The 246,391-nt window shown below is 41.6% G+C and overlaps 17 protein-coding genes, 2 long non-coding RNA genes and 1 pseudogene across 33 annotated transcripts; 11 read left to right on the forward strand and 9 right to left on the reverse strand.

Annotated features, from left to right (window-relative positions):
* Positions 1 to 7,207: 7,207 nt before the first annotated feature.
* Positions 7,208 to 22,157, forward strand: LOC120717753 (annotated as a pseudogene).
* Positions 15,609 to 18,543, forward strand: LOC120717800. Its single transcript, XR_005692277.1, has 5 exons — positions 15,609 to 15,893; positions 16,143 to 16,252; positions 16,681 to 17,253; positions 17,551 to 17,631; positions 17,948 to 18,543. It is a non-coding gene; the product is annotated as an uncharacterized LOC120717800 (long non-coding RNA).
* A 1,158-nt stretch (positions 22,158 to 23,315) lies between the features above and the next one.
* On the reverse strand, positions 23,316 to 32,983 carry wipi2 (WD repeat domain, phosphoinositide interacting 2). 4 transcript variants are annotated; one of them, XM_040006042.1, is made up of 13 exons: positions 32,735 to 32,983; positions 31,842 to 31,924; positions 31,406 to 31,564; positions 28,765 to 28,934; positions 28,555 to 28,651; positions 27,822 to 27,919; positions 26,673 to 26,765; positions 26,454 to 26,524; positions 26,237 to 26,344; positions 25,961 to 26,125; positions 25,161 to 25,268; positions 24,974 to 25,071; positions 23,316 to 24,741 (listed from the first exon to the last, which is right to left on the reverse strand). In XM_040006042.1, the coding sequence occupies exons 1-13, from the start codon at positions 32,806 to 32,808 to the stop codon at positions 24,629 to 24,631; spliced, it is 1,437 nt and encodes a 478-aa protein (XP_039861976.1). In that variant the 5' UTR covers positions 32,809 to 32,983; the 3' UTR covers positions 23,316 to 24,628. The 4 variants fall into 4 exon arrangements, with proteins under 4 accessions (XP_039861976.1, XP_039861975.1, XP_039861978.1 ...); XM_040006041.1 differs by having other exon boundaries at positions 26,231 to 26,344; XM_040006044.1 differs by lacking the exon at positions 31,406 to 31,564 and having other exon boundaries at positions 32,735 to 32,980.
* Positions 32,984 to 37,332: 4,349 nt separating this feature from the next.
* On the forward strand, positions 37,333 to 56,416 carry LOC120717806 (monocyte to macrophage differentiation factor 2-like). The gene is made up of 8 exons (XM_040006055.1): positions 37,333 to 37,948; positions 41,509 to 41,590; positions 44,076 to 44,236; positions 50,500 to 50,574; positions 50,667 to 50,768; positions 50,951 to 51,020; positions 52,527 to 52,723; positions 54,709 to 56,416. Exons 1-8 carry the CDS (start codon positions 37,920 to 37,922, stop codon positions 54,812 to 54,814), a joined length of 822 nt encoding a protein of 273 aa, XP_039861989.1. The 5' UTR covers positions 37,333 to 37,919; the 3' UTR covers positions 54,815 to 56,416.
* Positions 56,406 to 65,870, reverse strand: ap5z1 (adaptor related protein complex 5 subunit zeta 1). Of its 2 annotated transcripts, XM_040006053.1 has the most exons (18): positions 65,732 to 65,870; positions 65,276 to 65,413; positions 64,283 to 64,463; positions 63,878 to 64,028; positions 63,414 to 63,526; positions 63,065 to 63,230; positions 62,751 to 62,804; positions 60,339 to 60,479; positions 60,203 to 60,240; positions 58,792 to 58,954; positions 58,452 to 58,630; positions 58,225 to 58,367; positions 58,012 to 58,130; positions 57,647 to 57,774; positions 57,444 to 57,541; positions 57,219 to 57,351; positions 56,882 to 57,096; positions 56,406 to 56,782 (listed from the first exon to the last, which is right to left on the reverse strand). In XM_040006053.1, the coding sequence occupies exons 1-18, from the start codon at positions 65,770 to 65,772 to the stop codon at positions 56,530 to 56,532; spliced, it is 2,454 nt and encodes an 817-aa protein (XP_039861987.1). In that variant the 5' UTR covers positions 65,773 to 65,870; the 3' UTR covers positions 56,406 to 56,529. The 2 variants fall into 2 exon arrangements, with proteins under 2 accessions (XP_039861987.1, XP_039861988.1); XM_040006054.1 differs by lacking the exon at positions 62,751 to 62,804.
* Positions 65,871 to 68,199: 2,329 nt separating this feature from the next.
* card11 (caspase recruitment domain family, member 11) lies at positions 68,200 to 89,074 on the forward strand. Its single transcript, XM_040006107.1, has 25 exons — positions 68,200 to 68,456; positions 73,046 to 73,245; positions 73,351 to 73,488; positions 73,927 to 74,103; positions 75,096 to 75,244; positions 75,385 to 75,564; positions 77,627 to 77,773; positions 78,151 to 78,276; positions 78,353 to 78,547; positions 78,662 to 78,817; positions 78,960 to 79,029; positions 79,117 to 79,313; positions 79,489 to 79,595; positions 79,706 to 79,746; positions 79,879 to 79,996; positions 80,100 to 80,301; positions 80,574 to 80,700; positions 80,781 to 81,024; positions 81,311 to 81,395; positions 82,167 to 82,262; positions 82,448 to 82,565; positions 83,529 to 83,711; positions 84,315 to 84,436; positions 88,024 to 88,139; positions 88,672 to 89,074. The coding sequence occupies exons 2-25, from the start codon at positions 73,056 to 73,058 to the stop codon at positions 88,874 to 88,876; spliced, it is 3,489 nt and encodes a 1,162-aa protein (XP_039862041.1). The 5' UTR covers positions 68,200 to 68,456; positions 73,046 to 73,055; the 3' UTR covers positions 88,877 to 89,074.
* A 2,012-nt stretch (positions 89,075 to 91,086) lies between these two features.
* On the forward strand, positions 91,087 to 98,751 carry LOC120717841 (carbohydrate sulfotransferase 12-like). Of its 2 annotated transcripts, none has more exons than XM_040006108.1 (5): positions 91,087 to 91,220; positions 93,933 to 94,456; positions 95,073 to 95,225; positions 95,379 to 95,558; positions 95,922 to 98,751. In XM_040006108.1, exons 2-5 carry the CDS (start codon positions 94,091 to 94,093, stop codon positions 96,468 to 96,470), a joined length of 1,248 nt encoding a protein of 415 aa, XP_039862042.1. In that variant the 5' UTR covers positions 91,087 to 91,220; positions 93,933 to 94,090; the 3' UTR covers positions 96,471 to 98,751. The 2 variants fall into 2 exon arrangements, with proteins under 2 accessions (XP_039862042.1, XP_039862043.1); XM_040006109.1 differs by having other exon boundaries at positions 91,118 to 91,220; positions 93,880 to 94,456.
* Positions 98,752 to 101,754: 3,003 nt separating this feature from the next.
* c1qtnf6a (C1q and TNF related 6a) lies at positions 101,755 to 110,039 on the reverse strand. 2 transcript variants are annotated; one of them, XM_040006156.1, is made up of 3 exons: positions 109,551 to 110,039; positions 105,888 to 106,064; positions 101,755 to 105,044 (listed from the first exon to the last, which is right to left on the reverse strand). In XM_040006156.1, exons 2-3 carry the CDS (start codon positions 106,060 to 106,062, stop codon positions 104,491 to 104,493), a joined length of 729 nt encoding a protein of 242 aa, XP_039862090.1. In that variant the 5' UTR covers positions 106,063 to 106,064; positions 109,551 to 110,039; the 3' UTR covers positions 101,755 to 104,490. The 2 variants fall into 2 exon arrangements, with proteins under 2 accessions (XP_039862090.1, XP_039862089.1); XM_040006155.1 differs by having other exon boundaries at positions 105,888 to 106,070; positions 109,551 to 110,038.
* An 8,745-nt stretch (positions 110,040 to 118,784) lies between these two features.
* On the reverse strand, positions 118,785 to 125,968 carry il2rb (interleukin 2 receptor, beta). 4 transcript variants are annotated; one of them, XM_040006162.1, is made up of 10 exons: positions 125,722 to 125,966; positions 125,053 to 125,150; positions 124,799 to 124,931; positions 124,579 to 124,645; positions 124,399 to 124,489; positions 124,119 to 124,264; positions 122,663 to 122,858; positions 122,371 to 122,494; positions 122,178 to 122,256; positions 118,785 to 120,918 (listed from the first exon to the last, which is right to left on the reverse strand). In XM_040006162.1, the coding sequence occupies exons 1-10, from the start codon at positions 125,724 to 125,726 to the stop codon at positions 120,193 to 120,195; spliced, it is 1,665 nt and encodes a 554-aa protein (XP_039862096.1). In that variant the 5' UTR covers positions 125,727 to 125,966; the 3' UTR covers positions 118,785 to 120,192. The 4 variants fall into 4 exon arrangements, with proteins under 4 accessions (XP_039862096.1, XP_039862097.1, XP_039862095.1 ...); XM_040006163.1 differs by having other exon boundaries at positions 122,371 to 122,473; positions 125,722 to 125,965; XM_040006161.1 differs by having other exon boundaries at positions 122,371 to 122,858; positions 125,053 to 125,177; positions 125,722 to 125,968.
* Positions 125,969 to 134,151: 8,183 nt separating this feature from the next.
* On the reverse strand, positions 134,152 to 139,215 carry LOC120717791 (SUMO-conjugating enzyme UBC9-like). The gene is made up of 7 exons (XM_040006028.1): positions 138,881 to 139,215; positions 138,544 to 138,629; positions 138,335 to 138,418; positions 137,458 to 137,530; positions 136,507 to 136,616; positions 136,195 to 136,274; positions 134,152 to 135,640 (listed from the first exon to the last, which is right to left on the reverse strand). Exons 2-7 carry the CDS (start codon positions 138,607 to 138,609, stop codon positions 135,577 to 135,579), a joined length of 477 nt encoding a protein of 158 aa, XP_039861962.1. The 5' UTR covers positions 138,610 to 138,629; positions 138,881 to 139,215; the 3' UTR covers positions 134,152 to 135,576.
* Positions 139,216 to 140,470: 1,255 nt separating this feature from the next.
* On the reverse strand, positions 140,471 to 144,173 carry mpst (mercaptopyruvate sulfurtransferase). Its single transcript, XM_040006027.1, has 2 exons — positions 143,372 to 144,173; positions 140,471 to 142,471 (listed from the first exon to the last, which is right to left on the reverse strand). The coding sequence occupies exons 1-2, from the start codon at positions 143,973 to 143,975 to the stop codon at positions 142,173 to 142,175; spliced, it is 903 nt and encodes a 300-aa protein (XP_039861961.1). The 5' UTR covers positions 143,976 to 144,173; the 3' UTR covers positions 140,471 to 142,172.
* A 3,172-nt stretch (positions 144,174 to 147,345) lies between these two features.
* Positions 147,346 to 156,903, forward strand: LOC120717885. Its single transcript, XM_040006177.1, has 4 exons — positions 147,346 to 147,747; positions 150,836 to 151,298; positions 151,423 to 151,824; positions 152,082 to 156,903. The coding sequence occupies exons 2-4, from the start codon at positions 150,855 to 150,857 to the stop codon at positions 155,979 to 155,981; spliced, it is 4,746 nt and encodes a 1,581-aa protein (XP_039862111.1). The 5' UTR covers positions 147,346 to 147,747; positions 150,836 to 150,854; the 3' UTR covers positions 155,982 to 156,903.
* Positions 156,904 to 157,974: 1,071 nt separating this feature from the next.
* mief1 (mitochondrial elongation factor 1) lies at positions 157,975 to 163,035 on the forward strand. 2 transcript variants are annotated; one of them, XM_040005964.1, is made up of 6 exons: positions 157,975 to 158,095; positions 158,560 to 158,874; positions 159,004 to 159,201; positions 159,297 to 159,477; positions 159,883 to 160,154; positions 160,242 to 163,035. In XM_040005964.1, the coding sequence occupies exons 3-6, from the start codon at positions 159,055 to 159,057 to the stop codon at positions 161,061 to 161,063; spliced, it is 1,422 nt and encodes a 473-aa protein (XP_039861898.1). In that variant the 5' UTR covers positions 157,975 to 158,095; positions 158,560 to 158,874; positions 159,004 to 159,054; the 3' UTR covers positions 161,064 to 163,035. The 2 variants fall into 2 exon arrangements, with proteins under 2 accessions (XP_039861898.1, XP_039861897.1); XM_040005963.1 differs by having other exon boundaries at positions 159,048 to 159,201.
* Positions 163,036 to 163,433: 398 nt separating this feature from the next.
* Positions 163,434 to 167,649, reverse strand: napsa (napsin A aspartic peptidase). Its single transcript, XM_040005966.1, has 9 exons — positions 167,454 to 167,649; positions 167,010 to 167,163; positions 166,507 to 166,630; positions 166,028 to 166,146; positions 165,685 to 165,884; positions 165,431 to 165,553; positions 164,825 to 164,969; positions 164,634 to 164,732; positions 163,434 to 164,448 (listed from the first exon to the last, which is right to left on the reverse strand). Exons 1-9 carry the CDS (start codon positions 167,519 to 167,521, stop codon positions 164,287 to 164,289), a joined length of 1,194 nt encoding a protein of 397 aa, XP_039861900.1. The 5' UTR covers positions 167,522 to 167,649; the 3' UTR covers positions 163,434 to 164,286.
* A 2,078-nt stretch (positions 167,650 to 169,727) lies between these two features.
* Positions 169,728 to 181,137, forward strand: LOC120717739 (ras and Rab interactor 3-like). Of its 2 annotated transcripts, none has more exons than XM_040005957.1 (13): positions 169,728 to 169,961; positions 172,632 to 172,724; positions 173,647 to 173,787; positions 173,889 to 174,026; positions 175,481 to 175,594; positions 175,809 to 175,898; positions 176,621 to 176,671; positions 177,112 to 177,222; positions 177,434 to 177,550; positions 179,024 to 179,140; positions 179,425 to 179,464; positions 179,652 to 179,706; positions 179,825 to 181,136. In XM_040005957.1, the coding sequence occupies exons 2-13, from the start codon at positions 172,662 to 172,664 to the stop codon at positions 180,561 to 180,563; spliced, it is 1,776 nt and encodes a 591-aa protein (XP_039861891.1). In that variant the 5' UTR covers positions 169,728 to 169,961; positions 172,632 to 172,661; the 3' UTR covers positions 180,564 to 181,136. The 2 variants fall into 2 exon arrangements, with proteins under 2 accessions (XP_039861891.1, XP_039861892.1); XM_040005958.1 differs by lacking the exon at positions 169,728 to 169,961 and adding an exon at positions 170,701 to 170,748 and having other exon boundaries at positions 179,825 to 181,137.
* Positions 181,138 to 182,621: 1,484 nt separating this feature from the next.
* atf4b (activating transcription factor 4b) lies at positions 182,622 to 185,448 on the forward strand. The gene is made up of 3 exons (XM_040005965.1): positions 182,622 to 182,810; positions 183,492 to 183,947; positions 184,057 to 185,448. The coding sequence occupies exons 2-3, from the start codon at positions 183,596 to 183,598 to the stop codon at positions 185,052 to 185,054; spliced, it is 1,350 nt and encodes a 449-aa protein (XP_039861899.1). The 5' UTR covers positions 182,622 to 182,810; positions 183,492 to 183,595; the 3' UTR covers positions 185,055 to 185,448.
* Positions 185,449 to 186,583: 1,135 nt separating this feature from the next.
* si:dkey-110g7.8 (GTPase IMAP family member 8) lies at positions 186,584 to 194,673 on the reverse strand. Of its 3 annotated transcripts, none has more exons than XM_040005961.1 (7): positions 194,569 to 194,673; positions 192,707 to 193,731; positions 190,988 to 191,543; positions 190,260 to 190,357; positions 189,570 to 189,701; positions 188,700 to 189,290; positions 186,584 to 188,553 (listed from the first exon to the last, which is right to left on the reverse strand). In XM_040005961.1, the coding sequence occupies exons 2-7, from the start codon at positions 192,735 to 192,737 to the stop codon at positions 188,480 to 188,482; spliced, it is 1,482 nt and encodes a 493-aa protein (XP_039861895.1). In that variant the 5' UTR covers positions 192,738 to 193,731; positions 194,569 to 194,673; the 3' UTR covers positions 186,584 to 188,479. The 3 variants fall into 3 exon arrangements, with proteins under 3 accessions (XP_039861895.1, XP_039861896.1, XP_039861893.1); XM_040005962.1 differs by lacking the exon at positions 194,569 to 194,673 and having other exon boundaries at positions 192,707 to 193,303; positions 193,526 to 193,855; XM_040005959.1 differs by lacking the exon at positions 194,569 to 194,673 and having other exon boundaries at positions 192,707 to 193,855.
* A 3,890-nt stretch (positions 194,674 to 198,563) lies between these two features.
* Positions 198,564 to 205,106, forward strand: LOC120717754 (adenylosuccinate lyase-like). The gene is made up of 9 exons (XM_040005974.1): positions 198,564 to 198,789; positions 198,877 to 198,921; positions 199,256 to 199,335; positions 199,390 to 199,420; positions 199,532 to 199,601; positions 199,680 to 199,827; positions 203,127 to 203,307; positions 204,189 to 204,365; positions 204,541 to 205,106. Exons 1-9 carry the CDS (start codon positions 198,625 to 198,627, stop codon positions 204,595 to 204,597), a joined length of 954 nt encoding a protein of 317 aa, XP_039861908.1. The 5' UTR covers positions 198,564 to 198,624; the 3' UTR covers positions 204,598 to 205,106.
* Positions 205,107 to 217,906: 12,800 nt separating this feature from the next.
* On the reverse strand, positions 217,907 to 218,219 carry LOC120717789. Its single transcript, XR_005692276.1, has 2 exons — positions 218,145 to 218,219; positions 217,907 to 218,065 (listed from the first exon to the last, which is right to left on the reverse strand). It is a non-coding gene; the product is annotated as an uncharacterized LOC120717789 (long non-coding RNA).
* Positions 218,220 to 221,706: 3,487 nt separating this feature from the next.
* On the forward strand, positions 221,707 to 241,277 carry LOC120717787 (adenylosuccinate lyase-like). 2 transcript variants are annotated; one of them, XM_040006024.1, is made up of 14 exons: positions 221,707 to 221,787; positions 235,473 to 235,601; positions 237,088 to 237,291; positions 237,379 to 237,423; positions 237,737 to 237,816; positions 237,928 to 238,099; positions 238,198 to 238,244; positions 238,360 to 238,450; positions 238,562 to 238,631; positions 238,710 to 238,857; positions 240,122 to 240,302; positions 240,617 to 240,793; positions 240,935 to 241,008; positions 241,240 to 241,277. In XM_040006024.1, exons 1-14 carry the CDS (start codon positions 221,770 to 221,772, stop codon positions 241,253 to 241,255), a joined length of 1,452 nt encoding a protein of 483 aa, XP_039861958.1. In that variant the 5' UTR covers positions 221,707 to 221,769; the 3' UTR covers positions 241,256 to 241,277. The 2 variants fall into 2 exon arrangements, with proteins under 2 accessions (XP_039861958.1, XP_039861959.1); XM_040006025.1 differs by having other exon boundaries at positions 221,708 to 221,787; positions 240,935 to 241,277.
* Positions 241,278 to 246,391: the final 5,114 nt, after the last annotated feature.

Below are 246,391 nucleotides of genomic sequence, written 5' to 3' on the forward strand. Positions count from 1 at the left end.
GACGTGTAACATACCAAGACGAACAAAAAAGTAATTGGGCCCATCAACGCAAACCCAACAGGAAGTCCACCATTTTGAATTGAATGTGAGATTTTGGCACCGATTTTGCCATTTCCAGGCGTTGTACTTTTGCGAACTCCTAGGAATTTAATCTGATCAGCTTCATATTTGGTCTGTGTCAACTACACACCTGGGCCATTTAATTTACAACAGCATTCATTTTGTTAAAAAAATACAAAAATAGAACAACACACAGAACGGGCCAACATTTAACTAAAAATTGTTCAACTCAACAAAACTCAATCATTTTGCTGAAGTGATACTGCTAGGTGTTTTGTTAGCTAGGCTATCTCACCTTGTTCAGGGATATTAGCTTCAAGGGGCGGTGCAAAAAGCATTTTTTTGCGTTTTTAAAAGTGACAGTTATGGATTGAATTTGATTGCTAAACATAATTTTCACATAGTTTTCTTTTTCGTGTTCAACACTTCAAGCAAGCTAACATCAAGTGTGTGACAAACTCATAGTCGATCGATGTGGTCTGTGTGTGCCAGGCCAGCAGTCAAATCAGTTAAGGTATGAAGATGCCTCTGTTTAGAAATATATGACCAAAAGAGGGTATCTTAAGGTGTGAGACGCCCCCTGCTACAGGGGAACGTCACTTACATTGTTGTTAAAAAAGCATTTGCTCCCTTCCAGATTTTATGGACTCCAGTGAACCACAGTGAGATCCATTAACCACAATTGGAAAAGAACTTGTAACAGTGGTGAACCTTACCAGGAGTGGCTGGCCTACCAACATTCAGTGCATTGATGACTCATCCAGGAGGTCACAAAGAACCCAGAACAACATTAGCGAACTGCAGTCCTCACTCGCCTCAGTCAGAGTTCATGATTAAACAATAAGAAAGAGACTGGACATAAATGGCATCCATGGAAGTGTTCCAATGAGAAAACCACTGGTGACTGCAAAGAACAAAACGCCTCGTCTCACATCCACCACAGCTCATCTTGATGATCCCCAAAACTTTGGGAAAACATTCAAAAGTTTCAGAAGGGTTAAACAGTCCAAAATGTCTCCACAGAAATGTGCCATCACTGTAAAATGTACAATATGGACGATAAATATAGCCACTATTTACAGTTTTCACACAAACATTTTCACACCAGTGTACCGCAGTGAAATGTTGCATTATTTGCAGGTGTACACCATAAATCTAGAGAGTCGTTATCTGATGGTTCAAGGGGTCCCAGAAATTGGGGTTATAACTTGATTCAGCTGTTTGCCCTCTATGGAGCTGTAGAGGAGTATAGGCCCCTGGATGAGTATCCTGCTGAGGAGTTCACAGAGGTCTACTTTGTAAAGTTCCAGAAACTGTTCGTTATGCCTAACTGGCAAAGTCTGAAGAACCTTCGGAATAATTTGGTTTAATTTCGGCTCAGCAAAGCGACACATGGATGAGAAAAGTTTCTATGGTGGTGTGCTGCACATGTGCTAAGTCCGTATAATTTTATATCTATAGGTTAGATTTTGCTTCACAAAATCCACCACTCCAATAAACAACAACTTAGTTCCACCTTAGTCCGAGCAAACCTAAGCTAAGATAATCACACACACACACACACAACTAGTCACTTTACATCTTTTCATTGTTTCTTTGTACATTTCCACAATTTCCCTTTGGCACTTTTCTTTTAATTTGACTAGGATCTTTTTAAATGATGTTGATTTTTACACAGAAAGAGGACACGCAAGAGGAGCCTTCTTCATCAGAAAAAACTACCACGTCAGACGACAACAACCTCACACGCAAACAAACCTCTGGAAATGACAATACAAGGGAAACTTCAAACATCAGCTGCTATTTAGACTTTACTCTTCTGCTATTACCTCCCCAAGAACATCATTACTATGGACCTAAAAGTCAACATAGGGTTTTACTGACAGAGGATAAAATAGGGACTTTACACAATACCTGTGCTGACACAGCGAGAAGGGGGTTCAAGGTGCAAATAGACCTTTTCAAATAGAGACAAGCAGCACATCAGACCACTGCAGTCAGATTTCTCCTTTGGACCACACACTTGGGAGAACCCTAAAGGCAAAATGGAAGAGGCTGAGGAGCCCTCCATTACTGTTTCTGGTCATAATGAGCCTATGATTGGGCCAAAACTACCAGAACTATCCATTTTTTTTATTTAACAAATTTTACATCACAGCACTGCCGCCATTGAGGTTAATATTAAAGATGTTTAGGCTGAGTATGCAGGTATGTGATTTCTTTATTCTTCCATTTGTTCCTGAAATACACTTCCCTCAAACATCTCGACTCTCTGAAAAAATAAAAAAAGCAAACTGTCAGATTGAGAATTTCTGAATTTCTGAAATTTAAAGAGCTTAGCAACTTCTCATTACAGATTACCCTGAAATCAGGAAGGCAGTGTCCAAAAGATTCCAGGAATAGGTTCTCATCTTTCACAACCTTTTCAAAATATTTAAAGGACACATTGGCATCAAGATCATAGTCCTGTGGGAGGAAGCACCATTGGCAGAGCTGGTAAATTATTTACAGACCTGAGAATTTTTTAAATCGTTTTATTTTTTGGAAAACCACGTGAAAACAGTTTTATCTGTGCAGCAAACAGCTCACCATCTTTTTCAGTATGATCTCCACCAGGTCTTTGATTCCTTCGTCAGGGTCCTCATTGGGCCGTCTGATGAGCCTCTCCTTCAGAAAATCGAGCATCTCCTCTCTAGAGATGGCATTGTCACCATTCAAGTCGTACATGCTGAAGCAATCTGAGCCATGCCAAACATAGGAATTTGTTTTAGGCAGATAAGCTACATGTGTTAAGGTGTGAGAGTGAGCCTAAGCAAAAAAAGTAAGATTGAGGAATTACATTTAATTTTTTCATCCAAGGTGCACCGAAGAAAAACAGGCAGTCCCCTCAATCCACTCTTCCATGCCGACAACGCCGTCTTTGTCTTTGTCAAATGTAGTGAAGACTGAATGACAGACAGTTGCACTCACAACATGTCTTGGATTTAATTATAGATTTTAATTGTTTGTATTGAAGATATTGTTCATTCCCAACTCTGTACTCCTGGACAAATGTACTGAAGGATATGATTTAATCATTTTGAAAGAGCTGGTGGAGGTGAGTGATTCCTTTGTGCTCCCATATTGGAAAGTGGACAGGGTTATTGTATAATAAGAATTCCGGGTTGTGCCAAATTGGAGAGTATTTACAGGGTGATAGTGATGATTTGGAGATTTAGTTTACTTGCCACCATTTTATTGGCATTTTACTATGAATAAATATAAATAACTGTAAACTGAATACCTCTACCTGTGATCCTGTCATCAATCAGCCCAAAGATGCTGTGCAGTATACTTAGGAACCTCCCACTGTCCAGACTGTGCAGTGCTCTTCGAGAGTTGTCAGACTCCACCATAAGCAGGTTAAAGTTAACATTTAAAATTGTGTTTTAAACATAAAAAGCTACAAATATTTTAGTACCGGTAAATGTTGTAAAAAAATGACTCGAAAAAACATGTTTTTGTAAGGTTTTGAGCTAAAAGTGGAAAAATGTTTCTGTTAATTCCAGCATGTTTCAGTTTACAAACGGCGCCCCATAATGAAGAGCACTAAACTACCGCTATAACAAAGTTAGCCGAGTTTAGCCCGGAGGTTTTCCGATTCAGATCGATTTTAGCTTGAATAAAGTGATATCGAATCATTAAATCCTCAACTGATTTTTTATAGGTGTAAACCTCCAATGTGAGGAAGGCTTTCTTGTTATATGGTCGTTTTCATGGAATATTGCAAAATAGCTCCACAGCACCCCATACAAAATTTCAAAAGACCACCCCCTACTCTATGTTTCATCTATGTGTCTGAAATTTGGCAGGCTTATGTAAAATGCCAAGATGTTTTCAGGCCTCGTACTTTAACGAACTCCTCCTAGGGATTTAATCACATTCACGTGATCTTCAACGGGTGAAATCTAAAGACCTTGATGATGCTAAATTGCAAAGCTTTTCACGTTTTGTGAAACCATGTGGTCATGGCGACACGTCGACCTTCAATCACAAGATCAGAAGAAGCATTTAACTGTTGTAACTAAAAGATACACTTGGCTTTCCCAAAACTTTCCCAAACTTAACAGGCAGAATGAGAGTCCAGCCCCGAACCGATTCATGTGCCATTTGTAAGTAATGGTTAGAGCAGTGCCTAGTGGGAAGAGGAAATGCAAAGTGGGTTATAATCATCATTGAACGAGATAAAATTTTAACTGGTGGTTCTACTCATGATATGCGTCAGTGGGACATCAGATTGGACGGTAATCTCCATCGCTGCCTGCTGGGCGTAGGTGTTGGGCTTAGCTTGATGCGCTGGGGTGCGAGGGCCCTCTCGTCACTGCTTGCAGCTTTAATTCTACTTATTTATTTTTTTTACATTTACTTCACGAAAGATGAATCAAATATAATAATACATAGATAGACATACATTAAAATCTATTTATAGAAGGTCATAGCAGTTACTTTTTAATATAGCGCTCTTTTACCTAATTTCTACTTTAACAATATCCCTACATAGAATCACTGCCAATAAAAAATGGTACGGTCTCACTTTTTATGGCTAACCTCATCAACCCAAACCTAGTTGTTTAGGTTTTTGTCAATAATTGCTCACTTTAAAAATAACTTTTAAAACTTAGTACCTAAATTAACCCTTCAACAACTCTGCTTTACGTTTCTTATTCAAAAATCAATGAATATCACTAATATAAAAAAAGCAAACAACAAACTTTTGTAACAGCTTTGCAGATGTTTGGCAGAGCTTCCATTTTAATTAAAACTCAGACAAATGCTGTGGAAAAATGGGTAATATATGATAATATATGCTGATAGGAATGGATGACGGTCTTCCTCTAAAGTTAGGCCTTGAATACTGTTCACCCCAGCAATATTTAAATTGCATTATAATCCTTAGTTCCTATGATATTTCACTCAGACCCACAAATGTTAATTTATGGTGTCAAAAGGAAAAGTTGGGGTTTCAACTGAGTCATGGGATTCATCTGCACAGGTAGCAAAAATATAAAATACCTGAACTGTGAGAGACTTACACTTGTGCAGAATTATAACTTTGATGGGAATATGACTGAGACGATAAAGTCATGGCAGATGTGACATAAAATTAAGTTCAATTGGATGCACCATTTGCATCATAGTAGCATAACAGGCTTTAGGAAATGTTTAGCAGGAACATGAAGTGTGCAGGCAGCTAAAACACAAAAAGACTGAAGGAAAGCCGGGTGACCTGAGATTATAGCTGCTTGGATTTGGCTCTTTAGCGGCGGCACAGTTAGCTGCAGTATTAGCAGTGGGAACAATGGTACCTCTCACCGGCCTGTTTACACACCACAGTAAATCCATATGAGCAGACAAATGTCTCGCACACGTCCCAGGGGCCAGACACAAACACACATGTTGCAGTTTCAACTCTTTCATATTCGGCCCATTGGCCACAAACCCTTAAAACAGAGAGAGATACAGGTGGAAGCAATAATTCATACACCTTTCCAACTTCCTCTTCATATGAGCACCTCTCTTTATGTCTTTAATATCTTTCCCCATTTTGTCCTCCACTTTTAAACTACATCTGTCTAATTCCCAGATGATGTTTGTATTTGTCTGTTTAACTATGTCAACACTCCACAGGTGGCTGTAGTCACGCTGGGGACACACACACACAAATCGGTCTATCCTTCTAGCCATCGTGTACAGCTGTTAGTGTGATTATGTGATTATGTGGGTGTATCTTTTATTCAGCTGGTCTCAGGGGCTCCACAGCCCCTGAGACCAGCTGAGTGTGCTCACAACAAAATCATTCCTATCATGGAGACAGACTAAAACCGCAGGGACAAGCAGACACATAGTTAACAAAGATGAAGTCATTCTGTTTAACTGAGCAGTTGGGGAATAATACTGGGTGGCCAAAACATGAAATAAAAATCAGAGGCTGAGACATGAGAAGACGAGGAAGATGAAATTACACCAAGAGAAGAAGGGGATGGTAAAAGAGAGGCTCCACAGAATCTGTTAAATCATTTTAAAAAATAACAAAAGCACAATTTAGAAAGCTGGAAAAAAATAATATGATTGAAATGCTGTGAAATGAATGATGAAGAATATGGAACCAAGTCAAACCATCATCCCCCTGAGGCTCATTCTCTGTGCCGCTGTGTCAGTACGAATGTGAGTGCCCCCTTTGGGAAACTGGAGCAACAGCTACTTCAGCTCAGAGGAACTTGGGAGTGAGGCTACAGGCTGAGAACAAAGCAGTGATGTCAGAACATTTCAGCTTCTGGGAAAGCAGCAACTTTTGGCATTCTCTGGAATTTTTCTTCGCATCCTGGAATTTACACATCCTGGGGAAAAAAACTCAGCTCTTTTATATTTGACCCAGAGCTGTTCCTAGCTGAAAAAAATCCAAATGTAATTACTTACACACCAAAATACACTGAGGGAATCATTGTTTTAATATAAAGGATTTAATCTTGCTGTAGGTATTTCAAAATAATCAAGATGGAGAAAGATCTAATTAAATTTGATGGACAAAAATAACCCAATGGCACATCAGTGGTTTCAGTTTAAGGTGCCATACTAATCCTAATGTACACACACAGATAAAGTAATAACTGCTTAACAGCAGAGACATGGTGGAATGAAACTGGAGGGGTGAAAATCAAGAGGGATCGGGGAAGATAACTAAAATAATGGGCTGAGAAAAGGAGACGGTTTTGATGGCTTTGCAGGGAAACCCAAAATGGACCAAGGCAGACTGAAGAATTCCCAAATCCACATTCCCAGGGCCAAAAGGCACACACCTATAGTGCTCCTGAGCTTACCTGTACATCCTGCACTGGTGAGTACCTGAGTCAAACACTAGCTCTTGTTGGATCAACATCTACTATCATTTCTCTCACTCCAATTAACAACTCTGCTTTCTTTAAACTGCCAGTCTGTCTCTGATGAAGTCAGTGGGTGAGCAGGCTAATCGGTCACTAGGTTGAGTATGTTAGCGGCAGCAAGCAAGCCTGGTGTCTATAAAGGCGATTGCAGGGATGATGTGGACCCCCTGGAGGGCTAGATGTCATGAATAAACCACATGAAATCAAGCGCCCCTGCTGGGTCAAAGATGACGGACGACATTCTTATTGTTATCGTCTTCTCTAACCAGACGGTGAAAGTGAGGCAGGATGATGTCCAGCAGATGAAACGGCCTAAGTTCTACCAAGCCAGTGACATCGCTGATCACACGTTCCTCAACGAAGCCGCGTCTCGGAAAACCTACACCGCCACTATGTCAGCACAAGGATCTACATAAGCAAGCTTCACAGCACTGAGTAATCCACAGCACCATTAAAAAGCAGTCAAACCATAGAAAAAAAGCAGTATAGGAACAGAAAAGCCTTTTGTAACTTAGAGAATTTCATTACTTTTGGTTTTCAATGTGTTATTCAATATGTTTCCCATCAATCATCAATCATAATCAATCATAAAGATTATTCACTGCGCAGAGAATTAATCACGCCATGTGGTTGATGCATACCCCCCCCCTCCCTCTTTTCTGTTCTTTTGCCATAATGGTTATGCAAGCTTAAAATGATTTAAGATTATTCATACAACTGATGATTTATTTGATGACAAACTGTAATTTATCACATTTAACATTAAATCTACATGTGTAGCTTTGTACTACTTCTTCAGTTAGTAAAAGTCTGAAACCTTCCAGAATGCCTAGAAGGGGTAACACCATGTAATCCTCAAGTTAATAAATTGTAACCTTGTAATTAATCAAACTTCATCAACAAACAGTGAAATTGTATCTTATAATCTTTGTTTATCTTTAGTAAAAATGACAGCTTGTGATGACAATGCAAAACAATTTTTACATTATGTGTTAGTTATTAATGGTTATAATTCCGATCAGTCGTTATTCCGATCAGTGTTTATTTGTGGTGCAGTGCTCCATAAATCTGTGTGGATTTGAGGATAAGGGCCAAAAGGCATATTTATGCTTTACAAAGTCCTTAATAAGCTCAACTTCAGATGTAACTTCATTAAAAAAAGATTCAAATAATATTCATGTATGCTTTACAAATAATTTATTATTCATTTGATATTTGTTATAATAGTTTTTTCATGTTTACAACCAAATAATAACCAATTAGTAAACACGATTGTTTGTGATGTATTATTTGTGAACTATAAAATCCTCCTCCTACTAATAAGAATAATAAGGATTTAATTTAAGAATTGTAAGACGTGACAACTTCTTTTCCCCCCATAAACTAGCTGATGCCCATCTGCATCTGCCTCGCAAGTATCAGTATACATTATTTTCATGTTTATTCAATTCAATTTTATTTATACAGCGCCAAATCAGAACAACAGTCGCCTCAAGGCGCTTTATATTGTAAGGTAGACCCTACAATAATACATACTGAGAAAAACCCAACAATCATATGACCCCCTATGAGCAAGCACTTTGGCGACAGTGGGAAGGAAAAACTCCCTTTTAACAGGAAGAAACCTCTGACAAAACCAGACTCAGGGAGGGGCGGGGCCATTTGCTGCGACTGGTTGGGGTGAGAGAAGGAAGACAGGATAAAGACATGCTGTGGAAGAGAGCCAGAGATTAATAATTAAGTATGATTCAATGCAGAGAGGTCTATTAATACATAGTGAGTGAGAAAGGTGACTGGAAAGGAAAAACGTTTATGTTTATCCCAGTAAAACTTAAAAAAATAAAAAAAATTCAAATCTTTTGTAAATGGGTTGTTTATTGAACCCCTTGACGAAACAAACAAACAAACACAAAAAAGCATTAAATACTAGTTTCCATATATGATTATTAATTTGTGTCATATTTGCTAAATCTGGCATTTCATTTGCAATGTACTGCTTAAAAATAAATTGTGCAATTATGATGATACATTGATGATTTAGAATTATCAAAAGTATACAAAAACCTCATGTATCATATCTGATACATGAGGTCTTACATACAGGTTGAATTACACTAAAAATGTAACATTTATTTTTTAACACAGTACAGGAAATAGCATCAACATGTAAAGGTGCCACAAAGTTGAAAAACTTTCCATCATGTTTTAACATCATTGACCGAGCATCCTTAAACCTTTAAACCCACGTCTGGACCTGCACACGCCTCTTCTGTGTGACAGTCAATCCATATAAATGGCTTTCTATCTATGGAGCTAAACTGGCCCAGATATACAAGGGGACGAAACGCAATTAAGTTCCTCCTCATCGTTTCTCCATTCCTGACAGAGCAGAAGCGTGCAAGTGGCCTGTCGTTACGCAGTTGTATGTTTTAAGACGGCAGTTGCTGGAGGTGTGTAATCAGTGTGCCGTGTGATGATTTGTTAGGGGAGTAGAAAAAGGTTTTGCGGCCAATTATGTGGCATCGGGACAGCTGTCTGTGTTGTTCACAGTGCTGACGGAGGGAAATCAGCAGCAATTACTCTCCTCTCTCACACTCACTCTGTTTGTCTGCCCCCTTTCATGTCCTGTCGTCGCAGAGCGCGAGCACCAGTCTATGCTGATCACGTAAGGATAACATGTGTGTTTCTGTTTCCAACTTTGAGCTCCCTGCAAAATCATGTACACCGTGTAATCACACCGTTCTTTTGATCTCTGGTCCCTTCCTATCAGTGGGGAATCTGGTGCAGGCAGGACTGGAAACACTAAGGTTATCCAGTACTTTGCCAGTTTTGGAGCCTCTGGGAGCAAAGCCTCAGACTCCAAGGCTCAAATAATGGGCATTTGAATGTTGCTGCTTCCAGGGCTCAGTGGAGGACCAGATCATACAGGCCAACCCAGTGTTGGAGGCATTTGGTAAACCCATCAGGAACAACAACTCCTTGCACTTTGCAGGGATCAGATTTTAAATAATCAGATAAACTATTAATGTCTCGCATGAAATGAAATAGAAAAATTGTTTCCGAATATGTGCGTCTGTTTTCCTTCTAAGGAAAGTTCATCCTCATCCACAGCTAAGCCGGCTGGCGCTGACACTGAGACCTGTGAGTGGATGTTACTTTTGCATTACTTCTGATCAGGCTTGTCAGTGTCAAGGGGCCTTGTTAAAAATAACACGCCTTGCTTTTTATGTGCCGTCGTCCGTGACATGAAGATGTCACGCCGTGACAAAACATCAAGTGAGAAATGAAAATAATTTGGATAAATGGGCCCTTATGAATTGCGTTTGTCTTGGTGCTAGATCTGCTCGAAAAATCAAGACTGATTTCCCAGCAGGCTGCCGAGAGAGGATCTCACATATTCTACCAGCTCCTCTCTGGAACGAAGCCAGAGCTCAGAGGTAAAGCAGATAAATCTGCAGTGGATGGAATTAAAATGACTGAATGTGAAACGACAGACTGGGGAAAAAAAAACATGTTTTAATAATGTCATATGCTGCACGCTAATATGCAAGAAAATGAATAAATAACAATTTAAAATTCAACGTTTTAAAAACTAAAACACTTGTAGCGGTTTTAAAAGCAAAGGCTTCGTTTGTGTGGATATATGCAGTTTCACTCTTAGGAGATTATTAATCCTATTAGGCCAAGATCCAGCAATTCATTCTTGTCCTCTGTAGTAGACATGAGTCTACATGACTTCTACATGACATCAATCATCATTAATTCCTGCTGTACTGTCAAGAGGAGATCCTGGCTTTCTATTGATGCCACATTTGTGGAGGTTTCAAAATGACGGGCAGTGCAGCTTCCACATTTTACAGCAGCAAGGGAAGTTAAGTGATACAGTGTTTGCAAATATTATGTTTCTATTGCTAAAAATCTAATTGTTTCTTCTACATGTGACTCCAAACATCAATTTCAGAAATATACAGAAATTATAACGCTTTCAAAACAAAGCTTTTAATCTGTGTTCTTTAAGTGTTCTTTCACTGTTTTCTCTGTGTGATTGTAGGGTCTTTACCTTACAAGATAAAGCAAATTAAGGCACCTGTTGCTGTGATTTGGCTCCACATAAATAAAGTTTAATTGAACAGTGGACAGCAGGACTTACTAACTCCCATTGCAATACGTCCGTGCTTCAGAAGGCAGAGGTTTGAATGAGGAACAAAGGGTTTTAGTCAGAGCTGTAGAAGGGGAGTCAGACTTCTTGCTGTCAGGGGATGAGGTGGAGGAGGGCCAGACATTAGAGCGGGAAGGTGAAAGCTCAGAGGACGACATACCAGCTTTCAAGGAGCCTGAGCAGGGACAAACTGACAACGCTCGCCGCTCATTATAGATAAAAAGTATCGTGTAAGATAGGGCTCTGACGTTTTTTCACATTGCAATGTGTAGAAGTGGAACACACACACATACAATAAAATAAAAGTTTGGTTTCTTAAACTACTTGCTTTGCTGATTTATATAATTAATATATTTCCCAAAGGTGCACTAAACTCCAGCTCTTCTTTCCATATCAGTTCTGTTTCAAACCTCCTAAAATTGGGTTTAAAAAAAGTTTACAATATGAAAAATTAAAAGTAGGACATTGTTGCCCACAACCACCAAAACTGGAGGCTCTTTGATTACATCAAACAGTTAATAAGCAACCAGGTTTTTTGGGGAAAAATGAGTCACAGCACATAAAACTACAAGAAGGTGCTGCTATCTGAAGGCATCTTTAAAACTGAAAGCATTTTTTAGCATGTGTATGTTCACAGTATGACTCGGATATCCTCCATCCAGACCCAAGTACCCTAGCTTACACAATATAATGGATTCCTGGTGTCCGTTTTTGTCCCTGCGCAGGCTTCTCAAAAGCTGGTATGTCTTTCTCTGAGCTCACACCTTCCTGCTCTGATGTTTGGCCCTGCTCCACCCCATCCCCTGACAGCAATAAGTCTGACTCACCTTCCACAATTCTGAGTAAAATCTTTCCGCCTCACTCAGCCTTCTGTCACAGCATGCACAATCACGGTGAGGTGACATAACAGCACAGCTTTAGGTGCCTGTTAGCTGCTGAATGCAGTTTAACCAAAAAGCTTGACTAAGAGAAGTTCTTTTTAAACAGGGTTTTTGTGTTGAAATGTGTTTCTTTCATTTTTAATTTCCACAGTTTTAATGCTCATAAAATAAAAAGGAATGTTACCAGAAAAAAAGAAAATATTATTACGTTAAATCATTTTGGGATATCATGAAGGACAGACTATCCCTGGGTCTCAGAGATATGTTCTTGTGGCTACTCTCTGTTTTCCCAAGGGGTCATGGTGGTGAATTTATCCACATGTTTGAGTTGACAAATTTTGCACCAGTTGCCCTTGTGACACAACATACATTTATCCAGGCGTAAGACCAGCAAAAAGAACACACTATCTTGTGATTTGTTCCTCTTCTTGGTCTCAAACCAGGGGTCTTTTGTGTGTTAGTCAAATGTGTTAGTCATTACACTGTGGAACCACCAAATCTATTTTAATAGGATCAGTTTTTTAAGCTTTCTAGAGTCCCAGTTTTGAAAAAGTGCCACCTGAATTACTGATTCCCAACACGAAAACTTGCAGGAGATACCAGTGCAGCTGTAAGGTAGCAAGTGGAGAGTTCGAGGTGTAGCTCAGCTAATTCAATGGAATAAATTTTAAATGAATTTTAAATGAATTTACTTCAATAAGTTGTAACTTTAGTAAATGAAAAGTAGTCAGCAAGTGAGTAGACTGCTGACTCAGTAACGTGGTTGGAGTAATTATGTTAGCTTTAAGACTCAGGGAGCTAAAAGAAAATAGTGAAACCCACCAAAAGCAGTAGATTAAAGGTTGAAACTAAAAGTAAAGCAATACACGATTGAATAATTAAATGTGAAGGGAGACAGCGAAGAATGCGTATCAATATGTGAAACCGCTACAAAGCTCTGGATAAACAGTTCCAAATAGTGGCTTAACACAAATTTAATATGTCTGAAAAATACTAAAATACAAGTATAGTTCAGCAGTTCAGATGGATGTAGCCAATGTGACACCATCTGTTGATTTGTGGACTCTTATTTTACATTTTGAACCAGTAACTTTACTTGGAACCAGAAGTCACCATGTTTGGCCAAGTGGGTCTAGCGCTATCTAGCTAGCAAACCTCATGAAAAGGCAAAACCACTGTTTGTAGCTTTTACTTATTAAAAGACTGAAACATTGCAGTTTCATTCACCAAACCTGGAGGACAAATGTCTTAGGGGCAGTTACAACAGGGTATTTACTTATCAGTTAAGAAAAAGCAGCTAGTCTTGGCTACCTGCACCCAATGCTCATGCTAACAGAACCCCAAAGTGGACTTGTGTGGCTGACTGAAACTGAACCAAGCAAATGTATAAACCTTACTACACTATGGACCCATTTATTTAACTATCATGTAATTGCATTAAAAACTCAAAAAGGCAAATAAAGCACCAGTTAGTGGTCTAATTTATCTGTGACGAAGGACTGCAGACAGCTAGTAGCTAGCCTCCTTGTTTTTATATACCTGCTGATCAAAGTAACCGCACCCCTAATGTTAAACTTTAATCAAAGGATTTTTTTGTAGCAGGCCATAAACAGTTTTATTGCTATCTTTTTGGTACAGTTAAACATATTTGGGTGTGCTGATGAGTTTAAGTTTGTTTTTTGAGTCTAAAGGACATACTTTAAGAAATCAATATTTGATCAAATCTTGTAGTGTAGTAACTGTGGTGTCTCTTTTCATTATAACAAAAAGGTAAAGTATCATTACCTTACCCGAAACAGTGTGGGTGTGTCAGGGAGTCACTCTGGTGGACAACGTGGACGGCGTGAGGAGCTGCTGCTCACTGATGTGCGCTCACTCTTGTGCTCACACTGAAAGCTTTTATCTTTCATTCAGAGTTTGTATATAACATTTGATTATGCAAACGTACTGGACTGTTGATGGTGCTGTTGCCTCTTTTTGTACAACTTTATTGTGATACTCTGTTCCCAGTACGCTCTGTTCTCTCTGCTCGTGTGTCCACAGGAGGCCTTCAGTGTCCCGGGCTTCACTCCTGAGGAGAAGATGACCGTGTACAAACTGACCGGAAGCGTAATGCACTTTGGAAACATGAAGTTCAAACAGAAACCCAGAGAGGAGCAGGCTGATGTGTCTCCACTGAGGGTAGAGAAAGTTTACCTCCCTCTCTCAAGTCTACCCCAGTTCTTCTCTTTTTAGCTCTCTCCTTCTCCTAAAACATGCCCTTCCATTTTGACATACAACCAAATATTTTTTCATCCACTGCATATTGTTTTTTTTTTTGCTTCCATTAATCACAGTCTTGGCAGCAACCTATTTTTCAGCTGTGTAATTAGATCCTTGTCCTCTCTCTCCTCTAAAGTGGCTGACAAAGTTGCCCACCTCATGGCCATCAACTCCGGGGAGCTGCAGAAGGGCATAACACACCCCCGCGTCAAGGTTGGCAATGAGTTTGTGACCAAAGCTATGAGATCACTTCAGTACTAAAGGTCCTTGTGATTACTTATTTAACAAAGGTGCCAATGGACTCATTCACATTTTAAAGATCACCCAATTTGAGCTTGAATTTTCAAGTCAGAACCAAGACCAGTGTGTGTACTCCATCGATGCTCTGGCAAAAGCCACCTATGACCGCATGTTCAAGTGGATGGTGACCCGCACTGGACACCGAGATGCAGCGGCAGTTCTTCACAGGAGTGCTGGACAATGCTGGGTTTGAAATCTTTGAGGTAAGCTTTAAGCAGAGTGGTCTCGATCAGAAGCTACAATGTGCTACTTCCTCTTGTCAGCTCGCAGGGACGAGCTCTGTGCTTTGTCTCCAGTTCAACAGCTTTGAGCAGCTGTGCATCATCTTCACCAACAAGATGCTGCAGCAGTTCTTTAACCACCACATGGAGCAGGAAGAGTACAAGTAGGAGGGTCTTTGTCGACTTTGGCCTGGACCTGTTGCAGAGGGTAACGCAAACATACTCTCAGAAACGCTGTGTGCACTCACGGGGCATTATTTCCACCTTAATGTATTTTATCTCCCCCTCCAGCCTATTGGGATTTTATGCGTCTTGGAGGAGCAGTGTGCGTTTCCAAAAGCAACAGATGCAACTTTCACAGCAGCTCTGTATGAAAACCACCTGGGCAAGTCCTCCAGCTTCCTCAAGCCAGAAGGGGGGAAGAAATTTGCCAAGGCCCACTGATGCACTATGTCGGCACTGCAAGTACTTCTTAAGAGATTACTGGCTGGTAAATACACGAATGGCTCCAAACATGTGTATGTGATGGAATAAAGTTATTTCAAAGTGCTTCTGTCAATGAAATCAATGCTAATGTGTGACTTTAAGCTGTTTTTACCTCTCATAGGTGGGCTACAATATAACAGAAAAAAGGGTCTTCCTTCCAAACCGTCTCCAAATTCTACAGAGCAACTCACACAGCCACAGGAACAAATACACATCTGCAGATACTGCACGATAACCATAAAGTAACAGAGGGTAGAAAAGGACTTAATGACAATACAAAACGTAAAATTCAAGAAATAAGAACAATGCAAATGTCATAGATTGCTCATAGTCTACCTTTAACATAGTCTACCTTTAACTACTTATGAACAACATAAGTTGTTTCTTGTAAAACAAAGGGGGGCCCAGCAAAAAAAGTTTGGGAACCACTGTCATAGACATTGGTGAATAATTTTAGTTTCCAAATCTGATCTTGGTATTCGTGATTTCATTCTTTATTGTTTGTGTTTCAAAGGTGTGACAGACAGTCTTCTCATCCTGCACCAGCATGCCTGTAGTGGGGTGTTAGAGGGAAAGGATTTCCTAACCCAGAGTTCAAACCAAGGTCTAACTACATCTGTATTTATCCCAATCATTCTAGTGTATATACACATACACAATGTAACTAGAGTATAGTTAGTTCGATCCCAACAGAGCACTTCAATCTTGGACTCTTTACCTTAAAATATAAAGCGCCTTGCGGTGAAAGTTGTTGTGATTTGGTGCTATATGAATAAAATAAAGCAATCATTTGAGTGTGATCATATTTTTTGTTACTCTTTTCCCTCTCTGGTCTTCTCTGTACTATGTCCAGGTACTATATCCTCAACACCCACATCATCCTCAAGGGACTTGCTGACAACAAGAAGGCCTCTGAGCTCATCCTAAATTCCATCGGCCTAGATAACATGGAGCCACTCCAAGGTACACCACTATTACAAAGACCCAGAAGTATGAAACAAGCACACCTGCATTATGATTAACAGAGTGGTGAACACATGATGTGTACGTTGTATGAATCAAGTTTATTAAAAGGTAAAGTTTGTCATAATTTGCTACAATATTCCTTCGCTTCAATAAAATCATACATTGTCTAAATTTCCTTATGATTTAAATCTTCAAAAAGCATAAGTGATGATTATGACTGTTAAATACTATCTACTATTGGCATCTGGTGCAGATATAGTATAGTATATAATATTGTAGTACTAGTATAATACTGTCTGTAATATGTTCAAAGCTGTTTATCTAAAGACTGACCATAGGTCTTCTTTTTTTCTATCATTTCCTTTTTTCTTTGTCTTTCTTTTTTCCATCTTTTGCTTGTCCGTGTTTTCCTCCCATCCTGCAAGGATTTTTTTTTCATGCGGGCATCCTGGCAAAGCTGGAGGACATGCGTGATGAGCGGCTGGCAAAGATCATAACCATGCTGCAGGCTCAGCTTAGAGGATTTCTGATGAGGATTGAGTTTAAGAAGATGCTGGATTGACCCTCAGTGTGTGGATCTGTTTGTATATGCGTGCATGCACAGTACTGTAGCTGTTTTGGTTGTTCTTTCTGCATTTATGTGGCGCGTGTTATGTAGAATTGCACTGATGGGTATCCAGCACAATGTGAGGAAGTTCCTCCAGTTACGCTGCTGGGGTTAGTGGAAACTCTACACTAAGGTCAAATTTTGAAATTACTCCTCTTGACAAATGATTAATTATCATCATCATATTTTCATCATCATATTTCCTGCTTTGTGCCGACAGGTGAAGCCCCTGCTGATGGTCAGATGTCAGGAAGAGACCTTCAAAGCTAAGGAGGAGCTGAGGGTGGCAGTGGAGAAGGTGAAGGGACTGGAGAGCTAGATTAAAGATCTGGAAAGAAAGCTTGTCACTCTGTCACAAGAGAAGAATGACCTTGCCCTGTCATTGGCTGCAGTAAGTAGATCATTATGTCTACACACAGCACTGCTTAGCAGATGTTTCTGTGCATTTAAGCTATATTTAGAGTCCTGAAAATTAAATTCCTGTAGTATATTGGAAATCTTTTTTCTGCAAAGTAGCACAGTAAAACAACCAATACAATAAAAGGCTGATGCCTTTGTTGTTTCTTTAGTGTAAAGGATGCTTATGAGCCAATGTTTGTGCTTCCCATGTGTTACCGTTACATCAGGATAATACATATTATACATCTTTAAATCGCTTTGTTTCTCTTGTGCCTTTGTCTCTCTGCAGGAGCAGGACACAGTGGGTGATGCAGAGGAGCGCTGCACACGGCTGATGCACCAGAAGGTCCAGCTGGAGGAGACTGTGCAGGTAATTTGCAATACAGGATCTGTGCTGTGTTACAGACGTCTTTAGCATCTACCAGTAGAGCTCAGTGGAGGCCATTTGGTATAATCTGCAGTAATACAGCAGCAAACAGGATAAAGGGGATGTTTTTGTCAGTAATAATAACTTGGATCGCCAGTATATGTGAATATAAATGGAATAAAATTTAATGTTGGGATAACTAGCAAAATGGCCTTGTGTATGTTTAGCACATACACAAGGTCGAATACTCATTAAAAACTACGAGGTCATTATTATTTAGAGCTTTTCATTTCTTGGAATCCAACAATTGTGAGTTTAGGATCTAAATGAGCACCTGGAGGAAGAAGAAGGCAACACAGCGTCTCTTCACAACCAGAGAAGGCAGCTAGCGGGGAAACTGCATAAGCTGAGGAGAGACCTGGACTCCCTGGAGTCTACACTGGCCAAGACTGAGAAGGAGAAACAGGTTAAGGGCACAGGGAACAGGAGTGTAGCAGCTGATGAGATGTAGCTCATTTGCATTTTCTGTGCCTGCAGACATTTGGACAAATAACCACAAAACCAGGAGATTTGATGCAGAATTTGAAGGTTATGACTAAATGCTGGTGACCTGTCCAGAGTGTACCCTGCCACTTGACGAATGGGAACTGGCATATGAAAAGTGAGAGAGGAGACAAGAGTGCTCTCTCTCTCTCTCTCTCTCTCACACACACACACACACACACACATGCAGATTTACATTTATTTCCTGGACACTTGCACTTGATAAACAAAACTTTCTTCCTTGAAAGCCTAACCTAAAAGTAAACTAAAATTTGTCTTCATCTCAAAATTTAAAGCCCGACATTATAGATACATGCTTTTTGTCTCATCATATTGACCTCATCTGTAAGTATAACATAGAAGAAGAAAAAAGTTTACACCATTTCTACATATATTTGTGTATGTTCCTGTTATCTACAAACTGTCAGTGGAAATGGACCCTCTTTCATGTTCTGCTGTGTCCATTTGTTGTGTGTTTAAAGGAGAGACTTTGAAATTATCAACACGAACTAGAAGGAGGAGGATGAGCAAGCTCTCAGCACCACGCTCACCCAGAAACTCAAAGAACACCAGGTTGGTGAAACTACAATAGCTTTTTATTTTCACTATATTCTTAATAAGGGTTATTTGAAACTGTTCCTTCTTCTGTCAGGGCTAACAGGGTGTCAGAAGCACCATCCAAGATGCACACTTTAGCAGTTGTAGATGCTATTTATGCAAAACCTGAACTACAATTGTAAATTATTTTTAGCAGCACAGATGGCTGTACTAGTTGGTCTACTGTTTATAGAGAAAGTTCCAACACTCTGAGTCTGGTGGTCATCTGACCTCTCTGACGGCATCATCATGAAGCTTAAATTTCTAGTCATCCATTAAATGTCTTACCAACAGTTGGAGGATTGTTCATTTTCTTTTGGCTGCTCCCGTTAGGGTGAGCCACACATCATCTGCCTCCGTCTCACCCCATCCCTAGCATCCTCATCTGTTACGCATATCCACTATCTGTCCTCTGCACATGTCCAAACCTTCTTCTAAACCTCAACCGGAGCCGTCTCTCTGATGTATCCTGCCCATCCTGGTCACTCCCAAAAGAATCATAGCATCTTCACGCTACAGGATGAATTCTAATAAATACACTGATAAAAGTGAACTTTTATTGGAAGTGAAGAGAAAAAAAGATTAAAGCTTGGTGAAAGCAAATGAAAGCTAACCGGACGGCTAAAATTACAATGATGGGAGCAAAGAAGCATTGCAATGTGAAAATTTGGAAATAGGAAAGTGAGAAGCAAAAGAGGATAAAGAGCAGTGATGATTAATAGTCTGGCTTTAAAGACGCAAGGTTTTTGCTGTGAGTGCTTATGCACGCGTTGATTCGTTTTCTATCCTCTTTCAGGGACGCATCGAGGAGCTGGAGGAGGAGCTGGAAGCTGAACGAGCCATGAGAGCCAAGGTACACGGACAGCTTGTATCGCAGTTTTACCTAGCAGTTTCATCTTTGAGAGTCTATTTCAGTCCAAACGTGATACATACCTGACCACTACGCATATGAATCCAAGTAAAAAATACGCAGACATGTGACATTATGCTACAGCTAGAGAGTCAAGTTGTTTTCCTGTTAGGTAGAGAAGCAGAGAGCAGAGCTGTCACAAGATCTGGTGGACCTCAGTGACAGACTGGAAGAAGCGGGAGATCTCAACGTCACCGTGAAAGCTGCTCAGAAAGCAGGCTCTTGTGTGCTTAACTCTTTCAAAATAAAACAGCCACAAACATAGACGCTCAGCCACTCTTATAGATGAACTCTGAGGCCCACAAAGTGGAGGACAGCGTGTCGGAGGCAAACGCTCGCCTGGCTGAGATGGAGCGCACTCAGACAGAGCTCAGTGCTGGCAAAATCCATCTGACTGGTGAGAATGCGGATGCATGCGTTACTGTTCCTTGTTGAGCTGGATGCATCATGCATTTGCCTCTCCACCTCTCCATCCAGACTACCTATCCACAGGCTCATAACTCAGCCTGGTGAATGCCCTGCATGATCTCTTGCAGTTAAAGGAGCAGTTAGAATCCCGTGGGGAGATCCAGCGTCTTGTGTCCAAGCTCACTGCTGACGTCACCACATGGAGGAGCAAGTATGAGATGCCATACGCCGCACCGAGGAGCTGGAGGAGACCAAGTAGGTTCAAAAGAATTAAAAAAAAGAATCTTATGAATCATGACAGTGATAAAATTTTAATTTAAATTCCACTCTGGTTCTTTCCTCCCACTCTCTCCCAGGCGCAAACTTGCAGTGCATCTCCAGGAGGCTGAGGAGGCAGCAGAGGCGGCTCAGGCCAGAGCTGCCAGCCTGGAAAAGGTCAAGCAGAGGTTGCAGGGAGAGATGGAGGACTTCACTATAGACCTAGAGAAGGTACACATGCACAAAAACAAAATCTCAATGTGTACAGGACACAGAAGCACCAGAGGCTATTAAACGGCAGAGGTCATGCACATGAGGTTAGTTGCTAACAAACAAATCCAGCAGAGAGCAGTCAAGAGGCAAAATTCCAATAAACAAGCAAAGCGTTTTCAACAGCACTGGAAACAAGAGCAATGCTGGAACGTCTGATTATTCAAAGCTATTACTTAGAAACTTAGCTACCCAACTAATTTCTGATCCAGTTATCCTCACCTTTTGTGTGGATAATGCACTTCTTTATTATATTAATGCTTTCTGTAATGATATATCAGCAACAATTAATAATAATAATGAATCTAACTAACTGAGTTTGCTATGTCTGCCTTTGTGTAAGCAGTCCAATGCGGCAGCTCTGGATAAGAAGCCGGGAGTTTTTGATAAGATGGCAGTCGAGTGGAGCCAGAAGGATGAGGAGCTGCAACTGGAACTGGAGAACAGCCAGACGGAGAGCCGCTCCTACATGATGGAGATCTACATGCTGGAGACGGAAAGCCAGGATCACTTGATGACTGTCTGCAAGGAGAACAAAACCCTATCAGGTGCTTTCTAACTTGTCCATTACAGCTGATCATAACTTGCAAGCATTTGAAGAAAGGAAAATATGATCCTCAGTGATAACTGTTGTGTTTTTATTTCTGTGCCATTTGCTTTCAGAGGAGATCAAGAGTTGACTGTCAGCTTGGGGAGGGAGGCCGCAGCGTCCACAAGCCAAGAAGAACGTGGAGGTGGAGAAAGAGGAGCTGCAGATGACTCTGGAGGAGGCTGAAGCTTCACTGGAAGTTGAGGATGTGCCTTATTTTCCCAGTGTTTTAAAAAATATTATGATGTTATTTAGAAAGGTTTAAGATTTGACATGTGACATGAGTGAAAGAAAGCAGACACAGTGTGTGTGTGTGTTTCCAGGTGGAAGAAGGTTGGTGCTGGAGCTGGCAGCTAATTTGTGTGTTTCTGTAAGAATAGCAGGCCAACAGCAGCCTGTTTAAATACATGAAGACCGTCCATGACCTGGACGATGCTGAGGAACGGGCTGAAATGGCAGAGATGACCCTGACAGGAAGTGGTGAACAAGGTCTTAAACTATCAAGTCTTTAACATCACTGATAGTCTTAATCAGTGTAGTCTTAGGAAATAGCCTGCATGCTGTTGATGATTTTGCTGATGTGCCGTAAATGTACTGTATGTGTTTTTGTGGAACATCGGGTTTGGGGCTTTGGTTGTTGCTCTTAAAGTTTTGCAAAACTTTTAGATCCTGTATTGTCGATTAACATAGCAGAAAAATGTTTGAAATGTTTTTCTGTACATGTGGAATGTGATTTATATCATCTCAGCGTTGGTGCATAAGCCCTCTAGGAAGGAGTGGCTAAAGCTGTGGTCTCACGTCAAGGATAGAGTCCACCCTCGCGTGTGAGTGTGTGTGACCTGCTGCAAAGTTCAATAAGCTGCAATGAAGCAAGTTCTTGAGCACATTATTACTCTAGTAGCAGAAAATTTGTATCTTATTGTATTTATTTATTTTTTCCTTGTAGGTGATTCAGATTTGGTCGACTTTCCTTTAAAGTGGTAGCGTTTAAAGTGTCTACAAAAGATTCTGACAAATGGCTCCTTCACGTCCTGAAATGTTACATGAAATGTGTAATTCAGTTCAATTTCATTTATATAGCACCAAATCAAAACAACAGTTGCGTCAAGGTGCCTACGATAATGCAGAGAAAAATTAGGTTTTGGAGCATTTGTTCATGCACAGCTCTCTGAAGGTCTCACCATAACATTTCGATCAGGTTGAGGTCTGGACTTTCACTGGACCATTGCAGCACCATCCTGTTGTAGATTTGCTGCTGTTCTTCAGCTCATCGTCCCACTGCATAATATTTAACTCTGGACTACTTTGAAGTTCAAGTTCGTGGCATTGTATTAACACACAGTGCCAAAAAATTCTCCTTTTATAGGTGCTCACACTTGCCGATGATCAGTTAATGAAGTGCATTTGATTTTCAGCACCTGGCTGCTATGTCATGTGGAAAAAGTAAGGGTGTAAGTATTGCTTTTGTACTGTCAGGATAACTTTGACATTATGGCTCTTGGCATTACCCCCCTCCCCAAAAAAAGAAAAGAAAAAAAGCATATTCTGACTGAGGCAGTTGGAAAGGGGAACCCACATCACATATGAGCAACATGGGGTACTATAAAAAAACAAAGCCACATGTGGTTGTGCAATGGAAAGCTAAAAATTATTTTTCACCTACACGGGCAGGGCTCGAGTCCCACATGAAGTCAGCACTGACATGTACAGAGCATGCACACATTCCCATGCTCTTTTAGTAGGAAGGGCAATAAACTGAGATGGGAGGCACGTCTATTTTTTAGATGCAATGTTATGTTACAGCACACTGCTCTCACTCTGGCGTTCTGGTCTGTGGGTCAAAGGTTTCTGCTTAGCAGGAGTCATTCTTTCACATACATATTATAGTAATATTACAGTGTGGCATAGAGGATGTCTGAAATTATGTGGTAACACCTAAAAGTATAAAATTCCAATGCTTAAAAACAAATAAAATAAAAACTGGATTTTACCTGACTTCTATTGCTCCAGTAGCTGTGATGCTGGGTAACACACCCTCCCATTCAGTTGGCCTAAGATGCTCTTTATAATGAATGCAAGATGCCAGTGCAACAAGAACAAAAGGCACTTAACTTCATACATCAACATGAATTTATTTTAGTTTCAGATGAATGTTTCACATTTTATACAAAATCATTAGAAAATGCCCGACACTCCAAACTCCCACATCTAATCCTTACTTGGTGGCTTCACACACTGAAAAGGATTATTTGGGGAATCATGCAGCATCCCGGACCAGATGATGAGGCTCAGCCCGACCTCCAGATCACAATCGAATGACGATGCCCAGCTTGCTCGTTGGCCAAACACTCACTATCCCTGCGTGACACAGTGATATCTCGCCACATCTAATAATGTACAGAGTAAGATACAGTAGGATGAGTTGTTAAGACGAGACCGGAGAGCTTCCTGCCTTTCTCCGTCGATCATCACCAACCACCGCTTAGATGTATGGACACAGTACCACATCAACAACACCATGCATGTTTTCATACGCATGACACATCATTGGTTATGATTAGCTATGTAGTTTAAAAAAAAAACCCCAAGATTGATAGTTTAAAAATTAACCAATGACTGCAGGCCTGAGGACAGGGAGAGGGCAGGAGAAGGTCCACTGAGCCTCTTGTTTGGATGAGGTAAAGTGAGCAGGGGCAGGTGTAAAAGCTCATGACTAGATGGTTTGCTAATGTACATGCCCGAGCACACACACACACGCACGCAAGCAAACAAACACATATTCGTCAACACCTCTGCCTCATGCCAAAAACCTTAGACTGATGCCCCGCCCTCTGCAGGACAGTGTACAAGAGAGTGTGTGTGTGTGTGTGTGAGAGAGAGGGGAAGGGGTCATAAAAGATAGCACACACCCTCGATTAAGATTGAACGAGTGAAAGAAGATTTTATTCAGCCAATGAAAAGAGGTCGCCCCTCTCAAACACAAAAAAGCCATCACAGCAGGGGCAGAGAGGCACTTACACAATCGGTTTCTACTCACACACACAGGCTCGCTGTGTGTGAGAGAGTGTCTTTAACAGAGACACAGCTACATTTTTTATTTTTTTTTTAAATGACACACACTCTCAGATACTCATTTTCACACTTAAGCTTTTGGCACATGTACATGCAAAGCTTCAGTTTGGCCTGCTCAGGCTAAACTGAGGGAAAAGGGAGCGCAGGAGGGAAGGAAAAAAAGACGTGTATGTGAACGGACGGATGCACGAACAAACTGGCGGACAGGCTCTTGAACACTTTAAAAGAAAAAGAAAGACACTCCCCCCCCTCCCCGCCTCTATCTTTGATCCTGTCCACGCCCCTTTCGGGGTCACGTGTCTCTAGCAGCACCAGAGGAGCCCTCTGATTGGTGGGTACAGCCATCAGTCCAGTCACTCGGTCTCGAGGATGAGCGGCGGTTGCTCGTTGTCTTCCTCTAAGCGTAGGTCGCTGAGGTCGTCGTCAAGCCCCACCCCTCCCACAGCGCCCTGCTCTTCACAGTAACCTAGGAAAGAAGAGTTCACAAGTCAAACATTGATGAGATTTCTTCTGATTGGATCACTTCCAAACTTGTCCCGCCTTTCTGCACAACTTAATTACAGATAGTCGCTCCAGAACAGCCATCTTTACAAAATAGAAAAAAGTTTATTTGTTTTTATTAGTTTTTATTTACCTATTGCCTTTTTTTCCCCCAATCAGAAAAAAAGAAAGAAAGATATCAATACTGTGTCACCTACCCTTTGAGACAGCAGCACTGTAGGTCTGGGCCACAAGTGGGCGATCATGTGACCCCTGCTCAAGGATCTCATTGGGGGGCTCGGTACTCCCGTCTAACCTGAAGCCAAAGACTGAAATCCTCAGTTTAACTCCCCAAAATTTACCTTACCAGCTAAAGCGAGCCACAATCTGCCAATGCTGTGTTACCTGTGCTGCTTTGTTAGTGTGCATTCGCCTCCCTCTTGTGGATCCAGGTTGTACATATACAGGTAGCCATCAGCCGCTGCTACAAGCAACCTGGGAATCTTCTGAATCCTAATTTTTAACAATTAAAAATGGAGATTCATGAAAGATCCACAAATCCAATCCAACACGTCAATCACATTTATCCTCTTCAGCATCTTCTCTTCTTCAGCACCAGATGTGACATACCAAGCAGCTAATAAGAATCCTACAAGCTCATTAATATTTTCCAGTTTCCTATTCTTAGATTCCTCCTCTGATTCCTTGGCACACAGATGAGGAGCGGCAGAGATGACGGATGTTACATTACTCAAGTATTTGCATTATTTTAAGTGCCTGTCAGAAGCTCAGGACCTATTATGGAAATGCTACTAACTCCAGCTCTCCATACAAAGTGGTACAAAGGCAGAGTGACAGAAGCCTGCACAACCTCAGGAAAACCACCTTGTATAAACTCATTTTGATTATTATTAATACTAATTATTAATACAACTCGCTACAACTTTAAATTGAAAAAAAAAAAAAAAGTAGGTCAAAGGTGACCAAAGATTAAAATCAGTCAGTATTTTAAAACTTCCTACAATCAAAGTGCAACGTAAATAAAATGTGCTAGAAAATTTGTATGACCTGTGATGGTAAATTCAGTCAACGCTACTTCACTCCCCCCCCTTTCTCTGGCGTGATAAGAAAAGTAACAATTTCATAATGTCTCAAACGCAGTGCTGCATTTGTTCTCACTGCGAGTGTGGAAAGTGTGTACTCACACAGCTAAGGCGCAGATATTCTTATGCCCGCAAAAGGGTAGACGTACGGTGGCGAAGGCTCGCCCCTGGGTAAACATTTCCGTGACTTGGGAAGGCAGGTAGGTGGTGGACGCCATCAAGACCTTCCCCAGGTAACCTCCCCACGTGGTGGGCTCCTCGGCTGGCCTGAGCGAACACGTACAGAATGTGAGATGCATGTTTTCGTTAGAGGAAGCAGCAGCTTGATAAGTGGCTACGAAACAAGCCATCCAAAGACAGACAGCTACGTACACATACTTCTCCTTCTGTGTTTCTAATTTGAAGATGTGGACCGTCTCTGTGTTGCTGGAGGCAGAAAGGTACAGGCTGTCCATACTGAACGCCAGCGAACAGATGCTCACGCACCTGAGAAGACAAGCACGGCAACACATGTGCACAGAGGAGATGGTAAACACGTACAAAAGCGTGCACAGATGTTACGAAGAATCAAAACTGCAGTGCATGAGCCGTCTACCTCTTGACTCCTCGTCGAAACTCAAAGAGCTTCTGTCCCTCTGGGATCGAGAAGACACGGATGACTGTACCCTGAGAGGAAGTGAAAAAAAAGGCACAAGATGTACAGAGTTGCAACACTATTACAGGATGCAAGAATCAAAATCTGCATTTCCTCATGTGGAAAACAAAATTAGCTGCGGAGATGACAGGGTAATGTCCTGCACAGCAGCTGAACTACCTTCTCTGATGCTGTAGCCAGCTTAGTTCCAGTAGCATCGAAAGCCAGAGCCGCTAATGGGCTGTCGTGGGCTGGAATCATATTTGCTGCTCTCTGGAAAACGACACACAGATTAACTACTTTACAAACCTGCTTTCAGGCCCAGAAACACCTTCAGACAAAAACAGCCAAACGCACAATAAACACTGCAGGAGTGCTCAGACCTTTATATAGGAGAAGCCAAACCACCAATTTACAAAACACACGGCACAACACAGGAGAACCTGCTGAAGAGGAAAAGACTCAACTCTAAGCCTGCACTTTAAAGACAAAGGTCGCTCTTTCAAAGATGCAAATGTTCACATTTTAGGCCGAGAAGATGGAAAAGTAAAGAAGGTCATCCACGTCCACTATGAAAGACCATCAATTAACCAAGTTTGTGATTCCGGTCAGACACAGGGGCCATGCAGTCCTCCAAGACTCCTCCATCACTGTGTGTTGCTGGAAGCGCATGAGTTAAGTATTTGCTGAATGGTGATTGGTTGACTAGATCAGGGAGCGACAGCTGAATTAGCCAGCAACGCTTTTAAAAGTAATAACTGTGGTTCTTCACTGCAGCTGGCTGACCGACCAATAACAGCACTGCCTCCATCTGACAACAGAGCTCTCTGCAGGCAGACGGCTCTGTGCCCCGACTAGAGCGACTACATCTGCTGTTACAGGCTGTTCAACCCCCGCTCGCACTCACACTGTGCCTCAGGAGACCTCAGCAGCCACACAATGGTTGGGCGGGGCAGTGGCTCACGGAGGTTTCACACTTCGGTGCTCAGTGATGGTAATGACCCAGTCTTTTTTCACAACTTGGCTGATGATTAACAACAACCCTTAGTGGAAAACCCCCACTAGGTGTTAAACACCTCTCAGCCCAAGTAGTTTTAAAACTGAAGAAGCCTCTTTGATGAACCTAAAGAAATCCAGCTGATTTCTTTTCAAGCACTCAAAGCTACCATGACCTGGACGACTGAGTATCTACGCAGACATTCGTCAGAAACTGAAACACTACTGTGGCACAGCAAGCGTATGCCCCGGAAAATGCTTTGTAATAAATCCTGATGATGGCTTTATTTAAAAACAGGAGCACATAAAGTATCATTGTCTGGGTTCACCTACCAAGTTGACTGTGTCAAACACTTGGACCTCTCCTATCGTAGCACTGCCTGGGTATGCCAGGTAACAGTTATCATTGCTGATGGAAAGGGCACACAATCCTGGAGAGATACGAGCACAAAGACAAACTAATCAGTAAAAAAAAGATGGAGAGAAAAAAACAAAACGTGTCAACACAACCAACTACAACAATGGTATCAGTAACATTAAAAGAGGAGAAGAAATGAAGTCTTAGTGTTGAGAGTGGCAGACAAAACAACACTGTTCAAAATAAACTGAGAAAATGAAAGGAGACACTTCTCAGCTGATACGAGAAAGTCATATTACTGCTTTCAGTGGGCCTCACTCATAAACCGCGTGAGCACACGTTACGCACAAATCTGAGTCGTACTCTGCAAACAAATTTTGAATAGCTACGTATGAATCTTGGGCTAACTGAACAGATGGTCCTTTCACTCCAGCTCTTTATTCTCTTTTGATTAGTTTTATTCATTCGTTTTTAAACCTATGCTACAGTCCAGATCTACATGCAGTCATGGAGGCCCAAGATTTTTTCCCTTTCATTTTAAAATGAAAAACTAGATTTGTACATTTCTAAATATTCATGATGAGGCCCAATACAAGCACATACATGTAAAGTGGAAAAAAAGGTAAACTTTTATAAAAAGCACATATTACATTCACTATATTTTCCTATTTATATGATGATGACGACAGACTGTTTCTTCAGACTCACCTGAAGGGTTAGGCGGAGTCTCTCTAATAGTGTGCAGCACTTTCATGTCTCTGATGTTGTGAATATAGAGCGACTCTTCCAGGCACACAATCAGCCTCTGCGGAGGAACCACGCAACATCAACTTGTGTGTACTTAGCAAACAAAGTCGTCATTAGAGGGTAAATAAGCCTCTTCGTATCCATGAACACTGCAAACGACCCCTGGCCTACCTGTCTGTTGAGCTTCACAGCCAGTATAGTGTTTGAATAGGAGTAGTTGCAGATCTCAGTTCCCTTCTTGAAGTGACAGACTTTGAGCTTCCGGGGGGCCTTCAGACTAACTATAGCCACCAGGCTGCTGGAGAACAGACGCTCCACAATGCACACATCCTCAGTGTCAGCTGCAGGAGACGGACACAAAATTATTATTTCATCAGTGCTCTGACATTTTATAATCACTTATGTGATTAAAGGATTAGATCATCTTAAACAGTTTGACAATTTGGGCTTAGACATTAAAGCATCCCATAATAACTACAATACTGTAATAAATAATCAGCTGATGAGCAAAGGAATAAAGCTCCAAGCATGATAGTGCATTTGTAGCCTGCAGGTGCCATAGAGCACTGTGCAGACCCACATACCCGTTTACTGTCACCAGGGGGCAGTGTCAAAAATACAACAAAGGAAATACGTGCTACGCTGTTGTTAGCGTAGCACGTACCATCCAGAAGAAATAACTCAAAAAACTTAATCAGTGAAGTGAAACCAAATGTTAAAAAACAGTAACCTATATCTGCTCCCAGTGAGTGCATTTCCCCATTCCTCTTTGTGGTGAGCTCTACCTTGTTTCCCCCTTTCCTAGTTAAGCTAATTGAGCTACGCATTGTTGCTTCTTCATAGCTAAAGACTTACACCAATGTGTCTACCCTAAATCTTTATTTTTTGACTCTACTCGAGTTATTTTCTGTGATTCAGACTTCAAAATATACATATCCACCTATAGTGGAACAAAGAACCACAGTAGCATCACTGATAACTGAAAGAACTACTAAATGAAGTAAAGCTGAATTCATGTTTTTCTACTGCTATCATACTTAAAACTCAGCTTGGATCCTTTGTTTTAGTGATGATTAATAACATTGGTGGAATATGGGGCACAGCTGTGGAAGCGGGACATGCCACAAACAGGAGAACCACTACTTAAGGAAGCTGTCTTCTGATTGGCTGACATTTGAAAACAAAAGGTTTCAACAGCAGCCGTATGGGTTGCTGTCTCAAAGCCAGAAGAAATACAAAAGCAAGAGGGAGGGGAAAAAAATTATTACTTGCACAGATTACTCATAGTTTTAAACTCTGACCATGCTGAATGTGCACCATGTAACAGTGTGTATGAAATGTGAGCAAAACATTCTGGGACTGGGAATACCCCCCCAATTATTCTCTCTTTGACAATCTTCAGCGTGGCTGCTATTTTTAGATCACTCCATGGAAGTCGCGTTAGGTCTCATTGCATCTGCGCCTCTGTAATACCTGCTGGATCTCCTCCAGTGTCTCAAATCGTGATTCTTAAAACTTTATTTTCATTTTCATTTTGAAGAGTGGAACAAGCTGTAGGAAGCCAAGCGGTCCACGTGGCGAGTGAAAATTGGTTTGGTGAGGCCAAGAAGAAAACTCCTGGTATGCAATGCGACTCAGGGCTTTTCATCTAAACCGGGGGGGGGGGGCCTCAAGGGCCGGTGTCCTGCTGGCTTCAGGTGTGTCCTTGATCCAACACAGCTGATTTACATGGCTGAATTACTTCCTGAAGTTCTCCAGAGGCCTGGTAATGAACTAATCATTTGATTTGGGTGCGTGAGCCCTAGAGGCCTGGAGTATTCCACCCCTGATCTAAACATCATCTCTCCGAGTCCAGAACTCGGCAGAGGGAGGGCAATTCATGAGGCAGGGTCCTAGGAATATTGAGCAATGATTTCTCACACACACACAAAGGGTCAGTGCTTATCTGCTTGCAAGTCTGAGGTCTGTGGTGAAACTGCAGCATGCACAGTTCCAGTGGTCAGAAAGGGACTTCCAGGGAATGATCCAAAAATACAGAGTGGGCTGGAATCTGTCTGGTCTTGCTCAAGAAGTATAGATGTGGATAGTTTTGCATTTTATAGCTAGACTGTGTGAACTTCTTTCCTTCTTTTATCTAGGGTGCAAAAACAATCAAAAAGCTAGCCTTTAACACTTTGTTTCATGAAAGAGTCGAACGAGCGGTGTTCAGAAATTGTAGAAATGGCTTTCCCATTCTCTTGTGCTGACTATAAAACTTAAATCACCTACTCCAGTCTTCTTCTTTGGTATTTAAATATAAATTAATTAGCAAAAAATTCAGAATACAACATATAGGTTAATAAAAGGGATGCAGCAGAAATCATATGTAACCTTTGTCCATATACAAGGAGGATGGTTGATGCTTAAGCATACTAGTGAGAGGAAAGGGCAGACATACTTCATTAATTATTTAAAGTAAAAGCACTGCACGAGTGGTATAGTGACTCCAAACTAACAGGAACAAATGCAGTAATACCTCATAAAATATAATTAAGCAATGAAGTAACAGTTTTTATAAGACAAGTACCTTTAAAGCCAACTAACTTAAAACAAATTATTCGCTCCGCTGCAAATACCTCAATGGCCAACTACATCTGGACAACTAGATAAAGGTATATCTGGCAGCCTCTCCAGCGAGTCTCTGTCCTGCAGATGGACTGCTTCAGACTGCAGCTGGTAAAGGTAGTCGGCCATTTTATAACAGGCAAACCTTGCAGTGTCCTCCTTCCCCTGTGCAGTTTTTCGCGTTACGCCGCATGGACCGATTATCTACCTGTTGAACGTTGCTTCAGCTCTACAGTGTGCAGTCGATCGCCGTCATCGGCATCAGTCATAGGTAGCACAGATGGAATCTGTGCCTGGGAGTGAAGACTAACTGGAGAGGCAGAGGAAGAGCGACATCGAGGACCACCGCAACAGGGGCCTACTCTGTCTACGCCATTAGCATACACATGTGTGGTTAAATTACTGGAAAGAGTTTCATGTTATGCAGCCTCGTGCACCATTACCACCACCATTACACCCAAGTCGCACTTTCACAAAAACAAACAAACCAAAAAAAATGCATGCCTTTAAAACAAAACACAAGACAGCTAACTGCATGCAACTATTGTGTGTGCATTCTGTTTAGTGATTGGATGAGGAAAACAAACACAAACGGGTGAGTAGATGGAAGTAGAAAGCCAGAACAGAGGTCAGTTTATACTTACTACATTCATATATCTGCTCCAATTTGTCCACAGAGGACAGGGAGAAAAACTTGTATCCCGATTTGGTGCCAACAGCTAAGGACCTGTACATAACACAGAAAGGAAGCGTGGCAGTGACCAAGCACGGTGTCACAGACATACACTGAATAACAATGCACTCTGTGGTCGTTGTTACACCCACATTGTATTAGTCTACACAATGAAAAACAGGGGGTTCGGTCTAATTTCAGTGATCTCGGCTAACTCCGGGTACCCTAGATACATTGGTCACTGTGGTCTCAGTGTGATTGTGATCACACGACTAACGCTGTGTTGCAATAATACCAGGCCTCTGCTGCTGAGAGCAAACACCGGCAAATTTAGTACATGACCGAGTTTATATTCGACATGTCTATCTTAATCATATTAAAACAAATACAGTGACCCAGTTCGAGTCACAATTTCCTACAACAATTTCCAGCAGTCTTCCAGCTGTTCACCAGTAATGAGTCCAAAACACAGAAAAATCGAATTGCCTTTTACTATTTCTATCTACCGCCAGCCTGAATAAGTAATTACAATTACCCGTAGCAAATATGCGCCTACAGCACACTTAATTTACGAGCATGTTGCTAGTTAGCCTCGGACCACAAAACACTATGCTAGCTAGCAAGCGATGCTAGCATCTGATAAAATAAAAGGTAAATGGGTAGTTTAAAAGAGTAGCTAACCCAAAACACGACGCCTACTGATAGTCTTTTCTAGCATGACAAAAACTACATCTAGGAGATTTCAAATCCATTCCTGTGACCCCGCTAGGCGTCCAGACAAGTCCAAGCTGGGTTAATTAGCATTAGCTAGTTTCACAGCACAGGCCATCCGATCCCAAGCCACTTTCCCCGGCCCTGCCTTACGTGTTGTCCTGGTTAAAGTTGGCGAAGAGCAGCTGGCTTCCGCCAGCGTCTCCGCTTTGACTGGCCAGGTTCATGGGTTCGGCACCATCGACGTATAAAGCTTCAGTAGAAATAGCAGCAGCTGGACTGAATACAGTGGTAAAGACCAGAAGTGTTGAGCTTTACGGAACCATCTCTGTTTGCTGCTCTGCTCTAACGATTGTTGTTGTTTTCCACAGGAGCTTGTTGCTCACCCCCAATACGCATGCGTTATGCGCACAGCGTGCAGTTCCTTTAAAGGGCCATGACAGATTTTAATAAATGAGCTCCCCGGACTCTAAACAGGAAACGATACAAAACAAAAATATGAAATGAACAAAAACAAAACATTTAAATAAAGAAAAACCCCACAAACAAAATTATGGTAAAACGGTAAACATACTGGTATCTCGGTTTCTGTCCTTTTTAAGCCAATAGGGAGACAGAAACCAGGACCAATCACGACTCTATCAGAAGACTCCTCTGTACATTGAGGATTTCAGAGAACCAGCGCCCCCAATCGTTACATTGTGTAAAAGTCATCTACAATGGAGCCGCTGCTAGTAAGTATTTATTCTACAGTTCCCATCTCCTCATAACACCAGCATGAAAAATTATATTGTTGTATCTTTATTTTAGCTTTAATTTAGTTTAAAATTTTAACCTCTTGTTATTCTCTTTTTTAAATTATTAAATATATATAAACAATCATCAATCGAGGCAACAGGATCCTCCCTAAAATGACGATAGTTTATAGTGAACTTTTAAAACGATAAATAGTCAGTTTTTTTCTGTTCAATCTACAATTTATGTGCAACATTTGTGTTTATTTGTCACTTCTTTTTAAAACGAATTTTTGCACTTCTTATTTCTTACTGAGTGCAGTTACTGCTCTACACTCTATTGCAAAGCAAACCTCCAAATAACTAAAAGTTATGTGTGTGAGATTTGAAAAACTCAATGTACTGACACTTTCACTTTCACATAGTCAGATCTTTGTGTTAGAGAGAGGCAAGTGGGTGCAAACTAAGTAATGCCTTTTAAAAAAAGAGTTGCAACATTTCATGCATCACCATTTTTTAGCCATTATCTGTTGCCTCTTCAGTTAATGTGCCACAGTTTACAACATTTTAACAGACGCTGAAAGGGTCATGTAGAGCAGCTTTCAACATATGTGAACATCAGATATTAAAATTGTGTTACATATATGTCTGAGTAGCCCACGTTTTTTCCTTTTAGTATGCCATATTACTGATAATTAGAAAATGAAGCTTAATAAAGCCACTAATTTGGAGCTTTCTGTGCTTTTGCAAATGCCTTCAATGACTTCAAATGAAAAACTTTCTCTTTCCTCTGTGAATTCTCATGTGGGAGCACTGGACTAAAAACTTTCACATAGCATGACAAATTCTGGCAGTTGGAACAACAAAGTATAAGGCGTGGGATGAAAAGGAAACAGCGAGTGATCCCATCCACTGACTGATATGTAATTTAGAGCATGAGTCATAGAATTTCTGTCTGTGTATTGGTTTCACTGGAGTTTCAGGTGTAAGTCTGAGCATGTTGGAGTGGAAATTATTCACTCACGCAAATCTGACAGGTAACGTGAAACACCAGGATGAGACAGTCTATCCAGACAGTTTATCAGTGAGGATCTCCCGGGAAAACAAAAAGGAAGTGTATAATGTTGAAATACTGTCACCTAGTTGGCAGAGGGGTAAAAGCATAGAAAACAAGAACACGAGTAAACTAAACATACCTTAACCAGAACTCAGTCCACTGTGACAGACTTTTAGTGTAATGAATTACTCTGTTTACCTACAAAGATTCCACTAGAGTAGCTTTGCATGAGTCACAGTATAAAGAAGGATTATTATTAGTGCAGCCTTTCAGTTCATTCTGTGTAGAACAAGTTGTTTAAACTCTCTCCTCTTTAACACCACTTACCTTTCGTCCCATTGGCTGCTCCTTGCAAACAGAAGGTTTGAACAGCAGGTGGGTGGGGCTTGTGTGCCCACAGCCAGAACAATGACCTTTGATCTCGTTGAAAGTCTGGTGTATCCAGGATAAACACAAAACATATGGAAGCTTGGCTTTAAGAGCAGGAATCTTTAACCAGTTTCTCTCTAAGGCTCCTCTCAACATTATTTGGACTGTTTCAACACTATCTAAACTCTCATTATGAACAATATTTTGCATTTTCATAACCATGGTGACGACTCTAGTTTTTTTTACACAATCAAGATCGATTATAGAGCATCGCACACACATTTATTATAACCAGTGACTCCACCGAGAGCTTTTCATTTCTTCGTCTGCTCCAGTGCCTTCATCGATCTCAGTCAGCCGTGTCCTTTGGACCAGCCTGCCGTTTCCAGGGGCCGGGTGGCCGCCTCTTCTCCAAAGGTCTGTCAGCACAAACATGATGGGCAGAGATGTGCAGACATATCTGGCTTTTCAAACAGAAAGCAAAGCTGCAGTCCTGGCATTTGAGAAATTTAAAGGCGATTACAGTAGGAGACAGAAACCAGCATGTCTGGCCTACACAGATGTTTGTCACCACACCCCAATCTACCAGCTGTGTTACAGGATGTTAGTTTAAAATACATTCATATACGCAGTGTTTAAAACTGACTTTTGAATGTTTGCAGTGAGGCTAACCACAGGCAGCCGGTTGCCTTTAGGGGCGTATATTTATAAGTATTATTCACCTGAACAAATATGGTTGTCAGGTCACTGTCCCTGATATGGAATCTTATCTGCAAACACAGCTGGGGTGGTGGCAGCAGTGGTGGTCGCCTGTGTGTGTGTGTGTGTGTGTGTGTGGGGGGGGGGGGGGTAAATGTATAACACATTTCTCTTGCAGTTTGGGTATCTGTGCATTTGCATAATGGGTCTGTGCTGTCTCTCACATCTGCAGCACGGTGCCGCAAAGGGCTTCTTCTGGCCACTTTTATTGTTGGATAATATTTAATTTTCCATTCAGTGGAGCGTATGTGTTTGAAAGGAAGAATGGGGGTGGTGGGGTTGTGTGTATGTGTGTGTTTATGAGTGTGTGTGTGTGGGGGGGGTGTCTGTAAAATGCCAGGCACATAAATGAACTGTAGAGCCAGCAGTCAGCAGTGTATACTTTCCTGTTATACACAACATTTGTGTATTTTATGGGCACAGAAGAAAACATTGCTACAGGGAAGGACTGCATAAATTTAAACACTGTTAGTCCAAGTCCTAGCAGCCTTCTTCTTTACTTTAAATACACTTGCTGGCCACTTTATTGGGCACATCTGTAATAACCTAGTAATCTAATAATTTTATCAGCCAATCAAATGGTTTGCCACTTACTGCCCGTATTCATGTAAACATGGTCAAGATGATTTACTGAAACGGAGCATCAGCATGGGGAAGAAAGGTGATTTAAATGGTTGTTGGTGCCAGATGGGCTGGTAAAAAAATGCCTTGTTGATGCTAGAAGTCAGAGGACAATGACCAAATGGCTTTTCACTGTTAGGAAGGTAACAGTAACTCAAATAACCACTTATTACAATCAAAGTATGCAGAAGAGCATCTCTGAATGCACAACATGCTAAGCATTGAAGCAGATGGGCTACAGCAGCAGCAGAAAACCACATCGGGTGCCAGTCATGTCAGCTAAGAACAGGAAACTGAGGCTATAATTTACACAAGCTAGCCAAAATAGAATAACAGAAGAATGGTCTGATGAGACTCGATTTCTGCTTCGAGATCATAAAATCGCATAAAAAACATGGAAGTGTGGATCCATTCTGGCTTGTATCAGCAGTTCAGGCAGCTGTTAGAGGTGTAATAGTGTGGGGGATATTTTCTTGTCACACTTTGAGGCCCTTGGTACCAACTGAGCAGCGTTGGCTCATTAGCCTGAATGAGTTTTGTTGCTGACCAAGTTCATCTCTTTATGACCACAGTAGTTAAGACACCTTAATCATCTTAAACTTGAACACGACAACAAATCCTCTTTAGTTTGGAAACTATTGCACAAAGAATTCAAAAGGCTATAACTTTAGCTTATAAAGTGGCCAGTGGTGTAAATATCAAAAATCTAATAAATAAAATAATTCCAGTGGCTCCAAACCTTGAGGTCACTTCTTATTTGGAACATAAGCGAATAGCCAATAGAGAAATTTCTTTCTTTCTTACTATTTTGTTTTTCCAATCTTTTGCGAAATTTCTGCATATCTGTCCTTCCCTGTTCCTGGACTTTATCTAAATGAAATGTCAGAGGAAGGGGATTCCCTGGAACAACACAATAGCACAACAGAGTGATGTAAAACTACTTTCCCGAGAAGAATGTTGAGAGAATCCCATTGAATACTTTAAAACTACAAGCTGTGTTAGCTCAGCTGGTCACAGTTTTATTATATGAATCTCTTGAAGTATATGAAGTTATTAAGAAGTCACTCAAACCCCCAAACAGCTACTTTAAAGCACAGTGGAAAGAAATTAGAGCAATGGAAACAGTAAAGGAGATAAATAACAAACAAACTAGGTAACAGAGGTAAATGTCTGTCCAGGATGTGTTTGGCATCATTTTCGTTACAACAGCGCTCGCTCCAGTCTCTTGAGTTCAGTTGACTCATTTGGTCAGGTTTTGTTATCACCTTTGTGCCTCCCTTCCTGTCTTGTTTCAGTCCGGGTTTGTGTTTCAGAAGCGACCTGTTCACATGTCACACTTGCAAGTCACAGCAGAGGGTGTCGGTGCTTTGTGGTGAGGGGTTTGCCTTTCGCTGGTGAAGTTAGCAGCAGCCAGGAGAGCGAAAGGGGAGGGGAGAAGAGGGCAGGGGAGGGGTTACGAGCCCAGTCCCGCGGAACATCCTGCGACCACATCTGAGAGAGTCGGAACGAAGCTCGGCAAGGTCCCCTCACCGCCAACTCCTCTTGCTGCGCGCCGATCGTCGCTTTCGTGCCCAGTCGTTTAAACCCCGGAGCAAGCGCGGGCCGGTTGTCCTGGTACCCGCTCTGCGAGTCGCAGGCTCTCCTGGACTTATGTTTTTATCTCTGGACGCGCGGTGGTGGGACATCCGGAATGGGGAATCCGTAGGAGAAGACTGCGCTGGCTGGTTTTACTGTTTGCGATAAAAAACAAGAGAACGCAGGCGCGCAGACGCGCTGGCCCGCATAGCCTACGCACGAGATGGACTTCAAGAAAACAAAATTTGGAAAGTAAGTTGAATTCCCAGGAAAATAAGAAAAAAAGTTTGAGCGTTGTTATCTAGCAGCATGTTTTTGTTTTCGTTTGTGACAGATCCTGTGCATCCATGCGTACTGACGCGCCGGCACGTGCGCGATCAGAGGGATATGTTATAGATTAGTTTGTGTGAGAAAGCCAGAGAGAGGGAGGGGGGCAGTGTGCAGAGCAGTTATCTTTATTAAAAATATAAGAAGATTTTTTTTTTATCTTACTGCGGTGATCGATCCCTTTGATGTATAAGTCGCTTTGTGGTATCTGTGCAATCCATCGGGCTTTCCTTGGGAAGTTGAAAATAGTTCAGTGTCAGTTAACTTTAGACAGAACCGGTCTGTCTGTGTGTGTGTGTGTGTGTGTGTGTGTGTGTGTGTGTGTGTGTGTGTGTGTGTGTGTGAGAGAGAGAGAGAGAGAGAGAGAGAGAGAGAAAGTGATCTGGGGACGTCGGTAATCATGAGAACCAGAGTCCCAGAGGAGATTAACTTGATCTTTGCTGTAAAAGGAATAGCCTTGAAGTCACAAATATCGGATACACACACGCACACACAATCTGTGGGGGGTTTATTCGTTTTACTGCATTCCTTAGCTCCTTACCCTAGCCATCACAGTTGAATGCCAGCATTCCCATAATTCTGGCCTTTACCCTAAATCCAAGTCTTGGCCTTGAAAAAAACCCCAGCGTGATCTAACTAAACTAGCTTGTGTTGGTACAGTCAGGTTAAAGTCCCCACTGGGCTTGATAAAACACACACACACACACACACACACACACACACACACACACACACACACACACACACACACACACGCACACACACACACACACAGATTCCTCTGGTGTGCACTCACCACCAGCAGATCCAAAGGTTCTGATCTTCTTATATGCAACTGATCTTATTAATGTATGGAATGTGCTGTAATGCTCAGTGAGATGAAAACAGGGGTGCCACATGCATGCACGTAACTGTGCCGTGACACATCTGCCGGAGGGGAAGAGGTGAGCGCACGGAGAGGGAGACTCTCAATAGAAAAAAGGGATGCTGATACAATAATGCCCTGTCTGATCAGCCTTTGAATTTCCATCCCTCTATTTCACTTCATTACTCACACACACACACAAAGCCCTCCTGTCATAACTGATTAGAACACATCAGAGTACCACACTGAGCCACAGTACAGCAACAGTGCTCAGAAAAATACTGCTCCCTTGTTCTGTTGCTTGGCAGAGCCTAAAGGGACACCGGACAAAGAAACGAGGAAAGGCAGTCACAGAGCGATCTAATGTTATCTTGCTAAATGCTGTTTTTGCTTTTTATTACACGTTTATTACAAGTTTAATGTGTCCAGAATTGTTTTTTTTAATTTTGCAGTAGGAAAACATTTAATAAAAGCACAAGAAGATGGAAGGGATGAGTCCTGGTGTGTGTGGGAGACAAATGGAGGTTGTTTGTAAATGATAGAGCCCTGATGACATTTTCCACCAGCCAGACCAACAACAACCCCCCGAAAAAGCACCAACTTTCCTGTTATGAGGGAATACATTCATATTTATGCATATTTATGTTTTAATTTTAGTCTAATTAGTCTGTTAGTCTAATCTCAAACAGTTATGGAAACCTAGAAATGTATCTGTTCATGCTTTTTCATCCTTCAGGGTCAGCTGGGTCCTCGCTCTCGTATTTTGGTAAAAACTATAAAGGCACAGACGCTGATCTGTTATTAAATTCTGCTATCAGCCGCTGGCTTAGCTTCTGTGTCAGCAGACTCGTGCTCTGCAGATTAGTTTGACAGGGAGGGAAACCCGAAGTCTTCCTGCATGCGAACACAAGTTGGCCCACACGGACCTGATGTCAGGGCGAACTGGCAAAGTGTAGTTTTAGCACGTTGCCTTGGTGTGAACGTAGATGACGGGGAAGCCATTTTTAAGTGCAAAGAGGTGAAAAGGGGTTAAGAAGTCCACGCTCCAAAACCAGAGGGAGCTCGTTCCCTGCATGTGGGCACAAATTGAGGAAATGCTTTCTGTCTGGGAAAAAGCGATCAGGCAGGAATAATGAAATAGAGGGAGAAGCTGGAGAAGTTAGTCCTGGAACAAGCATCAGGTTCTTTCACAGCTTTGAGGGCACGAGGACAGATATCATCTGAAGGAGAATGTGAAGGAAACAGCAAATATTAACTCAAAATCTACAAAGAAACAAAAAATGAGAGGATGAGCAGGTCATAGCGAGGCTGATTGCCAACGTGTTGCCATCAGTTAATGAGCACAACTCAAGCAGACTTGACTCAGCTGGTTTCCAGCCACTGACAAAGTTACATTTGGAGGATGAAATTTGAAGTTAATTAAAGGTGATAAATACCAATGCATGCTGTTACAATACTCAGCATAATGACAATAAAATCCTAACATGAGTTAGAAATATTGTGATAAAAGTATCCTCTGCCCTCTATTCCCCAAACAGTGAAGTTTTACTGCTTTACTTACCTCTCCACAAAGCTGCGGCGTTCACTGACACCAAAAATACAAAACAAAAAAACCCCCCTGCTGTCATCTTGGCATTGGTCAATAAAAATGAGCACACAGTTTGTGCATTTTAAAATCTGATATTTTTTGAATTTGAAAGGAAGTCACAGTGGTTTCCTTTCTCCCACGAGCTACATTTTGCCAAAGATACTTTCTTTTTCATAATTACGTGACTTTCAAAGGGTTCCTTATCTGTGATATCTGTGAAGCGTCAGAGGTTTGGATTCAGAAAGTGTTTTTCTCCCTCTGATGTCTGGTCAGAGTTCACGTAGCCTCGTATTTGGTAGACATTTAGGTGACTAGTGTGTGAAGTCGTAGTGCATAAGCTTAAGCAGCCACGTTACCTTCCCTTATCTGCTCTCCTTCTTCTGCTTTACTTCCTCCCGACTTACTCTTTCCATTCATCTTTTATAACAACGCAAAGACGAGGCACGTGATGGTGAGTGCGCGGCCTAAATGTGTAGTCAAATAACACAGCTGACCAACAGCGACGCACCTGTGGCCCTGCATGAGAGGCTTCTTTTAAACCAGTGTGTGTGTGTCCGTGTGTGCGTGTGTTCATCCTGATGTAAAAAAATGTGATTTCGTAACATCTCCAGATGTGTTTTTTCCCTTTAAGCTGGGATTGAGAGGTTTACTGCTGATTACGTAAATACAACACACACACACACCTACGCATATACACACACCCGCACACACACGTAGCAACTTTCTCATGGCGAATAATGCAATGTGGTTAATAGTTAATGGCCAGTGGTGTCCCTTTGTGGTGGTAACAATGAAGCACTCTAAAATGCAGACAGCGTGATGAGGATTAGAGAGCTGCAAATCCTTTCACAATGACCATCTCACACACACACACACACACACACACACACACACACACACACACACACACACACACACACACACACACACACACACACACACAAGAACAAGAAGTAAGGCCTCCAGATCTCCTTTCATTATCTAAACACATACTTTCGCCTCTCCGTCTTCCCCCTCTCGGCCCTCTCTCAGGTTCATGAACTGCAGGGTGCCAGCCAGCATGAGATACCAGCCCACTGAATATGAACACGTTGCAAACTGTGCCACACATGGGGTAAGTCTAAACAAATACGTACGTAGAGCAAACAAACAACACACAACACATGTACACTAAGAAATACACGTGTCGCTGCTGTGTTAGCTCAGAGGATCCTCTAAAAAAACGATGAGGAGGATTGTGAAGAATGAGGCACGGTGATGTGTGATGGAAGCATTGGGCTGTAATCTCTGAGTCAGCCTGTAGTTTCCTGTAATCTGCCGTAATCCCAGTGTGTCTCTATGGAAGACCACGACTGCCAAAATCAAAAATTAAATAGACATGAAGTGTAAAATAGTGACTTTCACCTCCCATTCTTTACTTTTCTGTTTCATTTACAAAATATTCCTCAATGTATAAATAATAAAATAGCTAATTAAAACTGATAATTATGTAAAACTACAATAGTTTTTAATCAATGCTAATTCATGCTACAATATTTTGTAGCATTAATGATGAATCATAGATACAGAAGATCTAATAGGCCTCTAAATCTCTCATGGCAGTTAAAATACGTTCAAACGTGCACACAGTGAATATAGATGTAATGTCGCCGTTTGGTGCTCAGTTGAAATGTCAAATGTGCAAATATATGTAGTATTTGTACAAAATATTTGTATACACCATATAGATGTTCACACTCAGTCCCAGAGGGAATGTTTATGCAAAGTTTCATCAACATTGGTCCACTTGTCTAGGAGGAGATAGGGAACATACAAATATAGATCCATACGCTACGATCACTATAGTATGATATACATCGTTACTGCTTCCATAGGAATTAAGAAGGTCAGTAGCAGCCAACTGCTTCAAATCAAATGCACTGGATTAACTGCTCAGTGGGGTTCCCACCTCTATAAAAGCAGAACTTTTGGCAGTTTGTTTGTCAGGAGTTCGCAGGCATGTTAACACAATGCCACAGTGTTACCAGGAGTGGACGTGCCAGCAAACTCGTGCCAAGGTCAGACCGTGCACTGCTCAGAGAAACTGTAAAATACCCCAAAACCCACATCTGGGATTCCACAGGCCTCAGTTAGCATGTTATGACAGCACAATTAGAAGAAAAGACTCAGCAAGTATGGCTTGTTTTGAATGGTTACCTGGGAAGCTGCATCTGATTGAACCAGATTGCTTCTGAAACAAAGTGGAGATGTGAGACCATAATGCAGCTGCATACCTGGGCACCGTGCAGTCACTGAGTCGACCATGACAATGGCAATCTGTCTGACGGCTAAAACTTGGCCAAAACTGGGTCATGTGACAGGACAGTGATGCCAAACACAGTCTACACAGTCTGAAAAAGAAAAGACGATTCAGTCAATGTTCAGACCCCAGCCCGACTGAAAAGCTGTGGTGTTACCTTAACAGAGCTGTGCATTAACAAATACCCACAAAACTCAATGAGCTGAATCGTCGTAAAGAAGAGTGGGTGGAAATTAATCTGGGATGATGTGAGAGACTGTTAAAGTCAAAAATGAGTCATAGCCATTTATATATGACATAGCCTGATATATTTATATATGATTTTGGCAGCTTGTGTCCTCCATATGCATCTTCTCAGTGAGAGTGAATGATACAAGCAGCGAGAGGAGACACTACAGCTCTAATGGCCGTAAAGCTTTAAACAGGATGTTCTATAGCCATTTGTGTTCATGATGTATGTTTTGATCATCCCCTCTCCTGCCACAAAGCCCATTAGCATGTGAGTCGGTGTATCTCGTAAACATACAAACAAAATGTCCTACTTCTGTTACCAAAAAAAGTTCAGTTTTCATCAGTCATTAACACTTATAAAGGATCCAAGTGGACTTTTAGTGAAATCGTGGTTAATATTTTCTTTATATCCCACTTTTGTCCCCTGGTTGTTCACAGAATAACATCAAATACAAAATCCGTAAATATAGTTTATGACCTTTTTGGGAAATATACTTACGTGCTTTATTATTATTATTATTATTATTATTATTATTATTTCTTGTTGGGAGTTTGATGAGAAAACACGACGCCACATTGAGTGGAAATAAAGCGGAAATTTTATTGGCTCTGCTCAAAGGTAATAAACTCCTCGTGGATTTATGGGGGAGTTATACGCTGGTATAATAACCACGGAGTTATTAAGTCTGGCAAATAAATAATCCCACACATGAAAGCACAATGTGTTATTTTTCAAAGGTGTTAATCAGCGTTGTTTTGGACAGAGCCAGACTTTCTGCTAAGCAAAACTTTACTAGAGCTCAAGAGTGCTATCAAAAAGTGATTTTTCCTGGGCTCAGAGGAAGAGAAATGTGAAAAGTTTCATTTTTAGGAAGAGTAAAAAATGCCATTTTTCATGACGGCGGTAAAGAAAGTTAATTGTGTAAGGGGATGGAGTTCTGGGTACATTTATTTATTTATTTATTTACCTGTTTGGAACTTGATTAGCATTATGAAGAATGACATGAGTGTGAATGAACTGCACATATTAAAGTCTGACATGATTATTGGACATTTGAATCTTTTGCAGTTGTGGATTCTTCCCAGTATGGTCGGTGGGTCCGTCCTCTACTTTCTCTCCGTGGACCGATGGCATCGTGTCGCTGCCTGGCTCTATGGGAGCGGCCTCACCGGCTTATTCATCACCTCAACTCTTTTCCATACTGCTGCCTGGAAAATCAGCCACCTCAGGTGTGTGTTTGTGTGTGTGTTGGGGGGAGGGAGTGCTGATAGGGATTTGGCAGATGTGCCATTGTGTACTTATGAGCTGCTCCGGTAGGTTTACGACACAGTCAGATGAACACTTTGTTTGTTGCAACCCAAAGGTTTTACAAAAACCAGACGAGGAACAATAATCAAGAAATTTCATGTCACTTTGGCTCACAAAAATGTGTTTTTGGTGAGTTTTTTGTTGTCAAAGTGTCCAAAACAGAAGATATTTGTGATACTGAGGTATGACAAGCAAATTTTATTTTGGCTAACAGCTTTTCCAAAACAACAACAACCAAAAAGTCCCACAAAGGAGAAAAAAAAGATTGTTATGGAATGGAGAGACAGGTTATTGATGGAAAAGATGGCAACTGAAGCGTTGCTTATGCACTTTTTATCTACTTCCAGGGGCAGTAGTCTCGCTTCTTTATATTTTGCTAGGAAAATGGGAACAAGGGGCCATGATTTATTGAAACATGCACAAAGATACTTGGAAATGCAGTTTATGAGCCAAAATTGGGTTTTGTTTAATTCTAACAAGCTTGAAAGTCAATATTTGGCATGACCACCTTTATTCTTTAACAGAGCCTGATCTCTTTTAGGCAGCTTTCTCAACATTTCTTTAAATTGTCTTTAGGAATACAGAGCTCTCAAAATTTCAAAATCCCTGGTAGCCCTTCGGGCAGGGACTCTTCAGTTTTTGGTAGCCCAAAATAAATTTAAGTAGCCCGAATAAAAAAGAGAGCAATTTTTTGATTGATGTTTTGTTTCCTTTACAATATTATACATTAAAGTATAATATTGTAAAGGAAACAAAACATTAATCAAAAAATTGTTGAAAAACAAATTACAACATTGTATAAAAATTACAATCATCAACTCAAATACTTGGTTCTAATTGAACAGAAATTTCTATGAACTTGTAAGAACTGTGTAGGACATGAATCAGTCTGTGTCAGATCCTGAATTTGAAATTTCCACTGAAGTCACGGGTAAGAGACAAGTGGAACCAAGATCGAGGCCATTTGCTTTTTGAAGTTTGCAAAGACTGCTAAATTTTGCCAGTGGTAGTTCAGTCTTTGCAACATAGTACGCTGTTCTAAACAGATTTTTCAGGTTTATTTTTAGTATGTTATTTGCAATTGGTGTTTGTTCTGGGAAAGATATTGCAGACTGAGCAATAATGCATTTCTTGCATTTCTCATGGGTTCTAATGGGGGCCTTTCTTAAAATGACTGGTCCCAGTAACAAAGGCGCTTGTCGACTCAGAAATCGAGAGAAAACCAACAACACACCCGGCAGAACATTATGTTATTTACACGGGTGCACATAAGTGGTCCGCATGCGCGCATTCGCTGTCAAAATAAAAGACGCGCACCAGATAAGAAGTTGCAACGCGCGTTTGCGTCCATATAAAAAGCACTGTTTTTGTCCGCTAGAGTGGGATTTTCACGGCACATTCTGCACCACATCTCTGTGCGTTCATCATTTGTTTGAAGCCAGCTCACCTCCTGCAACCACTTTTCCGAGAATACGTGCTTCTTTTGTGGTTCGGACTCCTTCTGACATTTGTTTGGAGGTGGAGGAACACCAAAGTAATTGCTTAAAGGAGCTTCTTCGACATCTTTAAGAGTTCTAAACAAATGTCTGTCCTCCTCCAGAAAATCTTATGTATGCAAACACGCGTTGCAACTTCATATCTTGTGCGCATTTTTTTTTTATTTTGACAGCGAATGCGCACCTGCGGACCACTTATGTGCAGCCCTGGTTATATAGCTCGTCATATTGCAGCCACAGAAATTCTTTTGTCCATGAAACCATAAAGCTGCACTTTCTTTTTGCCTTATAGTCTGATTTGTCATAACTTTTCCGTTTTGTGGTAAGCTTTTCTTTGGCTGTCACTTCTTCACCCTGACCTGTCTTATTTGGCTCAGCAGAACTAAAATATATATCCTGCTGCTTTTACACACACACACACATAACGGTCAGCGATTCTCTGCGCGATCAACCTCTCACATGTTTAAGCTTGCTGCGGGAGATTTCACTTGTCATGTTTGCATAGTAAGCTAACGATTAATAAGACGATGTCAGAGGAATTGGTGCGCAAATTATCATCACTCACAGATCAGTGCTGTCACTTTCTATACACAGTTCGCGCAATTGCAAAGTGAAAGCAAAAAACAAGCGCAAATTCAAACGTGATTTCAATATGTCACATATTGACAGTGGCTCATCGATGCCAATGACATAATTACCCAGCTACATTTCCGAAAGAATGCAAAAGCATTGACATATTGTAGCGGGTCAGGGCTGTTCGGGGTTCTGTTTGTACAGTTATGTTTTGTGTATGTTGCCATGGTGACGGGTGACGCCCTCTCGCTGCGACAGTGTGGCCTTCCGGGGTCAGAGGGCGCCCTGTGTGTTGTTGTTCCTGCGCTGTTGCCGCGCTGAGCAGTTAGCTAGCGGCAGTGTTCTTCTGCAGATGTCAATAAACGGCTGTGCTCCCTGGCTAGCTCACGGGAAGCAAGACCAAACGACACCTCCGTCTCCTCCTTGTCTGAGCTCGCCACATTGGTGTCAGAAGTGGGATAGCTCACCCTCGCCGTAATGGAGAGAGACATTCAGAGGCTGGAGCAAGCTGTCGAGGAGAACATTCCCCGCTTGGGAAACTGGCGATTGAAGAGAGAGGATGTGAGTGGCCATGTAAGTCCCCCGACGGGTCCCGATGGCGCGAGCGCACCGCGGCAGCGGCCCGTCGCGACAGATGCTAGGGCAATGCTTCATGGGCTACCTCTGTCGACCCACACGCCGAGCCCCCAACCGTAGCAGTCATGCCTACCACGCCAGTTAAGGCACCTGGACATTTGCAGGACTTTGTGTGGGGTGGGGGCTATGTAGCGGGTCAGGGCTGTTCGGGGTTCTGTTTGTAGTTATGGTTTGTGTATGTTGCCATGGTGACGGGTGACGCCCTCTCGCTGCGACAGTGTGCCCTTCCGGGGTCAGAGGGCGCCCTGTGTGTTGTTGTTCCTGCGCTGTTGCCGCGCTGAGCAGTTAGCTAGCGGCAGTGTTCTTCTGCAGATGTCAATAAACGGCTGTGCTCCCTGGCTAGCTCACGGGAAGCAAGACCAAACGATACCTCCGTCTCCTCCTTGTCTGAGCTCGCCACAATATATTTTTTCTTCCTACAATAGCCCGACGGGCAGGGCAGAGATAGATTTTGGTAGCCCGACTGGAAAAATCGCTAGCCCCGGGACGTCGGGCTAGCGATTTTGCAAGCCCTGTATCTGATTGAGGAATCACTCATCTTTGGAAAAGAGAGTTTATTACAGAGAAATGGCTCTTTCCAAAATAAAAGCTATACTATACGCTTCTTCTGGGCTATATTCTCAGCAGCATATTGTAGCGGGTCAGGGCTGTTCGGGGTTCTGTTTGTACAGTTATGTTTTGTTTATGTTGCCATAGTGACGGGTGACGCCCTCTCGCTGCGACGGTGTGTCCTTCCGGGGTCAGAGGGCGCCCTGTGTGTTGTTGTTGCTGTGCGGTTGCCGCGCTGAGCAGTTAGCTAGCGGCAGTGTTCTTCTGCAGATGTCAATAAACGGCTGTGCTCCCTGGCTAGCTCACGGGAAGCAAGACCAAACGATACCTCCGTCTCCTCCTTGTTTGAGCTCGCCACATTGGTGTCAGAAGTGGGATAGCTCACCCTCGCCGTAATGGAGAGAGACATTCAGAGGCTGGAGCAAGCTGTCGAGGAGAACATTCCCCGCTTGGGAAACTGGCGATTGAAGAGAGAGGATGTGAGTGGCCATGTAAGTCCCCCGACGAGTCCCGATGGCGCGAGCGCACCGCGGCGGCGGCCCGTCGCGACAGATGCTAGGGCAATGCTTCATGGGCTACCTCTGTCGACCCACACGCCGAGCCCCCAACCGTAGCAGTCATGCCTACCACGCCAGTTAAGGCACCTGGACATTTGCAGGACTTTGTGTGGGATAATGGGGTCGTCGGGGACGACTGACCCCTCAGGTGGGGGCTATGTAGCGGGTCAGGGCTGTTCGGGGTTCTGTTTGTAGTTATGTTTTGTGTATGTTGCCATGGTGACGGGTGACGCCCTCTCGCTGCGACAGTGTGCCCTTCCGGGGTCAGAGGGCGCCCTGTGTGTTGTTGTTCCTGCACTGTTGCCGCGCTGAGCAGTTAGCTAGCGGCAGTGTTCTTCTGCAGATGTCAATAAACGGCTGTGCTCCCTGGCTAGCTCACGGGAAGCAAGACCAAACGATACCTCCGTCTCCTCCTTGTCTGAGCTCGCCACAATATATTTTTTCTTCCTACAATAGCCCAACGGGCAGGGCAGAGAGATTTTGGTAGCCCGACTGGAAAAATCGCTAGCCCCGGGACGTCGGGCTAGCGATTTTGCAAGCCCTGGAATAGTTCTCCAGGCTTTGTGAAAGACATTTAAAGCTCTTCTTTGGATGTTAGCTGCCTCTTGTTCTGTTCTCTGTCAGAATGATCCCAAACAAATTAAGTTGTTGCCAGTCAGATGCTTTTCAGATGGTATTGCATGATGGTTCTTTCCTGTGTTTGTAATTCAAAGAATTGGACAATAACACAGTCCTAATCCATAACAGAGCCTCTGCTGTGTTTTACAGATGGCTGTAGACACTCTCTGTTGTACCTCTGTCCTGTCCTTTCCATACATATTAAAATGAATCTGAACCAGAAAAACGTACAAATTGGGATTAATCACTTCATCTGACCTGTTGTCACTGATTTTCAGTTCTTTTGCAATTTGCCGTACTTCAACCTTTTCTCCCCATCCCCCTTCCTTAATAATAGCTTCTTGACAGCCACACTTCCACTGAGACCATTTCTGATGAGGCTTCAGTGAACAGTAAATAGGATGCATCTCTCAGGTCCCGTGTCAGGTCTTTGCAGGATTATCTCCGACTTCTTGAGGTCATGACTTTCAGATAGAGTTCGTCTGCTGTAGATAGTTTTTAGGCCTGCCACTTCTTCTTTTGTCCTCCACTTGCCCAGTTTACTTAAGTGTTTTAAGGACACACTGCACACCATGCTGATATGGCAAGTTTTCAAAAGAAATGGGAACATGTGTTGACATGTTTTTACTCACAACAAAGTGCCTAAAGATACAATTTAAAATTGGTTCCTTGCTAAGGTGTCTGTTATTTGTGGACACAACACGGCATCATTTCTTGAGTTAGTCACCTTTTTGATCCTTGAACAGTTCACAGGTCAATTTGTTATGTTTCAACAAGAACAGGTATTTTAATGCTGCTATATAAAAATACATTTCCAGGAGATCTAAAATTATTACATGGATTATGCTTATAAAATGTGCTCATAGTTTTGGTTTAACCCTGTAAGGTCAAGCCTGCACGAGGGTTGATCTTAGCAGGCCACGTCACCGGGTGACTATTCTTGTATGAAGAACAGCAGATGTTTTTTTTTTGTCCCATTGCTGCAGGTGTATAAAATCAAGCATCTAACCATGCATTGTAAATAGCTCACCAACTTTACACTAACTGTAACAGGATGCCACCATTGCAAAAAGTCAGTTTGTGAAATTCCCTCCACAATCTACTGCAAGTTATATTATTGCAAAGTGGAACCACTGCAAGGCAGCCACAAAGTGTCACACCAGGTAAAGTTACAGAGCGTGGTCGGCAAGTCCTGAGGCCCACAGCACGTAAAAATCATCAGTAACTGCAGTGCTCCAAACATGAGCATTAACACAAAAAGCATCAAGAGCTGTTTGGGTTAACATTGTAGTGCTGTAATTGTAATGTGTAGGTGATTCAGTTCATTTTGTTATACAGCCCCAGAAACGTGGATGCGTATTAAGAAAAGGTGCATGATTTGTAAGACTCACTTTGACAATTTAAATGTGTTTCTACCCTTTACACAACATTGTCAGAGTCCTCCTCTGGTCTTTCAGCCATATTGCTGTCCAAAAAACAAACAACACTTTCCACATTTTGGTGGACAATCATATGACCCCCTATGAATAAGCAGTTGGCGACAGTGGAAAGGAAAAACTTCCTTTTATCAGGAAGAACCCTCCAGGAGAATCAGGCTCAGGAAGGGGCAGCCATCTACCCCAGCTGGTTGGGGGTGCGGGGAGGAAGACAATAAAAATCTTCATACAGCCTGGATCCTTTAAATTTTAGACTTATTATGTTACTCTAACTGAATCTTTTACAAATGAGCTCATGCCTCCTCCTCTCTCCGTGTAGGAAGGTGGAGCAGCGCTTCCACATGTGTGACAGAATGGCCATCTACTTCTTCATCGCAGCCTCCTACTCTCCATGGTGGGTCATGTGACTACAGCAAAAAAATAAATAAAATAAAGACCAGAGCGAACACACTGTAACTGTGTAGGTGCGATGTCGTGTTTCCTCAGGTTGATGCTGAGGGAGCTGGGACCCTGGACGTGCCACATGCGCTGGCTCATCTGGGTCATGGCGTGTATAGGATCGGCGTATGTCTGCTTTTTCCATGAGAGGTAACACAGCCTCCGTTTGTACTGTGTGCACTAATTTGACACAGTTAACCTGAAGCCAAACACCTCCATTCAAGTGTTGACAGAAAACACAAGACTGCTGTTTGGAGCACAAATAATTAGGCAGGAAAATGGAGGTATTGTTATTTTTATTATGACTTCACGGTCCAGTTTTCTACCTGCAGGTACAAGCTGATCGAGTTGCTGGGATACGTGGCCATGGGGGCTGTTCCTGCTTTGGTCATTCTCTCTATGGTAAGTCTACATCACATAGATGAGTCTTTCTCAGCGTCTGCCACTCCCCTTCCCCCCTGCAGACTTCCTTCCACTACCGTTACTATTTAAAGAACCAAACCGCGGCTTTTGTTTGAGTGCCCCATAACCCACAGATGCGTCTAATTGCTGGTAATAGAACTGCTGACTATTTTCCAATGCATAAGTCTTACATTGACTTCCCCTGTTGCACTGAATCACTGATTTCCATTTGGTTACGCTCTTGATTTCAACTTATAGAAGCCTGAAATTGTCACTTTCTCTTGGGTAAGACAGTCAACACCTACTGAAGTAGCTGCCACGTTCACTTACAGCCCGAGCCGTTATGGAGTGATTTTTTTTCATGTCTCCCTGAAGATAAAGGTAGTAACGTAGCTCATTCTCTGGCTCCATAAATCACGCTGTGTTTTAGTTTCATGTCTGAGAAATTGTATTTCTTGACATCTCTTTTATTAAAGGGAAAAGCTGGCATAAATCTTATAGTCATATTTTATAAAAAGGCCTTAAACAATGTGCTCAGAACCTGAATTTGATTCCTTTGGGTTTCTTTTTACCCACATGGAGCTCCAGGCCCTTATTTTTCGTAGCACTTCATAGTTATGGTGCAATTTTCTAATGTCTATTTGAAAATTCATGCTCCAGATTTCAGTGCATAAAAACACATGAAGGACAGAAGAAACAGAAATCATTTAGGCCAGGCAGGGCATGACTTGATATACAGTATACTCCCAAAGGTATTCACTCACCCATGCAAATCACTGAATTTAGGTTTTCTAATAACTTTCATGGTCACAGGTGTATAAAACCTGGCATCTAGGCATGCAGACTGCTTCTAAAGATGTCAGGAAATCAGCGAATTCCAGCATGGTACTGTGATAGTCCAGCCCAGTCATGGGCTACTAAATATTCCACAATCAGCTGTTAGTGGTATTATAACAAAACGGAAGCGACAGGAAACGACACCAACTCAGGCACAAAGCGGTAGGTCGCACAAATTCCAACATGCACCTCAAAATCACGTGTTATTACAATGTAAGGATAAGTGGTTAGGATAGTCCGTGATACAGCCTGGGCCCTTAATAAGTCAACGTAAGAAACATTGTTGGTCTGATCTTCTAAAATAACCAAAAACTACTCATTACTCAGTATAATTTGCTGCTTCTTTCTTTTAAAGCTTTGTTATTATGCTGTACCTACAGGTAAGGAATTTTAGGTATATAAAGTTACACTCTAACCTGTGAAAAAATCCTTGGTAAATGTTGGAAAACTACACCAAGTATTGGTCTGTTCGATGAAGTGCTACTCCGTCTTTTATGGAGTGGGCATATAAAACGGCATTTCTCAAAAATTTGGGAAACCTCTTTTAAATAAGAGTATTTCTTATTTCAGATGAATCCAACCAAAAACTGGATACATCTTTAGCAAACAAATATACAGTTAAATAAAGCATCTTTAAATTAATTACCAGCAAACTTTCCTATGTTCCAGGTGGAGCGCACAGGTGTGTGTGAACTGGCCGTGGGAGGTGTCTTCTATGGAGTAGGCGTGGTCTTCTTTAAGAGCGATGGCCTTGTGCCATTCGCCCATGCGATCTGGCATCTATTTGTGGCCGTTGGAGCAGGCATTCACTACTACGCCATCTGGAGGTACCTGTATTTACCGGGGACACAGCTGCAGACGTCGAGGTGACCGGCTGCATACTGACGTTAAGCGTTTCCATGCCGACAGGCTGAATGACAAAAGTGCATTTCATGTAGTCAGGACGTTAGTGTTTTGACTACGGTAAGCTTCACTTACGAAGCTGGGCCACCGGGGACCAATTTTTGTACTGTGTGCTGACTATATAACATCTAGCCTCACTACACCAAATTGACGCTAATTTATAATGTCTAATTCTGCTCTTTTAGACGTAATTAGCGACACTGACACTGGTTTGCGTGCCATGTTGACTGTCTGTAGTGTTTCAGACGAGATCCGAGTGCCAGGCCTGCATTATGAAATCTTCCTTCCTGCTTATCTCCGCCAGTTAGAGGAAAAGTTTCTAATTTTGGGAAATGTGTTTATTTTCTATCAGAGGTAGATGAGAAGATTGATAACAATCTATAATGTTTGTGGTAACCACGATACTGTGCACAGACATGTTCAGATCTACAGATTCTACATCGCGCCATCAGAGAGACATTTGATCACGTCAACGATCTGACCCCTCAAAGAGCCCTGATCCCAGACAGACATCATGGAATCAGTTTGGGATCACATGAACAGAAGCAATATTTCACCATGTTTCAAACATCCTCAGTGACGGGCATCCTGAAAAACACGGTTCAAGTGCAACGAAGGAGAACGGGTGCAAATTCAGACCTGAAAATAATGCTCAGTGTTTTGTTACGGCTTGCGGTTGAGCGTTGAGGTTGGACAGCGGTGTGCACTGGTGCGTCACAGCCTGCTCGGAGGTTTGCTTTTGCCTGGGGGGTGTTGGAGGTGTTGCCCCATCACTTGTAAATTCCGCCGAATTATTTAAAGCATTTCATTCCTATTATAAAAAATAGACATCATCTATTTTGCACGGTGGCACGGCGGTTAGCACTGTTGCCGCACAGCAAGAAGGTCCTGAGTTCAATTCCACCATCAGGCCGGGGTCTTTCTGTGTGGAGTTTGCATGCTCTCCCCGTGTTTGCGTGGGTTCCCTCGAGGTACTCCGGCTTCCTCCCACTGTCCAAAGACATGCAGCTTGTGGGGATAGGTTAATTGGATAATCCAAATTGCCACTAGGTGTGAATGTGCGAGTGAATGTGAGTGCGAATGGTTGTCTGTCCCTGTGTGTTAGCCCTGCGACAGACAGGCGACCTGTCCAGGTTGTACCCCGCCTCTCGCCTTATGACAGCTGGCATAGGCTCCTGAAAAGGAAAAAGCGGAAGCGAATAGATGGATGGATCTTTTGATGGGCTCTTACCGGCAAATATGTAAGCAATCAGGAGATACGACTCCATTGCTACACAAGCACTCACAGTGCACTTAGCTTTAAACCCCTGCACACCACTCAGGTTTCTTGACTCATTGTTGCTGATGCTGTTGCACTGACAGACATTTACTTCCCAAAATACACTGTTATAAAAAAAGAAACACTTTTTAATCAGTTTATAGCATCAAGTCAATTAAACCTCTGGGGCATTGATCTGGTCTCTAGCAGAAGGTGTTTTCAGTCAGTTTCAGCTGCTTTGGTGTTGATGAAAAACAACAGGTGCACTAGAGAGGCAACAATGAGACCCCCACCAAAACAGGAATGGTTTTACAGGTGGAGGCTATTTTTCCCTCCCCATCTTTTTTGATTATTTTTTTCCACTACTTTTGCGTTTGGCTAGGGTCAGTGTCAGACAGTCATGCTGGATATCTGTGCTGATATGAACTGGGTAATGTTTTAACCCATCAGCTGGATCGGCATCTGCTTCTTTGTGTAAGGAGGAACATAATGAGCACTGCCAGAGCCACAAAATGACCCCCTGGAGGCCACCAAACAATTTGAAACAGACTTCATGAGAGTGGCTTGATGGGCCGATGTCCTCTAGTGGACCCTGTGCTCACTGCCTGGAAACATAGAGCCTGATTAATATTTGCTATAGAATACCAGAATTATCCGGTCCACCACTGACACCCTGTGCCTTTCACACAGATTCACCCACGTGACACAGATGAAAAGGCCTGAAGCAGCAGAGGAAAACATTATACTGCCAGTAACATTGTCCAGCATGACTGATTTGGTGGTAGATCAGACATAGTCTGGGGAGCCATATCCTCTACAGGCAACGGCACCATGACTGCCATTTGGTGTTGGGATGAAACCTTTGGACCCCACAGACCCTACAATGGTGCAGTGTGTACTGGGTTCCTCCTGCTGCATGACAATGCCTGGCCTCATGTAGTAAGAGTATGCAGGCAGTTTCTTGGAGGATGAAAGAATTGATACTACTGACTGCCCGCAATGCTCACCAAATCCAACAGAACACCTCTGGGACATCGTGTTTCAGTCCATCCGACGCCACCAGGCTGCACCTCAGATTGTCCAGGAGCTCAGTGATGTCGTGGTCCAGATAAAGATTTCAGGGTATCTTTGAATTCAGCCCTCTGTAGGTTGATCATTTTAATTTCCTTCAAACGATGTGTCATCTTTTGGTTCCTCATTACCCGTTCCATATGGTTTTCTTTCCCACTGAGATATTTTGTGTATTTTAAAGTGTTCCTTTTGTCCACACCAGCTGCTCAACTGTTGGTCACGACTATTCTGGGCATTATTTTACAAGCATGAGGTTACTGGAAAATCAATAAAGAAACCAGAGTATCACTGTTTTCATGCCAGACTAGTAAAACTGTAAGAGTCTTATCGATCTTCTCGTCTTTACAAGAATATATATGCACTTTCCCAAAATAATGAAGCTTTCCTTACTGGCATATCTGTTACTGAGCATTCCTAAGCTGTTAAACTCCCTACTTTCAGTAATCCAACGACAACTAATGTGCCAAAACTCACTACACAGGAATCCCTTTCTGCTGTTGGTGCTACATCCTTGCTCGGTGGTAAAATATGACAGTCAGGAAGTCGCCCAACAAAGCTGCCATTGACAGGCTTTCAATATTGATTTGGCTGTAAAAGCTGTCACAGATTTTTACCACCTTATGTGACCCCTTGAGAGGATCTGCTTTTGACTTCTGTTCATTTTCACAGTACATGCACAACCCCTGGTTTCGTAATTAAACATACTCATCTTTGGCCGACTGAGACCGAATTAAGCAATCTGCAGACAGACTTTAAGGTCACACATGTCTGTGTGACACACTGTAGCCAGACTGTAAATGATCAACCTGATGATAAGAGACGCGAGTAGAACCAGCTACTCGTGTGTGGCTGTGACTCAGTTTTGAGTTTTATTTTTTTTGACTTGTGTTCCAATTTAATTTTCCTAAAACTGTAATTTGATTTAAAAGACAAAGAAGTCCGTCTCATTATGAAAATGTCAAGGTCTAATGCATTTCGTGTCCCGTTCAGGGGACTTTTAATGCCAGCTGTTTTGTCTAAATGGTGCGCTCTTGACTTCTGAGCACTTTTCTATCAACAGTGATGTGTAACGTAGAATTTGCTACAGTCCTCTGACTACGACAGAATCAACGTAGCTCGTAAATGCAAATTTCTATTTCCACATTTCAAGATTTTCTTAACTTCTAGTACTTTCATTACTTCTGTTTTAATTCTTGAAAACAGAGCACCTACTCAGGAAATGAGCAATTTTTTAATCTTTTTTTTTTTTTTAAATCAGATGATCTATTTTGTAAAATGATATTTCTGTCAAATCACTGTAATAAAGAAGAAAGATATTACACTGAAAGGGATCTGTGTGTTTTATGAAAATCACATCAGCGTCAACATCAAACAAATCAATTACAAAAATGCATTGTCAGCGCAGGATGATGTTGCGTTTTGTACATGAGTGTGTTTGTGTCACTGTGAGTGTGTGAGGCTTGTGAGGGCTCGCAGTTGAAGCGGCAATGCCACATTAGTGTCTCTGTGCCACTGCGGTGCGATGACATGGGGAGGTGGTGTCAGGACACTCTGAGCTACGCCGGGGGCCTTCAGCAGCGACCACAACTCCTCCCCTCGTGTTACTATAGCAATGAGGTCCTCCTCATCAGAGCACCAGGCAACCGATCCGCTTCTGGTTACAGTCCTTAGTTTAGAGAGGAACAGAGACACCCTAAAAAGAAAAACGAAACACACACAAATGATATCAGAACATTACAAAGTCCTGGATGAAGAAAAGAAAATATTGCATCTTTAAAAAAAAGTCTGTTACCGAGGTATGAGGTCATGTGACCGTGACGCCAGCTTAGCGAGAGCGCTCATTAAAGTGTTGATGACTTTAGGGGCCGGGCAAACCGTTCCAGTTGGAGGGGCAGACGAAGTGATCTCAAACAGCACCGCCTCCAGTGCTTCAAAACAGGAAGTGATGAGGCTCACGGAACAGCGAGAGTCACATGACACAGAGAGGTACTCTCCCAGCACCCACACCTGAGAGACAAACAAGCTCAGTGCTGTTTCCGCATCAGGTTTTGAGCAAATGCTGAAATGTGAGAAGCACTGGGTTTTTGCACATAACCCAAGATACACAGAAGAGTCAGCACTCTCTTTACCACATGTGTATAGAGTTCCTCTTTGCTGTAGACGTTGGCTGTGCTTCCAGCAAACTCCAGCAGCTCGTGGGACTGGTTCACGACCAGAGAGGGGTGGAGCTTACACAGCCTCAACAGGTGACAGCTGAACACCCTGCAGAAACAGTGAGAAGTGGTTGGAGCGAGTGAGTGAGGAGATGAAGATGAGAGTGAGGCAGCCAGCAGCGCTTTAGTGTTTCGGCGTACCGGTGTATCTCTTTGATGTACGCAGGGATGTTAAGGAGCAGGCTGCTTCTCTCCAGCATCACCAGAATCAAATGAGCCAAAAGCTTCTCGTCAGCGATCTGAAAGAGACGCGCGACATATGTTTTTAATAAGGTGCATATTGTAAACTGCAACACAGCAAGTACAGACGCAACGAATTTGTAAAGAATGTCGAATCTTTTCACCGTAACAATTGTGTTGAAGAAAATGTGCAACAACACGGGGACCGTCCGAGCACACTGAGTGACTCTCGGCCAGTCAGCAGCTTCAACCAGCAGCTCATGGAGCGTGCTCAGTCGGTCAATTGTGTCACCTAAATAGGGAGATACAAAATTACAATGATTTCATTGGCTAGAGCATAATTTAAGAAGCTACCTCCCCCTGCTGCTTAGATTTAAACAGAATTACAGAAGAAACAAAAAGCAAATATACTGTGTGTGCAGTGAAGAGAAGACAGGAAAGCAGGGAGGAGCCTTGGGTCAGAGCAGACCTGGAACAGTTTGGCCTTTTATTCTTATTTGATTTCCTTCTGTTCTGTGACTTGTCCTACCTGAGCCTGCCTCCGTTCGGAGCACGAAGAGGAAAAGCCCTCTGAAAGAAGGGTTTCGAAATGCATCCAGTGACACGAAGCTGCGACCGACTGGCTCAGAGATGGGCAAACATGTGGACCTGTGACACATGAGACCCAGTGAGACAGGGATAAAAACTGTGCATGTAACCAAATCCCTGTGGGAAGCAGTTTTTCTCCTGCGTGTGCCTCAACCTGTGCTGCAGGACCAGCGTGGCAGAGAGACAGGGCAGGTCAAGCAGGGTGTGAAGCAGCTCCACCGCAGTTCCAGCTGTAACCATAGAGGGCAGCAGATCCACAAAGTCGTCCACCATCGCTGGACTGTCCCATGCTAAAAACTACACAGAAAGAGAAAACATGTAAGGAATAAAACGCACATCCACAATCTAACAATTGTTGCACATGTTTTCTCAGCTTTTCACCTTCAACAGATTTGGAAAGTAGCGCGTGTACTGTGGAACCCGAAGCTCTATGCTTTCCACGTTAAGTCGAAGGAAGCGTAGAAGCTCGTGTGCCAGGAATGGGTCATTGAAAAGCTCCGTAGGAAACCGACCAAACACCACCTTCCACACGTTCTCACAGTCCACTGCAGCCATCTCGCCTGATCGGATACAAATAAACATATTCAACCTTGCACGCACAGAAAAAGGGGTCATGTATGATGTCATCGTGTGAGCAACCAATTTACAGTGAACACACGTGACCCTGTTTTCCGTTCTAAACTTGTGGCAGCTGCGAGCACATGTTGCTGTGTATGCGCACCGTGGTTGAGGTAGAACTGTGCTATGGGCAGCAGGACTCTGGCATTCGACAGCTCTGAGCTGAGGCGACCAAAGAGAGCCTTTATGCAGGGGAAGGTCCTGTAGACCAGAGAGGCGTCCTCAACACACACGCAGTCCAGGATGCACACGGCCTCCACCAGACACTGAAACAGGAAACAGGACACAAGGGCAGCAGAATAAATCTTGATAACACTGCAGAACTTTCTTTTGGTTAACACCAGTGGTTTCTCTAATGCAGGGGTGTCAAACATAAGGCCCTAGGGTTAGAATCGGCCTGCCGAGGAATCCAATCCAGCCCACTAGAAAATGTGAAGGAGGGCTTAGTTTTTACACGCTAACTACATTTTCGTAGCTTTTACAGCTTTTCCAACCTGATAAAAACCTCAGTCATGGCCAATCATACTGCACTAAAAAACCAAAGTAATAGATAAACATCTTAATGACAGAAGAGTTCCTCTTTTTTATTATCTACAACAGAAATGTCTTTTTTTTATAGTGGGTCTGAAGTTTAAAAAAAGATTCTCTGTACACGTCTATTCCTTAGAATTTAATCATGCTGACAGGTTTCCTCCACTTACTGCAGCTGCATTTCTCAATTGTGTCAAAAATCAGAGATGCACTGTTGAAACTGCACTTCTTTTCTCTTATATGAAGCTATCTGAGGGACTCGGTGCAGTTAAACTACACAGAGAGGGGAGTTTTCTCTGGTCTGGCCCCTTTCAGGTCAGAGTGGGCTGTGACCTCAAGGGGTGATGTCACCGCCCAGACTTGATGTCTGGTTCAGCAACATTTATCCCCAAATGAAGAATGACTGAGCACTTTATGCACTCAACAACTGTAAACAACCTCCAGAGGGATACATTCCACCTTCCCTTTGAGTCACTAATTCACATAGTTTGGCTCTTTTTTGTTTTGACATGTTTCTGTTTATTTACATTATACTGCAAATCATTCCCAAACTGTGTTACATATCCACAGAACTCAGAAAAACAAGTCAAACTGTGAGCTTGTATCAGCAAACAGCAGTGCATCTTACAACACCATTGTGTGGAAGTGTAACGCAAAGAATGTAAAATGTAATTAGGGGGTTAGGGGCAGAAAAGGACAGTGTAGATCAGCAACTGAGCCAGACTAAGCCAAGCATCCTATCTAGGTCTCCTTCTTTATGCCTGACTTCTTAAACAGAACACCAGGAGGCGCTCTTTACTACAACACAGTGAACAGGAAAAGCTACAGTTATCTACATCAACACTGTGGCTCTTAGTTTAAGTATTAAAGGAAGTCGGGCTGTTTAAGTGCCAAGTGTCTAAAAGTGATTTAAACCCCTCAGTTTTACAAACTGCACCATGAAATGTGTTTCCATAGTGATAATAAGTGATCCGCAGACTCACCGCTTTTTGCAGTTCTGTATCGGTCTTCTTGTGTGCCTCTGATGGAAAGAGAACAAATAAAGATCCGTGCATGAGGAATTCTGCTACGCGTCTCACTTTTCTCTCACCCGGTGCAATTTAATGCGCACACACTCACTGCGGTCGCTCTGTTCGATGAGGCGCTGGCAGTACTGGAAAGCCTTCTCTCTGAGACGCTCCTTTGGAGGCAGCAGTCGGCTGGAGGAGGACGTCGCCGAAACCATAGAAACTACGGACCCGTCTACCTCTGATCGGTCATCTGTGACAACGTGTAACGGCTCGGGAATTAGAGGTCGTGACCTTCTCGGTATAATGATTCGTGATTAAGGTCTATATCCAATTGCTCCGAACACATCAGGAGTCAGAGTTAAATTGTGTTTCTGATGATGTTAAGTAGAATCACTACAGGTTAGTAAAATGCCTCATGCCTCGACTGAAACCTACTGTTGCAGTCTCTAATTTCACCTCTTAGAACACACAGAAATGAAAGAAATCAACACAAATGTGCTCATATTTTTGTGATGTTAATCAAAGCTTAGTTACAGTATTCTTAAAGTGTACCATGCAAGGGATCAAAAGAAGCATTATTAGACCACATTAGCTAGTAATAACTTTGATATACACTTTCATTTTAGGAACCTTGTTTTCTTTGCTCATATTTCAGACACCAGTACTGTGAAGCAGGATTTGAGGCTCTGTAAGCTAACATCAAGTTTAACCCTTGGATTTCAATATCATGAAGGGCGTTCCCATCTTACCGGGATTCACCATCATAGCACCCACAGCACAACCTGTTCCAGGACAGATCCACATGACTACCAAAACACCACCTATTGACCCTGCTGCACAGACAGTGACAGGATCTCCCTTTTAGAGACCGTCTAAATCCCGACAAGCATCAATAAGAGACACAAATTCTCAACAGAGGGAGCATTACTCCAGTCCAGGTTTGAAAGAAAAGGGGACACTGGACTTTCACTGTTTTAGCCATAACAGATCAGCTCCCTGATAGCAACACCCTGAACCGCTGTTACATGCAGGACGGATTCATGCTTCTGTGCTGTTTACACCAAATTCTGACCATCTGAATGTTGCTGCAGAAACTGAGATGTAACCGGGCAATGTTTTCCCGATCATCTTTTGTCCGATTTTGGTGAGCATGTGTGAATTGTAACCACACTTTCCTGTTCTTAGGTGACAAGAGTGGCACTCGATACGTTCTTGTGCTGCTCCATCTCATCTGCATTTCTTCTGCATATTTTGGTTGTAACGAGTTGTTATTTGACTTCTAAGTCTTATAAACTTGAAGCGTCCTGACGATTCCGTCTTCCACAAATGACTCGATTTTCTTTTCATTTTCCTCATATTTGTATTCTTGTGGGACATTTATGGGTTTAGCCGTATCCATGTTTGCGTTTGGTCACGCCTCTTTTACATTAACCAGCTTTTAGCTTGATTTGGAAAATCTTGGCTGACTTGTCAGGCTGACGCTGCTCAGCAGAACTATGGTATAGCCAGGTAGTAAAACAGATCTCAGGGATCTGTTGAACTTTCTTTGGTAATCTGTAACTGTTTCCGTGCCAAATTATACAATTAAATTATTGCGAAAAATGTATGCCAGTTCGGAGTGATCAGAATATTAAGCTCACATAAATCCTTTACAGTTTTGGTAAAAGATTCAAAACGCCATCAGATTACAGTTTTATAATTCATCCTTACAAAAACATGTTTTGACCGTGTGGAGAAAGGCCAACCATCACTGCATGACTAAGACTAGCTTCATATTTTGTTTGTATCTTCGAGCCAGTCTGTGGGCGACACTGATTTACCCAAATCACTCATATCGGCATCTGTTTGTATCAGTGGATTCTGTATGAGGCCAACTGGACTGGATGAGTCACACTGACAATGTAAACAAAACAGTGTCTACGTTAAAACTGAACAAATTCACTTTGTTAAAAGCAAACCGATGGACTGGCCCTCTGTGCACACAGGACTCATTAAGATCTTTAGCTTTAACATGAGCTCACTACCGAGGGCTAGATGTAAGTAACCATACACGTTTGAGAAAGTGACGATTATCACTGATGACACAATGACTAATAATTGTCGGAATGCTATTATAAGAAAGCAACACAGTCAAATTAGGGTCAAAGACCACAAACATCCAAACACAGAAGTTTCAAGATGAAATTGAACTTGCCGCCCACACTTTACACAACACATGCAATGTGTGGCTGTGTGGCATTTGCAGTTCAGCATCTCACCCTTAAAAGTGGCTGCTGTCAGAGCATATCTGATCATGATTAGGACCTCATAAGAAAAATTAGGGGAAGGCAAATGACTGTGGAAAGAGGAGGTTAAAAGTCAGAGATTATGATTTCTGATTAGAGACTTGTTTGTTAGTTAAAGTTTAGAGTTGTGAGTTGATCTGTACCGCCTCCAGTTAAAGAACAGTGGGGGAGTTCAGCTTATTTAATTCTTAGAATCAGGCACATGCAGGGAAGGTTCACAACCTCTCATGTCTTACCATTTGAAAAGGAGTGGGAGTGGGAGACTGACAGGCTGAGTTGTAGCCTGTTTGCTGAAGATGATGAAAACACAGAGCAGGTCATCTGAGACTTAGTCATATGAAGCAATAACAGCCCTAATAACTCCTACCTTGAAGCAAAGGCTCCTCAAAAAATAGAATAGTCATTCTTGGAGAAGTATTATATGGCCATTCAAACACCTGCCATTTAAGCTAGTTTATAACTAATAGAAGCAAAAATGGCTCAGATGGGCAGAACTGTGGAGCTGTTTGTAAATAGAAACACATAAAAGTATTACAGCAAATGGTCATACCTGCATCTACTGTGCTGCAGCTGGAATGGTAGGTGAGAAGCCAATGACGCAGCATGGAAAAGGAGTAGACGTTCATCCACTGGTCTTCAGTGAAGCCCTGACCCACACATAGGACAGTGAAGAAATCTCCGGACACAGACCCATCCAGCTCTGCTATAGGCACCGGCTGACAGTGAGAGAAGGGAAAAAATCCACAAGCAATCCAGTTTAGCTTTACTAACTTATATATTCACTAGTTCATTACCTTCCTGGAAGAGTCACAAGCTTAATGTAATCCTATACTTGCTAATACTAATAATACTTACCTAACTTACCTAATACTTGCTCAATATGAAAATTAACTGCTCACCTGACGGGATCTGGGCCCCGTGAAGAATCCTCCAGAGGAAGTCCCGACTCCCTGCATGACGCTAGCATAACGCAGCCAATCAACAAGCTTTTTGCTTACAAGGGTCATTTGATCTGCAGACAGTCAGAATTGGAGAGAGATCTGAGTGCAACTCTCTCCAGTGCAAACAACTTAAAGCAATAAGATAAGACACATGGAGGTGAATCCAGAGGTTTCCCTTTACCCCTCATTATCACTCTTCTCCAAATTAACTGTACTTTGAAGGACTAAACAGGCTTGAAAACACAAAAATTTTCTTTATATACATTTTAATTTTATGAAATTACCAACAAACATCATAACACGGTGTGTTCTACACTGGATGAACAATTAGTTGGTGCACATAGCAGATGCAGGAAGTGATGTGGAATTATTTTTTACAACATTTGATAAAAGTCCAGATCTGTATCTGTATGTCCCGCTACCTTCGCTGAGGCACTCTGGGCTGTGTGTGAGGACGTTGTTGAGGACTGGCAGGGTGTGCATGAGCGAGTGAGTCGGCCCTTCAGACGGTCGACTCTCCAGATTGCGAAGGAGTTGAGTGCAGAGAGATGAAAGATCACCCTTGGATACAGCCTGTCAGGATTAAAAGTGTGAAAGAGGATTGCATTAGATAATGCCTTTAAAAAAGCCCAACAAGTAAGACACACACACACACAACACAAACTGGGACTGTGTTACTAAATGTCTTCTATGTTTAAAATTACAACAATACTGGCTAATTATTTTTCCAATATCCTGAGCTGCAAAAGGATGTGGTGAGTCTTTTAAATACATGTCTCACAGTAATGAAGAAGTAGGCTCAACCACACAATTTCAGTTCTGCCCACCTGTGAGAGCAGCAGACCAGCAGCGTGACTGTTCAGCTGACCGAGATTGTCCTGGTTGTAATTCAGCTCCTGACCAGTGAGGGGCAGCGTTTCTCTGAGCACAGCGGCGCTCAGCACCTGATGCTGCTCCGCAGGTGATGAGAGAAGCGCTACAAACCTCTTCTGGAGCTCTAAAGGCAGCCTTGGGTTGACGACAGCAGAAGAGAAATAAGACAACGCACTTATTTATCCCACAGTGATGCAGACCCAAGACATTTGGCTTGACTTGCTTTTTAATAATTATATTAAGCTGAGGGATAGATTTAAACATGATTACAACTTTAATTAAAAGTGTGGGAAGAAAGGGAAGCTGCTGTTTACTGTGAAAAAAAGACCACATGGAAAGTGAGAGGCTGAACTGTTGAAAACACTGCCTTTGAGAACACAGAGCAAAGGAACAGCAACTTGCAGACATAACAGCAAAATGTAAGACCTGACATTTATTCGTTTGAACTGCTGATTAGTGGAACTCTTAACTCTTAGGTGGTCACAGTGGATGAAACATAGTTTAGAGGTTGTTGCAAGCAAACAGATGACATAGGTGCTGATAAGATGATAGGCGCTGAGAGCAGAGGAGACCACGGCAGTGTGGAAATGTGGGTGTCTGATCACCGATTTCAACTCCGCCCCCAGTTTCTAGGCGTCCTGACTAAACCACAATCCCAAAGTTTTCAAAAGGAAACAGACATCATGCACAGGAAGTGCTACTGAAATTGACAATAAAAAAATGTAGTGTTTGCGTACCCTGAATCTCTGACACTAATGAGGAAGGAGTGGGAGGAGGGAGTGAAAAAAGTGGGTTTAGAGAAAGAGATAAGTAGCTTAAGTTATAAGAAATGAATACACAAAGGTGGAGATGAATCATTAAGTTTAAAATGTAGAGCAGTGAGAATGAAAACTGGTATCAGCTCATCCACGACATGAAGTATGAGAGGCGTGGGTGGGAGTTCTTACGTTCGGGTGTACTTGGTGGCAGAAAGGATGAGGTGCAGCCTCTGCAGGGAGTCCACTGTGTCGTGACCGAGCTCCTTGCCCTGAAGCATCTTCATTAATCTGCTGTAAAACTTCTGCAGCTCAGACTCCTGAATCTCTCTGCAAACGACAGAGTGCGGCTGGTTTTGATCTCTTTAAAGACCCCTGACAGATCTCACGGAAGCTAAACACTCGTTGAAAAAAATAAAAATAAAACCCTGACAGAGTTATGTGACAGCGAACACATTTCTTTCTACTCAAGTTAAAGTCGCAAACGCTTTAAAGAGCCCTGAGAAGAATGTATCTTTAAAGTGCGTTTGAATAACATGGAGACATGTTCAACATGCTAGCTAGCTTTAGTTTCAGTAGCTAAACAGATTAAAGGAAAGCGAAATGCGGGGCGAAAGAAAGAAAGCTATCCTTTCATTCTGCCCTTACCTTGCTTGTTTAATTAAACTCTCTGAAGCGTGAGAATACATTTTGAAAGAATATTATTCTGCCACATCTGTCTGAAGCGGAAGGTAAACAGTCCGTTTGCTAATCGAGTCCTGACTGGAATCACATGACCTGACTTTAGTTCCGCTAATGAACTAAAACCACTGCCGGACCCTCCCACTCCGTTTGCATTCAAACAGTTTAAAGAAAAAGTGCACGGTGGCAGGCATATAATACGGACGAACCGAATAAAAATGACTGTGCCTACAAACCTTCTTCCGAAGCATTTGAAAAGGTTCCAGGTTTTTGCGACAGTCCTTCGACTACACAATACGTTACAATCAGATGACAACGAATTTCTCAATTATAGAAGGGTAAATTTAATTCTTAATAGGTTACATTGTAACTTTTAATTTTGTTATGTCTTTATATTTAAACATTTACTTAGTTTGATACTTTTATAAATACATTTTTTCTTCTTCTCTCGCCTCTCCAGCTTTGTTCTACTAAACCTGAGCTGTCCCTTTGATGTGATGGTTTCTAATTCTGTCCATCCTGAAGAAACTTAGCGTCTTTAGCTCTGCCTCTATACATGATAGCAGGTCTCACTACCGTCTTGTAGTGCTGATACTTGTAGTGTTTAAACTAATACAGAGCCAGTAATGCCAATATCAATACTGAGACCGATACTTTCAACTTTCATGCTAGTATCGATCTGATACCAATACCAGTGTTGGTATCAATACTATAGATCTGCGGACCCTCACATTCTGTAACCTTCGCTTTCACCCTTCCCTTCTTAGGCTTTTGTCCCACAAAACACCTACACCACTTGTCTCCACTCACTCCACCCTGCCTGCACTCTCTTCCTCACCTCTCTTGTGCACTGTCCATTGGTTTGCATGGTTGACCCGGGGGATTTAAACTCACACACATTCACTGTCTCTACTCCTTGCTGCTTCACTGTTACACCTGTCTCCCTCTCATCCACACACATGTATTCTGTCTTGCTTCTAATGACTTTCATTCTTCTTCTCTTCAGTGTATGCCTCCACCTCTCCAACCTCTTTTCCACCCACTCCCTTCTCTCACTACAATGGCGGCCCTAAACATCACAGTCCACGGAGACTCCTGGCTGAGCTAATCTGTCAGCACTTCCTCTTCCATCACTACTGTCTCGCTGTCCTCATACGTGCCTCATGCAGTACCACAGTTCCTCTCTTGGCACCTTATCATATTCATTTTTCTTTAAATCCACAAAGACACAATACTACTCCTTCTAATCTTCTCTGTGCGTTCCCATCAACACTCTCAAAACAAACATCCCATCTGCAGTGCTCTTTGTCATCATGAAGCCACACTGCTGCCTACTGCTCGTCACCTCTCTTCTTAACCTATAGCTTTAACGACTCTTTCCCACAGCTTCACAGTACGGCTCATCAGCTTCATTCTTCACGCATCCTCACACTCCATCCTCTCCTTATCTCCATGTCATCTGGACCAATCTCCTGACTACTCTTCATAACTTATGTAAAATAAATTGTGTTTATTTTCTTTAGTTTTGATCGCTCATTGTGTTGAATTCTTTCTATGAGTCTGTCTGCAACACACAGTTGTTGTTTTTTTAAACTGTTTCTGAATCGGTCAAAGTAACACTTCTATTTGCTTTAATGCAAATTAGCCCCTGGCCGTGTGCTCTTTCTCCAGTGAAGAGAATACAGCTCCTTCTCTATGTTAATGATAGTCGCATAATCCCACCACAACGTCTTCTTCCCCTATTTAGACGTGAAAGACATTACAAAATTGCGCACTATTAATACGCATTTTGCTCGCGTGTAAAGACAAGTTTGTTTTTTTTTAGCCAGCTGTGGCTGAAACTTCACTTGTATGTGAAATCTAGACGAATGGCACATCGGCTCTTATGGACTAAAGCAACAGATAAATAGTTTATGCAGTGTCAGGGTGCTGAAATGTTGCCATCATCAATGTAACAATATGTAAAGTAAATATAGGCCATATAAAGCCATAAAAATACAAATACCTATCGGGTGCCTATGACTAAAGGGTGTTTTCACGTTATGATCGGTGAAGCTTGATCCTCGGGAATGCATTTAAGTGTTTCTCTTTCTGAAGCACAGCATCAGACGAAGATAATGAAGTGAAATAAAAGGGGGGAAAAGAAGCTGCCGTTAAGTTGATATCACCCAGCTGAGTTTACGTCAGATTGTTAGACAAGAAGCATAACAATCCTCATATAATACACTGTAAACTCACAGGTCCCTGTTAGAGTGGACGGGTTTATGGCAGGGCAGTGATGCCGTATCTGATCACAGCCACAGCGCAAACACTTGCAGGTCACGGCGGCTGCTGCGGGGTTGCGCTCTTCCTCACCTCCGTGCGCAGAGCTTGTTATTTCCATCCGAGCTCACATCGCCCGCCTCCTCTCTCTCTCTCTCTCTCTCTCTCTCTCTCTGTTTCTCTATCTCTATCTGAGGCAGTGAGTCGGGGCCGCAGCTCCCATGCGCTCTCCGCTCTCTTTTTTAAAAAGAAACTTCTCATTCTTTCGGATAAATGGAGACAACCTGAGCTTTTAGGATCCATGGTGGATAAAGCGGTGTTTAGATTTTAACAAGGCAAGAAAAACAACAGAATCAGGCTCCACACCGCAGCTAGAGGCCAACTTTACCGTCTCTGCGACTCTTTGAAATTCACATCCGCCGCATCTCAGGTAAGCAAAAAAATTGGCCGGTATAGAATTGCCCGTCTCCCTCCCTTTCCCTCATAAATATGTCAAAACTTTTCATATTTATTATTGAGGGAAAAGGTTCACCAACAGCCTTGTAAACGTGCCGCACTTTTTTGGAGTGGAAAAAGCGAGGAGTCACACAGGCTTTACACCTCATATCACCGCAGCGATGACAGACTTTCTAAACCGTGCTGTGTGTCATCTAGATTAGAGCTATGATTAAAATAAAGACCGCACCACCCTTCTGAAAACAAGGCAGGTATTCTCTCAGAAGAAACGACACTCGATAAAAGATGATGGCAAATCTGTCATCTGCATTTATGACTCCGTTCACCTGTTTTTCTGGCTCTTACATTAGAAAATTTATAGGCTATTAGATGTGTAATATAATATCTGCAATCCTGTCATGGTCTGCTCTTTATCTGGCAATATCCAAATGTTTGGGATTCCAGCAGCAGGTGGAGAAACAATGACATCCAGTGAGAGTGAGAGTGAGGGAGACGCAAGGACACACACATGTCACGGACAGCGCGCCGAGATGTAAAAAACCAAAAACCTTATCATGTTTGCTGAAAGTGTTGAGTAATATTTGTCAGGAAATGGGACGATCTAATTTTAAAAAGTGAACAAAAAGGGACACCACCCCACCAACAGCATGCACTCCCTTTTCAAATACTGTAAGCAGAAAAGGGAGTAACATTAACTTGTCAAAGCTGGTCTAACAGGCATGGGAAGCCATGCCTATTGCCTGTCATCTCTGGGCTCAACTGTTCATTCTTTTCAGTTAAATTAAAAGTGAGATGCAAAGTATTTTTTTTGCTTATTTATTTGTTCTGCTAAACTACGAAAGCAGTGCATATCAATCTTTTAGAGATTCTCGACGTCCGCCTTTGTCTGCTGTGTTCTTTCACCGATCTCCACAGAGGGAACCCAGATATCAAATTCTTATAGCTTCAGCTATTCGGCCAGACAATGGAGTCTTTATGATGGTTTGTGCACCTGAACCAATCATAATCTGCCTATCAGCTAGCTGACCCGCCTGTATGAGGCCAACACTCTGACAGTAAGCCTTGACCCCCCCCTCCACGTAGGATCATATGACCTGATCTCGTGCACCTGGATGGACTGTATTTGAAAACTCAATGCAAAACATTTATTCGCAACAGAATAAAGCAGAAAATAGTACAAATTGCATGTGCGGATCAATGGCACTGTCATCCTATGTCACACATTGTGAGTCTATGAGTTGCAACACTGTTAAGCTGTATATTAGATCAAAATTTGAATTATTTGTATTATTTTATTTAGAGAGGAATATCTGTGCGTCTTTGCCGTTTGCATCTTCCTAATTAAATTCTTTCAGCGCTCTGATTTTGCAGGGATTTATACAGAGATTTATGTTCTCTGGGATTTACAGTGAACACCCCCCCCTGCCACTGACTTTTTCTTGTTGATTTGAAAATTAATCTCAGCTTCCATTATATGCTCTGATCTTAGATGGACCCGCAGAAACTAGTGTCATGTAAGTCTCAGAATGACTGCATATTCGCTGATTGTCAGAGAGTGGTCTCGAGCAAACTGATTCCCATGATACAACCTGGTTTCACAGCAGTTTGGTGTGTTTCCAAAGCGGTTCACACCCGGCCCTGAAAGAAAAGCTTTCTAAATAGTCAGTGCACTGCAGACAAAGGATCACCATTTTAAGGACACTTTACTGCTTTCCATTACAGATGCACAAAAATGAAAATGGTTTCAGAATGAGTTTGATGCCGTTGTATTTGAGGTGAAACACTGACGCTCAAAGCAACTGAAATCCCGTTTGAAAACCATATAAAGTAAGTCTTTCACTTGGGTGCACAGGTCCTGATGTAGAGCAACGTTAAAGAAGCATTTGAAATGGAGGTTTCTTTATTTATCGTGTTCCACTGAGTGGAAATACTGAAGCGAAAACATGTAGTGTGACTTCTCCAAAAAGGAAATTCAAATTTTTTTTCTTTGGGTGGGTGTGTGTGTGAGTGCATTTCTTCACCTGCAAAAAGTCAAACTGAGTTTTCTAAGTATAGAGACATTAACAAAAAGGAAGGGAGGGTTAGACACACACACACACACACACACACAGATGCACGCGTCTGCGCACTGCTTTAAAATGGACAATCAACTCCTCTGACCGCAGTACTATAAACAAGAGTGGCTGTCTGTGAAGACGAACAGAGAAGAGAGGAAGGGAGCAGCTACTCACATCTGGTTTGAAAAGGAGGAAGCAAGGATGAGCTTTCTCGGTAATCAAGTCCAAATTAAGAAAAGAGAGAAGAGGAAACATGTGTGTGGTTACTGAAGGGGTCTGTGCGTGCATGTGTGTTTGTGTGTGTTTATAATGTGCCTGCATGCACTGTGTATTTGTGCATGTGCACAACTGCAGGGGTGTGTGTGTCTGTGTGTGTTGGTCTGAGTGTTTGTGGTTTTATCATCTGCAGTGACTGTGGCAGGGTATGCATGCTGTAGATACAAATAATAGCTTAAGAGTTGAGAGGGTGTGATGTTTGTGCTTGTATCGAACTGCGGAGAAGCTTGTCATTGATTTTGTTCACTGTCTGCACAAATATCTGAAGGCAGTTACAAAATAATAGAGGTAAAGCTGTTGAGAGGAGCTTAATCTCACTTTTAATTTACTTTCACATTTACAATAAAGATTAAACTGGGTACATCAGATGCTGCTCTGGCATTAAAACCAGCATGTGCCATTTCTAAGCAGGACAAAAGCACAAGCTCCAGTTTTTCCACATGCAGTTAGAGTATGCAAAAGTATGCGTGATTGTGTGTGTTTACATGTGCTGTGGCATCAGATAACCATGATTTGCCTAACTGTTGGCTTCAAGTCACAAAGCGGGCTTGTAGGATAACACCCACTACCCAAAGAGCATGCAAATGCCAGCAGTGCATGGACAGTGTGCATGCCTGTATACGATGGAGAGAGGAAACCAAGTGGGAGTAAGAGGAAGATCAAGAGAGCACCAATTTGTCTCTGGAAAAGTAAAAATTAAAAGAGTGGAGAGGCAAATGGAAAGATGTCAGCCAATTAAAGTCTATGTCAAGAGTGTGTGGGACCAAAGTTCTGTTATACTTAGTAAGGCATGAAGCGGCTCTTTTAGATGCATCGGTTATCATATTTCAGGACCATATCAGCTATAAAGGGAAATATAAAAAAAGATTTTACACCTTGGAGGTACTACAATAAATATGAGATCAGTTGGAAGTCTCAGATAGGAAAATGAGTCAATAATGATGTGTTTTCTCGAGTGATGTCAGTATATGCAGTTTTGGGTAGGACAAGGGATTTACCAGACGTAAGTTCTTTCACCTCATGGCTCTCGGAGAACGACGGAGGAGCTAGAGAATGACTTAAGCTGCTTACAATGTAGCAACACAGAAGCATATAATTCTTATTGTGCTTCCTTTTTTTTACCATTGTTTATGAAGGCCATAAGATAATCAAGGCCTAAAATGGTGGTTTCTCTCTGTATGGAAACAATGGTGGCAGTGAAATGGTTCAGCAATAAAAACAACAACAAAAAATCTGCTTTAAAAAAAGTAGTGGCTTCATGTAATTACAGCAGTATCAGTATATACATCCTACCTGGCATAGCTTCTGGTTCTGTAGGGCAGCCACAGGTACTCTGTCCTTGACCACTTAGACAAAAACTTGGTAAATGAGTGTTTTCATATTTAAATACAGAAATGTAATAATTTAGACATTTGTCTATGAGACAGCAGTAACTATATGCACTATATGCACTAAAGGTTTCTTTTAATACCCTTTCTTTTAATTTAGCATTTAGCTTAGCATGTTAGCATGCTAACATCTACTAATTGATGCCAAACATGCAGCTAGTTTTTGCACGTAGCTGGTGGCTAAAATTGATACACTTCCCTCTGTATGAGATGTGTGTATTATGTGTCACTTGGTGGTCTGTTCGGAAATTTTATTGAAAACCACAAATGTCAACTTTCTGGTAATAGCTGGTGAGGGTACTAACGGAAAAACTAGGAGGCTAAAAGTTCAATCAGCTTCCCAGAACCATTAATATGCATCCCCAGATTTTATCTGATGGCAACCCATCAGACCAAAGAAAGAAAGAGATTCCATCCATATGACAGAAATAAGTAGCATGAAATTCATAAACAGAAATTATTGTGGCTCACAAACAAAATCAACTTTTATATATTTAAAAACACTGTGTTATTCTGTTTTTACCAAAGTAGAAACTTCTTTCGGGATCATATAAATGTGTATATCTTTTAATTTGGTGCATCTTTCTTAGTCTTGTTGATGTCTGAAAATAAACTAAGCTATCATATTTCAAATGTGGTTTCTCATAACCTAACAAATATGTCCTCTCAGTTCCTTCTCCTTTTTCATTCACCATTTTGTGCCTGATAACTGTTCAGGGAGCATTCACAGATCTGCGATGTCCTCAGCTAACTCGCATAAGTTAATTTCCAGTACGAGACATGTAAAAACAGACAACATGCTGCACAGCTAACCCCCCCTGTGGGTTCTGCTACTTTTTAAGGGTGTAAGAAATGGAAAATGGGACATCTGATGATGTGGAGGCATTGTGGGAGAGGGTGGAGAGCCAACGCTACAACCTGTGTAGTACGATCACCCCGTCAAAGCTCACTCCCTACCTTCGTCAGTGCAAAGTCCTGGATGAACTGGATGAGGATGAGATTCTCAACTCACTAGTGCTTGCCACAAAAACAAACCGCACAAGTGGGTAGAAAGGCATATTTCCACATTTGTTAATTATTAAAGGCAGAACTCCTATTTTGCTTTCTTTTTCTTTGACCTCTCACATGTTAACCCTTCCTCTCTCAGGCCGTCTACTTGACATCCTCCACACTAAAGGCGAGCGGGGGTACGTGGCCTTCCTGGAGAGTCTGGAATTTTACTACCCTGACCTGTACAAGCTGGTCACGGGGAAGGAACCCACACGACGCTTCTCCACCATTGTCGGTGAGGCAAAAATCTTTGCATCCAGCACATACATGCATGAACACACATCTTCCGTGTACTACAAAGACTCATACAAGCTTTGATGGACAGTGAAGTGTAGAAAATTTCTGAAGTGAAGCGTGACATGTGTGAGTTGAAGGTTGGTTGGTGGATCGATTGCCTGCTCCTTCTGCAAGATGCTGAATCCAAAGTTGCCCAGGAGTATTTGACTCAAATGGAGTAGATAGCTCCAGTTCATAACTCCAGTTATGGGAGGAAACTGTGTGAACTGGTCGTTCTGTAGCTGCTTTATAGCTCTGTTCAGGCAAAAGCAGTCACTTCAGTTATGCAGTGTAAGAGTCTGAATTGATCCAAATCAGCTTACTTTGCAATCCTGTTATAAAGTCAGAGGTGTATAATATACTTTGTTTTTTTTTTTCCTCCTCTGCTCTCCTGCAGTGGAAGAGGGTCACGAGGGTCTGACGCAGTTTCTGATGAATGAAGTCACGAAGCTGCAGCAGCAGTCCAAAGTCAAGACCCTGCAGCACGCTGAGCTCAACAAGAAGTTCGTCACTCTGGAAGATGAAAAAAGGAAGTTAAAGCTGGCCAATCAGGAGCTTCAGGCCTTCCAGCAGAGTAAAGATTTTTTGTTTTTGTTTGATATATTTCCTGACCGCAGTTTACTAGCTTCCCACCATCTGTGTCTCTACGCTGAATTTGTATTAATAAGACTGACAATGCAGTTGCGTGGCTGCACTAAGGTGTTGTTTGCATCCACGCGTATGTGTGCACCCAGACTGACCTGTTGTGTAGAAAATATCACCGCTTCAGAATTTGATCCTAGTCCAGGTTAGTTTTGTCAGCAGTAGTATATACATTCATGTGTATTGTGTATATAACATATGGACAACAAATCATTGAATCCTTAAAAAGTAAAAGTCGGTACTAAATTTGAAGCCATTCTCACAAAGCGAATAACTTACAGTATATCATTATTATGTTTACTGGGATGCATTTACCGAAAAGATAATGCTTCTAACCACTGCTGCTGATATCTTGGATGCTTAAAAACACACACACACACACACACACACCTACTCGCTGCAGACAGTAAAGACAGATGACTATTGTCTCAAATGGTTAAACATAAAATCTAAACCAAAAGCTTACCACGATTTGCTGAAACTGCAACCCACCACACAGGCTTGGTTTGCCCTGCCTGGTGCACCACATTCAGGTTCGATATGGATAAACTCTGTTGTCTCTCAAAGACTACCAGTGAAACTAGGACGCTGTGGTCTTTATGCCCCGTGCAGTTAAACACTGCAGCTGGAACACCAAGCACAAACAAATAAATACTAAAAATAGTGCAAGTACACTCTTTAGGCTTTCACATGCTCATATAATTAGCTTTGCGACTTTTATCATTTTTTTAATATATCAGCGTTGAGCTTGTTTTTGGATTTCATGTAATGTGCTGCAAAACAGAAAAGGATGTTAATCTTTACACATAAAGGGAAGCCATATTCCTTATTTCCACCAATGAAACAACTGCTGCCCAACAGCAAAGCGAATAAAGAAGAAGGATCTAGTAAAGCTACATTTTCACATTTTTGGTTGCCGCTTAGGGTACAATAAGCTGAGAGAGGAGAGAAACACCTACAGTGATGAGCTCCTGAGAGTAAAGGATGAAAACTACAAGCTGGCCATGAGGTACGCCACGCTGAGTGAGGAGAAGAACATGGCTGTGATGAGAAGCCGAGACTTGCAGCTGGAGGTACTGCCAGACGTATTAAAGCACATGCAGATAAACGCCGTCATCACTCTGTGTATTGATGATAATCAATGAACAAAAAACAAAAACAGTAAGAGCGTTCCTCTAGCTCGGTGCTGATCACTGTCTTGTCTGCGTTATAGATTGACCAACTGAAGCACAAGCTGAACAAGGTGGAGGAAGAGTGTAAGATGGAGAGGAGACAGAGTCTGAAGCTGAAGAACGACATCGAGAATCGGCCAAAGAGAGAGCAGATCTTTGAGCTGGAAAGAGAGAACGAGATGCTCAAGATCAAACTGCAGGAGCTACAGTCCATCATACAGGTACTTGAGCATTATGTAATAAAGCACTGACATTGCCTGCTCTGCTATCATAACTTAAACCTACTGTAATAAATACATTTTCACCACTTCAGAGCAGCACAACAAGCTGTTAGCATGAGCTGTCAAATGCTTATCTCCGCATGTGTGTAAAAATATCTTAGCAGCTAAATGCAACACTGAGTTTGCAGCCCAACTGCTGTTTGTCTGCTGCTGTAAGTGCAAAACAAAAGTGTAAGGTACAAAAACCATCGACACCAAAGGACTGAGCTATTGAGCTGGGTTGGACTAACTAATAATAGAACCTATTATTCATTCATTTTTCAGTTCCAATTGCATGGTTTTCTATTTGCATGATTCACAGATAAAAAATAATCTTATATCATTGGTCTATGTGTGGGCCTTCATTTATTTGCTCTGGGAACTTTTAACTGCTCTGCATTTTTAGCTTATCTACCTTTAAGCCAACTTTTTTCTTGCCTGCCTCTCATAAACAGAAGGCTTTGAAAACAAGTGGGCGTGGCTTCTGTGCTCACCGACAAACCTGTTTGCCTCAGATGACCATATTGGGAAAATCTGCTCTCATTGACATCATAGAGAGCTAAGAGTATTTGGTCATGTTTAATATGAACCATCTTTAACAGTAGACACGCTCACTGGCCACTTCATTAGTTACACCTTGTTAGTACCAGATTGGGCCTCTTTTTGTCTTTAGAACTGCTTTAATTCTCCGTGGCATAGATTCAACAAAATACTGGAAATATTCCTCTGAGATTTTGGTCCATATTGACATGATAGCATCACACAGTTGCTGCAGTTTTGCCAGCTGCACATCCATGATGTGAATCTCCCGTTTCAACAACATCTCAAAGCGCTCTATTAGAGACCATCTGAGTACAACAAAGTCATTGTCATGTCCAAGAAAGCACCATCCCTGCACCATTACACCACCAACAGCAGTCTAACCTGCTGAGGCGAAGAAGGATGGATCCATGCTTTCATGTTGTAATCTGAATGTCGCACTAGAAATTGAGACCAAGCATGTTTCTTCAGTTGTCTGTTTCCCCTTTTGGTGAGCAAATATGAATTCCAGCTTCAGTTTCCTGTTGTTAGTTGACATGAGAGACCAGATCCAATGTGGTCTTCTGCTGCTGTAGCCAATCTGCGCCAAGGTTACATAATTCTACATTCAGAGATGCTCTTCTGCATAACTTGGCTGTAATGAGTGGTTATTTGAGTTACTGGTGCCTTCCTCACTCTTCCTAATCTGGGAAAACAAGACATTGGACTCAAAACTAAGTACACATACACGACACAGGAGGCTAGCAAAATAAAACAGGAATCAAAAGACAATGGATGTCTAATATAATGATGGGAAAGGGGTTAATGGTAAACAATAACTATAGTTATAAAATATAAAAGAAAAGAAATTCTGAGCTGAAAACATCATGGAAAACCAAACAGGAACTAAAGTTAGAATAGAAACCTCTAAAGAACCAAGAACAGACTCCCAATCAGGCATTTCTACCCAGAGAACTGCAGCTCATTGGATGTTATGTCTTTTTCAGGACATTCTCTTTAAACTATATAGATGGTTATGTGGGTAAATCCCAGTAGATCAGCAGTTTCTGAAATACTGATCTGCCCGACTGGCACCAACAACAACGCCACCTTTTAAACTCCCTTAAATCACCTTTCGTCCTCATTCTGATGCTCAGTTTGAGCTTCAGCAGATCGTCTTGACCGTGTCTACACGCACTGACTTGTTTTGTGTTAATAAACAGCTGAAAAGCTGTACCCATTGAAGTGTCCAGTGAGTGTGCCATGAAATAAGGGAACGGACAATAGATGCATCATTTTATTTTTCTTAACTTTGCTCTATAAATTACTCTGAAGAAGGTCTAAATGTGATGAGGTGTTCTATCAATAAACTCACACTTATTGGTTGACTCACTATTTCCTTGCTGATAAGCATAAAAAGGAAAGGTTGGCAACTGCAGTGTAGCAGCCAGTCATATGATTTCATATCTAACAGTGTTAATGTGTGTGTGTGTTTCTTACCCAGCCCGGCCCTTTACCTGAGTCAGACAAGGCCATCCTTGACATTTTGGAGCATGACAGACAGGAAGCACTAGAAGACAGACAGGATCTGGTCAACCGCCTCTACAACCTGCATGAAGAAATCAGACAGGCAGAGGAACTACGAGATAAGGTTACAACCACACACACACACATAAGAATGTATGGCTGTATGCTGTAAGTGGGCTAAATGGGAGTTTAGCAGTCGTATTTCTGTCTGGCAGCTTGTTTCCATCTGTGTTTAAATGTGTGAATATGTAGCAGTGTGGTGCAGAGAGGCACACTGAACAAACAGGCTTTGCAGTAACACACCCTAGAAACCTAAACCAGTGCCCCATGAGACCTTTGAAGAAAGCCCCGTCTCAGGCCTCTTTCTGCATAATCTGGTGGCTCTTTATTTCTCTCCCGCTGTTTCTCTTCCTGTATTTCTCTACCTGTTTTTGTCTAACTATAAATAACTGTTAGTTTTGGTCTGTGTGCGTGTGTGTGTGTGTGTGTCCCTGTATGCAGTACCTGGAAGAAAAGGAGGACCTGGAGCTGAAGTGCTCCACACTGCAGAAGGATTGCGAGATGTATCGCAACCGCATAGACACCATCGCTGTACAGCTAGACGAGGTGGAGAAGGAGAGAGACCAGGTGAAAACACACACGATACACATGATTTCATACATACAAAATCATACTTCTGTGTTAACTCCTCTGCTGCTTGCAGGCGTTTCGAGCCAGAGACGAGGCCCAGCACCAGTTCTCCCAGTGTCTCATCGACAAGGACAAGTATCGCAAGCAGATCAGAGAGCTGGAGGAGAGGAGCGATGAACTCCACCTGGAGATTGTACGCAAAGATGCTAAGCTGGTCACTCTGGAGTCTCGCCTGCGACGAATGTCCAAAGACATCAACCTAGACCAGGTCAGACACAGTAGTGCGAAGGGATATTGTTTCTTTTCTTCACATATCGATTTAAAAAATGCTCAAGTTTTCGCCAAACATTCCTCCCCTTTAACCGTTTCACTGTTTTTGCAGAGTCTACCAAGGGATTTACCTCCGTCCATCATTTCTCAGGGAGATGATAGTAAACTGGCACAGGGACAGTCTGAATGCTCCAGCGACGAGTCGCCTGATGACAAGTTCTTCTCCGAGGAGCCCCGACTCAGACGCAGACTCAACCTCAAAGCGGGGGTTAGTTATTCTCTCCTTAACCTTATAGATCATGTGAAGCAAAGACCAAACTCAATACCTTCTAATGCACAGAGCAGAGATTAATCAAATGGCTCTCCTACACATGACAAACTGATCAAAATGACTGTGTTTTGTCTTTTAGAATAGAGTAAAGTCTCCAGTCTCTTTACTGAAAGACTTTCCAATCAACTCAGAGAACAGTCAACCTGCAGGTAACACTACCTACCGCCGCATGTCCTACCGCAACATGTGACCAATCCTTTTGTGCAGCTTTATCAAAGTTTATCTCCACCTTCCAGCTTCGGCTCCTACCAACGGAGGCAACTTTCTGGAGATCAACGTGCCGAATTATGGCAACAGCAGCTCTCTCCCTCCCTCACCCAGCATCCCTATTTCCCCCACATATCCGCCCTCGTCGGCTCCCCCGCTCACCTGCTCTTCGTCCACCTCCCAGCTCATGTTCAGCCCGGTGGATTCATCCAGCAACAGGCACATGGTGCGACTCAGTTGTTTTTACTTACTTTTAATACCAGTGAAATTGCGCTGCTCTGATTTTGGTAAAAAATAATCATCCTGGCTGCTCTTTGTAGAAATCCTGGTCTATCCAGAATCTAATGCAGTGTTGACGTAAATGGCTTGTCCAGCGTATAATGCCGACTTCTCCCTTTCAGCTGCGTTGCCGTAACGACAGCATCCTGTCCACTCTTCCTGAACCCCCTGAGAAAGCGTCCCTTTACCGCCGAGAGAGGGAGAAGGAGCACGACTTCTACCCCCGCAGGTACTGAATAAACGTCACGGAGACGACCGATTGAACTTCATGGCAGTAAAGTTTGAAGAATTTCTGCTGGTTTGCCTTCCCTTCAGTCTGATTTGTTTTGTCTGTTTTAGCATCTCTGACTTTGACAGTGACAACATGGAAATGGAGCTTGGTAATGCACTTTTTAAACATCTGCTATTTGTGATCTGAGATACTATGTTTACCTTCAGTTGACCTGGTTTTTCTTTTTGAAGGAAAAAAAAAGATCCATCTATTGATCCATCTATTTCTATTCTTTCCTCAGAGGATGAGCGTGGTCCTCCCTCTGTGCACTCATCTTCCTCTTCCCATCAGTCTGAAGGAATGGACACTTATGACCTGGAGCAGGTCAACAACATCTTCAGGAAACTCTCTTTGGAGAGGTACAGCATGTCCGCTGGTGCAGAAACGCACACAGGAATAAAAGCGAAAAGTGATGCTGACTTACAAACACCTTCTGCTTTGTGTCTTTGCGTGCTCGTGCAGGCCGTTCCGCCCGTCTCTTTCCTCCTTCTCCAGACTCAGCGGGTCCCTGAAGCCGGTGCAGGAGCTGTCGCTGCAAGGCGACAACCTGCTGAAGGACATCAGGCTGATCGGTGGCAACGACAGCGGGATCTTCATCTCGTATGTCCAGTCTGGGTCCAACGCAGAGAAGGCGGGGCTACGAGAGGGCCACCACCTCATGTTTGTATGTCATCTACTTCCTGAATGTTTTAATTGTGAAAAGATTCATGGTGGCAGTAAGACGACCTCAGTTAAAACAGCTGGATGTGCAAAAAGAAAAGCTCTTTAGAGAACTGTGAACGTGGATGGACATTTAGAGAGGAACGAGGAACACGCCGATTTCATAATTTTAGACACCTGCTTGTTTTATTTGTTCTATTTCTGTTCCTTTTCCTGTGACAGTTTTTAGAAGGGACTAATCGGTAATCTTTGTTTCTGCTGTGATTGGCTGTCCAGCTTGAGGGGTGCATACGTGGGGAAAACCAGAGCATTTCATTGGAGACGAGCACTCAGGAAGAAGCCCACTGGACTCTGCAGCACTGCTCTGGGCCCATCACCCTGCACTATCGAGCCAGCCATGACTGTAAGTGATGTTTATATTGGAACATTTGTTTAATGTGACTCCACTGCATACGTGAACTCAAATATATGCTCGCCCTGCAGCTTATCGCCGTCTCCAGAGCAATCTAGCAGATGGCACTTTAGCATCCGGCGACTCATTCTACATACGTGTCAACCTCAACATCTCCGGACAGTCGGACAGCTGCTCTTTGTCCGTGCGCTGCGATGAGGTGGTGCACGTGCTGGACACCAGGCACCAGGGCCGCTGTGAGTGGCAGTGCGCCCGTGTGGACCCCTACAGCGGCTCTGACCTGGCTGAGCGAGGCACTATACCCAGTTACTCACGGTACAGACTTTGTATGCTTTTGTTTTTTAAACTGAAGTTTGTGAGTGAGTTTTAGCTCAGATTTTCAAAATGCAGTAGCAGCTGATTACCACTGATCTCCTAAAAGATTACACATTACACCAAAGAAGCATTAACCTGAAACATCTGCAGAAACAGTCTGTTGTAACCTCAGAGCATAATAAAAAGACGCCCGAGGGAGGACGAGTTCGTACACGGAGGGAGAATTTTGACAAGCATTCAGTGTGCATGTGTGTGTGTGTTTTTGTGTGTTTACGTGTGTGAATAGAGCCCAGCAGCTGCTCCTGGTAAAGATTCAGAAGTTAGTGTATCGAGGGGGGAAAGAAGAGAATGAAATTCAACGGAACAACAGGGTGAGAAACCTCAGCCTCTTTCTTTTTCCTCTCGCTCTCTCACTTAGTTTAAAAAAGTACATTGAAAATTTGAATACGGGTATTTGACTAAAGCAAAGATGCGTAAATAAGTCTTATAGCCTGGGTTGCAAATTAAGGGTTCGCAAACTAACGCGTAATGTGGGGGAAAATCCTTCCTAGGTCATTGGATTGGCGGGGGAGGTGGTTTGATGTGCACAACCGGAACAACAAAGGCAGTTTTCCCAGAAATGATTAATATCCAACTATTTCCCAATAAAAAATTTACCATTTAATAGTTCTTATCCTAGCCATCTCTGTATATTTTGGATATTTCTTTCCAATATTGATTGCAAGCAGGTTGCATGCAACCACGCCTGCATGATAGTTGCAACCCTCCCCTCGAAAAAAAAATTCTATGCATTTCCAAATAATCTGAGACTAGGCGATGGGTTTCCAGATTGCATTCCAGATTGGATTTATTTTGCAGTTCATCCATGAGATACCCTTTCAGGTACCTGCATTGCATGATAAACAAGCCGTATACATGCCCATGCATCTGCAATCAAAAAGAAAACACTCTAGAGTGCTCTTTGATAACACGCTAGAACTAAGCTTCCTGCTTAAGCTTGGGTCAGCATCAGTTTACATTGATGTCAGGTTGGTTGAGTAAGTAGTTATTTCAGGGCGTTATTCTGCTATGTTGTGCTCACAAAAGCGTGTTTGTTACAGTTTGGATCACAACATTCATGTATGCTTTTCATTTCTGCCTAGAATAATTTACAACCAGAAGAAACCAGCCACTCTCCTGATCCCAGAGCCAGCCCGCGCTTGTCTAGAGCGAGCATCTTCCTCACTCAAATACTGCAGGTAATAAAGTTCAAACAAAACCTCCAGTTGTCGCGATGTCGAGAGTTGTTCGGCAGTGCGGAAACTTAAGACAATGAATCAAGATTGGTCCTAATAAACTCTTCGTTTTCCATAAAACCGATGCGCAACTGCCTCCATGTCTCAGTAACTCAGGCCTTTTTTTCTATGTCTGCTTTGATTTGCAGTTTGTGAGCAGGGTGGACATCAAGTACAAGCGAATGAACAGCAATGAGCGTGTGAGGATCATCAACTCAGGCAGCACAACACTACCCAGGCAAGGCTTTGAGGTGCTTCGACCCGAAGGTGAGCACAAAGCGTTGCAGTCGGTCGGTTGGGGGGGAGAGACAAAACAAAGACGGTGCACATGTGCTAACTACGGAAAATTCACAGCTGAAGCATTTGAAGTGGCTGTCAAAAGTGCAGAAAGTGAAAGCAGCAGTGGTAAAGAACTGCTAAAGGGTGCATAGGTGCCATTTTCCATGCAAGCAATTCTGGTGAAGCTGAAGCACGAAAAAAAGGAAGAAAAAAAGCTGAAAGGAGTTGAGGATTGAGGACACCGTGAGCACAGAGAGCAACTGAAGTAAATCGCGTCTAAAAAGCAAAAGTTGTGGAAAGTTGTTTTGATGGTTTTTGTTGTCAAAAAGCTCAGAGCGTGTGAAGTGTCAGTTGTATAAGAAGCCCTGACAGGAGCTGAAGGAGTCATTGGAAGAGTAAGATGAAAGTGTGTGAAATGTCACTTGATGTAAACACAGACGGGTGTGCGGTGGAAACGGTTGGAAGTTGTGCTCAAGTGTAAGACTGGAAAGTGCTTGAACTGTGTGCTCTGCATAACATGTGTGAGCCAAAGCAGCAATTTAAACATTTAAATTACATAGCGAGGTGTGAAAAGGCCATGAAACTAAAACTGCTATAACAGTAACACTATAAAAATATGATAACGCGGAATTAACTGTTTAGGTGAGAGCATGAATGAAAGGCTTTAATAGAACATGGGGGTGGGGCTGTGACTGGAAATGTTGCTGCACAAGATTCATGTTAATTTTTAAAAAGACTACTGAAGGTGTACAATGCAGTGCTTAGTTTCTTTTATCTGCACTGAGCCCTTCTTTTGCTGGCTGCTTTTTCTCTTTTCACTCTGTTGCTCAAATTCAGACTAGATATTCATTTGCTAAAATTATTTTTGGCAGCTCTTCACTTTCTGTTCTCAAACTGAGTCATAATTGTGCTATACCTCTCGTTGCACGCTGTGGCTGTTGGTGCAAACAGATGCCGCTGACGGAGATGGTGAGCTGAGCAGGAGCTTGAGCCTGATTCCTTACAGTCCCGTCACCCTCCAGCGGACCCAGAGAAGAAGACCCGTCCTATTCACGCCCGCTGCTCTCGCCAAAACCATTATCCAGAAAATACTTAACATGGGGGGAGCCATGGACTTTAATATCTGCAAACCAGGTCAGTGTATGAAGGCTCACAATGAGGAATCTTTATACCTCATTGAGATAAGAAGTATATAAACTATAGACGAGTCGTTGAGAGAAGAGGAAGCAACTACTCAGATGTAGGTCAGGTATTGTGCTGTGTGTAAATGTTAAGGAGTATAGCCAAAGAGACAGCAGAGGCAAGATTTAAGATGACCCAGATGATAGTTAGAATGACGATGCACAGAGATGACACAGATAGTTTAGTTGCGACACTTCAGCTGACCCACTGTAATGTGAAAACGTTGCCGGCCCCGTCAGATTTTTAGAGAATTAACACTCCGGTCACATGACAAACCGACCGGTCCCAGTGGACCAGGGGCGCGACAAGTTGCCGGTGTAAAAAATGTTGAACATCTGGCGAACTCAAGAGACTGCTTGAAGTCTCAATTACGTCGACATTCCCCACGGCAAAAACCACAAAGGTTTCTGTTCCTTGTGCTAAATGTGCTGTGGTGACTGTTAACAAATGAACAGTTTCATCTCTCTGCCCTTAGAGCCACAATTTGACAAGACAAGAAACAGACTTGACATCTTTTCTTTTTTTGTCCTGTTTCCTTTGCATCCTGCTGAGCAGACAGCTTGACCAAGGAGGAGTTTCATCTAAAACAGAATGTGGAGCCCTTCATTCACTACAAAGAGAAACAAGCCACTTTTGAATGCATCACCAGAGAAAACATAGAGGCTGTCGCTGCAAAAGTGAGTTTATATTGTGTGTGTCTGAAAATGCAACGTCTTCTAATGTGTTTACTCCTTTATAAACGTTAAGGAAACACTTTAGTCAAAGGGGAGTGCGGAAGACTGACATGACTCCCGTTATTGTGGGAATGTTATTCTAATGTAATTATTCAGATTTGTAAAGTTAATAATGATCGACACAACCTGACACTAAAAGACATACAACAAATGTAACCAGTGATAAACCTGTCATATTCACAGGCCTAATTATCGCACACATAGAAACTATAAGGCTTTATTTGTTAACTTTACACTAAAGTGTACACTGTGTGTGATGAAACTGAAACAAACAAGCCTTAAATGTGCTATCATCCTAACCCCAATCATATAACTTACCCCTACTTCTCACCCTTTAAGAAATAGCTGTAAAAATGTAGTAAACATGCTATAGTAATGCTATGTGATTACAGTGGAAATCCTGATGAATATATTAACAGCAAGATATAGATTTTTTTGAAATATTGTTTCTTTTAGTAAGCGCACATATTTACGGGAATTCAAAAGTTAAGTTTAACCCTTTAAACCAGGGGTGTCAAACTCAAATACACGGTGGGCCAAAATTCAAAACTGGAACAAAGTCGCGGGCTAACATTAATATTTATTGAAAAAAAAATCTTCCTCCAGATATAAGAATGAATCTTTTCTTATGGACTCAAACAAGTTTTGCTGAAAAACTGAATATGGAACAAGCAAAGCTTAATACTAAACAATATATATATTAGCTGTATAATACCAGTAGGCCAGCTCTAATAGTAATTTGGTATGGCTTCGCGGGCCAAATATAATTAGGCTGCGGGCCAAATTTGGCCCGCGGGCCAGAGTTTGACACCTATGCTTTAAACCCTGAACTAATTTATCCTTTAAACCAGGGGTGGGCAACTCCAGACCTCAAGGGCCAGTGTCCTGTAGGTCTTAGATGTGTCCATGATCCAACACAGCTGATTTAAATGGCTAAATTACCTCCTGAACATGTCTTGAAGTTCTCCAGAGGCCTGGTGATGAACTAATCATTTGATTCAGGTGTCTTGACCCAGAGTGAGGTCTAAATCCTGCAGGACTCTGACCCTCAAGGCTTGGAGTTGCCCAAACTTGCTAAAAATGCTAACCATATAAATATTTTGCTTGTTATTTCAGTTATTTTGTGTTTAGTGGTGCAGTGGTTAGCACTGTTAACTCAAAATAAGAAAGGCCCGGCTGGTTGGAGCTGTATGGACTTTGCATGCTGGGTACTTGAGTTTCTAAACTGGCTAAAGGCATGAATGACTGTCGTCTGGCTCTCTGTGTTAGCCCTGTGACAAACTGGCAACCAGTCCAAGTGTACCTATGGCTTTCTTAGGATAACACTGATATACTGTCATAATATGAAAACTTAAAAAAAAGAAAATAAATTGAGAACATGAGAGTCGCAGCATTTTACAGTAATAAACTGTTCATAGAGATTACAGGGGGGAACTAAAATAATAGTATAATGGTAACCAAAGATCCTACAATATGGTATTACATATCTTTTATTCTATACAGCATGATTATTTAAAAACATACAAAAAACAAACCAATATTACAGTTCAGTTTTACTTTTATTTGTCATGTGTGATTTACGACAAACACTGAAATGTGTTTGATGAGATGAAAAACAAGAAATTAAGATAAAAGAAGTAAGTTAGTAAGTAAGTAAAGTTTATTTATTAAGCGCTTTTCATAGACAGGTAGTCACAAAGCGCTGCACACAGAGATTAAAATAAACAGTACGATAAATAGCAAAATGCACGATATACACAATATAGAGTTTAAATGTAAATTAAAAATATAAAAATGTAAAAAGCATTGGTCAACAGAAAGCTTGTTTAAACAGTAAAGTTTTACTGTAGTAATAAATAAGGTTAAAAAAGTAATGAATAAATAAATGTACATGGGATGGGGGGGTGCAATATGCAGCATGTTGCACATGAGGAAACTGACAACTGTAAGCAGCAGTTGGGTGTTGCTGTAGAGGCGTCTGATGGCTTGATAATAAAACGTGTTCTTTAATCTGCATCATCTGCTGTAAAAAAACAGTTAAAAGCTGGTAAATCCAGTTTCTACATCCAGACACGGTGCACGCAATATTAAAACACAGACACACAATAAATAAATACGCAAAATAAGGAAACATTAAAGATGTAAAGCGTAGTTGCTCAGTGCAAGTCTCGGTCTTTTTTCTTCTCCTTAAAAAAAAAAAACAAAGTCAAAGAAAGTCAACTGCTCTAAAAATGACATCGTTGTTTGTCAGTCCTATTCATACCTTTTGAAATAAAGTGGGTCAGTTAAGTGATACCCCCCCTTCCACCAATGTAAAGAAATTGAACTGCACATTTAATCCCTCATATGTTAGTATGAGAAAAAGAGGTGGAGGTTCAGCAGTATGTTTTGGTTTTTCTGCCTGATAAAACAAATGCTGCTGTAGTAAACCCCCCCCCCCCCCCAAAAAAAAAACAAAAACAAAAAACAAAAACAAAAAAAAACCAAAACAAAACAATAAAGCACATATTTTGATGTTAGGTAGTGAAACATCAGGACTTATCTTTTACTTAATTACTTAGGTTTAGTATGAATAGCCATGGCGGAGCTCTTTATCATTAGGAAAAGCTGTAAAACTTATAGGAATATACAGTTAAAAGTTAAAAGTCTACTTCACATACTCTAAAGGTATTCAGTGGGCTGAATGGAAATCTGTGCCAAATAGACTAATACTATCATTAGTCAGTGTGCGGAAATGTAAAGCAACAAGCCTGGCTCTGCCAGAGTGTACCAAACCCAACTAGTGGGATTTGTGAAGCTCCCTGACTGACAAGATATTTCTGTTTTGATGATTCTATATCAAAGAAAAAGAAAGAAAGATTGTAGCCAAAGTACTGGCTTGCCTTATTTCTGTGATGATCCCACAGTAATGACAGTTGAACGAGTGGTGCAATTTCCCAGGTGAATATGACTGACTGGCTGTAGTCCCGAGGTCCAAGTAGTGCTAGTTTGTCTCCACCTGTGCTTCATATGCCAAGCACGGAAACACCTGTAATACTCGAAGCAGGGGAGCTAAAATGGAAAAAGTGTGTCCAGTGGAAATGGGGTGCAGGCTTCTCAATCACAATGCTTCTGAGGGAAGTGTGAGTCAGAACGCAGGCCTGTAGGAAGCTAGTGCCCTCTGAATGAGCTGTCACCGGCTGTGGCTAATTAAAAAATAGACGTTATCTAAAGGCTAACCACAAGACACACATTTAGGTCTGATGAGCCTGTGGTAGGCCTACCTCAGCTGACAGCGTCTTGCAGTTAAAGGCCGAAACACAGCGGTGTCAAGATGTTAAGCCTTCAAGGCCGACCTCATTTAATTTATTCGTAGTGCAGAGAAATCAGGTTGTAAGACCAAGTCCTCACCTAACTCCTCAAAAGAATGAATAGATATATATGCGAAAGCAGTTAACTTTAAAATCTTTTAATGAGACTTCCTTGTTCATGTCTGTACGTAGTAGATCTGTATTTGTCTGTAAAGGCTGTTTTTTTCCACCCGTCACCAGGGCAAACACTGCCTGCTGGAGGCTGAGCTGAGCTGCGTCAAGGACCTTCTGCGGAGAGAAATCTACCCAATCATCATCTACGTCAAGATCTGTGACAAAAATGTCAAGAAATTAAGGTAGACCTAGCAAAGCTTGTTTAATCTTGCATGTTTACCCTGTGACTCAAACCACACAGCTGCAAACCGCAATTCTTTTTTTCCAAGAACAAGAAAAAATAAAAAAACAGTCCCTGATATTTTGATATGACACCAGATAAGAGTTGGCGTTGAGCCGAGGATGTCAGTTTAATGTTGTTGTTGCTTTTGAACTTTTAATTGTAGCTGGCTGCAATTACCTTTCTTTTTGTGTGTGTCCTGCCCAGAAAGGTACCAAGATCTAGATCCTTACTCAAAATATCTGTGTGCGTGCTCCCCTCAACTGTCCGTTACGTGATTTTAAATGAAGCCAGATGTTTGACGTGTGTTATGGTGGATTGTGTCTTTAAATAGCAGTCCAGCTCATGAACCCATTACCGTCAGCCTTATCTTTCTGAGAAAAAGCATGCAGACCGCTGTTGCAGACTGTCGACAGGATCTCATCAGAAACACTGGGTTCTAAACCACACTCACCACCTCATCGCTGCTTCCTTCCTGTTTCCTCTCCACACAGGAAGTTGCCTCTGCGCGTGGAGTCAGAGGAAGACTTTGTGAAGCTGTGTCGCGCAAAAGAGAAGGAGCTGGAGGGCATCCCATGTCTGTATGCCACCCTGGAGCCGGAGGCCTGGGCAGGGACGGAGGACCTCATCAGGGTGATCAAAGACCGAATACTGGACGAGCAGAAGAAAACCATCTGGGTGGAGCAGGACCTGCTGTAGGCAAACACAGATACACGCAATAGCCTGTACATGTGGCGTTAAACACAGTAAAACACAAAAAGCCTTCTATATCATGCTTTTCTGCGTTTATATTTATGATGAAACTCAAAAATGTAAGTGTGGAAATTGTTAAATAAATAAATGCATTATATATTTTGTAAATATGTCTTTTATTTAGAAAAATAAACAGTTTGAAAACATGAAAAAGAATCCTTTCTTTGCCTTGAATTGCATGTTAAAAATAAGATTAAAAAATGAAACTGAGCTGTACTTTCAATAAGAGTGAGACCGGACCTACATGAGATTGTGCTGCCCTCTAGTGACTAAAATTGGAACGGCCCGATAAGCTTCATTCATTTAGCATGAAAATGATCCCAAACGCACTGCCAGTGGAGTAAAATCAAACTTGGATAGAAAAACACAGAGTGGAACACTATGAGTCATGGATTGGCCTCCCCGGAGTGCAGAGCTCAAAATGATTGAAGCAGTGTTTGATCATATTGATGGAGAACAGAACAAAAGGCAGAAACATCCAAAGAAAAGCTTTGAATGTCCTTCATGAAGCCTGGAGAACTATTCCTGAAGACTGCTTAAAGAAATGACAAGTAAGCTGCCTAAGACAGATTAGGCTGTGTTGAATAATAATTACATCTGCCGTAAAACTAACACAGCAAAAGATCATCAGCAACAGTGGAACATGGTGGTGGTAGTGTGATGGTCAGGGGCTGCTTGTCGTGATTGATGACAAGCAGCCCCTGAATGAATTCTTCTCTCTACCAGAAAATCCTGAAGGAGAACGTGCATCCATCACTTTGTGTCCTGAAGCTCAACCGTGCTTCACTTATGCAGCAGGAAAAACATGCCAGAAGGTCCGAGTTTGGGCTTAAATCCGATTGAGATGCTTTGGCATGACCTTAAACAGGCCGTTCATGCTTGAAAACCCTCCAGTGTGTCTGAATTAAAACAATTCTGCAAAGAGGAATGAGCCAAAATTCCTCCACAGTGATGTGAAAGACTCACTGGCAGATATCACAAATGCTTGATTGCAGTTTTAGCTGCCAATTGTAGCACAACCAGTTATTAGGATTAAGGGGAAATTGCTTTTTCACACAGGACCAGATAGGTTTGAACAGATTTTTTATCGAATATGAAAATCTGTTTGATGATCTGAAACATGTAATTGTAACAAATTGTAATGCAAAAAATAAAAGCTTTCTTGCAAACTACAAGGACATAAAGAGTGGCTCTAGACTTGCTCACAGGTCCACATGAAAAGAACTTCTCTTCTTTAACTCACTAAATGTTTATCATGTTGTTTTCTAAGGCTTAAAATCAGTGTCTGGATGTTTTGGGGTTTTTTAATGACCACATTTGGATTCAATCTAGTGAGAATGAGGCTGCCAGAAGGGGATTTAGAGTAAACTCTTTCATATGGATGCAGGATAATCTCCTCATCTGCGTGAAAAGACATGCTTGTGTCCACAGTAGTGATCATAACGGGCACACACTGAACATAACAAGCTCACCAGACTTTAACTCCAGTGTATTAAAAACGTATAACATACATGCACATTATAAAACGTATAGAAGGAATACATGGCTTGACATGAAAATAATCAGGATGGATGTGCCCCCACCCCTTTCTTTTTTTTCTTATAATCCGCATCTATCTGTTCTTAGGAGTGATGTTATATATAATCTTAGTTGTGTGTGTGCGTGTGTCCAACGTATAAATACTGCCAGAGTACAGAGTACAAGGTTATAGTACATTTATGAGAACACAGGGGCCTAGGAGCGGGGTGAAATATGTGATGCTGATTGAAAACAGATGATTTTGTGTGTGTGTGAGGGGGATGCAAAGTGAATCAGCTGCTCTGTGGGGGCTCCTTGCTACGTTGGAAGTCACAGGATGAAAAGAGTTCACAAATAACTGGATTTTAACCGCATCAGCCCGAGGCAACGGAAATAATCACACGTACCCACGAACACATTTACTTAGGATCATTCTTAGGGTCTTATTTCGTGTGTTTGAGAGGAGGGTGACATTTAGGATTGCAGGTACAATATGTTATTTTCAGTACTCTGCTCCTGTGGGAGGTTGGGAGGGAGGGTGGAGAGGCTGTCTCCATAAATCATCCCCGAGCAGAGACACGGTATGCTGGAGCTGACCCAGAAAAGTGAATTTTTCCCTTCGTGCGCTCAATCTGCAGAAAGCTCAGCTTGTGAACTCTCGCGGTGCTTTGGGTGCTCGCGCTCCTCCAAGAGGACAAAACAAGAAAAAGCGGCTGGCAGCACAGACAGGTTCAGCTGACGCGGCGCTGGGAGCTAGTGGACACAGAGCGAGGTGAGAAATGTGTGTTTTTCCCACGTCGTTACATAGAAATCTTTAAAGTAACGCAACGTGTCGGCTCTTATTAAGCAGCTAAACAGTTTTGCGCTGACCTTTTCTCCAACGCCGAGGACTACTTTAACACCAAGACACACCGCTAGGCACACTATCAGCCCGTATTGATATACCCACAGGGTGTACGGAAGCTCGTTGCTGCCTTTGGCTTCTCTTCATTATTTCCCACGAAAAAACCCGATAAAGGACAAACAGCTGCACGCGACGCTTTAATTAACCGAAACCCCCTCGCGGAGAGCTTCCCGGCGCGAGGAACAACCCGTTCCCGCGGAGCTGCTTTCGCGTCAAAGGCTACATTGTGTCCGGTCTGGCATCCGCTGGAGGCGGCTGCGGAGTGGACGGAGTGATTTATCTGCCGCTCGGTCTACCGGCACACGGCTTTGTCTTTGGTTTACACCGGCGGGGACGTGCCGAGAAATAAAACAAACGCGAAAGAGTTTTGAAGCGACTGTTTAAATCGCTCAGAGGAAATGTTTCCAATAAGTCCGTCTAAAATCCAAAGCTTCAGCCTCCTGTCCACGGATAACAGTGCTGACTTGAATGAAAGAAATAACCACACATATTTTTCACAAGTTTTCTTAGACTTAACCAACTTGTTTAGGCATAAAAATGAAGGAAATATAATATTAATGAACAGATTTGGGTAGTTTAAATAGCATAAGCTTCATATGTGAGTTCTTATGTGGAAATCGTGGCCTCCTTGATATTCAGTATCCAATAGAAAAGATTTGGTAAATGTACTCGTATAAATGTGAATTTGAATGTGAATTTCTTGTTGTGCTGTTTGAAATGCACCAAAAAAATTCCACACAAACATACAGCGCAAGAAGATGAAGAAAATCCAGCGGATTAATTATTCTACTACTACTACTACTACTACTACTACGACTACTAATAATAATAATAATAATAATAATAATAATAATAATAATAATAATAATCACAACGTTTACAAAATTCACAGCAAAAACAACGCATATGAGTAATATGACTAGAAAAGTAGGCAAGCTAGGAATATGAAAACATAACATAACAATACATATAAAATTAACAAATTATCAAACAAAGAAAGTTAAGTGCTATTTCTTCTATTACTATTTAGTAATGATGATGATAACCCTGTGTGGCTTTATTAATTTATGTGCTTTTTTTTGTGGGAGCAGGGTTTTTTCTAATGTGCTCGATCAGTTGTGAGTTTTTTTTTTTTTTAAATCATTTGATAGACCTTTATATATTTTTGTGTGTCAGATCTAGACCTAGAAGTACTGTGGCTGTGGTTTCAGAAAGTGTGCCTCTGATATGTGGTGCAGCAGAAGTAAAGTGCTATGAGACAGAAATACTGATTGGGAAAAAGAAGAAGTATGTCAGAACTGTACTTATTTAGCGGAATTAATGTACGCTCATTTAGTGACTGATGAACTTGATGCATTTGGGCTTATGATGTACATTATAGAACAGCAGTTAATTTGTTTGTGCACAGAGAAGTGCCATCTGCAGGCCGCCGAGTAGGCTGATGATGACTTTCCATGTCAATGGACCCCTCTTAGCTTCAGGAAAGAGGAAATAATATGAGGACTGTTGCAGAGAGCTCCAATTTTAGACGTGCGTAGGAATGGAAAGTAACGCCCTGCGACTTTTAAACTGAACACGAAGGAGCAGATAGACTGGCGGTGGATTAAAACACATGAATTGCGGCTGAATTAAGTCACGGGGAGGACAGATCCTTTATGTATTCCATCACTTCCAGGCTGTTTTTTTCCTGTAGCTATAGAAACAAACCCATTTTGTGCATCACTTGAAGACATAGGGCTTCAGTGTGTTTTGTACATGCAGACTACATCGTGGTCGGGTGTGTAAAATATTTGGTGTTGACCTTTTTCACTGTGGGCTTTTACTTCATTACTCACTATTAACATGCTGTGCCCTAATCAGCTGGAAAGCTGCTATGGATACAGCTGGATACTTGTGCAGTGCAAAACTTTTATGGTGTGCAGAGCCTCCTGAAATGGAAATATTTGACAACCACTCGTGATTTTACTGCAGGGAGTGGGAGTGAGGTCAGCTCCGAGCACTGACAGAGAGATTGAGTGCGCGCCTCGTCAAAAAAGCAAACTCAATAAACTGTCATGCTCGCTTGAGTTTGCTTTAGATTTCAAGTTCTTACTAATAGGAGAACCAGAATACCTTAGTAGGTTGTCATTTTACTTTAGCATCAACGTGTATGCTTTAGTAGGTGCGCTTAAATGTGGGGGAAAGTGGAAAAACAGTGAAAAGAGAGATGAAAGGAAGGCGATTATCCTATGAAAGATTTATTGTTGCATTTAAAAAAAAAAAAAAAAATTGTCAGATTTTTTTTTTTTTTGTCAGATACTTTGAATCTTTTCATTGTATGAAAGTAAATTCATTAGAAAGCTTCTGTCATCCAGACTGCGGTTCTGTGCTTTTTAACCAGACTTCTTTTTTGAATTTGCAAAGCAACAAAATAATTAATTTAATAAATTATTGTTTCTGTGTTAGTGTCAGAACAGGTGTTGAACCCTGTACTCCAGCTGGACATTAAAGACACGACTATGCTTTCTGTGTGTTTGTGTGTGTGTAGGTATGACACAGAGGTGAGTTTATTGATGTTTGACCACTTCTTCTCTTGTGCAGCACGCTCCTGCAATGCACCAGCACCACAATAAGTCTGATGCTACCACAGACTCCGTGCATCTATCGCCATGGTGAGACAGAGAGGGAGAGAGAGAGAGAGAGCGCTCCTGGACCTTGACTCTGTTGCCATGGTGACCCTGTAGCAAGCAACAGTCACCATGGGAACGTCCAGGATGTTCCGCATTTTTGTAGTCCTGGGCTCGGCCTTTATGATCCTTCTGATCATCATCTACTGGGACGATGTCGGTGCCTCCCATTTCTATTTGCACACTCCTGTCTCCCCGGGCCCCAAAGTCCCGCACCCCGTTCCCCAGAAGAGGCCACAGACCTCTCGAGCCCCGTCCTTCCTGTCGGACATCGATGCCTTTGTTAACCAGTTCTTAGAGCCGGGAACTGGTGAGCCCACTGACGCTGCCCCGGCTGACACAAGCAACCAGTCAGAGAAAGCAGAGGAACGATATATACCGCGGCGGGAGTGGAAGATTCACCTGACCCCACTGGCTCCAGAGCTCCGTGACAGACAGGTTAACTCAGTTTTTATTGTTGTTAGTAGTAGTAAATGTTTACTAGTTGATTAAATGTTTTACTGCTGGCATTTTGAGATGTCTTAGCAGGAAAAGCACAGTTGCTGCACAAAAAATGAATTATTCTGCGTGCCGGTTTCTTACTTCTTCAATGAGATGACTTAAATAGAGTCACTTAAGTTGTTCTTATTTCCACCTGTGTGCCTTCCCTCTGCTCCAGCACATCCAAATGTCTGTCATGTAACAAAGTCCAGTGAGGAAATCTGTACTAATGAGCAGAACCTTCACATTTCTGGGCTGCGAGTAGTTGACAGGAGCAGAGCTTCTAATTGAGACAGTGTTAACCTAATCGCAGATTTAAGAAATTCAAACTGGCATTAAAGAAAAAGAGCCTGTCGTAACTATAATCACGTGTGACAGCGGTAACCTTAAAGGCACCCACAGAGGTTGATACTGTTGATACTCCTTGCTGTAGATATAATTTTGGTTAATATCCCTAAGTATGTAAATGAAGGAGCAAAAGCTCCCCAGTCAGTGAGCAATGTCTGAAAATGAAGTATTTATAACCTCGGTTGGTAATTGTTAATTTTCCTGTGCTTCACGAATGGAACGATAGGAGCAGAGGCGGAGGTTGCTTCAGGAAATGTGCGCCAATGACAGCATCTTATTTCATGGCAAAAACCGTTCATTTGACGACATTCCCAACAAGGAGCTGGATCATCTAATCGTGGATGACAGGCATGGCATTATCTACTGCTATGTTCCCAAGGTATGCAGACACATGCTCCTGTAAAACTTAATAAGGCACATGTAACAACAGCATACATGGTTCCCTCCTGTCAGTGGTCACACGCTCATAGACGGTGTGTATCTGCCTGTTTCACTGTGACATCTGAGTGGACAATAAACTTTCCCTTCTCAGGTAGCGTGCAGTAACTGGAAGCGCATCATGATAATTCTCAGTGAAAGCCTGCTGCAGGAGGGCGTTCCTCAGAGAGACCCCCTGGCCATCCCCAGGGACCTGGTCCACAACAGCAGCATGCACTTCACCTTCAATAAGTTCTGGAAACGTTATGGCAAGTTTGCAAGGCACCTCATGAAGGTCTGTCCAAATTTCCCACCTTCTTGTTCTCTGTATGGTAGTAAAAAAAATATAATTTAACTTGGTAAATATGCTGTTGATTTATTTTTTTTATCTTTTGATGAATTTGCTTCGAGCTACCTGGAATGTGTTCTGAACCTTCTACCTCAGTTAGATGTTTATTCTGTTTTATATAAGGCCCTTCAATGTTATGGGGATGCATGACTGATCTCTCACAGAGACATTATTGATGCAGCACAGGAAGATGAATACTGCTCTCTGCTCTGTTCTTTTTTTTTTTTTTTTTCACCTTTACAGTTTTGAAATGCACATGTGTGTATTCAATAATTGAATGTTAAGAAAACTGTAATTTATTTTTCCCAGGTGAAGCTGAAGAAGTACACCAAGTTCCTCTTTGTGCGCGACCCTTTTGTCCGTCTCATTTCTGCCTACCGGAATAAGTTTGAGCTACCCAATGAGGACTTCTACCGACGCTTTGCGCAGGTCATGCTGCGCCGCTACGGCAACCAGCCGACGCCTCCTGCTTCTGTGGATGAAGCCTTTTCTTTGGGTATCCATCCCTCTTTCTCCCACTTCATCCAGTATCTCCTGGACCCTCAGACAGAGAAGGACATGCCCTTCAATGAGCACTGGCGGCAAGTGTATCGACTTTGTCACCCATGTCAAATTCAGTATGACTTTGTGGGACACTTAGAGACGGCAGAGGAAGATGCTGAGCACTTGCTGCGACTGCTGCGGGTAGACAACGTGGTGGAGTTTCCCACCTCCAGCAGGAACCTTACAGCCAGCAGCTGGGAGTCGGACTGGTTCAGCACAGTTCCAGTAGAGGCACGCAGGGAACTGTACAAGCTGTACGAACCTGACTTCAGGCTGTTTGGATACGAGAAACCAGACTCACTCCTCAATGAGTGACTCGTGATTCTACTGAGCTGATGGAGCCACACAGACAAGATGTGTTTTTGTTTTTTTTATTAAATGTTGACCCCAACCACAGTGACACATCCCTCCTTCTTCTGGGTTGTGCAGATGTTTTCTCCAGTGTTGCTTAAGCTAAACTAAACGTCTAGACACTCAATCTTCTGAGGAAGCACACTAATGAGTCAAAGCCATTATCAGTTATGGTTTTTCTTAACAAAGCTAACAAGAAGCACAGAGGTTAGACATGAACAAACAGATGAAGTGTGTTCAGTGTAGTCCTTAAAGAGGACCTATTGTGTTCTCTCCTTATTTTCTTTCATATATGTGCTGTTACAGTGGTGGATGCTGATACGAAACGTGGCCAAAGTTTCAAACCCTTTTCAAGCCCTAATGTTTAATTTCAAACTGTGTTTTTTGTCTCTTTTTCCTACTCTTGAATCTGAATGACATCAGTGGGAGCAGCTATTCCTAATGTTGGTTGTCTCATAGCCAGCTGCTCCACCCCTCTGCTGCTCGAACCTCCTGTCTACAAAGGGGAAAACCAATCAGAAGAAGAAAGCTGGCTTAAAGGGAGGTGAAAGGAGGTGAACAGCAGATGAGCTGAGGTTCTTCACCGAGGCCCAGTTTTTTTTTTTTTTTTTTTTTTTTTTTTTTTTTTTTTTAAAACTCTGAATCGTGCGTAGTTGTGGCAGTAACATGTCCCCTTTAATTCAAAACTCCATGCTGCGTGTGCTGCAGTCTCATCTTTGATGTCCCCTTCATGCCTGCCATTTGTGGCCACAGTTGTGTTGTGACTAACTGTGATGATCAGAGAGGCTTCTGTAGTGCGACGTTTGAAAGATCCCACCTCTGCGGGGGCACGGAAACCATGCTCGTTGTGATGCTAGCATGGCTGCAGCAGTTTTGGAAATTTTGGCCTGCTTTAAAAAAAAAAAAAAGTCTGCTTGCTTAGTTTTAATTGTAGTTCCTTTAATTGTAGGTCAGCTTATTTATTTCACATTTTAAAAGTGCAACGTTTATGTTAAGCATGAAAGGGATTTTTCTGTTGAAAATGCATACTAATGACAGTTCAGTTATACCTCATACACGGACATGAAGAATATGTTCATGTTGCTAACTCTTACAGAGAAAACCCTGCTGCTTTTTCACACCTGGAACATTTGCATGGCCCATTAAATGATACCAACAGTTTATTCTGACAACATTTTAGCTGCTTGCTTTATTTTAGTAGTTTCAAAGCATGATGTAGCCTCATCGTACAGAAGCACAGCAGCTCCAGTAGGCAGCACAGCAGGCAGATTAGTGGGATTTGTCTCAGCTTGTCTTTTAAAATATAAATCCCTGGTGTGAGGATTTTTTTTTTTTTTTTTTTTTTTTTGGTCTTCATAGTTGTACTTGTTCAAACGTGCCTCTGTATATTTAAACAGTTTGTAAAGGGAACATTTTCTTTTGTTTCATGTTGTTGCCATCAACACTTGCTTGGTGTTTCCATGCACAGTGTACAGTTTTTAACACTTAATTATGCTGGGTAACCCTGAAGACTGCAACAGTGCCATAAAAGGCTGATGGGGTTGAGGGGGGTAACCGGGGTGGTGTGGACACCCAACTTTGTGAACACGAGGCAACTTAGGAATTTCAAATTGATACCATAGGTGATAACTGACCTCTTCTAAGGTCAGAGGTCAAGTTCTGAAAATCTTGTGAATGTGATAACTGAAGAAGGATACCATAGGTGCATCTAATAGGAGGCTGAGCATTGATAGGCAGTAATTTATTTACATTTTTTAAAATCTAAGGGCAGAATTTTCATGGGATGCATTGTTTTTGTAGCAAATGAGCTGAGCACATTATATGAAGCCAGCAAAAAACAGTTTTCAGTTGTGCAACGCTACTGCGCTGCTGTGAGATGCATCGAGTTGGTTTGATGATAACATCAAAGTACAACTGTAATGTATAATGAGGCTATACTCGGCGCTAGCTGAAGGGCGAAGGCGTGAACACGGTTAGAGTCGGAGCTTCGCAGCATGAGGCTGGGTCAATTTTAAGGGGGAAAAGTGCAAAGGGAAGACAGTGCCTTTGGTTGCAAAAGTTTACACAGCAAAAAAAAAAAAGTATTTTTGTAGGACTTAATTTTTACTTAAATCCAAATACAGTAAGAGCTGTATGAAGCCACAGCAAAGTATGCTTGACGTGCTGGCCTGTGTTTATCGTGTGCAATCATCATTTGGGGGGAAAAAAGGAAACGCAGGAGCCCTTTTGGAGAACCGTAAATGTCTTTATGTGTGAATTTGTATGAATTTGTTTCTCCAGTGTGCCTGTGTTTGGTTCAGACTGTATGTGAGGTCATGCTCTGTCCGACATTATTCTGCACGTTCTTATGTGTGTGCACTCACAAACACACACACTGAGTCAGTGTCGTTTCAATGCTTTTTGGTTTGTTTTGTGCAACTGTGGGGTGTTGTTACTGTAAAAAAAAACAAACAAAATAATTAAAAATCTAATGTCATCTCAACATCATTGTTCTAAATATACAAAAAAAGCTGGTTTGTATGAAGATAATGGAAAAAAACTGCATTTCAACCTTACTCATGTTTGTTTTTGCAAGTCAGTCATCTTTAACAAAAAAAACAAACTTCTGTTCTTTGGTCTTTTTTATGTGAGTGTTCACATTCATTCAGTTAAAAATGATATTTTTCATTTCTGTGAAAGTGCAAAGAATTGACTTTTATTTATTGGCAGAAATAAAAATCATGAATAAATGCTGCTTTCTTTTTTTCAAAGGGAGCCTTGAACACTTTGTTTAAACGGCAGTGCAAAAACCATAGCCTACTTCATCTCAACTGATGTTAAAAACACAAATGTCATATTTGAACTTGATGGCACATTTTAGAAGTATTCATGTAGCTGGAATTCAGAGAAATAATGTTGCGGGGCAGGAAAGGTTAATCTGCTCTTCTTTAGTGTGATTATGTGCAATACTAACATTAATCTACCAGACTGCGAAAGGTTACACAATGTAAAGCACAACTATCACTTGGAATGAGAGCTGAGAATCGTGGTGAAAAATACATGGCTTGTAAGAGAATAACAGGAAACCAGTGCAGCCCACAAAAATGTTAACAGGAAATGCTGACCATGTCTCCAGTGTGAACACTTCAGCTCGCCACTTGCTTTAGTTTGTTTGTGCTTGTATATATTTGTGATTCATATCACAGGTGGGACAAAAATTCTAGTCATCAAGAATGTAGTTAAATATCAAGCACCTCTACTTTTATTCCTCAAGGTGTCAGTGTGGACAAGTTTATCACCATCTTCTAGTCATTTTGTCGTGGCTGGCAGTGCTGATCTGGGCACCTATATACTAGAGCAAACCTAAATAATCGTGGCTTTAGTTCAAACTGAAAAGACAAAAAGTATACCTTAAACATGGCATGGCTTAAATATGCTTCCTGACTTTGCCCAGTAGATTATGTCAGGCAGATAAGGTGCTGTGATGTATGTGTGATTGGCTGGAAACCCACCTTGATGATATACCCTGACAACAAATCTAAGTTTAATGATGCAGGTTCCAGCTGAAGGACTGACCCTAGGGACACATGATGGTAATGTGAACAAGTGAATGGCAGAAAATAAATAGTTTAGATGAGTAGAAACAAATGAACAATAACCCGTTTTCTGCTTCTTTCATTTATTTTATATAACTCATGTCAGTCTGTGGGGACTGACATGAGTGGACATGAAATAAGACGGGCTCACAGTGAGAATTACATTGAATGTGTCCAAAAAGACGTTCTTATCATTATTGTTGCTGACTACTATAAACAACATTCACTGTTTATTCCAGTCACGGAATAACCAAAGCTGGATAAGGAGTCACTGCTGTTAGATCATCAACGGCACGACCTTAAAGGTGGAACAGACTGTATATAAAAGATGGATGTAACCCCCATGACGTCACCCGTGGTGAGTGAGGGTCATGCTGCGTTCCATTTGTCTCAGAAGTGAGAACTGGGAGTGATTTGACACAAGTGTGGAAAAACAGCACAACGCCTGTTTTTGCTCTTCAAAACATCGCTGCAGTGCTTTCATGGATATTGGCTGGTCAGTGCTCTATGTATGGCTTATTTAGCGAGTCACAAATACACAACAGTGTATACACAACTTCAAATGGAGCACACTGTTAGATTTAACCATGAAACTGAGGCCCACGGCACGCTCACTGCCTTATGACTTGTGAGTCGTGAGCAGAGATGGGCAGTAACACGTTACTAATCTGATTACTTTTTTCAAGTAACGAGTAAAGTAAGGGATTACTATTGCAAAAACGGTAATTAGATTACCGTTACTTTCCCGTAGGAACGCTGTGTTACTGCGTTACTAAAACCGTGATTTTTTTGCAAGAGTGTCTCATGACAGTGACGTAAGCAAGTGCACCGTTCGTGACAACAGCTGTGCGCAGATCAACAGTGGATCATATATCGAGTGCGGGAGAGAGTATGAGCGTGCAGCGTTTAAAGCGTGGAAGTACTGACCTTACTTTGAGTTTGATTCCATAAAAAGTGACAAAAACATTAGCGTCCGTTGTGCGTGGGAAGAAAACTTTTTACAGCGAAAAAACACCCTAAACAAGCACCGAGTGCGCTACGACGTAATGGGAAATTCACAGAGAAACTCGCGGATTCTTCAAATGACCGCTGCGGCACACCTGCACCAGCGTAAACCTCCGCCTACCCCACTCCTGCTATACAGGTGAAAATAGAGCAACAGGACCGCTGAGTCTTTGACTTTATTTATTTTCTGCTGTGTTTTACTTGCATCTATTTGAAAGACTGAGTGTAAACACAAAAAATATTTTATTTTATGTGCTGGAATGTGCAGAAAATAGGTTTAAATGTTAAACTAATTTATTCAAGTCAGAGAATATTGCATATAATTTCATTTTTGCTTGATGCATAAAGTTAAAAGATTAAAACTGATAAAACAAGTTTAAAAAAAGAGACTTTTCCATTTGATTACATTTTGTATGATGGATTATGCAGAAAAAGTAGAATTGGGCTGAAAAGGGCAGAAGTAATCAGTAAAGTAACTGGATTACTTTTTGGGGGAAGTAATCAGTAATTAGTTATTGATTACTTTTTTCAAGTAACTTGACCAACACTGGTCGTGAGTATACGCTGATTTATCCTGTTTTGTGACTCTAATGATGGTCATATTTACAACGTGAACCCAACTGTGACCTGAAATTAGTAACTGAGCACATAAAGTCATAATGAAAATGTTAACAGCCTGATAAGTCTCCCCCTGCTGGCCATTAGAAAGAATGCAGGTTTAAAGCAATACGGCAATGGCTCACTTTTTAGTGTATACAGTTGAATTAATGCTTCATTCTCAAATATTACATTATGTATCAATGTTTGGAGTGCTTTTAATATTCAGATTAGTATTTGTGTTTTGTGCTGCATTAAGCTCTGCAGTCCATGTGTGATCCTTAGTGTAGTTTCATTTTCCTTCACAGCTTTAGTGACATAACTTTGTCGGGTTGTGTGTCTGCACTTCCCTTGTAATATCTAACGAATGCTATCAGGGAATTTCCTCAAACTGACACAAATGTTTATGTGGAATCCAGGACGATTTAAAAAGTCTTTAGTGGTTAGAAGTGAAGGTTTACTCAGATGAAATAATGACATCATAAAGGTTAAACATCGCAGTTTTGCAACAAAAAGACTTTTCTGGCTGTTATTTATCTGTTGTTAATGCACGACTCAGGATTAGAAGGTGAGAGTTATTCATTTGCTGTTGTCTGGAGAATCAGTTTTCTCACTCGTTAGAGTGTCGAGTCATTTTAAACTATGACTGCCAGAGCTTAGCTATTTGTGTTTTTAATTTATTGGTTTTGCATGCATAAAAGATTAAAGTTAGCTGAAGATGTAAATCTTAGAAGGAAAGGAGAATACTTTGTAAAATATACATTTCCCAAACCCAAATTCAGCAGGAGTTCAGTTAGCACCGTATTTTAGCAAAACTCACTAACAGCAAATCTTCCCAGTGAATGTCATATAAAATGCTTCTGAACACCAAATACAGATAATCTTTCATGTTAAATAAACAGATTGAGCCTGCATCTTTGTAAAGTTAATGCTTTGTTTAATGCATCTAGTTTTACACATCAGGGGCAGGAGTGATGGATTCCAAACCAAGACTTATTTGATATTTGATGGTTTAAAAACATGTCTGTGATTGAGAAACACAATGAAACGGCTTTGTGGGTAAAAAATGTTATATAATGCAAACTTTTCTTCTTTTTTTTTTTTTGCTGTGGGGTTCATAAGAATATATTTACCTCTCTCATTTGGCAAATATGAAACTACAGCTGCCAGCTTAGCTCAGCACAGTGGAAACAGCCCCCCCACCTTTAGATAAGGGTAACAGAATCTGCCCACAGTCACCTGTAAAGCTAACTAATGTGCATGTTTCACATTTGTGAGAGCTAAGACTAAGCACCATCTCTTGCAGGCAGGTGTGGGCAGTCATTTTTTTCCTTTTATGAGCACAGCTGAAAGCAATGAATCTGTTTGATTGATGCTGGATCAGTGTATAAGAGTCGTTGGTGCAAGGAGGTGATGCGACTGATCGTCTTGGTTTTCCAAAGTCAGACTGACTTTGGCTTTGAGCCCCCGGCTGAAGAAAAGAAGGGCTTATGTTACACTCCTGTCAGAAGCTCAAAGCAGACCCTGCAACCGTATCCTGTGATACCTGTTGAAATGTGAATCTAATCTAAAGACAGATTTCAGGGCCTAGGCTATTGCACACCTATTGTTTGATGTATCCTGTTTTAAATGGTTTTATTTTTTCCTCCCTGAGATAAAGATATTTAATTCAAGTTTTTCTTTTTTCTTTTTTTTCTTAATAGTGATACAGAGCATTGCCCTTGTAGATACCAATCTGGTGTGGTTTTAGGGTTGCCAAACCCTGTTTTTTTCTTTGCTTTTATTGGTTCTAGACCGGCGATATCAAACTCATTCTATTGTGCCACATGCAGCCCGCTTTGATCTTTGGGTCAAAGCAGTCAAACAACATAATAATTGTGTAAAATGACACAAAATTTGACGATAGTTCATTGCACACACTGTCCTATAATTATTGTTATTCATTTAGAGTGGACTTAATGGAACAACAGGAACGTTTCCTGTCATTTAATTGTTTATCTGTTAGTTAAAACTGTTCTTATTGATAAAGACTGCCCACCCCCATTGCCAGTCTTTATCAATAAGAAAAGCTGTAAAACTTATGGAAATACAGTTAAAAGTTAAATATTTATGCACTCCTTACATTTACTAAAGCCGTCCAGTGGGCCGGAATCGAGTCTTCGCTGGGCCGATTCTGGCCCCAGAGCCTTATGTTTGACTAGACGGTGGAAGTGCTGCAGAGAGCTGGTGTGGTTTTTCTCACTGCTTCTTGCATGCAGTGTAGTAGATCTCAGAGGCCACTTGAGACTTCTTGACAGATCTTGCTGTTTTTTCTGTGCAGTTGACGTGTGAACATGTGGTGATTGTTTTTTTTTTATACTTACTGCAGAAAGCACACTGCCCATTTTATTTAGTTAGGCCACTCACTGCTGTGCAGTATTTAAATTATTTAATATTTAACTCATTATTTGTTGATTTCGTTAAATGTATTGTTTTGTTTTCTTAAATCGGTGACGACTTCATATTTTTTTAATATTAATATTGAAATTTTGAATCTGAATGCGCGTGTATGGCTCTTCTTGAACCTAAAATTAGTATAAATTTATACTAGTAAAACAAATGTTTTAACTTTATACTATTAACAAAGTGTCATTGGGTTTTACAGTGTTGTGTGGATTTTTTTCAGCCCACCAGTGAAATCTGGTAAAGCTAGGAGTCTTTCTTTTTATATAAACATTTTTATCTTGTTGAGTATGTGTTTATCTACAAGGACAGATTTGTGGTAAATTGCTTTCGAGCTCGACCGGGTACAGTAATACTCGGCCGATTCATTCCTTCTCTTCACTGGACTTGATGAGGTATCCACTGAACGTTATGTAGATATCTACATCGTCACTGTAAATGGCGTTCTCTCTCTCCCTCTTGTACAGGCGGACCCACACCTCATCGTTCAGCTCCAGCTCCAGCATCAGGCTCTGACTCTGCATGATTGAGCGGTCGCTGGGCTGAGCGTACACAATCGCCCGCTCTGTGTCGTTCTGCATTATGTGGAGGTACGTCTCCTTGAAGTTCCACGTGTGGATGTTGACGTTGAAGAAGTAGATCCCTGGGATGTGGCAGACGAACGTTCCCTTGAACATGTTGAAGTGGTCGTCGAGGTTAACGAAGACCGTGTCGAACACAAGTGCCTGATAGGAGTCCAGGCTGTGAAGGGATTTTCGACGGCCGACGGAGAAAGCAGAGTACTGGACTTTGCAGGGGTCTCCTGGGAGACCAGCCTGACCCTTAGAGCCTTTTGATCCCGCTGGCCCAATAGAGCCTGGAGGTCCTTCAAGTCCAGCTTTGCCTGGTGTCCCTCTCTCACCACGGTCTCCTTTGTCACCTAAAGTGAAAATAATTACACGACAGTATGAGATCATTTTTAAAAAGTCCAAAACCCAGAACAGTCGATCCTGTTTGAAACTCTACCCATAGATGGTAGAATCATGCCCTTCAGAAAAATGGTGTGGATGAATTTAGCAAATAATATGTGTGATACTGTCATGTCACCAAGGAATGCTTCCAGCACCTTGCTGAATCTGTGTCATGAAGAATTAAAGCAGTTCTGAAGGGAAAAGGGCAAACCAGTATAAACCTGGTGGCCAGTGAAGTTGAAGCAGAGCTTTTAACATGAATGCTGTTGGGGGGGGGGGGGGGGGGAATTGAACTAAAAGTACATATAAGAAAACTGTCATCTTGCAAATGAAAGAGCTTTGCAAAGAAAGCTGGTCTAAAATTGTCTTTGAGGCTGTCGGATAATCATCCAAAACCTGCAATATGTTCTGTGAGTGGTGTGATGCTTCCTTCTGATGCCAATGACCAGCTTGCTTTATCATAACAAAGAGCATCATGTTAGCTGATGTCTGTGCTTGAAAAAATAAAAACAAACAAAAAACAGGTAACTGGATTTATTTAAGTTTTTGAAGACTTTTCACCTCTAATCTAAAAACTATATTTGCTGATATTTTTTGTTGAATAAAGTATTGAAATAAATAGTTTTCCCTCGCCTCCTCCTTAAATTTCAAATACACATGTGTTTAAAAAAGTGTTTTTTCCCCCAAAATTCTGGCTTTATTGTGAAAACCCGTGAGTCTGCAGATGTTCTACTACATATATTACACAGGTTCACACAGAAAAATGATTTGGTGCTTGGTGACTTGACCTCAGATGGCTGCGTGTGTGTTACCTTTCAGAATGGTCATGTTGATGTATGTGCGGACCTCTGGGGCATAACTACTTGGCTGGGCACCGCTGCCCTCTGCTGGCTCCAGGTGATCACAGCAGTGTCTGCAGGGGACTGGAGGAGGCACCGTGGCCACCAGGCAGGATAAGGACAGGAGCAGGAGGAGGATGCCCGACATGGCTGTAACTAAGGTGAGAGCAGAGAGTTAATATCTGCTGAAAAGGGACTCGAGAGACTTTTCTATATTATCTGGAATTTGTGTGTCATCATCCTGGTGGTGCCCTGGTGACACTCACTGTAGCAGAGTTTCATCATCAAGTTTCCCAGACGTATGTTAAGTCTGCTTGTTGGCTCAGACTCAGCAAAGACCTTCAGCGAGAAAGGTTTCTAATCCTGGATTATTCCACGTCTGGGAACTTGAGCCTGCACTTCTAGCTGTCTTTTTACTTTTTGAACGCGATAAGCCGCACAAAGCATGTAAGATAAAGTCATGAAACTTTACCAGTTTGTAGCTGAAATCAAAATGAAACCCAAGTGGTGTAATCACATAGCGAGATGGCCTATATGTGGAATGTCAGTTGTTGGACAGCTGCTTTGAAAGTGAGATAATGATGTCAGAAGCTGGAAAAAGAAAGAGGAATCTGAAGCAGTGAGCCAGCAAAAACATGCATCAACCTGGGAAGAAAAATCAGGAGACTGGAACTGTGGAAAAAAAATCAAGTAAAGCTTTTTGTTTTTTTCAAGACAGTCAGTAAGTTTGAATATGAGTTGACCAGGCAGCCCAGCGGCCTTTTAATGGTCAGTTAAATGTGATTCTGAGAGTATACCTCAATAATAATAATGCTGTTAATAAAAACAAAACTGGGCTTTCTGGTATAGTCATGCCAAACCAGATGTTTCTCTGGCCATATTTTACCATGACTGCACAGCCAGCTAGACAGTGGCCAACAGGAGTTTGAGACTGGGCATGCTGGTTTTGCCTCATAAACACCTGCTCCTCTTACTTCATGCGTACTTTACTCACTTCTTCTACAAACCAATCTTTGTAGCTGGTTTTTATTTTAATCTCACCATCTGTACCATCCACAGCTGCAGAATTTCTCTTGAAAAAACTCTATTCACAGACTGGCCTACATATAAACAGATGTAGCAGGAACTACCGCAGACACTGTTTGCGGTAGTTGCTGCTACAGTGTGTGTCACCAGAACCAACATTTTCCCTCCATGACAGACTCGCAAATAAGCAAATGAATGAGAACCAGCTGCTTAACCTAGTCATTGTGTGTTATCCACAGAGATTTAACATTGCAAAAGGAATCTGGACTGCAAGAACCATAAATCGCTTGAAAAAAAATGACCCAGGGCTTTTTTTGTTTTCAGATAGCAAACTCTGGAGAACTGGGGGATAGGTGATGGCCGTCTGCCAGACTCTCTGTGTTCAGAACAGGGTGTACTGCTGTGTTTATAGGACAGCTCGGTCCATAACCACAGTTGCATCCTTTACACACAGGTGGCTGCTCAGCTAAAGACCACGAACGCAACCTCTGCACGCTCTTAAAAATAACTTGCTCTTGTTGTCTTGCTATAATCAAGAGAAGAAACAAAGTAAGAGCCACCATGAAACAAAGTAAGTCTGTAATGCGCCTTAGCTGATATGAAATGCCGGTATCCACCTTCACAGCGGCCGATGTTTTCCGAATGTTTACTTGGCACCCTCAGGAAAGGGTTCTCGTGTAACGCTGTATCACATCGTACGGGTTTTCCTGAAATGTTACATTCACATTTATTTGCATATATCTATGGGACATTACTCTTAATAATCATAGGGGCAAAATAGAGGCGCAACCACAGAGTACTTGAGAAATGCCATCAAAACATCAGGACACTATCAGATGCAGAGTCAAAATTGTGTATAAAATGCATGTTTTTAAGGTGAAGACTTGGATTAAGACTTCACAACAAAAACAGGATTTTTGTAAACGGAACTAATAATTTGAAAATGGTATTTAACCCCCCCCCCCAATTATTTATTTATGTTTTTGCCTTGAATTAATCCTGACAAGGACTTAGTTTTCAGGATTCAGCTGTGTCTAACTCTCTTTCCTTTTCTTTGACAGTCCATTTCAAAGGGACACTTTCCTAAATGAGAGAAGCAGGAGGTTTTCTGTGTCGGAGTCATATTTTAGCACTTATGTGTCCACCTTTGTGTTACAGACAGCTCTGAGAGGGTTTGAATGGTTGAGTTGCAGTTGATTAAACTAAAGGTCATCTTTTTTTGTTCACCAAATCCAAAAAGTAACAGAGTCCAAGGGTAAAATGATGAAAACACAAGAAGAAAAGAAGCAAAAGAACACGGAGAACAACACAGGAACAAAAACTGATGACACGACAAGAGCAATAAGGAGGACAGGGCTATTTATACACCGAGGACTAATTGGGAGAAGGTAAAGAGGGGAGGGGAATGAGACGCAAGTTAATGTAATCAAGACAACCAGGGCAGACTGGAAGTTTCAGCCAAAACAAGATGACTCACTCCAAACATGAGACAAGCAAACACTGGAGGACAAAAGTTAGCACAGAAAGATGAGCCAGAGGGTGGGGATGGCAGAGAAACACCAAGGACACTCAAAGTACCCCTAATAAAGATCAAGAGCAGAAGCAAAAATAAAGAATAGAGAATGAAAAGCAGGAATGAAAAGTCCAAACACAAAAATCAAAGCACAACAATAACAGGATAACCTGAACTCAAATATATTTACGGAGAATTCAAAATCCAGAACAAACACGATGAGGAAAATCCTCTCAGACCACCTCTGTGAGCAGTCTAATAAAACCGATAAAAACCATCCCCATGGTGTGAGGTCAGCTGACTTCAGGAGTTCTAACAATAAAACTATGACTCCATCCTACAGTTCGTCTGTCTGAGGTGCAGAAAGCACCATATGTTTGGAGCAATTCATAGTTACGTAATGCTAATCAGGGGTTGGATTTAGCGCTATGTGGGTAAATGTGCACTGTTTTGCAGATCTTTAGGAGTCTCGCATAAATTCTGCTGATCTGCTGCTGCAAATTAAATAAAGTAGAAAGCAACAAAAAACAAAACAAACGCTCCTTTCCCAGGTTACAGGTTACATTATTGGTCATTTGTGCTTAAACTTGAATTTATAATAATTGATTGTGATTATAGATTGATGATTCCCCCCACCCACCCTCACCCCGACTGCCTGAATGGTGTTTTCTTCCTTTCTCACAGTGGAAATGTGCTGCTTGCTTCTATTTGGGTCCTTCTGGGATTTACCCAGATGTTTGACATGGCTCACGCTCTGACCAAGGGTATTACATAAGATTTTCTCTTTTTTTCTTTCTTGCGGAAATCTCTACTTGAACTGGAAACTTGTAAATCAAACGGGATTTTCTCCTAATATCACGATGAAAGGCATGTTTACATACTGATGCTTCTTATTTCATAGCATCCATAAGTACATGCAGTTATTATGTTGGCTCTGTAGTCCACATTAAAGGGTTTTCTGCAGCATTATACAAGTTAAAGCCAAACTGTAGTTAGTGAAGCCTCCGTGCTTTCTAGCAGACTGTCATGCATCACAATCTCACATCACCGCCACAGCGCTCCCATGCAGCCGACTGATCTCTATCTGAATGACTCACCTCGTTCACGTCTGCGCTGCCGCTTCACACCGCTCAGAAGACGGGGACGGAGGAGGGGGAAAGTCCTGAGTCAGCAGCTCCCTCCCTCCTTCTCTCTCTCTGTCTGGACCTCTGTGTGAATTAGATGTGAAAAGTTTCCTATAGAAAGGAAGTCCTTCTTTTCTCCCTGACCCCTCCTTCGTGGAGCAAGTATCAGTCCGTTTATCTGACAGTAAAAGATGCTCAGTGATCCGGATCTGAGTTTTTTTCCCCCCTGAAACATAAACCTGATGAACATGTGAAGCATCTAAAGCCTTTCATTTGCTCAGAGTTGTATCCCCAATCTGCCAGATGCTAATTAGGATCAAACAACACGCCTTGTTAAAGTTTAGCAGCACAACTTAATGATGATAATACCACCAGCAGCAGCTGGTATGTTTAGGGAAAACTCTTCATATCCTCTAGGGTGTGAGCTTCCGCTGCTGAATATCTGCAAACTTCCAGACCTCTCATCAGCCGCAGCTGCCAGAAGAAAGAGAGGGAGAGCAGAGAGAGAGCAGGAGTATAAAAAAAGAAGGAATGTCCTAAAGCTTAAGTAACCTACCGTCATATTGTGTATTATATCACATGAAAGGGCACGGAGAGAGCTGTACAACACACTTTTTATATATTCAACTTTACAATGACACCAGAAAGTTTTTCAAAATTACACACGGCATGAATAGATCTTAAAGTCTCAAGTTTTTACAGCTTATAGAAGCTAAAGATTTCAGCCAGTCCCGCTTTAATCATATGGGTAAAGATAATAAAATACACCATTTTAGTATGTAATGCTTAAAGGTCATAGGTCAAAAGGTCAGACATCACCACGTTGTTATAAAAACAGGCACAGTTCGTGTTTCTGTTATCTTTATAAGGACCAAGAATAATAAAAACATCATAAAATATAAGATTTATCAGGTACAAGCAGGTGGATTTTGCAGTCTCTGGACAGATTGGATTTATCTGCCAGAGCCAGTTCACTTTCTGTCAAGACGAATCCCAGAATGGCTGCAAAGCCCGAAGGGCGCTGACCAGAGAGTCCTCAGTGAAGGAGCGACTGGAGCTAAAGCTTAAAATAACCACTTTGCTGTTAATTGAAGTTGTTTTTTTAAATATAGGATTGATTTAACATTCAAAGTGAAATGAAACAACCCTTTCTTCTTTCGTCTTTTTCATCATTTCATGCGCACAATGAAAACTGGCACCAAATTTAGAAAATGATTCCATGTTTGAGCCTCATTCTTCAGCTTGGAAACAAGTCCATGTCTCTTCAGTTTCAGGCGACATGCTATGTTACGTCAAAGGTTTTTGTTTTTTAAAATACCTTTACAGTCAATGCAGCTCATGGTGATTTATCACCAGTGATGGGTAACGGCGTTGCTAACAGCGTTACTTTTTTCAGTAACGAGTAATCGAACTAATTACTATTCCTATCGTTACAACGCCGTTACAGTTACTAACAAGAAAATGCGGTCCGTTACTATTTTTCAACAAACAGACGGTTGAAGCTGTGTTCAGCTTACAGCATCTTACAGTGGGGCAAAAAAGTATTTAGTCAGCCACCGATTGTGCAAGTTCCCCCACCTAAAATGATGACAGAGGTCAGTAATTTGCACCAGAGGTACACTTCAACTGTGAGAGACAGAATGTGAAAAAAAAAAAAATCCATGAATCCACATGGTAGGATTTGTAAAGAATTTATTCGTAAATCAGGGTGGAAAATAAGTATTTGGTCAATAACAAAAATACAACTCAATACTTTGTAACATCACCTTTGTTGGCAATAACAGAGGTCAAACGTTTACTATAGGTCTTTACCAGGTTTGCACACACAGTAGCTGGTATTTTGGCCCATTCCTCCATGCAGATCTTCTCGAGAGCAGTGATGTTTTGGGGCTGTCGCCGAGCAACACGGACTTTCATCTCCCGCCACAGATTTTCTATGGGGTTGAGGTCTGGAGACTGGCTAGGCCACTCCAGGACTTTCAAATGCTTCTTACGGAGCCACTCCTTTGTTGCCCGGGCGGTGTGTTTTGGATCATTGTCATGTTGGAAGACCCAGCCTCGTTTCATCTTCAAAGTTCTCACTGATGGAAGGAGGTTTTGGCTCAAAATCTCACGATACATGGCCCCATTCATTCTGTCCTTAACACGGATCAGTCGTCCTGTCCCCTTGGCAGAAAAACAGCCCCATAGCATGATGTTTCCACCCCCATGCTTCACAGTAGTTATGGTGTTCTTGGGATGCAACTCAGTATTCTTCGTCCTCCAAACACGACGAGTTGAGTTTATACCAAAAAGTTCTACTTTGGTTTCATCTGACCACATGACATTCTCCCAATCCTCTGCTGTATCATCCATGTGCTCTCTGGCAAACTTCAGACGGGCCTGGACATGCACTGGCTTCAGCAGCGGAACACGTCTGGCACTGCGGGATTTGATTCCCTGCCGTTGTAGTGTGTGTTACTGATGGTGACCTTTGTTACTTTGGTCCCAGCTCTCTGCAGGTCATTCACCAGGTCCCCCCGTGTGGTTCTGGGATCTTTGCTCACCGTTCTCATGATCATTTTGACCCCACGGGATGAGATCTTGCGTGGAGCCCCAGATCGAGGGAGACTATCAGTGGTCTTGTATGTCTTCCATTTTCTGATGATTGCTCCCACAGTTGATTTTTTCACACCAAGCTGCTTGCCTATTGTAGATTCACTCTTCCCAGTCTGGTGCAGGTCTACAATACTTTTCCTGGTGTCCTTCGAAAGCTCTTTGGTCTTGGCCATGGCGGAGTTTGGAGTCTGACTGTTTGAGGCTGTGGACAGGTGTCTTTTATACAGATGATGAGTTCAAACAGGTGCCATTCATACAGGTAACGAGTGGGGGACAGAAAAGCTTCTTACAGAAGACGTTACAGGTCTGTGAGAGCCAGAGATTTTCCTTGTTTGAGGTGACCAAATACTTATTTTCCACCCTAATTTACGAATAAATTCTTTACAAATCCTACCATGTGGATTCATGGATTTTTTTTTCACATTCTGTCTCTCACAGTTGAAGTGTACCTCTGGTGCAAATTACTGACCTCTGTCATCATTTTAAGTGGGGGAACTTGCACAATCGGTGGCTGACTAAATACTTTTTTGCCCCACTGTATATCAGTTGCACGGAAGTAGCTGACTACGTAAGTAATCTGGACGTTACAGCTTTAAGCAGCTGCGCGCTCCCGCGGGCGGTAATCACGATCACTTTTTGGCGCAACACCTGGAGCTAAGGAGGCAAAACAATCACATGAGTGCTGCTGTTTGACTGAGGAAGAATAAAGTAGTCGTGGTAAGCCAATCACATGACCACTTAAAGATAAAGCAACAAGGTGATATATACCAGTTTATAAATTGTGTTGATAGGCCACGTAAAGCCAGAGTCATGATAAACAATATATATGCGGCGTTTTTTCCTCAATAGTTTCGTCACGTTTACTGTCTAAGGACAGCGCAGCAAGCACTCTGCTTATGAGCCAAAACAAACAAACAAACAAACAAACAAACAAAAAAACAGGGGAAGTTAGGAGTGACGGCGAGAGAGAGAGAGAGCAGAAAAAGAGAGAGCGAGTTTTGAGATGTGAGAGATTTGTGACGTTTAGTGTGTTTGGAGCTTGTAGTTAATGTGTTGTCTTGTGTAGTTAGTGTGTAGTGTTGTGGATAGTATTGTGTTGTGTGTCAGAACAATGAGGCGACTGCTGTCTCCAGGTAGAAACAGGAGTGATACACCTGCTGCTGTCAGACCTGCAGGTATCAGGCTGTGATGTTCTCCTTTATAGTGGACAGAAATTGTTTTTTTGGAGTGGCACAAATAATTTGTGTGGCATCTTATTGAATGCAGGACAGCTGATGGTTCTGTAAATAGTTTGAAATGGTTGTTTAAAAAATTGAGGTAAAGGGTAAATGGATGCAAATAACTTTGTTGTTTGCAAAACTTGTGCGTAGGAGTTTAAAATTGACAATTTATATTTGCATTTAAGGTTATGAAATATGATTCAATAAACATGTTTGTGGTTGTTACAGTAAAAAATATAACTTTTTACTCGGATTTTATGTTTTTTGTCTGATTTTAGATCAATTGTGTTAATACAGTGTGTCAAAATGAAAACATAACTGTAAATTCAGACACGTGAGGTTGTGCTGAAAAGAATGATACCAAACAAGGCAAAGTAAATAGTTTTCAAAGGTGAAATGTAGAGGAAACATCAAAAGTAGTTAAAAATGGCCAATTATACCCTGGACCCCAGAGGGTTAAACGTTTTTTTTTAAAAGTAATGCAATAGTTACTTTTCAAGTAATTAATTACTTTTAGAATATTGTAACTCAGTTACTAACTCAGTTCCTTTTTTGAAGAAGTAACTAGTAACTATAATCAATTACTTTTTTCAAAGTGACTTGCCCAACACTGTTTATCACTGAATTATTTGTGTTTATTTTGTTTTTACAGTTACTCCCGTGGAGTCCCTGAAGTACCTCAAGGTGATCTGTTTTATGTTGAGCACACATTAGCCAAAGACAAGGATGCAATCCAGAATTTCAAAGAAGAATGTCTTTGTCTCCCATTAACTTCCCTGCTATGTGCATTCAACCAGGCATTTAGCCACTGTATAGCCTGAATACCAATGCCTTCATAAAAACAGTTATGGTAGTAATAATAATACCTCATTATCTATTGTAGCAGATGTGGAGGAGGATGAAACATCAGCACCTTACTGCTGTTGCATTGGTTCGTATTTAGAAGTAAAGTCAGAGGAGGTTAGGGATGGTTTGTGCACCTGTGGCATGAGAACAGCTGTTGAGCATTACTGCCTGTGGGGCCCGAGGGTTGAGGTAGACCGTTCTTCCGTGTTGGTTACGCCCGCAGAAAATTCCTGTGCTTTTTCCGGCCACTGTTGACTGATAAAGAGCGACATCTGAAATCAGCCGATGCATCTCATTTGACATCCCAGCACAGCTCACATTTCCTCACTTTGGTGTCTCTCTGATAGCTGCATCAAGCATTTTCCTGTAGACTTTTGTTTATAGAGAATATTTTATTTGGAAGCATCTGGTCTTAAATAAAAACTCAAATTTTTCAAGCAGCAGGAAGAGCATCTCAGAAGCAGCATGCTACTGCACACAGCTTATCCTCTAAGGAGCTGGGGTGATAAATATCTTATGCCACTGACGTTTGGCCTTGCAGGTGAACCACACACACCCGGGTCTAAGGAGCTTGGAAAGAAAAGCGTCTGGACTTCTTTGAGTTGCTTGAAGACGTTTCACCTCTCATCCGAGAAGCTTCTTCAGTTCTAAGAAGTGGGGGGAAACTCCCACTGGGTTTAAATCTGGGACTCTCCACCATTTGACCTTAGAACTGAAGAAGCTTCTCAGATGAGAGGTGAAACGTCTTCAAGCAACTCAAAGAAGTCCAGACGCTTTTCTTTCCAAGCTCCTTAGACTGAGTACTTTGTGCATTGCAACCCTACTTTCCTCTCAGTGTCACCGTTCACCGACCACGCTTACTAGTTACTAGCAATTATTTGCAAATCTCATAAACCCATCATTTATTGATGCAGATAGAAAATGTGTCAAACGTTTAAACTGCAACAGTTTAAAGAAAAGTACCTGTATGTTGAGTTCGATGGCAGCAACAAGTCTCAAAAAAGTTGGGACAGTCCCGTGTTTACCACCGTGTAGCATCGCATCTTCTTTTAACAGTCTGTAAACATGTGGGAACTGAGGAGGCATGTTGTCTCGTTCATGTCTGATGAAAGATTTTAGCAGCTGAACGGTCCCGAGACGTTTTTGTTGTATTTCTTATTTAATTCCATAACCTCCATACCATCAGAGATGCAGGTTTTTTAAATCGAGTACTGACACCAAACTGGATGTTTTTAGTCTGGAGGACGTGGAGTCCACATTTTGCAAAAAATTTTTTGATTTGTTTAATTTATTTTTACTCATCAGAACTGTTTTCCACTTTGACTCAGTCCATTGTAAATGAAATTGGACTCAGATAAGATGGCGATGTTTCTGGATCATGTTGGTTTCTTCTTTGCATGATAGAGCTTTAAGCTGAATGTGTGGGTGTCGCCGTAAACGAGCTCACAAACAGTGATTTACATAACAGAATAATTCCTGCTTTTTTAAGGCCAGACGATCACAGACATCTAATGATGATTTTCAGCCTTTACTTTGCGCACAGAGATTTCCCCAAATTCTCAGAATCTTTTGATGATACTACGCAGTGTAGATGATAAGATGTTCGGTCTTTGCAAAGTCATTTTCTCACTTTAAACATTTGATATGTTTTACATGTCTGTATATGTGAGTAAAATATGGGGTTGTGAGATTTGCACATCATTGTATTCTGATAATATTTACATTTTCCACAATGTCTCTCCCCTTTGCTCTTTTCCTCTTCGTCTCCTCTCCGCACAAAATCCAAATCTGACTGCTCGACGCTTTCATCCACAACACAGAGCAGAATTAAAAGCGTGCAGCTCACCTATGTGGAAGCACCTGCATTTGTTTTACAGCGACTGTAGTTGTGTAGGCAACCAGGAAGATGACTGCAAAACCTGTTGTTTCATTCTGACATAATTATGGGGAACTGCATTCAAATATGAAAACCAACAGAGTTGAAATTTCAGACCTCAAAGCATTCTTGTGGTTCAGCTCAGGAAAAACAAAGAAAGTTGGTGACAAAGCTCACTATTGCTATTTTGAACAAACCCCCTATTGATTTATAAGAAGCTTAATCACTATTCAAAGTGTTTTTTCAGATTTTTTTTAACGATACGGGGAAGCAATTTTTAAAAAGCAGGAATGCAATGCTGCTGTGTTCGTTTAACGGACGAGTTGTATTTGTTAAGAAAGTGTTTGGCCTCGGACGTGATCACGACTCCTGTGCATTTGCTGGTTTCTGTTGCTGCTTCGTGAGGAGAGTGAAACACATGGTCACCTCGACCTCGCACCCTCCCATTTCACTGTGGCTTAGATCCAAAACACAAAACAGCCTGTGGTTTTTCAGCAGAATCTACAGTTCTTTTTCAATCTCTCGGTTTATGTTTTTGCACACACCTCGCTCTTCTCTCTTGCTTTTAAAAAAAAAATCTTGGCCAGCTGAAAATCGAAACTTAATGAAGCGAGGTGGATTTAAACGCATAAAGACTCCTAGCTGAATGCCAAATGGATACTCCTGGCATACTCTGCACATAAAAATAAATTTAGTTTTTTAATAAAAGTGGAAAAATTAATGAATAACGACAAAGACAGTTTAGAAACGATAAAACCCAACAGACTTCAAAGGAGAGGAAGGAATCGCTTTTCTTTTTCCGTCAGTTTTCTAATATCAACAAAACACTTTGGTTTTCTGTATGACTTTATCAGGTTCCCACATCATTGCTGAGGATATTTTTGCCCACTTTTCTTTACCATTCGTTCAGTTTATTGAGGTTTGTTTATGAACAGTTGTCTTAGGGCCCAACCACAGCGTTCAGACTCAGGTTGAAGTCTGGACCTTGACAGGCCCATTGCAGCACCTTGAGTCTGCTGTGAGAATGACTAAAGGTGTCCAAATCATCACCCCTCAGCCACCGTGCTTAACAGTTGGTGTGAGGTGTTTGTGCTGATGTGCTGTGTTTGGTTTTCCCCCTAACATGGTTCTGTGTGTTATGGCCAAACATCTTGACTTTTTTCTCATTTGGCTAAAGGGCAATGTTCCAGAAGTCTTGTGGTTTGTGCAGATGCAACTTTGCAAACATTCAAAGCTGTTCTGCCATGTTTTTTTGTAAGGAGGCTTTATCCATGCAAACCCTTCCAAACAAGCCACGCTTGTTCAGTCTACTGTCACGAACTTTGACATTTAACACGGTAACTGAGGTTTGTAGAGTCTGCGATGTGGCTCGTGGGAACAGTCTGACCTTGTGGTGAATTTGCTCAGACGTCCACTCCTGGGAAGATTGTGGGATTGCATTAACACATTTCTAAAATGCTCCAAACCAGCAGATTTGTTCATACTTGCTCATGATCAATTAATCAAATGCATTTGATTGGTAGCAGCACCCGGCTGCTACTTAATCTCTTAATTTCCATGGAAGCAGTGAGGGCTCAAAGACGCTGGTGAAAACTTATTTTTTTACATTTGACTGTAGATGAGAATTGAAATGCACACTAAAAATAAACTGGGCATAAATCTCGTCAGCATGCACAAAGTCACTGGATATAAAACTACTGGGTAACCAGTATCAATTCAAGGAGCTGTCCTGTTTTACCCAAGCATTAGTGCTGTTTTGTATTGTTCTTTGATCATTTTCCAAAAGAATGGATGTGCAACTGCATGTCTTTATGTAATACTACTAAATCATCACATATTGTGACAGGTTGCCTTTTCTACAGTGTGTGAAATATAAATACTCATGCAAATACAATATGTATGAGTATTTGCCTCTAGTGTGTCTGTATCTTCACCATAGATTGGATGCTTTAGTTGCATAATGAATTACTGTTGGTCAGCGTAACAGGCTACCTAATAGCGAGCAACACTAAAAACATACAGACACAAATTGCTCTTTTTAAAACAACTATTTTCTGTGTATTTTAATCAGGGGGCTCAATGTAATTTATCCCTGATATACGTTTGAAGCTGCTGTGACTCTGAGGCAGACAAACTGGTGAGGAGCAGAGTCTTGCACGGCAGCACTGACATGGCTAAATATTGTAAATTCTGTGTGAGGTGAGCGGATGTTGCTTGTTGTGTCAAAGTTAAATGTCAAACCACACTCTAATACACACGCTCACTCACACATACGCTACCAGGACCACCTGACAGGACATGTAAAAACTCAAAAGTACACACAGGCACACACACACACACACACACACACACACACATATATATATAGAAACGTGCAAACACACAGGCTGTCTCCCACACTCTTTCTCAAGTCGGTACATGCCCACCCCTCAGCCCTCATTCCACAGAGACACAGGAAGTCAAAGGGTGACCCATTTCTACTAGAGCTTTTACTTTGTTTGGCGTCTGTACAGATGCCACTGAGCGTAATGGAAACATACTGCATGCGTAGAGGCAAGGCGACATTTTACACTGACCTCAACGGCTTACACTACACAAATCTACAATGAGCAGTCCAATGAATTTAGCAGATCTGCTAAGCGCGTACTGTAAGCACAAACACAATTACTCACTCTGTAAAGTTTATTTAGATTTATTGGCAGATGTCAGCTCTGAGTGATTATAAATGTTCATCATTACAGACAGAAGAATAAAGACTATATCAGCACAACAGCAAATACACACTAAAAACAACACAGAGGCAAACCAGCTGCCTTTTTTTTTTCTTTCTCAACAACAGGTCAGTGTTAACTCGAATCAACATAATGCTTACTGCTGGTGTAGACTTGGTCCCTTCCCTTTCAATTTTATGCAGCCGAAAGGCATCATGATTACCATAATAAGCACACACAATACGTCATCAAAAAAAGAACATTTCACTACTTCAAAAGTTCAAAATCAACCTGCAGCAACAAATCATTTTCTGTCTAACAACAAAACAAAAATAGGAGCTTTAAAGCACTCTCATACTATTTGATTATTTGGAATTCATTTAAAGTAATAAAAAGCTAACTTTAAAAGGGCATTTATGTGTTGTTGTGGCATTTATACTTTTTTTTGTTTAAGGCTTTTTTCTAAAAGTACGACATGATGATGAGATGCTAAGTATGAGGCTAAATGATGCCCCCGCTGCAGCCTACATGCTGGTTAACTCTGCAGCGTTGTACTGCTTTCAGGAGTAGGTTGCTGGTTAGCATGCTCTGTCAGAAACACTGATTTATGTGCATATTTTTCTTGCTATGATACCAGTTATAGGTTCCAAACCATCTAAACAAAAGACCAGAAGTGTGAAAGTGAAACCTACATTAACCGATGAGCATGTAAACAGGAAAGCTTCTCTACTTTTATAGCAACAGCTGATTAAATGACTATATATGTTATATAAAATTGGCCTTTTTCATAGTTTATTGGCAAAGAAATATCACTGGAGTTCCCCTTAGACCTATGTAGCTTTTTGTTTCTTTATTAATGTTCCTTAATGCCAAAACTCAGATCAGCTTGCTGAATGGGAGCTTTCCAACAAAAATACATTCACCACTAGCATTCAGCAGCTATACAGCTACATGTCTGATGGAAGGAAACGATAGAAAGAGTATTACGCTCGCTTTCACCATGATTACACTGGGTGATTGCCGGCACACTTGCCATAAAGCTTTATAAAGTAACGCTTTGCTTCTGGAAGCAAGTCTAAGCACTCAGCAGCCATGCTGAAACACATTCAGGCACTTATTTAGGCACTTGTAATCAAAACTGCACGGCGATTTGCCGTGTATCCCGCTCGTGCTCAACATCTTTGTTGATATGTCAATTTTACATTTTCTGTTGTGCTCTAATGTCTGCAAAATAACTCGTACACGAATAAATCATGTAGGCGATCGTGGAATTCGTTTCTTTGTCAGACTAGAAGTTACACTTTGTTTGTTGTGTAAACAGAAGAAGTTTTAATTGACTGCACAGAAACTCTAATCGCAACTTTTCAGATGGATTTGTTGCTGAATGTTGCCTGCAGCTCTTTCAGTGTCAGGTAGCCGGTTTTACCGGGCTCCACGGGCATGGAGGAAGATCTGCACATGGCGCCAGGCACGAGCCAGGCTGAAGAGCTATCATCGCTAGCAGCTGTCATGGGTGTATCCTCCTGATGGCTGTCAGAGGACATCTGTGGTTCAACAAGGAGGCTGGGAGGTGTTGGAGGAGAGAAGGCGGGGCATGTGTGTGGAGGAAAGCGTACAGGAAGGATGAGGAAAGGAATGTTGTGATCATCCAAGAGAAATTGCTCTCCTCCTTCCATGTACCTTTCTTCCTCATTGTCAGCTTCAAGTTCGATTCCAAAGCCCGAGTCTGGGCTCTGCGGCTCCCTCTTCAAACTCTCGTAGGTTGGAAAACCGCAGAGCGAAGGGCAGAAGGACAGGTGAAAATCATCGTGGTAGGTAAAGTAGGCCGGGGTGGGGTCAATGCACGCGAAGCCACCGGAGGAGCTGGAGGTGAAATAGCTCCGGTTGGAGAAGATGGACGAAGAGGCGGAATTGTTGACGATGCCGCTGGTGTCTGAGTTCTGGAAGTGAAGCAGGGCGCTGCTGGAGCTGGAGGAGGGAGAGGTGGATGGGACTACATCAAAGTCCTCACACACCTCCACGGGGGAGATTTGGTCGATGGGCTGTGCTGTGAAGAACAACTCTGAAACTGAGAGCGGATTCAGCCATTTCTGTGGGGGGAAAAACACTCAGACTATAATATTCACCCAAAGAATCACACAACAGTATCAGAATGTGTGTATGTGCGTCACACTCTGCATGAACTGAAAGGTGAATTAGCACTTTGCATAGTAAGGACAGGTTTCACGAGTGAGCTTAAGTGCATTTTTAGAATATTTTGCTTGAACAAGGGTCAAAATCACGGAGCAGGAGGGATTAGGAAAACTTATCTTTTGCTCCCACTGATGCAGCCATTAACATCTGTTCTAATTTCCCCCTCAAATTGTTTGAATTTCACATTTTCATTGCAGAAATTAGGCTGTCCACTTAACAAAAAGGCTTCAAACCAATTGCAATCCAAGATTCTTGGTACCTGCACTCACTGTTTAAGCATATGTGTAGGACAGACAGACAGTTACAGCACCATGGGAAAAACTGCTCTAATAATAAAAATGCTGTTCTCGTTTTGTTCAGTTTGAGAACAACTGTTAAAAATGTTTCATTCTTAATGATCCGTATGCATCAATGATTATTTTATGAAATATGGTGCTTTTTGGATGCTCAGACTCACATTTATTTAAATGCTATATGTATTTATGAAGTTACTTTGCTCAGTAGAAGTTTGTGTGAGATTTTGAATGCAGAATTGAAGTTGTGCGTATGTTTCTGTGATAGTATTACTCGTTTTTTCCCATAAAAGGATGTCAGCAGTTCTCTTTTGGGATACCAGCCTTACAGTTTGTATGATGTAGCCCAGAGTGAACATGCGCAGTGACAGTTTAACTGGTTGAATCTTGGCGAATGTGCCAGAAAGCAGAAAACTAGAACTTTACAAACTATTTCAGGTGTGGCGGGAATCCAAACCCATCGCCACAGACAACTGACGGGAGTGCGGTTCAGGTCTTTCTCCCTTTGTTGTGGGCTGTGGGAATCAGAGCCTTTGATGAAGAGCTAACTTTATGACATTTTATCATTTTAATCAAACTTCATTGTCTTCATTTAATAAACATTACTGAGAAGGAGAAGCAGGTCAGAAACTAACACCGTGGCCTTTGCATTATATGCTTATATGTTGTTTTGATCCACGTCTAAAGTGAACAAATTTAGCCAGCGAACAGCGCCTCACACTTAAACAGTTAAAGGCCCCATGAATACCACATAATATACTACTTGCTGTGTGTTGACACCTCTGCAGTGAAGCGGTCTGTGTTGCCTGCGGCTGGATATTTTGATAAATGGATTGTTAGTCGAGAACATTTATTATTTTTACCTTTAGGTTTCCTTCGTGGACAGAGTGCAGCGACTGGAAATACTTTGAAGGGTTCGGTACTGCCTTCCCTTCGAGCAGCCTGAAACAACATGGGGTCGAGCGCGTATATCAGATATACAGAGTGTGTAGATATACACACATACATGCAAACATATGCGCACTCTGATAACAGCCAAAGTCACAGTTTACTCACCCCCTGGTGTTGCATCTTTTGTAAACGACCAGCACAACAACAATAATGAAACACACGGTGCCGAACAGTCCCATCTTCACCAGTGAAGACAGACTAAATCCCTCTGAAACAGAGAGCAGACAAACTGAACATGCACAAATGTACATATTCAGTTGACCTTTACTTTGTTGCCTAGACAACGAAGCAGACTGGATGCATCCTTTTTTCCAGCTGCACTTATTCCCAATGAAAAAGTTGAACTGTGATGCTTTTAAGACTGACAAGAGATAAGCAGAGCGTTCACCAAGCTCACCATTTACACTGTTTGTGTTGTTACCAAGGTTGTCCGATGAATTCACTTTCCAGGATGACGCTGGACTCCAGTGGCTCCAGTGGCCGTTATATCCAGATTTTTCAGTTTTAACTCTCACTCTGACGTCCCCATGCCCCTTTAGTTCAGACAGAGCTAATCTCAGCTCTTTGTCTGGTGTTTTGAAATCTCTGGCCTCCTGAAAAATAGAAAATTCAAGACAGGGTCAAAATAAAGGAATAAAATACAGAAATACTTCTCCAGGCTTCTTAAAGGACAATCAAAGCTCTTCTTTGGATGTTTGCTGCCTTTTATTCTGTTCTCTGTCAGGATGAGGTCCGAGCTCAGGGGAGGCCAATCCATGACTGCTGCTCCATTGTGTGTGTTTTTTCTATCAGGTATGCTTTTATTGCATTGGCAGTGTGTTTGGGATCATTGTCATGCTGAAAAATCAATCAGACACTTTCCAGGTGGTGTTTGATGGTGAATCAAACCCTGATGGTGGTTTTCTTTGTTGATAATTCAGTTTGACAAGATCTCCAACATCATGGGCTGAAAAGCAGCCCTAATCCACGACAGAGCCTCCGCTGTGTTTTAGAGATCACCTCCTCCATACATCCTTTTTGAATCTAAAAATTTCAAATTTTCTCCCTTTTTCCTTTTGTTAAGAATGTCTTCATCTACTGCAGATAGTATTTAGGCCTGCCAACTTCCTCTTTTGTCCTTTGCTTTTACACGTTTATCAGTTTTTTAAGCTTATGGCTTTTTGGAGTCTTTGGTTTTATTCTTGTCCTACCGTATTATCTGATGTGTTTTTGTAACAGGGTGCTGGCAACAACGTGCCTAAAATACACAATTTAAAACATTTTTTTGTGCCAAATTCATCTGAACATGATCAAATACAAGGACTGGACTAAAAATGAATGAAGAAGCAGAAGATGTCCAAAGCAAAAGCCTGAAAAATCTTGAGACAGCCTGGGAAACTTTGCTCAAGTCCTCTTTAAGACCCAACCCATCAAAAAATAGCCAGAAAATTCTGATTTTTTTGGAACTGAGATGTTTAATAATCCTTATAACAAAATCTACAAAACATGTTTTGCTGTATCATGTTGTTTATGATATATTTTTATAATTTATTTATTATATATTTTTTCTATTGCATTTCATACATTGGGCATTTTTAGCAACATTTCGTTAAGAACAATGTTAATTTTAGACAAAAAAAAAAGAGTTTTGTCCATAACGTTTTGAAATCATGGCAAGTATTGCTAATGTTGATGAGATGAGGTCTCAGAAATTGATGAACATGTGGCAAATATGATACAAATGGCATTATATGGTTAAATATGGGAAAAAAAAGTCTATCATTGGATGCCATGAGGTACTTTTGCACATGCTTTATTGATTTACTCAGTAATTTGTGTAAAAGCTCTGTTGCTGCATGTATGTAGATGCTCACCGTCCAATCTTGGTCACTGGTTTTGGTCTGGATATGGAAGTAAAGGGGTGACAAGTACGCTGAGATTTTTTCGCCTGGGCTCCACGTTATGTAGAGGTCTGTGCCGTTGATGCTGACATTGGGAGCACTTGGAGGATTCATTATAACTGCATACACAGACGCACAAACAAGGCAGATTATTAAATGTTGGTAATTGTTGCAGTTATTAATCCATCGTTGTAACTTATTCCAACTGTGCGGTGTATCAACAACAATTTGAATAGAAGTCAGAGCTACTCACTGCAATCTACTGGGCGATAGTTTATTAGGGCCTCCACTAACACTCCATTACAATTCACACTAAAGTTCAGTCTTTTAAAAGGATTTAAAGTCTGGAAGAAAGCAATAAATCATTAAACAATGAGGATAGAACTTGTGTGCGTAATCCAGTTTGCCATGTTTGCATGTGTCCGATACTTACTTTGTTTTCAAAGACAATACTGCAGCCAAACAGAGAGTTCTCATGTTGTTCAAGCTTGCATTTTTGGCTAGATGAGAAAAGGACACAAAAAGGGCAAAATCTTCACTTAGCACTGATGTTTTGTAGCCAAACTGTGACCCATGATGTTCCTTTTTGTAAAATTAAAACCTTTGTCCCCCAACTAATACACACAGTTTTCAGTATGTCAGAAATATCTTACATATACAGGGCAGGACTGCCATGTGTCCAGATTGTCATCACACCCGAAAGCCAACAGTCTGCACCGGGACCCACGGCAGAGCTGTTCAGCGTGCAGCTGACATTGTTGTAAAAGTCATTTGCACAGGAAAGTCCTTGAGTAACAGAGACACAACAGAAAACAGGAGTTGGGATAGTGTTGCTTTATCAGTATCACGAGACTTTACGTTCAGATTAGACTGAACTCTGTGTGCACTCAAATATATACACTCATACCATGTGAGAGTCTGTGGGAGTGGGCCGCATGCACTGAAATGATAACTATCAGGAGGTGTGAGCACAGCAGCACCTCCATCGCTGCGAATGTGGTATGACTGTAGGCAGAGAAGAGCGGTCATACACTGAGCGTTAGAAGGGCGAGAGGAATAAAAAGTTGTAAATACACCAGCTTAGACCTGGAAGTCAGCTAAATACAATCACCACAAAGCTTCTAGGAAGGGCAATATTCACAGCTTGAAAAGCTGTGGCAATATATCAACTGTGTTTTACAGTAAGGACCTCCTCTAAGCCATACTGTTAATGCAAGCAACACCTTATTTAGTTTACAGTAGCTGACTTCATACTTTGCAGTGTGTGTGGCTTTATGCTAATGAAACAAATGAGAGAAGATGAACAAACCAGTCTAAAAAAAACCTCGGGGAACATTATGTGACCTGAAAGAGATGAATCTTCCCATCACGCTATTTTGAGTCCAAAAACTCACTAAAACTATCCAGTACAGTAAAAAATCATCAACTCCAAGCTGAAAGACACACTTGTGTTTGTGTGTATGTACTTTAAAATTATTACATCAGCAAATGATTGTTTTTATTAATTAACATAGTAATTCCCCCCCCTCCCCTTAAACAGGACTAATAAAAAATGTTTGAAGAAGTAATAAATTACCTCATAAGTCTTGGTAGCAGGTGGTCAGGAAACACATTGTTGCTTCCTCTTTTGGACTGACGAGAAGATTTCCTTCTGTTCCTTTCTATTTGAACATCGCCGTCTTTTCTGGTGCTGTCGTTCTGTCACTCACAGTCATCCCCCTGCCTCCTCCTCCTCACCCCTCCCTCTTCTCTTAAGTGCCCAGTGATATTTTCCACTTGAAACCACAGCTTACAGGGGCTTACAGGAAGCTTCGTGCAGCGGTGAGTGATAATGAGAGACGATGGGCCGGGGTGGAGAGTGAGATGATGATGGTGGTGGTGGGGGTGGTGGGGGCTTGGCTTGTTGTACAACACCTCCTTCTGCTCACCACCAGCTGCAACTGCTACCTGAGGCCCCGTTGCCTTGTTTAAGGTAATAATAATTGTACCGAAAACAAGAAATCCAACCACATCCTGTTTCAATCACAATTGTAAAGTGGGTTGTATAAAGAGAAACTCGCGAATTGCTCTATGAAGTGGTTTATGTCAATGAAACTCATCTTAAAAAGGACATTCAAAGGATTATATAGGCTAAAGCTACCCGATTTAGAATCGTGGGGTTATTTAAAAATGCAAACGCGAGAAGCTGTGCATGAAAACCGCTGCTGTTACAGCCGCAACCGCTGCAGACACATACTGAAGTACTTCCAAAGAGACAGAGAATAAAGGAGGTTGAAAGTTAAAGCAGCAGACAGCTCTTCAGTCAGTGGCCACCAGGCATTTCTGTAGTCAAAGGCCACCTGTTATTCCGTCTCACTGTGTCAAACGTTAACCCTTACAGCGAGGGCTATGTGGCAGTTGTTAATGGTGATATGGGGCAAAACGGTAAGCAAGCGAGTTTCTAGAAATACAAAATGACGAGCTGGAAGGGCATCACTTGTTATACAGCACAATCTGGATAATTTGCACCTCAAAAGGTTGTCACAAGAAAAGTGACCGTAAGAAACCAGAATTTGTCTTTGTGCATATTGCCAGTAAAATCCGAAATATATAAAAACAATACCAAACAAGCTAAACGTGATAGGTAAAGTTGAAAAAAAGAAAAGAAACAGAGAATCTCCTGTTTAACAAGACACACAAACTTTTGTAGGTTTGTAGGTTGCGAGCACAGTGATTGTGCAAACCAAATCAGTGAGATCAATTTAAGTTTGCAGAACGTTTTTGTTCATCTTTGTCTTAAAGGTCATCGGAGGCCATTGTGTAACTTGCCTTTATACTAATCATATAGGCCTACAAACCACACGCACAAAACAACTTTCATGCAGAACATTACAACTGTTGCGACACAGTGTTTTTGAACTCAGCTATACTTTGTCTGCCTGAGTGGGCTTAGGCCTGCAGTAGTAGGCCAGAGGGTGATGGCGTGATGCAGCCGCCACGGGTTCCTGCAGTTACTTAGGTGTCGGCATCAGTGAGAACCAGCGAGACGAGAGCAGGGGAGGGTTTAAATGTGCAAAGGAGCGGGGGGGTTGGTGAGCGTATATGACACTCACTGAAAGGTCAAAGTCCGCTGTGCCTGTGGCAGGAAGTCGTCGAAAAGACCATAGAGATGTTTGTGCTCGGAAGGCAACAAAATCATCATACCACAACCATAGTGGGGAAATGTTCAGTGGCGAGAAGGTGAGAAGAATAACAAGGGAGGGTATACTCATAATACGAACCCTACAGCTCTATAAAACAAAGCACAGTGCTGCTCTTGAAAACTACTGGGTTAACACTGTTTCAAGATTAGTTCTCCTAACTGACAGAAATACATCATTTATTGACTCATCCCCCCCAACAATCAGACTCAACTAATATAACCCCCCCAATAAAATTATGAATTATCTTGCATAAATAGGCTGTTGATTTTCTTTACTCATTTCAGGTATTACCAGCAAAATAGTTGCATGTTTGATCATCTTGGAATTTACCCAGATGTATTTATTTATTTAGACAGCGATCGTGACACCCCCCCCCCCCCCCCAATGTTCAGCACAAAGTTATGCAGATGCATACATTCATATACAGCATTGTTGTACATGCTTTAACAGAGCTAAACTCACCAGTTAACCTAACTGGTGGGCTCTGGGAGAAATATTTGATATTGTTGGGACAGGGAAAAAATGCAGGGTCCATGCAAAACATCCCCAACTAACAGATGTTTCCAGACATTGATGGTAAATGTGCTGCAGCGTTATTCAAGCTTTGGACTATCGACTTCACTGATGAACAACAACAGCGTGTGGGTCCAAAGACTAGATAAGTTGCAAATGTTCAAAACAAATGTGGTAGATAGCATAAGTGCCCTCTTATCTGTATTTCCATCACGTGAACAACCCAATGTGTTGGACCAAAGATAGCACAATCCTGTCACAATTCATGCACTACATATGTATATGGTGTATATATGTGTAGTTTCCACATATATAAGTATATATATGTGTGTGTGTGTGTGTGTATACACAAAATTGATATGCAACTTAAAATAAACAGAGAAAAAACAAACCGTAAAACATGTTAGCTTGCTGTGATAAACCAGAGCTAGCAGCTAGCAATGCTGGATTCTCTGTAAAAGGGAACATGGCACCACAACACGGAACTACACACTGAAAGCATGAACCACTGGACTTTTAATTCATCATAGTGAACTGATGACATTTTGTATCTACATTAAACTTCTGCAAAAACGTCAAATTAGCTTCACACAGGCTTCATAACAGATGAGCTCAGACATGAAAGCTGTACTATCTGCTGATCAGTTCACACTTAACACATTCAGCTAGAGCTGAATTTGACAGTTTATGCATTGTCTAGTCAGCATATGCAACTTCAAAGAGACCCCTCCACCTCCTATCTTTGTGTAGTAAAGGATCAGATTGCTACTACAGATACTTATTATATAGGTCTGGGTTGACAGGAGAGGCAGGAGGTTGTGACAAAAACACAAGTTTCAGTGGTTTGTGTTGAAACCACCTCCATTCTACTGCCTTTACACATCACACAAAGAGGCAAATAACCGCTTTAGCTACTACTGCCATTTACAGACCCAGTTCTCCAAGTTATAATATGAATTGGGATTGCATTTTATAAAAGCGGTTATTTTATTCATTCATTTTTGTTTACTTTATATGCACATGAATCATATTGCTTTTGTTCTGCAAACTAAAAAAACGTATGTTAATTGAGCGGGATATTACAGAACTTCCCCTGACTAAGCTTTTATTTCGAGCGCAATATTTATCTCTGTTTTGTGCACGCTAAAAGTGCAAGCAGCACCATCTCCAAAATAACCTACAGTGAGTCATAAGACTGGTGTGTGTGTTGTGGTATCAGAGTAGGAAACAGGACCTCGTTTTGCAGTGCCCTTTTTTTTCTTTTTACCATTTTCATCACATGCTTGGTGAGCTGCTGTTTCTTTCTGTTATACAGACAAAACAAACGATATATTAAAAATAGAAAATAGTGTAATAGTAGACCAAAAAAATTTGAAAATTAAGGTCAAATAAATATATGTTAAGCGACAAAGTAGAACAGGAAGAGAATGTCTCTACCGACTTCATCTGTCTTGTGATGCTACCACAGATGTGGTCTGCCAATCACAGGGCAGCAGCGAGGAGTTACTATGATACAGGGGAGTCTAAGGACAGAATATTTTGTGTAACATAATTAAGAGAAAATCTGACTAAGACAGTCATTTGGACCTGTTAGAATTTTAAGTGTATGAGTAAATGGTGACTTAAATCTAAGTCACTCTGGATGCAGGTGGTAGTATAAAAATATTTTCAATAATAATGTATTATTATCATATAAATGATAGTTATAGGCACCTTTCAACACACTCAAGGACATCTTACATTAATTAAATACCAAACTCACAGTATTCAAAAATTAACATCAATGCAGAATCAAACAGAATAAGCAGGCTTTAAACTCTCTTTGATATCTGGGCATATTGGGGCCCGATGAATGTAAAAACAAAGAATTACCAGATTTTTTTTTTACCTTATTTTTGTTTTTAAGAAAAATAAGCGCCACATATGAAAATATTTGTTTAAAATTTTGATAGAACAGTAGCAGTATAATGTCCTCGTAAGTGGATATCAGGCCCCTGTAGAGCAAAATTGAGTATTTTGGTCTAAATAACCCAAAATGTGATGTCCACATATGTGGACGCCAGGTCCTAGGAGGTTAAAGGCTTGCCTTTAAAGCCAATATTGTAAATGTGGTGCAGGACATGCCACTCAGCTGTGAAGCCCACAGTGGTCTGGTAAGAGGGCAGTATAATCTCAGCATACGGGAAGTACGAGTGCCACTGTGCAGAAGATCAGAGCGATATGAAGGTGTGAGGTTACAGAGAGACTAAGTAAGAAGCAGACACTTAAAATTAATGTGACATTTATCACACATATGGTCTATGGAAGAGGGTCTGGTAACACAAGCAGCCGCATACTTTGAACCAGTTTTTTGTGCGGTAACCCAGAGAGGACAGAATTATATTAATCAAGTAATGCAGAGCATGAGTGAGAATAGACGCACTGTCATGAATGGGTGAATTAATATTATGTAAGTGGAGATATTGATGCGTGCTTCATTAAAGGAGGAAAGAAGAAGGAGAGATTAGAAAATCAGAATCAGAATCAGGAAGACTTTATTTATCCCTAAGGGGCAATTAACATACAACAGAGCAGCATGACGTTGAAGATAAGGACAGGGCATAAACAGGCAGAAGGGGTGAGATAATAAATACACACAATATAGAGTACATACACAGTTTTAAAATTACACAGTATTAAAATTAAAGTGACTGAAAGGTGAATAAATAACTGTAAGTGAGTAAAAGTGAGTAAAGTGTCGACAGTATAAAAAGAGTGTAGAGTAGTTTATGTTTCTCCAGTCTGTTCCTCTTCTGAAGGCTGAGGGAGTGGAACCAGAAGGTGATGGAGAAGGTCATGATGCTTTCCAGGAAGGCATAGTAAAAAGTCATCATGATGGGTGTGCTGACTCCAAAGGAGTTGAGTTTTCTAAGGAGGTATAGCCGTTGGTGGCACCTCCTGAGAATCTCCTCAGTGTTGTTAGAGAATTTCAGGAGGTTGTCAAAGATGGTTCCCAGGTATTTGTACTCCTCAACTACCTTCACTGGCTTCCCATGGATGGTGGTGGTGACTGAAGCAGCCAGATCCCTTTGCCTACTGGAGAAGGTCACCACCACTTTGGTTTTGCTCACGTTCAGTTCAAGTTTAGAGCTGTTACACCACTCTACAAACTCCTGCAGAGCGGGCCCGTGGTGTTGTGAGGGGCCTGTCAGCAGTGACAGGAGAACTGTCTTGTCAGCATTTTCACCAGGTGACAGTTGGGCTGTGTGGATCTGCAGTCATTGCTGTAGAGGATGAAGAGCAAGGGGGAGAGCACACAGCCCTGGGGGGAGCCAGTGGAGGTGGAACGGAGACCGGAAAGAGAATTGTTGACCCAAACTTTCTGAGTCCTGTTGGTCAAAAAGTCCAATATCCACAGGATTAGCTGATCATCCAGGTGAAATCGGGAGGAAAGTTTAGTGGCCAGGATATGAGGCTGCAGAGTGTTGAATGCTGATCAGCAAATAGAAGTCTGGCGGAGGAGTCAGGGAACTCCAGATGTTTGTGGATGGAGTCCAAGATGAAGATTTTTGCATCATGGACACCTCTGCGTGCACAGTAAGCAAACTGAAAAGTCATGCACAGAGAGAATTTATCACATATATCCCAAACAGTTCCTACCAGAAGAACCTCTATTTCATCACTGTTTAATTTGACAACCATAATTTAATCTTCCGTAAACATTCAGTAAGAGAATAAGGCAGGAAAGTGGAACTAGACTTAGTGGAGAGACAGAGCTGTGTGTCATCAGCATAAGAATGAAAAAGTATGACAAATTACCTACAACTGTGAACTAAAGGTAAAAGAAATGATAAATATAAGGGGGACCAAGGCAGAGCCCTGTGTAACACCACTAAAAACTAGTCATGTGGAATCTTATGACATGGATATAATTTGTGGTCGAAACTCTGAAATGATTGAAGGTAAAATCGCAGTTTAGCAGCCTTATAAGCAGAAAGCCATTAAGGATATTAACTAACTTAAAAAATATTTGTGTTCCATCAACGTGTATCTAAAGCTTGAGGACTGAAAAAATATCAACTGGTAGGTTGTTGAATTTGGAAATATCCTACACCTAAAGAGATTTAGTTCATTCCATTGAAGCGTCGGATTTTGGCATGTCAAGATATTAAGATAACGGTATTTGGAAGAGAACCTGGAGAGAAGCAGAAGCAATACATTTGTGTGAAAAGTGGAGAGCCAAGGAGTAGAGTTAGTGAAGGTAGATCAGTTTAAAAGTCTGGGGTCAACTATGCAAAGCAACAGTGGGTGTGGGTGGAGATGAGTGTTAACATGAGAATAGCAGCAAGAGTGAAAGCAAAGGTTTAAAAGATGGAGCCCTTCTGTGATGTATGGTGTGGCTCTGACAAAAATACAGAAAGCCGAACTGAAGAAGATGAAAGAAGTGTTTGGATAATTTTCTTATGTGAATTAAATCCTTAAATTAATTTCTGCTAGCAAACATTAGCAAGAAAAAGAGAAATAATGTTATTTCACCATCTTCTGATCGTCTAGGAGTGGTGAACGGATCAAAGTCACTGAAATTCAAAGGACTCCCCCCCCACCACCACCACTATGGTCAGCACAAACTGCTAACACTAAACAAACCTTGGAGTTAGACCTCAGTTGAGAAAGACCGCACTCTTTTGCTAATGTGTTGGTTTTTTTCTAAATGCTGGTCAAACATTAACATGGATACAGGAAAACAAATGAGTCATAAGCAAGTGTGTCAGGCAGTCCGGTTTGTTGCACATTGCAGTGGACATGTCTATTCTGATACTCATACAGTGGTGTGAAAAAGTACCACCTTACTGCTTACACAGGAATTAAGAGGGTGAGTAGCAGCCAGATGCTGCTAATCAAACATACTTGATTAGCAGCAATCATCAGCAAGCGGAGTGCCTCTATAAAAGCAGAGGTTTTGACAGTTTGCTGTTCTGGAGCATTCAGGTGTGTTAACAGGGTGAATGTCATGCCCCCGTGTTGGTCATCATAATAATGCTGATCCAGGATCAACATTGCAACTGACCAATCATGTTGGCTTTGCAATGTGTGTGTGGTGGAGTCTGCTAATTAGCTAATGTCTTGGCTAATGTTAACAGATTACACAATGTCCTTGGTCAGTTTCTCCTGGACCAACATTGTTATGATGTGGAAACAACACCATCACCATCACGGGGATATCCAACTGTGTTGACACAATGGCTAGGAGGAAAGACATCGGCCATGATTATAGAGAAGCAACTGTTACTGCCCATCATCGCGGGAAAGGTTATACGGACGTTTCCAAACAACGTGAAGTCGGTCATACTGTAGCGAGAAAGATTATTCACAAGTGGAAAACACTTGACAGTTACCAATTTTCCCAGCAATGGACATCACAGCAAATTCAGTCCAAGGTCAGGTTGTGCAATGCTTAGAAGTTAACCATGTAACTGGCAGCAATGTGCTTAACATAAATTTAGCTCAGATGTGAAAAGACCTCTGGTAGTTGAGAATGCATTTCAAAGCAGGAAAGAAAGGCGCAAAGTGGTCCAAGCTGCCACAGGCGAGGTGACACAAGGTTGATCCAGGACAAACTTGGCGATGTGATAACAGCTTTCAACTTTTAACTGCCCTAAACCTGTAGCAGTGTGGTCAGAAGAAACAAACAAGAAAACAAAAAAAACGCTTCGCAACATTTTGATTCCTGTTTTGGTCAGATGAGATCATTCAGAGATAAATTTAAAAAAATAAAAAAAAAAAAACCCACAGCAGAGGGGAAGCAAAACAAAAGGTGTTAGATTTCTTAAGAATATCATGCAAGACATCCGAGGACATTACACCCTTTCATCTTCTGATGATAATAAGAAAAACATATTGGTCTGCAAAGGAATTGTGCTCCAGATTCACTTTGAACTGTAGTGGTAACGATCCTTGCAGGCAGCAATGAGCCCGGAGAACCAATGAGACGGGCTGGAATCTGTATAATCCCTTTAGGCACTTATTTTCAAATCTCCAAAGAACAACTTTGACTGGCAACTAAAGCACCACAGCTCAGTTTTTCCTGATCATTTTTCAGTAGACTGCATTTTTCTTTCAGCCTGTGATGGTTACAAGCTAATCCATGTCTGGGAAATGGCTGCAAAGGTGTGCAAGGGCTCAAAGATCAACCTCATGCTGGATTTTCCCTTTAAAGCCAGATGAATACAAATTAAAATACTAGTAAATAACAAATTTCATAAATACGGAGACAATAAATGGCCAGACACCCCCCGTTCCCCGAAAAAGAAAAACAAGAGATCTGCAAAAGAAATGTTTTTCTTTGATTTTATTTCACAATTTGATGCATTTAATGTGTCCTTTGTTATAATACCACACACAAATGTCAACTGGCTAAAACAATATAAAACATAACTTCCACAATTTTCCGTTATTTATATTATGTACATGCACTCATATATTTAGAGGCAAAGAAAGAAAAATATCTCAGGCCATCTCTCACTCTCAAGTGCACTTTCATTTATCTTCTTTGCTGGCTGAGAGGCCATTCCAATGAGGATCCTTCAGCTTCAGTTTTTCCACGTGGACTTGAGTTTGGACTTTTTTTGTGAGCACTGTGGCATAAAATAACTGGGTGGACGGGGCCAAAAACAAACACACAGCAGTAGTTTATAACCTTTACGATGCAACTTTTCTACACAGCATGTTTGGAAGGTGATGACACACTGATGTCAGATGGGCGTAAAGTTTGGTATGGTGACAGTTTCTATTTCAGGTGTTTTTTTTTTTTTAACACCATGTGGTTTCACAGCAATAAAAGATTATCAAGGCTCAAGGGAAGAACCAAAGGCCTGACTCAAGTGCCTTATTACTCCAAAGTCAAGCCATGGAGGTTATGTTTTCAGTGTTCAACAGGGGGTATTTGATCCCTATCAAACTTGTTTTGGGAAAACTCTCCAAATACTTTTAGTGGCCTTGGTGGAAGTCTGCACTCTCTCCCCTCCTGTTGCTTCTTGTTACTCTCCTAAGTGCACGGCTTAGCTGAGCACATAAGAAATGCCAGGATTGTCTTTTAGGTGCATTTACCTTTAGATGGTTTTTGATGGGTCACTGTCAGTTTTCTTTAAGTGCTTTGTGCCAGATGGTATGCCTGTGTATTTGTCATGATAATGAAACAGCGGGCAGAGAGAACAAAGGAAGAACAGACAGACTCCTGTTGTGCTTCTGCTTTGTCACAGTGAGAGCCCACATTCATGAAACACTATCTACAGTACTCCTGGCCTCTGATGGTTTGATAAAGCGTGTAAGGTTACCAAAAGGGCAAATCTCTGCTGAACATCACACTGAGTGGGTTGGGCATGATGTCTTACTTTTACAGCTCTGTCAGCACATTAGTCACACGCAGTTTTATTCGAGGCATGACCAAAACTGGATATGGATAGTACACATATTACAAATGTCATACTGACAGCAGGATTATCAGTTATGCACTGAAAATGCATAAAAACTGGATTTTTTTTTGAGGACAGGTAAAATGTATGATATTACTGAATTGTCAAAAGAAGGGAAAAGAAAAACAGGCTCACTTGTAGCCTGTATCAAAAAATATATTTAGAATATATTTAGAATACTTAAAAGTGGATTCTTATTGGAGTGGTCCTTCAGGTGCTGCCTGCCACCTGTTTGTGAGCTCTCGGTTCAGGCTGCTCAGGCTGGGTCGAGGCCACCTCTCCGCTCTATGTGGGGGCAAACTTCTTGGCCTGCGCCCTTACCCTCTTCTCGTAGTCCATCCTGTTCTGACTGAATGATCAAACGAAAAGAAAGTGATACAACAGCCTTGCAACCACACTAATAACACATCACTGTTTAAAAAACAGGTGTGATTTCCTCTTAAAGCTTATAACAGTGTTAATATATTAATTTTAACTTGAATACATAAGTGGCCTTTGGCAAATAGAGGCCTGTTCTTCCTGTAAAGAGGCTGGTGCAGTTAAACGTGCACACCTGATAATGTAGAGAGCTAGCATTTCAACTTCAGGCGACTTTTGGCTTTACAAAGGGTCGCCACAGCGGGTAGCTCTCTGTGTTTGATTTAGCAGATATTTTTACGCCGGATGCCCCTCCTGATGCAACCCCAAAAGAATGTCTATCTCTGGGGATCAGTCACTCGTTAGGCTAATTTGCAAACCGCAATCACGTAAAAAGCAAATGTAGTTGTTAGTAGTTATCATGTCGCTATCAAATCACATGACATTACTTAATAATATCACAACATTGCTTAATAAAAATAAATAATTTCTTTCTTGATTCTTTTTTTGTAGGATCCACTGAGTAAATCAAACAACCACACTTACCAGTAAATTGTGTAAGCTTCCGCTTGTGCTGGATCTTGAATGTTGGGCTCATTCAGCAGCTCCTGGATTCCCAGAAGAATCTAAAAAACACAGCAATACAACCATAAATACATATAACTTAAAAGCAAAGCAGCCAACTCCAATGCCATTAAATTGAATCATTACTAAGGAACAGAGGGCTGTATAGAGAAATTACAGATGCCCTCCTTTTATGCTCCAACACTGTGAAAGTAATTGGAGTAGTCACAAAAACAAAGCTGCATTCGCGGTGAAGTATGGAGGACGGGACTATGAACACAGGAGCCTTCAAACCTGTTTGATGGTGATAGCAGGTCTCCAGTCTTTGTCCTCCTCCAGGATGGACAGACACACAGTGCCTGATGGGTAGACATTTGGGTGGAATATCGGTGGCTCAAACTTGCCTGAGGACAAATTATTGAAGACAAAGTCGTACAATGAAGCACGGGAACACTGACGATATTGACCACAAAATACATTAGAATCACTATAAGAAACCATCATTAGTTGGAACTAAAATCACAAGAGGCTGTGTGAAAGTGAATTTACACAATAGTGTTATTTTCCTTTAATTTTGTCTCAGAGATCAAAAACAGGCCTTTGAGAAAATCATGGGATTGTAGCGCTATCGTAGCACTGTTTCCTAACATCAGAGAGGGAAATTCAGGCATATAATATACAACATGTGATTCAGAAGTTAACAGTACAATGACACCAGGGAATTCTGGGATTGAGCTTTGGTTATACACTTTCAAATCTTATGTTGTGACTAAAAACATGACGCTGTCTTCTATATGTAGAGATGATAGTTATTTATCTTAGAGTCATGCTTTGACCAAAGCAGTTTACTGACCACATCGGCTTCGTAGCCCGACGCTGTTTTTAACATTTCTGCTTCTGCTGTCTGTAACTTTCCAACATCAAACATTACACCGAGCCCGTCCTTTTTCTAACCATGTATCTTTTTCATTGTCCAAATGGATTATTTCTGCTACAAAAGCTTTTATATTTTCAAATAAAGGAAAACTACAAGTTATTTTATTTGTTTGCAGTGTTTCGTGCCATTGCTATAAACTTTCCTTTAATCCTGTTCTCTTTTTGTCTCTAATGTGTGACTTTCTGTATGAATTTAATGTTCTGCTTTTTTCACTCGCTTCTGTAAACCCCGTTTTTAAAGGTGCTGTTTGAATAAAATTGTTATTATTATTACATACCGAGAGTGGAGAAGAGATAAGAGGTACTCACATTTGGGTGGAGATGAAGGGTAGTCATCCTTGAACAGCATTCTGAGTTTATACAGTCCTCCTTCCCACAACGTCTAACGAAGAAGAATGAAAACAACTGTGTAAGCAAAGTAACTAACAACATTCCAAGGTTATTTAACAACAGCAAAGGAGCGTTACAAAAGTAACTGCATAAACAAAAAATTTCTAAACTGCCGTTTTCGTTCAGCTCATCTTTTTATCCCCATTCTTTGGGAGTACAAGAAAAATACATACAATGTTTTAAAAGCATAATTTCATAGATGTTAACACTAACTTTACCATCACAGTAACTGTCGCCACTACTTGTAATACTCTTGACTGTAAAGTTTTGCTATTAAAGCTTGTGAAGAAAAGCAATGTTACTTTTTATTTGAGAAAAGAGTGGCTTGAAGTTGTTTTGATGATTTAGCCTATGCGTAGTACTTCCAAAGAGAACCTCGAATAGAAGCACATTACTCAGTTTTTGTGTCAAATGTATCTGATCAGCAATGAAGACATCCTGTAATTTAGCAGGTTTCTGTCCTGCATACAAAACTGTAGTTATACTAAAGCATAGCACAGATTTCTACTTATCAAAAACACAAGAACATGTAGAGATTGCAGACAAATAAAAGAGGAGACTGTAATTGCTCTCACTGAACTAGGATTCCTGGTGCTTACATGCATGGGCACGTGCAAACGGCTCAGTGTGATCCTGTTTAGTACTAATGTGCAGACAGGTTGGGTAATAAAGTTGCTGAAGGAAATGGGGTTTGCATTTTATGTGTGTGCGAACAAGGTTTGTGCTTAAAAACCAGCATCTTAGAAGGCCTCCTGCTGGTTATTTCCTACTCTACATCCAGCTCCAGGTAACTTACTCCTTTCTTCCCTGGGATGGCACACTCCCAATTCATCAGGTTCATGGTCCCATCTGGATTCTTAGTGGGAACAGCAACAAATCCCTGTGGTTTACATGACACGCAAAACATCAGCTGCCAACCCGAGTCTGGTTTGTGTTAGAAACACTCACAACAGTTAGTTTCAAAAAACACTGGACATGAAGTTGCTGCAGATGACAGATGCTTACAAAAGGGTGGTCTTTTCTCCAGGCTTTGCGCTCCTGGGACAGTCTGCTAAGAGCGATGCCAGACATTGCTGCTCATCAACGCCCCCCTGTGGAAAAACAACCCCAAAACAAATTGATTAAATGCGAATGGTTAACAGGCGGGTAATGTCCTTGTTTCTACTAAAACGGCGACACATGTTTAGCTTGTTATTACCACAAGTATGACTTGTATATGAGTCCTGCTGTAACGCAACGCTAAGTACAGGTGAGCTCCCACAATGCTAACAAACGCTACACATGAATCACCTCGCATTACTGTGGGTCCACTGTCTAATAACATCACTTCTCGTAAACTCACCTCGTGTTTTATTTGACTAAATACCAAAAGTGAAGTTATATAAGTCTCAAAGGTGGCTTGTTTGCTTCGCTAATGCTAACGTTGCCCCCGTTACGACGGCGACCGAAAAAAACACACCCTTCGACGGTAAAAAAGAAAAAACAAATACAACCGGGCTAGCTAGGCTACTAATGACCAAACCGGAAGAACAGTTTCTTTTATCAACATTACTAAAAACACTTTACTCAGATTACACTGAAGGAATTTTTCCCACAGTTTTGTAAAACAATGTGAGTCTGAAAACCGTTTCGACTTGCTAGCCTATCGCGAGGAAGGACCCCAATTTGTTTATCTCGTTAGGACCTTCAGGCAGCGTAACGGGCAGCCTAGTGACACCCGTCAGAGATGACGTGATGCGTAGTTCACAGCCGTCTAGTGATTTAATCCTTTTGAGTCACGTCCAAACCCAAAATGTATCACCAGTCACGTCACAATTTTATATTTACCTTAATAAAAACTCACCTTTGTCTGACTGATATTCATATCACCTGGATAGCATCATTACTATCAGTGATAGTTTTATTGTGCACCATTCCATCATTCATATCTGCTTATCTGATGCATGATAAGCAGGGTATTGCAGATGCACATCTCCCAGTTTTATCTTGTGTGATCCGAAGATCCTTCCAGGACAGGTGAAACCTGGTATTTGTGTCTCTACCTGCTGGTCTTCATAAATCTTTACATGCCCAGGAAATGTCCCAGGGAAAGCTGGCACCTTTCAGTGCACAAGCTCTTGAGTTCCTCATCCTATGGACAAAACTTATGCTTATGCTTCAGCGGGAAATATATATTGTAATGTAAAATCTAACCTAACGTGCACCTCCTGAAAAATATAACTACAGTTCCAGTTAATGCAGCCCAGAACTACTGTGATTGGCCTGTTCAGCATTGTTGACTTCTCCTGAGCATTTCCAGCTTGTAATTTGCTGCAGTATGAAGAACAATCATAGCATTGACAAAAGGACTCACAAATATCAGATTCCTGGAGGGAGATTGCTGAAAGATCCAGAATGCACATGAAGGAAGGTACAAAGTAGAAAAACCTGACAACCGCACAATAATTAACAAGTAATGCACCACACATGAACATAAATGAAGACAAACACGTCAGCCACTTAGGAAGTTGATTGTAGGCTCTCCAAAGACTCCCCGCAGAAATCCAATTAGCAAATTTTGTTTTCCTTCCTTATGAATCTTTACAATAGATTCATTTAACCTTCATATGATTTCATGTAATCTACATCACAACATACCTTTTAGGTCAATATATATTAATGAGGGTCAAAATAAAGAGCAAGAGTGATGTATCTGCTGCCAGTTGCAGAGCGGAAAGTTTGATTCATTTTTAGACAATGCGTTCAGCTGCTGCCTCATCTTCAGCCTGAGAAGAATCATTTCAAATGAGCTGTTCGTTCCTTTTCGCCCAGTTGGAGCGCTCTTTTATTCCGGACTCGGCATTTTTTTTTTACCTCAATGAGACATAGCAACAGCTGACATCATACAGAGTGGCTAAGATTACCCCTTTGCTACATTGTTAATGAGAAACAAAGTGCTACTCGAGGAAGAATAGAGTTGGAATAAATATATACTCTGATCAGTTTTTTATGAAGCTTTCAAAATAGCAGTCCTCATGACTGATTTACTGATTCTTTCTCAAACTGTAAATGCGTATTAGTGCACTTACACTTCCTGATGACCTACATGGTGTGCACAGAACAGCTGCACGTAGCTCATCCTGGCGTGAGCTATAATCCATAAACTTTATTTTGGAAATCGGGCATCTTTCCAGACACCTCATATAAAACTGCAGGAACCGGCTCAAACTGGTTTCCATTTCCTCTGTGTCAGCAATCTTTTTTTTTTTTTTTTTTCAAAAACGCTGTGCATGTTTTAGAAAAAGTGTATTAAGTATTTTTAATTAGATTTTTATTATTATTATTTCTTCTTGGGTGCACACTAACAATGAATTACAATGACTTACGTTTTCAAAACTTGCAACTTTTACACAGTCCGATCAAGTGAAAGCAAAAAATCAAGACATTTTAACCTACCCCCCCCCAAAAAAAAAAAAAAAAAAAAAAAAACAGGATCTGAAACAACATGTTTCCTACAACCCTGCGAGGTCACCTGAGGAAGCTATATCTGATCAACAGTGAATTTTGCCCTGTGTGGCCTTCTAACAAAGCTAAATATTTACTTAACTGGTTACCCAATGCACGTTTTCCTCCACCTCGTGAGCTAGACTTACTTTTAAAAGAAAAAGAAGATACCTGTGGTGGTACCCCATCAAAACGGAAGCACATAACATATTCAGGTTATTGTAATGGAATTCTAATGCATCACTTTTGGTTAAAGAAAGAACCAAAACAATACATATGAAGTGAAACTTTAGAATGTTACATTTGCTTAAAACATTAAATTATTAAATTATTTGAAAGGTTTCTTACAGCTGAGGAACCTTACAACCTATAGTGTGCATAATATACTCGGGGGGGGATTTTAAGGCGTAGGTTTAAAGTTCAGGCACAATCTGCTGTCCCCGTGTTGGTGCTGTTCCTACAGCATAATAATGCATGTTGCTCGAGGACCATCAGCGCAAGTGACCAGTTACAGCTCTGCGACTTTGAGAAATAAGATGGGGGAAAAAAAACAACAACATTTTTTATTGAACTCTAACCTTTAAAACTGTGTAAAACAAATATGGGTGTGTCATGGGGTAGATGCAGTGGTTAGAATTGGTGCCACATAACAAGAAGGTCCTGGGTTTGGACCGACCTCCTGGGGGGAGTTTGGGTGTTATTCACCTGTTTTTGTGGGTTGTCTCCAGCTTTCTTTCGCAGTCCAACAGTCCTAGGCTAACTGGCAATTCTAAATGTGCCGGTGCGAACATGACTGGCCATCTGTGCTGCTTAGCCTTAGACCTATCGAGGGTGTTCTTTCCGCTTCTTGTCTTGACACCTAGGCTCTTGTTAACCCAAAGCAATTTGTCTCCCCTGCATAACATTTGTGAAAAAATATGGTCCTAACCCTAACTAAACAGTTCAAGCCAACCAACTTGCCAGATTGCTCTTTGTCACTTCACATGACTTTTGAAAGCCAAAGTCTGAAAGCAATCACCTCACACATCTATGCAACTGGTCATTTGTGATCACAGTCCTAGAGCAACACTGTGATGCTGTGGGAGAAACACCAACACGGTCAGGTCAGATACACCTGTAGCTTAGCTCCCTCTAAAGAAGTGACTTTCCCCTCACGCCTTCTTTCCCTCCCCCTCTGAGATGATAAGTTCTGGTGATGCCTTTTGAAACCACTCGCACCAGGAACCATCATAAAGGCAAACCCCGGGATGCCCGAGCAGGTGGGCGGCCAGAATGACTTGACACGCTGTGACGCCTGAGCCGCAAGAAGCCCAGAACGGTCGCGTCATGTCCACCCCTGCATCCTTGAAAATCTCAGCCAGGCTCTCGGTATCCTTCACCTTTCCAGAGGGATCCAGTAAAGTTGTATATGGTATGTTGATCGCTCCGGGGTAATGTCCAGGCAGTATGTCTGTGACCGGGAGAAAGAAGAGTGAGAAATTTAGGGGACGTATCAACATGTGACAGGTTTTTATCTTAAATTTCTTCCATAGCTTTTAGCAGCATCTCCTGGACATCATCAGTGGACGTTTGCTTCAGTGAAAACCACCAAGATAGAAGCTGAGCACACAGTATCTGCTGGTTATCTGCACGTGGCTCAAGAGCTGTAATTAGCAGCTGAAATAAAATTTGGGTGATGGCTTTCTACACGGCTCACAGTTTCTATCAGCAGCTTTTTTTTGTGTAATAAAAAAAACCTACAGAGACTCTTCAATAATATTTGTTTTTTAGTTATCAATTATCATTAGATTTTTTTTTCTTTTCATTTCACATTCCGTACCTACTTCAGATTTTACTGTAGTTTAAGTTCACTATAGTAACCTTACTGAAGAGTTATGTTCAGTGACAAAAAGCAGGAGCAGAGGGCAAGGCCACCACAGGACACGGCCACAGGGCACGGCCTTTGATAACAGCCAAAGGTTTCCAAGATAACAGCCAGTGTATACAGAGTACCTTAAAAACAAAGTACAAGTACCTCTAAAACTCAGTGCTGTTTCAAAGGCAAAGAGTGTTGAAGCTAATTTATTTTCCTGCACTTTGTGTAAAAGTAGCTATTATATAAAAAGTGCTGATAGTAGTATTTTTTGAAAGCATGTTCACTTTGGAGTATTGCACACAGCACTGTGTACACGATAAATGACAGCAGCAACATGTGAAGTATGCAAAGCAGTCTCATCTTTCTTGTTTTGATGCAAAACCCTACATGTTGTATCTTATGCTCAAAGCTGTTTTTAACCCTTGGAGAACTAACACGACTGACAGATAAACTGTTGGCCTCTTCTTAAGTTTAAACGCTTAAAGTCTGACTCACCATCTCGGGGCTCTGGCTCAGTACCCTTGAACCTGCCAGGAGACCTGGCGTCCACAACCTGGACCTGCTTGGTTCTGATGTTTTCCAGCACGTCCTCGTAGCTTTTAACCCACGACTGGTTCAGAGTGGCCTTAAACTCTCTGCTCTCCGGCTTCAAGTACTCGGACGTCACCGGATAGCCGTCAACCAGCCAGTTCTTGAAGCCACCATCCAGCAGCGACACCAAACTGTGCCCGAACAACCGGAACATCCACCACACGCGGGGCGCGCTGTACGCCCCGGTGTCGCTGGTGTCGTACACGACGACGTGCGTGTCATTCCCGATGCCCAGATCTCCCACATATTGCGAAAAGTAGCTGGCAGTTGGCAACATATGATCAAACGCAGAGTTCTTGTCGGAACATTCGTCCAAATCGAAAAAGGACGAGCCCGGGATGTGCTTCTGCGCAAACTCCTCTCTGGTGTTCCGTTTGGCTTTCGGCAGGTACCAAGAAGCGTCGAGAACGCGAAGCTTGGGACCGATCAGGTCATTTCTGACAGCATTTGCCAGCCACTGACCTGACACCAGAGCACGGGTCTGAGCCGCCATGACGAGCCTCTGCATGAAATACAAACCCGGAGCGCTAGAGGGAAGTCACTGTGCACTTCTGTTTTTGAGGAGCGAACAAGTTCGCCACGTAAAGATCATTTTGAGAATAAAGTCGCAATTTCGAATTACAGTCATAGATGAAGACGGTTAATTTAAGACTAACCGCCTGTTCAGCTGCTCATTAACGGAAATATCTAATCATCCAATCACATGGCAGCAACTCAGTGCACACAGGCATGTAATGTAGGCATGCTCAAACTAAGCCAAATGGGGATGAACGTTTAATTCAAGTGACTCTGAATATTAATGACACACTGGTTGGTCTTAGTGTTTCACAAACTGCTAATCTACCCACCTGAGTACAGTTGCTGACCATGTCCATTTTTGACCATAGTGTACCCACCTTGTGGCGACAGCAAGTAAACGCACCACATCACAAACCCGAAATCATCTCAAACTGGTTTCTTGAACATAACAATGCATTGATTGTACTCCAAAGTCATCACATCCTTTGGTATGTGGTGGAACGGGAAGGTCACATCATGGAAGTGCAGCAACGTTGTGACCCTATCATGCCAATAAGGACAAAAAAATCTGGACTTAAATCAAAGAATCAGAAGTGTCGTAACTTTTAAATTAGAGTGTTGGAGCACTAGAATAGCTTCAGTGTGTTTTCCAAGAGCTATTTCCTATTTTGGTGTCGATGATGGTGATGCAGTGCTGCGTAACACGATGGTCCTCCCATAGAAGGTCTGCTGGGCTGAGATCTACTGACTGAAAAGCCTAATTTTCATATTCATTAAACCACTTCCTGACATCTCGTGCTGTACCTGTTGAAGACATTGCTTCCACCAGGATAGAAATGATTCATCATGTAAGACAAAGATGACCACTCAGGACACCTTTGCATTGATTTGCAGTCACCCCTTGCTGTTAGGTAAGAGTGTTAATCATTTTAGATCACTGGCCATATACAGCTGAGTTTCATCTCAGGTAGACTGGACCAGTAAATCATTTACTTAATAAACTATATTTAAAAAAGCAGTAAGATTTTAAAAGGTTAAGCTGGATGTACTAGTAAAAGACACACCCCTTACCTCACTTGCCTAAAAATTACCAGACGCTAGAAGATGTAATTAATTTTTCTTATTTAACAAGTAGTTCATTGAGAGAACAGAAGATGGAGAGCCTGAGATGTCTTAAGGAACATCTTTAAGTGCACTTTAAAAAAAATATAAGCCACTTTTTCTACTGTTACAGCGGAAAGGTGGAACCTCTAAATTCACATGTAGAGTTTCTGCACTGAAACAACAGAACTCATTTAGATACAGACATACTTTTCATTGCATCAGTTCTTATAAATACTGGCATATTAGTACTTTTTAGCAATGCAATTGAATCAATGATTCGATTGCATTTTTCAAACTTTGCACAGCACCATCATCAGTGAGATTTCCCCCCTTTGGTGGGACAGTTTCTTCTGTTCTCTACATGTTTATTCTCTTTAAATCTTTCTCTTTTGAGTTATGAATAAATGTCTTTATCAAGCACAAAACGTCTTATGTATCTAATATTCATGTGAAAATTGCCCAATAAGTACTTTCTTGCTTTCTGAGTTTAAAACCGAGGTCACAATGAACTAAAAAACCTCAGAGTCAGATTTGTAATCAGATTTTATTTTTATCATTCATAAATCACAAATAAAGATGATAATCATTTCTAAATAAAGTTGTGTCACTGCTTATTTATCCTCAAAGCTTGCTTTTAGCCTCTGAGAACCTCTCAGCCGAGGAAATACACGATGGCGCTGGCATCATGTGAGCAGCCAGCATCATGTGACAGGCCGTCACACTGGAGCCACAAAGCGGCTCACTCAGGTCCACCTGTGACCTCAAAGAGCTGCTTTAGCTCCTGCGTGGAAAGCATCATGCGGTCACTATCAAGGCAATTGGAAAAAAATGCATGAATTTGGAGTCTGGGATGCAACCTGGTTGGACGCCTGTAGGATAAAATACTAGTTTATATTTCTGCACACATCTGTAGCGCTGCTTAGTCAGGCATCCACACACTTTACATTTCCTGCAAACTCTTTTTCATAATCAGCATCACATGAAACCGTTTATGGTAGTTCCCCTTCCAGAATGTCTCACAGTCTTGTTGAGTGTTGATATACTGTAGGTGGTATTGCTGCAAAAGTGACACTGCATCCGTTTTTTTTTTACATTCAACAGTAAGAGCTCTGAGTTTTAATGATAAAGAAAATTTCCATCACTCATGTTCTGAACAGTCTCCAGAGTTTGGTGACTTCGTTGGGACTCTCTCTTTTTCTCATAGGATTGATGCTAGTGCAGCATTAGTGTCTTTATTCAATAACTTAATAATACTTTAATAATCTCAGACACTGCAGGTGACTTTCTGTATTATTCTACAGTTTTTATGCTTCAATCTTTGTTTTTAGCCATTTGTTACGTACAGGTCGTCCACAGGTTCAGCCCTGTCTGCTGTGCTGTATGTATTTAATTAAAAAACGGTCTAATTAAATACATATTAAAGCATGGCGAGGGGATGTATTTAAATGCACATTTCATTGAACCTTACTGCAATGAAATAATCCATAATTGTGCATGGAAATGGTGTCTTTGTGAGATTATGGCAACATAGACAGTAGTATGTTTCTGTTACTATCCTTTTTTTTTTTTTAGAAACATCTATGCCGGTTTCTTAACAGTGAAAGAAATGCAACAGTCTCTCTGGATCATTTCTATCCAGAAGATGGAACTCTTCTTTTGCAAACACATTTTGCGCAAAGACAAAAATCATCGGACAAAACGTGGTGATAAAACATCTGGTGACAAAAGGTCATCATTTTGTCATGCTGTAGTTCCACCTGGTGACAAAATTGTGACATCTTGTCTGGTGAGAAAATGTCACTTTTTTTTCAAAAGCAGATTTTCTCTTATAATTTTCATTTGAAAGGAGAAAATCTGAGCTCCTAAAACTCCTAAAGGGATAAAGATTGAAGGGGATGATGATGCACAAAGCAAGCAAAAACACGATCTGTAAATGTTTAGTTGCATGAAAAATATCCTCACATTATTTTCACATGCAATATAACAAAGTGGTCATATAACATTTCCTGTAAGCTTGACTATATGTGATCATTTTTAATCTGTACTTATTTCCCAAACTCTACTTGTCACAAAATATTTATGATCTACAAAAAACTGCTTATATATTACATTCGTGTGAACAGAAAAGTGCAAACACACACACACACACACACACACACACACACACACACACACACACACACACACACACACACACACACACACACACACACACACATATGGTGTAAAGCAGGAGTTGATCCCGGTATAAAAAAGGGGCACACCGTTAATGCAGATCTACTGTTGTCTGCTATACTAACACAAACTGCTGAATCTCTCACTTCCTAAGACGCTACCTGATAAAACTCCAGGAATTACTTTCCTGAGTGTATTTGGCAGTTTTTGCTGCATTGTGAGGGTCCAAATTGTGTGAGAGAGGATTTAAAAAAAAAAACACTAGAGAAGAACCACTGAGGGCAGAGAGCACGAGGACGACTGAGTGAGAGGCATTGAGAGGTAGAGAAAAGGGACAGGCAAGAGACTAAATTGCTTAATTGGAGTCACAGCCTGTGTGTTATAGACAAAGCCTTGTCTCTCCAGTCCAACCAAGTTTTATTTCCACTGAGTGGTCTTCCACCCTACCAGCTGGCCAGATCTCGAGACATCTTCATAGTGAGGTAAGTTTATTTTATTCTAAATAAAACGTACAGGTGAATAAAGGTAAAGGGTTCATGTTCTGGTGTTTATGGAGCAGTTTTCTACTGTTGCTGCACTCAAAGCCCTTCAAATATGATGAGGAGATAATGATTTGATTTGTATTGATGCAGTTACATGTACAGCATACAGCATACTAACGTCTAAGGTGAATTGAAGATATTTCTGAAGTACTGACCCTGGCACAGTGTCTGTGATCTTAATGCACAGACTTCAATATTAAGAAATGTTATAAAATCAATTTTTTGTGGATCATTTTCTTCAGATAAGCTTTTGACAACTATTTCTGTGGCATGAGTTTTGTACGTTTTTGGAAATAAATAGTGCTGCAGAGGCTTAAAAAATATCTTTTTAACACAATTACAATAACCTTTGTTATATTTTGGTTTCCTCTGCAGAAATATTAACAAAATAACACCCACCATTTGGCATAACCAAATGAAAATCTTATAAGAGATGAACTATAAGGCCAAAATGTCTGTAAGTGAGTTGATCTGAAAAGCAACATTTTCTAGTTTCTTAAACTAAACTAAACTGTGGTTCAACTGAAATCCAGGCCCTGCCTCTAAGAGCTTTGCTGGTGACCCAGTATGTGATGAGGTTAAAATAATAGATTTTTTTATTCTTAATTCGTTTAGATTTTTTCAAAAATAATGTTACTGTTGCTTTATTGCCCATCAGTTGGCTATTTCTACTCTATGATGTAACACACAGTAGTAGTTCTGGTAGCTGAGCTTTTGGAATCACAAGACCTGCTTCCCTGCAGAACCCAAATCCATCAGATGGAACACAAGATTCGGATAAAGGACAGACAGCCAGCATTGTGTGGGTGATTCAAACTGATGGGACCAATCAGAAGAAATCTAATTTCCCAAAAAGTCATTTGGCGAGGGACATGTTTCCTTGACGACCAGCAACCAAAATACCCTAGCCAACTTAAGTTAGGGAAAGGGAGTAACTGCTTTCACGTGTGAGCAGATGAGCTTAGTTATGAGCCATTATAAGGGTCTGTATAGCTGGAGAGTGCTGGGGGTATTGTCTAATACAGAAGTAAAATCTGGATGCATTCCATTCATGTTCACCTCATTGAAGCACAAAGAAATCTGTGTTTCACTCAGCAGGCTCTTAAACATAAATCAGATAATTCACTTACAGGCTCCGCTAATGTGAGAATGGTTGGACATCATGTGAGGAAACCGTAAAGGGAAAATGTTCTGTTATACAGTAGCTATATGGACAAATACACTGCGGTGTGCCCGTTTGTGTGGTTTGTGTTACATGTGAGATCTGAGGTGTAGTTTGCCAATAAAAACTGTGGAACAAAACAGCTGTTAAAGCGAATTGTTAAATGTTGTCATTTTTATGCTTACCATCGCTACATTGTTTCATCACAGAGTTAAAACAATGTAGAGATGGTAAGCATAAAAATGACAACATTTAACAATTCACTTTAACAACAGCAGTAATATAGTGATATATTGGAATATTATAATATATAGAGTAATATTTTGGAATATTCATCATTCTATGTTGATAAGCTAACATTTTCTAATCAGTACAAACACAAAAGGCACAGCTTAGGGTACAAGCTCTATACAAAAGATGCAATGTCACATATTTGTTTGTCAAGCTCTGTTTAAAGTTCCTAATTTTACCATTATGGATGTTAGCTAGCTTTGATAGAAGTTACATCCATAGCAGGGCCCTCGAATGGTAAGAGTTATGTCAGGGGTGGTCACTTGGTTCATGTAGATAGTTCCCTGGAGTGCTTAGCAGAAAATAGGAACATGTGAATATAGAGAGACAGAACTGGTAACTGGTAATTAATAATTATAAATACATTGATCTACAAAAGCTTTAATACCACATGTGTATGTAGTTAAATGTTATGTTAGAAAACCTTACCTGATTACATATTTAAGGTGGTATTACCCCACGTCTTCAGTCTCAGCTGACTGCAAGGCCAGGACCCAAGGAACTGACCTCCCAGTCCATTGTTCCCTCAGTGGTGCTGGTTTCAGTCATTATGCAAATGTACAGTTTATAAGATTGGGGAAACCTGCAGTCAGCTGAGACTGAAGAAGTCACTTGGATGAGTGATGAAACGCTTGGCCCACAAAACGCTACGTCCAGATGAACAGAATCAACTTTTAGGGATTTACTTACCTGGATGATTGAGCATGCATCAATATGATATCCAACTGCCTCTCTGAGACCAATTATAAGATATTCAATGTTTTTTGGAGAAAAGCAGAAATGACCTCTCTTCCTGTCTTGCTCCTGTGACCACATTTTTAACATTTTGGTGGATCTGAATCTCCTCTTTCTGTCTCTGATTGATGGATACTTTTACAACTTGTCCTTCTCTCTTAGACTGACAGTTGAATATGATTATAGAGCCCTCCTTGAAATGAATCTACACACATTTTCACCCTCTTTAAACCAGTTCATCCATCTGCATGTCATTATCCTGAACTGTCTGAGATTTTGCATTTGAGGTTACAGTATGGGAACAAAAACATACTTTTAGGACAGTTATCCCAGGTCAGGTCATACTCCAGCTTAAACAAATCATTACAGCTTCAAGTATTTAAGCTGCTGTTCCCAGTTTTAAATTGTGTTAATCTGCCAATTTTTTAAACACACATACTGAAGGTCTGCTGTGTGTTGCTGGAGAAGTCCAGCAGTAGCAACAATTCCCTTACACGTTCTCCAGAAAGTGCATAGTTTAGTTACTTTTACAAATATCTAGTTATAAACCAAACCTCTAGATCCTTACAAAATGTGATTTAACAACTGCTTTTGACTTTTGACTGTCATATTACTTAGACATACTGTATTACAAAGTAACTGTGCTGCAAGAATAGTGTTCTACAGCTTTTACGTCAGCCCCATTTGTTTAAACTAAATCCACCAGTCTTCTGACTTGATAAATGTGCACAAGTATTGGTATCTGGTTCTTTTTGTCTTGGTTCTTTGCATGCTTGGAAAATCTCACAAAGTACCTGGAACGGTCATGGACTTTCTCTCTTTTTCTTTCTTTTTGTCAAGCCTCCTCTGTATTAACAAGATGACCCTTCTCGACTACCCCATTCCAGATCTGGATGTTACCTTGCAAGAAGTGAGCCGTGTTCTGCAGCTTACTTTAGGTCCCGATCTTTACCCAGAGTTCAAAAGTACGTTGCAACAACAAAGAGAGCTCCTTGAAGAAGCCCAGCAGAAATTAGCAACCAGTGCTGCAGGCCAAGAGAACTGGGTGACAAAGCAGTTCAAAAGAGGTCTGTTGTCTTGTGCTGACCCTCTCCCCATCTCCACAGCACTCCCTGTAGTTCTTCTTCCATCTAAAGCAAAGAAATGTAACCAGCTTAGTAGAGCAGCTGCTCTGCTCTGGGCAGCAGCAAAGCTTTACAGTGAGCCCGTCTTACTGGAAGGCAATATTCCAATGGAGCACACCCAGCAGGCTGAAGTATTCGCTGCCACCCGTATTCCTGGGAGGGTTCAAGATGAAATTAAGGTGAGATTAATAGCAGTACAACTATCTTGATGAATCCTAAAAGACTTTATTCTTTATCTATTGATGTACTAACCTACTGAATGTATATCAAATATTTTCTAATCTGTAGTCTTTGTAATTGCAGATCTTCCCTGACAGCCTCCATGCTGTCATTACCTGTGTTGGCGGAGTGTTCCCTGTTGACATACTGTGGCGACCGAGCACTGGTGGGCCAGTTTCTGCACGGTCATTTATTGACATCTATAACCAGCTTGCTCAGGTGATGGATCAACCCAAGGCAGGGAAACAAAATGATCCTTCATCCATTTGCAACCTCACAGCTCTGGAGCGTAAGACCTGGGCTGCGAGAAGGGAAAAGATCCTTGAGGAAGGAGGAACAGCACTGACATCACTGAGGCTGATGGAGAGTGCTATACTTACGCTCTGTCTAGAAGACTATGATGCACCCTCTGAACTGGCTGATATCCTCAATGCAGTGAGGCTGGGAGGAGGAGGACACAATCCATCTCTGAGATACTATGACAAGGTAATGGAGGGAAACTAGAACAAGCTTAGTTCAGCTGTATCAGCTCTTTACTGCGAAACTTTATTATAGTTTTAACAACTGTTAAAAGATTTAAAGCCTCAGAGTAGTAATTAAGAGTTATAATTAAATAATTTGTTTATTGCTTGCTAATTTGTAGAGGACATCCATCCATCCATTTTATACTACTTATCCAATTCAGGGTCAAAGAGGGCAAAGAAACCCAAAATAATCCCTTTCTTTTCTGTGTTTTTTGACAGGTGTTGAACCTGGTTGTGTTCAAAAACTGCACAGCTGGAATGGTGTTTGAGCACAGTGCTGTGGATGGGATGGTGGCTGGGCTTGTGACTGAACATGTGTATGATCTGTCGGAGACTGTTGACTTAAACCCACTGCATACTGGCACTGAAAACATGACTGGATCTGTTGCAGTAAACAATATTAATTCTGTTTGTCCCCATCCTCTAACATTCCCTTTACAGGGTGTAAATACCCCCCAACAGAGCCTCGATTTAAAAACAAACCACCCAGTTCTCACCTTTGACATCTCCTCCTATCCTGATGTCTTCTCTACTCTCAGAGGGCACAGAGGTCTATATGATGCCTGGATCAACTTCTCTTTGCAGCTCTCCATGAGGCAGACCTTTGGGGAAACTGCTTCAAATCACATACTTGTCACACCTTCCCATATGCGCCACTACAAACATGGTCGTTGTGATCCTACATACTCAATCACCACGCATTCTCGTCAGTTAGTAGGTGCCCTGGCATCCTGCATTGGTCCAGATAACGCCATCCAATACACTACTGACCTACTGCAGTTGTTCCATGTTGCATTTCTGGAGCATAAGAAGCTAATAAAAAACACCAAAAGTGGTCAAGGTGTTGGCCCCCACCTAGCTGCTCTGCGCCGAGCTTTGCCATCTGAAAATCCCTTGAAAAGGTTCCTGGACCCCTTTGGGTGTCCATCTGTGTATCTGACAGGTACAGATCTCATGGAAGGAGTAGAGGGCGGAGTAGGAAATGTCTATGCTCAAGATCAGTTAGCTGTAACCTACCTTGGGAAGAGGGACAAGGTTCGCATTGTGCTTAATGGGAAAGGTAGCTTTGCTCTTGCACTAGACAAGCTCCAACAAAACCTCAAGATGAACCTGAAGTTATTGATGCTTCTAGCTGTTAGATATGCCATTGCAAGTGAAATGGGAGCCCTTGAGTGTCTACTTCAGCAGGGTCAAAGAGAGAAACTTAATGGAGAGAAAATTCATTATCCAGAGAGCACAGACAAAAGCACTGCTGGTAGTACCCTTGGCATGAGTCCAGACTACACTCTAGTGATTCATGGGGGTGCTGGAGAAGAGATAATGCTGAACTCCCAAGTAATAGGGGTCATTGAGTTTGCTCTACAAACAGCCTTAACTCTCGGATCCCACGTGCTTCAACAAGGTGGCAGTAGTCTGGATGCAGTTCAGAGGTCAGTGGAAGCTCTGGAAGACTGCTTTCTGTTCAATGCAGGTAAAGGTTCTGTATTTAACAAAAATGGCAAAAATGAAATGGAAGCAACCATTGTGGATGGCAGTACAAAGAAGTCAGGATCTGTTGCCTGTGTGCAAAGTCTAAAGAACCCAATAAAAGCAGCCAGGTGTGTAATGGATAAAAGCTCACATGCACTGATCATGGGAGACGGAGTTGAAGAGTTTCTTGAAGAGCTTGAGGAAAAGCAGAAGCCCGTTGGCCCTGAGTATTTCTACACTGATGTACGTCACAGAGAGTTAACTGCAAAACTCAGTAGTGGAAAAAACTCCAAAAACAATCATCCACAGACAGTTGGTGCTGTGGCCTTGGATCGCTGGAATAGATTGGCTGCTGCAACCTCTACAGGCGGGTTGGTAGGAAAGCTGAAAGGGCGAGTTGGGGACACAGCAGTAGTAGGAGCAGGTATATATGCTGATGACAAGTTAGCCATTACCTGCTCTGGAGATGGGGATGTTTTTTTGAGGAACACAGTTGCTCAGAAAATAGCAAGTCTATACCATCATAAAGGCCACAGCCTTAGGGAAGCGTGCAGAGAAGTGATAGCTGAAGATCTGAAGGAGATCTGTGCTGGAATCATTGCTCTGGACGCTAAAGGTGATGCTGTCATTGAGACAAATGCTGGTGTGATCTTTGTGGCCTCAATGATTTGTGGCATTTCACGAGTAGAGGTCCTCAGACCCCTGAGAGATCCCCCTAATGTTATCTGGGAAACAGATGAGCTTGTTGCTTATCTAAATCCCAAACCCTGGATCCCTGGAGCAACGATTCTGACTAGAAAAACTCTTAGTGGGGCAAGCAGCATCTTCCACTTAGCTACAGCTGATTTTGTTGCTATGCTACAAGGAGCAAGAGTTGTCTCAAACTTGCTATGTGAGCGACTGGGAGTGCAACGTTGTGCCTTGGTATTCAATCCAAGTCCTGGTGAGCCAGCACAAATCAGACTCCTCCCTCTTCATGGCTTAGAGCCAAAATGGCAGCCCCATCTTGCTAGTGAAGAAGAGTTCCACGCTTATAATCCTGGCTATTGCACCTCAAAAAGTGGTCCACGCTGGGATAATGAAACACTGGCTCGGGTTCAAGATAAGATTAGAAGTGCACTGCCAACACCAAATGCACCTTTTTGCTATGATTTTTTGGGGGACCTATCCAATGACAACCTGTTCAGTCGCATTGTTCGTGGGGAGCAGCAACAGTGGAGAGTGTGGGAAGACAGTGAGTTTGTTGCCTTTCTGACACCTTATCCAAACAGTCCTGGTCTAACTGTTGTGGTGCCACGCAAACCTCTGTCCAGTGACATCTTCAAACTGAAGGAACCTGACTACACAGCACTGATCTTGGCCACTTACAAAGTTGCTCGACTGCTGGAAGAGGGGATGAAAGCTCCAAGTGTTGCACTGATCTTTGAGGGATTTGAGATCGACTATGCTCATGCCAAGTTGATCCCTCTGTTACCTTCACCAGATGGCACTAAACCTGCTGAGCTGCAAACAGAATGCTTCCAAAGCTACCCTGGATATGTTTCATCACTGAATGGTCCACCCGCTGACTCTGAAACCCTCAAAACCATCCACTTGAAAATTACCCAGTGCAAGCCTGCTCGTTCCTGGACAGATCCTGAGTCTCACTCCATGGCAGCCATCAAGAGCCAGTGGTATCGAAACCTTTTCAAGATCCAAAACACTCTTTTCCACAGCACAGTGGAATACTTCAACAGTTCCTGCCAGTACTCATATGCTCTGACACCTCTCACCACTGACACCATCTCCTCACCAATGGGCTTGGGTTCTGACTCAGAGCCAGTTTCTGTCAATCTCCTGGGCCAGGGTGTGTACCTTGCTGACTCAATGCAATTTGTACTGGAATACTTCCTTCGCTTCCAGGAAAACCTGCCAGGGACCTACTACATATCTCCCAGCTTCAGAGGGGAAGATCCTGATGCCACACACTTAAACCAGTTCTATCATGTGGAGTGTGAACTGCAGGGTGACATGGACAATGCAATGTCCATAGCAGAGGGATACTTGGTTCATCTCACCAAGTCCATGTTGAAGAAACACTCAGATATAATCCTGAACACTGCTGGGACCCTTGCACATGTCACAGCTCTGCTCAGTAAGCTGGAGGGAAAATCCAGACTTTCAAGAGTCTCTCTAGACCAGTCCATCCCCATGATGCCTTCTGCTGACTGTTTAGAGTGGGTCCAAGATGGTCAGCCGAATTTTGGCAGAAAGTTAACACGTAAAGGAGAGCGGGTTTTAATTGAGAAATATGGTGGAGCTGTTTGGCTGACCGAGATGGACCATCTGGCAGTTCCATTCTACCAAGCATATGTGGAGGGCACTGGGCAACGCAAAGCCAAAGCTGCCGACCTTTTGCTGGGGCTGGGTGAGACTGTAGGTCTTGGTGAACGCCATTCAACTCCTGAGATCGTACAAGAGGCTCTGAGGCATCATGGAGTGTCAGAGCAATCTTATAAATGGTACATTAACATGCGCCAAGTGAAACCACTCCTCACCAGTGGATGGGGTATGGGGACCGAGCGCTACTTGTGTTGGTTGCTCCAGCACGATGATATCAGGGATATACATATCATCCCCAGGATGAAAGGGGTTAAGTACATGCCTTGATTATGAGTTTTCCACATTTTTCAAGCCATTGAAATTGACTTGAAAAATGGCTATAATGCATGTGGAATTGTACCATGAAAATGTTTCAGTAATCCCTAGATTACTAGAATTTTCCTCATATGTCTTGGACAGAAGAAATCTCTTAGAGCTCCCTTAGTGCAACCTGGTCATTGACACTCTGCAAATTTTTACAACTCCAGCAGAAGCTGTAAAAGAAAAAATATGCATTTAAATGTAGAGTGGTAAGATCACAGCATTAATGTGTGTGGAAATGCATGAACCGTTAATCGATTTTGAATTATGTATACATGTTCTTGTAATGAGACTGATTTTCACTATTGACAAAATCATTATTTACTGGGTTTAAATTGTAGTAAGTAAATACATTTTAACTGAGTGATAATTTGATGACTTTACATAAACGTTGTATACTATTTTAAGTGTCACCTCTTTATATTTTTTCCATGATGTCGTGTTTTTTGTTGTTGTTTCTATCACATTACCTTTTTATGTAAATGTTTTTGCTGAGGTCAAATGGATCATGACTCACTGATGTTTGCACTCAGTATTATCGATATTCAAAAGAACTATTGGATCCAAAATAAATATCAGTGACAGATTCGTATGGATTACTGATGTATCCAATTGACCCTTTTCATAAGAGATCTACATTCTTGAGACTAAGAGATATATGTTTTCATGCCATTGGAGTTTATCAGAATAAAAATCAGAATACGTTAATAATCCCATTTAAGATAGTTTAATGATATATATCAACTGTTTAAAATGATAACAGTGTCAGCTGCCTCAGTGTCATTTGGCAAAGTTGGTTGGATTCACCGATTCTCCAAATAGTCTCACATTGCTCAGAGCTATTTGGTTTATTGTTGATTTAATAAACATTTGTTGATGCAACTAAAAAGATCATGACTTTGATGTTCTTATAAAGTCTTACATACACATACATATTATATATATATATATATATATATATATATATATATACTGTTCTCCACAATAGAGAAAAATTACAGAAAGTTCTTTCTTGATTGCATTAAAATTGAGTGCATCAGTTTTCATCTTTTAATATTAATTAAATGTTTATTTGTTTGTCAATTTTAATCCATCCTTCCAATAAAATTTATTAGAAAAAAGTGACACTTGGACAAAAAATTATGCTACATGCATTCACAATTTTAACATGAAACAGCAACCAATCCTCCAGACAGAATTCCAGAATCAGCAGTTTAGTATGAAAGAAAGAAAAGTATGAAAGAAAAAGTATATCTTTGGCTTAGATTTTTGAAAAATAGCCACAGCTGATGCTTGTCCAGGGTCTCTCTGGAGGGTAATTCCAGAGTTTTAGTGCAATGATAGCAAATGCATGAGCTCCATTTGAAATAAGCTTTAAATATCCACCACATTTGCAGGCGCGAGACCATTTAAGGCTTGAAACACAAACAGTGCCAATTTATACCTGATTCTGTAACGTACAAAAAGCCTTCCAACACCGGAGTGATGTGAGCTCTCTTTTTTTGTCCCAGTCAGTAATGTGGCTGCAGCATTTTGGATAAGAAATGACTGACTAGCTCCGGTGTACAGTGCATTACATTACCCATGTTTAGATACAACAGACCTATATATATAACCCTTTTCCAAATCAAGTTTAAGAAAAAGTTCTTTGTCTGGAGATTGATGTTACCACAGCAAAATAGTGAAAACACAAAATTGAAAAACATCACTTTTTTGAACTTTAAGACCTCAGTACTACACAGGTATCAGCCATAACCTTATTTCAATATAGATTCATAGTATTAAATTAATTATTATTATTAAATAAATAAATTAAAAATAAATAAATGTTGTGTCTTTGTGATTTTAATAAATTAAAACTGAATTGAAATTAAGGCACAATTTCTTAAAAATATAATTCGACGGACAATGTTATTAATTCAAAATAAAAGCGTAAAAAAACACTAAAAACTGACCCGGATATACTGTATGAATAGCAGACTATTTGTTTCCGGTTTCCACTATCGAGTCTGACCCTCGGCTAGAGCAGAGGTCTGCTTCCCCCAGAAGACAAACTATCTTTGGTCCTTTTTTCCTGAAAAGTAGGTGGCTTAGATTTGATTTGTTGTGTCTTTGTGTGGCTCGTTTATCCTCGCTCGCACAAACGTTTCAATGACCATATTTTGTCAATAAAGCTGGCTGAAAGTAAGGTCAGCGCTTCCTTCGGCAGCTAGTTAGCGTGTTGTGCTACAAAGAGATGTGACTTGATCCAGCCATTTTCTAAAGACTAGTGAGCCTCGGTATGCAACACGGCAACGCTTTCTTTTCGCTGATGAAACGATCCCATAACATGTGCCAGAAAACAGACTGCGAGCTTTAGTGTTTGCTTAGTTAGGTTTACACAGAGGCTAACGTGGCAGTCTGAGCTGACGCTGCAGCTGTGTTTTTACAGCGTGTGGCATGTTTGGTTTTCCACTTTAAAGGTTGGATTTTTACACGGATGAAGCCATTTCTAACTGTCACTTCAGTCCTCTAATCATCTACCCTGTGCTCACCCTTTGCACAGGAGCAAGGGTATCCCCCTCCTCTCCATGTGTGATCCCTGATGGGCAGCTGGTCTCGCAGTGCGGTGCTGGAGCTCTACAGGGCGCTGCTCCGGGCAGGCCGACACCTTCAGTACACAGACCGGAATTACTATCGCCGCGCCGTGGCTCGCGAGTTTCGCCGCTGCCAGGCACTGACGGTCCCAGAAGATAAGGAGGAGGCCCTGAAAAGGGGCCGGTTCTTTCTCAGCAGCCGACTGGGTGGGCTTATGTAGGAGGAAGGGGATCAGGGGCCATCAGGTGGTGGGTTAAAGGTTGTCCGAAGGTACATCTTCCAGGTGGGTTTACACGTAAAATGTCAGGAGTAAACAGACATTCTTTGTAATGGTTTAGTTTGTAGGAAGTGATGTAAACAAGATCACATGGTGATGAGCTATCCACTGATTTCTCGGCTCTTCCCACCCTAGGCATCCTGACTCCACTTCTTTTTTTAAAAAATTTTTTTTCCCAGTGCCAGGATGGCGGGGGTGAATGGAGACCGAAAAGGAAAGAAGGATGATAATGGGATTGGAACAGCTATTGACTTCATGCTTTCAAATGCCAAACTTGTGCTGGGGGTGGGAGGGGCAGCCATGCTTGGCATTGCAACACTAGCCGTCAAAAGAGTGAGTACTATCATGAAAAGTGTGTGTGTGTGTGTGTGTGTGTGGGGGGGTGGGGGTGGACTAACTAATACCAATACAATGAATTTTATGTGCAGATGTATGATCGTGCCATAAGTGCTCCCACCAGCCCCACAAAGATGGAGCAGACAGGAAAGAGAAGCTGGGAGGAGCCTGCCTGGATGGGGTCGTCCCCGAGGGTTTTAAACCATGACATGAAGTCCACAGTTAGCAGGTCGCTGCAGTCTCTGCCCACTTCTTCACATGCTTTTGAACCAGGTGAGGGGAAGCAAATTGTCCTTTAATTTCTAACTTATATATGAGGTAGACTATCGACCAGCTCTCATCTTTTTTTAAATGTTTTTGTTTAATCTGCTGACAGACAGCCTGTTTGGAGGATTCTTGCTCTTCCTTTACAGTGGGTGCTGGCTCGTTTAAGTTTAGATACCCAGCTGTTTTATACTAATCTTTAATTGTAATGTTATAGAAACTGTAGAAGCCCCTTCAGTTAGTCTTCGTAGATTTAGTTCTGTCATATTCAAATATTTAGGGAACATAACCGTGCCACTCCCATCCTATTACACTTTTACCCATCGCTTCCTCCTGAAAGCGCAGATGAGGAAATCTCACAAAATCCTGCTGCACTTATTAAAACAATGCATCTGTAACTTGTTTTCTTCCCAGACTGTCTGCGAAGGGCTGTGGGTCGAGCTGCTGTGGGAAGAAGTGATGCCACCCGGTCAGATATGATGCGGGCCCGGATGCGTCTGTCTTTGCAAGAACACCTGTGGGAATTCTACCAAAATAATGTCAACATCCCTGCTGAGGAGCAGGCCATGGCCAGGAGGGCGGCGCTGGACATCTGCGCTGAGCTCAGAGTGTTTCTTCATGCCAAACTGCCTGACATGCCGCTCAGAGAGATGTACCTCAGTGGCAGTCTGTACGATGACCTTCAGGTAAGAGCGCTTATTTTTTGGGATTGTTTTTTTCATAATGACACATTCATTTAATTGGAAACCTTTCTCCCCTGTTCTGCCTCCAAGGTTGTAACAGCCGACCACGCCCAGCTCATGGTGCCTCTTGTCTTGGAGAAGAATCTGTGGTCGTCCATCCCCGGAGAGGACACGATCATGAATGTCCCAGGTTTCTGGCTTGTCCGTAGGGAGAATTTGGAATATTTCCCTCGGAGCAGCAGCTATTGGGACCGATGCATGGTCGGAGGTTATCTCTCCCCGAAATCAGTGCTTGAAGTCTTTGAGAAGCTTGTTGCAGGTTCTATTAACTGGCCAGCTATAGGGAGTGTCCTCGACTATATCATCCGTCCCGTGGTTCCCGCCGAAACGCTGACTCTGGAGGTACAGTACGAGACGGACAGGAAGCTGTATGTGGACTTCTTGCCTTTGCTCGTGATGGAGGATGGAACCTCACTGATTGCCAAACCACACCGGTTTGCTGCAGAGCGCCACGAAAACCTGTGGCGGCAGAGCTTCCGCGTGGCCGAGACCGCGCGGCTCAGGGCACTAGATCAGGAGGATGGCGGCTGCCGCTGCACCTGCCTCAAAGTGGCGAAGGCTGTGTGCAAGCTCAACCCTGCCCTTCACAAGCTCAACTCCAGCCAGCTCACTAATACCATCCTGTTGCTCAGTGAAAAAGAAGGTGACTGGACTCAGGAAGCGCTGGCCGACCGCTTCCTTCAGCTGCTACGAGCGCTAGTGGGGCACTTGGAGGCTGGGAAGCTGCCGTGTGCCCTTAGCCCTAAAGTGAACTTGTTTTGTGAGCTGACTGATCAAGAAGTGGACGAGCTAGGGTATACCCTCTACTGTGCGCTGTCTGATCCCGGGGGGCTGCTGAGAACTGCAGCATAGCCACCACACCTCTGAATGGTAACGCTGAGCTGTGACGAGGTTGAGGGAATAAAAACGTGTGCATGGAATAATCCTCTCTTGTGCAACACATGCTCTCTTGATTAGTCATGGCCTCCTCTACATGCAGAGGCCCGTACACACAGTAGCAGTTACTCAAATGTTGGGGATATGTTAACATTAAAGACGTATCGTTGTGATCCAAATATTATTTTAATCTCAGAGAACAGAGGTGGTTTTTTGGTGCTGATGGCTCTCACTAAGGCCATTGTGTTAATGAAGTTAAGAATGGATGCACCATTATGGTCGAGTGTTGAGTTCCTGCAGAAGACTTGAAATGTGTTACACTTGAAGTCCAGTGTTTTAGGAATACAGACGTGTCCGATGCAGGTCAGGGTTACATGAACTGATTGCTAACTCAGTTTTTGGGATTTGATTCAAAGAACAGAGTGTAATGCTGCGTGTGTGTATGCCAACTCAAAAGTTAATAATTCGTTAATCATCCTGAATGACATCTGCGAGGAATCTTCATTAATACAGTGGCTGCTTTTTATTGTATGCTTTACGTCACCTCGGGTATGTGAAAACAGTCATTAAGTGTGTGTTTGGAACGTCTGCTGCTTGCATGTGTTAATATGGAACAGGTTTAAATACAGAGTTGTATGTCCATGTCTTGCTCCACACCGTTCAACCAAGGTAACTGATTTAAAGTTTACTATAAATAGAAAGAGGACATTTCTGGGTAGTCGCTGGTTGATGAAATTCCCCAAAAGGAGAAGTAAAAAAGAGGATTCATGTGATGATTGAATACAAAGTTGCTCTTTGTTTGCTTTTGCTCATCTCCAGACTCATGTTTGCTGCTTTAATCCACAGGTCTGATATGCTTTAATCCTAATTTTGTTCATTTTCTCTCATTACTAGTGTCCTGCTGTAAATTTGGAACAACGTTAGGCATTCAGGAGGACTGAAAGCGCTGTATCTCTTGGCCTTTTCTTTAATTTCCTGCTATTGCTCTAAACTATATCCAGTATGTGTTGCATTCACTTGCTCCATCTGGGCCTCCGTGTCTTTAGTAGCAAGATGGTTCTTTTGTGTTGGCAGTTTTTCTGCCGTTGTCCCCTGTGCAATTTGAGAGTTAAAGAACAACAAACATGGTTTTAACCCGCAGGGAGTTTTGTTTGTCCTTTTGGTGTATTAGTCTCAGTATTAACTGAAGCCTCAGATCACAGTCAGAGTAGAGCCTGTTGTCTTTGTGTGCTTGCATATAAACCCTGATTAACTTGTCGGTGCCAGTCTGTTGTGTAAGTTGCCAGACACAGATTAGAGCAGCGCAAGTCCACATCAAGCAGGTCAAGAGGACGACTACTGTTTATCAGTACTGCCGCTGTGACACATAACAGATCTGTGTGCCTGTTAGATCGTCCTATATTTGACTAGATTACAGGTGCTAATGTTTTGGCTCATGATCTGATGCACAGGGATCTACCCATAGATCTTCAGTTATGTAACAGCAGCTGTAATAGCCAGGGTTTCTAAAGTGAAATTATTCTATCAGTTCATGGTCAGGTGACCAGTAGAGTAACTATTATAGCTGCCTCACTGACAAGTAGTCTCAAAAACAGTATTCAAAATATGTCATCCAAATAATCACATGACCGCTGTCTGCCGTCACTTTTAGCCTTAGAGTGAAGAAAATGCAGTGATATGGAGTAAGTGTCCCCTCAGTCCCCATCCCACTATTTGTATTGTGTACATAATGGAGGGGTCGTTTATAGTTCCGTTATGCGTCGAGTTAATAACCACTTACATGGTGATGATGATGATAACAGTAACAGGGGGGAAAAAATAAATATTTTTGTATTTATTGTACATTTGTAACCAAAAAGAGCTTCATATTTATTTGCACTGATGCAGGTTCAACATGTAATGTACTCCTTGTTGTGCTTCATTAAGTGCTTTGATCTGGATGTGTGGACAAAAAAATGACTACAGTAGATCTTCTTTCTCTGCAAATTAAGTGTCTTCCTTTGCTGACCTAGTTTATGCTATAAACAACTAGGGGAGTCACTGTGCCACATTTGTAATGTTGTAAACAAAACCCAAAGTAGATCACTACCTCTACCTTGTGGAGTGCATATTAGCCATAAACCATGTTGCATGCTATGTACTTTTCCCAGCTGTTTTTTTTTTTTGTTTTTTTTTCCTTTCCCCCAAGCTGAACATTGAACAGTGCAGCTCTTTGTATACTACATTAAAAATGAAAAAGACATTCTGCACCCTGTTGTTTTTGACTTAAAGCATATTGTGGTTCCACACTGATGGGTTACAACTAATAAACATGTCTCCCAAAAAAAGTGACAAAATATTTATTTATTTATTTTAAAGTTTTATTTTGTCAAAAGTCAGTAATCAAATTCAAAAATGCATGTTACACAAATCCTCATATACACTGTATGGACAACAGTAGTGGGCCCCACCTTAAAGCATGGTGCTGTAATAGGATGGCTACCATTGCAACAAGGCAGCCTGGGGAATTCTTTCCTCCTAAATATTCTACAATCAGTTATAAGCGGTATTGCAAAGTGGAAATGTTTAGATACCTCAGAAAACAAGCCACAAAGAGTCAAGCCATATAAAATTGTAGGATGGGGTCACTGACAGCATTAAAGTTGCCATTGCTCTCCTGGCTCCGTAACTGTAGAGGTCCAGACCTCTGCTGGCGTTAACATGGGCACCAAAATTGTATGTTGGGAGCTTCATGGCATGGATTTCCAGCCGCTCCTGCAGGAGTAATGTGTAGGTAGCCCGGTACTTTTGTTCATATTATTGTGCTTTTTGTGTACAAAAGGTGTCGCACACTTCAAATCACACAAATTTAAACCATCCAAAGACATTGAAATGCACAGGTTTGCATAGTATTCTATAAAATATATGTTAAAGCTAAAAAAAATCCAAAGTATTTAAACAGACAAGTGTAAGAAATGGGTTGTAGTAGTCCCTTTGTTCACATCACTCCTTTGATTTGTGGTCATTAATGTAGCGTCCCTATCAGCTCACTGCAAATCATTTGGTGATTAATGAAAACCTCATTTCTGCATGCAAATGTCAGATATCTCTGCAAATCAAATAAAGCAAGACTGTCGATGAAATTTTGCATTGTGGGACTTTTAAAGTGAAATTACTGTTAAAAAGGAGAAGTGCAGTATATCTTACACTGTTTCATTGTCTACTTGGTAGGGGCGAACCCCACGCGATCAGCATTCCTGTCGAACACTGTGTAGTACTTCCCAATGAATACATCTCCCAGGATCCAGAGGGGTCCTGCAGGAGGTGGGATATCCATGGCCATAAAGCCTGACAGACAGATAGTCACACCCAGCTGAGACTCCTGCAAACAAGGGGAAAGATTATACTCCTTACCCTCAGCAATCATCATCTTTTACCTCACTACCACTAAAGGACATGTGACAACTGATGATTGCTTCTTACAGTTTTTGGGCAATAATTACAAAAACTGTCATTAGATTTTATTATGACTTAAAAACACCACTTCTTATTGGTTTAAGTCAATACCTTCACGACATAATCCTCTCCGGTCAAGTTGAACGTCTTTCCTCCAATGTCGAAAGAGATAATGGGGAGAGTTGGAATCTTATTACACTCGATCAAGGCCTGAAGGGGACAGAAAATGTATGTCAAAATTAAGTTAAAAATCAAGGTGGAAAGATGCAGTGGGTGGCTTGTAATTACACACTCATCTTTACCTCTCCCATGAGCAGGGGGATCGCTCCAATGGCTTTCTGCAGTGCCTTGACTTCCTCCTTAGGACCCGTAATTAGGGACGTCCCTGTGTCAACGATAGCCTGGCAACCGGCTTTGCAAAGAGTCAGCTGGTTGCCAACATCAACTCTGTGGGGACGGTAAGAAGGAACAAGCATGGTGGGACCAAGAAAGAAGGGGCATGAGCTTATGTTCACTATCTGCTGTTCACCACACATTTAAACCCAACTTTCATCCGCCTACACATCCAACTGGCAAATCTCACATATGTCACACTGCTTCTACTGCTTTAACTTACGCACAGCTGCTGCCCCTCTGCAAACTGTGTTGCTACCCACCTGCACCCTTCTATTCCCTATACCCTTAATGCATTTAATGTGCTCAGATCCACACTATGGAAACATATATTTCTGTAGGCAGAAATAATAACAATCTAACCTAATCTAATCTGAAATGGTTTTTTCCCTGCATGCACGCTCACTTTGACGTCACGGATAGTATCCCCATGACAAACAGGGAACAGAAAGTCTGTCATGTGTCATGTGGACTATTCAACTTTTAAGAACAAAGCCACTCAGGTTCCTTTTCACCTGTTCATCCCGATCTGCCAGTAGGCCTTTCGTGTCACATTAACATAGTGCAGGTCTCCAGTGTAGTACTGCGGGTCTGTCCCTCCCAGCGTCAGCTCCCCTCCTACTTCTGCGGTCGGGTCTCTGGTGGAAGGTAAAAGTAAAAAGAAGCCATCGTGTTAGCAAAAAACACCAAACACATTTTCACAGCTGACTTCTCCACACAGTTTAAATAATACAGCAGTGTAAGGCTAAACTGTCAATTGCATACCAACCTGCTAATGTAGAAAGAGAAAATGTTCTGGGGGAGTAGCTTGGCAGCCATGGCCGTGTCAAACACCGGCATGACATCAGCTACAGATATTGAGGGGTAGCCCATGCCCAGCACCCCATCGAATCGCGCAAGGGCAAACGTGATCCCGGGCTGCTTCACCGCTTCTCCAAACTGCTGCCCAGGCACAGACAGACCTGCAACCTGCAATCCATGCCAAAGGAATAAGAGGGAATGGTCAATACACAATAAATGCTTCGAAGGAATGCCAGGAATGGTGTGATCACCAAAACTGAGAAATGCAGTCAAACAAAGAGCTTCAGTGACTGAGTGTTTCTCAAACTCACAGTGACAGTGTCCCCGCTGATGAAGCCAGACAAGCTGCCCCTGCCATACTGGATGGAGAACTCTGTGCCATTCTTGACATATGTGCTCGACTTCTTTGAGTAGTAGCGGTGATGAAACCCTGATAAGAGAAAACCATCAATCATACTTAAAATTCATGGATTTGTTGGACTTCATACTCCTGCATACATGGGGAGCTGCCCAGTGAGCTGCTCCCAGGCCCCTGAGGGGCCCCTGCCATTATCCACCACATATGCTGTCAAATCTAAATGAGGATGTGGTTCCAATAAGTCAATAGCACTCTGTCTCTGACTGTTGAGTGCTATGTAAAAACCACAGTGTATTTTCATAAAATCTTGTGGAAAGGTGGTGCACAGGGCAGAGAAAGAACCCATCAAACTTTGGCATTAAAGTTACTAAAAGCTTTTGAATCTGAAGTCCTTTTTTCAAAAATAACAAATAAATAAATATTCAAACTCACAGCAGGCAATATCCAACACGGAGCAGTGAATGGAGGGGACCCACAGGTTGGAGGAGCCAGTGTCAAACAGCACAGTGAAGTTCTGTGGTGGGGTGCCAATACTTATAATCCCATAGTACTGAGACTGAGGAGACAAAACCGGGAAACAATGCAGTACTGACAAAGTTAAGCAGGATCGTGCAGGAGTTACTGCCAATATAACAGTTTGCCTTTCAGCTGTACTAGTTCTCAGCACAAAATTAATCTTAGCATTAATCTCAGACTTTTTTTTCCATCCCCCAAGTTATTTCAAATACAGGGCAAAGAAGAAAAGGGGGGAAAACATGTGTTATCACAGGTGCTTAAGTCTAATATTTACTTAATTTAAAATCTCTCTCTCACAGGTTAAAATATGCGATTGACCCTTGAATAAGACCTGCACACTAACATTAGGTGTATTTACGTTCATGCATGAACTGTTAATTTGTAACTTTTAACTGAAGTGTCCTGCAGGTGATACATACATCCAAGAAGTTGGTCAGCCTTTCCACGGGCAGCTGTGGGGATGGAGCGCTGTCCGGTGATCCGGTGCTCTTCGCCAAAGCCCGCAGCTCATCCACGGACAACCCATTATCGCTCATCAGGCGGCGCAGGCTCCTTGTTTTATAAAGAGGAACTCTGCCATAACAAAACGAGATTTAATTAAAGGATGCGCGCGCGAGTCACGCGCGCAAAGATGCAGCTTCCTGGTGCCGTCCACACGGAAACCCTTCTCACACTGAAGCCTCTCAAGTGGACAAAACTGGCAGTAAATAATATTTTTAAGTACACCTGCGACAGGTGCTGCCTCAGACCGGAAAGGACAACAGCACGCGAGCATTCATGAATCCTTATTTAAAGTCAGAGGGACGGATAGCAATAGTAGCACGCGCAAGTTACATCACTACTGGCAGATAAATGTTATTTACCTCAGGATGGCGGTGCATTGTGCTAGCAGCAGCACCCCGGCCACACAAAGTATCTGCAGTCGACTCATTTCTGACCTCCAGAGTAAAAGTCCACTTAATTTCCGAGGCTAACGGACGCAGAAACGCGGAACCGTCTACTTCAACTGACGCACTAAAGCTGAGTGAAAGTACTTCGATAACATCCGCTCTCACTCGGCTTTGTCCGCTCTGCGGCTCCGCGGTTGGAGGGCAATAATGAAAAGGAAGCTGCCATTGGTTGAAGAGTGCGGCCGTCACTCAGAGCTACAAACAGGCGCACTAGGTGTGTGACGGGTCACGAGTTCTACTCTGCTCACTGCGCATTGCACAGATGTGTTAAAATAATGGAAAACGTCCCACAAAAAGCTCGGTGAATAATCTGTAAACATGCAGTTTGTTACTGGCTGTTGGTGAAAGGCTACTTTTGATGAGGCTCCTCAAACACAGACCTGACTAAATAGAGTTAGAGAGATGTGTGTGTCAATTGAGTTTCAAAAACATGGGCTCCTGCTGCAGTTGCATCTTTGGTAAAGGCACTGGTGTTTATAAGATAGTTGGTTTTTACAAATGCTTGACATGGCGAGTAGTATTCAGCCTGTGGTTTTTGATAAAATAGGGAAGTAACCAAGCCACGAGGACTCGATTTTTTTTCTTCTGCTGCTTTTAGAAAGTCATTCCACAGTGTCCAAATGACTGACCGCTGCTTTTAGAAGCTCACCATTTAAAGCCCTACTCAAATATGAATATGCACACTTTTGGCTTGTTTTCACTTAGGACTGTTACCTCACAGTTGAAATTGTTGGTTGGATACACTGTTTTAGGTATGTTCAAATATATTAAACATTCATGTAATTATTGGAGTAAAAGGGTAGCATTATTAGACACTTATCCCTACTGTTTATATAGGCAGGGATGTGATGATGTGTGGTGTAGAGTGCCCAACAGCACGTCATATGACAGATAATTATATAACAAAATGGAAGTAGCTGTAATCTGTGATCTAAACCCGAGTCCTAAGGTGAACAGTCCAAAAACCAGGGGAGGCTGGGAAATGTGCAGGAGACAAAGAGACCTCATCCAGAGACAACTCAATATAGAAAGGGAAACACAGAACACCAACCACTTTATTAGGTACACCTCACTAGTATCAGTTTGGACCCCTTTTGCGTTAACTTAATTTTTCATGCATTCAACAAGGTGCTGGAAACCTTCCTCAGAGATTCTGGTCTATATTAACATGACAGCATCACACAGTTGCTGCAGATTTACCAGCTGTATGTCCGTGATGTGAATTTCCCATTCCACTATATACCAAAGATGTGCTATTGGATTAATATCTAGTGACAGCTGAGGCCATTTAAGTACAGTGAATTCATTGTCATGTTCAAGAAACCAGTTTGTGATGATTTGATTTGAGCTTCATGACAGATATTCAGCTGGAAGCAGACATCAGATGATCGATACACTGTGTTGAAGAAGGGATGGACATGGTCAGCACACTACTCAGGCTGTTCAGTTTAACTGATGCTCAGTTGGTGTTGTGGGCCTCAAAGTGTGCCAAGAAAATATCCCCAACGTCAAAAGGTAAACCACCGAGCTTGAAGGCTAAACCGCCCACAGGGGCGAGCGGGGAATTTATATATATATGATTCAGCTCTCGCCCCGGCGGGCGGTCTATCCTTCAAGCTCAGGTCCTCTACCAGAGTTGTGGGAGCTTGAGGGTCCTGCGTAGTATCTTAGCTGTTCCTAGGACTGCGCTTTTCGGGACAGAGATCTTTGATGTTGTTCCTGGGATCTGCCGGAGCCACTCGCCTAGTTTGGGAGTTACCGCACCTAGTGCTCCGATTACCACCCTCCACATTTTTTTACACTCTTTTCTGAGCCTTGGTACTTCTCGAGCTTCTCGTGTTCCTTCTTCCTGATGTTGCTGTCATTTGGAACAGCTACATCGATCACTACGGCTGTCTTCTTCTGTTTGTCTACCACCACTGTGTCCGGTTTTTGTCCATCTGTATCTGAAAGACCCACAGGCTTTTAGGTCGGTCATTCTCCAAACTGGCAGAAATCTGAGAGATCCCACGATGAAGCATGAGAAGCAGTTGCTGTCAAAGCAGGTGCACACCTGGCCTGTCAAACAAGTTTTAGATTAAATCCCCTGCACAGACAAGTGTGTTATCGACTGACAGGTGTACAGACATGGAAAAAAAACAAAACTAAAATGGCCCACACACACACACACACACACACACACACAAACGGGTTTGAAAGTTGTCTTTAGGTTACTATCCAATTTTTCATCTGTCTAGAAACTGGATCCAGCCACATATTTGTGCCTCCATCATGACGCTGGTGGGAGGAGCAGGCACTGTGGCGCGACAGGTGCTACCAGTACAGCATCCAGTGTGTTAAAGGATCCTTTAACACACTGGAGTCATGAAGGAAAATACAAGGAATAGCAGATAAAGTTACCTTCTAAACGGGAGCACGGTGGTAAGAATGGCCTTTTCTTGTGTTTATTTATTTTATTTTTATAGAATTAAAAGAATATTCTATAGAAAATATTAATATTATAGAATATTAAAAGGCCTAAAAGCTACATAATGTTATAAAGAAAATGTCACCATCACTAAGAGTTTGAGCATGAGTTGAAGAGCTATCACCTATATGCTGTAGCTTATACAGTTAAATACTCAGTTTAGTGTAAGATATAATAGATATAGTAAAACATAACTGGATCCCATGTTCCAATTATGTTTTGGAACATAATTGTTCATTCAAAGAAGATTTCACACATCTTTTTAACCAGACTGCAGATGTGTTTACAGGTGTCGCACGCTTCCTGTAAAGGCTTCTGTTAGGAAAGACACATTAGTTTTTATCAGCGATGCAAGTCACACATAAGCTAACTTGTCATTGCATTCTAGGCATGTATTGTTTTTTCCTTGCACGAGTCTGATCATTTAACTGCATAACCCAACTTTTCTGCTATAACCCATGAGAAAACAAAACAAGTATTTATAGTCTAGCTGAGGAAGACAGTATAAAGTCAAAGGAGCTTGCAAAGAAAAGCGTCTGGACTTCTTTAAGTTGCTTGAAGACGTTTCACCTCTCATCCGAGAAGCTTCTTCAGTTCTAAGGTCAAATGGTGGAGAGTCCCAGATATAAACCTAGTGGGAGTAACCCCCCACAGAGGGACAAAAGGACCCCCTGATGATCCTCTAATCGCCTGAGCCAAGGTGTGAAATTGGGTGTGGGCCCCAATCAGCCAGAGTTTCGGGTGAGTTCATTGTGAATCCTGGCCCCACCTTATCATGCGAATTCCTGAGATCAGATGGCCCAGGATGTGAGTGGGCGTTAAGGCGTCTGGGAAGGGATCTCAAAACTGGATTATAGATGGCAGAGAGTTGGTGTCGTAAACCCCCGCCTCTGTTCAAAGATGGTCGCTCACAGTGGACATAGATGGCTTCTTTCACTCCTCTTTCAAACCATCTGTCCTCTCTGTCCAAAATGTGAACATTGGCATCCTCGAGTCAGCAAAGAGGCACAGAAAAGAAGACCAGACACCAGCGAGGGAGGATAAGAAGGACAGACGCAACAACATTGTCATCCCCTATGTAGCCGGTGTATCAGAAAAACTCAGGAGAGTTTTCTCCAAGCATGCATTGGTCATTCAGACTCAGCAACACGCTCAGACAAAAACTGGTTCACCCGAAAGATAAAACGCCAAAACACAGACTTAACAATGTGGTGTATGCTGTACAGTGCAGTGAGGAATGCCCAGACCTCTACATTGGAGAGACCAAACAGCCACTTCACAAGCGCATGGCACAACATAGAAGAGCCACCTCCACAGGACAAGACTCAGCAGTCCATCTGCATCTAAAGGACAAAGGTCACTCTTTCGAGGATGCCAATGTTCACATTTTGGACAGAGAGGACAGATGGTTTGAAAGAGGAGTGAAAGAAGCCATCTATGTCCACTGTGAGCGACCATCTTTGAACAGAGGCGGGGGTTTACGACACCAACTCTCTGCCATCTATAATCCAGTTTTGAGATCCCTTCCCAGACGCCTTAACGCCCACTCACATCCTGGGCCATCTGACCTCAGGAATTTGCATGATAAGGCGGGGCCAGGTTTCACAATGAACTCACCCGAAACTCTGGCTGATTGGGGCCCACACCCAGTTTCACACCTTGGCTCAGGCGATTAGAGGATCATCAGGGGGTCCTTTTGTCCCTCTGTGGGGGGGTACTCCCACTAGGTTTATATCTGGGACTCTCCACCATTTGACCTTAGAACTGAAGAAGCTTCTCGGATGAGAGGTGAAACGTCTTCAAGCAACTTAAAGAAGTCCAGACGCTTTTCTTTGCAATCTCCTTTGACTACGATGACCTGGATGACTGAGAACCTTCACAGACATAAGACAGTATAAAAGTATAAAATAATTACAGGAAAGCCGCGGTTTGCTGCAATTTGTCTGTAAAGATGGCCAGTTGCAAGTAGAGATTGCATTGGACTGGACTTGAAAATAGCTTTGCCTGAAACAGAGCTAATAAAGTCAGAGAAAATCATCTAAAATAATGTCTAATGCCATTATTAACGGCAGTGTCAGGTGTGGCTGAACATCAGGTCCTTAAAAATATGACATAACAAACTTTTTCATCTCTAATCTTGACACGTGTCTTTAAGATTCTTGCTAAATCTAGAATGAAGGCCTTCAGTGGTTCACTGCTGTTCTTATAAGTGTGTTTTCCTGAGATATCAACAAACCAATAATCCTGGAGAGGGCCGTAAGTGCATAACTGGCCCATGATGGCTGCTAAAATCCAATCCATAGACAGCCACATACTATCATATGCACATGTGTAGTCTTATATGTTGTAGAGGTGGAGCTGGGGAAAGGAAAGTATTAAGTTAGGTTTTTGAAAGATTGTCAGGAGATAAAATGTATAGAAACTGAACTTTTTAAAAAAAAAAAAAAAAGGTAAAAAAAAAAAATCCCTTCCTAGCAGTTCCTGATTAACAGAAGAATTTCTTGTAACATCTAATTATGAGTTGTGTTTTCCTGACAAATCAACTAAACAAATAGGCATTCTTTTTCCCTTATCAAAAAGAATGAGTTTTTTTTTTCATTTCTGTCATACTTTAAACCCCAAAGTCATCCAGTCCCTGAAGGACAAATGACACAATGGAGTCAGCCAGCTCAGATGAAATCCAACAGCCTATCTACGAAGACCCGGACGCTTTACTGGTAAAAACTGATTCACATTAACCTCCTGAGTCCATGAACTGCTGAGTCTTTATTTTTTGGGTGTTCACACTTCTAATTTAAACATTGTATCTATTCTCTAGAAGAATTCTGAACATTTATAGCAGTATAAAAAATGGAATTTTAGGCCTTGTATGTGAATAAACAAATCTTTCAGCTTTCCTTTAATTAAACTCAATATTTTTGTAATTAAACTGTTGCTTGTACAGAATGCAATGATTCGCAAATCCTGTGAACCCATATTTTATTCACAAGAGGGCAAACTATCATGATGCTGTCTTCTCTGAGGCAAAGTGGAAAACCTTTTTGTGGTCAGACGAATAGAAATTTGGAATTCTTTATGGATAACGTGGATGCCGTGTTCCCCAGACTAAAGAGGAACATAACCATCCGCCTTGTTATCAGCACTCAGTTCAACAGTCTGCATTTCTAACAGGTTGCATTAGTGCCTATGGCATTGGCAGTCTGCACGTTTAGAAGGACAGCGTCGATGCTGAACGGGATGCACAGGTTTTAGAGCAACATATGCTCCCATCCAGAGTTTCCATGACATTTCAGCAGATAATGCTGAGCCACACACTGCATCTAATAGTGTACCATGACTTAGTAGTAGAAGAGTCCTGGTTGTGAACTTGCCTGCCTACAGTCAGACAACGTTTCATTCCCCAAAGTCTAGCAGACGTTTATGAAGAAGAGGAGCTGGTAAAAAACATGGCGCAATTTTTTTCTTAAAAATGGTATATTTCTCTGTTTAGACAGTTTTAAACAGTTTGAAAACAATTTGACTTTATGAGATTTCTCAATCATTGCATTCTGCATTTATTTGCATTTTACACAGCGTCCCTGCTTGTTTGGCACTGGGGTAGCAGATAACAAAATGCTAATTGCCTGCTATTTTTGACAGCCTGATGACACACATGAAGCTCAACCAGAAATTAAAGTCAAGCCTGTACCAGCGCCCAGGTTGAAATTATATCAACAAACCAATAGCACCAGTAACAAAGCTGAGTCCTCCAATAAGGCTGGAAGCACAGCACCTACTGCAGTAAGTTGAGCTCTTTTTTTTCACTTAATCACATATTGGCTCATAAAGATAGCAGATACTAATAAGTATGTATTGATTCATTTCCTCTTTTTTGTGACCAGACTTCCAGTGGATCCCCTGCAGGCTATAAGAGGCCTCAGCCTGCTCGTCCTGCTCCCAAACCACCAACCGATACTAAAAAAAATGCTGAAAAACCAGCAATCGCAGAAAGCGCTTCAAATGCTCATTCACCCGTGATGGTAGAAAAGTACTTTTATCTTTAGAAAGAATACTTGGGGAACTATGCGTCCTTGTGGGTTTTGTGACAAGGAAGCTAATGCCTTTTCATGGTTGTTAGACAAGCTCCGTGAACATAAGACAAAAACACAAACTAAATGTGGACTTCTCAGAGTTGTGCTGACGTATTATATATAACAGGTCAGTGTTAAAACCACAGACCATATAGAAGAAAAGGTGTAGCCATTGTGACATCAGTCACTAGTTTTATTTTACTCCAGCTGGGGCCAGAATTGATCAAGATAGATATCATGCAGTGCTGGTAAAGACCAAAAACTCAGCTGGGAGGTGTTTAATGAGGTCACTGAACAAGCAAGCATCTATTTCTGTACATTTTCATGCCTTTTTGGAACCACGTTAGTCACCACATGCAGGCTCCTAGAAAGACTGAAAGTTTAAGATACCACGAGTTGTATTCACTTTTCAAACTCATGGCCAAGCCTAACTTTTACATTCATTCTGTGCTAGTTACAAGAATCCAGAAAGTCACAGGAATAACTAATGGAGAACACAATCTGCATTTGATCAGGCCAAACCTTTGTTCCATTTAGTCCTTTTCTCGCTATCCCTTTGTGAATTTGGTAATGTCTTTGAATGTTTATCCTGTTCAAAGGTCCTCTTCTTCAATACGTCTCTGATATGATCCATAGCTGACTCAATGACTGGAAGCTTAATTTTTTAACCTGAAAGTTTTTCCTAATGCTCTTCCCACTAGCGATGGCTTTTCCACAGCATTCCCACATAATCACTGTCTATTTGTAGATGTATTCTGTGATGACATTTAGAGTTTGTGGAGATGTCAATGGAAAATTGTACTTAGTAGTCAGTATAAGCTTTTAATGATATAAGTTTGCATGTGATAGAATACTGCATAATAACCTTTTGATGACTTAGACTGTTGTTCACTACAAGACTTGTTCTTCCCACAGCGATAATAAGAGCTGAACAAGCGGTTTCACTCCCTACCAGGAAGTGGAGAGAACATTCTTATCTTCACTCCCTAACAAGAAGAGGGGCCGCGTCCTTCAGAATCACACACACACACATACACCTAACATACACAACCACATATGCACCTGCTCACGTATCAACATTCCACTGAACAAATGTATTCACTGTTGTATTATTCTTGTGTATAAATAAAGACAAGTGCAAGAACAGAGCGCACATCACAGGGCCCCCACTCTGATGTGAGCGCTCTCTGACCGCCCTTGCAAGTAAAAACTGCAGCGTGTGTTTCTCCACTCTCTGACTCTCCGCTGAAGAAGTGTCTTTTAGAATAAATCTCTTGACAGGAGAGTGTATCTTTTTAATTCAAATGCTCTGACTGACTTTGATATTCCTGCCAGTCCAGGAAATTGTTTGAATTTATTGTAAATGCTACATGTATAATTTGCAATTTATTTTTCTGCCACAGACTCCAGATCTACACATTGAACAGGCTCCTCCTCACCCTCCTCAGCCTCATCGTTTTCCAGCTTCCCACAGCAGTTATGGCCAGACGTGTTCATCAGCGAATCAAAGATACGAGGTAAGGGCTCCATCCTCATCAAGATATTTCCCTCAGGTCATAAACGTAGAGTCAGACTTCTCTTCAACACCTGAATGTGCAATATATTATTTTCTAAGCTGGAGTTAAATTGTTATTAGAACAAAAATACATGCATGGAACCTGAATCTTTGTTGAATCAAATAGTATTATGCATTTTCATTTTCTTTCTTTCTTTCTTTCTTTTTTTTTAAAGAACACATCAGATCATCAATCCAGGCCTCCCTCTGCAGGCTCCACACATCTAACTCCTGTTTTGCCAGCTCTTTCTCAGGAATCACCAAACGTAAGTAAGCAAACTAAACCGCAAACTTAAAGTGATGCACTACAGAGAAAGCTTCTTCTCTGAGCTTCTCTGAACCTATACAAGCAAACATAGCGTTTTCACCGGTTTATAGATCTGTTCTTCATCTCCCTCCTGCTCCCCCATGCAGCTCTACGGCAGCCCATTAAATGTATGGGAACATTTTTGAAATTTGGCACAACAGTTGGCGACCGTCCCCTGATTAATTTCTCCAAGTTTCGTGTCAGTATCTTGAGCTACCAGCCAAAGCTAGTCAAAGCTGGACCTGTATTTAAACACATCCCTTTTGAAGCAAACGAGTTTCAGTTTGACTAAATTCGAATGAATAAGGTGGAGACACCCTCACACAGGAAATGAGATTATATTTCAGCAACTGTTTACATCTCTTGCCACAAAACTTTGTTTCTTGATCACTGGCTACAGTTGCCACATCAACTTTGACCGGCTAAACTGCCTGGCTATTCACTGTTGCTTGCAACTATAGTCGAGATAATATTTTACCAGAGTTTTAGTAATATTGTGGCAATGTTGGTCCAACCCAGCAGTAAACAGCAGGAATACTCAGCTCTGTAAAATGTTGGACTACACTCAGATTTTTGTTCATACTCAAGCACATCATGCAACTACAACTTGAGAGGAAGTAGGTCGTTGATTCTCAGACCACAAACCGGACTAACAAACTTTTCTTTTCATCTCATCTCCAGGAATCCCCCAGCAGCAGCACTATCTCAGGGAGAAACTCTTCGCCTTTACGAGTATGAGAGTTGGTCCTTGGATGCACGCCATCACAGCGATTAACAGTGCAGAAAAGCATGCGCTCATCATTAAGAGATGGAATGACAGATAATAAAGACTTTACACCACACTTATATTACGTGTCGAGCACTGACAAGCACACTTTATCAAGGTCAACCCACAAAGGGAATTTTTGGGATTATTTTTAAGCATTAAGATTAGTAATAAAAATATTTCTTGTCTGTAAAAAACCTAATATGCCACTGGTTCCAGAAATGACTTCCTGATCCAACCTGTTCCATTTATTCCTTTTGAAAAATGCTTTTTTATTTCCATTAGTTCTGTTTTTATTCCCTTTTCTGGATTTGGTTTTGTCTTTGGAGGATTAATCTGTTGAAAGATCTGCTTCTGGTTAAATGCTAAATAAATGTGTAATTTGCACTTTATTTTTTTGGCACAGAATCCAGATCTGCATATTAAACAGCCTCCTCCTCCCCCTCCTCGGCCTCATCGTTTTCAAAGTCCCCCCCAATATTATGAAACACAGTCTTCAGCGAGTCAGAGATACGAGGTAAGTGCTCCATGCTCAACAAGATATTTCCCTCAGGTCATAAATGTAAAGACAGACTTCTCTGAGACATCTGAATGGGAATTGTAATATTTTCTAAGCTGGAGCTAAATAAGTATTACAATAAGAGGACATAAATAGGACCTGACTCTCTCTAGTTAAAATAGTATTGTATGAAATATTTGTCTTATGTTAACTTTTTGTGTGTGACTAGAACAAGCCAGAATGTCAGTCCCCACCTTCCCCTGCAGGCTCCACGCATCTAACTCCTGTCTCACAGGCTCGTTCTCAAGAATCACTGAACGTCACTGGAAACAACTACAGTACACGGGTAAACTGCAAATTAAAAGGCATGCAATATGGATACAGACTTCTCTCAGGTTTCACAAACTAATGCTACACAGTGTTTATATGTTTTTACATTATCTCCCTCCTGCTCTACCATGCAGGTCCATAGCAGCTCACATATTTTTTTGTGAGTTAAAATTTCTGAAATTTGTCACAACAGCTGGTGACGGTCCACTGATTAACTTGTCCAAGTTTCAAGTCTGTACGTTGAGCTACCAGCTGATCGCTTTTAAAAAATATCTCTATGCTTCATCACGCTATAAAGTCACAGTTTTTTATTGAATTTCATAAGCCACAAATTCTTTTTCAAGCATTTACATTCAAGGCAACCGGCCTCTTTGAAGAAGTGGGTTTTCTTTCATGATCTGTACTGTTGAAAGGCCTGCCAGTCCTGAACACCAAGTCATTTTAAAACTAAGGCACTTGGATTTTATATCTAGTAGTATATATAAAATCTTCTTAAAAACGAAAGGTTTCTCCCACGCTAAGTCCAGATGAACAGAATCAACCTTTTTGGGACTACACAGACTTATCTCCCTAATCTGGACCCATTGTATAACATCAGTGACATAAATGTATAAACCCTGACATAAGAGGAAAAATCAGTTGAATTGGATTTCTCCTCTGTGTACCACGTCTGTGACTAGCAATAACACAACTGCGAGAGCCAAGCGGCTTTCACGGCTGGAAAATTTCCACAGCAGAGTCACATGTGAAACTCATGGGAATAATAATGATCTTGAAGTTGATTATAACAATTTCCTGCTATGGAAATGGCTTATTTTATTTACCTGAACTGGAGTGTCAATGGAAAATTGTATTTAGTAGTCAGTATAATCTTTTAGTGATATAAGTTTGCATATGGTAGAATACTGCATGTAGTTATTTGTATTAGGAAATATTCAACCATGTATACTTAGAGGCATATAATTAATTGTGTGTGATCTCTAACAGGCTGCAAAGGCTTGGTGTGTATTCCACACTAGAATGCACACCCACATCCTGGGAGCACGAGAGAGGTCATACTTTCTCTTATTGTTTTACGGCAGGATTAACGTAGCTACGTTTGTTTTAGTTTAAGTGCTTCTCTACATATAGATGAACTGCTGGACTTCCTCACCATGTTATTTAGGGTGAGGGGGAGACTACCCTTTCCTGACCAAGGATGTACCTTTTGTGCTTTTATGACCCTTTGATCAGCACACACACACACACACACACACACACACACACACACACACACACACACACACACACACACACATACAAACCACTGAAGTATAAATAAAGACCAGGGCAAAGCTCAGGGCGAGTCTCTGAGACTGCCCTTGCTAGCAAGAACTCTGTGTGTTTCTCTTCTCTGAGTCTTTACTGAAGAAGTGTTTTAGAATATTTTCCCTAACAGAGTATTCCTGTTATAGGAAAGCTGACAACCAAAATAGTATGTCCATTACAGAACACACCACCACAGCTTCCACTGAACCCACCATCATCACATTCAGTGTCTGGAGGATCAGTGCACTCTGAGACACCTCGGTACCTCGAGATCCTTCAGGATGATTCAGATGAGTTGGTGAGAGAGACAGCGCACTCTGCAGTTATACGACACACACGCTTCATAATATACACATGTATTAAAGTTGTCTTTTGGTTACTGTTACGGTAAAAAGGACATGGATGTAAGTCAGTTCATTGTTTTTACAAATGACAAGTTGGTGTTTGCAGACAAATGCATGACAAAGATCAGGGTTTTCCTGTAAAGTCTACCTGATCTTTTATCTAACTGTGATTTAGTACAATGTGATCTTTCCCTCGTCAGCGAGTGATTTTCATATAAAAATGATCTGTTTTCCTCAGGACCTCAGCGGGCTATTGACCTGGTTCAACAGAATGATAAGTAAGGAAAAAAATTGTTTCATAATTGCCTTGAAAAAAGGCATTTTTATTCTTTCTTTTATTCCAAGAAGTAGTAATTAATGTAAAAAACATGAAAACGGTTTGTGAAAAATGATCCTTGGTAACACAGAGCATTATTATATTGTTATGTCCAGTTTATTGTATTCATTTCTGTGCAATCATTTCAGCGTCCTCTGATTCGTCTTTGTCACTCTATGGTGTCAGCAAAGAGGATGAAATGAGGTAACCAAAAACATGAAAATCTGCATAAGTGTGATGATGGAAGTCAGCGAGATAAGCTGTTGTGTACCTAATTACATGAGCTACAACTTTTTGTCTCTTCTGTCACTGCTCTTTGAAGCTCAATCAGTCAGAGATCCATGAATGTTGCAAAGGCTTGGCGTCTCTACAATCTTCTAATGAGTAAACGAAAAGAAGACCTGCAGAAGATCATCACAGATTTCCATTCCATCTGTGAGAAGCTAGACAAGATCAAGAAGAACAACAAAAACATGGGTATTGCCGGAGGGACCACGGCTTCTGTGGGAGGGGTAGCTGCAGTGGTGGGGATCGTCCTAGCTCCGGTGACCATGGGTGCCTCGCTGATTGCGACAGCTGTCGGCGCTGGCATGATTGCATCTGCTGGAGGTATGGGCGCTCACGCCGCTATAGTCAGCAAGAAGACGGTGACGAGGACGGCAGTTGAGAAACTGGTAAATGACTACATGGAAGGTGTCGCTGATCTGGAACGCTGTCTAGATTATATTATCTTCACAGTGATGGAGCTGCGAAGGCACGGCATTGCTAGGTTAGAGAGTGCAGGCGCTCATCTGGATGCGGTGAGGATGTTATACATATTATGTGATGGAAAAAGCAACACAGACATTCATGGGGGGAGAGCTGCACAACCAGGTGGGACGTCATCTGAGAAATTACTTCAAGCTTTTACCAAGGAAATGGATCTTTATTTTACAGAAAAGAATGGTCAGAAGCTGAAGAAGTCAAATAAGGGCATTTTTTCGGGTAAAGTTTGCCTGCTGGTTGATGGTCTACAGGAAGGACTGGATCATCTGATTGACATGTGGAAAAAGTTATCTTGAATCAAAGAACACTGTGTTTGTCCTTTGTGTGTGTGTGTGTGTGTGTGTGTGTGTGTGTGTGTGCGTGTGTGTGTGCGTGTGTGTGTGTGTGTGTGTGACAGAGATGTGAAGTGTGTTTGACTTGACTCCTTTTCGATTGATTTGAAAGTTCCTGTACATTTACGTCACTGTAAAAATGGAAATGCTTATGTTGGAGTCACTACTGAAGTCCTGATAACAATTATGATTAAATATATAAATTAACAAAAGTTACTCTTGTATGCATTTAATCGTGTGGTATCAATAAACAGTACTGCATCACCTGCAAAGTTGAGTATCAGTAATTACTTTTTTTTTTTTTAGGACACCAGTCAGCGACAGTGGCTGCAGTGCAGAATACAAACAATGGCAGAAATCATAAGGATATGCTGCAGAAGGATATCACACTCCTTGCTTTAGCTTTAGCTTCACAACATACACCTTGTTTTCTTCTCCTCGCTACACCTGTGTTATGGTATAACTGGAAAAAAGATGAATGTTTGACTCATTAAGCGCAGCACTCCCTCAGAATTCGGATAATCTCAAGGATCTTGGGGTTATTCAAAGAACCTTGTTCACCTTGTAGTTTTCTTACGGAACCTTTAATAGCTCAATTTAGGAAAAATAAAAAGGTTACTGGAGGAACCTCTATTAATGCTTGAGGGGCTCCTGCAGGAACCTTATTAAAATGCTTCCATCAAGATCCTTTTATAAAGTTCAGTGCAGGACTAACTGATGCTGAAGAGGCTGATAGTTGTATAGTTGTAATCATTCAAAATATAACAATTTCAAATCTCAATATTTTCATAATATAGATCACATGTGCATTATAGTGCCAAAAGCATTCACTTATCCATTGGATCACTGAATTCAGGTGATCCAGTCACTTTCATTTTCATAGGTGTATAAAATCAAGCACCCAGGCATGCAGACTGCTTCTTCAAACATTTGCTCTGTTTGCAAATGTAATTATGGTGTTGGGTCGTTTTTCAGGAGTTGGGTTCAGCCCCTTAGTTCCAGTGAAAGGATCCCTTAATGTTTCAGCATACCAAGAGATTTTTGACAATTTCATACTCCGACTTTGTGGGAACAGTTTGGGGATGCTCCTTTCCATAACTGCGCACCAGTGTACAAAGCAAGGCCCACAGAGACACGGATGAGCAAGTTTTTGTGGGATATCAAACAGGAGATATCACATGGAACCCTACAGATTAAGAATGGGAAGTCACTCAAGTTCATATACATGAGAAGGCAGATGAGTAAATACTTTTGGCAATATAGAGTACCTTTTATGCTGACATAATGCTTAACAGCTTACTAGCTTTAGGTGGCACACTTAGTTGAATGTTATGAGAAGAAAAGCATTGTCATTAACACCAGTCAGACCAGATAATTAATCATAAACGTCCCACCTGTGGGACCTACACCTTGTGGTGAACACTGTGTGGAATGAGCATGTGCAATCACATAGACACACAGATACAGACTAATGCAATCTCGCACAAACAGAGTGAGGAACTGCTTTTCCACTGAGCTGTGGCCTCCAGCAACCCTCACCCAATCCCACATACACTATAATAACCGTCAGGACTGTTATTACACTCTATAATCACTCCCTCTGGCATAATGATGTTTTTATTTATTTGTTTTGGTTTTTTTGTTACTATTTATTCTTTTTTAATGGGTATAGGAGGGATGCCAGTGGCACTTGTGTAACAACAGCACAGTTCATCCTTTTCAATTCTGTTAAAAAAAATTAACCACCCAAAAGTAGTTCTTTGAAAAAACCTTCCTGTTAGAGGAAACTTTATAATAAAGCTATTGCTATGTTATTATAACAATTAGTCAGTTAGTCGCTATCTATACAGATAAATGGCAGTTACGCTTATATATATTGAAAGATGTGGTATTAATAAATACTGCGTCACTTTCAGAAGTTTATTTTCAGTGACTACTTTTTCAGACAGCCAGCAGACAGAGGGTGTGACGCGGATTGATAATGTGGGCACGGCGGATGCATATTGCCACTCCTTGCATCAGCTCTATATCGCGAACTGCTCACAACTATCGCCATTTTCCTTCCCGCGGAACAGACAACGAGCAGATATTGTTGGACACCGCGCTATTTGCCGAAATGGCAGTGTGAAATTGTGCCGCGACCCAGCAGCAGCCAGCAAAACAGTGCATCCAGCCAGTGCACTGAGTCACTTCTAATTCAGCAAAAATGTCGTAAGTATTATTTTTTAACATACCAGCTGTCGGGGACAACCGTCTGACCTGGGAGCCGGTCTGACGAGTCTGCTGTTATGTTTTTAAATATATATATATATATGCCATACAGTTATTTAATATAACGCTAAACACCTTTATTTGAAACTATTAAATCAAATGACGACAAAACTGAAGTGACGCAACACGTGTTACTGTCACGATTTGTAACATTTGACGCAGTTTTCGCAAATAAGCTCGTAACATTGTATCTGTGAAAACGCTAAACCCTCTCTCACACTGATTAATCAAACTTTTGTTCTCATGCCGGCCTCCGAGCGCCAACGTGGCACTCAGAAAATGGTTCGTTTCCTCTTTGTGTCAAAATGGCGGCTCGCTGCAGGCGGACTGAGAACAAAAGTGTAGCTGTTTTGTTTTTTTGTGGGGAGGGAGACGGACTCTTTGACCTCGCTTGCTAGCAGACTTACGTCAGAGTCATAAGACTGGGAGCTGCGCGGAAACACGTGATAGATCACTGGTATTGCAGTCTTGGGGGCAGTGTTGGTAAAAATTAAAAGAATTTGAGTCAGGATGATTTTGTTTATACTTGGAACTTTCTTTTCTGTAATAAATGTGAAGGGTGTGTGTGTCTAAAATGGTGTTCAGGCATTCAAAAACATTTGTTCATCTTTCTGTCTTCAGGTCCTACGTGGAAACCCTCAGCACTGCTGCATTTGACAGCATAATAGAATTCGAAGCTACCCTAGCATTGTCACGCTCCCCATTTGTGACCAACAACAGCCATTATGACCATGATGATGACCAGCTCACAGTTTGGCCAGGAAGACATGGAGGCCCTTCTCTGGGGGCCTTCCTCTCCCATGGCTGACGCCATGGACTCGCTGTTTTTCCGCCCTGACAAAGAACAACAGAAAGGAGGAGGAAGCTTGGAGGGGGATGCTGAACCTGCTTCCCCCCTCACCTCCTCATCGCTGTCGTCTTCCTCTTCTCCTCCGCCCTTCTACTCCCCTCCTCCCTCTCCGCCGGCCCTCCTCCTCCATGGGGACAAAGTCGGGATGGAGTCTGATCTGCTCTTCCCTTTATTGGCCCACCCAGGTCAGCTGACGTGTAGCCAGGCGCTCTCAGGTGACGGCAAAGGTAACGACTTACTGTTGAGTATCCCCTAAAAGTTCAGACACCTGATGTCAGAGTGTAACGAAGTATAAATTAATAGCTCATTCATGTTTTGCTTGCTCTGCCTCCACAGAGGATGCGCTCAGTGACTTGGATTGGATGGCTGAGAAGGTGGATCTTAGTGACCTTGACCTGGACTCACTGATTGGCTCCTGCAGTCCTGCTGAAGAGTCTCACAGCTCTCCAGAAGACCTCCTGGCCTCCTTTGATTGCCCCATGGAGCTCGACTCCCTCCCCCTGCCAGCTCTCTCAACTCCTGTGCTCATGGATCCTCCCTCTGCTTCTCTTTCAAGTACACCGCCCCCTTCATCTTCCACTGTCTGTTCAGATACTGCTGTCATCACTGTGGATGATCCTGAATCCTGCATCGATGGGCAGGAGGTTCCTTCTTCTCCACTTTGTATCCCAGAGCCTCAAGAGGAGCTCGAAATCAAATCAGAGCCTACCTCCCCAGACCCTGAATCCCCTGTAGTAGAGTCTCCCTCCTCCCCTACCTTTACCCTGGACCTTGGCAGTGAAGTGGATGTGTCAGAGAGTGAGGTGAAGCCAGTGGTAGCCACTGTGGTCCCTCAGGTCCCAAAGCTTGTACTGTCACTCTCACCAACTCGCATCGTCCTCGTGCTTGCCCCGAAAAAGGAAGTCGGGATCACCACGGCCACCACGTCAAAGGTCATTTGTTGCTCCCCACCATCCTCCCCTCCAAAAACACCCTCCAGAAGCAGACCCTACCCGGAACCAAATTACAAAGCTAGTCCGCCCTCTCCTAGCACCACCAGTGTCAAGGTCAAGTCCCCACGCGGTGCAGGTGGACCTGAACGTGCAGCTTTGAGGCCTCCAAAAGACAAAAAACAGAAGAAGATGGAGCAGAACAAAACTGCTGCCACGCGCTACAGACAGAAGAAGAGAGCGGAGAAGGACGCCCTCGCTGACGAGCACGTGCTGTTGGAGAGGAAGAACCTAGAGCTGGCAGAGAAGGCCGAATCTATGGCCAGAGAGATCGAGTATCTCAAAGAACTGATGGAGGAAGTTCGAATGGCAAGGCTCAAGAAGGGTCTGAGTGCTGACCCCTAGTGGCAGGACCTAGCAGTGACTGATCATGCGTGATAGGAAGTGATGACTAGAAAGTGGGCTCAGTGGGTTTTATTTTTTTGAAAATGAATAACAGTATAGTTGAAGCTGCATCTGCACTGCATGACTTGGATGCACAAGAAAAGAAGTGTTTGTCAGATGATCACCTTTTATGTATCCAACACTGGTATTAAATATTGAATAGTCACGTAGAAGCAAGTAGTTGAAAATTAAGTAATCTTCTCCCAGTATAAACATATTTTATTGTATGTATTTGTGTGTATTTGGACCTTGGTAACCTAGGAACTGACTTTTTAACCTTTCAACTTGTCTATATTATATCACAACCAGACTACATGTATTCTCTCAATAAAGAGTAATAAAGTGCTTAAATGAATTGTGGCAGTTTTTCTTTTTGCATGATGTTGACAAGAGAATGCTTTAACATTAACCAGATGTTGAGTAGGAACTGGTGTTGGTTTCTGAGAATTCTTTCGTTAGTGTTTAATGAGTTTGACCTGAGTCTGAAGCATGAAAGTAATGTGGATGAATACTACAAATATGAGCTTTACTGTAAATTATCTGTTCTCTAACTCCAAACAAGGCTGGTCGCTATCTCAGGGTTTTCTTTGAAGCAGAACTGAAGATAATGGGGCCCGCCTGATGGTCATGTTGTCAAAACGCATGATTATTCAAGTGACAGTCATGTGAAGTTAATTCTATTTATAAGCTTATAAAAACATCTGGGTGCTGCTTTATTTCCCAGTGCATAACAACACGTTTGATTGGGCAGATTTCTCTACACTGGATACTCTTAATGATACGACCCCAAAAGATGTAATAGTATGTTCAGTCCCTCTGCAGCTCATTAAGGTGGTTCAAAAGTTTATGCTGGTCATGAAATTGAGCATATTTTTATTTGTGCCAGTGTACAGGAGAGGGGGAGAAAAAAAGTGAGAGTGCTGACTGGTGCTGACCTAGGCACAACTCGAATAATGTTACCCAACAGAAATGTGTGCATTCATCCTACGACGGGACCTAGGTGTGCGCTCTGTAATTGGCCTGGGCTCGTTTCCAGATAGCTCAGGGACTATTTACCATACCTCTCTGGACAAGCGCCAAAGTCACAGCAGTTCAGCACTAATAGGCAAAATATTCCTTACAGGCAAAAACCTTTGCTAACTTTGTGTAAATGCCCTCATTTGTCAAGAGTGAAGCAAGAATTATTAGGCTCTCTTTTTGTCTGCCAATGCAAAACAGATCTGAAATTACCTTTTTTGCATTATTTTTTGAATAATCTCCTTTCCCAGTAATGCAAATATTACCCAAGTTGAAACAAACCGTTTCAGAGCTCATTTTTATCTGCCTTCATCTTCACATGCAGTATTTTGCTTACTACACTGCCACCTAGTGATGCTATCACCACACTACCAGATCCTCTCAGAGGTAAAACAGTGAGATCTTTTGTCTTCAAAGACATGATTTGCATTCAAATTGAAATGACAGTTAAATAATAAGACGAAAGCCAAAAATACACAACAATATATCCATATCTTTTATTATCATTGTCTCAGGATGAACAAAGTACTGATGTTGCAATCTCCACATAAAGAGGGACCACAGAAAGGGACGTCACTTTGGCTACAGTAAAGTGGTAGAACTTACACAGTGCAAAAATGCTTCACTAAGAGCCTAAAATGGTACATTATTTTACATTGTTTACTACACTTTTGATATACTGAGGTGGTTTGGGACTCGCGGGACGTCCTCGTATTAAAATGTGAAAGTCATGCGTGTCACACTTAAGTGCTGCCGGTGGCTTATGTGGCTAGATGAAGCACAGAGGTTGCTGAAGCGTTGAGAGGAAGCAGTGCTGCGGTTTCATTTACAGGCTACATCATTTGTAGAAAATTCCATTTTACAGCATGGCAGTGCTATCGGTCACATATTATGTATTTGTTTTTATTTCAGAGGGTGAATTCTATTTTATCCCCTCCTTTTTCTTCTTTTCTTTTTTTTTGCAGCTGTAAAGGTAGAAGGATGTGATGTGATACCAAAGAAATCGCTTATTCAAGCAAGAAGAACGAAGTGAGGTTGCCTTCAGCTCTATAGGCACTCATTTTTCCACATGCTATGTCTTAACATGCCTCTGATGGCTGTATATATTTATATATATATGTATGTATTTTTCTTTAAACTACTGATGTTTGATAGCTCAAGGATGTAGAAAAAGTTACAAGGTATTAAGAGCCCTATGAGAGCTTGAGTGGTTCATGAGGTTATGCTGTTTCTGTAGCATGCGAAAGCTTGATGTAGCCTATAGGATACTGCCCTGCTGCTACTGCTGCAGGGTGTGCTCCTGCTGTCTCGCTTTGATGCTGAGGCACGTAGCTGAATCTGCCTTGTCAATACACGCACTGAGTGCATGACCATAAGCAGCCAAGCAGAGCTGGCCCGGGTGCTCCACGGGGATCTGAGGCTGCGCTAAGTTTCGACACAGCCTTCTTTAAACTGTCTTCCCAGCTCCTCTTGAGCATGAATGCAGAGGTGTGATAAAAATGACTTGCGCTTTTTAGCTGGTTCTTAAAGACTCACTCCCTTTAAGCTCCCGGTAAACTAAAACAAACACTCGGAGAAAGCCCCAAATTTGGATTAACATATGACTCACGTCCACACTTAAGCAATCATCATTAATCTGCGTCTCTGTGGCTGTGCCAGATTTTGCCCCTTTTTAAACTAATCCAACTCAGACTCCCTGAGCAGCAGAGACGAATGCATTTTTAACGGAGATCATTTCAGTCTCACTAATGTGAGAGGCAAGCGTTACCTCATGTTTTTAACATCTGAAGGTTGTGCGTGCATTTCCAGCACACTTTGTCCATGTTTGGATTTGGTATTAAGTAGCTTGCTTTCACTTGAGCTTTTTTCTTTTGCTTGTAAATCCTTTCTGATTCAAACTGATTGACATCAGAGGGAACAATCTTCCAAAACTTGCTAATGACACATGTGATCCCACCCTCAAATCTGAAATTGCAGTTTTTTTTGTTTTTTTTAAAAACGTGTAGCTTTTTTGGTTTGGATTTTGCCCTTTTTTTGCAACACGTAATACAAAGTTGATCAGTGCGGACGGAATAAAGATTTACAAAGATTAGCAGCAGCTGACTTCTGTGGACATGCTCGCAGGCTCGGGGTGTGTTTTTGAGCTCAGGTCGCTCGAAGCAGGACATCTCTCCTGCTGTTCGGCATGAGGAGCTCGTCTTAAACGTCTCACTCTCCAGACCTACTCATCTGAACCCTTTGTTGTCCCTGAAACTCTTGAGAGTTAGAGAGGGATATCTCAATGAGATTTTAGTTTTATGAGGTGATGTTCATGCCCCGTTAAAAGGCTCACAAGGAGGAAAAAGACTTTTCCCTTTAGTCTGATTGTGTCACTGTAGCTGGCATCCCCGGCAGTCGTCCTCCGGTTCGGTGTTGTCAGAGGAGTAGGAGCTCTCCTCGCTCACTGTCAAATGCAACATCATTTTATTAGTGTGCATAATTTTCATAAGCAGATCAGCTGTGTACATATGTGTTTTTCAACTGCAACACGAGACAAAAGCCACTGAACATTAGCTATCGTTGCAAAATATATAGAAAAAAAGGACTTACACCACTCTGTCTGTATGGGAAGGAAGGCCTTGTCGCCGTTCTCTCTGATCATCTCTTCAATCTTATCCAACAGGACCGACACACTCCTGTCTTTGCCAGGCGTCTTACTGTCCAGTACGTGGTAATAGTTCCCACAGTATTCCAACAGTCTCTGCAACTCGCGTCCGCCTCTGAGGATGTGCTCCTCAATGGGCGTGCGTCCCAGCCAGTCACCACAGCTGAACAGCACCATGGTGTGGAGGCACGCGCTGTCGCCAAACAGAGTCTCTATGTGCGCCACAAGCGTTCGCCGCTTCCTGGCGGTGAGGGACGAGACGACGGGGAGGACCAGCAGCAGGGTGTGGGGTCCGGGCCGCAGGAGGGCAGCCCCGCGCTGGGACTCCTGGCGGATTCGCTTAGGGGTTCGCCTCACCGAGAACCAGTCCCAGCCCGGCGTGTCTACAATAGTGACCCGACGACCAGACACGAGCGCCTGCCGCCTGAGGCACAGCTCTGTCTCTTGTCCTGATTCAAAGTAGCGGCGGCCCAGGATGCAGTTCCCCACAGAGCTTTTTCCAACACCCTTCCAACCCAGCAACAGCAACCTCAGTTCTAAACAGAATGACGAGGACAGGATGAGAAATAGAAGAGTAGTCAGATAAACAAAGCGGAGAGAATGAAAAAACTCTGAATAAAAAGCAACGCAAGCTCAACAGGAATGAGTAAGCAATTTGCTACAACACCATTTCGTGGGGTGGGGGTGGTGGGGGTGGTGGTGGTGGGGGGGGGGGGGGTTTTCCCTAGGGTAGAATCGTGACACATGTGAATTCAACTCTCCTTCACCACATGACTCACTCAATTACACACCTCAGCACACACAAACGCTCATACCTCTGGGAGGTCCTCCGATCATCTGCTCCCTCTGTCGAGCGTGCTCCTCCATCCTCATCCTTTCTTCCTCCAGAGCTCTCCGGGCCTGTTCTTCCTCCAGTAAAATCAGCTCATTCACCTCAAAGTACCATCCTGCATGAAAGCACCCATAAATTATTCACCGAACTGTTGTGTGTCAGCTCTTAATACACATTAAATAAACAAGCACGAGTGAGGAGGGGGGAATATTAATGCACATTGCACATCTGGCTCTGTTACGATTATATCCAGGGTTTGAAGCCACATATAAAGCCTTTCAAGCCTTTTCATGGGAAGTCCATGTTTATTTTCAGCAACATCCCAGAATGCTGCTGGCAGAGACCGGTGTTAAATGAACCCGACTGCAGTTCTGACCACAAACATTTGTGGTATTGTGAACAAAATACAACAAAGGAAACTGAACAATTAAAACGACGGCAGTTCCTTCCTCAAACATAAGCACCACAGGATACGGGTGAAATAATCTGTGCCGTCTTTTATTTGTGTCGCTGGCTTCAACATTAATATAAATTCATGAAAAAACAAAACATAAACGTGTTTCATTTCCAGCATTTGAGATGTTTCCCTACTGTTTTTAATTAAAACTAGAATTAAAACGCTTCTCATCTCATGAACTCTACATGGTCTTTACTTTAATAAATCCAGCCAAACCTTGGTTGTCAGTGATCATTTCCTCCACTTTTTCCATCAGCTCGGGTACTTGTGTGTTTTCTTCTGTTTCTTTTCGAGTGTTATCAAAGGCGTGGTACCTGCAGGGGGGAAACCAGCTTTAAAAGGAGCATGACATTCAATTTATTTAGAACTACATAACAACTGCAGCATACAGTTTCCTTTTGCCCTGAAAGAAACTTTCCACAGTTTTCAAAAATGTCAGAATTGTTGTCTTACTGACAGCGTTGCTGTTGGTTGGTGACAAAACTGAACTGAAAATCAGGAACCTTTAGATCTTGAACCTTACATTCACTATAAGCTAAGCAGTCTCTGGTGCTGCCAGTTTGATGTTTAACACCAACTAAGCAATCCAGTGTGAACAGATGCAGACGTTTTAGCATGGCACTCTTCTATGTGGAGAGTTAAAAATCCACCATGAAGTAGTGACTAATCCACCCTGAAGCTTCATACGCTCAGTTTTATTGTTATTGAAGCTTGCAGCCAAAGTTGACTGAAATGATACTGCTGGAGATGTTATCAGATTTGCACAACTGTTTTTTCCATAGGCAGCATGTTCAGCGTAAATCAGGTTTGAAGCACAACATCTGCAGCCGTTTCCCTTTAGGTTATCTATCAAACTCCTGCTGCACAGTCTAAACATTGAGTATCTTTTGAGAAACCAGAGGAGACACTGGGAAAAACGGGAAGATAGCAAACTGACGTTATACCTGCTTCCACATCTCTCCACCAGCCATTGCAGGGCCTCTCCAGTATTTGCTATGTGCTCCTCGATAAAAACCCCCTTGGGCAGCTTGTCTATCCCGGTGAACAGGACCATGGAGTACCTCCAGGTCCCTCCCCCGAGGGCGCCGAGCTGCTCCTCCGCAGCCCTCCGCTCAGTCTCGGTGAAGGGCTGGGTGACCGACACCACCAGAAGGATAGCGTGCGGTCCCGGAGGGCAGAGAATGGCCCCCATGCACGGGCCCTCGCTGTCCAGGCTCGGCGGCGGTCGGCGTGGGCTGTCTGACTCGGCCCCCGCGTTGTCGTTGTTGTCAGCTTCGGCGGCGTCGTCCGGGTCGGCCGGGATGGCCCACGGCGGGGTGTCGACCACGGTGACACGGCGGCCGTAGATCTCAGTGTGGCCCACGTTGCTGTGTGTAGTCTCCGTCCCACCATCAAAGACTTCATCTCCCAGGATGGTGTTGGCAGTGGAGGTCTTACCGGACCGTGGACCCCCGAGGAGCAGCAATCTGCGCTCTGGGGGATGGCGGCCCCGGGGGTCTCCTGTTGTAACACAGTGACATCAGAACGCTGCTTCTCTACTGAATTTGAGCACTCAAAGCGCTTTCTTACAACCCACTCACACACACACAAGTGCTTTTTTTTATAATTGGACATTCACACACACACACACACACACACACACACACACAGGTCGTTTCATATGTAAAAGTGAATTTTGCCAAACTGCTTAAAATACTTTTGTAAATTACCTTTTTTTCTTGAAGAAATCTACCAGGTCATGTGTAATTTTCATTGCAATATTAATCGCATTTAAATTAAAAGGGGATGGCAGTGAAACTTCTGGCGCTGTGATGTCTCTCTCGCGTTCTCGGGAAGTCCGAACTCCCGTGTGAACTTACGAAATACAGACTATCAAGTAAGGACTAGCGTACTCGATTATTGAGAAACAGCCATAATCTGATGGATGCATCAGAGGCAACTCGGGGTTCAGCATCTTGTCCAAAGGTGAAGGAGCCAGGGATCAAACCTAGGTAGAGGTATATACTTTTAACATTCTGTCAGAATAGATTTTGGATCTTAATTTGTTTAAACCCACTATTCAGTCTTCCTACTGTGTTTTGGAGATGGCTGCACCTCTGCATCCTTCACACTGCAATGCAATTCTACATTCCCCCCTTCTTTCCTGGCCTCCCTCCTTCCATTCCCTCTCTGCTCTCATCTTATCTGAGAAGCTTGCTACCTTATACCTCGTCTCTTTCCCTGGCTCCTCGTTCAGTCGCGTCTCTGTCCCGCTTTGGCTGATCTCCCAGCATCCCTCATCTTTTTATCTGTCCTCAGATTTCAGAAAAACAGAGGCAGACACACCACTCTGTCATGTGAACAAAAACATGACGCACTCTGAGTTTTGATTCTTCTTTTTTTCAAAGGCATCAGAGAAGTATTTGAATATCCAGAAGATGCTCAGAGGAGTGATGCGTGCTCCATGAGGAGGAGGAGGTGGAGGAGAGTATGAGATGCAGAGAGAAGTTTATTGATTAATGATGCTCACTGACTTTCCATGTATGCCACCAATCACAGAAGTTGACACGAGCAACAGTTTCCACCTCCAGCCGACGTTTGAGAAAGGATGCTGCTGTTAAAGTAAAGGTGATGATGTCGAGCTCGCTGTGAGGTGTCTGGCAAAATATTAAAAAGCCACTTACCGGTGTCAGAGGCAGAGGACACAGCAGCCATCTTGTGTGTAGAACCTCTGGCTTCCTCCTCCTCAGCCCCCCTCCTCCGTCTCCGTCTCACCTCCACGGTGCCTTCCTTTTTCGTGCCTCTTCAGAAAGCCACAGATGCGGAGCTTAAATGCTTCCCTGCTCTTGCTTTCACTCTAACCCTCATTCTGCTGCAGTGTAGTCACTCTATCTTCAGTTTCCTGCCCCTGCCTCTCTTCATTTCCTCATACTTAAACCTCTCCCTTCCTTCTTTTTTGTAATCTGTTTTCTTTCACACCCCCTTCACCTCACCGTGGCTCTTCCTAGTCTTTTCCTTTATGGATACATACATATATATCCCCTCCGCTCCCAGTCCTCCTCCCCTTCCAGTACTCCTTTCTTTTGTCTTCTTTATCTGTCCGAGCTGAGGGAAAAGATTGTGCAATGCAGGAGACTGGAAGCCAAATCCACCCCTTCAGCAGCTGCTCCAATAAGATGTCTGTTCATTTTTTTGAGAGAAAACAGAGGAAGCTGTGCCTCCCACTCGCTTGTATCAGACGGCAGCAGCAGCAGCAGCAGCAGTGTGGCACTGTATGCAGACTGCAGTCAGGTGGACAGACGGAAAGATGGATAGACAGAGAGAGAGAGTCAGTACTTTGTGCTCGGCTTACAGCTGGATGTGCTCCCCAGATGTTGCATCATGCATGAACACAGCTATTCATAATATATATGACGCCTCTAGACATGAGAGTATTGTGCGAGGCAGGAAGGGGGATTTATGCTGCATGAATACATTTAAATGTGATACAAGAAACGGCTTACATAATAAGTAAGAGCTTCTATAAATAGCAGATGACTGTAAGACGCTGTCCGATCGCTTTGGAGTCAAATCTTCGCCGCCTTAGAGTGGATACTGCCTGAAGGATACGACACGTTTAGCAGAAAAGTCATCCTGAATGTCTGAGCTCATCCTTGGCTCCTTACCAGTTGAATTATGTCCGCTATGTGGGGAGGTACGTTCAGGGAACCTAGGGAAATCACGGAAGTCAGAAGGTTAAAAAAGAAGAAGCAACATTTGCTGTGTAGATTTTAAAGACGTGGGTGACAGTGCTAATAGGACTCCAAACTCTTCGCTGACGTACTCGTGTTTATTGCAGCGATCATAACACGTTTTAAACGTTTTGTTGACGTCTTTTCATGTATCGAGGCAAAGTTAGCGCTTCGACGTCCCAGCGTTTTTGAAGTCTGTACAGTCACGTCACACATTAAAAAAAGGACACCTTCCACTTGACCACGTGATCCTACCAGAAGTCGGCTATTTAAAGGATGGTGATGTTCAAAGCATGAGATTAAAAGTGAACAGAGGACATTCAGACCCTGTTTTGTTTTATTTAAAACAAACAAACAAACAAAAAACAATTATTATAATGTGGAGAGAAGGATTTATCTCCATATCTGTAATCTGGGTCGAAGTAGGCCATAGATGGATGAGGGGGACTGACCTGTCTGGAGCAATAAACACTATAAATAAGTAAGGTGAGCTCGTATTTAAGGAAATAAGAAAATGGGTTGGGATTTTCACTTTTTACAGATGGTGAAGTAATTTACTAAGAAATTTAGAGTTTGCTTACTGAAACTGTTGTCACGGTCCGGGTGCGCTGCTGGTAAATTACCACTGAGTTCTATATTCTTCGATGTCCGCCTCTGGGCGGAGCTGTGACCTCCTCACCTGTCCAACTCACCTGGAGCTAATCTGGGGCAACCTACTGAGGGTATTTAAGACCAGTTTTGCTGTCTCTTCGTCAGCTTACCCGGGTAGGTAACAGGCTCTCACGACTCATGTGCGCCCAAATCTATGTACTTACCTTTTCTTCTTTGTGCTACAGCTCTCTGGTTCCGCCACTCGGACACCGGATCACACTCACTGGATTAGTCGCCCAGCTTCACGCTCCCTCTCCCGGCAAAGATTTTCAATAGCGATGGCCAAATGAAGCTATCTGAAGCATTAGAACTTATGTTGAAAAACTGTTCATTACTTGAAGCTTTTCACACACAGTCGTGTTTGGTGACATCTGTTGGCCAAAAATATGTAGAGCCGCTGGAATCTACAGCAATAATGAACTGCTTTCTTATTGATTGCCCACATTACAGAGCTGACAGCTTCTGTTTGATATCATGCGATATCCAAATTATGTTATGTCTATTCTAATAATAACTAATTTTGTATAATATGCTATAACTTCTATAATTATAACTATATGTATCGTCAGTAGCGGTTTTTGATACGGGCGACACGGGCGGTTGCCCGGGGCGGCATCACGGGCATCGGCAAAAAAAAAAAAAAAAGATTACCCGTACTCATGCTGCCCCGATATCATGCCAGCGCATATCGGGAATGTCGAAGACACCGATTGGGTTTCCATCAACCATTTGCTGGGAGTAAGGGCGCCCTCCGTTTGCGAGGTGCGCCTGCTGCTTGCTGCACAGGGAGGAGAGGGCGGGGCGGCGGGGGATTCTCTGGCTGGCTGGAGCAGCATCTAATAACCAACTCGCAAAATAAAACAAAATAAAAACAAACCAACAAACATGAAAACACCAGACATTATGATGCAGGCTTATAATTTGCACCGATGTTTTTGTTTTTTTTTTTCAAAATTCTATACGCAAAAAGTGAGCGCGGTGCGCCTGCTCGCTGCTGAAGTCAAAGTAAACTTTGTTATCTCCGCTACATACAGTCCAGTATATGGAGAGACGAGACGACGTGGCTCCAGTTACAGCAGTGCAAGTAAACAAAGAATAAATATGAGAAGAGTAAGAAAATAAATATACACTTTAGGACCAGGGGTAAAGGGATCAATAACAATTTAAAATTTATAATTTACAGTTTGATGATTTAAAGCAAGGGCGTAGATTTGGCATGGACGGAAGGGACATGTCCCCACCAATAATTTGATCTCTTCGAGTAAAGAAAAACAAACCGGATAAAAAGAAGAAGAAAAAAAACGATCTGTCAACGTCTCATTCACCCAGCGGTGCAGAAAGACTTAAATTACGATCTTTACTGGAGTCCTACCTCATGTGACAAATATGGCCAATGTGATTGGCTGTGCCTTTCAGGGAGCTCTGTTTAGTTTTAGCAGCTGCAAGCCTGCGCTGCGAGGACCTGCAAGGAGGAGAGGAGGATGACAGCAAAAACGAAGAACCTGGATATAAGAAAGTATTTTTCAAAGAAACCTGTAAGTCACTTAAAGTCAAGTTCACTCATAAAATGTGTCCGTCATAATAACGTTACAGGCTATGCTAGGCTTTGGCCCACATCAGTCTAAAATTGTATGTAACAATGAATAACGTGTTTTGGAAACTAACTGCACAACAGTTAGTTTCCAATCCAAGCTCATAAATCCAAGTTCTCTCAGTCTCCCAGAGTAGCATTTCTAATTTTGATTGAAACTGTCAGAGAAAACGGCAGCCTCGAGCAAGCCTGGATATTAGTTTACAGAGGCTGTTAAAATTATATGTCTAACGTTAAAATGTAAAATGCTTAAAGGTAAAATGCTGTATGCCATGTCCACCACGAGAGACTGGACAGTATAGATGTAAAACCAATATGCCAGCAGTTTATCTCAGTTAACGAGAGGAGAAGGCATGTGTTTGGCTCCGTCACATAGTGGACATTGAGTTGTGTGGGGCACCAGTAATCCATGTCTGTTGCTGTAACAGTAGTTCATGTTTAGAATGAAAAATCCCAGCTCACTGATTTGATCGGGGCAATAGTGTGCCTAAAATGTTGCATAATTTTGCTGAGAGATCTTTTACTTTGTGGTAATCTTAGAGTAGTTTTATAGACAAAAACCACCAGGTCATTCACTGTTCCCTTAGTGCTAATGTATCAGAGATGTTGGTGTACTATAACTGAAGTAATGTTGTTAAAGTCATATTCTTTTATTGTCATGACTGTATTTGAAGCTATTTTTATTTTTGTATGATACCTGATTTATATGGAATATGGCTGAAGTAAACTAAAGTCTAAAATTCTTAGTCATTTAATAGTAATATAACATTATATAATTCACACAAAACTATGAATTGTAATTTTAAATGGTTTAAAAGCATGTAGACTAGCATATGTAGGCAAGTATATTTCTCCTTTTTTTTTTTTTTTAAATCAAGAAGCAAAGACCAAAAAAAAAAAAGAAGAAACAGGGCAGGGTTTGGTGGTTGAATCATCCGTCCCCACCAATGCCAAAACCAAATCTACGCCCTCGATTTAAAGTCTCACACACAACCCGTCGAAAGGGGAGGGGGCCTGCTTCTTCCGAATAGAGCACATTTCATTCATAATGTTGTAAATCCAAGCTCATTATGGATTCATGATTTGAACCCTGGGTTGTGCGAAATCCCAGAAATAAACCCTAGACAAAGCAAATCTGTGAACTACGGTCTAGGTCTGTTGGGGGATGGGTGTTCATACTGGAGTGCAAAATTAAAACCAATGGAACATGGACAAGAAAAGTTCTGAAGTAAAGTCTGCAACCTTTATAGAGCCCTATCAAGTCTCTTGGTTTTAACATACTGTTAGTATACAGTAAAAAGAAATTGTGTATAAGTCAGAAAACATTTGGCAGTTCCAGAGTTGCATTTTATTAAAATAACAGAAAAAAAAATTAAGGAACCCTGTATATAGCCTATACAACAAACAAAAATATAATGAAAAATCAAAAAATAAAATAGATGAAATTGCATTTTTTTGTGAGTTATTTAATATTAGATAAATGCAACTGATAAGCACAGATTTTTCATCATTCTTATATGCTTGAGACAGCGCAACTACTTGCTGCCTTTCCTCTTCCTCCCATACACTGCGGACCTCACGTAGACAGCACATAATGATCAAAACTGGAGAAAAGGCAAGCAGACAGGCGTCTGGGCCAGCTCTGTCCTTGATTGTCTGCTGAACACGAACACACACACACTTTGGTCTCCAATTTAGTGAGCCTGACCTCCAGAGCTGCAAATATGCAATATGCCTTACAAGTATCATTATTACCTAACGAGGCAGAGAAGTAGCGAAAGATCTGACACACTGAGCATTGAGGAAAATACAGGAGCAACAAGTGAAGGAGCCACTGGCTCAACTACAATCTATAATAAGCTAGAAAATTCAAAAGGACAAAGTGAATAAATAATGTGAATATAATTACCAGGTGATTCAACGAGTTTGACTTTTTGCTGGCAATGTGGACCAAGCTCTCATAACTGTGCCAGAATATCTTTTGGAGCGACCTCAGAGCTGTGGCATCATTTCATGGACTCACCATAAACAGCTGTGAGAGCTTGTCAGCTTGGTGCTGAGGCCACAAAGAAGAAGCAGAGCCGTTTCACATAGAAAAGTCTACGAGATCAAAGGCTGACTTCTTGGCACAAAATGCATTCAAATTACACGAAATAACACAGGTGTTATTTTCGCAGTCTAGTAGGGGCCGGTAATACAACTGAGGCTGTTTGCTATCAGCTTAGCAATGCAAGTCACTGTGTGACTTTTACCCAAACATCCTTTTCATCAACAGAAGAGGCAATACTGCAAATATGTGTATTTATAATAAAACATGTATTTATATAAAACATATTTGCATTTGTAACTGTTGATAAATGAATATCTTAAAAGTAAAGAACTGTATTATCAAGAGTCAAAAAGCTCCACATAAGTAGGAAGCAGCTTATAAGTAAACTCTGAAAATGAATGAAACCCTGCAGGAAATGGTTCAGAATTCATTCTGTAACTACAAGCACTTTTGTTTTGCCAGCTCTAAACTTTACGAGTTGCTTGTAGGAACTCTTCCTGTTTGTCATCATTTCTCTGTGTTCAATGTTCTCCTCCTCAGGCTCTGGGTCTGCCCATCACTGATGCTCAGATTGCAGAGATGGAGAGCCATGCAGAGGACATTGACTTTGCCATGGCGGCTGAAGAAGAGCGAAAGCTGAGGCACGATGTCATGGCGCACGTCCACACCTTTGCACACTGCTGCCCCACAGCTGCTCCCATCATCCACCTCGGAGCTACGTCATGCTATGTGGGAGACAATACTGTAAGTAGGACTATTGCATAAATAAACCCAGCAGTGATGAGTTTTGACTCTTTAAAGCTTCTCATGTTTGTCGTTTCTGTTCTTCAGGATCTCATTGCATTGCGTGATGGCTTCAACATCCTCTTGCCTAAGGTGAGACTCACCTGTTTGTCCAGAAATTCTATGAAAACAGTGCAAATGAATATATTAATATCAAACAAGCTTGTCGGCTAGTTTTTTGGTTTTTACAGTGAGTCCATTTAAAAAATAAAAAAATAAAAAATAAAAAAAAAAGGACATTTTCAATGAATTCATGGAAAATTATATTTAAAGATTACAGGACAGGCATTGCAACATATTGGTCACATTTATTATGCAACTTCACTGCTTCTGGGAGCTAAAGATCAAAGCTGGCTGTTTGTAGCCCACGATGTAAAATAAGTTTGACACCCTGATTTGCATCATTAAAGGCTTGTTTTTCCTGCAGCTGGCCAGAGTCATCAACCGGCTGGCAAACTTTGCAGAGGAATACGCCGACCTCCCCACGCTCGGCTTTACACACTTCCAGTGAGTCCGACTGCAGCTGCAGTGTTTTCATAGGCCTTCATCAGACTGATGGAGCTGTCTAACTTTGATGTCAAAGGTGCACAAGGTGAGGAAATGTCTCCATTTAGTGGTGGTTAAAGAAACTTGGGTTTTGAGCTCAGGATTTTCAAAAAGCTGATCTAGCAGAGTCTAAACTTTATACTGTCGTCTGCTGTAGATCTGCACAGACATCCGCCTGCTGGCCAACCTAAAAGAGATCGAGGAACCTTTTGAGAAGGAGCAGATTGGTACATTCGCTCATTCAAAAGCACTTTTCACCTGTTAAACTGTGCCTCAGCCTAAAGCTTTGCCTGCTCCTCTTCCAGGTTCCAGTGCTATGCCCTACAAGAGGAACCTCATGCGTGCAGAACGCTGCTGTAGCTTGGCCCGACATCTGATTGCGTTGATGGCCGACCCCCTGCAGACTGCCTCAGTGCAGTGGCTGGAGAGGACACTGGATGACAGCGCCAACAGGTCAGCCAACACAGACACACTTACACTGCTGTGAATTTGGTATGTCAATGTTCTCCTCTGTGAACTAGATATCACAACAATGTAGAATCGTACAGTATGTAGTAGTGAACAATGATTCTCAGTTACGAGTGTTGCTTCTGCATCATCAAGGTCTTCTTGTTAAAAAAATTGAAGACTTGAGAGGAACAAAGAATCCTATAACTGAAAGAACAAAAGCTTAACATTTTCCAATTGTATGGTAGTATGGAAGTAAATTTGTTAGTTAAACATAACGTAAAAATAGCTGAAATATTAAAAAAGTCAGTTCAATAGTAAAAAATATATAAACCAAGGTGAAACAGTTGTGTGTTCACTGCTAAATTAGTGCTAATATGATTTCCTTGCTCGCTAGTCTCAGTAACCGTGAATCGGTCCGCCGGGGTTTCCGCCCTTGGCCACTGCCCGGAAAACACTGCACCTGAGTCCTAAGGTGCCTCCTGCAGGTGGTGGACCTACAGAAGAGTGGGTCCAGTTTTCCTCTTCGGGGTGTGCCCAGCCGGGCCCCATGGGCCAAAGCCGGGTCATGAGACACTTGTCCTCTGGCACCCTCCCCAGGACTGACTCCCAGGTTGGGGCTCCGGTAACCCTACCCTGGGCAGGGTGAACTCTTCCCTATATTTTTCACTCATTGCCGTCAGCCGGACAAGGGTGGAGTGCCAGGGTCAGGGATGAGTTACTGCCCAAAGTGGAGGAGTTTAAGTATCTTGGGGTCTTGTTCACTAGTGACGGGAGAGGGGAGCAGGAGATTGACAAACGGATTGGTGCTGCAGTGATGTGGGAGCTGTAGCGGTCACATTACCAGCTACCATTTCTAAGGGTGGTTGGTCTCTCCCTTAGAGATAGGGTGAGTAGTGCGGCCATCCAGGAGGGGCTCAGAGAAGAGCCGCTGCTCCTCCACATTGAAAGGAGCCAGTTGAGGTGGTTCGGGCATCTGACTAGGATGCCTCCTGGGCGAGGTGTTCTGGGCATCTCCCACCATGAGGACACCCTGGGGCAGACCCAGGACACACTGGAGAAATTATATCTCTGAGCTGCCTAAGAATAAGCTGGAGGAGGTAGCTGTGGAGAGGGAGGTCTGTGTTTCTCTGCTTAGGCTTCTACCCCCATGACCCGGCCCCGGATAAGTGGAAGAAGATTGATGGATGGATGATTTTCCTGTTAGAAGAAGAAGTAGCTTAATTTAACAGGCCTATGGTTTTTGCCCACAGTAGCTTTTATGCAGTGCCACCGTGACTGCCCACTTTTATAGGGACTCTGGTTTTAAAAGTTAACATGGAAATTACATATTGAACTGTTTTGTTTTTTTTTTAAAAAAAAAAAAACAAGTTGGCTAAAAGTATTTATATCCTGGGTAATGTTAGATATATATTAGATTACAAGACAATGAGAATATTATATTTTTCATTGTTTCTACCCTATCTGAGCTATTGTGTTGAAGTATGGGGGAATACATACGTGACTAATATGAAAGCATTATACTTATTACAGAAGAGAGCACTTCGAATTATGCATAATGTTAAATATAGAGAACACACTAATAATTTGTTTATAAAATCGAAATTGTTAAAACTAGAAGACATAGTGAAATTACAGACTTTAACTATTATGTTTAGGGCAAAAAATAAAACACTACCTCTTAAGTTAAAGTTTATTTGTATCGTGTTCAGAAAATGGGGACGGCAGAAGGAAGTTTTATTTTAAGCACCGGTTTGCTTGAACCACACAAAGGCAAATGTGTCCAACAGTCATAGGCATAAGAAACTGGAATTGTCTCAGTGATCATCTTAAGTGTTGTATAAATGTTTCTCAATTTAAAATCTGCTATAAGAATAAAATGATAAACCAATATGAAGAAGTTGAAAATAATAGAATTTAATTGTAGAAAAATGATCCTTTTAGTTTGATATTTAGTGGTATTGCTCATTGTTGAGTATATTGTTCTGTTTGCTTTGTTTTGTTATGTGCAGAAAATTGTCATAGTGTAATTTTGGTTGCCTACTTGTATTATCACAGATAGGGGGCAGGTATCAATAAGAATTTATTCTTCTTCCTGCTCCTTTTCATGCATGGAAACAGTGTTACTTTAATTGAAAGGAAGGTTGTGTATGGGAATGCATTACTGCTGTACCATGTGTGAAACAAAAAAAATAAAATAAAAATAAAAAGTGGATTTCTCCTTCATATTTTCCACTGACACTTCAGGAAATCTTCCAGAGTTTTAGGCTTTGAACCAAGCCAAACAGCTAAGACATAAATCATGGCCATAAAGCAACAAAAGAGAAAACCTAAAGGGAAAAAAAGAAAAGAAATCAAGAGTAAAAGACTATGGCTGTATCCCAATTCAGGGTCTGCAGCCTTAAAGTACGCATTTCAAGGCCGATTACGTCACAGCGGCGCGCCGAAGGCTGTCCCAATTCAAAGGCTGCTCGAAATGCAGCCCTGAAATGCGTCCTTCATTTCCCTGAATTTTAAGGCTGTGGCAGTGTAGACTTCGTGGCCCAACATATCCCAGAATGCATAGCACGGCGATGGGTGTGGATAAATTTGCAAGGGGAAAAAAAAAAAAAAAAAAAAAAAAAAAAAAAAAAAAACTGCCGATGAGGGGCGGCCAAAGAGTACACTTTAAGTACTGAATATTATATACCTTATTTATGTGCAAATGTTTAATAATGAAGAACATTAAACATTACTGTTGGCCACATGTCGGCAAAGTTATGTGACATTAGTGACGTTTGTACTAACTTGGTTTTAAAGCCTTTAAAATATACGCCGTTCAATAGCTGAGCTTAATCTTACAGAGAATGATCAAAGCTCATGTAGAAACAAATAAACAAATGAACAAAAGATTCTCCTTCATTTCTGTCAAACAAAGCTGTATGACACGTTTCCAGTGGTTCGTATCATGGTTGCTAGGCAACCTGAGCAGCGCAACAGAGGCTCTTTTTTTTTTTTTTAACTTTATTGACAAACAACAGTATCAGCACAAAGGAGGCTAGACCGTCCCATTACACAAGCCTCGCACTTCCGGCCTTAGCGGTCTTTGAGTACGCGGCCCTTGAGGATCGTTGAGGCTGCGTACTTTAAGGCTGCAGACCCTGAATTGGGATACAGCCCATGTACATAATTGCGTTAATGGTTAAAGAACTACACATCCTACAATGCATTGCACATTGTTACCCAGGATTCAGTGGTTGAGTAAAAAGCTGTTACTTGCGATTACTGATGGTTTCTTTCCTCTTCTCTGCCTTGCTCCTGTGCAGGAGGATCTCCCTGCCCAAGTCCTTCCTGACAGCAGACATCGTCCTCAGCACGCTGCAGAACATCACAGAGGGTCTTGTGGTCTACCCCAAAGTCATTGAGAGACACATCCGCAATGAGCTGCCCTTCATGGCCACAGAGAACATTATTATGGCGATAGTGAAGGCAGGAGGCAACAGACAGGTAGGAGAGAATACCCTGTGAGTCAGAATGGACACAATAATAATTTGAACATAACTGGATGAATGCATTTTTGCTTGATCAGGAGAGATTGTTTACTGGGCAGAAAATGCCAGTGGTAACCAGAAATTCAGATGACTGAAATGAGATCATCTTACTGACTAGTAACCAGTGTTTTGACCATTTAAATGAAGAAGCTGATTACCAATAACCAGACCTGACATGGAGACCCAACAACATGGCTGTTAAAGTCAGCTCCACCTTAATGTTTCTGTTTTTTTTCCCTGTGTCTGTTAGGTTTTGTATTGTTCATTGTCATTTATGCTTAGAAATATTTAACCATATATGCTTAAAGGTATATAATCAATTGTGTAGTGATAGGACTGATCTTTAGCAGGCTGTAAAGGCTTGGTGTGTATTCCACACTAGAATGCACACCCACAGTCTAGGAACATCAGAGAGGTTCCATCTTCTCTTTGTTGATATATGGTATAGCAAACACACGTATATCTCTTTAAGTATAAGAGCCTTTTGTTTAGATAGATCTGCTAGACGCCTGGCACCAGCTTTGGGGAGTCTTCACAGGGTCACATCTTGACCTCACACAAATCACACTCACAGGCAAAGTACTCTTTGTGTGTATGTAGACGTCATATGTTAATGAACCTATGCATATTCATGTAACCTCAATAAAAGGGCAGTGTTACGGGAGAACGGACGAGAGCAACTGGGGTCAAGCGAAGGAACGGCGCCTGTCCGGTCTCTCCCGTGCACGAGAAACATGAAGAACTTTGCCTACCCGTGTCTTGCTTTGCTGTGTAATTATATTGTCTTCAACGTTCCAGCGGATAGGTTCAAGCTACAAACCTATCAGTCTCCTTCAGGAGTGCCACGAGAAAATCTGTGTTCTCTCCCAAGAGTCAGCAGCTGTGGTCAAACAGGAAGGTGGAGACAATGACCTGCTGGCCAGAATCCAGCGAGACCCCTACTTTGCACCCATTCTAGGGCAGCTGGATGCTTTGCTGGACCCCAAGGCCTTTATTGGGCGTGCTCCACAGCAGGTACAGCATGAACAGCCTTATTTTTGTTCAGTCTGACAACAGATGAATGTTTTCATCTAAGCCACAGCTCCCCTATTACTGCAGCTATGCCTGCTGCCCCGGTTGGCGACGGTGACGACTGTTAAGAAACTAATGGTGTAAAATGTATTTTCTTCTTCCTGCTCCTCTCCTCCAGGTGTCAAAATTCCTGGCTGAAGAAGTACGCCCCCTACTGGAGCAATTGCAGCGCTGAATTAACAGCCTCTGTGTAACATGAGGCTGATATGGTGCTTTGAACATATATAATGCTTTTGGCTGGGTGAAAAAAAAAAAAAAAATTATGCTATGTCTATTGTAAAGTCAGTCCCTTCATTCACATCATTGTATTGGTTTGCAATTATCTTAGTAATATAATTCATGAATGTCTTCACTTAAACCTAACACTGATGTTATGAAGTGTGCACATAACAGCATTGTGTGGTTTTTCAAAAATTGTTTCTTTAATATTAATTGTGTTTCTCTTACTTTGAGTTACCTGGTTTGGGGAGGTGGCTGTTTTCTGTCTGGGCAAAAGGTGTTGCCAAGGGCTGAGGACTTTGTAAACACCTGTTCAGCAGGACCAACCAAGTGCTTGTGAGAAACGGGGGTGTTTTGTGTTTACTTACGTTGTTCTGTGCTTAGTTAGTATTGGTGTTTGTTTATGTTTCTCCCTATTGTGCGTAAATGGTTTGGCCAAACCACTATAAAAGCTACCCTCCTGCGTCTTTGTGTTTAGGTCCGTTTGTGACTGAAGTTGTGTGATTACGTTCTGTAATTACTTTTGTAGAGTTACATTTAGTTAACCTCTTTTATGGGCCAGGGGTCTGTTCTTCATACCTCGCTTATTACATCCAAGATCAAATCATCGCGCCAACTTTGAGCTCGCTATTCCGGTTCTCCGAACACACCTGTTGTTGACGATTAGTATAGCTGGATGAAGTAATGTGAGATCACTGGGTGGCTTAAAAGTGGCTACGCATCGATAGTAGAAACATTGATCGGCAACCCTTTGATTGGTCGGCAAAAATGTCGAAGGAGCGCGCTCAGTATTTTTCGGCAGCAGAGCAAGAACTCTTGATTGAGGGATTTCAGGAGTTTCAGAGTTTAATTAAAACGCAAGGGAACACTGCAAAGGCTGCAAAAGCAAGGAGAGAGGGCTGGCAGAAAGTTGCTGACAAATTAAACTCGTAAGTAATTTATTATATTACATTATGTCATATTATATTATATTACAGTATATCCTCTTTCACATTAGAGCCACAACAGGACCCACTAGAACATGGGAACAAGTAAAAGTGAAATATAAGAATATTCTACAGAATGGTAATATTTATCACTTATATTGCTTTTAGTCTCTTGAAAAGAGACCCTGAAATAATCTGTTTGTTTATAACAGCAACCAAGAAAAGGGCAGAGCAAAAAAAGACAGGTAGTGGTCCTGCACCCCCTCGTCAACAAGTTGGTTAAGTAAATAATGCCCTCACGGGAATATCTATATCTCTCTATGAGCACACTGTCGCGCTGAGCTAAAGGATCCTGTCTGTCCCGCAATATACGCTGAATTCTGAAAACTCTCCTTATCAATCTTGCACCTTCCGCAATGGGTTGCTCGCGTATACGGACAGGACATGGCTGCGACAGACTTCCCAAATCCACCTTCGCTTTTATAGCCGTGGTCTCTCATCTTGATTACACGAAGTAATTTACTATTACTACTCTAAAATATGAATTACATCTGTAATAATCAAATACATGTACTATTAATCATTCTATTACATTTCCCTTTTTTTAGGAAATGACCTGTATGTATCTGTATGAAATCAATAAAAGAATCAAATACTGCATTATCTTTAGTTACATTGATAATATTTATTTATGGAAAAACAGTGGAAAAAATATCGCTGTTGCTTTCGTATAAATGAAGCGGACATACCTGAGTGGCCGCGATCTAATCCTGTTTACATAAAGTAAACCTGCTCCCGAGCAAGTTTACGCTTACGGCTTTGTTGCTATGGCAGCAAGTCCCGGATGAGCTTCGGGGAACCGAACGATCCAAGATCACGCGAAATCGTCAACAATCAGATCCAGCTAACTTACTTAGCGAGGTACGAAGAACGCACCCCTGCTAATTATATTTTAAACTTCGTCTTTTTAAACTTTTTGGGGAGTTTTCCAGTCACCCAAGAGTTACGAGGCGCAGAATCATCGACAATGATAACCACATCCCCAGGAATGAAGTTCCGTCCGATTCTCTGCCACTTCTGACACTCCAAAAATCACCAAAGAAGCTGGAGAAGATATCGCTGTGAGAGCTGTGGTGACCCTCTTTGAGCCTGTACTCTCCATACATGTCATACAGTTTCCCTTTTCTCCTTATCTGAGAGGACCTCATAGGCTGCCCCCAAATCTGCAAACTTGTCCAGGGCTTGCGGGTCGTCTTGGTTTCTGTCGGGGTGTAACTGCAAAGCCAGCTTTCTGTAGGCCTTCTTGATGTCCCTGATTAATGCACTCTTTTATTCATTTGCATCAACAGCATTAACTAAAACGGCCATTTTAATCTCTGGATCATTTAAAGAGATCTTTCCAAAATCAAGGTTCACTGGCCAATTAATTTCTGGTTCAGCAAGAAACTTTGGCCCTGACAACCAGGAATCATCCTTGACAAACTTCCGTTTAAGGCTGTAAGGTTCTTTTCATTTGGAAGGAAAGATAAGCGCAGACAGAGTCCGGGGAGGTGTCCAAAAAGTGATTTATTAAAACACACACTTATTATACAGTGTGGGGAGCCGGTCCTCTCCTCTCTGCCCTGTTACAGAAAGCTTTATAGCCATTATGACGTCAGGAGAATTCCTGGACCTCCTCTTCTCAGCACAACAACACTCTCCCAGGCTTGAAACCAGATGTTTCCCATCATCGGTATCTGGGAACATAACCAATTGTGTAGACGAATGTGCAGTTTTGTGAGATTGTAGGTCCAAGCCAACGAAAGTTGACTGTCCTCAACTGACTTCGGCCTGCCTGGACCTGCATGTCCGCTGGTGCTATTTGCATGATAGAGTATTATATCTAAAAGGTGTTTTATTCTGCGTGCTCTGGCAGATTTACTAAATAATAAATGATACATGATAACATTGATAATAAACTGATGATAAGTGATGCAGACTAATGAAGTACTGATGAAATAATGACAGTGCATATGAATGCTTGCTGTTCTACAGCCTTCCTATTATTTGGCATTTTTACCTGATTGCACCCTAAAAGGTAAACCAATGTTGTAATGACCATCAACCAACTTAACAGAGTCCATCACTGACTTCATAAACTGCTGATCTTCTCTAGACAAAGCAAACTGCTCATCCTGAATACATTCTGGAAAATCAGCCTTTATTTGACGTTCCCACAGCTCATCCAATCTTGCCACGGAAATCCTATTGACACTCACATCAAAAATGTCAGTCTTACGATCCTCTCTGAGAGGACCAGCATAGTTTTTACTGCATAGGGACCTCCATCCTGACTTCTAACAACATCCCATGGCTCTAAAGCCTTGGGCACATTGGTCCCGATCAACAGGTCTACCCCAGAATTTATCTCCAGTATCTTAATATAGTGCAAATGTGGCCATCTATCGAGATCTTCCTGTCGGGGAATATTACATTGATGAACAGGCATGCTTTTCTGAGTAAATAAGTCAGGCAAGTCACAGTAGTGATCTAAATCCAAACCAGCTACTTCCAAATCTGAAACAACATAACTACTGACCATTTTCTCCTGACCCATTGTCCGCAAAAGAACGCCAGTTTTCCTTCCTGAAAGATTCAGCCTATTCATGAGCCCTTCAGTACAAAATGAAGCTGAACTCCCAGGATCTAGAAAAGCATAGGTTATCAGTGACTGATTACCTTTCTTGGCCTTCACTAACTGGTATTATGGACAGAGCACTATTTTGCTCACCGGCCCCAGTAACGCCACTGCTTTGCGCAGCACATGAAGGGCCTTCATCTGGTGGTTCTCCCCCTCCTATAGTTTGCACTGAAACACTTTCCCTCTGCTTGGAGTGGATATGTAAGAGTGTGGGGTATTTCTGTTTACAGACTTTACACAAGAGACGTTGCCTACAGTCCTTGCTTCTGTGCCCAATGCGCAGACAACCATAACACACACCATTCTCTTTCAAAAAAAAGATAATCTTTCACAGTGCAACTTTCTTTCAAACAAAGGACACAAATCCAACATATGCCCTGCTCCACAAAACAAGCAAACCTTGGTCACAACTGAACCACTCTCTCGCCTCAATGCTGGCTCAATCTTCCTCTCCACCTTGGCCACTGTAGTAGCAAAACTACTCCCCTTAGCCTTAGGGTAAAACTGAGACTTAACATTCCTCGCCTCTTTTCTGATGGCTGGAGGATCCTGTATATCTCCAAACAATGGGTCACTTGCGATCTTAACTTGCCTTTCGACAAACTCAACAACATCGCAAAAAAACACTTTACGTTGAATCCTCTCCTGCAGATTGCACACAACATTCCTCCACTTATCCCTGAGCTTATAATTCAACTTTTTATAACTGCTTGCATATTAGTTGAAGTTGAATTCTATTCTATTAGCAGAGACATCCAACTCATGCAAGGACTCAACGTCTCCCATTGCATTACAACATTGCCTTAATAAAAACCCATATCCCTGCAAAGCCTTCACATCATCAGATTTTATAGGTGGCCATTTATTGACCCTTTCAATGTAGGCAGCAGCAATTTTCAGCGAATTGCCAAAGTTTTCCTGGAGCAAAGATTTAGCTTTAGCATATCCATACTCAACAGGCATATACTGACAGCTTCTGACCATTTCTCTTGGATGGCCTCTAGTATATTGCTTGAGAAAATATAAACAATCCTTAGCACTGTGAGCTTGACTCTCCACCATGTGCTCAAACGCTCTCATAAATGTTTGATATTGCAAAGGATCACCATCAAAGAACTGAATGTCACGCCTTGGTAGCAAAAACAGAGACTGCTGCTCAGCCAATAAAGTTGTAATTTCATTTTGTTTCTTCAAAACTGACTAGATGATCATGACCCTCACCACCTTGCACTGTATGTGTAAGAGGTTTTGATTGTGCGTGAGACTGCGACATCATCCGATTAGTTGAAACTGCACCTGGAAATACTTGATGTAACTCCATCTCTGACTTTTCCAACGAAACGACCTTTAGGCTGAGAAATATCTTTTAACCTTGGGCCTTACATCCAATACATGCGCTTGATGATCACTTGCATCAACACCCTGATATGGCTGCTCTGGTAACACAGGTTTGAACGTAGGAGCGTTAGGATTTAAAATGCCTAAACTCCTGTTCTCGTTCTAAATACGAATTCATTCCATCAGATTTACCATTAACAGCACTTGAGACTCGGGACATTTCAGAAGCTTTTAAAACATTCACCTTTGCTGCTGAAGCTGCTGTTTCAGTTTCTAAGTCAAGCAGCTCCTTTCTTTTCTTAAGCTGTATTTCTTGTTCTTCCAAAGCATGCTGTTCTTTCAACAACCTCTGTCGAACAAGAAGGGCAGCCATGTCAGCTTCTGCCATTATGCGTGCTGACAAGGCAGATGAAACCATTGAGCCACTGAGTGATGATTTACTTTTCCTACAACTTCTGGTTCCAACATTAGAGATGCTTTCACTTGGATTAACATCATCTATCACAGCACCTTTACCAACATTCCCAGCGTGCCTAGAAGCACCAGAACCATTTCGAGCAGGTAATACATCAGAAGACTCAACACGAGGTGGATTTAAATGTGGCAAATCAAGCTCAGACACCTGATTTTTACTCTGAGGGTTTCCCTTTGCATCATGAAGCCATTTCTTTATCTCTCCCATAAACTCAGTATTATGTGCGCGCACACTTATAAACCAAGCAGTTTGTTTTTCTTGAGGAAGCAAAGGAAGCAAGGTTTCATGCAGACGAGTTGCCTCATTAAGCAACACAGACAAATTCTCTAACTGAGCCTGAACAGTGGAAACATTATCCTCAGATTGCTTTAATTCTTTAATAATCTTTATGACCTTTTTAATTTTATTAATCTTAGTGTGACGTTCTGTTTGAAGCCTTTCAATCTGATTCTCCAAAGCCTTAGTAGTCGGTTTCGGCTGCCTTTTCTTTCCATCCACATCACCACATTGTATTAATTGGTGTGTCTCCATTTTTTTTCAAAACAATACAAAATCCAAATGCTGAACTGCACCTATGCCACACAGCTTCATTCCAACACATCAACTTGATGACATTCCCTTCAATAAACCTTGGACACACAATTAACAGGAGCAATATCCCCCACTATCTGCCTATTAAACCTAACTAACTCAACCTAGTCTTCCGTACATACTAGCGGTGGGTATTTATGTACCTCCATACCGTCAGCTGTGAGGAAGACAAACTGTCTTAAACACAAACTGCGGCGGTACTCCCAAGCCAATGGCTTCAGCCGCCTGATGCACAATAACTAGAAAGTAAATCAGTACAACGCCTTGTGCAGCTGTACTGCTGAAACCTAACAGGGGAATAAGACTCCTGAAAGAAATCTGTTTTGTGTAGCGAAAGGCTTAATCTAAAAGCTGCGTGGACAAAGGCAACAGCAAATTATAAAACTCTCATCAATAAAACTCATCTATATATAAATAATCCAATAAAACCTACAAACTTTTCTGTTGACAATTTGTTGCGGCTCCTCCAACCTATGGCCGCGGCAGGCTAAACATGAGGACACAGATGACGCGCAACAATAAACACATAAAATACACTTCTGTACCATTTGCTCCTTTTATTCCACATGCAACTGTCCAATATACAAATCATTGCCTGGGATTAACTATTAAACAAATGCACTGACTGCACAAACAAATAACTGCAACTCACCAATAACTGCACTAACTACTATGCCAAATTACAACTTGGTCTATGGCATCAATTAGTGCACAAATATACAAAAAACATCAAGTTACAGTTAAAATACATAAAAACAATTCAAGCTGCGGTGAACAGAAAGTTTTGCCTCATGCTCACCCTACCTTTCTGCTCATCAACATCAGGTGCTGTGAACAGGTGAGTGCAACCACATTTATCATCTACCACACCCATGAGACACGCCCCACACCCGTGCACCAATACAGTGAGTCCATTTAAACCAACCCACTTAGTCAAAAAGGAACAACTCATATGGCTCCTACAATATATATATATATATATATATATACACACACACACACACACACACACACACACGTATGTTATAGTAGTGAGCTTGAACTCTGGGTCAAAGATTCAAGTTGCAGTTATTTATATTTCCTATCACCTTAAATCTTCACTCAAAGACAAGTATCTTTGACAGTGTATATATAGATGTATTATATATGAGAGACAAATATTGTTCATTTAATATGTTGGCATTATTACATTTGGCTCAATGCTTACATACATGTGTAAAAAGAAAAATGTACGAGCTGTGAAAGCTGTTTCTGATAGAATGAAGAGTAGTCTGATATATTAAATATTCCTTTATTGGGTGAGAAAATCAGACCATGTCATAACTGCTTTAAGTCATCTGGGCAGAAAGTATACAAACACATAACATCCTTATAGAATATGATGTAACACTATAGATCAACTTACCTCAGAATATATAAAGCATATAAACAATTACAGCAATATGATGCAACAAACACAGCAGTGCTACTAATCCAAAATACTCAAAGCTTCATAGAACTGAAACAAACATTTATTTTTAGGTCCATTCTGCTGCTGATACATACTTTAGGTTTCTGAATATTAAACTTGTTTCTGCCTTTCATAGTGTGTAACTTGAAGGCCCTGAGTACTTTCTCCCACACTGAAAACACTGGAATAATAAAATATTTTGAACATTACCTAATGAGACTGATTCAGGACAGGCAATTAGTTATTTTAAACTTTTCTAGCAGTCCTTCACAAACAGGGAACAGTCTGTCTATTCTCTCCATCTGTCAGCAGCTGCTGACTCTTCCTCCTCCTCTTCCTCACACACTGCTGAGTTTGTCCTGGTGGATCATCAGGGGTGCAAAGCCTCACAGATGATGTGCAGCAGTGGGTCCCTCAGTCTGTCTGCAGTTGTCACACATGGAAATCAAGTGTGTGAGAAGCTGCAGGATTCAAACACAAGTGTAACTTATAAATACATGTTCATACTTTTATTACACAATCAGAGAGAAAGAAAAAGAGAGAGAGTGCAGGACAGACAGACAGGTGGCAGTCTCAGGTGTATACACTGCTACAAAACAGCACGAGAGAAGGAGGATTTAGTGTTTGTGTTATTACGAGTGCTAAACAAGAAGAGTTCCCAGATGGTACAGTGGACACATGTGTGACTCCTGTGATTAAAGCATCTTTCTCTCAGCTTCACAAGTGAACCGTCAGCTCGTTCAAACACACGTTAAAGTCCGTTTGGCTTGACACCACCGAACAGAGGCAGCAATATAACAAAGCTAACATTAACAGTGCAGTGAATCCTGCTTGTGCCGTGATATTCAGGACAAGTAGCGGTTTTTGATACGGGCGACACGGGCGGTTTCCTGGGGCGGCATCATGGTGGGGGGGCGGTATCACGGGCATCTGCAAAAAATAAATAAATAAAAAAAATTACTCGTACTTATGCTGCCCCGACATCATGCCAGCGCATATTGGGAATGTTGTAGGCACCGATTGGGTTTCCATCGCCCATTTGCTGGGAGTAAGGGCGCCCTCCGTTTGCGAGGTGCGCCTGCTGCTTGCTGCACAGGGAGGAGAGGGCGGGGCGGCGGGGGATTCTCCGGCTGGCTGGAGCAGCATCTAATAACCAACTCGCAAAATAAAACAAAATTAAAACAAACCAACAAACATGAAAACACCAGACATTATGATGCAGGCTTATAATTTGCACCGATGTTTTTTCAAAATTCTATACGCAAAAAGTGAGCGCGAGAGCCCTCGGTTCTTCCAAATAGAGCACATTTCATTCATAATGTTGTAAATCCAAGCCCATTATGGATTCATGATTTGAACCCTGGGTTGTACAAAACCCCAGAAATAAACCCTAGACAAAGCAAATCTGTGAACTAAGGTCTAGGTCTGTTAGGTTATGTTGTGGTGATCCTCGGGTTGGGGGATGGGTGTTCATACTGGAGTGCAAAATTAAAACCAATGGAACATGGACAAGAAAAGTTCAAAGCCATCAGGTGCTCAGTTTAGAAAAAAGAGAAAAGAAGAGGAGAAACGAGCAAAAGATACAGGTAAGCAGATGTGTCATTGGATAATGGCAGGTCATCCTGAAACAATGAGAATCAGAGGGAGTGTTTGCCCAGGGCGCCAAACAGGCTAGGACCGCCACTGGTATCAAACGCTTTGCAGAAATCTACGAATAAGATAAAGCTATCATCCCTTCACAAATCTGCATAATCAATTAGGTCAAAAACAAGTCTAATGTTGTTGGATATGTGTCTGTTAGCCATAAAGCCAGACTGAGTTTCATCAATAATATCATTCAAAACAGCTTTCAGTCTTTTGGCAAAGATCTGAGCTAGGATTTTATAATCATTATTAAGGAGGCAAATTGGCCTCCAATTGTCAATATAAGTGGGATCTTTCTTTGGCTTTGGGATTAGGGTTAACAGACCTAGTGATAAAGTGGGGGGAAGAGACTGATTTATAAGACTTTCAATGTATACATAAGAAGAAATGGAGCCAGTTGATCTGCAAAAGCAATGTAAAATTCAGAGGTTAAGCCATCGGTTCCTGGGGATTTATTAAGTTTAAGACGTCGAATAGCGGGCAGCACTTCACCAATAGATATCGGCCTATCACAGAAACTCAACTGATCTTCTGTTACTGTTCGCACATCAGGGATTTGTTCCATAAAATTCAGACCAGCACTCTCATCAAACTCTGACTTGTATAAATCTTTATAAAAATTGGAGCAATAGGTGGAGACTTTTCGGGGGTCATCAGTTATAATACCGTCAATATTAAGTCTCCGAACACAACTAAGTTTAGAATGAGATTTCTCTAATTTAAAAAAGTAGGATGAGTGTTGTTCACCTTCTTCTAACCCTCTTCTCCTTGATCTCACAAAGGCTCCCTCTGCTTTCAGTTTATAGATATCATTTAACTTACTCTGTTGCAAAGCTAAGTCAGTTTTATCTTCTTCAGATAGGTTTTCTGGTGGGATCTGAGTGAGAGCAGATATCCTAGGAATTACATGAATTTCTTCATTTTTTCTTTGTTTTGCTGCAGATGAGCCATACTCTCTTAAATATTTACCGGCTTCAAATTTAAAGATTTCCCAATTTTGACAGCAGAGATGACTGGTTAGGGCTTTATCCCAGAAACGTTTGATTAATGACAAAATATCTTCAATCACTTTTTCATGTTTTAGAAGGGAATTATTAAGTTTCCAGTAGCAGCTCAGTGATACCGCTTTGTGGTCCGTGAGTGGAGTTGGCATTATATTGGATATAACATTATTCCTATTTAAGCAATCAGATATTACCCAGAAGTCAATACGGGATTTAGAAGAGTTGGATTTGTTACTCCATGTAAATAGTCTGCCTTTAGGGTTTTTAATTCTCCAAATGTCTATTAAATGAAATTTTTGCATAAATGTATTTAAACAACAGGACAGAGAGTTATTTGAGCTAGGTGGCCATCTGTCTAGTGAAGGATCTGGAGCAATGTTAAAATCGCCTCCAACTAATAACAGGAGATTAGGATATTTGGATAACCAGAACAAAAAGCGTGTTTCAAGGGCATCCAATAAGAAGTCATTATGAGACTTAGAATTAAAACCATACACACTGGCAAGAAGAAGAAGTGTACCATCAATGTTGACTATCATTAACACATAGTGTCCTTCTGAGTCCATTTCAGAGTGCATAACGTTCCCATTAAATTTGTTCTTCAGAGTAATAACTCCTGCCGATCTTTCTGATCCATGTGAGAACCATATAGGTCCTTGCCCCACTGTGTTTTTCAAAGAGCAGTATCCTTAATAACAGAGTGTGATTCTTGAAAAAGAAAAACACAAAGTCAGTGGCATCAGTTCAGGACTTTTGCTGCGGTTGTAGTCATGTTCGGCAGTCATGGCATTCTTGGGGCTGGTTTTGGAGCCAGCTACACCTGTGTTTCTCTCCATTTCCTTGGTTGCTCCTTTGGTTAGACTTTTAAATTTCATGGGTGTTTCTTTTTCCTTCCTTTTGCTACCCTGAGTTGTTGGAAACCTCGCTGAGGTAACAAAGCTTTCCTGCTGTTAGCTGAGCTATCGCTTTGCAAAGAGGCTAGGGTCGCGAAAAAGTTCTTTGAAGTATGGTTCAGGAAGCCGTTAGTTAGAAGTGCCGCATACGTGTACTGAATAAGATCAGTAGGATAACTCACTTGTGATTCAGAGGAAAAAACGACGGCTGAAAGGGAAGTAAAACTGCAAAATCCTGCTTAGCCACGGAGAAGAGCGTCTACCTCGGTCACCATCTTGGCCCCTCCCCAATACAACTGTAAGTTGGTACAACTGCTATAAAAACTCAGAGGAAGAGGAAGAAGGAGCGGGGCGGGGGGAAAGAAGTAGTGATGTGCGGATCGATTCTGAAATATCGATTCCTCCGATACCAATCCATACTTGCTTCATGCCCTGGGGGACGGGGCTGTGGCTCCCCCACACCCTCTAGCACATAGGTGTCAAACTCTGGCCCGCGGGCCAAATTTGGCCCGCAGCCTAATTACATTTGGCCCGCGAAGCCATACAAAATTACTATTAGAGCTGGCCTGCTGGTATTATACAGTGCATGTACTGCTAATACTACAATTCCCAGAAAACTGTTGTTGTTGTGGTGCGTCAGTCATGACAGGACCCATTAGCACCCTCTCCTCTGTTGACCATAGTCATAGCAACCATGCAAATACTGCCATGCTACCTATCCCAAAAGGGAAAAAAGAAATGCAGAAAACAGGAGCTTTCAGGACAGGTGGGAGAATATGATAAAATGTGATAAATGATAAAATGATATATACATATATACATATGCATATACATTTTTTATTTAAGAAATGAATTCCACTGATGTGTTATTTAATTGGAATTTTGATTTTGCATGTGTGCAATATTAAGTTATATATACGTTTATATAAGTTATATATATTGTTTAGTATTAAGCTTTATTGTTCCATATTCAGTTTTTCAGCAAAACTTGTTTGAGTCCATAAGAAAAGATTCCTTGTTATATTTGGAGGAAGATTTTTTTTTCAATAAATATCAATGTTAGCCCGCGACTTTGATCCAGTTTTGAATTTTGGCCCACTGTGTATTTGAGTTTGACACCCCTGACCTAGCAGATCATTACATGAAGGAACCTTTTAAAAACAAGCGCGTCCATGCTCACAGGTGTACACACGGGTGCTCACACACACAAACTACACCCTTTTTGGCTCCTACCTCAAAGCCCACTGTGCGCTGTCGATTTTACGTGCTGCACAATAATGTTTAATATTTAGTATTTACTGTTATTTTCCCATGTTATATTCGTGATGTTGTTTATTGTATTGCTCTCGTTTTCTTCTGCTTGTTTTCTTTTTTCTTTCTCAACAGGTGATCCAGGTGATTGATATATGTATTTTTGTTGTCTGCTTATTTAGTTGGTTTTTGTTTTTTTGCCCTTTATCCCTGTCCCTCTTCTCCGCTGTTTCCCCCCCTCTTCCTTTCTCCCTTTTCTTTTCCTCATTCAAGTCTGTCCGGTATCTAGCAAGTGAAAATGAAAAATAAATAAAATAAACAATAAAAGGTGAAACAAATACACCATTACAGCAAGGCTAGGATGGTCAATTTGGTAAAGTAAATCCGTTGGGCATCTTTCTTTGCCTTTAGACAATAATTCTGATGGCAAAAGAACCAAACGGGACAGGCAGAAAAAAAAAGAAAAGAAAAAGATACTAATAACGATTAGAGGGGTTGTTGACTCCTCCTCGATGTACAAGACCGTTTTCTTTTAGAGTTTCTGTCTGTCGACAGTTTTCTGCTACTGAGAAAACCTGTTGGAAAAGTAGCTCAAAAACTGAAGAAAAACTCTTTACTTTGGTCTGAGAAGGAGTGGCTGCACAAAACCAAAATACCTCATCGGGGTGTTTTAATGGTTTAAGTAGGACCGAGTTCTGAATATGTGCGCGGTGCTCTTTTCACTAAGGGATTTTTTTTTTTTTTTTAAACACATACAAGGATGTAGCTTGCCTCCACCAAGCGCTATATAAATGCAATCCGTTATTAGTCGGATAATCTTAAAGGTTTTTTATTGCGTCTGTAATATAAGAAAGCAAAATAAATCCGCTATTGTAAAAACACACAAAACCAAAATTACCTCATCCGAGGGTGTTTTAATAAAATTACTCGGGGCCAATTTCTGAATATGTGTGTCACGGTCTGGCTGGCAGACGGTGGGGATGTGGGGAAAGGAGGACCCAAAACGCAGAATCTGCGATGCAAACAGTGCTCTTTATTTACAGTGAAAAGCTGTAAACACAATAACTCCCCGTTGCTCCCTCGAACCCCGTGTGCGTGCTTCCGTCTGTGCTCGTGCTCCCCGCTGTTGTGTTTCCGCACACCCCGTGCGTGCTTCTGGACCATTCTTCCTCCTGCAGGGAAACCGTAGAAGCAGCCGTCAACACTAACCCTCGGCGGGTATACAGCACTGACATATGCTGACACACTAACTTGGTACGATAACTCAATGATCCCGCACCGGTGGGAGCTCCAACACTCTCCTAAGTAGCTCCCCCGACGAGCCTGATCACCAACAGGTGTGGCAGGAACTTCAGGTGTGGCCAGTCCTCCCGCAGGGCCACACCCATCAGGCCTGCAGGTGGCTGTGCTCCATCCTCCAGCCACACCCGCAGACATACACACGTACACACCCACACCCTGCCTATACAGGGACACAGACTAACACAGCATTGTGCAGAAAAACACACACATCACCAAATAATAATAATACTAATAACAACAAAAACAACAGTCAAAACTGCTCACGGACCCCCGAGTCCTCCAGAGCCGGGTCCGTGACAATGTGCGCGGCGCTTCTTTTTTGTACACATACAAGGATGTAGCCTGCCTCCACCAAGCGCTATATGAATGCAATCCGTTACTAGTCAGATAATCTTAAAGGTTTTTATTGGGTCTGTAATATAAGAAAGCAAAATAAAGCCGCTATTGAAAAAAGAAATAGTTATTTACTGTGGAAAAAAAGATCACATTGTCATAATAATGAAACAGAATTCTGACTGCTGTCTGTGGAAAACTAACTGCTGCTCTGTCTCTCTATACAGCACTGACTCAACAGAAATCTGCTGCGTCACCCCCATGCCTCAGGAACCCCTCCCTCTCTGATCCCCCCAGGAACCATACCCCTCCCCTCATGCTTATGGAACATATTACACACATCTGAAAACGACTAGACACTTCCGGAGTATTTCTGGTAGGGTCAAAAGGTCTAGGCTGAGGCCATCAATCATAAATATGTCCAATCTCGCCATTGCTGTTTATTGCAGCAACAGAAATGCTTTCCATACTGATTAAAAATGCTGAGTTTGGTAAGATATCTATCCTGGGTAAAGGATTTGGATTTGGGAATCAAAGCACCCCCAAAGATTTCTTACTTTTTTTGACAATATTTGCTGTTTGTGGGACACACTACTAAAATTATAAAAAGCATACAGTACATAATTGAGATGCAACATTTTAACAACAAAAGTTTAGATAACCCCTCCTCCCTCCCAAAATGGTTTGTTCCAGCTCGGCTCTCCCCTGCTCTGGCTCTAGCACCGTTGCTGCCAGAGAGATGGTGGCTGAGACGCAGCGAAGCGGAGGTGGAAGCACCTGCCTTAACACAGGACATATTAACTGCATTTAACCTTCAGTTACTCTTTATATAGTTAGGTAGGAGTCAGGCCATGTTTCTTTTTAGCTGAAAAACATTACACCCAGGTAACCTGCTGTGTTGAAAACGACTATGTTTGCTACCCTACAATCCGTCCTGCTCTGTAGTGAAATCAGCGACATTTGACCGTCCTGTTGCTCCCATTGAAATGTATACAGCCTATTTAAAGTCTGAAACTTAACACTGTCTGTAGCCTGCTGTTGTTACCACTGTCCTGTTTGAAATGGAATGAGAGAAACTGGTTAATTTGTCCTATGTGTACGTGCCGATATTGAACCCAAGGTACTAACTGCTAACTGGCTGGATGCCCATTAACCTTATAACTCCTGTTGTGTGTGTGTGTGTGTGTGTGTGTGTGTGTGTGTGTGTGTGTGTGTGTGTGTGTGTGTGTGTACAGAGAGACACCCAGGTTCATAATGGATATGAGGAAGTTTTTTCAAAAAAACGAGCCACATTTAGGTAAAAGTGTAAGATCAAATGATTCGTGAATAAAGGATAATGTTGATTCAATATTTATATCCTTTATTAGATGTACATGTGGTTTGGTTATTTGCCTTTTGGTTGAAAGTACACTGAGAGAGGACTTTTTTATTAGTGATCTTAATAGTATTTTCTAATCCAATTGAATACAATCTATTTGTGTATGATTGTCAGTCCAAAGAAAGAGAGAGGAAAGAGGGGAATGTACAAGGTCAGGAAAAAGCAGGTAAGAAAACAGACAGGGAGTACTAACAGGCAAAACAGAAACTGTTAAACTGGCAAAGAAAAAAAACAACAACTAATTTTACTCATGCAATCTGGAAGTTGTGTTCTCCCTATATTAAAGCTGCTATACAGAATCTGCAAAACAAACTGGGTTGTCAGCCCTGGCTCTGCATTACCATATTGAGCTTCAGTCAGAGGAAGTCACGGTTGCCAAAAACCTTTTGAAGCTCAAGAGTGAGGCTGGTGCCATTCCAGATATGCTAACATTGTACAATCTTCTGGATAATCAGATCTTCCCCACACTGAAAACTGTTATTCAGGTTGCCCTAACAAAACCAGTTAGCAGCTGTAGCTGTGAGAGGTCATTTAGTGTCTTGAGTCAGCTCCATACCTGGCTGAGAAGGACCATGGGTCAAAGCAGACTCCAGCACATGGCTGTGATGTCAGTTGAGAAAGAGATGCTTGAGAGACTTGACCACCAAAATGTGATAGACAGATTTGCCAACCTCAAGGTGAGGCGACATAGGTTAAAATAAAAGAAAAAAATCTGGAGAGCCATAGTAGTATCTGCAGTAAAGATCTTTTCATACATTGTATACATTGTACCAGAGGCCAAGGTGTCTCAATTTTTCTAATCTTTTAATAATATTTTGTACATTTCAAGGACTCTTCTATTTTTGGAGTGTATTTTTTATGTATCTGCATTATATTATACATTCACTTTAAAAGTGAATCTCTGTCCAAAAAATGCACTCTGTTTACTTTTTACTCACTATGAGCATCATTCATTATTCTCCCGCAATAATTAAGGTTAGGATATGTATTTTTTAAAAATTCCAATCCATTCTTCTTTTGCAGTAGTAGTCTTTAGCAGCATTTAAATAACCTTTATCAGATTTGATGGTTTTGTTACAGACTTTTCAAAAAAGTGTTTTGCTTTTCTTTCCCAAATGTGGGGATTAAATTGTGTTAAAATGTACAAAACAGTGATGCCATGTTTTGTGACGAGGACCCAGGCACAGAGAGACTTGATGAATTTAAGAATCTTATGATTTAATAAAGAAATTTGCAGACTTGCACAGAGAGGGTAAAATTATGATGACTGATAACGGAGATGAAGACAACAGACGATGAGGACAGGGAGGAACAGGGGTTTAAATGCACCAAGGAGACAGTCAGAGGGAACTCGGGAGAACGGGAGACATTTAAGGATGCAGGGACTAACAGAGACAGGGAAGAAGTCTCATCATGACGAGTAAAGTTTACCTTGCCTGGATGGGCAGCTCTCTGGGTGCTCAGCACCCCCAAAGCTCTGATCCTAGAATCGCCCCTGGGATTAAATCTGAAATTAAACAAATGGGAGATCTTACCTTTAACACTAGATTTACCATTGTTGTGAGTGCGCGCTAGTGATGTGCATTTATACAGCCGTATTTCGCACATGACTATGAAAGGCGGAAGAGAAAGTAGTTCCTTTGAATGTAGACAATCCGAATGTTATAGTTTCTTTCCACTGTGTTCCTGTTAATGATAAACTACAAATTTACTGTAAATTACTAAAATATCGATATTTTAATGTGAGAATTGATTCTAGAACATAAATGATTGGTATCGGAGGAATCGATATTTCAGGATCGATCCGCACATCACTACTTAAGATCCTGTCGCTACCCCGCAGTGTTCACTTTTCTAGCAACCATGGCCGGAGCCGGAGAGCTGTCCAGCTACGCCAGCGAAGAAATGAACTACAACTTCAGCGACAAAAAGAAGTTCATCACCTGGAGGAAGCTGTGGATTTTCCTCGCCAAAGCGGAAAAGGTTTGATATAATGATCTGCTGATACAAGCTTATGAAAGAAGTCCGCGACCTTTACAGAGCCCTATCAAGTTTCCTGCTCTAAACATAGTTATGAGGAGGTCTTAAGAGTCGTGCGCATGCTACCCGGTGCTGACTGAGCAGACTGTTACCGTCTTTGTCTGGAAGTCATAGGTCATATTTTAAATGAACATTTGGCTACGTCCACACGTACCCGGGTATTTTTGAAAATGCAGGTTTTTCTATGCGTTTGCACCTTTTTGTCCACACGTAAACGGCGTTTTCGGTCACCGAAAACGGAGATGGTGTTTTTTTTTTTTTTTTTTTTAAAACGCCTGCCAGGGTGGATATTTTCGAAAACTCTCAGTTTTTGCATTTAGGTGTGGATGAAGGAAAAACGGGAGAAAACGCAGCATCAAAGTGTGCGCCATTTTTGACGTCACACTGTGCGCCACGTTATTGTTTCGGTGAAATGAATTTCTACAATACTGTTAATTGTACTCTCTGCAGTGTCTAAATGCTTACATATACAGTTACTGTCCCTCTACACATAGGACTCGGTTCTGCTTCTATGCCCCATCTTTGTTTACTATTTCCCGCCGAGGCTTCTAGACTTCTGATTGGCCAACATTTCTATCGCCAACTGTTGCTTTGGCATGTTCCTAGCAGCGTTTCCCTTCATTTTTGGGTTTATGTGTGGACGGGATTACTTTTTAAAACGGAAAATCTCTGTTTTCAAAAATACCCGTCAACATTATTATGAGATTCTAAAATTGAAAATCTGCAGTTCGTATTTTCCCATCGCAGAGCCACGTGAGCTTCGACAGGCATGCGTACATGTTCTGAATCATTTGAACAGCTGCTGCTCTCTCGACAGCGAATGTTACTGTGAACGAAAAGCTCTTCAAGTGGGAAAATTAGTAACAGTAACTCTGGCTAGATGCTGTTGTGTTTGTGCTCTCTTCTCTACTGAGGTTTTATTTGATCAGTTTGACCTATGACCCCTTTCTCTAGAGAGAGGTACTTGATTATCTGGAACAAATCTGTAGTGCTGTAGGAATCACGTGACTACGGTGTCCCAACAGAATACAGTCCAGTCTAATCAGCATATTGAGCGCCTGTGCCTTCTCACGAGGACAGCACATGATGATCAAAACTGGAGAAAAGACACGCTGACAGACAGACTAATGACTAATAAACAGCAGGCTGTTTTTTTATCAGCTTAGCAATGCAAGTCACTGTGACTTTTACCCAAACATCCTTTTCATCAACAGAAGAGCCAATGCTGCAAATGTGTATTTATAATAAAACATGTATTTATATAAAAACGTATTTGCATTTGTAACTGTTGATAAATATCTTAAAAGTAAAGAACTGTATTATCAAGAGTAAAAAAGCTCCACATAAAAAGCTTATAAGTAAACTGTGAAAATGAATGAAACCCTGCAGGAAATGGTTCAGAATTCATTCTGTAACTACAAGCACTTTTGTTTTGCCAGCTCTAAACTTTACGAGTTGCTTGTAGGAACTCTTCCTGTTTGTCATCATGTCTCTGTGTTCAATGTTCTCCTCCTCAGGCTCTGGGTCTGCCCATCACTGATGCTCAGATTGCAGAGATGGAGAGCCATGCAGAGGACATTGACTTTGCCATGGCGGCTGAAGAAGAGCGAAAGCTGAGGCACGATGTCATGGCGCACGTCCACACCTTCGCACACTGCTGCCCCACAGCTGCTCCCATCATCCACCTCGGAGCTACGTCATGCTATGTGGGAGACAATACTGTAAGTAGGACTATTGCATAAATAAACCCAGCAGTGATGAGTTTTGACTCTTTAAAGCTTCTCATGTTTGTCGTTTCTGTTCTTCAGGATCTCATTGCATTGCGTGATGGCTTCAACATCCTCTTGCCTAAGGTGAGACTCACCTGTTTGTCCAGAAATTCTATGAAAACAGTGCAAATGAATATATTAATATCAAACAAGCTTGTCGGCTAGTTTTTTGGTTTTTACAGTGAGTCCATTAAAAAAAACAAACAACAACCCAGGACGTGTTCATAGAATTGAATTCATGAAAAATTATATTTAAAGATTACAGGACAGGCATTGCAACATGTTGGTTACATTTATTATGCATCTTCACTGCTTCTGGGAGCTAAAGATCAAAGCTGGCTGTTTGTAGCCCACGATGTAAAATAAGTTTGACACCCTGATTTGCATCATTAAAGGCTTGTTTTTCCTGCAGCTGGCCAGAGTCATCGACCGGCTGGCAAACTTTGCAGAGGAATACGCCGACCTCCCCACGCTCGGCTTTACACACTTCCAGTGAGTCCGACTGCAGCTGCAGTGTTTTCATAGGCCTTCATCAGACTGATGGAGCTGTCTAACTTTGATGTCAAACACACCCACTGTGCCCCTCTCCTGCTCTCTGTACAGGCCTGCCCAGTTGACCACAGTGGGGAAGCGAGCGTGTCTGTGGCTGCAGGATTTGGTGATGAATGTGAGGAACCTGGAGCGAGCCCGCGATGATCTTCGTTTCCGTGGAGTCAAGGGGACCACAGGCACCCAGGCCAGCTTCCTGCAGCTCTTTCAAGGGGACCATGACAAGGTATAAACAACCATAAGAACCACATGGGTGATTTCTGAAGTCCCACAGCACCGTATTGTGATGACTTATTAATGTCAGTTTTCCTTTTGTGCCCCCAGGTGGAAGAGCTTGACAAGATGGTGACAGAGATGGCTGGCTTTAAAAAGTGAGTATCAAACTCCTGTCTCCAATGTTGACTGACATATATTTTTTTATAACATGGTCCAAGCAGGAACAGTTTGAAACACAGGCTATAACTCATTTGTTCCATTCTTATCCAGAGCCTACCTGGTGACTGGACAGACGTACAGTCGCAAAGTGGACATAGACTGCCTGTCCATCCTCGCTAGTTTGGGAGCTTCTGTGCACAAGGTGAGGAAATGTCTCCATTTAGTGGTGGTTAAAGAAACTTGGGTCTTGAGCTCAAGATTTTCAAAAAGCTGATGTAACTGAGTCTAGGGCTGCACGATTAATCGTTAGAAAATCGCAATCTTGATTCATACTTATGTGCGATCTCATTTCCAAATGACAACGATTTAAAAAGGGAAAAAAAAAAAAGACGACGACGATTGTACTGCATTTTGATCCGGGACATAATCTGCATGAAAACAAGCGCTCACTCTTCCTGGTCAACAAATGACAAGGGCGGAGCCTTATACCACATGATACAGAAGCTGTGCCATGTGATGCTAAAATTAGCAGGGGAAAAAACAACGGAGTGCACGTCAGGGATGACGAGAAAGTGACAGGAGAAAATCCGTCCCAGTCAACCACCCAAACATCAATAGCGAGAACCTTATACAGTGCTTCCCTATACACATCGAACTCCCGCAGGCACAAAGAAATTACGGAGGCTATCACTTATCACCTGACCAAAGATATGGCTCCCATCAACACTGTGCAAAACGAGGGATTTAGGAAAATGATCAACACCCTAGACAAACTCTACACAGTGCCGTCCCGCAACTATTTTTCTATTGTTGCACTACCTGCTCTGTACACGCAGCGTCAAGCAACAGTGGAGACTGAATTTCAAGCAGTACAACAGTTTGCAGCAACAACAAAACGTGAGACATTTGTTGTTTTGTTTATTTATTGTTTTTATGTTCAGTCTCAACTGTTATGAAGTTGATGTGCAGTTAATAAGTGCAATAAATATTTATACTGGAAAAGAAAATCGTGAGAGAATCGTGATCTCAATTCCAAGCCAAAAAAATCGTGATTATCATTTTATGCAAAATCGTGCAGCCCTACCTGAGTCTAAACTTTTTGCTGTCATCTGCTGTAGATCTGCACAGACATCTGCCTGCTGGCCAACCTAAAAGAGATTGGTACGTTCGCTCATTCAAAAGCACTTTTCACCTGTTAAACTGTGCCTCAGCCTAAAGCTTTGCCCGCTCCTCTTCCAGGTTCCAGTGCTATGCCCTACAAGAGGAACCTCATGCGTGCAGAATGCTGCTGTAGCTTGGCCCGACATCTGATTGCATTGATGGCCAACCCCCTGCAGACTGCCTCAGTCCAGTGGCTGGAGAGGACACTGGATGACAGCGCCAACAGGTCAGCCCACAAAGACACACTTACACTGCTGTGAATTTGGTATGATGCAGTTCTCCTCTGTGAAGTAGATATTACATCAGTGTAGACGTGTACAATAAATAGTAGTGAACAATGATTCCCAATTACAGGGTTTGTACGGGTGCTTGAAATCCTTGAAAATGCTTGAATTTTAATATTGTCTTTTCAAGGTTTGAAAAGTGCTTTAACTTCAGATGTGGAGCTTAAACGTTCTTGAAACTGTATTTCACTCACCACAAATAACTCTGATAGAGAAATGAAATGAGTTGCAAAGTGTAAAAGCAACATTTCTCCGCCTGGGCTGCCGTGCACCTCTGCATGTCAGTCAGTTTCTAATGTGTGACTCCGCCCCGCACAGTCGGGGATGAGTGCACTAACATGTTGGTGTTTTAATGAGTGTTTGATGGAAAACGACAATGGCGGAGTTTGCGCTCTTGAGACACATAACAGGAGAGTCCTAGTAAATAATTTTCGAGAATGTGTACATGACACATGCTACTTTTTAAAACTATTATTATTATTTTGCTGGCTATCAAATTTTCTGGAGAAATAATTGAAATGCACTGAGTGTAATGCAGTATGGCAGTGCTATTACAGTAGGTAGTTATGGCATTGTGATTTATGAAATATGCTGTAAACTTAGCTAACATTACTTGGCAGTAGCAGTAATGTGAGTTTCTTCACTCAAGTGAAAGCTTTAAACATTAGCCTGATACTTAACTAGCCAGCTTAAGGAAATAATGGTAATAAGAGGCACTGATCCATATGGGCACAAAGAATGGCCACTTTTTTGTGCTACTGAAGTTCCCTGGCTTTCATTTAATCGGTTTATTATGAACACCTACACATTAAACAACTTAAAAATGATAAATGGCTTCAAGCTCAGACTGAGGTCTGTGGGGCACTATCAGCCACTGAGACAACAGACAAATATGTGTTAATATATGAATATTTCATACTTTATGGCTGCCTGTTTATTAAAGGGAGATGAACAATTCATTATGTTCAAAGCGTCTCCCAGTCAGTGCTGTTCTCCATGACTGTCTTACTGTGCATGATGTTATTAGTAGAGATGGCACGATACCACTTTATGTCCGATACGATATCATAAATTTGGATATCTGCCGATACCGATATGAATCCGATATAGTGTTTTTTAATCAACAAAACTGTGTTTTTTTTTTTTTAAATATCTTGCTGCATTTTGTATAAGTTCATACTCAAGTTTAAAACAACAACTACACTAAAGCTATTCTGTTATACCTGTATGCAAACAAATATTTCATAGTTCAGCAATACTGATCAATCTGATAAACTTAAACCTACACCATCCTCCCTATTCTGGTATTTTAAAGAGTACTTAGCGTAAATATTAAGCAACCTAACTAATAGGGTTCCAACTCCCAGCAACAACAAAAATAAATAAATAAAAAATAGGGAACCACCCCTCACCCTCCACCTCATGATGCTTAATCGACGTAATCAACCTTAATTTGATGCAGTGTGAAAAAAAAAAATGCACAGAAATCAATTATTTTTCAAGAAATATTAAATAGATTCAACATCTTTCTTCACCAAAATTGCAGACTGCACAGATGGTACCTTCCCAAAGGAAAATGTACTATAGCTTACTAGGGTATATTAGACTTAATAGTCACTATATACAGTAATGGACTTCGATACATTTTACATCAGATTAAAACTTGGGTGTAAGATTCAGATAATTATTTAATAACAGCGAGACATTTTAAATGAGAATAAGAAAGAAAAGTATGTCTTTGTGCCCCCTTTTCCCTGTTCATGCCCTATCGGCCCCCCTGGCTAAACTTTGCTAGATCCGCCCCTGCACAGTTACAAGCGTCAGCTGCGTAGAAAAGGATCCTGGTGTAGAAAGTAATATTAAATTCTAACAGCTTATCAAGCTTAAACGTGCTGCTGTTGTTCAGCCGCTGGTTTCCTCTTTCTGGTGCAAAGTGGGCCAAAAACAAAGAAGAGAGACGGAGTCACGACAGAAAAGCCGATCAGCTGATCATTAAGCAGTTTCATGATAGCAGCAAGAAGAGGCAGTCGCTTGTTAAGCTTAAGGCAGGAATGCTTTACAAACATTCAGAGATGGACTTACACACTTGCTGTACTTCTCTCGGGGATAACTTTGTCTGAGATGAAATGCCGGGTTGCTAGCGAAGCTCCAAATGCTATCCAGACCACCACAGGTCCCGCATGCCACAGCCGCTCTATCACGTGATGCATACTGCTCCGACTGCTAACGTTCTGAGGTGAGTTACGGCGTGTTGCAAGTTTTGTGAGGTGCTTTCGTGATATTTAATGGATCGGATTACATTTTTTTTTTAATTTTTCTCCGATATCCGATCCAGTAATTTAGGTCAGTATCGGACCGATACGTAATATCGGATCGGTCCATCTCTAGTTATTAGCACAAACACTTTAAAGATAATCATTTAGGACTTTAACAATAATACAGACAACAATGTAGTTAAACAACTTACAGTTAGTTTTATTGGGAATTAACTTTAACCTGTTAGGCCTCCAGGGGTTTTCTGAGCTTTCTGCTTGAAAATGAAATGACTAAAATAAATGGAGTATTTCTCTACAGTTACAAACTCTGTGTATGCAATCTTGCTATCAAAATAAAGCTAACACTTGTGAGATGTCATCAGAGGTGTAAATATTACTGCAGATGATACTATGTTATAAGTTACTGTGACTCAAACATAGAAAAAAATGATTTTTTTTTTTTAATATCTCACACCTAATTAAAGTATTTTAAAGCATTTAACACCTTTGAAAATATGCTTTGGTTCACATTCAACTCCAGAAAATCATATATCAATATATGGATATTACCTGTCCACAGATTCATGGTGAGGTAACTGCTCTTTTAACGGTTTGGTGTCTTCGCTTTGTTTGGTGGTTTTAGAAAATGGTCTGAAATTCAGGTTTCTGTGGACACTACTCATGTCAGCATTTATATTGTCTTATCCCTCCTCGTGTTAACCGATTAAACGCGATCTCCTCCCGTGTGTGCGTGTGTGTGTGTGTGTGTGTGCGCGTGCGCGTGCCTTCTCAATATCTGATGAAGACCTATTAATTTGGCCTTGCTCTGTATTATTGTGGTGTTTGGTGGGGGGGTGTTTTTTGTTTTTTCTTAAAGTGGAAATGAATATCTCTAACAAGTCGATTTGTTTACATTTGCACTTCTTTTGGACATGACTGCTTCTATTCTTTTTTTTTTTTTTTTTTTTTTTTTTTAAACATTTATATTTTTAATTTTAACTTTTTTCAACAAATTTCCCATGTATTTCAATGGGGAGACCCTTCAAATTCTACTACTTCCACATACGTTGACATAGAGCCACCATTCAAACTTTAAAACGAAGCCAAGACATTGAACTATTCAACTTGTATTTATCTTTTCAATATCTATTATACTTTGACTTCAGTTCCAGTTTAAGATTCATGATGTTTTTTCACCCGTTTCAGAGTTTATAATGGGTGTGTATGGGACGGGATGTTGGCGCTAGAGTGAGACAGCTCAACTGCTAGAGTGAGGAGCAAAAAATTCATCTTAAAATCTTTTTTTAAAACTGCTGCTGTGTCCACAGCGTTTGCTCTACAGGTATAATTTTACCCTCAAAACGTGGCCATCGCTGTCCTCTTTCACCCAATGTGTTATTGTAATAGGTGTTATGGTTCTTTCATAAATGTCACCAATGCACAGCCTCCTCCCTCAAAGTCCATAGACTCTAATGTTAAAAAGGCTCAGAAGGTTTGTCTGAAAACCAGAAGTACAGGCCGTCTTTACACTGTCACCACGTCCATATAATAAACTCCACAGGCATGAAAACTGAGAATTCAGTAGACTAGACATTGCTGCCGCTCACGGTGAAAGAATTTTGTCAATACGACTTGTACTTTTAATTTCGGAACAATTCATTTGGGCCTGACTTTTCTGTTCATTTTAAGCAGCAAAAGAGAGGTGCATGTCTGTGTGCGTGTGTATGGAGCCATTGGGTGCAGTCCCTATAGCAACCAGGCTCGCACCTGCCTACCTAATGAGCTCTGTCTCACTGTGCCAAGGTGCATCTTAAACTCTTCTCTTTAAACTGCTGCTGTGTTTGCTCTACAGCCACCATTTTACCCTCAAAACGTAGACAATGTTGTTCTCTGTCCAACACAGTGTCTTTCAAAGCTCAGAGATGTAAACCTTGTAAACTGTGTGGATTCAAGTGGAGGGATCACATTTTAGTCATTCAGTGATTCAAAGAATAGGAACTTTTAATATTCATTCAGATGTTTTCTGACTCTAAATAGTCTTTTCTCATTTCTTAGGTTTATCTAATTTACATTTTAAACATTTTCAGCTCTTTTCCAACTTCTCTGTGGATGTCAGCTTTTAGCAGTTCAGCTTTCTTGTTTTTAATCTCATTCAACATTTTTAACTTCAGCAATTCATTTCAGTGCATTAAGATTCAAGCATTCACACTGCAGTTTCTTCAGAAAATTCACTTTCTAGTTATTACATGGTCTTCCTAAGGTGGTGCTAAGTGAAACATGCATTTTTATTTATTTATTTATTTTTTTGGTAATGTACTGGAAACGCTTGAAAATGGACCTAGAAAGTGCTTAAAAATTGCTTGAATTTGACCCTGAAAAATGCATATGAACCCTGCAATTAGGAGTGAGTAGCCCAAGTGGAGTGCCACAGTGACTGCCCACTGTTTTTTTAAGTGGATTTCTCCTTCATTTTTCCCACTGACACTTCAGGAAATCCATGAGAGTTTGAGGCCTTGAACAAAGCCAAACAGCTAAGAGAGGAATTGTGGCCATAAAGGGAAAACTGAGGGGGAAAAAAGAAATCAAGAGTAAAAGACTATGTACATAATTGCGTTTAATGGCTAAAGAACTACACATCCTACAATGCATTGCACATTGTTACCCAGGATTCAGTGGTTGAGTAAAAAGCTGTTACTTGTGATTACTGATGGTTTCTTTCCTCTCTTCTCTGCCTTGCTCCTGTGCAGGAGGATCTCCCTGCCCAAGTCCTTCCTGACAGCAGACATCGTCCTCAGCACGCTGCAGAACATCACAGAGGGTCTTGTGGTCTACCCCAAAGTCATTGAGAGAGACATCTGCCACAAGCTGCCCTTCATGGCCACAGAGAACAATATTATGGCGATAGTGAAGGCAGGAGGCAACAGACAGGTAGGAGAAAATGCCCTGTGAGGAATTCTCCTCTGTGTCAGAATGGACACATTAATAAAAGTTTTGAACATAACTGGATGAATGCATTTTTGCTTGATCAGGAGAGATGGTTTACTGGGCAGAAAATGCCAGTGGTAACCAGAAAAACAGATGACTGAAGTGAGCTCATCTTACTGACTAGTAACCAGTGTTTTGACCATTTAAATGAAGAAGCTGATTACCAATAACCAGACCTGACTTGGCGACCCAACAACATGGCTGTTAAAGTCAGCTCCACCTTAATGTTTCTGTTTTTTCCTGTGTCTCCTTCAGGAGTGCCACGAGAAAATCCGTGTTCTCTCCCAAGAGGCAGCAGCTGTGGTCAAACAGGAAGGTGGAGACAATGACCTGCTGGCCAGAATCCAGCGAGACCCCTACTTTGCACCCATTCTAGGGCAGCTGGATGCTTTGCTGGACCCCAAGACCTTTATTTGGCGTGCTCCACAGCAGGTACAGCATGAACAGCCTTATTTTTGTTCAGTCTGACAACAGATGAATGTTTTCAGCCAAGCTGCAGCTCCCCTATTACTGCAGCTGTGTTTGTTGCCCCCCTTGATGATAGTTTGTTTTCTTGTTCCTGCTCCTCTTCAGGTGAAAACGTTCCTGGCTGAAGAAGTACGCCCCCTACTGGAGCCGTATAAGGCCAATATGGACGTCAAGGTTGAGCTTGTGCTTTAAAACATCAGTGATGTCTTAAGCTGGTTTTATGGTCGAGCAGAGTTTGCTGTCCACTCCACTCTAGGGACTGACCGTCTGTCTGCCTGGAGCGAGCTCTGTTGTCAGATGGAAGCAGCGCACAAAGTGTGTGGTACAACCAGCGTGTGGGCCACTCTTGCTTGTACTGTTGTTGGTCAACCAGCCGCGGTGGAGAGAAGTTATAACAGATGAGATGAAGCGAGAGCATTAAAAACAGTAAAATGTCCACTGCAGCCACTGTGTGTTTTTGTTTTTATCTTTGGTGAAGTTTACACAGACGGGCCATGAGACCAGCATTACTCACACTGACATGGGGAACACTTTGAGTGGCACATTTTGCAAATATTCTGAAGTAAATTCTGCGACCTTTAAATAGCCCTATCAAGTCCCCTGGTCTTAATAGACTGTTAGCACACAGTAAAAAGAAATGGTGTATAAGTCAGGAAACACTCAGCAGTTCCAGAGTTGCATTTTATTAAAATAGTAATAAGAAAAAATCATAAGGAACCCCGTGTATACCCTATACAACAATACACTGAAAATTCGAAAATTCAATTAAAAACTCTCATAATAAAGGTTACTGGAAGTTCAATTCATCCCTGCTTACCAATGAAAATTTTAGTAACGAAATACTTTGACAACTAGAACTTATTTCAACTAATGAAAACACAAGTTCTTACACAGAAAAGTGGGAATTCTTTAAGTTTCAAGTACGTCAAATCTCAATTAAACACAGTAAAATAATAGCTCATCAGAATAAGCAAAAAGAAACTTAAGTTATCAGAGAACTTAATCACATCTGCTCGAAACCCTTTTTTAATGATAATGACAAACAACGTAGAAGTATTCTACAGTCTTCTTTAGACGATATTTATACTAAAAAGGCTAAAGGAGTATATCTGAGATCCCGAGCCAAGTGGATCGAGGATGGCGAAAAAAGTCCAGCATATTTCTGTAGATTAGAAAAGATAAGACGAGAGAAACGCCAAAAATAGTCTATCAATTGATAGTCGGCTATGCACTCACCCTCAATTAGTATCTAAAGAAATCTTTACCTTTTACAGTAATTTGTACTCCTCTTCATACTCTAGACCAGACCTTCCCAAAGTGTGGGGCCCGCCCCCTAGGGGGGGCGCAGAGCCATTGCAGGGGGGGCGCGGCATGAAAAGGGCAAACAAAAAACGCTAGGACACTGCTAGCACGAGGCGCCTCCACAAACGCAAAGCAGGAGATGAAGCATAGCTGAATATGTTTCCAAACCAACTTCATTCTAAGCCAAAGACTAGAAAATATGGTGAAGCATATCTTCCCTTTGGTCTCCCCTGCAGAATTGGTTTTCCCTGCATCGGGAGCACGCGCTGGGCTGTTCAAATCACGGACAAACAGTATCCCACATTCTTGATTTTTTTTTTAGTTCACACACACTTGTTGTAATGACTAACTACTCCTGACATTTTTGAGATGTTAGCTCTTTATACAGTGAAGTTACAGTGGGATACAAATAACATCAGGCTGATCCTGCCACGATTTGTTCCCCCGGTTCAAATCACGGACAAACAGCATCCAACAGTTGTTTATGTTTTTGAACCCATTTTGCACAGAGAGGCATTTGTTGAAAAATGTATTGATAGCAATGTTGAACATTATTACACAGGGAAAAAAAAAAACAATTACATGTAAAATAATCACACCGTGATGCCTCTGCCTTTCTAAATGGAGAGACAGTATGTAAGCGTGTAAAACCTGAAGATAGTCAGATTAACAGTATTTCGTCTCTATCTGCTTTGACGTTGCGTGACAAACTCTGTATTCCTCGTCCACACCTAAACGCAAAAAAGGAGTTTTAAAAAATCTCCGTTCTCGGTGATTCGAAACGTCGTTTCCGTGTGGACGAAACAGCTGCCTTTTCAAAAATACCCGTGTAGGTGTGGACGTAGCATAAAAGAGTTAGTAGTTTATTTTCTTACTACCTGTGATTTATTGCAGATTACTTGTATTTGCTTAATTGTTTACTAAATGTTTGAGGTGTGAAATAAACCGCAATGGAGCAAAATATGGGTGTGTGTGGTTGGAGGATGTGTTTGTGCGTGCGCGTGTGCGCGAGGGGGGGCGAACATTTTTCTTGTAAAACAAGGGGGGCCCAGCAAAAAAGTTTGGGAACCACTGCTCTAGACCATTGGCTGAGGCATTTTTTCAATCTATCAAACCCCTGATTCCTAAAATTGATGAAAATTTTAAAAAGACCTGTGAGGGCAAAATTACCATTGAAGAGTTAGATAAAGCCTTAAGTGCTTTACCCAAAGATAAAGCACCAGGTTGTGATGGTTTGACCAGTAACTTTTACAAACATTTTTGGGTTCATATTAGAACCCTTGTGTTTGGAATGCTTACAGAAATATTAGAAAATGGTTCTCTCACACACAAAACCTGGGAAAGATCTGACTATCTGATAATTTAAGACCAATTACTCTATTAAATAATGATTATAAACTTCTAACACATATTTTTGCAAACAGGTTAAAATCAGGCATAACTCAAATTATTTCTGACACTCAGTCTGGATTTATAAAAGGCCGCTCAATCCATAATAATATCCGCCTTATTTTGGACTTGATTGACTACAACTACCTAATTGAAAACCAAGGTTTTGTTCTATTTTTAGATTTTTACAAAGCCTTCGACATGATAGAGCATGGATTTATGTTTCAAGCCCTAGATTTGTTCGGTTTTGGAAGTAACTTCATTAATGTAATCAAATTACTGTATAGAGATACTAACAGTTCAGTGTGTCTTCCACGTGGCACCTCACAAAGATTTAGGATCTGCAAAGGAATAAAACAAGGATGTCCAATCTCGCCATTGCTGTATATTGCAGCAACAGAAATGCTTTCCATACTGATTAAAAATGCTGAGTTTGGTAAGATATCTATCCTGGGTAAAGAGCTCTCCATCAGCCAGTTAGCCGATGATACAACCATTTTTCTCAATAACCTGAATGAAATCCCCAAAATTCTGCAGATTATTGAAACTTTCTCAAAAGCTTCAGGGTTAAATCTGAATTTAAACAAATGTGAGATCTTACCCTTAACACTAGAGTTACCATTGTTGTGAGTGCGCACTAGTGATGTGCGGATCAATCCTGAAATATCGATTCGTCCGATACCAATCATTTATGTTCTAGAATCAATTCTCACATTAAAATATTGATATTTTAGTAATTTACAGTAAATTTGTAGTTTATCATTAACAGGAACACAGTGGAAAGAAACTATAACATTCGGAATGTCTACACTTAAAGGAACTACTTCCTCTTCCGCCTTTCATAGTCATGTGCGAAATACGGCTGTATAAATTTGGAGGAATCGCTATTTCAGGATCGATCCGCACATCACTACTTAAGATCCTGTCGCTACCCGCCGGTCCGTAGCCGCACAGTGTTCACTTTTCTAGCAACCATGGCTGGAGCCGAAGAGATGAATAGGTATCGCTCACCTCTGGTGTCCAGATACGCCAGCAAAGAAATGAGCTACAATTTCAGCGACAAAAAGAAGTTCACCACCTGGAGGAAGCTGTGGATTTTTCTCGCCAAAGCTGAGAAAGTTTGATATAATGATCTGCTGATACAAGCTTATGAAAGAAGTCCGCGACCTTTATCAAGTTTTCTGCTCTAAACATAGTTATAAGGAGGTCTTACGAGTCGTGTGGATGCTATCCGGTGCTGACTGAGCAGACTGCTACCATACAGTAATCAGTGTCTTTGTCTGGAAGTCATAGGTCATATTTTAAATGAACATTTGGCTACGTCCACACGTACCCGCGTATTTTTGAAAACTGAGATTTTTCTATGCGTTTGCACCTTTCGTCCACACGAAAACGGCTTTTTCGGTCATTGAAAACTGAGATTTTATTTGCGTGTGGACGAGGAAAACCGACAAAACCCAGCGTCAAAGGTGTGCGCCACGTTATTGTTTCGGTGAAATGAATTAATACAATCATGTTACTGTTAATTGTACTCTCTGCAGTGTCTAAATGCTTACATATACAGTTACTGTCCCTCTACACATAGGACTCGGTTCTGCTTCTATGCCCCATCTTTGTTTACTATTTCCCGCCGAGGCTTCTAGACTTCTGATTGGCCAACATTTCTATCGCCAACTGTTGCTTTGGCATGTTCCTAGCAGCGTTTCCCTTCATTTTTGGGTTTACGTGTGGACGGGATTACTTTTTAAAATGGAAAATCTCTGTTTTCAAAAATACCCGTCAACATTATTATGAGATTCTAAAATTGAAAATCTGCAGTTCGTATTTTCCCATCGCAGAGCCACGTGAGCTTCGACACGCATGCGTACATGTTCTGAATCATTTGAACAGCTGCTGCTCTCTCGACAGCGAATGTTACTGTGAACGAAAAGCTCTTCAAGTGGGAAAATTAGTAACAGTAACTCTGGCTAGATGCTGTTGTGTTTGTGCTCTCTTCTCTACTGAGGTTTTATTTGACCAGTCTGACCTATGACCCCTTTGACTGGAGCGAGGTACTTTATTATCTGGAACCAATCTGTAGTGCTGTAGGAATCACGTGACTACGGTGTCCCAACAGAATACAGTCCAGTCTAATCAGCATATTGAGCGCCTGTGCCTTCTCACGAGGACAGCACATGATGATCAAAACTGGAGAAAAGACACGCTGACAGACTGACTAATAAACAGCAGGCTGTTTGCTATCAGCTTAGCAATGCAAGTCACTGACTTTTACCCAAACATCCTTTTCATCAACAGAAGAGCCAATACTGCAAATATGTGTATTTATAATAAAACATGTATTTATATAAAAACATATTTGCATTTGTAACTGTTGATAAATGAATATCTTAAAAGTAAAGAACTGTATTATCAAGAGTAAAAAAGCTCCACATAAAAAGCTTATAAGTAAACTCTGAAAATGAATGAAACCCTGCAGGAAATGGTTCAGAATTCATTCTGTAACTACAAGCACTTTTGTTTTGCCAGCTCTAAACTTTACGAGTTGCTTGTAGGAACTCTTCCTGTTTGTCATCATGTCTCTGTGTTCAATGTTCTCCTCCTCAGGCTCTGGGTCTGCCCATCACTGATGCTCAGATTGCAGAGATGGAGAGCCATGCAGAGGACATTGACTTTGCCATGGCGGCTGAAGAAGAGCGAAAGCTGAGGCACGATCTCATGGTGCACGTCCACACCTTTGCACACTGCTGCCCCACAGCTGCTCCCATCATCCACCTCGGAGCTATGTCATGCTATGTGGGAGACAATACTGTAAGTATGACTATTGCATAAATAAACCCAGCAGTGATGAGTTTTGACTCTTTAAAGCTTCTCATGTTTGTCGTTTCTGTTCTTCAGGATCTCATTGCATTGCGTGATGGCTTCCACATCCTCTTGCCTAAGGTGAGACTCACCTGTTTGTCTAGAAATTCTATGAAAACAGTGCAAATTAATATCAAACAAGCTTTTCGGCTAGGTTTTTTGTTTTTACAGTGAGCCCATTAAAAAAAACCTAACAGGACATTTTCATTAAATTGAATTCATGAAAAATTATATTTAAAGATTACAGGACAGGCATTGCAACATATTGGTCACATTTATTATGCAACTTCACTGCTTCTGGGAGCTAAAGAAGAAAGCTGGCTGTTTGTAGCCCACGATGTAAAATAAGTTTGACACCCTGATTTGCATCATTAAAGGCTTGTTTTTCCTGCAGCTGGCCAGAGTCATCGACCGGCTGGCAAACTTTGCAGAGGAATACGCCGACCTCCCCACGCTCGGCTTTACACACTTCCAGTGAGTCCGACTGCGGCTGCAGTGTTTTCATAGGCCTTCATCAGACTGATGGAGCTGTCTAACTTTGATGTCAAACACACCCACTGTGCCCCTCTCCTGCTCTCTGTACAGGCCTGCCCAGTTGACCACAGTGGGGAAGCGAGCGTGTCTGTGGCTGCAGGATTTGGTGATGGATGTGAGGAACCTGGAGCGAGCCCGCGATGATCTTCGTTTCCATGGAGTCAAGGGGACCACAGGCACCCAGGCCAGCTTCCTGCAGCTCTTTCAAGGGGACCATGACAAGGTATAAACAACCATAAGAACCACATGGGTGATTTCTGAAGTCCCACAGCACCGTATTGTGATGACTTATTAATGTCAGTTTTCCTTTTGTGCCCCCAGGTGGAAGAGCTTGACAAGATGGTGACCGAGATGGCTGGCTTTAAGAAGTGAGTATCAAACTCCTGTCTCCAATGTAGAGAGAGAGAGAGAGATTAAAAATATGGTCCAAGCAGGAACAGTTTGAAACACAGGCTATAACTCATTTGTTCCATTCTTATCCAGAGCCTACCTGGTGACTGGACAGACGTACAGTCGCAAAGTGGACATAGACTGCCTGTCCACGCTCGCTAGTTTGGGAGCTTCTGTGCACAAGGTGAGGAAATGTCTACATTTAGTGGTGGTTAAAGAAACTTGGGTCTTGAGCTCAGGATTTTCAAAAAGCTGATCTAGCAGAGTCTAAACTTTATACTGTCGTCTGCTGTAGATCTGCACAGACATTGGCCTGCTGGCCAACCTAAAAGAGATCGAGGAACCTTTTGAGAAGGAGCAGATTGGTACGTTCGCTCATTCAAAAGCACTTTTTACCTGTTAAACTGTGCCTCAGCCTAAAGCTTTGCCTGCTCCTCTTCCAGGTTCCAGTGCTATGCCCTACAAGAGGAACCCCATGCGTGCAGAACGCTGCTGTAGCTTGGCCCGACATCTGATTGCGTTGATGGCCGACCCCCTGCAGACTGCCTCAGTCCAGTGGCTGGAGAGGACACTGGATGACAGTGCCAACAGGTCAGCCAACACAGACACACGTACACTGCTGTGAATTTGGTATGTCAATGTTCTCCTCTGAGGTATTACAGTAGTTAGTTATGGCATTGTGATTTATGAAATATGCTGTAAACTTAGCTAACATTACTGGGCAGTAGCAGTAATGTGAGTTTCTTCACTCAAGTGAAAGCTTTAAACATTAGCCTGATACTTAACTAGCCAGCTTAAGGAAATAATGGTAATAAGAGGCACTGATCCATATGGGCACAAAGAATGGCCACTTTTTTGTGCTACTGAAGTTCCCTGGCTTTCATTTAATCGGTTTATTGTGAACACCTACACATTAAACAACTTAAAAATGATAAATGGCTTCAAGCTCAGACTGAGGTCTGTGGGGCACTATCAGCCACTGAGACAACAGACAAATATGTTTTAATATATGAATATTTCATACTTTAAGGCTGCCTGTTTATTAAAGCAGTGGTTCCCAGACTTTTTTTGCTAGGCCCCCCCTTTGTTTGACAAGAAAAATGTGCATGCCCCTCCCCCGCACGCACTCATCCTCCAACCACACACACCCATATTTTGCTCCATTGCAGTTTATTTCACACCTCAAACATTTAGTAAACAGTTAAGCAAATACAAGTAAAAAAATTAGAGGTAGTAAGGAAATAAACTACTAACTCTTTTATGCTACATCCACACCTACACAGGTATTTTTGAAAACTCAGCTGTTCCGTCCACACGTAAACGGCGTTTGGAATCACCGAAAACGGAGATTTTTTTTTTTTAAAACCCATTTTTTGCGTTTACGTGTGGACGAGGAATACAGAGTTTGTCACGCAACGTCAAAGGTATGTGCCTTTTGTCACATCACGCTGTGCGCTACGTTATTATTTTTATTTTTGTGGGTGGGGTTTTTTTTTTTTTTTTTTTTTTTTTTTTTTTTTTTTTTTTTTGTAAGGAGACTGTTTTTAAAAGGGAATTTCTCCTTCATTTTTCCCACTGACACTTCAGGAAATCCGAGAGTTTGAGGCCTTGAACAAAGCCAAACAGCTAAGAGAGGAATTGTGGCCATAAAGGGAAAACGGTGGGGGGGAACTGAGGGGGGGGGAAAAAAGCAAGAGTAAAAGACTATGTACATAATTGCGTTTAATGGTTAAAGAACTACACATCCTACAATGCATTGCACATTGTTACCCAGGATTCAGTGGTTGAGTAAAAAGCTGTTACTTGTGATTACTGATGGTTTCTTTCCTCTCTTCTCTGCCTTGCTCCTGTGCAGGAGGATCTCCCCGCCCGACTCCTTCCTGACAGCAGACATCATCCTCAGCACGCTGCAGAACATCACAGAGGGTCTTGTGGTCTACCCCAAAGTCATTGAGAGACACATCCGCAATGAGCTGCCCTTCATGGCCACAGAGAACATTATTATGGCGATAGTGAAGGAAGGAGGCAACAGACAGGTAGGAGAAAATGCCCTGTGAGGAATTCTCCTCTGTGAGTCAGAATGGACACATTAATAATAGTTTTGAACATAACTGGATGAATGCATTTTTGCTTGATCAGGAGAGATGGTTTACTGGGCAGAAAATGCCAGTGGTAACCAGAAAAACAGATGACTGAAGTGAGCTCATCTTACTGACTAGTAACCAGTGTTTTGACCATTTAAATGAAGAAGCTGATTACCAATAACCAGACCTGACATGGAGACCCAACAACATGGCTGTTAAAGTCAGCTCCACCTTAATGTTTCTGTTTTTTCCTGTGTCTCCTTCAGGAGTGCCACGAGAAAATCCGTGTTCTCTCCCAAGAGGCAGCAGCTGTGGTCAAACAGGAAGGTGGAGACAATGACCTGCTGGCCAGAATCCAGCGAGACCCCTACTTTGCACCCATTCTAGGGCAGCTGGATGCTTTGCTGGACCCCAAGACCTTTATTGGGCGTGCTCCACAGCAGGTACAGCATGAACAGCCTTATTTTTGTTCAGTCTGACAACAGATGAATGTTTTCAGCCAAGCTGCAGCTCCCCTATTACTGCAGCTGTGTTTGTTGCCCCCCTTGATGATAGTTTGTTTTCTTGTTCCTGCTCCTCTTCAGGTGAAAACGTTCCTGGCTGAAGAAGTACGCCCCCTACTGGAGCCGTATAAGGCCAATATGGACGTCAAGGTTGAGCTTGTGCTTTAAAACATCAGTGCTGTCTTAAGCTGGTTTTATGGTCGAGCAGAGTTTGCTGTTCACTCCACTCTAGGGACTGACCGTCTGTCTGCCTGGAGCGAGCTCTGTTGTCAGATGGAAGCAGCGCACAAAGTGTGTGGTACAACCAGCGTGTGCAGGGCCGCTCTTGCTTGTACTGTTGTTGGTGAACCAGCCACAGTGGAGAGTGACGTTATAACAGATGAGATGAAGCGAGAGCATTAAAAACAGTAAAATGTCCACTGCAGCCACTGTGTGTTTTTGTTTTTATCTTTGGTGAAGTTTACACAGACGGGCCATGAGACCAGCATTACTCACACTTAGGGCTGGGTATCGTCACTGATTTCTAGAATCGATTTGATTCAGATTCACAAGGGCCCGCTTCAATTCTATTTAAATCTGGGAAATTTTGCCTCAGACAGTCAGAAATATTATAATTCAGATCAGTATATTTACATATTTTTGTATCTATAAAAGATGCTGACATTCGCAAGACTTTATCAAAGGTGTGAGCATCACAGCAGATGCATTTGTGTCAAAGTAGCTGAAGATAAAACACGAAGGTGATTTTCCTGGCCTGGGATTTCATAAAAATATTCTGCAGTACATCAAAAATGAAAGAAAACATTAATCAACATGAACATTACCTCTGAAGTTACGGCGGTTTTATTAGAGACACGGCTGAGCGTTTTGCATTTTGCATAATTTTAAAAAGTTTACATCTGTTCAGAAGCCTATTGAACAGCACAAATTAGGTTTTCTTTTCGGAAGTAAGTAAAAGGGAAAGAAAAGCGTCCGACAGCGCTGTAAACAACGGTAGACTTGTGCGTAACAAGCAAGGGAATAATGCAGAAAACAGATTATTAGATGGGAAACTGTTCAAGTATACTGAGAGAGCTGTGCATGAAGTGTGGTGGAAGGAAAAACAGCAAAAGTCAGAGGGAGTCCATGACGATGTTTATGTGAAGCTTAGTTTGGATCTTCTTTTGCTGCTGGTTCGGTCAATATTGTTTGGAGAGAGATAAAACTAACAGCTTTAGAATCGGCGCAAAAAGGGCGTAAACACAAAGCGCGGACCTGCCGAAACATCAGAATCAGCGAGCTGTCGGCTTTCAGCCCCGACCGTGTCCGTGCCGTCAGGTAAGAAAGGCGACATCTCACTGATTCTGATGTTTCGGCGGGTCCGCGCTTTGTGTTTACGCCCTTTTTGCCTTTCTGCTCTCATTTACTATTTTAGCTGGTTAGTGGTTCTTGAAATTTCGTGACGTTTAACCTGAGATTCTGGCGTGTGGGGCAAAATAAATTTATATTTAAAAAATCGATTCAGGATTTTAATGAATCGATATCACATTATCCAAGCCAGAATCGATTTTAATCGATAAATCTATTATCAAAACCCACCCCTACTCACACTGACATGGGGAACACTTTGAGTGGCACATTTTGCAAATATTCTGAAGTAAATTCTGCGACCTTTAAATAGCCCTATCAAGTCTCCTGGTCTTAATAGACTGTTAGCGCACAGTAAAAAGAAATGTTGTATAAGTCATGAAACACTCGGCAGTTTCAGAGTTGCATTTTATTAAAATAATATCAAGAAAAAATCATAAAGAACCCCGTGTATATACCTATACAGCAATACACTGAAAATTTGAAGAGGAAAAAATGGGTGAAATTGCATTTTTTTTGTGAGTGGTAAGAGATGTATTCTTAAACACTTCTTCAGTTGAGAATCAGAGAGGAGAAACACAGGTTTTCTTGCTAGCAAGGGCAGCACAGAGCACTCACACTGAGAGTGAGAGCTCTGAGACTGCCCTGGTCTTTATTTATACATCAGTGGGTGTTTGTTCCTTACATCGAAGTGTGTGTGTGTGTGTGGGGTCAGAATGTGACCCCACAACGACTTCCCTAAACCTGCTTCCCTGAAAGTCCAGTACCGTTTCAGATAAAAAGGTGATAAAGTCCTAATGGTTTCATAAATCTTCCTAATTATTATTATTATTATTATTATTATTATTATTTATTTTTTTTCATATAAGCATCAGGGACAAGGCTGTCTTGCAATTGTTGAGGTCACTAGTGTGCGCCCTATTTCTTCCAGGATCACTCTTCATTTGTGGGTTTTAGTGGACTCTTAGTCCTGTGAAGTGGTTTTCATGGGCCAAAGGCATTGTATTCCAAGATCTGGGAGATTGTAGAAATGAGCAGTAACCCCCTTCTTGCCATCTTTCCAGAAAAATCTGTGATCTGGAAGCTGTTACGCTTACTTACAACAGCAGCAGTACTTTCTGCACCTGCATAAAGTCTAGGACACATTTACTAACGTGTTGCAGCTTTGAATCTTTTAATATATATTTTGTTAATATTTTGGCTATGGTGTCTTGTTATGAAATATATAGAAGAGTAACAGTGTTAGCATGTGGTCAAAGTTAAGTTTGACTGGGAAAGTCAAAGCTCAATAGTCTGTATCAACAAAAACTCACTGCAGCCTGTGTAATATTTGATATGTCATAATCTATTCCAGTCTATCTTGCAAATACATATTAGCATTGCAAATGTCATGCACAAACACACACAACTATTAGATCCTTAAGATCAAACCTGTGTCATTCTTTTGGTCCACTGCAGTGTAGTAGTCAAAAAGAAAGAAGTGAAGTGGCCACAAATGGCCAGGATAGAGCCCAGAGGGTTAATTTGTAAAATGTCTAAAAATATTATTGATTACAGGATAATACATTAATGTTAATAGCAACTGTAAGCTTTTTACTTTGAAGTTACAAGTATAAACAATGCTGTTACATTTACACTAAAAATCTTTTACTATAAGTATGGACATAAAACAAGTAAACAACATTTTATAATAAGCTTAATTTGGAATTCTGTACACTGCAATAAAAAAAACCCCACAACAACAAATAAAAAAACAAACAAACAGCCAGTGCCTTCATCTGTCCATTAAGTGTCAAACATCGCATTGACCCGTAGTCTCTGCTCGTCAGCACATTTAAAAAGAGCTCCATCTCCTCTGCAAACTGAAAAACAAAGAGGAAAAAGTCCCTCTACACAAAAACACTGCAGATGACAGGCCAGGCAAACATCTATTGACTTGTTTGAATGCCTCCTCATCATGTGAGCCTTGAAGTTTTTTGTAAGAAGACTAAGACCACAGTGAGAGCATTTCATTTTCATGGACTTTCCACAAGCCGCAGTTTCATTTAGCACAGACGGTAGAGCACATGAATGTTCTACCAAAGATTCAGAAAATGGTTTAGATGCTGGAGAGAAGACATCGAGAGGGAGATGGGGCTCCACAGAGAGTTCAGTGGGGAGCAGTCCTGAATGCTGACATGACAATAATTGCCTTGCCATATCCCCACGCTGTATGACTGTCATGTTACAGACAGGGCAGTGAAAGTGCACCAGCATATCATTTTGTCTGTAAGAGAGAAAAAAGAAAAAAACAACAACAACATGTAATTTAAATGTAGTTGTATAGAATGCTGTCAGTTTATCTAACAATCAGATTGTACATATTAACAAAAATATCCAAGCCATTCTCAATAATGAAAGCAAAATGGTATGGATCACAAGAGCTGTCAAGAAAAAAATATTCAATGAAAACACACTTTTTTCTCTTGCTGATGAATCCACTGAACTGTACAATGTGAAAAGCAACTTTTAAGTCAACAAAGAGACTGCAAAGGTGCTGAAAAGAAGTGCATATTTATAACTTTAACTATGAGTTATATTTAATACCAACATACCTTTGAAAGGCAAAGCATTTTTAATGTGTCCATTTATATGCTCCTCGATCTTTGCCCTGACAGTAGGGCTGAAAGTGGGGCACAGATGGCAGTGAAAGAGTCTTCTGCAACACGTGGTGCATTCCTGCAATTCTGGCTTGGTGGCAGAATTCCAAATTGATATGTGCATCTAAAACAGAGAAAAACAGATGAACACCATATACACATTTAAGTTCAGGTTTTAGCAAAAATAACACGTTACAGTTAGCATGTAAGAGATTGAAAATTCTTTACAAAAACATAATTTACAAGACACTTTTATTTGTGACATACGTATCTATTGACATATAACAGACAATTTAACAAAGGCTTACTAAAATCTGGGCAATAAAAAAGAAGAACAGAATGGAATAGAGAATATTAGTATTTATAAATGTATAAATCTCTTTGTGACAAACTTTATAATGTTGATGCAGGTGGAATGAGAGACATGAGTAAAGCACAATATGCAGTAAATGGAACAATGTGCATTGATGTCAGATAGTGAAAAGCAGTGAAGTGAATTTGTTCAGTAACAAGCAAAAATCAAATACGTTTGAAAGGGACCACTAAATGCTAACCAGAGGTGTCAAAAGTACACGCATTCCTTACTAAAGTTTAGATACCTCGGGGGTATGACGGTTGTTGTAACGCTAACAAAGTGCCAACGTAATCAGTGTAAGCAAAGTAGATGATTCCTAGAATTATATAATTATTAACGGCGAATTTATACATGAAGACTCTGCACCAACCTTTACGATCGATTTGCAAGGTTAATGATCCATGCAGTAGTGATGGGTCGTTCGCGAACGAAATGGCTCTTAGAGCCGCCTCTTTGAAGTGAACGACGGGAGCCGGCTCCTTATTGGGAGCCGTGGGGCATTGTTTTCTTTCTCTTGCCCTCTCAATAACTTTTTTTCGCTTCACGCCACACGTGAGCCTTGTGTTTGCGCTGAGCAGAGGGGGGAGGGGCGGTAGTTACACTCACAGCAGCAGTAGAACGCGAACAGACAGGAGGGAGAGCGAAAGAGAGCAACAACAAGAGACAACGTCGTCAATTTAGAAAGGTACAGTAAAGAAAATGAGTGAAGCAACCAAGAAAACAAGCAAAATCTGGAACCACTTCAATTTTATTGACAGTACAAAGGCAGAGTGTAGAGTCTGCAAGAAAAGAATTTCATATAGAGCTGGCTCCACAAACAATATGCATAGGCACCTGAGAACTGTCCACCCATCAGTGCAATGGGAAAAAAACCCCACAGTCAGTTGAGGGTGATATAAATGAAGGTGTTAGTGTGTCTACTGCAACTGTTGCTGCTCCTTCTTCTGCTGCTGCAGTATCTGAAGCGTCATGCAGTATACCACCTAAACCAAGCCAGAGTTCAATTAGACAGTTTTTGCAGAAGTCAGTGACCCCAGCAAGACAGAACACAATTGATGAAGAACTGGCAAAAATTATAGCACTTGATTTCCAACCATTTTCTGTTGTGGATGATAAGGGATTCAGGACTTTTATACATGCACTGAATCCCATGTATGTAATTCCAAGCAAGAAGGCTCTCTCCCAAAAAAAAAAAAA

This window comes from Simochromis diagramma, unplaced genomic scaffold (genome assembly GCF_900408965.1).
Source record: "Simochromis diagramma unplaced genomic scaffold, fSimDia1.1 OVJJ01000510.1, whole genome shotgun sequence".
In the NCBI taxonomy this organism is placed as follows: Eukaryota; Metazoa; Chordata; class Actinopteri; order Cichliformes; family Cichlidae; genus Simochromis; species Simochromis diagramma.

Coding starts and splice junctions, on each gene's coding strand:
- LOC120717787 (XM_040006024.1), top strand. Junction 237,292..237,378: donor GCTATGTGGGAGACAATACT/GTAAGTATGACT, acceptor TCTGTTCTTCAG/GATCTCATTGCATTGCGTGA. Junction 238,632..238,709: donor TTTTGAGAAGGAGCAGATTG/GTACGTTCGCTC, acceptor CTCCTCTTCCAG/GTTCCAGTGCTATGCCCTAC.
- card11 (XM_040006107.1), top strand. CDS start 73,056: ATGGAAAATGGGACATCTGATGATGTGGAGGCATTGTGGGAGAGGGTG. Junction 78,277..78,352: donor TGGAGAAGGAGAGAGACCAG/GTGAAAACACAC, acceptor TGCTGCTTGCAG/GCGTTTCGAGCCAGAGACGA. Junction 82,566..83,528: donor TGAGGTGCTTCGACCCGAAG/GTGAGCACAAAG, acceptor TGGTGCAAACAG/ATGCCGCTGACGGAGATGGT.
- mief1 (XM_040005964.1), top strand. CDS start 159,055: ATGGCGGGGGTGAATGGAGACCGAAAAGGAAAGAAGGATGATAATGGG. Junction 159,478..159,882: donor TTCACATGCTTTTGAACCAG/GTGAGGGGAAGC, acceptor TTTTCTTCCCAG/ACTGTCTGCGAAGGGCTGTG. Junction 160,155..160,241: donor GTCTGTACGATGACCTTCAG/GTAAGAGCGCTT, acceptor TCTGCCTCCAAG/GTTGTAACAGCCGACCACGC.
- LOC120717885 (XM_040006177.1), top strand. CDS start 150,855: ATGACCCTTCTCGACTACCCCATTCCAGATCTGGATGTTACCTTGCAA. Junction 151,299..151,422: donor GGGTTCAAGATGAAATTAAG/GTGAGATTAATA, acceptor TTGTAATTGCAG/ATCTTCCCTGACAGCCTCCA. Junction 151,825..152,081: donor CTCTGAGATACTATGACAAG/GTAATGGAGGGA, acceptor GTTTTTTGACAG/GTGTTGAACCTGGTTGTGTT.
- LOC120717806 (XM_040006055.1), top strand. CDS start 37,920: ATGGACTTCAAGAAAACAAAATTTGGAAA. Junction 37,949..41,508: donor AAGAAAACAAAATTTGGAAA/GTAAGTTGAATT, acceptor GCCCTCTCTCAG/GTTCATGAACTGCAGGGTGC. Junction 44,237..50,499: donor TGGAAAATCAGCCACCTCAG/GTGTGTGTTTGT, acceptor CTCTCCGTGTAG/GAAGGTGGAGCAGCGCTTCC.
- mpst (XM_040006027.1), bottom strand. CDS start 143,975: ATGCAGAGGCTCGTCATGGCGGCTCAGACCCGTGCTCTGGTGTCAGGT. Junction 142,472..143,371: donor TGAGCCAGAGCCCCGAGATG/GTGAGTCAGACT, acceptor TCCCGGTCACAG/ACATACTGCCTGGACATTAC.
- c1qtnf6a (XM_040006156.1), bottom strand. CDS start 106,062: ATGTCGGGCATCCTCCTCCTGCTCCTGTCCTTATCCTGCCTGGTGGCC. Junction 105,045..105,887: donor CAACATGACCATTCTGAAAG/GTAACACACACG, acceptor TTTTCACTTTAG/GTGACAAAGGAGACCGTGGT.
- LOC120717841 (XM_040006108.1), top strand. CDS start 94,091: ATGGGAACGTCCAGGATGTTCCGCATTTTTGTAGTCCTGGGCTCGGCC. Junction 94,457..95,072: donor CAGAGCTCCGTGACAGACAG/GTTAACTCAGTT, acceptor ATGGAACGATAG/GAGCAGAGGCGGAGGTTGCT. Junction 95,226..95,378: donor TCTACTGCTATGTTCCCAAG/GTATGCAGACAC, acceptor TTCCCTTCTCAG/GTAGCGTGCAGTAACTGGAA.
- LOC120717791 (XM_040006028.1), bottom strand. CDS start 138,609: ATGTCTGGCATCGCTCTTAGCAGACTGTCCCAGGAGCGCAAAGCCTGG. Junction 138,419..138,543: donor GGAGAAAAGACCACCCTTTT/GTAAGCATCTGT, acceptor TGTAAACCACAG/GGATTTGTTGCTGTTCCCAC. Junction 135,641..136,194: donor GAAGCTTACACAATTTACTG/GTAAGTGTGGTT, acceptor TTGATCATTCAG/TCAGAACAGGATGGACTACG.
- LOC120717754 (XM_040005974.1), top strand. CDS start 198,625: ATGGAGAGCCATGCAGAGGACATTGACTTTGCCATGGCGGCTGAAGAA. Junction 198,922..199,255: donor TCAACATCCTCTTGCCTAAG/GTGAGACTCACC, acceptor TTTTTCCTGCAG/CTGGCCAGAGTCATCAACCG. Junction 204,366..204,540: donor TTGGGCGTGCTCCACAGCAG/GTACAGCATGAA, acceptor CCTCTCCTCCAG/GTGTCAAAATTCCTGGCTGA.
- ap5z1 (XM_040006053.1), bottom strand. CDS start 65,772: ATGTATTCTCACGCTTCAGAGAGTTTAATTAAACAAGCAAG. Junction 63,231..63,413: donor CGGGGCCCAGATCCCGTCAG/GTGAGCAGTTAA, acceptor TCTCACTGTCAG/CCGGTGCCTATAGCAGAGCT. Junction 60,241..60,338: donor CATCGAACAGAGCGACCGCA/GTGAGTGTGTGC, acceptor TCTTTCCATCAG/AGGCACACAAGAAGACCGAT.
- si:dkey-110g7.8 (XM_040005961.1), bottom strand. CDS start 192,737: ATGGCTGCTGTGTCCTCTGCCTCTGACACCG. Junction 191,544..192,706: donor GTCCTCTGCCTCTGACACCG/GTAAGTGGCTTT, acceptor GTGTTACAACAG/GAGACCCCCGGGGCCGCCAT. Junction 189,291..189,569: donor GATCGGAGGACCTCCCAGAG/GTATGAGCGTTT, acceptor CATTCTGTTTAG/AACTGAGGTTGCTGTTGCTG.
- il2rb (XM_040006159.1), bottom strand. Junction 124,932..125,052: donor CTCCCACAGACTCTCACATG/GTATGAGTGTAT, acceptor CTGTTACTCAAG/GACTTTCCTGTGCAAATGAC. Junction 122,859..124,118: donor CCAGTGACCAAGATTGGACG/GTGAGCATCTAC, acceptor TCTATTTTTCAG/GAGGCCAGAGATTTCAAAAC.
- napsa (XM_040005966.1), bottom strand. CDS start 167,521: ATGAGTCGACTGCAGATACTTTGTGTGGCCGGGGTGCTGCTGCTAGCA. Junction 167,164..167,453: donor CAATGCACCGCCATCCTGAG/GTAAATAACATT, acceptor TTGTTATGGCAG/AGTTCCTCTTTATAAAACAA. Junction 164,449..164,633: donor GAGAGGATTATGTCGTGAAG/GTATTGACTTAA, acceptor CCTTGTTTGCAG/GAGTCTCAGCTGGGTGTGAC.
- atf4b (XM_040005965.1), top strand. CDS start 183,596: ATGACCATGATGATGACCAGCTCACAGTTTGGCCAGGAAGACATGGAG. Junction 183,948..184,056: donor GCTCTCAGGTGACGGCAAAG/GTAACGACTTAC, acceptor CTGCCTCCACAG/AGGATGCGCTCAGTGACTTG.
- wipi2 (XM_040006041.1), bottom strand. CDS start 32,808: ATGAACCTGGCCAGTCAAAGCGGAGACGCTGGCGGAAGCCAGCTGCTC. Junction 28,935..31,405: donor GCTGAAGCAACGTTCAACAG/GTAGATAATCGG, acceptor CGTCTCCTGCAG/CTGACACTGAGGATGTGTGC. Junction 27,920..28,554: donor GACTCCGCCTAACCCTTCAG/GTGAGTCTGAAG, acceptor GTATCTCTCCAG/GATTGTGTGCCCTTTCCATC.
- LOC120717739 (XM_040005957.1), top strand. CDS start 172,662: ATGGAGTCAGCCAGCTCAGATGAAATCCAACAGCCTATCTACGAAGAC. Junction 175,595..175,808: donor CAGCGAATCAAAGATACGAG/GTAAGGGCTCCA, acceptor TTTTTTTTAAAG/AACACATCAGATCATCAATC. Junction 175,899..176,620: donor TTTCTCAGGAATCACCAAAC/GTAAGTAAGCAA, acceptor TCTCATCTCCAG/GAATCCCCCAGCAGCAGCAC.